At 35.1% G+C, this 288,358-nt stretch overlaps 9 protein-coding genes across 13 annotated transcripts; 5 read left to right on the top strand and 4 right to left on the bottom strand.

The window, feature by feature from the left end:
• Window positions 1–1,845: 1,845 nt before the first annotated feature.
• Window positions 1,846–8,735, bottom strand: LOC121367799 (probable 18S rRNA (guanine-N(7))-methyltransferase). The gene is made up of 10 exons (XM_041492172.1): window positions 8,644–8,735; window positions 8,514–8,551; window positions 6,563–6,658; window positions 6,136–6,218; window positions 5,561–5,657; window positions 5,238–5,334; window positions 4,175–4,311; window positions 3,545–3,646; window positions 3,022–3,111; window positions 1,846–1,945 (listed from the first exon to the last, which is right to left on the bottom strand). Exons 1-10 carry the CDS (start codon window positions 8,686–8,688, stop codon window positions 1,891–1,893), a joined length of 840 nt encoding a protein of 279 aa, XP_041348106.1. The 5' UTR covers window positions 8,689–8,735; the 3' UTR covers window positions 1,846–1,890.
• A 178-nt stretch (window positions 8,736–8,913) lies between these two features.
• Window positions 8,914–9,954, top strand: LOC121367800 (dnaJ homolog subfamily C member 30, mitochondrial-like). The gene has a single exon (XM_041492173.1). The coding sequence runs from the start codon at window positions 9,123–9,125 to the stop codon at window positions 9,747–9,749; it is 627 nt and encodes a 208-aa protein (XP_041348107.1). The 5' UTR covers window positions 8,914–9,122; the 3' UTR covers window positions 9,750–9,954.
• Window positions 9,955–15,811: 5,857 nt separating this feature from the next.
• Window positions 15,812–35,501, top strand: LOC121367801 (NFATC2-interacting protein-like). Its single transcript, XM_041492174.1, has 8 exons — window positions 15,812–15,872; window positions 18,744–19,008; window positions 20,758–20,830; window positions 23,088–23,189; window positions 23,644–23,806; window positions 24,246–24,390; window positions 31,650–31,780; window positions 33,291–35,501. Exons 1-8 carry the CDS (start codon window positions 15,837–15,839, stop codon window positions 33,450–33,452), a joined length of 1,077 nt encoding a protein of 358 aa, XP_041348108.1. The 5' UTR covers window positions 15,812–15,836; the 3' UTR covers window positions 33,453–35,501.
• Window positions 35,502–41,840: 6,339 nt separating this feature from the next.
• On the bottom strand, window positions 41,841–83,626 carry LOC121367802 (citron Rho-interacting kinase-like). Of its 2 annotated transcripts, XM_041492176.1 has the most exons (44): window positions 83,494–83,626; window positions 79,459–79,659; window positions 78,755–78,930; window positions 77,866–78,014; window positions 77,584–77,679; window positions 76,807–76,900; window positions 75,894–76,106; window positions 74,912–75,065; window positions 74,189–74,366; window positions 72,436–72,748; window positions 71,581–71,708; window positions 71,022–71,184; window positions 70,424–70,549; window positions 69,748–69,918; window positions 69,167–69,238; window positions 68,564–68,647; window positions 67,561–67,686; window positions 67,108–67,173; window positions 66,664–66,737; window positions 63,090–66,105; window positions 62,017–62,211; window positions 61,771–61,842; window positions 60,200–60,271; window positions 59,827–59,943; window positions 59,016–59,125; window positions 58,031–58,114; window positions 57,462–57,597; window positions 56,893–56,997; window positions 56,395–56,535; window positions 55,455–55,568; window positions 54,201–54,366; window positions 53,486–53,785; window positions 52,759–52,945; window positions 51,514–51,756; window positions 50,521–50,626; window positions 50,103–50,177; window positions 49,566–49,704; window positions 48,774–49,006; window positions 48,211–48,319; window positions 47,422–47,553; window positions 46,421–46,501; window positions 45,751–45,832; window positions 45,192–45,365; window positions 41,841–44,340 (listed from the first exon to the last, which is right to left on the bottom strand). In XM_041492176.1, the coding sequence occupies exons 2-44, from the start codon at window positions 79,655–79,657 to the stop codon at window positions 44,211–44,213; spliced, it is 8,901 nt and encodes a 2,966-aa protein (XP_041348110.1). In that variant the 5' UTR covers window positions 79,658–79,659; window positions 83,494–83,626; the 3' UTR covers window positions 41,841–44,210. The 2 variants fall into 2 exon arrangements, with proteins under 2 accessions (XP_041348110.1, XP_041348111.1); XM_041492177.1 differs by lacking the exon at window positions 61,771–61,842.
• Window positions 83,627–87,820: 4,194 nt separating this feature from the next.
• LOC121367803 (eukaryotic translation initiation factor 3 subunit I-like) lies at window positions 87,821–99,586 on the top strand. The gene is made up of 9 exons (XM_041492178.1): window positions 87,821–87,900; window positions 89,450–89,630; window positions 92,148–92,213; window positions 92,612–92,761; window positions 93,452–93,579; window positions 95,354–95,464; window positions 95,790–95,879; window positions 98,928–99,094; window positions 99,422–99,586. The coding sequence occupies exons 1-9, from the start codon at window positions 87,898–87,900 to the stop codon at window positions 99,501–99,503; spliced, it is 978 nt and encodes a 325-aa protein (XP_041348112.1). The 5' UTR covers window positions 87,821–87,897; the 3' UTR covers window positions 99,504–99,586.
• A 1,307-nt stretch (window positions 99,587–100,893) lies between these two features.
• Window positions 100,894–133,058, bottom strand: LOC121367804 (probable ATP-dependent DNA helicase HFM1). The gene is made up of 37 exons (XM_041492179.1): window positions 132,784–133,058; window positions 131,919–132,205; window positions 131,532–131,574; window positions 130,070–130,428; window positions 129,513–129,557; window positions 129,340–129,407; window positions 128,553–128,685; window positions 126,956–127,107; window positions 122,486–122,566; window positions 122,030–122,176; window positions 121,485–121,685; window positions 120,978–121,116; window positions 120,527–120,628; window positions 119,981–120,126; window positions 119,710–119,757; window positions 119,097–119,143; window positions 117,899–118,032; window positions 117,212–117,259; window positions 116,628–116,711; window positions 115,304–115,395; window positions 114,666–114,772; window positions 114,213–114,260; window positions 112,630–112,727; window positions 111,187–111,315; window positions 110,216–110,301; window positions 109,765–109,848; window positions 109,152–109,309; window positions 108,114–108,217; window positions 107,747–107,817; window positions 106,697–106,748; window positions 105,874–106,121; window positions 105,223–105,433; window positions 104,612–104,750; window positions 102,895–103,620; window positions 102,499–102,526; window positions 101,960–102,063; window positions 100,894–101,492 (listed from the first exon to the last, which is right to left on the bottom strand). The coding sequence occupies exons 1-37, from the start codon at window positions 132,834–132,836 to the stop codon at window positions 101,432–101,434; spliced, it is 4,863 nt and encodes a 1,620-aa protein (XP_041348113.1). The 5' UTR covers window positions 132,837–133,058; the 3' UTR covers window positions 100,894–101,431.
• A 1,461-nt stretch (window positions 133,059–134,519) lies between these two features.
• On the top strand, window positions 134,520–152,457 carry LOC121367805. The gene is made up of 9 exons (XM_041492180.1): window positions 134,520–134,583; window positions 145,186–145,324; window positions 146,480–146,635; window positions 147,106–147,355; window positions 147,854–148,076; window positions 148,655–148,730; window positions 149,136–150,255; window positions 150,804–150,868; window positions 152,004–152,457. Exons 1-9 carry the CDS (start codon window positions 134,539–134,541, stop codon window positions 152,315–152,317), a joined length of 2,388 nt encoding a protein of 795 aa, XP_041348114.1. The 5' UTR covers window positions 134,520–134,538; the 3' UTR covers window positions 152,318–152,457.
• A 7,050-nt stretch (window positions 152,458–159,507) lies between these two features.
• On the bottom strand, window positions 159,508–173,595 carry LOC121367808 (probable ubiquitin-conjugating enzyme E2 7). 2 transcript variants are annotated; one of them, XM_041492184.1, is made up of 6 exons: window positions 173,440–173,595; window positions 167,997–168,099; window positions 166,435–166,532; window positions 165,271–165,449; window positions 163,432–163,536; window positions 159,508–160,601 (listed from the first exon to the last, which is right to left on the bottom strand). In XM_041492184.1, the coding sequence occupies exons 1-5, from the start codon at window positions 173,489–173,491 to the stop codon at window positions 163,456–163,458; spliced, it is 513 nt and encodes a 170-aa protein (XP_041348118.1). In that variant the 5' UTR covers window positions 173,492–173,595; the 3' UTR covers window positions 159,508–160,601; window positions 163,432–163,455. The 2 variants fall into 2 exon arrangements, with proteins under 2 accessions (XP_041348118.1, XP_041348119.1); XM_041492185.1 differs by lacking the exon at window positions 173,440–173,595 and adding an exon at window positions 173,222–173,240.
• A 304-nt stretch (window positions 173,596–173,899) lies between these two features.
• On the top strand, window positions 173,900–238,078 carry LOC121367806 (mediator of RNA polymerase II transcription subunit 15-like). 3 transcript variants are annotated; one of them, XM_041492182.1, is made up of 17 exons: window positions 173,900–174,049; window positions 187,450–187,537; window positions 189,213–189,264; window positions 191,246–191,632; window positions 198,729–198,952; window positions 199,377–199,457; window positions 200,166–200,231; window positions 202,101–202,162; window positions 202,583–202,698; window positions 203,339–203,485; window positions 205,336–205,402; window positions 208,131–208,197; window positions 208,747–208,880; window positions 209,795–209,964; window positions 221,148–221,246; window positions 236,521–236,618; window positions 237,233–238,078. In XM_041492182.1, exons 1-17 carry the CDS (start codon window positions 173,991–173,993, stop codon window positions 237,272–237,274), a joined length of 1,959 nt encoding a protein of 652 aa, XP_041348116.1. In that variant the 5' UTR covers window positions 173,900–173,990; the 3' UTR covers window positions 237,275–238,078. The 3 variants fall into 3 exon arrangements, with proteins under 3 accessions (XP_041348116.1, XP_041348115.1, XP_041348117.1); XM_041492181.1 differs by lacking the exon at window positions 173,900–174,049 and adding an exon at window positions 180,944–181,285; XM_041492183.1 differs by lacking the exon at window positions 173,900–174,049 and adding an exon at window positions 180,955–181,285 and having other exon boundaries at window positions 191,246–191,326.
• Window positions 238,079–288,358: the final 50,280 nt, after the last annotated feature.

A 288,358-nucleotide genomic window follows, 5' to 3' on the forward strand; every position in this document is an offset into this window, starting at 1 on the left:
AATGATAAGGTGCAGCAAATAACCGATCTTCACATCTTCAGGAATACTAGTACCCATTCAGTCCTGACATCCCAACTGTATCAATTAGGAAAGTATGACTTTGGAAGGCAACTAATTATCTCTGAGCAGGCTACGCTTGACGTATGTAGATTCACTTACCATACAGTAGGAATTAAATGGAAAAAGAAAACAAATTTGTTGAGAATGGTTAATTTAATGCATTCCAGTTGCAGTTTGAGTGAAGGAGAATAAGTTGATTTATAGTCAATTGTGAAGCACACATCCGTTAATTAGCAGTACAGACGGTAAAACAAGAAACAACGAATGTTTTAAAGGCTCTGTATGTGGCAACCTGTAATCTGTGGAAACCTGTATTAAGTGGCCACTTTTACCTACTCCCTTGTCCGACTGAGACAGGTTTGACTATATATATAACTGTCATGAAATTTCGGGGAGGCCTGCCCCCCCCCCCCCCACCCTAGATCCGTCACTGCAATATAAAAACTCTATGCTGCTTACAGTAGAAGTTGAAGATTTTGCTCCAGTGCTCTATTCTACTAAATATTGGTATTGGTATGGTCAACATCTTAAAAATCCTGAATAAATATATTGAAATGTTATTAAACCAATTATGTTATCTACAAATAACAAGATGTTTGTTATAGAATACATGTAGTTAATTATTTCCAAGGATAAATGAAGATTACCAGCCTCGGTGGTGTCGTGGTTGAGCCATCAGACATAAGCCGATAGGTACTGGCTTTGCTCCCACCCAGATAAAGTTTTAATGACTCCATGGGTATGTACAAGACCACTGCATCGACTTCTCTCTCACTAACAACTAACCCACTTTTCTGGACAGATGGCTGAGGTGTGTGCCCAGGACAGTGTGCTTGAACCTTGATTGGATTTAAGCATAAAAATAAGTTGAAATAAATGAAGAACTAATTATTTTGCAGCTCAAAAGGTGGACGGACAAGGGCTTGGTCTAGACATAAGGTGAGATTTGTTACAACTGTGGAAACAAGACAGAATAAAATAGAATAGAATAGATGTTTAATGACACCCCAGCACAAAAAATACATTGACTATTTACCTCTTGCATTTTTATATTGCTGTTGATCATTAGTTTATTTTTGCATGTACCATAGTTTGACACAAGATGGAGTACGACAATGTGCATTAGGCCCATAGCCAATGGGAGGTCGGGCAGGGGGTTGACCCCCCCCCCCCCCTCCTACAGGTGTGGGTTTTTTTTCAATATGCCCCCGGACCCCCATCTCCTCAAAATCCTGGCTACATGCCTGTGTACAATTTCTGGATAGTGATGTTTTATCATATAGATTGGTTAAACTGTAAATAAACATAAAATTAATTTTTCATTTAATGGATGTGTATTCATGTTGCTATGATGATCTATGAATGTCGATGGTTGTCATTATCAGCTGGATTTATGAAAAGTGTTTTTATTTTAGACTTGTAAAGTCCTAGGCAGAAAGGAAAAAACAAAAAGACTATGCACGTGGCTAAACACCTGTGGTTATTACAAATTATTAGATGCCTAAGAATAACCCTTGGGTTAAGATTGCACAAATGGTTGGAAATGGTGATCCCCATTCATAATATCTACAAAGTATCAGCTGAAACATGTAATATGTTTTGGATGGAGAATATGGAATTTTTTTGACAAACTGCGAAAACTCCAGAAACACTATGCAGACAATCAACTTTCCTTTCAGCATAAATGTGGTTTCAATAATTAACTCGGAATTGTTTAATGTGGTTGGGGAAATGTTATACCACACTGATATAAAAACATTTTCTAAATAAAAAAACCCAACACTATTTAGTATATCATAATAGCAATTTATATATAGTCCATCAAAATAACTAAAATCTTGACTTTCTGTGTCTTCCTGTGTACTTTGTGTCTTTTCTGACATCTCTGAAAAAAAAAAGAAAGAAAGAAAGAAAAAACTTATGAAGAATGTTGCAACTTTACAATTTAAAAAAATACTTTGTCAATTTTTTTAATTCATGCTACCATGGTCAAACACAAGAATGTGAGTGTTGTTAAGGCAAGTGTAGGACCCACCACACTCCCTTAGAAACTTGAAACCTTAATATGTGTAGCATGGGTTATATCTAGTACATACTGTAAACCGGGGAAAACTTGTTGTGTATATTAATTTTGCATCGTTCGCACTCAACCTCAAGTCGTGAAATTTATACGCATGCATTATTTTTTTACACACATTATTTTTTATATGTGCCAACAGTCATTTGCAAAAGTTAAATGTCGTGAACATGTGCCGAAGTGCGTATTCGCAAAAAAAACATGTCACAATATTAATCCAGTTTACAGTAGTATAATGGGATATAAACAGTTGACGAAATACAAGAACTTAAAAAGTAAAAAGAAATGAGCAATAACCACAAATTGTCCCTATCAACAAATAAAGTGCTTTTTCAGTCTTTTCCTCAATGGTAGTATTAAACCAATTAACATCCGGCTGGGTCAAAGTTCGAGGTGCACCCAACTTTTGATAGAAAAGTTAACACCACAAATCCTGTGATTGGTGATAAATTCGAGTGTGTTGACTGTAAAAAAAAATTAATTTCATCTGCGCAAAAAATGTATGCAATTTTATTTCATCTAGTACCAAGTAGTGTCAAGTAGCCGTGTGGTTTATACATGTATGGGGTACCTGTGAAAAAAGTACTAAAATTTTGTGTGGAACTAGGGTAGTCCTAGACACTACCGTTTATTTGAGAAATCACTACCATACTAAGTACATATACTTGTAGCAACATATTATGGTAATAACAGATGCATGTCTAGTACAAAAGATTATTACTTAACCACTTATAGGAAATCAACTTAATTAAAAAAAGCTACAGTAATATTTTTTATAAAAAATATACATTATTTGTTGAGTGAGGTCAGATCAATACCTGCTAACATGACAACAAAACAGAAATAAAGAGTTATTTAAAATATTAATAACAATTCTTTCTTACTTTCCTTGTCTTCTTCTTCTTTCTTTTTTCTCCAGTATCCAGTCACGACTTTTCTTTAATGGTTTACCCCGGGCACCTCTTATCCTTTCTCTATGTACAAGCAAAAAATAAAATAAAATTACACAATTCAGGATTATTAAAAAATTAAGAGAAACACTGAAATGCTATTGTTAACATCCCAAACATGTTTTAAAGATTAAATATGTTATATAAAAAAATGTTTTCTCGATTTGGGAGTTTCGTACTGTATATTAAAGATTAAAAGTTTCAAAGAATTCTAAAACATTTTATAAGGGTTTATATTTTAACCCCAAATTTACAATTGTTAGAAATGCTTTTTCTGTATGAAACATTGAAAAAGAAAGGGAAAAAGAAGGAAGTTACAGTCACGTGACCAGAACAAGAGGGAGCATACAGTAGAAGAATTTTAGGCCATCCCATTGGCTGTTGGGATGTTTGAACCTGACTAGAAGTGTTTGATTTTGTTTTGTTTATTGCTGTGCTTTCACCTAGTCCTACTGACCTTGTATCACTGTACTGTATCTGTCCTGGGACAGTTTCTTCTGTTCCCAGACCCTTGGGTAACTGCTGAACAACACCACCGGCAAACAGACACAGGTACATCCTGTAAAAACAATACATTATACTATTGCCAAAAGGGAGATGAAAGTGGGTTACAAAAAAATATATGGAAATTTTAATATTGGAAGGAAGGAAGAAAATGTTTTATTTAACAACGCACTCAACACATTTTATTGACGGATATATGGCGTCAGACATATGGTTAAGGACCACACAGATATTGAGTGAGGAAACCCACTGTCGCCACTTCATAGGCTACTCTTTTCGATAAGCAGCAAGACATCTTTTATATGCACCATCCCTCAGACAGGGTAGCACATACCACAGCCTTTGATATACCAGTCATGGTGCACTGGCTGGAACGAGAAATAGCCCAATGGGCCCACTGACAGGGATTGATCTCACACCGACCGAGCGCTGTACCACTGGGCTACGTCCCGCCCCACTATAATACTGGTGATCGAGTACCGAAAATATACAGTAAATTAAGTTGTGATTTGTCAAAAAGAACAACTATATTTTGAGATAGGGTAAGTATTGTTAAAATAAAAAAATAAAAATTCAGATATACTTTTTTGCTTTTGTACTGTTGGGAAAATCAACGACCAAACCGCCAGTGAAGCCTGCCTTCATGGCTTGTTGAGTAATCAATTCCAGCTGTTGACTGTTTTCTGGGTACAACTGAAACACAGCACGGGATCCTCGACTCTGAAATAGTACATTCAGTATGATAAAATTACGTTTATTTTGTTTTTTAAAAAGGTTCCTTTGTGAAAAAAGAAAAGCCTTGTTCATAGCAGTTTAAACATGCTAAAAGTACAAAGTAACCACTTTGGGAAAATGGTTATATACAAATAACATTTCAACTAGAATTTGAAACAATATTACTAAGAAGTGGTATGTAGCTTAGATGGTAGAAAACATGCCTGTGATACTTGTGTCATAGAATCATACCCCAATGTCAGCCCCCCCCCCCCACCCCCACCCCCTCCCGTCCTATACCAATCAGTACTCCATCACTGGAATATCAAAGGCTGCAGTATGTGCTGCCTTTTCTGGGAAAATCCACACAAAAGATTCCTTGTTGTTGATGGAAAAACAAAGACTTCATGTCAGAATTATTAAATGATTTACATTCAGAACACATCCTACAAAACTGCCCACACCTGGAAGAGAACCGTCAGAAATTTTGGACACAAGACAACCCCTCAATATCAAACTCTGGGGACTTCTTGACGACCTCCGGAAGACGTCACATTTTGTCATCATATCCGGATTATTGATCTAATACGGCCAAATCTCGACTGAATGCAGAAGAAGAAGAAGAAGAATTAACTGATGATTAATCTATGAGCTCTAGTATCATTTAACAAAAAAAACACACACAAAAACTGGCAATCACTAAAAAAAAAGAAAAGAAAAAAAATGTTTACAGCCTTAACACAGACTGAAATAGTGTACCCTATTAGGTTGCTGTTGCAGTTACTAGGCTGATGTACTTAAACCTTCATACACGTGTGGTAATTATCTGTTTTCATTCTATAAGAACTGCAAATAAATATGGCTGCATAAAGCATTTCTATCATGTTGTAATACAGATGAATAGTAAATATGAGTTCCTTGGTGACACTTACCATAGCTGCATACAGTGTGCTGAAGAACTTGTGTAACCTTCTGGGTGGATGATGAAATCTCTTATCTGCATTACACAGCCATTGTAAAGCTGAAATACTATTGAAAAATTGTAGATACTAACATAAATTTATCATACTATAAGAAACTAAAAGCGTTCTTTCTTTACCAATTTATTTCAATTGAATATATTTTTACTTTTTATTACTGTACAATGCACACAGAATGAAAAAAATATTCCTGAAGTATAGGCTCAACTCAATACCTCCCCACCCAAATATATAGAGTTGTTTTAATGGTAAAGTAAAATGTTGTTAATGTTTACCTAATGACACCATCAAATGTGCCTGGTCTGAAAGGAACACCATAGCCCATGTCTGACAAAACAAGGTCGCCTTCTGCTTCTCTCTCCACAGCTACATCTAAAGAAAAAATAGTTCACTCTTATCAATAATCAACATATGAACAGTTACATTTTGCAATTTAAGAAACAGAAAAAAATATATTAACCTCAGTTGTATTCTAAGGACAGTATTGTTAACACTTTTAGTTGGATCTTTATTTTATTTTTATTATTTATATTTATTTTTGTTTAGATCTAATAAATAATCAGTTATATATAGTTTTGCTTATGTCTATTTACAAGCATCAATGATCCAGTGATTTAGCCATCAAGTTTAAGGATATACCAGTGCTAACCTCTCCATAGTTAAATATTAACTTCTATCATGGATAGACTGACCAGGAATGTGAATTTTCTAAATTTTTCTAATGTTAACTAAAGTGTTTTCTAAATTTTGATTTGTGAAAGTTACTAACCAAATGAAAATTGATTAGTGATACTGGAAAATACACATATAATTAATAATATATTTATTTTTCACCCTGCGTAACTTTTACCTAACATGTGAGGACTGATATCTAGTCCAACCCAAACGTGTCCTAAGTCCGTAAGACATTCACCGCTCAGTCCAGAACCACAACTGCAACACAAAATATAAATATGTCAGTTACCATATCATGCTTGTGATTAACATTTTCATTAAGTTTATTAATATTCATAATTTTTTTCACCTTCAACAGTCTACTATAGACCATGATAAAATGGCCTCATCTATCCATCTAAACGTTGTTTTTGAAATTGTTATATAAATACATAATAGCAACCCCATGTGTTTCTTTTTTAAAATGAGTTTAAAAACATATTTATTCAGCTTGTTTGGAAATAATCCTTGATGAATTAAATGCAAAAATAAAGAGGTTAAGATGTAAGTGCACACAAGTGAATAAAACAAAGACGGACAATGAAGAGATGTATTAATCTTACCCAACATCTAATATAAAACATGGAGTATCTTCTGGAAGAGATAGAAGTTCTATCGCTCGTTGTGACAGTTGCTGTTGAATTTCTATCATATGTGAACTGAAAACATACAACAACATTCAAATAAGGGTTCATGCATTTCGTTATCAACCATATTCCAGAACTCTGCATGACATTTTAACAGATTTTTCATAACCTTTAAAACAAATATATAAAAAATCAAAGGTATTTCTTCTGTCATCAGCATAATCTAACAATATTAAAATTATTAATGTGATTTAAAAATATCTTTTTGTGTCACATTCAATAGAAAAACAAAATTATCAACAAAGTTTCAGGCTTGGAATTGGAAAATGACATTTGTACATTCCATAGCTTGCCAAGATTTCCATAACAATAGAAACCCACATGAACCCTGCATGAGAAAATGTACTTATGCAAATTAAATTTGGTCTTTTTGTGGGACATAGCCCTCTTCGAAATTGAAAAAATATGTTAAAAATAAATTAATTCCCAAGATAAAATGCACTGTGCAGAAATCATCAGTGTAGAAACAAAGGAGGAAGCATAATGTAAAACCATAAAAATTGTGGTTAAAGAAAAAGGAAACTTTGATGTCGTACTTAGTTGGGGACTAATAATATATATATGATAACAATCATTCTGAGAGTACTGCTCCAAAGTTCAAGGGCCATAATTGTGAAATATGGGTATATTGCAATAAATGTCAATATTGGTCAAACTTGATCTGAAACAGAACATGACACAAAATTTCAACTCAATATCTTGAGACATTGCAAATAGTCTGGAAAACAAATTTTCAATTCTCCTAATTCAAGGGCCATAACTGGGTAAATTGCCATAACAGTCAAACATGATTTGTAACATTCGAACATGATAAATGATCTGTATAAAAAAATTTAGCTCAATATCGAGGCATTGTGAAAAACCATCTGGAAAACTATATATGTGGGACAGATGGACAGACAAATTACATTGCCAGTGAGAGTGTGCCAGTGATGCAATCTGAAAAATCTTCCTTACTTACCTCCAAACAAATTTTTACAAATATGTTAAGGTACGGGTAGGGTTAGAGATACATGTACAGGTTAAAACAGGTATGTTACCATACCCAAATTTATTCATTGGTGTATCCTATATCCATTGATTTTTAGATTTCACACATTGCGGTGTATATTGCAGTGTATTTTTACAGATAAAAATAATGTTATAATTTTGTTTATTTCCAATATCATTTACTAAGCTAAATACATGAAATATGTACAGACCTTAGATAATATACTATTTATATAGACAATATATTCACAGCATTAATAATTTAATTTATGAACAGTCACACTGCATACTACTAATTATGTGCTGTGGTTTCTTAATACTACATACGGCAATTTCGCCCAGCTTTAACCGGCTGAAGTTCAAAGGCCAAGTATGTTATGTTGATTTCGCCCAGCTTCAGCTGACAGACAGTCAATAGCTGATAAGGTATTAATATCAAAAGACAGAAAATTACCTAATATTTGGTCATGAATAATGAATAAACAGAAGAAGAAGAAAAAGAAAAAAAGACGTAAAAACTATAATAAATATATTGGGGGGAGGGGGCGAAACGACTCGGTATGAATGAGATTAGGACTAAGGGCGAAACATCGCAAGGTTCGAAATGGTTTTAAGGTGAAACGACCCGGAATCTTGAAAAATTATATATTAAAATAATATTTTGGATATTCTGTGTAAACTTTCCTGCACAAGGGTGCTTTTGTTGGTGCGGAAGTCTTTCAAAGAGTTCAGAGCAAAAGTTGGTGGGTTAAAAAAAAATTTGGAAGTATTTATTTAAAAAAAAAGGAATCTGATGCATCAAGCATGTGTGAAAAAAACAAATCCTGTCCCGTATAATTCAGTCTCACCCGACAAGGGGAGACATGTGAAGACTCACTTTGACGTGTATTTTCTCGCTTCTTTTTCTCCATAGTACTGAAATACAAAAAAATATATATATATGTATGTTGTGTTACGTCATATAACAATATACCAATATTCTTATTTTAAAATAAGCACACACATACTATTTCAGGCGGCGCTTGCTTTTCGGGACGGCCAGATGATGCCATTTTGATTTATATAAATGTGGAATTCAAAATAAACAATCCCAGTACTAGTATTAATATATGTATCACATCACGGGGTGATATCAGGCAATGCAATATGAAATATACCTGCTACGCTACTATTTTAAAATCATCCGCATCTTAATACATGTTTGTTACAATTTAAGAAATTAATAATTCTAATTTCGATGAAAATATATTTAGTACTTTTATATAAAATAATAACTATTTGAACAGAAGCGTAAAAAGGGTACACTTCCGGTTTGGGTTGGGAAATCATCAAGGTGGTTTTTATTTATTGTTGGACGAAATGTTACTTCTGGACTTAAGTCAGACCAGGGTTTTAAATTATTGTAAACTAGACTTGCTAATAAGGCACTTGTTGGTATGTAGGCATAAAAGAAGTGCCAGCTGACTTCGAGTATAAATATTTCAACATGATCAGCATGTCAAGAAATATTGTTTTGAAAAAGTGCCATTTTCGTGTCCATTTGCCAGCAGGAATTCATGGAATGCTCTGGCTTTTTATTCCGCACGTCGTACAGAACAGACATTATGCTGCTAGGTCAAAGACATTTTATTATGATGTCCTTGGGATTCCAATAAATGCTACCCAAGGTCAGATCAAAACTGCTTACTATACGCGGTCAAAAATGTACCACCCAGATGTTAATAAAGATGCCGATTCAGAAAGACTGTTTTCAGATATATCAGAGGCATATGAAATTCTTGGAAATGTTCGTAAAAGACGACTCTATGATCAAGGACTTGGACAAAGATACCAGTTTGAAGAAACTTATCCCAAAAGGGATCCATTTGTAGGCAAAAAGAGGGGATCTCCTCCAACTGGTCGGACAAGTACCTACAATTTTGATGAATTTTACAGAATGCATTATTCAGATGTAAGGAAGAAAAAACAGAATTTCAAGGCTTTTGAAGAAAAATGGAAGGCAGAATTAAAAGAAGAAAGACAACTTAAAATTGTGTCATATATTATAACTGGTGCTTTTATGGGAAGCGTTTTTGGATGGATTAGTTTTTTAATGAAGCAGCAAAATAAATGAGCTTCAGTGTTTTAATATATGACATGTACAATTAATGTACTGGTTACAATGTATTCTGGCTGTGATAACATTTATCTGTACATATAAGTATTATTAGATTAGACTGAAGAAGAATATGGACAGTTCATAATTTTATAATTAGCATTTTGTCTAATTTTGTGTGGTAATATTTGGAGGTCTAGTACAAGCAAAATTGTGTAAAAAGTGATTGTTTTTTGTTGTTTGTTTCTTTTTATTTACTGTACATATTGTAAATCAAAAGATGTATGTACATTTATATATTTATGTTTAATCAAAACTGGTATCTTAAACTAAACTGTATGACAAAAGGGATGACTTCAACTTTCCAATCGTCAATTTTCCCATTATATAGAGAAATATTCCTTCTGCTCCAACTTTTAATGTCTGCATAAATTATTACAACTTCTGATGTGAAATACCCCAGGGCATGCTCATTGTATGCCGATTTCAAAGAATGGCATGTCATTTTGGCACAGGAATTGTTTCATCAGTTGTGACATTCATGGCCTGATGGCTTTCATAAGTTTGTGATAGATATTTAAAGGCTATTTTCATACTGTATGTCGCATCACTGACTAAAACGTCTGCTGCTATGCTATACCCTGTTTTAATCATGCACATGCATTTTTATCTTTTGGGTGTTATTTTGTACATAATTTTCATTGTTTGATGAAAACAATGAACAGGGATATGTTCATCTTTCCGAGGCATTCGCAAACACCTGATTATTAGATACCATCACCTTTTGGACAGTGCATATAAACACCGGTTTTTATTTCCCGCAAGCCCTGTTTTGTGCAGATTCAGATCTGTTTAATCAGTCTTGGGAATGGCAGTCCATTTACAGGCGAAGTTTGAAGGATGTGTCATCCTGGAAGGCTTTCAAAATGATGATATGCCTTAGAGTGACTCATGGAAGCAGTCACAGTATCATACTATTGTCAAAATATCCTTTTGACTGCCTTGTGCAAAGATATGATTTTGAAACTGGTAATGGTTTTTATCATTCAAATTACTCTTTTAACCATGACAGTACATTTGTATAGATTACATATTTAACTGAACTAGTTAAACAAAGTCAGTTGCAGTTACTCATGGAAGCAGTTGTCATATTGTCAAAAAATCCTTTTGACTGCCTTGTGCAAAGATATGATTTTGAAATTGTTAAAAGGTTTTTATTCAGATTAATCTTAACCATGACTACATTTGTATCGATTACAGGGTGGTAAAGCACTCACTTGATGCTCGATCGGTCTAGGATCATCGGTGGGCCTGTTAAGTTATTTCTCATTCCAGCTATTGCACCACAACTAATATATTAAAGGCTGTGGTATGTGCTAAGCTGTCTATGAGATGGTACATATAAAAGATCCTTGCTACTAATGGAAAAAATGTAGTGGGTTTCTTCTCTAAGACTATATGTTAAATTACCAAATGTTTGACATCCACTTGCCAATGATTAATAAATCAATGTAGGAGGGGCATTTGGCTCAGTCGGTTGAGTGCTCGCTTACATTGCAGGATCAAACCATCTCGGATCCATTCAACTGATTGGGTTTTTCTCATTTTAATCTGTGCATCACAACTGGTCAAAGGTCATGGTATGTGCTTTCCAGTCTGGGAAAGTGCATATAAAATATCCCTTGCTGTATTAGGAAAAATGTAGCAGGTTTTTTTTTTGTTGATGAATACCTGTCAGAATTACCAAATGTTTGACATCCAATAGCCGATGACTGATTAATGAATGTGCCCTGGTGGTGTCATTAAACAAAACAAACTGCTGCTCGGGGTTCAAATACAAAGAAAAATGTGTACATATTTAATAATTAATTTGACATTTATTTTGTAGAAATTAATTTTACATTTGCGTTTTTAATATTATTGTTTAATTAATTAGATGTGTATTTATGTACATGAACTGTCATGTATTTATGTGTGAAACGACAAATAAACATCGGCATCACTCCAGAAAGCAGCTCGGCTAGCCAGCAGAAAACCCCTCAGAATAGCCCTACAAGGGGTCAACTTTTCAAAATTTTCGGGGGAAGGGCCCCCCAGACCCCCCGCCACGGGCTTCGCACCTGTGGCGCTCGCGGTGTCGGGCTTCGCCAAAAACCTCAAAACCCCCCCCCCCCCCCTGCAAAATTTCCTGCGCACGCCCCTGCAGTTGCGGAAGCGTATGCATCTCCGGGTCACGCTGACGTACACGTCTGTCCAGTTCGTCCCATAGATGTACAATGGGGTTGACATATGGCGATTTTGATGGCTATGGCAGCACATTAATGTTCTCAATCTGTAGGAAATCCATTATTACACGTGCCGTATGCGGCCTGGAATTGTCCTGCTGAAAGAGCTCTCTGTCGATCCAAAATGGGAAGCATGTGACGGCGAAGAATTTCATCCCGGTAGCGTAGGCTACAGCTGTCGGGTTGCCTTGTACGAACACGTTCACTTCTGCCGGTGTATGACATGGCTCCCTACATCATGACACTCCCTCCACCGAATCTGTCAACTTGGGCGACGCAGTTTTTGGCAAAACGTTCATTGCGGCGTCTGTAAACACGTCGTCGTCCATCATGTCGCTGTAGAAGGAAACGTGACTTGTTGCTGAACCATACTCGCCGCCAGTTTCCCAAGTTCCACCCCTGTACATTCGTGCACCAACGAACACGTAAATGTAGATGTTGACGTCGCAGGACGGAGCCAACATGCGGTCTCCTAGCTCGTAAACCAGCTTCTCGAAGTCGGTTCCGAATGGTTTGTGCAGACACCCTTCTCAAACCAGGTATGCGTCCAGCAGTGTTCGTTGCTGTGGCAGTTCGGTGACGCAAGTGCAGAACCCGAATGTAGCGATCATGTGTAGAAGTTGTTATGCGAGGTCTTCCACTTCTGAGCCAGTCTTCAGCTGATTGAAACTGTTGGTACCTGTCCCAGAGACGTGAAATGATGCTCTGATGGACGTTCATGTGGCGTGCGACTGCTGACTGCGATTCACCTAACTGGAGGCGGCCTATTGCAATGTTTCCATTCGGCAGGTTTAGTCTTGGCATCTTGTAACTCGTCTACGTCGAAATGGAAATGAGGCATCATTGCGAGCATTGCAGCTTTAAATACCCATCTCTACCCCAATCTTTTCCCCCGAGTTTCACGTGCATTCGCCAAAATCTGACCGTTTAACGCCGATTTCCTGCAATTGTCGCACAATGTGCGTTCAATTGGTTTTAGGGTGCATTTGGGCATGCTGTCCCATTCCAGGAACATTAACAAACATGGTCATTCAGCAACATTGTACAAAAAAAACCTATATTTTGTCAAATCAAAAAAAATTCTTCTTTCCCCATCACCTATGCGTTTCTTTTTTGACAGTATATTAAGTGCCTCTTTTTTTTTCTTTTTTTTTCTTTTTCTTTTAAATTTCATTGACCCATGAATTTAAAAAAAAAATTCATACGAGTTTGCCCATGTGCCTTTTTTCACATTATTTTCTGGATCCTACTCCGTCTAGGGATTCTATTAGTATATTTAACCAAAGTAAATTTTTATTCAAATCCAAGTGATATTCTACCAATTTAAGTGTCATTAGCATAAATTTGATACATTCTGATAGTTCATGGCAACAGATCACAAGGATATGGAATGTGTTGGTCCCATGACCTATCTTCTGACAGATTGGTACAGTAGCAAACTAGGTACATCTTACCCCTAAATTATTGTCCTGGATCGAGCCTGTAGCTATCCACAGAGGGAGACCCGGGACAGACATGCTCGAAACCTTAGTGGTATATGAGCATGTTAAAATTCACCAACCCACCCACATCTTTAATCTTTACTGTTGAAAATCCTGAACTATGTTGTAATATTTTAAACTCTGACTTAGAGCATATTAACAAGTGGGCTAAACGGTGGCTTGTTAAGTTTAGTCCCGAAAAAAACGAAATCTTGTTGTTTAGCCGAAAAATTAAAAAACCCAGCAATCCTAAGTTATTTTTAGACAACGTACAAGTATCAGAGGTTGATGTCCATAAACACTTGGGCCTTACATTCCAGAAATCTGCGGAATGGGATTTCCATATACAAAATATTGTAAGTAAGGCCAGTAAAATGGTAAATTGTCTTCGATCCTTTAAATATAGATTATCTAGAAAATCATTAGTAAAAATCTATAGATCATTTATTCTTCCCATTTTTTATTATGCCGATATTCTTTGGGATAATTGTAGTCTCCAACAGGCATACAATCTTGAAAATGTACACTTGGACGCTTTGCGTACAATTTGTGGTTCTGTTCGGGGAACATCCCACGAGTTACTATATAGCGAAACTGGTTTTATATCTTTATCAGAAAGGAGAAGTCGCCATAAACTATGTATGATGTACAAACTTTCTAATAACTTGCTCCCCACATTCTTGACATTACAATTACCACGCCCCATTTCTGCAAAAAAAACATATTACACTCGTAATGTAGATCGCCTCCTTACATACTTTTGTCGAACTAAACTTTTCGCGAATTCCTTTTTTCCTTCCGCAGTTAAATTATGGAATAATATAACGTCCGATATTAGGAATTCTTCATCGTTAAATAGATTTAAATCAGAATTAAATAAATCAGACCCAATTGTACCGTGCTACTTTTACGATGGTGATAGAAGGCAACAGATATTACATAGTCGACTCCGCTTGGGAACTAGCGATCTAAATGGTCATAAATTTGTAAGACACGTAAGTGACAGTCCATTTTGTACTTGTGGACATCTTATTGAAGATGCAGAACATTTTTTATGTTATTGTCCACTATATAATGTAATTCGTAATACTCACCTGTCAAAATATCACAATCTTAATTGCAAGACTTTATTATTTGGTGACCCAAATTTTAGTACCCACGAAAATAGTGTTATATTTAAATCTGTTCAAGACTTTATAATTAATAGCAAACGTTTCGATAACTAACCATTCATTATTCCTCCTTCTCCCTTCCCAACTGTGACTAAATAATATATCAACTATCTATTTTTATTTTTCCTTTCTTCTCTCTCTCTTCCATTCTTCTCATCTTAGCTAATTTGAATTTATTTAAATTATTATACTATTTCTGTCATCTTGATGTATCAAACTTGTATTTATAAATGTAGGGAGAGGCCTTAATATAGGCTCTTGCCTGTTGGCCAATCTCAAACCGCATTTTGACGGCAATAAATATTGTTTAAACTATCTTTAATCTGAATAATAAAACTATTGGCATATTCAAGCTCTTATCATTGCACAAGTTGTGAGAGATAAATCGGTCAGGTTTAAAACAAAAACAACTTTTTAAAAAATCCTTTTTGTTATATTTGATTATTTTGTTTAATGTTTTAAAAATCTATAACCACTCCAGCACATCAGAAACTTCAGCTGCATCTGGAAGATTTCCACTTCAAGGTGGGCTTAACCAATCTTATAGCAGAAAGAAGAGTAGCAAAGGATGAGATTCTTTTGATGGTTCATGAATGTATGCATACAAACACACACACACACACACACACACAAAGACACACACACAGACATAAACACAAACACCCTGAACACGCACGCACACACACACACACACACAGACCGACACACAAACGCACGCACATTATAAAACGTGCAACTGTGAATGTTTATAATAAACTGATTTTATTAAAACAATATTCTAATAACATGAATCATTATGAATATTTCTGTGAACGTTTCAGATAACTGGTTGTGATCGCCTTTCAACTTTGAGGTAGTGGGTCACGTGTAATGCCTCATCTCGTTTCAGAGGTGGAGACCAGTGTCCTGCCCTCATCCCACCGCACTCCTCCCCACCTCTCTCAACCTAGCCTATTTCTGACGCCTTTGAATTAATAGTAAAACAGTAATGTACGAGGTAAAAGATTTTTTTCCCGCTTTGCAGTAAGCCATTTTCCCGACTAAGGAAGTCCACAAACATACTTTCGTTTCTTCAACGACTGGCTGTGTTGTCATCTGTCATTTGATATTTTATGTGTAGCACCCTTTGAACAACCAGTGTATCCCGCGTAAAATCACCTAACGAAAATGAATGTTGGTTTTCCGTTGAAAAATGTTGATATGGTAGGTGTCTGGTATTGATGTTAGGGGCCGTTCAGCAGTTATTATGCCACGCTCATGGGGATGGGGAGAGGATAGCACTAAGCACGGGATGCGTTACGAACATGGGGGAGGGAAAGGTGTGTGGTGGTGTTTTCCTACCTTAAGGCTTCCGTTTTCAAACTGAATGATTGAATCACTTTTATTTTTATTTTTGCGGTAAAATGTAGCCAAAAATTGCTGGTTTGGTTTTTAACAAATGATTTTCTATCAGGTATTTGTAACCAAACCATATGTAAAAAAAAACCCCAAAAACAACAACGTTTGACATCCAATAGCCGATGATTAGCCTAATAAATCAATGTGCTCTAGTGGTGTCGTTAAATAAAAGAAACTTTTAACGTAGAAATTGTTACCAAAATATGGTCGACGACAGTCACATTTCGCACCTTTTTTTTTTGCTTCATACACAATTAAAACATTAAGCAGTAATTTTTTTATATGATATATTTGACTAATGTTCTTTCATGTTTTAAAACTAAAAATTAATATTGTGACCAGAATTATGAAAAAAAAAAAAAAATACTGACCTGTAAACAAAGTCTGTTATAGAAATTTGACAGGGGTCAAGGTTAGTAGACCAGTTTTTATTTTAATGTGAAGAAGCATTGTTTTTTGTAATAATATCAGGGCCATAGCTAGGATTTTTTGTTTGTGGGGTGGGGGGCAACTGAGTAGTTAATAGTCTAAAACTCCTTAAACAGTCAAGAAGATAAAAAAAAAATTGAAGTTTCTATAGTGCCCCCCCCCCCCCCCCCCCCCCCCCCCCCCACTAGCTACGGCCGTGAATATAGTTGATTTTGAATTTGAATGATGTCACTTCTAAAGCATCTCCTTACAATAAAGTTACACTGGGTACATGATGTATCTGTTTTAAGAATGCTAGAAAAATTCCAATGCAAAATTGCTATTGAATTATTATTTTTTTAACGTTACTAATACACCTGAATGTGTTTAAAGAAAATCTTGTGGTTAAAAAATTGTAACTTTTAAATCATTTGGATTTTAAGTGAAATTATAGTAAGATATGCTATACTTATTGTGTACAAAGCCAAAACAAGGGTGCAAAAAGGAATGGTCGTTAACTTTAGTGCAAAGTGCACATTAAGTCAATACTTTTCTTAATGTGCAGGATGAGTTGCTTCCCTCTATTTTTAAAATTTGAAATGGCGGGGAAATGTTTAAAGTTTGTTGTTGGAAGATTTATTGTTAATAGTGACACAAGTACTGCATTCAGGATTTAGTGAGTACGGTAGGTTATACATTTTTGGTTTGTGTGTCCATTTGTTGCACTAATTCGTTTGAGAAACTGTTGAAAGATGATGCCACAAGTTTTGACCAAAGCAGGGTAATGTAACCATTTTCGTACGTAGAAAGAACCACACTTTTTACATCCGTTCTGACTATTATTAAACAAACAAAAAAACTTAATTTTTTACAGAAAATCCAATAATATTTAATTTGAGCAAATTGCATCATAATGACAGTGACCCATGTACTCTTCTGTTCCAAAGTATGACAGACATCTTTATATATGGTTATAATCCCTCAAAACTGCTCTCCTGAAACTATGTAGGAGAGCAATTGCTCACAGTGTCAAATTCACAGTTGCTCGTGTCAATTCATAAGAACATAAGCTTTATAATGATTATTTGCCGATTATGGCGATATGAAATAATATTTCACATATTAATCACTAACAGACAACCCCTGCAGTCAAGAAAATGACATGGCAAAAAAAGCCATGGAAAAATAGTGTCCACAGCAATTATACCCTTTTTCAAATCTGGATTGTAAGTAAATATGATGATGAATTTGTTATAAGTTTTGTTTACCAAGTTGACATAACAGTCAATACGCGAATGACGCATGCACTATCAAGAACAATGGGGTGAAATGAAGCCCACACAGTAACCTAAATTCATCATTAGAAAAGGGGATGAAAAACATTAATATTTAATTATCAGTCAATCATTACTTAGGGAATAATGAATGAAAAAACCTGTACAAATGTCTGAATATCTTCTACTGCAACTGTAGCCTGACAGATGGGGTGGAATCTAACTTAGTCAGTAGCCTGATGTGCTTGCTTCATAGGATCAAACCACTTCAGTGACACATTCTCCTATTATTTTTTCCCATTCTAACTAAGGCCCACGGGTATGATATATGCCGTCCTGTCTGGGAAATAATGGAAGAATGTAGCAGGATTCCTCTAAGACTGCATGTCAAAATTAGCAAATGTTTGAGTGATCCAATAGCCGATGATTAAAAAAATCAATGTGGTCTTAATAGTGGTGTCATTAAGAAAAACTAATTTGATTCTTGGCAAGTGCTGTACATTGTATATGTGTACGGGATGCAGTGGGGGCAGTGCTGGAACAATCTTCTCAGTTGGGTAAAAATAATGGTGAGCTCCATGGTTCGGTGGATAAAGAGCTGGACAATCAAACTAGTTCAAATCCTATCAGCTGACTCACATTTTCATTCATCTTTCTCGTCTATCACCCTCTGCCCATCATTCTCATTATGTTAATATAAAAACCCACTTCAAATTGCTCCCATGATTTCTATCTGTTTCACCCTGTCCTGTTAGTTTCCTCTTATTCTGTCTTCTGAGCTGTCCACACCATCACCTACCTGTCTCAACTTCTTCCACAGGTGTGGTCTGTGTCTATTTCGCTGGCATCCCATCCTCTGCCACTAATAAAGCTGAGTCTGAGTCATATGGCACTAGTGACAGCCAGTAGTAGGGGAATATGAAAGGTGATTACACGTTCCTTTTGACAATGCCATAAGTAACCACAGAACACCTTTTTAAAATTACTATTGTAGAATTTACAGACTGTTTCTACAGTTGTGTGTAGCAGTGATTCTACTTCTGATGATGATGTTGTGCCTGTGAGAAAGACTCGGTCAAGAACTATCAGGAGAGGCCTTTCTTGTAATAAAACTCAAACAGAAACCAAAACTGTGTCGAAGCCTGTCCCAGAGGTTTCACTGTACTCTACTCGTGTCATAAAGTGTCTACAAGACTGCAAGGCAGGGAAAATTCACATTGACCTTGAAGAAGATGATACAGAAGAAAGTTTACCAAAAAGTAAGACCAACTTTTAAAAAATATATATACTGTAAATCATGTAATTAATATGTCATGATATTATTGCGTCCGTATATGAGTGAACAAAAATGCGTATTTTTATTAATGCGTTGGGCAAAAGTCCACATCACATAAAAACCACAGTTGTGTTGTTATTATATTGTTTGGGCTTCATCTTTCATGTTAAAAGAAGTCAGTAGTTGTTTTCACAGCTACTACATAACCTGAAGCTAATCGCATGGTGGGTCGACCAAGAAGCCCTAATTACTTCAAGTAGTGTAATTAGTATAACTACACCTTATTGTTATGGGTATGCCTCGCACTTTTGTGTGATGATTGCTTCTATTACAGGGCACAATATTTCACGCGAACGCAGACGTATTATTCTAACAAATGTTTTAGACTGATTTTATACACTTGATTGCCCACACAGGAATAGACGTTAACAATTAAATGCGATATATTGCAACAGTGACAACTTGCGACCAGTCTAAATTAAATGCCATGTATAGAGTTGAGCCAAATGGTTTGAAGAAATACGCACAGATTGTTGGTTACGGTTATATAATTTTCTACTGTTTCATTTTTAAAGGAATATATTTAGTAATAAAATTTGTTGATTATAATTTTACAAATGTTCAAAACAGTTTAAATGTATACAGTAATCCAGAAGTGTAAGAAAATTTGAAAAATACTCACATTGCAAAATGAGCTTTTTAAAAACAAAACATTTGGAACATTACTGTATTATATAACCGCTATGATATTCCAGGAAAGTGAAAATAGAATGGCAACATAGAAATGAAAGAAAGATTCTTGAAGTATTCACAAAAAGATGTTTAACAAAAATTATTTTTGTATTTTGTTTCATCTTTATATTATAAAAGTTTTATTTTATTTAGAAGTATTATAGTAAAATCCTGCACATTTTTTGTATTGGGAATGAGTCTAAACAAAACGCGTTAAGTTATTATTGCGTCGATGTGTTCGCCGCATTTTTCGCATTAATTACTTGCTCGCATTAATTTCCTGATTTACAGTATTGGCCTGACATTGGCATCATCAGAAATTTGTATACGGGATTTGTTTACATTATGAATTAGTAACTTTTATGGCTCATACATTTTTGCATTGAAAGAAAAGGACTGAAAATAAGGATGGTGCTGAGTGGAATCATCGAAATGGGATTCATTCCTTAAATGTGCCTATGTTGATATTCTTTTTTCCCCATCTTTTATAATGAGATTCAGAGAAGCAGATTCATCCATCAACATGTTTTTTACAGTTCTAAATTAATCGTCTTAAAACTTAACAGAGACACTTTTTAAAATGTAGAATAAGAAACAATTGTTTGTATTGTTTTTATAAAAAATTAAAGGAATAAGGCAAGATTTAAAAAAAAAAAATTCTCCTACAATTTTGATAAAATTTAAATGGACTTTTTTTTAACATATAAAATTAAATCTTCTATTGGTGCCATTCTATTTTAATCATTAAGACATTTTGAAACTTTAAAAAAAAAAATCCCAACTAATACCCACGAATCCCCTCATCAAAAAACCCAATAGCAAAACAATGCTACAAACATCAGAAACAAACACATATTTTTTGGTATAGGACTCCATGAATGTACTCCACACTTGCTGTCATTTGAGATCTTCCCAAAGCCCAGGAAACATGGTACCTGCAGTGCAGGCTGTAACCATTCCAACCACGTTAACATGTGTTGTTTCAACTTGATATTTTCAGCAAAGGTTGTGTCATCTAACTCCATTTCCAGTAATGAAAGTACAGATGATGATCTACAGTTGATACAGAAAATGTAGGTTTACAATTATCAGCTTACGTTAATTTTAGAATTTTATTGTCTGTTAATTAATTCAGTTTATATAATATTAAATTACTGTACCATCCAAGGTTTTCAATGACTATGCATTGAACGTTACACTATTTTAGTATTTAGATGCAGTATTTGCTACAAAATATTATACTATACGTACAGTAGTACCGGTATCTATAGGTGTAAGATGATTTTAAAATCTGTTTTCCATCACACTGTTTATTTAACTTTATAATTTGTGTTTGAATATGATAAAATTAATTTCTTTCCTACTTCACCTGACCTCAATCAAAGGCATATTCCCCTAAGGATATTAGTCTGGTCTGAACATCCCAACAGCCAATGGGATGGCTTCAGAATCTTCCAAGTGTTCTTCATTCACATTCTTAAAGGGACTGTCCCAAGTTTGTAACCATTGTAAGATGTTTGCGATAACAGTCTTGTTGGTGACTACTATTTCATACTAAATAAAACATTTTGTTTAGAATACCAATATCTGTATATCGAATGTGTTTGCAATCGTAGCACTCAATTTTTACTTTAGTTTGTGGTATATATATTTTTTCATACATACAAAATTATTGGGAGGTAAAACCCGGTTTGGGCAACAACAAGCAATAGGACAGCAACTAACACCTTGTAAATACACAAACCCCTGCAATTGCCCGTGGTAATCGACAATGTTGTGGAGATTGCTGTAGAATTTTTAATTTTCTGCAACATTTTTTTCACCGTGGACTTTTATCATATTGGATGTTTTTTTAAGATGTATTTTTACCTTATTGTTAAATAAAATATACTTTGTGAACTGAAAACAGAATAAAAGTAAATATTAAGACAGAAACTGCACAGTTATTATTAAGTATTTCACTAATATTTGAATCTTAACGCCATCAGGCATAATCGAAAACACATGTAATTTATCAGCATTAAATGTGTTCCAACTAGGTCACTGAACTCTGTTGACTGTTCATAGCACGTGCATTGCAAGGACTATTGGATTGCATGGGGGTGACAGCTTATACATTGTTCAACCATTGCTATGGTACAGTACGGGTGTTTTATTTTCAGTAAAATTTTCAAACTACACTCCTACAAGTCACTTGAAGTGTTATGGTCGACCTGATGATGATATATTTGTAGACATACATACATACATACAGACAGAGAGAGAGAGAGAGAGAGAGAGAGAGAGAGAGAGAGAGAGAGAGAGAGAGAGAGAGAGAGAGAGAGAGAGAGAGAGAGAGAGAGAGAGAGAGAGAGAGAGAGAGAGAGAGAGAGAGAGAGAGAGAGAGAGAGAGAGAGAGAGAGAGAGAGAGAGAGAGAGAGAGAGAGAGAGAGAGAGAGAGAGATCGGTCTGATAGTTGAATAAAATTTTGTCTGTAATTTAGTTGACAAAATATACTACCCTTTTCTAGTGCTAAGTAGCCTAATCTGAAAGAGAGAAAAAAATGTACCAATTAACTAATTGGGTTTGAAAGGAAGGTATTCGGTCTTGATGACAGATTTCCTAACAAAAATTATGCCTTTATTAAAGTAAATTATTTTAATTGTATAGCGCATTAAATATATTCACACACTTTAATGTAATATAATTAAAAGATAAAGTTTGAACTGGTACATTACTGCGGACTGAGTACACTGTATAGGATATATTGTCATCACCTTGAAACACCATTATTCTTGATCATGCACGTGTCATTTGTGTGTGAACAGTTACGTGACTTTCAGTTGATGAATGAAAATACATAAAAAATACATCAGCTATTGGGTGTCAAACTGGTAAATCCAAACATGAAGTGTTCAGTCGATGAATACTGCCACTGGTATAAATGAATGTTACAGCATATTGTCAAAGAAAACAAATAACAAACTCATAATTCAGATTTACTTAGAATCCACAATTGCAAACATATTAACAGTAAAACTGCCGTGTAAAATGCCGTGGACACTATATTTCCACTGCATTGTTTTTGCATTGGTAATTTTCTTAATTGCAGGGGTTGATACAGACACTGATATTTTAAATAAGAAATGTATTTAATTTGTATGTTACGTCATCGAATAGGCTCGGTTGGTCGGAAACATTTTGCAATGGTTGTAAACTCAGGACTGTCCCTTTAAATGGTTACATCACTAACTATATTTGGCATTTATAACAAACTTCTAAGGCAGAAATGATGTTAAATGATCAGTTTTAAGATTGTTTCTCTTAACGTATGTGTTACTTTTGTTTCAGTTCCAATGTCCCCACCAGAACATCCCAGTCACCCTCTCCACCACCACCTCCCAGGATTGTTCGTGAAAAGAAACGAACCAAAAAGATGAAAACCGCCATTAAGTATGGGTGTTTTTTTCTGTGATAAATAAGACCCATTATGTGATACATTTTATAGTGTGTGACATTATTTGTCACTTGTGTTTCCAGTTGGTTATTCAGTGTTTGTGTTAAGTTGTTTAAAACATTAATTCATTGTTACTGCCATCCCAATTGGGTTTTGCCAGTAATGGACCGGAAAATTTTTTTGCCTGCTGTCTCTTCGGACTGGCAATTATTTTGCATTTGTACTTTATGATCATGTTTACTCTGGCAGGACTGAATGTCCAGAAGAAATTTCAGTTAATTTTGACCGCTGAATAGTAATTAAACTATTTTTCTGGGGTATATTCTGCATAAACATCCACGGTTGTATGGAAAAATTAAAGAAAATGATGGATCTATTATTTAAACATTCTGATATTTATGGACATTTTCCTATGAAATCTGACAGATATTTTGGTTTTGTTGTGAACAGAAAACTTGATGCTGCAAGAAATATTCTTCAAGGATCAGTTGTTGAAGACAATGATGACGACGATGATGTAGTTTTGTTAGAGGAAAGTCCTGTTCAGGAAAAACAAAACATGGTTGTCATGGTGCGGTATAAAGAAACTGTTCACAGGTTTCCCATGAAAAGGGTATGTTTGTGAAAATTAAAAATATTAATGTTTTTTCCATCAAAGGCTATGCTTTTCTGTAGTATTGGTGTTAACAGAAAATTGAAACAGATAGAGAATGTGCTGGTGTGTTAAACATTTATGAACAGTTTCAGGTTTTATGTGTTTAACAACCATTATAAAAGTATTGGGGTCATGTTGTAGTTATTTCTATCATTGGTAGAGTCATCGCCCTTTGTTTATCTTGATGGTCATGTTATAAGTTACTTTTTGAAAGAATTTAATCGCAAACAATTGAGGCCAAATATAAAAGACAGAACAGACATTTGAAAAAACAACAAAAAACCCAAACTATTCTTTAGACAACTTCCTGATTGAAAATAACATTCTGTGGTATTTGTTTAGGCAAAATATTACTTTTTCAGTAAAAATTAGTGTACCTTTTCCCATTTATTTGCAGTGGGATCCATTCTGCTACACCATGGCTAAACTGGCCGAGGTTTTACACGTCCCTCAAAACCAGGTTGTTCTGCTGCTGAAGGACAAAACTGTATCGAGTTCAGACACACCTGCATCTGTGAATTTACACATAGCCGATATTATTGGTGAGCTCTGTGTCATGTTTATTATGAAATTAATCTATGTTACGGTTGGGAAGGAGTGTCACTGTAGAACAGAAGTGTGTTTATTTCTGACTTCTTTTTACCATGGATAAAGATCATCACTTGATATGTAGATATTCCATAAACAATTTGATAGAAGAAATACATTGCACTGCTGTGCACCTGTTGAAAAAGGTATAGCTGACATATCGGCATAACCTACATGTAGCATGGGTTTTTTTTGTCCTTCAGTATCATGCTGTGGTTTACTGTGCAAGTTTCAGAGATCACTACACATTTCCAGCCCTCTACATTAGTTTTCAATCTAGGAGCCAGATGGCACCTACTAGTATTTTTTATATAGATATTATGAAATATTTCAGTTGCCAAATGAAAAAAATGGTTGCATGTGATTAAATTGGTCGCAGTGTAGAGGCCAGATTTCGAAAACATTAAATATTAGTTGCATTTATCATCAAATTCTGACTAACATAAGCCTTTTCCAAACATTTAGCTAATGTTAGCTAAAATTAACTAATTTATGGCTATGTAGCCATAATGTAGTTGCATACCATATTCACAACTGGGATATGGCCACTTGTAGCTGGTTAAATTAGACCTCAGTGTGAAAAAAAATTGAGGTGATTAATTACACCCCTAACTTAGATTTGGAGAGCCATTTAAAATATTACCGTATTGAGCATTAATATTTAATTCTTTTGTAATGCTGTAAAATACTTTATTATTCACGGTATCAGATTTACTCAATTTAGTGAAAATGAGTCACTTTGTAAACATTTATTTTCACAAATTCCTCAACCCTGTCCCCAATAAAAAAAAACATGTAGTACCGGTACTGATGTCAATAATTTTGAGGTTTATTTTTTACAAAATGCCATAAACTTATGCAAGGTGCTTAGGCTACCATATGCACTTTTTTTGTTATGCTCAAATGCACCGAAAACAAAACGAAATTTAAAGGCATGGTGCTAGCTCAAGTTTGATTTAATATTTATTACTGTCAAAATACTTATTTAGTACGATTTCTGATTGACCAACGGGCAAAACCATTAATGTGAAGACCCAATGGGTCTTAAATGCATGTGTTTAAGCATTGTAAATATATGTAGTTACATGCGTGTAAGACATAAACAGGCTTTGTAAATTTGGCCCAAAATGTACTATGAGTGCTGTACAAGCCCAACCCGGATTTTTTTCACTTCCACATTTTAACATACTGTGATGTTTACTTCTGTTTTTTAAACACGTGTGTTTAAACACATGAAAGAAAACCATATAAAACTTAGCATTATTATCTTATAATATATTGTCTATACACTGGTGGCACCTAAGTCTGCACACCTAAGCATTTGTGTTATATTTTAAAGTTAAAATATTTCTTTAGAAATATTTGTTTCACCGCCACAGTACAATGGAACAATAAACGTGTTACAACTAAAGTTATTTTAATTTTAATGTTTTTTAAACTCAAGTAATGAGCGCATTTTTAGTGGGACCCCCCTGCATTTACTGGCCTGCATGACGGCACATAAGTCTGCGCAGCAAACATTAAAACAACCACTTCTGTCGCTAATGTTTACATAAAACAGCAACAAACAGTGGATCCAACTTTTTATAAGTTCTAAATAACAAACACTTCCTGTTATAGTCTGTTTCAGAAACATTTAGATTGTGCAAATGAGATAAATATAAATGGTGTTCCATGCTCCTTATTTTATCATTATTCAACAAAAATTGTCTGTTATTAACTGTGTAAATGAGCACAAATAGTGTTCGTTAGACATATAGAACAATCAATGATATTTTTGAAACAGACTATAGCTAAAATAGGTCATGCTGTAAGTGCAATCTCCAAAGTCTGTGCAGCCATTTTGCACTGTGTCACTCGGAGGGAAATTCAAAGTATGCTTGGATGTTTATGTTAACAGATTAAATAAGACATTCATTTCATTTATGGATTCATAAATTACAATACGGTATGTATTGAAACTTCTATGTAAATTTATGTAAGTTGATATGCAAGGTTGATCATTACAACGTTGACAGACACGTGTTGACAGGTGATAGAAAAACACGTTGAACGAAGCTGGCAAAAGTATACTTTTAGTGCATTAATTCAGAGGTTTTTTTCAATAAAACTGTTATCGACCATTTTATACATGTATTCACAATCAAGATGTGTTGTTTTAACAACGGTTTTGTGAATTAAATTAACGTTGTTGGTTTGTTTACAAACATACCCCGGCACTTGTTTCAAGACGTAATATAACGTCATTAACGTGCGCAGACTTTTGTGCCACGCAGACTAAGGTGACATGAGTGTACTTGTATGTATTTAGTTTTTTGTTTTTATTATTTAAAGTTTTAAATGTTGTATTGTTACCAGGGATGGGGAAAAATAATTTCTTTTCTTCTTCACCTGTCCTCAAACAAATGCATAGTCCCCTACGGATAGTAGTCTGGTTCGACCATCCCAACAGCCTTTTCTCTTGATTTAAGTGAGAGTTCATTGTGTGGAGTATCTTCCTATACATAGCTACAATATTATCAGTCCCACCTATGACATAATCAGTAACCACCCCTCCCTCCACCCACCATGGTAAAAATAAATGGTCTTTTTATACTTGATGAATATATGATAATAATTACCAATTGTAGTGTATCATGGTGTTATGATTTATCGTTTTACGGGGCTTTACTGCTTTAAATATCTCACTGCACGTACACCCAATTCCTCAACGTACATTAAAATACCTACTTATCTGTACATTGAATGATGTTTTTAACACAATAAGGAAGATATTAATTCATTTCACATTATGCTATGGTTCCTTATTATTATTGTTTTATTGACGTGTCCTGATAATTGTGTATAACTATGTGTACATAAATAACATATTCGTTTATGTGAAAATGGGGAAATGCATAAATCACGCTAATTCTCACCCAGTGTCTGGAGAATTGGACAATACCGTATTTTGGTATTAAAAATTACTGCTATCCTTGTGCTTGAAGTTTAGCAGCCGGCATAAACCATTTTGCTTCCCATAACATATATACCCCTCCCATTCATAATAAACATGACAAAAACCAACAAGACATTTTCAATTATCAAAATAGTAATTTACTTATGTAATAATGAAAAACACATTGAACGGTCAACAAGAAATATTTAGCACTGTACTCTAAATGTAAATGTCATCTAAAGTTCACGTACATAAGTAGTAGTTTACAAAGACAATTCCCCATACAACTGTCGACTGCGACGACATTTCCATCAGGACAAGACTGGTGCTGGATCAAACTGCTCTATGTCATCTCCCTCGACGGGAATGCACATCAGACAATCCAGCATTTCCAATGTCATTGCTGTATGCAGCCTGATTTTAATCAGGTTTTGACGGCTGAAATCACACTCACATTCGATGGTGGATATTAGCAGCACCCAGCTGATGTTGATCAACATCGCAATATTCGGAAACAGGTTAACAAGAGGGGCATCCTTCAACAGATCAGTTGGTGTTGCCTGATGATGGTTTCTTTTCATGTATACTTTAAACCCATCCTATTCACTCACCAACTCAGTGGGTTCCCCGACACCATCAAAATGTTTCGAAAGAATACCGAACTTAGAAACTCCATAAGAACCCAAGTTGTTACATGGCAAATTCTGTGGGTCGAGTATGCTCATGGAATCGTGCAATTCTATGTCAGGGAATCTTGATGCAACATTTATTGTCATTCGCTGGAGTTTCAATAAAACTGCATCTTGCTTAGACGTTGATAGACTAATCCTGGCAAAAACTGGCTCACTACAGTCAACGTTATATGCAAAATCCCTCAACAGTGGACCTCCCATGGCATCGTCGCTTTGGTACCACATATGGAACGTGTCAACATCTGATGTCACTACGGGGTTTATTTCTGTGTAAAAACTTGCTGAGCCATGCAATCTGATGTTACATAAGAGGCAAAGAAGATAAATTAATTTGTAGGATGATAGATTATAAAACAATGCTTCAGCAGTGACATCATCGTCTCTGTCTTTGTCCAACATGTTTAGGAGAGATGATAAAGTACGGCAATCATTGATCAGGGCATTCGTCATAGAGAGCCATCGGACTTGATGTACTTGTAGAGGCTTGATTTGGGGGTCGACAAGAAAGTCTTGCTACATTGCCAATTGCACCAACTGATTTGGTGAATGTCTAAAAAACCACACAGCATGGAAAGAATGCTTTCCATCCACTTAATTTCTTTTACAACTTTTGCACTATCAATGACAGCTAGTGCCAACCGGTGTGCGACACAATGCGTTTCCACGAGATACGGCGAATACACTTTTAACAATGACGCCAAGCTGTCCTCTTTCCCCAACATCAGACCCAAACCCAAATACTTTTGTCATGTCAATTTCATTTGCTTGGAAAAAAACGACTATCTTTACAGTCAACGAAACTACATCACATGATGTCAACTTCAGCAGCTGAACATACCGCACACATGTTGAACCATCCTTCATGTATGTTGCGTATATTATAAGGTGATTTTCAATTCCCAAATCTGTGCTTTTGTCGACCATTATCCTGATTGCTTTACTATATTTCAGATCTTACAAAAGAGAAAAATATGTCTGATGTAATTTTAAATAATAATAATAATATCAAATTGAATTTGTATAACTTATATTTAAACTAAACAGTTTAATTAACTGTCAATTTTCATGTACGTTCAGTGTGCATTTGACTGGTTAGTATATATTGATTAATATACATGGAGTATATTTCATGGTGAAGAGTACCAAATAACAAACTATAATTAATGGTATATTTACCTTCGATAATGGTTTCCCTGATGATATCCGATGCAATGGTGATCAATTCGGTTGCAGTCTGCTGGTCTTGATACATGGATGTTGTTATTACGCTGCTAGTAAGTCGGGAGTTCCGATTCAGTGATTCATACTTTTCTAGTGGTAAATCCTCAGATGCCAACAGGTAACTATTTCGTTGTCATGGCGGCGTCTGCTATTTCTGTGGATTTTATCACCATACTTTCAATTGGTTTTTGCGATTTGATTGTCTGTAACCCTTCAGCAGTCAAGTGGTCTCTTGATTTGGCATGGTCTGTTAAAGCTGACTTCCTGTAGTTTTTGGATAGAGGGTTGACGAAACTGTTCTTCATTTTATGCAACGTACATGTGGTACACTGCATAAGAGCTCCATCATTACAGCTTAGTCACTTAAATTGCTTCAGGCAATACACCACCATCTGTCGTGTCGTTACTTACTGTAGCAGCTTAATATAGTCCGGTTTAGGAAATAGTTCCTCATAAGGAAAATACTTCAAAATTCTGATATGCGTTTTGAAATATTTCTTTGACGATTACACGTACGTTGACCTCTGTAGTATTTAAACAACCCATTGGTTTGAAGCTACGTGTTATATGTAGTACTAACTGATCACAACTGTGCAAGTGGTATGGTGCCACTTGTGTAACAGCAACATGCGATGGTGGTCAGGCATAGGGGCCATTAATTGAAAAGGTTTGAGGTCGACCTATGTTGATGTTTTACACAGTACTTGTCAGTCAAGAACACTCCCAAAAATCAGTTGTCACATGACGCTCTCGACTTGTATTTTTCACAGAATATATTCCGACGTAGAAATTATATTGAACTGCATGGAGTAATTAATGGTGGTGTGTAACCTTCAGCCACGCACTTTAACTTTCTTCTTACCTGGGAAAGAAACATTGGCTCTGTGTTGTCGTATCTACCTCATCTTGTTTTCGGTTTTTACTCCTATTTACCCTGATTGATATATTGATATCTTAGTAAAAATCGCAAGAATCGGCTTATATCTACATTAAAATTAAAATTGTTGTTTTTGTTAACAAATATAGGCATACCTGCAGCATATTAATATTCACATAAAAAGTATCCCCTTTGATTAAAAGATCATCAATATTAAACACCAGGCCTTTGTTTTAATTCAAGCATACTTCCTTCATTCATTGTCACCACTAAATGGGATCATCGCTAATAATAAGTAATTAAAGCTTTAATCTCATGACCAGTTGTTACCGAAGTTTTTTACTGCTAATCCCACTGGTATAGTTATTTTGTTAATAACGCGCTTGCTTACGACTAACTTCATGATCACAGTGATATTAAAGATTACTGGCCTACTTAAGTAAACTTATTTTAATCATCTGCAGAATGATACCTGTGTAGGTACAAATTAAGAAGCAACATAAATAGCACATTCCCTGTGTTCAACATTTCTATTTCCGGTCATTGATAGGAAAACCAAACATGACTGCCAGATTTGTATTAAATCTGTGTATCACGATTCAAAATAAACACTGGTTGATGAAGTAGGTAAGTAATGATTTGCAGAAACATTGATAACAAATTAAAGTTGTTTCCAATAATAAAATGGACAGACACTTTGGACTGAAAAAATAACAAAGGTGGGACCGGCAAACACATGTTTTAAAAACATTGTGAATCGATCAGAGACCGGCCGAAAAGGGCTTTTCCCCACCCCTGATTGTTACTACTAGTCCCATGCACCGGAAACTAATGAGGTCTCAGGTCTGATTGAATGAGACTACTTTTTTCTTTTTTTTAATGTCCAATTTTCGTCAGCCAAAAGACATGGAATTTATTTTCACAAATTTTATTCAAACACAAAAATAAATTCCACTTGAAAATAAAGTATTTTACAATACATTTTTTGTTTTTAAGTTCACATGCTAAAGGGAGCTAAAACATACTCTCCTTGAACTATTTCAGAGGAGTTTTAGCTGCCCTTAAACAGTAATGTCTGTTAAATAAAGTACTTTTCAGGCAGATTAAATGTTATCTCCATGTATTTTCAGGCAATATTTTGTTATGTCATTTAGTAGCTCATTGCTGTCATGCCTTTAAATCTTGTTATGTTTCTGCTCTTACAAGAATATTTTTGTTTTAATTTAATTTAAAAAAATTAAAAGTACAAGAGAATTTAACTATATTGTAGTAACATGCCTCTCAAAATTGCGAGAGCAATAGTTTAGTTTGTGCGTCGCTCGCGTAAGTATAGTTTTGGGTAACCCATTTTTCGTTTCCACATTGAAGTTATGACATCATTTACATGGTCATGACGGGTTACATAAAAACGAAATGGGTTACCTGAATTTGTTTTTGTGTAACCCAAATTTTCAATTCTCAGAGGACTGAGTAACTATTTTTCAGATTGCCATGTGTATGCAGCCAAACCTTTAGAGCCGGAAGATGACGAGGCAGAAATTTCCGATCCGGATATCATTTCTCTTTGTGTGCAGTGTCTCAGTTCCAAGTCCAGAGTTACAGTCAGCACAAATAGGGTATGATAGGGTGTCAGACTTTCATTATTATAAAACTCAGGAGAGTGATTGTTCATTTGTTTTGTTTAACAATGATACTAGAGCACATTGATTTATTAATTATCGGCTATTGGAGGTCAAACATTTGGTAATTCAGACACAAAGTCTTAGAGGGAACCCGTTACATTTTTCCATTAGCAGCAAGGGATTGTTTATACACACTTTTCCACAGACAGGACAGCACATACCACAATCTTTGATATATCAGTTGTGGGTCACAGGTTGGGGAATTGGTCTACCAAAGGGCTTTGATCGTATGGCCAAACAACCCTAGGCTACTGACTGAGCTAGATTCTTAAACCTAATAAACAACCCAAGGCTACTGACTGAGCTAGATTCTTAAACCTAATAAACAACCCTAGGCTACTGACTGAGCTAGATTCTTAAACATAATAAACAACCCTAGGCTACTGACTGAGCTAGATTCTTAAACATAATAAACAACCCTAGGCTACTGACTGAGCTAGATTCTTAAACATAATAAACGTTCATAATAGTCATTGTGCTAAAATTACAACAACAAAAAACTTATGTTCTAACTATGCTGTGTAGCTAGTAACAACTATATTGCTAATGAAAGAACTATTAAAGCATTTTTATTTCCTGGTCAGATTGCAAAATGGGCAAATTTAGTTTCTTTGGCTGACCGTTGAATTGGTCATTTTGGTTGAACTAGAAATACATTAAACTAGAAATTTAAAAATACAGGACCAGTTTGTACAACAAAGTACCATTAACTGTTCCTGAGATGTATTGGTGGTTTTTTGCAGCTCAGAATACATACGGTATATGCATAAAAAGTTTTAAAATAAGTTAAATATTTACTGCATGCATTTGTCATGAAAGTGACCGGCCTCGGTGGCGTCGTGGCAGGCCATCGGTCTACAGGCTGGTAGGTACTGGGTTCGGATCCCAGTCGAGGCATAGGATTTTTAATCCAGATACCGACTCCAAACCCTGAGTGAGTGCTCCGCAAGGCTCAATGGGTAGGTGTAAACCACTTGCACCGACCAGTGATCCATAACTGGTTCAACAAAGGCCATGGTTTGTGCTATCCTGCCTGTGGGGAGCGCAAATAAAAGATCCCTTGCTGCCTGTCGTAAAAAAGAGTAGCCTATGTGGCTACAGCGGGTTTCCTCTGAAAAAAATCTGTGTGGTCCTTAACCATATGTCTGACGCCATATAACCGTAAATAAAATGTGTTGAGTGCGTCGTTAAATAAAACACTTCTTTCTTTTGTCATGAAAGCCCTCAAAATCTTCCAATGCACCAAGGTTGGCTGTATCACGAACCTGTAGAAATAACTGTTATACATCATTTACAGAACTGTCACTTACATTTTAATCTTAATGTTTTATTTAACTACATACTCAACATATTTTAAATTACAGGTATATGGCATTAGACATATAGTTAAGGACCACACAGATCTTGTCACTCGTGATAATATAAAATGTCACTTTGTTTTCAGTATCAGCCACTTAGAACCTTGATGGTGAAATTTGCCGTGATGAAGAAAATTGAGCTGTCATATCTGCGGTTTCAGTTTGATGGAGAAGACCTCCTACCTTCTGCCACTCCAGAAAGTCTTGACATGGAAGATGGAGACTGTATTGACGCTATCGAGTTATAGTACTTGTTTTTATCAGAACACAAATATTTATGCAACACAACTGTTTATTGGTCACCTACTGATTCAAACGGAGGGGACTATAGATTTTGTTTCCATCTGTCTGTCTGTCCGTCCCATATATAATCTTCCAGACTTTTTTTTTTTGCAATGTCTGAAACTGAAATTTTGTGTATAGCTTTATCAGGTACAATTACAGATCAAGATCGACTTTTATGATGATTTACACATTTTTGACAGAGTTACGGCCCTTGAACTTAGTTGATACCAAAATGTATTTGTTGCGCCCGGAAGAGGACATGTATTGCTTTAGCAGTACTTTCAGAATTTTTTTTATCAATAGATGGTGCTCACAAGAGGAACCAGTAAATATCAGTATTGTTGCCCAGGGCCAGTCATAGGAGTGAGGTAGGGTAGCAGAATTGAATAAGTTTCTTCGGGTAAATTGGATTCAAAGGATCCTGCTTTCAGCTCTAGCACAGGGGAAGCTGCCTGGCTATCATAAACACTTGAGGCATGTTCAGAAGGCTAGAGATCGCGGTTGCTCGCTAGACTGGTTTTTGCATCTAAAGTTAGATGAATGTGGTGATAGAGAATGTTGGTACCGGTCAAGTAGTTTGTGAGCTCTCAGTTTCCAGAATATGCCATTGGCTTCTTGTTGCTGCTGCCTACAAGGCCAAATATTTAATACATTAACAAAACACTCATTTTTGATTCTCTTTATACAGTGTATTTAATGTTCAGTGAAACCTGCTGTAGCAGTTGACAGTGCTGTGTTAAAGACAGGGTTGCATGGACAGTTGACATTAATGTGAAACAAAATATATACCGACCTCATTAAAGTGGTCATGTTAGCAAATTTGTCATGAGTTATCTCCCTTGCCATAATGACCACAAATACTGGACCTGTTTTTCAAAGCTATCTAAGCGCTACGAAATCGTGACCTCATAGCCTTCGATGGTTTTACGATTTTCTATCATTATAATGAGTTCCGACTATATTTAATTTGATCTGACAAGTACTTTATTCAACCAGCTTGCATAGTTGTCACATCCCACTTACTAATATTTTGCTGGATACTTGAATTGTTTACTTAACCATAATTTATGATTTTTTTTAATGACTTAATTTATTCAAGTTAAGCTGTCTTACTTGTAAACTTTCACAATAGGCTGTTAACAAGTTTGACTACTAGTAATACAGACCAGGGCCAGTGCTGTCTAGACTTAAAAAAATGTCCTGTGTCACATGTATGCAGTTTGTAGAGCATTGTCTTTCCGATAAAATCTCAGATTGTGCTAGTGTCGAATCTAAACTTTTATAAGAACAAGGCCTGGACATATAATATCTCCTTCCCATGTATATACAGACAATGACATATTACTAATTAGCTTAAAACCACAATATTGGATATATATTTTTTTTTTAAATACATTATAAATCTTCTTTTTTTTCTTCCAGTGATGTAACATTCTAGGATTTTCATTGATTATTATGTGTAATCTAGATCACATACAAAGAAGATTTCTCTCTCAGTTGTACATAGATTAAAAATGGCAATACGACTTGATTTCAATGCAGTTGATAATGCTGTTCATATCAATGAAGTCACATATTTGTTAGGGTTTTATTTGTATTTTCTATTGAAATGTGTTCAATGATGGGGAGGTGATATTGGGAATGTAATTTCAAGGTATTGAGGATTAAATAGAAGAAATTGTTTAATTTGGAACTGTTTCATTAATTGAATTTGAATAAGGAGAGTGTCTCATCAGATTTTAATAGTGCCACTTTGATAGACACAATTTCACTGCTAATGTCAGTGACACCCTCTTAACATGGGTACTAATTAGGAGATAACCATATGGAGTTTAGATTTGCAGATGTTATTGTCTATTTGATCCCACAAATGTCACTTTTGACTAAAAGCGTTGGCCTGAGGTCAAAAATGAAATATTTGCGGGCATCAAATACACAATAATAACACCCGTAAATCTCAAAACTCAATATGGTTATGTCCATTGTAAACTGAATCATTTTTCTATGGAACTAACTGTATATTTGGTATTTCTTGAAAAAAATACCTGGCTACAATCTAACTGTAGACCCTTCGCCTGTTCCATTTGCTAATGACGTCACTTTCTAATGACATCATTAGCTTTCCGGGTGTTATTTTCATTTGATCCTGGAAAAAGAATGTAATTAACCAATCACTATACATTTTTCCAGTAGTAGCAAGGGATCTTTTATATGCACCATCCCACAGACAGGATAGCACTCACTACAGCCTTTGATAGACTCCTGAGGAACGAGAAATGGGCAATGGGCCCACCAACTGGGAGAAATCTTAGACTGACCGCGTGTAAAGCAAACGACCCCCTTTACAAAGGAATACTTAAACACAGTCATTGTAAGATGATTCTAATGGAAGGAAGGAAATGTTTTATTTAACAACGCACTCAACACATTTTATTTACGGTTATATGGCATCGGACATATGGTTAAGGACCACAAATATATTGAGAGTGGAAATCTGCTGTCGCCACTTCATGGGCTACTCTTTTCGATTAGCAGCAAGGGATCTTTTATATGCACTATCCCACAGACAGAATATTACATACCATGGCCTTTGTTACACCAGTTGTGGAGTACTGACTGGAACGAGAAATAGCCCAATGGGTCCACCGACTGGGATCGATCCTAGATCAACCACACATCAGGCGGACGCTTTACCACTGGGCTATATCCCGCCCCTGATTGTAATGGAGAGTTTTTTTAACTAGTACAATTACTATTTCTCCATTATATTTCCTTTACGATGGTATAAAAGTAAGGCTTTCTTTGTGTATTGTCACACAACAATGTAGTCATAAATTAATTACAAATGATTGTTGATATGCAATAAATTAAAATGAATATAGATAAGACCGGCCTCGGTGGCGTAGTGGTTAAGCCATCGGACCACAGGCTGGTAGGTACAGGGTTCGCAGCCCAGTACCGGCTCCAACCCAGAGCGAGTTCTTAAGGGCTCAGTGGGTAGGTGTAAGGCCACTACACCCTCTTCTCTCTCGCTAACCATTAACCAACTAACAATTAACCCACTGTCCTGGACAGACAGCCCAGATAGCTGAGGTGTGTGCCCAGGACAGCGTGCTTGAACCTTAATTGGATATAAGCACGAAAATAAGTTGAAATGAATGAATGAATATAGATGTATTTCTTCCAAGAAAATGCAATTAGAGAATTTGCAAAATAGGATTTTTACAACCATCCATTTTGTCTTTTTTTGTTGTTAATTTAAGCAATTTTTTTTTATATATCATCAAAGATTAAAATAATATTTAACATTAATAACAATATACAATTATCTATTATAATATTTAAAAATAAACCGAGTATTGTTTATATTGTAACATGTTGGGCAGTGTTTATATTGTAAAATTTTGGGCAGTGTTTAGTCCAAAACTTCAGCATTTGACATTTTACTTCATTAATTTTTGTTTATTTTTGTAATGACAGATAGATAAAAATATATTCCTGAAGTCAATTTCTAGTTTGTTTTTCTGTATATACTGTATATTATGTTAAATAAAATATATTTTCATATTTTCATTTTCTTAAATTGTTTGTCCAAGGCCAGCTTTCTATTAAATAAAATTCTGTGCGTGATTTGTCGTGCATAGAAATGTGCATTTCTACATGTGTTTTTGCAAGCAGATTACAGTACAAAATTTGACTTTGTCAAAGGGTACTTTTAAGCAGCTAGTTATTATGTTACCACGTGGGAAAACATGCACAGAAATATTGCTCACTGATCGACTTTCATTTCTGCATGCTGAATTCCCACATAGAAACGTGGATAAGGTATTGTGAATACCGGTATACATCTTATCAATAAACTTGTGCGGTACAACAAATCTACATTTTGCATCACACAATAATATTCCATCCTAACCAGTGCCAATGACTGGTACATCAAGGTCTGTGGTATATACTGTCCACTAAGAGCATATTGATTTATTAATCATCAGCTATTGGATGTCAAAGGATGCTAGGATGAGAAATATCCCAATTGTCTCACTGATGGAGAGCGATCCCAAACCAATCGTGCATCAAGCGAGCACTTTTACTAATGTCCTGCCTCCTTCCATATAAAAGATCCCTAGTCTGTTTCGGTAGGAGTAACTTGTATGTGACAGCAGGTGTCCTTTCTCTCTCCAGTGTCTATGTTAGGTACCAAATACCCGCTGTTTAACTTTTGTCGAAATGTCATTAAACATGCATCCTTTCGTAGAATAATAAGAATTTGAAGTGGGTCTGTGTAAAGTTTGTTTTGCTTAACAACACCACTAGAGCACATTGATTAATCAATCATTGGCTATTGGATGTCAAACAATTGGTAATTCAGTCAACAGAAGAAACCTGCATAATTTTCCTAATGCAGCAAGGGATGATTTATATGCACTTTCCTACAGACAGGAAAGCACATATCACAGCCTTTGACCAATTGTGGTGCACTGGTTGAAACGAAGAAAAACCCAATCAGCAAGCACCTCAACTGACTGAGCTAATCCAAATGTTAGTAGTTGCCCTAAACATGCTATTCATGTTTTAATAAAATCTCACAGGATTACTTTACTGTCAGGGATCATGCAACCAGGCGAAATGAGCCCAAACTTCGCTCTTACTTCGCCGTGTCAGTCATCGTAAGGCGAAATCTGTGTCACCTTTTAAAAAATAGTCATCACTTGCAGTATACACAATCATGGATGAATGGTGCAGAATTTGAGGAACACCTATTCATAAAATCATGTGACAGGCTCACAAATAGATGGTCTAGCTCGGACAACACCCATGTCTGGCACTAATAGTTGACCTAAACGTGCTACTGACTTTTGAAGCGTATTGTCAGGTGAATGTGCTGGAAATTGTACAAGAGTTGGGATCTAGACTATGGCGAGTGAAATGTTTTAGGGAGTTTGGGTCATGCTCCACCAGAAAATACATTGAAAAAAATATTTGTTTGGAGCAGCAGACCTAGATGTGAAAAAAATGCGGGGAGTAATTAACTAGTTTTACAAAAACTTTGTCTTAATGAATAAATTCAACATAGTCTACAAAACAGATGTCGAAATTATAAAATAATACAGACAAACCTGTCCTAGCGGATTTTTAATGTATATGCACTCCTAATAAGTGGTGACCTGTCCTACACACCCAGCAGCCACTTTAACTAGATCCCCAAGTCATTAAAATGCCCGTGTTAAGCGGCCACTGTAAATTCTATCAGGTCAGGTCAGGTCATAGGGTTTAATGTGCACATTCAGAGCAAGCAGTTTAAGTGCATACCTGTCATGGACACTGTCACACAGGTGCCGGCCTCGGTCGGCTCCTCTGTCCAGGTCTTTTGCTTAATGAAAATCCGGTCATTTGCCCCCCCCCCCCCCCACCTTAAAAAAAAAAATTATTGTGTAAATTATTCAATATTTTTCTTAAATATTGCAACTGAGATATATGAAGGCATGAATATGTATGTGGCTTCCTTCCATTTATTATGGAAATAAATTAACGAATTACGAAAAATATTTCTAGAATCACACACATCATTGCCAGTGAGCTTTGTTTACAATAACATCAAATATCCGAAAATCATCTAATCTACTTGATAGTCATGGCCTCCAAAACTACGGCTTTGATCAAAAGACTAAATGTGGCATTGTGTATATAGGCAGAATAGGATGCATTTAATAATCTCACATCTGATTAATCTATGATTACAAAATTCCCTATAGAACTTGGGAGTCCCAGTCAAATATTAAAAAAACTCACTAATCTCTTCAACTTAGAATCACACACACACACACACACACACACACACACACACACACACACACACACACACACACACACACACACACACACACACACACACACACACACACCATTACCAGTAAGCTTTGTTTATAATAACATCAAATATCTGTTTTCTTAATTAATTGAATATGTTTTAATGTTGTTTCGTATTAAAAGGGGCAAATGTCCGGGGGGGGGGGGGGGGGGGGGGACAAATGACCGCAAGCCGTCCTGGACAGGATGTAAATTCTATATAAAAAATTTATTTTATTTTAAACAAGTGACATGGTGCAGCAGATAAGCAATTTTCACGCATTCACGGAACCTAGTACCCATTCAGTGTATCAGTTAAAAAACTGTGATGTGGAATGTAGATTCCTGCTGTTAAAAACTTCGCCCTCTCTAAAGTTTGAGAGAGAAGTGATTTCACTCTATGATTTTGACCTCACACGAGGCCTGACTGTTCAAGATCAAATCCTTCAGTTATTCCAATTTTTTATCCAGTGTTGTTTTCATGGCCAATATTGGCACTCAAGAACCTCAAGCTACATGAGAGTGGAGGTGGGAAACTTGTAATTGGGTATTCTTGGCAATTTTCAGGTCAATGGACCCCAATAAAATGGTTAAAGGAGGGGACAATTAAGGCATTTGGCCTGGTATGCATATTCAATTATATATAATGCACATTATTGCTTAATATCAACAAGTGTAATCGTATAGTTAATTAATAAAATGGTTAAATGTGATGGCTATTATATCTAACGGGCGCAGCCATTTTGTACCATCCCAGTGAATACGCCCTCTGGCGAGCTGCTGGTTACGTAATACCCAACGTGTCACATCGGGAATTAGTCTTGGAACTGAAGAAACAAAACATACCTGATTTTTGCGGATGCATCGCAATGTTCTGTAATAATAGCCATCCCAGTAAGCCAACAACAATTATATATTATTTTTCAATACAAAATAAACCACCATTATCAAAAGTGTTGAAATAACTGTTGTTTTGTACATAAATTAACCCATGTACTGAAATAATAATCGGAGTGTTTTCTTGGTTAATTGGTCTTTTCTTTCTGTGGCCAGTACCTGTGGTTCCTGATTGGCAGATGTATATTTAGACAGTCGCCAAACACTGTGTCTAGACACACTAAAAAGACGTGCCTCTTTTAATAAGATCACAGGGTATTCTGTGATAACCGCACGGATAACTTTCAAATCGTCCTGCTTTATTACTGTAAGTAATTCTGTAAAACCCTTAAGTAGACTTTCCCCCATCTAAAATCACAAAACGGACCAATTACGTGGCCATAAAGAAAAGAAAAGTATGACTTGGGTATCGTGAGTGGTCGTTTTTGCTCGAACATAGCATACCAATAGGCTTAATAATATGCTTTTTTTTCTTTGGATTTGGATACTATATTTCGTTCAATTGATGCGAATTGAAATATATTTAGCTAAGTAGTTTATTATACTATCAAGTCATTTCTGCTATTTTACAAGTCAGGTTGATGAAAGCGAAGCGCCTTGTCGTAAATTAGAGCGTTTGTTTACACTGTGCATAGAGATGGACAGAGCTGACGTCACTTCGCCATAAGCTATACCACCGGATGTCACAAAAAAGAAACAAAATGGCTGCCCCCAGTTAGCAGAAATAATCATGTTTTTTTATTAACTCTAAAATTACGCATTTTTCATTTGTTAAAGTGTCAGCATGTGTTGGTGGTCCGGGTATGCATCTTTCCAACACATAAGGCTCTTTAATCTGGCTTGATCACTGATTGTTTTCAATGCATATTTTATTGTTTTTATGTAATTTAGTGTTTTATTGTTTTTATGTAATTTAGTTAGTCCGACTGATATGTATGTGCATTTGGAAGTTCGTCTCGAAATTAAGAATTTGTCTCCAACGGCAATTTAAAACAAAATTGCTGAGTGTGAAACTGCCAACCAACAGCAATTTAAAGCCTGCCCATGGCAATTGAAAAAAACGAAGACTTTTGCAGCAAATAAATAAACCTGGAAGGTTATTTTGCTGTATGTAGACATATGTCCACCAGGCGTAAACATTTTGCCATCATTGAGGAGTTTACTGAATGGCACATAAGTGCCATCAGTCATGCCCCTAACCTATGGCAATTTATATCTCAATGACGGCAATTGTCGTTGGTGCCGACGTTAAGTTCAAGCCCTGGGAGTTTTTTTAATAGTGTTGAGAGGACAGTATTTTTGCCTGAACAAGATTGTATTTATTTCCAAGTTTGAAGAAGCTTGTTATAACAAGTGGCTCTTCCAGTCTTCTTTATATAGCTGCAGCTAATCCATTGTTTTCTGTACACAAAGCAACTAAGTATCCAGTTCAAACAAGGGATATTGAAGATAATAAAAAATAATAGTTTGAACAGTACAAAACTAGGGGTTCTAGAATTCGTTTTAAATTCACTTGCCATGGGGCCAGTGGATTTGAAAATTCATTGGCCGTGGTGAAAAACCAACTTGCCCAATTTTAACTGTTGATAAAACAAAAAACCAGTAAATTAAAATAATTAACTTTTTAATGTACATTTTGCATACTGATTTGCACAACACATAGGCATAATTTATGTTTGTTTAGAAAAACATGCAAACAATTTTCATTAGTTTGGAATAAAGTTACTTCAGGATCACACAAAGTAACTTTTACTGGCCCGAATCCAAAAACCACTGGCCTCTGGCCTCGAGCCTCTAGCCACCGTATTCTAGAACCCCTCACAAAATAAACAACACCAATACAATATGTAGCTTTTTATTTCACCATTTTTTTTGCTATTAAATGTTTCAAATTGTAATTTTAATTGTTTTGTTTAGATCATACTGAATTTTTGTTTGTGTTTAAATGTCCTTATTTTATATAATATACACTTACAATTCAAATTGCATCCCTAAAACGTATATTCGACTGCCGTGAACATAACAAGAGCACCTCACTTTAGATTTCATTCCTGTTAAATGGAGGTGTTAAAAGCTGCCTATTTTTAAAAACATCACAACAATTGGGAAAATACAGTTAAGTTCAACGCAAATATAAATTATACAAAAATACATTGATTTACAAAGGTAAAAATATTGTTTTGAAAAACAACCGATAAAACAATCTAAAGTCGGTGATATACAATATTGGTGAAAGACCATTTAGAAATTCTAGCCATTAAAAATCGATGAAGGTGAACATGCATTAACTTCAGATGAAATAGTTTTGTTTTTAATCACTGGCAACAAAAGTTTACAAATTTTGAAAATGACCAATAGATTAAACTGAATCAAGGGGAACCAGTGTTGACATGCTATACAAATTAGCTGCTGTTTTCAACAGTATGATTTAAATTAATAGCATTCCAGTTGTAAGATTTATTTTATAGAGAACCATTCGTCTAATTTTGGTACCAAATATATACATAATTACTCATCTGTCATATCAGTAAAGGCATGACCCAACCCCCAACATGAAGTCCCCAATTTGTTTACATTTAAGTTAAAATTGAACCAACTATTTTACAAAATATGGAATTGTATATTTTATTGCTATGAAAATGTTTGGTATAACAGAATGTACACATTTAGTATAATCAAGTAACTTGACGTTAACAATGAACCAAGTAACTCTTTTTTAACTCCAAATTTACACTTAAATTTAAGCATATTTCCATGTAAAAATTGAAAGTACAACATTTTGTAAAAAAGCCAAAACAAACAAAACTATTACATTTGAACATAACAAACTCTTACATAAATCCCCTTTGAGATTCTTTACATGTTGCACTATTTACATATAAATAAGTCTACAAATGCAATATTACATATTACTGTAGCAAACGGAAAGCATAATTTTTTTTTAGTAATGCACACACAAAGTTGAACAGCAAGGCTAAATATAAAATGCTATGGTGTAGAGTCTAGTTTCTAAACATATTAAGCTTTTTAATCTCAAGACATCTGATAAAACCACTTAGCAGTACAAGCTATACCAATACAAGTGGCTAATGGATTTACCATATGTGTGCAAATTGAGATGCTAGATAATATGTGTTACTTATTGCAGTCGCAGTATGTTTCTTTGGTCATCCCCATAACCTACCCAGGGTTCATGTGCTTTGTTATCAACTGAATGCCATAACGTTTGAAGGCATTTTCTTCAATGACTTTTTATTTTTAGGATTATCAACAACATAATTTTGTATGGTTATGATGCAAATTGCACCTTTATTTGTATTATTTTAAATGAAACAACCAATTTTCATGTTCCATGAACCTGTGTGAACCCTATCCCCATCTTCTTCAACTATCACAAACACAAACCTATATGTTGAATGAAATGACAAATGCTTTTTTAAAATGTGTGTGAATTTAAGCATTCCACATAAAATGGCACATACTTTTATGACAATGAGAAAAACATAAAAATCTTTCTTAAATTTCTGCATTATTAAAGAACTTTACAAACAACTATTTCTACAAAAAATGGAACAATTGGACAATGGCTTTACTTGTTAAAGATTTAGACATTTTAATTAAAATAAACTCCAAATTCTTATTCATAGTAATTCAGAAAGTTAAAATATAACACAGACAGTTAATTATGACTTTGAACATTAATCTTGAAGTCTGGACATTATTTATTAGAAATCTTTATTTAACTGTATCTAAAAAAAACCCCACATTTTTTTAAATTAGTGCTTAGTGGAATTCAAGAGCAGAAATTGCTTTCCAAATGTGAAACATGATCTTCAGCTACAACCTTGCTGCTTGATAAATGTGATGATATGTCATGAAAATGTTACTAGATTCCTTGAAATGAATGATGAGATGATCATTCGACCCTGGTAGGTCTCAGCACTAGTTTAGCTGAAGACGAAGACTCGGGGAGAATATCACAAGTCAGATTCGGTGGTTGTTGTGGAGTCACTTGTGTTGCTGTTCAGCGACGTCTGTGATAACTGGCGTCTGGTCTCTTTCTGTGGAGTGGCAAATCTCACCTGCAGTTTGTCGGCCTTCTTGAAACTGAAGTAAATTGTTTTAAATGAAATACTATATGAATATGAAATATACCTGCATGAAAATATGTTTGTCCATTTCAAAATGGAGTAAATATATTACTACTAAAATACCAGGGGTTATCCCCCTCCTCAAAATATATATACGGGCACAGTAATATAGTCTTCTCCAGGTAGCAAAAAAGGACACCAGGTACAATCCTGGTAAATTATGGAGTACTTGTCCAAATGTGAACTAACTATAGTCCATCCCATCCTCCTACAAAAATGTTTTTTGTAAATAATTTCAGTTTGGTTTGACATAAGAAAAAAAAGTAATTCAGTGTTTTGTAAATAACAAAAAAAAACTATTTTAGTGTTTTGTAAATAACAAAAAAAACCTAACTATTTTTGTGTGCAATTTAGAAAACTATAAGCTCAGAAATAAATTACGTTTAGTAAATTCCATAGTATGAAAACAAGCATTTCTTGTGGGAAGAACTATAGCTGCTTTTCAAGCCATGAAATGGAAATTTAAATTTAAATCAAATGAAGCAGCAAAATAATAAAAGCATATTTACAATGGTGAACAACTGTAGCCATGCTTCAAACATAATGAATAATAGGTTTAAAATTTATCTGTTTTATAATTTTTAAACTATCGGCTCTGACATACTTCTAAACCAGTCAGTGTTTACAGTTTTTTCATAAAATATGTGAAATGTGTTGCAAGAAAAAATGAAGTTGTAGCCAAAAATTACTAAACAAATAAATAAACATTTACAAATTTAATGACACCCCAGCAAATAAAAGGTTGTGTGTTGCAAGACAGATCTGATTGCATGCATACAAGGAAGACTGATCAGGATAGCGGCTGACCTCTCAATGAGTCTGTTTTCCTTCTCACTGATCACTTGACTGTGTTCCTCCTGGCCCCGGATACACAGCATGTCCACCGAGTCTCGCATACACGCCGCAACATACACCGCGCCTGGGACTATGGCAACGCCCATGTAGCGAGGACTGTGCACATCAATTATTGTCTTCCTACCTCTGTAACAAATAGTCAATACAACATAAAGACATTGTATAACGAGAGAAATTCATCAGACTTTGCCTTTCAGACAAGCAAATTCAATCCATGATAATTCACCAACTATTGATACAATGTTTTAGCTGAAACTTGTAGATTTTAACATCTGTCTGAAAATTAATATTATCTACATTAATTCACAACTTTGGATCTTCGTAAATCTTACTAAGGACATTGTGGCTACCAACACAACATAAATAATAATAATTAAATGTGCTGCCCAATGGCCAAAACCGAGCAGGTTAATCTATACTATATTATTACAGAGAATATGGTGGTGGCCTCCTCTTTAAAAGTGGCTGTTTCAACAGGTTTGACAGTGATTTCGTTTTTAAGATGACTTACTTGACCTCTCCCTTGTCGGCTGGTATGACTGTGGCCTGTACACTGTTGAAGTAGGTGATGTACAGGAAGGGCTCCCGGTATGCTGAAGGAAAAGCAAACAACAGATCTATTATACTGTTCGTCAATAAAATGACAGAAAATTAAACAGATAAAGAATTTAACTTAGTAGTGTCAGAGTAAGTTGAAATAACAGTAGATCTCGATACTAAAAGATATAGTTCTCCCCACAGAACAGATCATACCACAGCCTTTAATATACCACTTGTGGAGTACTTGCTGGGTTGAGAAGAAAAGAAAACACTCTGTCCATGGAGAGGGATCATCTTATAAGCCGACTACACCCCATGTCATCACTACCACAGAGTTACATCCTATCCCTTTAGCTGTACCGGTATATATATATTTTTTTTAAACTGTCACTATTGGAGTATCCAGTGTTCTTAATAATAGTCGCTAGTGTTCCATTTATTATTATGATTTACATTACTGCATTAATAAAAGCCCAATAAATGTGTGACGTGTAAACTTTATCTACAAGTTTGAAAGTTAACGATTTGGAGTTATTGAACATTTCCTTAAGTGTTACCACTGAACAAACAGATGTGTGAAAAAACAGAGTATAAAATAGATTAAGAAAACACAATGGTTACTGCCAAACTCTGAAACGTACCAAAAGCCAGAGGCAGCCCACTCCATTTAACATCAAGAGGTCTACTCCTGTGACCTTTGTCATCCACAAACACACCAAACTCTGAAAAACATTTTAACATTGGAAAACATGAATAGGCGATATGAGCAATAAAAGAAATAAAAATCACACTACATCTACCATGACAGGCAGAACATGAAACCAAAAATTATAGTCCCAATAATATTCAATGGGTCAGTATAAATTTTTTTACCGTTTCACAAGTGATAGTGCTGGGGTATGATGACAGGCATGAAATTATTTTTCTGGCTAGTAAGGCCCGAGACTTTAAAAAAAACCCCACCCAATAAAGCCAAATTATTTAATTTTATTCTGCAGATGTTAACTATTGCACCATTTGGCTTAAAGAATGAGAGATTAATCCCACTGCAACCATATAGGGTATTTACCAGCATTTGTCTTTTATATACATGTTTCTCACAAATATGATAGCACTTACCAAAATAAAGAAAGAAATGTTTTATTTAACGACGCACTCAACACATTATTTTACGGTTATATGGCGTCAGACATATGGTTAAGGACCATACAGATTTTGAGAGGAAACCCGCTGTCGCCACTACATGGGCTACTCTTCCGATTAGCAGCAAGGGATCTTTTATTTGTGCTTCCCACAGGCAGGATAGCACAAACCATGCCTTTGTTGAACCAGTTATGGATCACTGGTCGGTGCAAGTGGTTTACACCTACCCATTGAGCCTTGCGGAGCACTCACTCAGGGTTTGGAGTCAGTATCTGGATTAAAAATCCCATGCCTCGACTGGGATCCGAACCCAGTACCTACCAGCCTGTAGACCGATGGCCTAACCACGACACCACCGAGGCCGGTGATAGCACTTACCAGGACATATGATACAACAGTTATGGAGCACTGACGGGACGGGCATGGGAAAACACTGAATATCATGCTGCTCCAACAGAACACAGAAAGAAAAGTCTGAAATATTGAGTGTATATCTCACCATGGAAACAGAGCAGGAACTCGAGTGGGAGACCTCCAGGGGAAACCTGTACCACGGCAAGTGGGAAGCTCTGATGATTGCTAGCACTGAACAACGTGTAGGCTAGCGAGCTGTCTTGCCGATCAACAAAATCTGAAAAAGAAAATCACATTCATGCGATTTTTTTCTCTCTCCAAATTTATTAACTTCCAGATTTAAGAATTTAATTTTATCTGCACCTGCTATACATCATTCCACTCATTATCTGCTTCGGGCAAAATAGCTCCTGGAATGTTTTGTGAGATGGCTGTAGATGTGTGGATGCAGGGGTGGCCAGTTCACATCACTGGATTTTAATACAATTCTATTCAATTCATATGAATTATACAGACATGAATAATAATATCAACATCAATAAAAAAAAAAGAGAAAAACAATGCATGTTATAATGGTTACAATAATATTTGATGTATTATGGATAATGTGTGCTGAAGCAGTTGCAGAAGGAAAAAAAACACAAAGAGAGAGATATATTTGATTATGGCCTAAAACTAAAAATTCAACTATTACAGTTCCATGTATTATAAGAATTATAAAGTACACAATATATTTAAGTGTAAACTAGCAAATGGTATTAATCAGTTAAAAATATCTTACAATACAACCAGACCTGTCTAAAAAGGCAATTAAATAAAGTACCAAATCTAGACTTTAAGTGGCGGTGATCATTATATAGCATTTAAAATATACATATTTTAGATGCTATTTAATATATTAAAAACAATTTTATATTGTCCTAACAAAAGTCACCTATCAGGGTGGGATGTTCAAGAGAAATCTTGTAGAACTTTTCAGCACCAACTATAGCCATATTCTCTGCTATGCAAACACAGCTACATGGTTCATCCATCATGAGCTCCTAAAAATACATCCAGACAAATAGGTAAGAACAACTCAATAAACAGAAACTAAAGTGGAACAGTTGGCATGACAATATCACTTTATTTCAAGTCTTTCCACCATATTTTCTCATTTTATGTCAATTTGACATTGGTGGGGGTTTTCATTATTAATGGAACACTCTGAGTGTCAGCAACAATCACTTTGAAACAAAACTTCAGTAGCTGTATGGTACCTACAACCTCTTTAAATATTATTAAAATGCACCATGAATCTAAAATATTTTTCATGAACAGAAAGAAAACTAAAATTTTACAAACAGATCTTGACCGTAATCATGGTATGAGGAAACCAAAACCCTTTCATATAAGAAGATATATCCATACAACAGAACCAGGTATAAAAACAACTATCTGTTTAGTAAATAAAATTATTAAAAACCTCATAAATGCCATATGTCCATGGAAACAAACCTTTCTGGTGCAGAACATGCCAAGACTAAGATTGTATTTCATGATGACAATGCGGTCTGTCATGCCCACGCAGAGGTATGTGCTGTCCTGCCACAAGGTCACGTCAACCACAGTACAAGCAATAATCTTGTCCACCATCTTTGTTGGCAAGGGCACCGTCTCGCCTCCTGTAGTCTGACTCAGACGAAGTTTAACCAGTTTCTTCTCAACCATCAACAAATGACGATCCTGACCTGAAACCAAATCAAATAAGAAGTTTAATGCCATATTATTGAACAATATCAGTTTTGGTTTAGATTGGGGTTTTTTGTCAGCAAGTCATGTTTATTTATATTCTATGTCTGTACACTTATATCACAACAAACAATTCAAAATTCTCAGCTAATAACTCATTACATCCCCATGGTGTTCATTATCTTTGAAGGGAAGCTGCTGTTTAAAAAACAGTAGGTGGCTATATCTTTTAAAGTTAGTGACATATATATAGTGAAAAATGCAATTTAGACAGGATCCAGTGGTTACAGTCACGTTCTTGAATTTAGAAAATTTAGGACCATGAGACTTGGCTGGTTTTAACAGGATTCCAGTTTGTTCAAATGTCCAGTTGAAACAGGCTTCACTGTAATTGTAAGCATGAAAAGTAGTGGAAGTAGGGGCAAAAGTAGCCACTGAAAATCACTGCCTGTTGCCTACTAATGAAAACACTGATACTATAAACCAAGTTAGTCAAGTTTGGCTACAATTTACAAAGCCAGGTGCACTAACACTTTGCTGTGGTGTGTATCATTATACCTGAGATAATGATGATCATGCCGAGAGTCGATGCCAGACACATGTAGTGAACACTGCCCAGCCCAGTGAGCTGTATCAGCTTGTCACCCTGTTGTGGGTTCCAGGCAAACAGGCCTTCTTCACATCCAATCAAAACACACTGGAAAGCAAAATAACAGTTTAGTGAATGCATGAACATATAAAGTGTCTTTAAATAGAGAAACCTTTATAAAACAATTTGGTTATGAAAATCACCATGAATAATTTCCTCCCAAACATTATGCTTTTTAACATTTAAATAAAATGTTCTTCAAAAACTGATGGACTAATAAAGTGTAATTCCAAAAAATTGCAAACAAATTCATTCTGTTATTCCACATCATCAAAGCAATGAAGTAGCGACTTAAAGATAAAAATAAGATCACATCTTCTGGCCTAACTTTGCTTTAAACTGCATTTCATTTCATCAAATAGAAGGGACTGGGCAATAGAATGCATACTCTAAGGGTATCAATTAACCAAATATGCACAAACAAAACATTTGATTGACATACAGACCTGTTTAGAAAGAACTAATGAACAGTTCAATTCCTTTTTTTCTTTTATCGATAAAGCAGTGGTCATCTGCAATCTCTAAAAAAAGAAAAGAAAAGAAATTTAGATATGAATGATGATATGCCTAACAGAAATGGATTGAAAAAAAATCATCTGTTAATCTGTTTGCGAAGTCAATAAGCTGATTTATGGTTCATAATAAACAGTGCTTTAATATTATCCCACAATAAATTTGAAATTTCTAGTAAAACCTGACCCTTTGACCAACCTAATCACACCATATGGGTGCTTAAATCGGACATATAAACATCCTCAACTGTTATTCCCAACTACCACACAGAGTTTGATAATTAATCACATACTTCCATTTTATTGGCTGCAGCTTGAACAAAGTAAATATAAAACACGAGAAGACACTTACATTCTTCTGAAACGATTCTCCTCGCTTCACATTCTTGACAGCAGCCTCCAGAGAGGCCACCCATTTTTGCTTGTCAACAAATGTTTCAGCCATCAGATACAGGACTCTAAGAATGAAAATTGGCATTAAAAATCAATCATTATGTGTATGCTGTTTATTGAAACAGTTCGGGGAAAATAAATTAACCAGACAAATGAATTTTTTTTTTTTAAATAGGTACACCTATCCAACTATTGGAACTCCTGCAATTGGCCATGGCAATCAGCAATGCCGTGGAGATTGCCGTAGAGTTTTTCATTCTCCACGGCACTTTTTTTTTGCTGTGGACTATATTATAATTTTTTCCCACTGCTTGTTTTTTGCTGTGGATGTTTTTTTAATTGCAGGGGTTGTATAGTAGTTTCACATTCATTATAAAGAGTTCATTGCAATTCCTAACAGCCAGTGAAAAAGTAGATTTTTAGCACAAGCAACAGGTTCTGTGACCTTGAACTTCAGAATTAGAATTAAAAATATATTATATCTGTAAGTGCTCCACCTGCAAGACATATACACTGTTTATTGCAAAATCATATTACTCTGAATCAATTTTAAAATAACTTTCTACATTAGACCAAGGTGTTTATTATGTTTCAAAGTAAGAGACTGTTTATTCCAAACAGGCGGGTATGACAAGCACCTTCCTAAGAAATTGTAATTAATCTGTAATGTAATCAGAGAAACTAGGTGGCTTTAGATTGTTGAGCCCAAATTCAAGAGATCTAAAGACCCCATGCTTATAAAACTTTTAGAGTCAAGACTCATAATCTTCAATGACGTCACATGCATACAATTTGTATGGCATTGCCATGACATTAAAGTCGCAGACTCTATTAATAGAGTCTTCAGTCCAGACTCCAACAGTTTTATAAGCATGGGGGCCAGATCTTATTTTGACCAGCCTGTTAGACCAAGATTAAATATGACAACTATGTATAAAAGCTGTGTACGCACCGTCCCGGCCAGCAAGTCGTCACAGGATCCTGGTCTAGTCTCAGGACATGAGCGACATCGGTAGCCACCGTGTTGCTCAGCTCTGTGGGTAGAATGGCACTGTGTATACTGACTTCAACATCTTTGGGGTTCAACTCGAACGTGTCTACTGGATTGGCGTCCTTGTCGGTAAGGTATATTAACAACCATGTGTTGTCCAGAGCAACCCAGCGTCTCTCCCAGCTTGACTTGGCACTCTTCGAACTGGCATAAACATCAACATATAGGCAAATTAATATATAAATTAATATATGTATATAATAGAGATTTTAAATTAAAATTATCAGAAATTTAAAAAAACCCAGAGAGATCATAATAGTGCTGTGAAATGGCAATTTGCTTTACTAAAGCTTTGTGCAACTGCCACTTGTTAGCAGCAGTAAGAAGTCATTCATTCATAACAGGCATTAACAAAATATTAGCGTTATAGAGTCAGTTAAAATTGTTTGCAGCCCGTGGTTTTCAAGTAAATCTTGGGTGTCCTACTTCTGGTCAAACAATTAACTCTTTTTGAAATAGGGTGAATTACATTTAGTAAGAGATCAGGGACCGTGCTTATAAAACTTTTAGAGTCCAGACCCAATCTCTAATGACGTCACAGGCATACAATTTGTATGGCGTTGCCATGACATTCATTTCTCAGACTCTATTAGTCTCGGGAACGGGACGCAGCCCAGTGGTACAGCGTTGGTGTGGGATCGATCTGTCGGTGGGCCCACTGGGCTATTTCTCATTCCAGCCAGTGCACCACAACTGGTATATCAAAGGCCGTAGTATGTACTACCCTGTCTGTGGGATTGTACATATAAAAGATCCCTTGCTGCTAATCGACAAGAGTAGCCCATGAAGTGGCGACAGCAGGTTTCCTCCCTCAATATGTGTGGTCCTTAACCATATGTCTGACGCAATATAACCGTAAATACAATGTGTTCAGTACGTCGTTAAATAAAACATTTCCTTCCTTCTATTAGTCTCGAGTATAGACTCTAAAAGTTTTATAAGCACCGGACCTGGTTAAGAGTATTTAGAAAAGATCCTTTTTCAGTTCTGACTGAAAAACAAATCAAAAGAAGCCTCTTAAATAGATCACTTTTTAATGGTACACTGTATGGCATTTACATTGTAACATTTGAATTACACAATTTTTTTTTTTAATCATCTCTCTAAATTTAATTATCTATGAACGGCTGGGATTTTCGTACTAACCTGGAGACATGGACTTTTAGCCACCCGTCCAACTTTATGGAATAATCGGTGTTGTCGAGAACATCCACCGAGTAACTGAAGCTGATTTTCTCCATCATGTCTGTGTACTGCTGGATATACTCCGTCGGCAGTCCGCATGAAGCAGGCACGGACGACACACACCGAGGGTGGCACACCATGTGGCATTCTAACAGTATACAAAAATCACAATACAGTTAATAACGAGAAGACACAAGATAAAACAAGATTTACAGGGTCAGCTCTTGGTCAGCAGAAAATGTCGCCAAATTGTCTATGAAACTTTAAAAACTGCAGAAACTTCTTTATTTTCTAACAAAATATCAATTATTTCATGAAATTATTTCGCCAAATTAAAATAAATTTTGGAATTTGGTGATTGCCAGAGCCAGCTCTGATTTACATTCTATTGTAATAATAAATGACTGTAGTATGACATCATCAATGCAACCAGTGAAGCATCCCCCTCATCATACACACCCTAAAGCTAAACTTACAATATTTTATTATTTTTGAGGTTAAAAGTATTAACAAAAATAACACAGTTATGCTTCTGTAAGTTGTTAGTCTATTAAGTTACTTCTAAAATAAGGTCTTAGAATTATTTCCAACAGCTTTTAAAACTAGTTTACAAACATGGTCAATCCAACGTTGGTGAATCCACCATTTCTTGCTGAGCTAACTCCAGTGCTGTTACCATTTCACTCACCATCACATTTGGAAGCTTGCTTCACAAAATTAACACTCCCTAGACACACAGCACACTTCGTGGCCCTCGTGTTGAGTCCCTGCACAAACCGGTGCGGTATGTTATGATGCATGCGTTGTTTTGTAGGCTTTGGCGTGCGTGGCGTCTCGATCCGATACGAGGACGAGCTAGACAGGATCCTTGACGGACTTGGCTGGTTAGCGGGAGAGTGAGACAGCGCCACCACTGCAGCATGAACCTTTGGTGTATTGACTTTGTCGAAAATCAGCTTCTCATGCAGTGGGCCATTCAACTTCAACACTGAAACAGACCGAAATGAAACATGAAATGAGTTAAGACCATCTGTACATTTAATTACAAACAAAAAGGATTTTAAAAAGTAAAAGCAAACATGTGAAGTCACAGTAATTATTTCTGATAAGCAGCTACAGCCATGATCAAGATTATTCTGAATGTCAAGTTTTATTCCTGTCAGCTCTTAAAACCCTAAAATAATTTAAAATAAAAGTCTTAACATATTTAAGGCTTTCATTTTGAAAGTTTAAAATAGAAGATTTGAAAGGACAGTAAGCTGTTAGCTGTAGAAATCAGGCAGATTAAACCTTGCTGAAAACAGCTGGTTACTAGTTAAACACAAAACAAAATCCACTAAAACTGTTAGACAATTGTTAGTCTGTACAGTAATTTAAATTGATTAATTCGAATAAAGCATTACATTCGTTGGCTTGTTGAAAATTTTCTTCCCGCAGTTTATCAATTTGTTCTTGCAATTTTGCATTTTTCTTTCTCTCTGCTTCCAGACTGGCCTGAAAATCCTTCCATTGTGGTGGAATGCCAGGAGCGCAATCTTTACTCCGTACACTTCCAAACAATTTGCTGCCCTGCAAACAATACATTAAAATCAACAACTTGGAAAGCAAAAAACAAATGTTGATACTATGACACCCCAACATGTTATGAAGCAAGTGTGCCTATAATCCAATATGATTTTTTTAATATGAAAATATAAACGGGCAATCTTTTAATCAATTAACAAAATAACCAAGCATTCTGAGAGTACTGCTAAAGCAATACATATCCCCTACCAGGCCCCAACAATTTTTCGTATCTCCTAAGTTCAAGGGCTGTCAAAATAGCTCAGGGCCTTCTGAAAAAGTCTGGAAAAATAATTTGTCATATCTCCTACGTTCAAGGGTCATAATTCCATCAAAAATGGGTAAATTACCAAAAAATTAAACTTGATCTGCAACAGTACATGATAAAGCTATACCCATTATTTCAGCTCAATATCTTAAAGCATTCTAAAAAAAACCATCTGGAAAACTATATGTTGGACAGACGGACAGATGGACAGAAGGGTGCATTCTGAGAGTACCGCTAAAGCAATAAATGTTCCATAACAGGCCCAACACATTTTTTGTCTCCTAAATTCAAGGTCCATAAGTCTGTGAAAAATGGGTAAATCGCCATGAAAGTTAAACTTGATCTGTAACAGTACATAATAAAGCTATATACACATTTTCATCGCAATATATATCTTCAAGGCATTGCAAAAAAATTAATCCAGAATTGTTTTTTTTTCATATTTCCTAAGTTCATCAGCCATAACTGTAAAAAATGGGTAAATTGCCATGGAAGTCAAACTTGATCTATAACAGTACACAATAAAGTTATAGACCAAATTTGAGTTCCAATAATTTGAGGCACTGCAAAAAAATTAAAATCTGGACCATAACTCTGTAAAACAAATAAGTAAATTGCCATGAAAGTCAAACTTCATCTGTGACGGTACATAATAAAACTATACCAAAAATTTCAGCTCAATTTCTCAAGGCATTGTGAAAAACCCCATCCAGAAATGTATGTGGGACGGACGGACGGACGGACGGAGGGAGATGAAACCTATAGTCCTCTCCAGTTGGACCAGTAGTGGACTAATAAATAATACAAACAACAAATGAGCTCTTACCTTCTTTTTCTTCTTGTCAATATTTTCCAGCCAGAGGGCCTGGAGATAGTCTATCAGCTTCATTTGCTGTCCAATTGTGCTCTCAAACTTGTATTTCTCCAGGAAGTGCAAGCCCTAGCAGAAGTAAAGATTTGTTACTGACAGAATTGCTGTACTATATCAATGGTCTAGTTTTATATGAGAATAATGCAAAATGTTAACTCACCCAGTTATGTTAAGGGTGCATACCCTAGTTTCAACCCGTAATATGGACACTAAGTGTTGTTAAGATACAAACCTGTAACACATTTGGATAACGTTACAAGAGAGTGAAATAAGAGTCTGTGACGTTGAAATACCGTTAAAAACAGACTAAAACTCAACTCCATAACTGTTACTTCTCAGACGCACATGCGTTTTTAAAAATATGAAAAATGCATTTTGTGGTATTAGACACACCAGGATGACCAGAAACACTTCAGCTGTACGGAAATGGATTATGGTAAAGAATAAAATATAAGTAATATTTGATTTCAGTGATCATAAACGGCTGTAACAGTGAGAAATATACATTAGTGTTTAAACACTAGGGTCTGTCCCTTTAAACAGGGAAGGAATACCAATTTAACAAGTGAACTTTCTATAGATATCATATTCTATTAAGGTGATTTGTTTTGCATTTTTGATGGAATCCAATCTATTTGTGAAAATTATTTTGACATAAAAAAGTAAAGTGCAACCCTTGTTATTAAGAAAATGTCTACGGCAAAAAAACATGCCATTGAAAAGAAAACTGAATATAGTCCAAGGTAAGAAAGTGCCGTTGAGAATTAAAAACTCCACGGCATTGCCGATTGCTGTGGGCAATTGCAGGGGTTGAAAGTGTGAATCAGATAAAAAGCTGAAAAATCACATCCCTGGTAAAAAACAAAACAAAACAAAACATGGCAACAGCTATTACCTGCATGGCTTCTGTAAAATTCTCCAGGTCGATCTTTTCCCCAAAGATGAGCTCAAATTTATTCATGGCTTCATCCAGGTTCTTCTTCAACCTCAGGTTTTCACTTCTCACCTCTTGGTTTTTAGTTAATATCTTTGATATCTGAAAACAGTGACATTAAATAATAAATTAGGATTAAAAATGAAACAAAAATTTCAAAATATACAGTTATATTAACCTTCAGACTACTGGATTAATTTTTTACAAAAATCGCACTGAGTGGGTTCAAGTTTATCACTTTTACTTGCATATTTTTACTTTAAATTTTTATAAATAAATAAAATAATGTTTATATGTGAAAGGGTAAGGCAAGTATTATTTTCGTAGGTTTTTCAGATTTTTCAAGCAGATAATATTGTTTAAAATTATGCTAAAAATCAATAAAGTTACAAATTTCAGTAATAAAAGACTGATAAATCACAGTACTGTGAAAGATGTTTTGAGGGAAGGAAAATTTACCTCTTCCTTTAGATAATTTTTCTCTTCAATGTGAACCTCAATTGTCTTGGTTTGAGTTTCTAACACCATCTCCATCTTACCAAGCTTTTTAGTTATATCTTCCAGCTAAACAAAGAAATCACATGTAAAAATACCAATGGAATTTAGTTCAGTATTATTAGTCCCAGTAGTTAAATCAGTTAAAATATATCAACTTTAGACTCATCTAATTTAAGTATTTACATATAGAAGGCCACTTTTATTAAACATTTGAGGGTAGATGATTAAAATAAAATTGCATGCAACTGCAACAATAAATGCATTTTCTGATTAACTGTGGCCATATCATTCTATTAAAACTGCCATTCATTTAAAATATTTAACTTAAAGTGTAATAACATTTTACCAGATGTTTTGATTACATATTTTACAGGTATTTGCAGTGCTATTTAGTAAGTTATCAAGCAACATTTCATAAAGATATTCTTTACCTACATAAATTAGCAAATGAGCTATACATTCAAGACATTTAATATATCTAACAAACTGGCGTAACCGGTGAACAAATGTTAAGACTACATTCAGCACACCTTGTTTTTCAGTTTCTTGTTTGTGTTGCGCTCGTCCCACAGTTTGTGGTTGAGTTCCTCTATATCGGCCTTGTGTGACGCTTTAACCGACTGTAGCTGTTGTTTGGTCTGAGTGAGACGCTCACCAGTGGCATTCCTGTCAAAAACACATTATCATACCACCATCACATAACCAGCAACACTTATTTCAATGCATTAATTAATTCTCAATTTCAGCCTTGTGTATTCTTGAATTATTAAAGTTAAAAAAATAACCTAGTTGGTTTTGAATCGGGGATAAAAATGTTATTGAATAAAAAAAAGAAAAATAAAGAAAAAAACTTTGCAGGGTGTTATAAGGTAGAGGATTACTGGAAGCTTTTCATCAAAAGGAAAATGATAAGAACAATTTTGAGTAGTTTTAATATTCAGAATTCTGGAAAACTCTTTTCACTAATGAGAATAAATATTTCTAAATATGCCTGATCTCAAATTTAAACAATTATTTAGGTTTAGTCACCAAATCAGATGGTCATCCACAAATTATTATAATCATTTACATTTTAAAAACAATCTCACAAACTTCTCACTTTGCTTTCTCCATTGCATTAACGGTCTGGCTTCTTCCCTCCAATTCATCTTCTCGATTTTGCATAGCCTGCTCAAATGACTGCCTGTACAAATAAGTTGAACTGTTCACATACAACAAGTCATAAACTTAATGATGAACAAGCATTCTGAGAGTACTGTTAATATATCTACAAATTTTCATATTTCCTAAATTCATGGGCCATAAATATCAAAAATGTATAAATCATCATGAAAGTCAAACTTGATCTGTAACACAACATTATAAAGCCATACACAAAATACTGGCTCATTATCTCAAGGCATTGTGAAAAACAAATCTGGAAAACTATATGTGGGACAGGACGGACAGACGAACTGACAGACAGACAGACAGAAGGACGGAGATGAAATCTATAGTTCCCTCCAGATGGACCGGTAGCTGTTAATCATAATAATAATTATTATGCTAATATTCAATTAATATTCAAACACACTAACCTCAGAGTTCAACAAATCTGGTAGCCAGATGCCCGGGGCTAGTGCTTTTTAACACCGGGCTAGTGACAAATACAATAGGCCAGTGGGTTTAAAACAACAACAACTTCAAAACACACAACTCAAATATCTACGCTGTTCAGGACAGGAACATTTATTTACCAATGCCTCAGCACCAGGTAGTTGATGTCTAGCATATAGTTATTTTAACACTTGCTTGACACAGAAATTAAATCTGCTGCCGTCACACATAGGATATTCCTACCAAAAAATTAGCAAAAGATTTTTTTTTAAATGCACTTTCCTGGACAAGACAGTACATACCATGGCCTTTGATGTCCAGTCATGGAGCATTGATTGGGATGGGGAGAAACCCCAAGTTGTTTGAGGGTGATAATCCTGAACCACATCTCAGCCCCATTCAGGATGCATGTTAATGGGCCAGTGCTCCGAGTTAAGACTAAGCTAAATTAAAATGCAATAATAAAATAAAAAAAGCTGACAATAAACCTGATTTTCCCCCATTCTGCTTCCCGTTTTTCATACTCGGCAACAAGATATTCCAAATCTTGCAGCTGTTCTTCCAATTCAGCACAAATTCCTTGATATTTGGCAGATTTCTGATTGCAAAAAAAAAGAAGAAAAATAATCAAATATTATAAATTTCACAAGATCAAAAAAATACCACCAACTACAATTATTTTATTGCTTCTCAGCCTATTTGTAAGTTTTTCAAAATCATTTTATATGGGTTAATCAATGGTTTTGATTGTATTGTTATGAACAAATATATAGTATTGTGGAAATAAGGTTATATTTGTGTACAACATGAAGCACATTCTTAACACTGTATGGGATATACACTCCTTGTTTGAAAGCCTTCATTGCTTCGTATGAACTTCTAACTGAAGAACTCTCTCTTATTCATACTTGATAAAAATAATCTGTGTTATTATGTTTCATTATTGCTCACACTGTGCATACCATAAGAAAATTATTTTACGCTGAATATTTGTTAGCTAATGTCTTAGACATACTCCTCTATTTAAGTGTCCCTTTTATTTTAACAACAAATGTCTTTTACAATCCTCAGAATGGTCGTAACAATTTTCTTTATGATGCTAGTTAGCTAGTCCTTATTTTAAGTTTTAAAATGTTATACTGAAGGAAAAAAAAGTAACCCCTGCAAGAAAAAAAAAGAAAAAAGAAAAAAAAAAGAAAAAACATTATAATAGAAACCAAAGTAGTTTTTATGAATACATCAATCTTATTTACAAGAAATAATAAAGGAACAAGTTTTCTAAGTTCGGTAAATATTTACCTTAATTTCAAGAGCATACTGTTGTTCTTTGGCTTTAAGCTGATCTCTCAAGGTCATGACCTCTAACTTCTCACCACCTTTCGCTTTCTGGAGGCTAGAATTATTTTCTTGTAGTGTCTGCAAGAAGATTTACCGATTGAAAAACATATTCACTCCACTGGCTTCTATTTTTTAATGGTTATTTTTAAATTTATGTCTGATGGAACTACATGATACACCAATGCAAGAACTAAAGCACAACTGTATGCACATGGTTTTTTACTTCAAAATTGTGTATGAACTACACTAAATTTGTGGTTACATGTCATTCATTGACTGTTTCTATTATATGAGTAAATAACTATTTGATCAAACTTAGTGGTGAAAAGCCAACCTTATTTTGTCTTTGGACCATATCACACTGGGATTTCACCAGTCGTAGTTCATTCTCAACAGATTTAGTATTCTGAAAATAATAAAACATCTTTAAGAAATGTCAGTGATGGTTGAAGACTTTAAAATCTACATCAGTCTGTCTTATCTCATGTTATTCTAATTAAGAAGAAAAAACACATTTCTATTGAAGGTATTTTGTTAAATAACAAACATGGCAATAGTACTACACTGCACATTAAATAATAAGAATAGCAGATTTTTAATATTATAAGAAAGCAATACATGTTCCCTATTGAGCCCAACAAATTTTCATATCTCTTAAAGCCGCACACCCTAGTTCCATCCAGCGAAAATAAATTATAATTTGGTTAATCTACAAACCTGTAACACACTTAGATCACGTTTTTATCAAATGGAGTGAAAATGCAGGTTTTATATCGATAAATACCATGGGAATCCCCATGTCCCAATTGCTTGAAATAATTTTGAAAGTTAGTATTCTGATGTCACCGGTAGATGTCGCTCGAAGCACAACAATGCCTATGTCACGACAAATTTCACAGAGTGCGCACAGACTTGGGGTGCGTTTCTTTCACCTCTCCTGGACATGTTCCAACTGTTCTGTCCTGGTTGTATCCCCTCTCCAGATATCGTAACACTTAGCAAAATTATTGGTTTTAAGGGTTTGTAACGTTTTGTATTGAGATACTTACTTGTCTGAACTTTATTGTTACTGAAAATGTTCACGAACTGTGAAGAAAAATCTCACAAATGAACAACAAGCAAACGACAACAAATCGGATGTTGATTGCGCGAACCGTGCACGAGAAAACAAACCAAACCAAAATGATAACGGTCACGTGGTATACCAACGTCTGTGTCGTTTACACAGGAAGATTCCCTCTAAAAAGAGATTGGACCTCGCTTGCTTAACGGTTTTTTCTCGAGTGCACGCAGATTTTTAAGAAATAAAACAAATGCATTTCGTGGTTTTACAAACATCAGGATTACCAGGATTACCAAAAAGCACTTCAGGTAAATGGAAATGTGTATTCTAAATAATAAAATGTAAGTAAAGTGCAATTTTATTTGTGAAAAAATGGGTTTAATAGCAAAAAATGCTGTAATGGTTAACAACTAGCCGTAACTAGGGCGTGTCCCTTTAACTTCAAGGGTTATAACTGTGAAAAACGTGTAAATCCTCATGACAGTTAAACTTGATCTGTAACAGTATATGATAAAGTTTATATACAAATGTCATCTCAATATCTTCAGGCATTGCAAACAAAAAAGTCTGGAAAACAAATTTTCATATCTCCTAAGTTCAAGGGCCATAACTCTGTAAAATGTAAAACAAATATTGGTAAATTGCCATGAAAGTCAAACCTAATCTGTAACAGAACATGATAAAGCTATACACAAAATATCAGCTCAATATCTCAAGGCATTGTGAAAATACATCCAGGAAAACTATATGTGAACAGACAGATTGTTATTCTCACTGCTACATTTTAACTACATGTATGCACAACAAAACAAGAAAAGAAGAAGAATCAAAAAGTCTCCTACTGCAATCTGGTTTTTCAATGCTTCATTCTGAATGCGAAGAGTCTGAAGCTCTCCCTCTGTTGCTGGAGTTCCCTTAAAATATAATAAAACAAATACATAAATGAATAAACTTAGTGTTGAGTACCGTAGCTATATCTAGCACTGCCCTGCATGAGCACATACATGCATAAAATGGCTTTTGATAAATTTCTAGGGCAATGGTAATGGAGTAATATGATCTACAATTAACTATGAAGAGATTTTCACCTGTATCCTGGGACCAGCTTCCATCGACTTGTTGTCAAGCTGGCGCTGTAGAGACCGGATCTGCTCTTTCAGCTCGTGCTCCTGGCGCTTTGAAGCCGACAGCAGAGACCTTGCTTCACTCAGTGCCAAGTTCGACTCCAGCAGCTCTCTCTGCATTTCAGATGACACACCACAAGATGGGCCCAATCGTGAATTCTAAGTAGAAACAGTCATATTTAGGGAATTTATTAAGTTTTAAAGTAGGAAGCTGATAGCACCTCTCAAAATATTGTAATTATTATGCAATGAATTCAAAATATTTTGCTGAAAAATACAGCCAGCGAAGATGTCACAACTGATGAAATACACCAGTAGCTTGGTTAATTTGAAAGCTATGGATGGTGTGGTGATAAAAATCATTGTCTTCCTTGTCAAAAGCCCAAAGAAAAAGCAAGTATAATTAATGTACAATTTAATCTGACATAACCAACTTTTACACAGGGTTAGATAACTTGATGATTTCTTAATACACCGGGTATGAGCAACAGACGACGTAACTTTTACGACTGATAACACAACTTACGCAGTTCAAAAATTACTTAATTGTCAATTTGTCCTTTCACATTGCATCATAGTTTTTATAAACTATTTGAACAAATTAAACTTTTATATTAATAGTGAAGTTGTTACATTTCTATCTTGTTGCAGAGTGGCAATATATTTTTGTGCAGATGATTAAATAAGTTTACAAACAAATGGTTCTAGAATAAACAAATCTTAGTTTACAAATGTTTTGCTACTGAAATTAAGTAGGCAAGAAAAAGAATCTATCACTGTTGTGAGGTGTAGATAAGGCAATACCAATCTGTTAGACAAAATGTATCTTTGTAATGGCCTAGATCAACCTTGACTCTCACAAAAAGACAACATCACAACAATAGATTCTCTTGATACAGGTTTGTCAGTCAATAATTTCAATGTTATTAACTACTCTGTTATAAATAAGTGCGTAGATGGTAAAAAGCTTTCTTAAAGACGACCGGAAAGAAAAAAAGAAAAAACCCCATAAACAAGCAGGGCTAAAAAGTAAATACCTTAAAAGTGGTATCGTCTTTCTCAGGTTGTTTTGTCTTTGCCTCAAGCTGTTTGATCTGGGTTTCAAGTTGTTGGTTCACCTCTCGTAAACTCTGCAGTTCATCCACTTGGGTCTTTAAACTATCACACGTCTTCTGCAGTTGCTCAAGTTGGCTTGCTAGGTCCAGTTTCTCCTGCTCAGCACACTCTAGCTGTCCACACTGGCTGCTGGATCCCTGTAGCTGTTCCATGTGTTTCTGGAGACTGTTTACCTTAGCCTCAAGGTAGCGTTTTTCCTGATGAAGATCTTCCACTTTCTGGTCACTGCCCACGGCAAATGACTTTGTTCGTTTGAGACTGTTTCGGACCTTCGTGATCTCATTGTCTTTGGCACAATCATCTACACTACTGTTTGTTTTCAACTTGTCAAGTACAGACTTCAGAGATTGAACTTCATCAGACATAGAGTCTATTTTACCCTGAAGCACAAGTTTTTCTTTCTTCAACTTGCTGTTTTCTTCAACAACATCTTTCTTTTTATCCATTTCCTTCTCCAACTCTGTGGTGGTACCCTCCAACCATTTCACTTTTTCTTCCAATTCTTCCTTCACTTTCCTTAAATCAGAATCACTGTCTGAATTCTTTGTTCGTTTCCATTCCTCTTTCTGTGCTTCAAGGCTTTCAATTCTTTGTTGAAGAGCCAACTTTTCTTCAAGGAGTTTATCAACCAGCGATCGTCTTGAATCAGCCGACAGATTCTCAGATTTACCACTTGATGCCTTCTCATGTTCTTTTAACTGTGTTTGTAGCTTTTGTTTTTCATTTTCTAAATCTTCTAATTTCTTTGACAATTCTTGTTTTTCTTTTTCCAAACATTCTAATTTCTTTGACAATTCTTGTTTTTCTTTTTCCAAACATTCTAATTTCTTTGACAAATCTCGTTGTTCCCTTTCCAAATTTTCTAATTTTACGGACAAGGCTTTGTTATCCTTTTCCAAATGTTCTACTTTCTTTGACAGTTCTTGTTTTTCTTTTTCCAAATGTTCGACTTTCTTTGACAGTTCTTGTTTTTCTTTTTCCAAAGGTTCCACTTTCTTTGACAGTTCTTGTTTTTCTTTTTCCAAATGTTCTACTTTCTTTGACAGTTCTTGTTTTTCTTTTTCAATTTTTTCTAATTTCTTGGACAGGTCTTGGTTTTCTTTTTCTAATTGTTCTAATTTGTTGGATAGTTTTTCTAAATCTTGTTTCTTTTTTGATTCAAGATCACACACTAGCTTCTGCAAGGACTCATTTTGTTTCTGTACACTTTCAAGTTCAGCAAACTTCTTTTCAAGGTCAGAGTTTTTTCTTTGCAAACATTCAAACTTGTCCAGCTTTTGATTCAAATTCTGATTTTGTTTAGTACTCTGACTGTAGTCTTTTTCTAACTTCTGTAGTTTTTGTTCCAGAGATTTCAATTCAATTTTCAAGTTCTGCATTTCCTTAACCTGTTTCTCCAACAATTTCTTTTCCTTTTCCAAGCCTGATAGCTTTTCCTTTGTGACAATGTGCTTTTGTTCAGACTTTTCATACTGAACTATTCTTTCCTTCATTTTGTCATTTTCTCTTTGTAGCTTGGCAATTTGATTCTCGAGATCAGATTTTTCTGTTTGAATAGATTTCAAAGATGCATCAGACTTCCTCTTGTCTTTTTCTAAATTCTCCAACGTCTTTAACTTTGACTCTAACTGTTTCCTTTCTCTCTCAACAGTCTCCAGTTTCAAGATCTTTTCTGACAAATCATCCTTTTCTTTCCTCAATTCCAACAGGTCCTCTTCGAATTCTTCCTTCTCTTTTTGTGCTATTCTTTCCAGTTTTTGTTTTTCTTCCTCAACACACACCAACCTCTCCTCAACCTCCATCTTTAACATTTCCATTGCCTCCAGCTCAGTCAACTTCTTCTCAAGATCTTGTTTCTCCGTTTCTGCCCTCTCCAGCTTTGAAAGTTTTTCTTCAAGATTTCTCTTTTCAGTTTTTAGATTTTCCTGGTCCTTAACCTGTTTCTCAAGTGATTTATTTTCCCTTTCCAAGGATAACAGCTTCTCTTTTGTAATGTTTTGATCTTGCTCCAGTTTTTCATACTGAACTATTCTCTGCTTTAAACTGTCATTTTCTGTTCTAAGCTTTAAAATTTGATTTTCAAGGTCAGATTTTTCATTCTGCACTGATTTCAAACACTTCTCAGATAATCGCTTATCTTTCTCTACGCTCCCTAGTTTTTTAATTCTTTTCTCCAACTCTTTTTTTTCAGCTTCAACAGTGTCCAATTTAACAATTTGTTTCATCAAATCTTCCTTCTCCTTTTCCAATTTAGTAAAATTCTCTTCATATTCTTTCTTTTCTTTCTTGACCTTTTTCTCCAACTCTTGTTTGTTCTTCTCAACACCCTCCAACTTCTCCTCTGCCTCTTTCTTTAACTTTTCCAACTTTGCTAATTTCTTATCAAGATCTCGTTTTTCTGCTTCTACGTTAACCAGCTTGAAAAGTTTCTCGTCAGCTTTGACCTTTTCCTTCTCGACATGCTCCAATCTAGAGATCTTTCTCTTTAAATCTTGGTTGTCTTTCTCAGCATTTTCAAATTTTTTCAAAGATTGTTTCAATTCTTCCAACTCTGTTTCATGTTTCTTCAGCTTTCTTTCCAAAATATTTTTCTCATCAGCATACTTATTCACTGCTTTTTGCAAATCACTGTTCGATTTCAGTAGCTGGTTAATTTTAGAATTCAGTTCACCTTTTTCTTTCAGCTGTTCATCTTTGCTAGATGCAACTTTCTGCAGGGATTCCACGACGACTTGTAAGTCAGTTTTCTGTTGATAGAGCTGTTGGATTTCCGATTTGGCATCAGCTAACCGTCTTTCAGCATGTAATATCTGATCACACTTTTCTTCAAGCTCTTTGTTAAGTGAACTGATCTTTTCTTCCAAAAAGCACATTTTGTTGTCAAGCTGTTTTCTCTCAGCTATAAGTTGTTCAATGTGTTCTTCTGCCCTTTTGTTTCTTAAATTAAAACAAACAAATAAATCAATCAATACTGGAAAATAAATAAATAAAACCATCATAATATACCAAACTTACTTATATATTTAGTTACTGGATGATTTAATTGACCCTTTTCTTGGAGGTCACTAACCACCAATTAACCAATAACTCTCTGTCCTGGACAGACAGCCCAGATAGCTGAGGTGTGTGGCTACGACAATGTGCTTGAACTTTATTTGGATATACGCATGCAAATAAATATAAATGAATTAATTAAATGTAGCCAAACAAGAAAGCAATGGAATCAAACATTGTATTTAACTGCACTAATTTAAATGTTTTGTAGACATTTTCCACAAGTCATGAATTAGTTTTCATATGATTTCTATATATACATGTGTCTGATATTCTTAAGACTGTTTCATATTTAATGTAGAAATTTAAACAAACACTGTCAAAATAGGGTTTCAAAGAGTAATTAACAAATAAAAAAATATTTTAACGAAAGCAGATTTCCAAATAAAAAATTACATAATATTAAAATAATGCAGAACCATTTAAAAAAAATAATAATACCTTTCTTCAGACAGTTTATAGTCCTGTGCCTTTTCTTGAAGGTCAGTAACCAATGCCGACAATTCATCAATTTTCTAAATAAAATAATTAATGACAGTTACAGTGATAGCTTTAAATACATTTCAAATAATCACATATTCTGAAGCAATAAGAATATTAAATATTTACAGTTATTATTAATTTTAAATAATGGGGATAATGTTAAAAATGTTCAATACTGAACTCTAATTACTGAGAAAAAAAGGCACTGTCCAAAAAATAAAAAGAAAGAAACAAAAGAGAAGATAATTCACCTTTAAAATGTTCTCAAATGACATATAACTACACCAAAATACAGTGTAAAAATTATTGTCGGCATAAGACTGAACTGAAACTATTAAAAAAAATCGATATTAATAATACTGGATATATAGCTACAAGTATCAACAATGTCAATAAGCTCACTTTAGTTTTATATTGCAATTCCTGCGTCTTCGATTCAAGACTGTTCTGCATTGTGGCCTGCAACTCCTGAAAGGATAAAGGCAAAATCTTAACTGTCATCACATTCCCTGTCAAACATAATCCTTGGCAGATTCTATAATTATTTTGACACTTGGTCTACACAATGAGAAAAAAAAAACCTGTTTATATAGATTATACTTATAAAAAGCATTAAGGGATCTCTTATGTGTATTTTTCGTGACAGGACAGTACATATCATAGCCTTTGATATATCAGTTTTGAGGCACTGGTCATCACCTGAAAAACATGATTCACTGTGGGCAATGGATCCCATGACCCTTCAAACCTCACACGAATGCTCTACCATTGATCTACATCCTGCAGCTAACATATGCAACAATGTGAATGTTTAGTGTTGAGGAATGTGCGCAACGTTCGAAGTAGAACAGTCACCTTGATGAGTGACTTCTGGTCCTGCACCTCCTGCTGGTAGAGCTTCATGTGCTGAATCAAACTCTCTTTCTTCTTCTGACTCGCCTCAGATTTCTGTGTGTGGTGCTTGTTTTCCTCACTCATTTGCTGCAATATTCACAAATATCATCATCAATTATTCACACTTCTGTGGATAATGTTAATTTTCCTGTTTCATTTTCTGCAATATCAGGGCTTCTAGAATTTTTATAAAATTCACTAGCCATGGGATCAGTGATTTAAAAATTTTACAAACCACAATTTCAAATTCACTAGCCCTACTTTAAATTAATACAATTTTACTAATAGTAATAATCAGATATGTCACCTAAAGAACTAAAAAACCTACCATTGGGGATTGGGAGGGGGGGGGGGGGGGGGGGGGGGGGGGGGGGGTGGTGGGGGTGAGGCAGGGGGCAGAAATTTCATATTTACAAAATACTTAAATGTAGCATTTGACAACTTTTTTTCACTAGCCGTCGGGCATGGCAATAGTAGTTATTTACTAGCCCAATATTGAATATCACTAGCCATGGGAGTGGGGCTACCACAATCTAGAAGTCCTGTTGGCAATATTCACAAACATTACCAATCTTTTTGCAACTGTAACTATATAAAAAACAATATTGGTTGAATAATTAATCAATATCTGCCTTAGAGATCGCCAATCAACCTCTGAACAATGATGATTAATAGATAAAGAAAACCCCGAATTAATTGCTATTTTCCATTGTCCTGAACTTATCTGTAACAATCTATAACATTGCATAAATGGTGAATGGTCATGATCACAGTACTTTGTAGATTTGTTATGCTGCTCTTCTAAAACTTAAGTGCTATTTCAAATATTTTGATATTTAACCCATTAAATTGTTAAACAAATGAATATTTAATCACAGTAGGGTTGTGGATTTTGTTTGGTGACATAAAAGTGAGGAAAAGTTAAACAGAGAAATAAGAGCCATTACACATGTACGGGACTTACCTTGATAACACGTTTCATCATTTCTTCCTTCTGTCTCCACGTTCTTGCTTCTTGGTCATATTTGTCAATCAGCTTCTCTAGTTCCTAAATAAAAAGATCAAGTATTAATAATTTTCTTTAATTATTTCAACCCCTAGAGATGTTTTATATACCAGATGACAGTATAACATACGATTTGTGTCAACAGTCATCCTCTGTTCAACTGGCTGAGATGTGTTGGGCACAAAGGAACAGTACATGTTCTTGATGAATGCTAATATTAAAAATCTGCCTAAAATTCAGTATGAACATGAACATTTTAATTGTTTTCAAGATCTAATATATACTGGTAAATTTGTCGACGGACTCATTTACATTATATAACTGGCAAGTCATAATAAACAAAAAAACTGGTATCCTTTATCACCATCAGTCCATTAGAAACCAAACCAAACACTACCCAGAACCACCCTACTTATTTTAACAGGTAATATTATAATAATCAATTATATTCTTGTGTACAATGAAGGCACTTACTTATTACTGACCTATATAGGAATAAACCATCCACTGTTAGCTTACACTAGGCTACATAACATAATTTGCTAAGCTAAAAGAAGAAACCTTTATTTTCTCAATCGTCTTGGTACTGTGAAGCATGGAGGGTCGACCAGATTTCAGTGTCACATGTAGCTCCTATAAACAAAAGAAAAAGAAAAAAGAAGAAAAAGATTTTTAAAAAAGGATAGAAAAAAGATGTATTAACTTGTTGAATCTAAAAAAAATTAACAATGGAATTTTTTTTATAAAACTTGTTTTAGCAACATCTTGGTACATTTTTCAAAGACTAGTTGGTGTCTAGCATAAGATTACTTGGGCTAGAAAGTGAGAAAATCATCTATTAAAACTATAATGAATGAATGAATTAACGTTTGTTTAAACACCTCAGAACAAAAATACATATCGGCTATTGGGTGTCACAAATGGTAAGTATATGGAAATATTATTTATATATATTCATGTAAAACCAGTGTAAGGAGCTGTGGGGGAAAAGTATAATATAATACATAAAATCAAGGTAAGTATATTTTAAAACTTTGTAATTAAAACTATAAGTGAAATTAATAGCAGGTGTTTTTAAAGCCTGCTTGCATGGACATCCCCTTTCAAAAAAATTAATAATAATAATACTTTAAAACCCATACTAGTCTCTTAGGTTTCAAGCTGCTTGTTGATTCTGATTTTTCCACTGGTGGTAGCCAACTGCTGTCCATGTTTTCACGGAAAGAGGAGTTCATCTTCTGGTGAAGCTGTTCAATCTCACTGGCATGCTCCCGTTCCTGGTCCTCATAGGCCTCAACAAGATCTTCCAGATTCTACATGTTAGTAAATAGCAGACTAACTATGTCAGAAGTACACCATTACACCAAAAGTATAAGACCAAAATAACAGAACTAAATTATGAACTTTTAATAACTGATCATCAGAATAGAAACAAATCATGTTTGCACCAGTATAATGAATCTAGACTGGCCATTTAATATATCCATATCTCAAGTGGAAATCATTCCGTGAATTTAACACACACATAAACCAGGCGTTCAATAGATTTTCAGACACATGTGACACATGACAAATAGAAAAGTTCTAATCAACTATATCATCAAAAAACATTAAAAATAATTATGTGACAAAAAATTGCCTGAGAATCAATTGGGGTTTTTTATACTTCAGATTTTTTAATGCAATTGAGATAACTTGATAATTATTTACTATACATTGCTGTGTGTTAAATTATATCCTCCAGGAATAATGATCATACTGTAATATCCAATAGTTTAAAGTGGAGAAGATGAGTGTAATTACAATATGCAATATTACCTGTATTGTCAAAACAAGTTCCTTAATTTCATTATGCTTTTCTTGCAGCTGTTCATTCCACAAGTCATCTCTATTCTCCATCAGAGCAATGTCACGTTTCTGACTCTCTCGAGATTTTCGACGTTCCTTACACAAAAAGAGCAGCAAATTAATTTAACTTCACTGTTCACACTTTGACCGACTTCGTCAAATAAATAATACACAATACCTGAGCCTATTAGTAAAGTTTGTTTTCTGTAATGACACTACTTAGAGCACACTGACTGCTTAATCATCGGCTATTGGATGTCAAACATTTGGCTGAGCCTATCAAAAGAAAACGAATGAACAAAAGTGGAATGAAAGACACTTGAAATGGTTCTTCTTTTAAGGAGAAATACTTTTTTTTAACCTTTAGCCATGCCTCTACAAAAATTAGCCATGCCTCTACAAAAAGCTTTTACAAAACTGATTTGCAGTGGCATTTAATAATTATTGGGTATTTACTTTGTTATACTATCTGTACTAAAGTGTCACTGCCAGATAATTTGAATTTCGGTGGCTGGTAGCCCGATGTTCAGGACAGATATTATGAAAAGAAAACACCAATTTCTCCTACCTTGTCTAGTTTTAACTGCATGTGTGACAGCTGTTTCTGGGTTTCTTCAAGAGTCTTGTTACATGACGCGAGATTCCGTCTCTTCTGGTTTAACTCACGAAGCAGATTCTCGTTATCCGCTTCAAGTTGAATAATAATGTCACGCAATTCATCAGCTTGAGTTCTGCAACAGTCCAGTCAAATGTTTAACCATACATTAACTTATAGCAATGTCATGGTAAAATTAAAATATTAATATTATACATGAATGATGGTGAATTAGAGATGGTGAATACATTGTGATACTAAGCACACTGCAGAATGCAATGATGAAATAGCAACAGCAACAATAAAAATTAAAACATTTTAAAATGCAGCAATTTTTACCATTACCTCACCTCTGAATCGGAGGGGGAATGACAACCAAGCATATTTGCAATTTAAGAAGTTATATTATTTGCCATTTAAAGTTACATGTATTTGAGATCAAACATAGCTCATGATCACATTAACCATCCAACTCTTCCCCTACAAGAACACTCATCCAAAAAACAGAAAATAAATTTTATCTTGTACTTACAAAGTTATTTCATCCTCAATATGCTTGACTTCAGAGTTCATATCAATGATTTGCTGCCACAAACCCTGACCTTGTTTCTCTAGACTGTTATGGTCCTCTAATTCTATGTTCAGCTGTTCTGCTAAAGTCTAAAACAGTCCAAATAAAACTCAATGCATTCGTGTATTTATGGTTAACGTAACATAAATAACTTTTTTCATTTAGACTTCTTGAGTTTTTATTTTGTCTGGTGTTACCGCAATATATGAGGCTTTGTTTCATTAAAATGTTAAACTCTGTACATATCTGAGTGCATATAAACTAAATGACACATTTTAAAACTGAGTGTAATATTAAAGTAATAAAAATGCTTTGAATTGTGAAAGGATAATGATAATTATAATAGATACGGTCATCCATTTCAAAAATGTTATTTGCTCCATTTGCATTTTTCTTTTGTTAAAATTGTTTCTGCTTTGTATTTCTATTTTATATCAATACAAATATAGAATAGCTAGGGCTATAACAAACAACCATTATTGAAAGAATAACCCAAACCAAATTTTTTATCCTATCAAGTTGCTACAGGGTGGATGCAGGCCTGTGAGAACTGAAAATTTGCAAAACCCACTTACACATTACACAAAAACCAATAATGTTATACCATATACCAATGAGAGGTATTATTCTACAATATCATTTAGATAACTTCTATCAAATCAACAGATTTCTTTTTAATATAAAAACAGAAAGTTAAATAAACTACTGACCTCTTGAAAGCAAACATTTTACTTGATCCCACTAGTGTCCAGTTAGAGAGGTTTCACTCTGTATGTATATCATTAAAACTATATACTTAGATACTTTCCCACTCACTTTTGTTTTTGTTACATAGAATTCCAGTTCCCTCTCGAGAGCCTCCTTCTCGATGTTGATCTGCACGATGCAGTGGTCCTTCTCCCTGCTCTCCAGACTGAGTCGCCTAACATCGGCCTTCATCTCGCTCTGTGACTGCTCCATCTGGCAGCACTGCTCTCTCAGATTCCTCAGCTCGGACACCTTCACAGTCAGCGTCACCTCCACGTTGGGTGAGTCCGAACACAGAGTCTGCACAGCCGTCGAGTACGACCGGTCGCCATCATACTCGTTTATCACCGTCTGTGTCAGGGTCTTCGTTTCGCGGCGACACCTGCAAATCAGGGATGCGATACTCATTTAACAACAGAAGCTGAAATAAGTTTTTGAAAACGCTGCTGACCCTAGGTTTTAGGTCATGTAAAATACTTGCGACTATTACAGCTTGTTTTGAGTTAACTTACATATTATTTACAATGTTTTGCTTAAATAATAAATTTTTAGTAAGTCCAATTTGATTTGGTTTGTCCTGGAGTTTGCAGGATCTCAAAGTTAATTTTATGTGAAACAAAAAAAAAAGGTATGTACCTCAAAAACTGAAACCACAGCTTTAAACAAAAAACATTTTCAGCTTTTGTAATCAAATTCAAATTTTATGTTAAAAAAAAAAAAAAAAAAAAAAAAAAAAAAAAAATTATATATATTTGTTGCAGCTTTTTTAAAGGAATGGAATATTTGTTTAATAACAGCTCAGCATACTTAAAGTATGGTTATTTGGTATCAAACATACAAATATGTGTATTTCAATAATGCAATATATTCTACTATTTTCAGAAGTAAATTTCTATGCATTCTACTATTTTCAGAAGTAAATTTCTATGCATTCACCCTCAAAACATACTTTGTGGTCACATTAATTAATATTTAAATGAAATACTACTAATGGAAAGGGTTTGCTTATTTATTTCTATATACATTATATTTAAAAGCTTTAAATAAAGCTGTAAAAACATTTTCCCGATTTACAGGTAAAGCCTTTTTAAATCAAATTAATTGAAAAACAATACAAGGTGAGAGGTTTCAGCTAAAAAAAATGTTTAACAAGTTTTGTTGCCAGCCCCTTGTTTACAATTAGAACAACACATACCAAGGGTAAAACATGGGTTGTGTACATAAAAATAATAAAACAACATAATATAATACTTTAGGGTACTGGCTTGCAAACCCCACCTCATATCCATCCCCACCCCCTCTTCATCCCCACCCCCCCCCTCTCTCTCTCTCTCTCTCTGTCTCTCTCTCACTACATATCTAATCAATGTAGCTATCCATTTATCTTTCTCTCACGCAAAAAAACCAACAACACACTTTCATCCTTTTCCATTCTATGAACGACGTACATAAATATTTAAAATACGCACATGATATACACACATTATATATATATACACATATACACATATACACATACATACATACATACATACATACATACATACATATCCATACACACACACACACACACACATATACACATACACACACATACACATGTATGTATCTACATTATTAATGCGTGGACCGCTGGGAACAAGACGATGCACAAGGAAAGTTACAAAAATTTGGTCTGTTCAAAAAGACTTGGTGAAGAATTTATTAAGATTGTTCTTAAAATAATTATTAACAACTATAAGCTTGACAGATTAGCAGATAACATAGGATTTCCATCTTTATGTGGTTGGGATATTCTCAAATGCAAATGATATTGACTTACAGTCCTTTTTCAGCCAGAGTTCTCACAAATGTAAAGCCAACAAATGGCAAGTCTAAGCCAGTGAAATCCCGGTGGACTTTGTGATCATTTAATGTTGCAGGTCGCTTCACTTTTTCAACATCCTCGAAATTAGATGTGTCATCCAGACTACTGATTGTTGGTACAAATGGAGGTGTTTCTAAAACAAAATATAAAAAAAATAATTAAAAAGTAAAACAGAACAGAGCATGAATACACAAAGATATAAAAAAACCCACTAAAAAGCATTTCTGTTAAAAATAATAAAATAAAAAAATAAATAAAGAGTAAAATTAGTATTTAATAGGAAACATTGACTTCAATACTACACAAGGTCTTTTCATAAGTACAATATTCTTACATTAAAAAACCCAATACATATCTGATTAAAAAGATCCTCTTTCGCATCACATATATGGTAATTAAATTATTTAATGTATTAATTATGGATCACATTCTGTGAAATGATTAACACTCTAATAAAGATTTGTATTCTTATTTTAATGGTAACAATAATGCTTGCAGAAAAATATAGTATACATACATATCAATAAACTTTATATTTATCTTTTTTATACGTACACATAGACATATTTTACAATTACTGATAAAGGAGCTACAAATAAATGAATCACTAATGATACCAAAACAAAAATACTGAATTATGAACAACGAAATGGTTGAACACAGTTCCTACAGTCTTACTTTGAAGAATGTCATCCCACTTGATATCACCAAAGAAAGAATGTGTTTTGATGGTCTTCCACTTCAAACGACTGTCACTATCTGTCAAGAGTTCTTGGATAAAATCTTTGGCTGTTTTTGAGACATTGCAGTCATCAGGGAATGTCAGTTTTGTCTGTGAATGAAGTATTGAAATGTCATAATCAAATATTTAGCATATTGTGATACATTACATAAAGTAGGGAATTAAGGAAGGAAATGTTTTATTGAATGATGCATTCAACACATTTTATTTACGGTTATATGGCGTCAGACATATGGTTAATTCCACAACAAGATATTGAGAAAGGAAACCCGCTGTCGCCATTTCATTGGCTACTCTTTTCGATTAGCAACAAAGAATCTTTTACATGCACCATCCCACAGACAGGATAGTACATACCACGGCCTTTGTTACACCAGTTGTGGAGTACTGGCTGGAACGAGAAATAGCCCAATGGGTCCACTAACGGGGATCAATCCAAGACCGACCGCACATCAAGCGAATGCTTTACCACTGGGCTACATCCCACCCTAAGGAATTAAGATCTTTAGTCTGGTGTTAAAAACAAATGTTTAACATTCAAAGTAAAGCATCAGAAAGTAAGCAATATATTGAAATACATAAAACTGAACAACTGTAAGGTTATATAAATGAAGCTGGTGTAGACTTTGCACTGCTTTGTATGCAGTCAACTGCTAAAAGAAACTTAAGAAAAGAAGATTTTGGGTTTTTTTTAAAAGGCTTGTCACTTAGCAATGTCTGGAATTTCAAAATGTAGTCTGAAAATATTTTATATGTATCAAGAACTGTTTTTACAAAATTAAACGGTTTGCATCATGCAGGCAATTTTTTGAAAAACTATAGCTATATGAATTGTTTATCACAAATTCTACACAAGTCTTGACCAAATACACCATAAGAATCTATACTGTTTAGAAAATCACCAGTTTCAATAAGTACCTTGAACTGCATAATGTTGCTGTATGTAGTCACCATAGAGCCATAGTCATCAGTAAATGGGGTCTTGCCAAACAACATTTCATACGCACACACTCCCAGAGACCACCAGTCCACTTCCACCCCATAGAGCTTGGCACCGCAGTTCGTGTTCAACGAAGTCAGCAGTTCGGGGGCCACATAGTCTGGTGTGCCTACAGGCAAATGTGAAGAAACCTGCAAAATTCAACACATTTTAAAATTTATTTTAAAAAATACAACAACTTTATATCATTATAATATTATAAAATTAATTTATTTTGCTTGTTTGTTTGGTTTAACAACGCCACTAGAGCACATTGATTAATTAATAACTGGACACTGGATGTCAAACATTTTGTTTGTTTGCTTTATTTAACGACATCACTAGAGCTTATTGATTAATTAATGATCGGCTACTGGATGTCAAACATTTGGTAATTGTGAAACGCACTAAATTTGTCCATTAGCAGCTGAGGAAGCTTTTAAATGCACCTTCCAACAGAGGACAGCAGATACCATGGCCTAATACTAATCATGGCGCACTGGTTGGGACGGGTTAATTTATTTAAACAGTCAAGTAAAACAATGCTTAAAACAAAACATACTGTACAAATTATGGTCAAGTTAAGGAGAGCTTATTATCAGTTATTGTTTCAGACAGCTCAATATCAAGTTTATTATTATTAAATTTAAATCAGAATACTACTAAATAACTGTTTTACATTTATACACAATCACCTGCATTAAAATGCAGTGTTTGTAAACATGATTAACAAAGTGTTATCAACAAACAAGGAAACCACGGTAGTTTATTAGATTGTAATTGGCAATTTGATTGTTAAAACCTCGTTCTGTACATAATTCTACTCATAGTTGACAAAGTTTTCATATATACCAAATTATCTTTATCTAATTTTGCTGCAGATCCAAAATCAGCCAATTTGATATGTCCAGTCTGATCCAAAAGAATGTTTTCAGGTTTAATGTCCCTGGAAAATAAAATAAAAATCAATAAGAAACACAGTTCACATGATAATGATATTCAAATTTTAACAAGAGTACTGGTGAGGTACATGATATGTCCATTAAAAATAGGTCGCAATGACCTAGTTATGGTATGCAACACCGCCGTCCCAAGTTGTACTTACATGCAAGGTTTAGTGATCCTATAGGAATTGATAAGAAAGCAATGGCCTGAACAAGAATTTCTATAATGTGCAGTAATGCGGGAAAAGTAGGTTGTGGTGACCTAATTAGGGTATGCAACATACAGTGATCCCAGTTTGTACTTGTATACAATGATTGATGATCCTATATGAATTGACAGTTGATTATGCCTTTGATGCCAAATACAGTGATTTCTTATTCCAAAAACAGAAATAACATAGATAATTCTAGCTAATGACTGGCAGTTGGCAGAACCAGTTCACTGTTAGAGGGAATTCACAAAGGTGTTTAGAGGTTAGGTTATAGTATCAAAAGAAAGTGTATATTTTTTCTATTCAAGATGTAACCACAAATACATAAAGCTTAGATCTCATTATACGACGCAACACAACTCAAATGTAGTCACATCGTGTTTATTAAAAAGGTTGTCTCATGTGATCTAGGCTTAACGGTCTTTATTAAATGACCAGAGTGACAAAGCAAGTCTATTTGTGACTAATCTCACCTGTGAACGTAACCCATCTCATGAAGATCGTTGATTGCTACAGCTATTTCAGCTAGGTAGACCACTGCCATGTCTTCATCAAACTTGTCATCGTGCCTGACAAAATATCAACACCTCTTTTAGAACTTTTTATACACAAATTAAGTTCCCAATTCTACCTACCATGAACAATTAGCTTTTAAATGGAGTCTTACTCTTAAAGAGGTCTTACTCTATATCATAAAATAGGACAAATGCATGCACAAATAAAGGTAAAGGTTTGGATTGTGTCAGTCACTGTACCTTGACAGAAGAGACAGAAGATCTCCGCCCGGGTGGAAGTCCATCACCAGGTACAGGTTCACTGCATCCTGGAAGGCGTAGTGCAGGTGTGTGATCCACGGGCTGGTGGTGGTCGCCATTATATCACGTTCTTCTTCATAAAACGATATCTGGAACAAAACAATGACTTAATTTAACAGGCCTATGAGAATTGAAAATTTACATGACACATCTACAGGTTATGCAAAAATAAATTTAGCTAACCCATTTTCTCTTTACGTAACCCACTATGTCTATGTAAATGACGTCCTAAATTTTGTTCAACAAAACCCCCCAGCTTAAACAAAATTAGATTTGTATGAGCAACGTGCGAACGAAACGAATGTTTTCACAATTTTCGGAGACCAGTATAAAATATTATCACCCCCATTCTTCCACACCATAGAAAAGGTCAGTTTGAAAAAGAGCGTTTCACTTTCTATTTGTTATATTTTGGAAACAAGAGAGACCAAATAAAAATATTAATTTGGAGACAGCACTATACTTTAACTCTCAGATGATGGCTTAAAACCTGATTTTGAGGATATGTAAGAAATAGAATACATTTGTGTCTGTTAGATACCACTTATCTTACAACTCGTTGTTTAAAAAAGTATCAAACTTGCTTGTTAGATACATTTTAAAACAACTTGTGGTTGTAAAATTAATGGTATCTAATGGCCACTCATGTCTTATTCTCTATATACCACAGTATGTTAACTACAGAGACTATATTAAGGGCTAGTAAACTGGCACGACATGTAGTATATATATATGCATTGTGTTGCTGAACTACACATATACCTATACACAAACATATATAGTTATATATATGGCAGATAATTTATATGATAGTATTAGTGGTAAAAACCTCGGGCTGAGACAGAATGTCTTGTTTCCTGAGTACTTTCATGGCAAAAACCAGGTCTGACACTTTTTCATGTACGACTTGCACCACTCCGAAATGACCCCGACCAATGACATCTTTCACCTCAAAATCTGAAGCATGAAGCTTCAATGCCTCCACCTCACATATAGCATTGTGATCTGAAAAAAAAAAAAGTCATTTGCAATTGAAATCTACTAAGCCCGATTCTCATCTTTAATAGTTGATCATGAATGCTAAAACATATGTGAAAAGTTATCTTCTTAAATACAATATTGAAGTCTGGAGAACTTTAATATAATTATATAACAAAACAATTACCATTTTCAATGTAATAAGCAGTAATTAGCATCCTCTTGATGAGTAAATTTTTTTCAAGTTAATTTATGTCCAAAATCATGATTCATATATAGCGTGATTTAAACAAAGAAGAGAAAAAAAAGGTGCCAAAAAGTAGAGGGGGAACTTTTATATTTACACACTTTTACAACTAATATAAAGCAAAATATCTGAAAAGTGTGGGGGGGGGGGGGGGGGGGGGGGGCACACACCCCCACACACACATTTCCTACACCAGTGAAAATAATCCATCTAATTAGTGAAACACATGTAACATGTAGTTTCTCAGATGCAGAGACTTCAAACTGACTAATTATCATTTTTTTAAATTAATAACTGAAATAACTCACATTTTCTAATAAAATTCTTAACATTTTTATCCCGGGCAAGATTATCATGTGTGCATTCATCATACAAAGTCAGAAAGCCATCAAATAATTCCTCAGATGACAAAGTGTAGGTTGTGCGATCTGCTCTATCAAATGACGTTTGGTACAGTTTAGCAAGGCGCTTTTCAAGGCCATCAACTTTTCCTTCTTCTTCCGACATAACTGAAGAAAAATTTAACTATTAGCAAAAAGTAAATAACAAAATAGCTAGATACACAGTTTAACAAATCCACTAGCTCTCAGTCCCAGCTAGTGAATTTTTAGTCTGGGCTAGTTTGTAAAAATTTGTCCACTGTTGAACTCGAGACGATTTGTCCACAACCAAAAATTATTCTTGGACAATTCGTCCACTATAAAAAATTTTTTTTAGTTATTTACCATATATTTCGTCCACGGATTAAATAAATGTACAGACACTTTATTTTAGTGGAATATCGACACAAAGAATTGTCAAAGAAGCGCAGATTGTAATCGAATCCATGACGTTTCGCCCCCCAGCCAGTTCACCCCCAAATAGGATGTCAGTTCACCCCCAAGTGCAAAACCAGTTCACCCCTACAAAGATACCAGTTCGCCCCCAGTCAGTTCGGGTCATGGAAATCCTGGAAAGTCATGGAATAAGTATGTACCTCTTATGCCTGAGTGTAATAAAGTTCTGTTCTGATATACGTGTTTGTTCTGTGTTACACTAAACAAAAATTTACTCCGAAGTACTTCGTTTCGGCCTGAGCCATGTTTTCTATCAGCAGACGACATGTGTTGTTTTAGCAGCAATTAATGTTTCTGTCTAAATCCGTTCGTGTATCATTGTTTTGACATGATAGATTCAAAACAATAAAAGGGTTCCTACAAAGCACACCTTCATAAAATATTAATCAACTAGTTTATTACGCTGTAACGTGAGCGTGGGACTGTTACTTTATGTTGCGCATATGCTGATGTGACTATGTGAAATGGAGTACCGGTATTTAATTTTTTCGTGTGACAAAAAGTGTTTTTCTTTCTTTTTTCTCACTTCCACCCTGTGTTGAATAGTTAGAAATCACTACCATGGGATGATAATACAAATCAAGTAATTACGTTTTGCTTTTGGAAGGCAGTTTATTCTTTTTTAGTTCATAACAATTTCCTGCTGGCATAAACCTAAAATAAACACACACACACTTTAACATCCCTCTAAAGAAACAGTACAATAATTGTTTAAAAATAACAAATCATTGGGGGCTAACTGACAAATATTTGGGGGCGAATCGTCTTGGGGGCGAACAGGTCAAACTGGGGGCGAACTGACTGGGGGCGAATTGGCTGGGGGGGGGGGGGGGGGGCGAAACATCTGGTACCCATTGTAACCTAACCTAATAGCTTTGCCATGCCTATATCTCTGACATCGCCAGTGGCTTTGCCCGCGGCAGAAGTGGGGGTTACCAAGTATGATGGGGACAATTTGAAAGACATAGTCTATTATAGTTATAATATTGTAATTATAATAGGGAATGGGACAAGTAAAGTAAATTTATGTTCATTGTATTTACAAATTTATTATGACACTACCTTTGAACGAGCTCTCAAAATTAATAATAATAATATATATAGTTTGTGGAGTGTATAGCTGGAGAGTTGAAGAGAGGCTGTACAAAGAGGTAAAGGGTTGAAGAGCAGATGAGTAGAGGTTAGGTGCAGATTGTAATAATGTATTACTAAAATTATTATTTACTTGCTGTTTCTTGCTTATAATAATCCGCATAGTGCTTTTTTATTTAGTTCTTGTACTTTTCAGATCCAGACCAACAACACTGAAGGTTGGCACAGAAGGATCAACGCCAGTTACATGGGAAGGTATCCAATTTTACCTGCTGGTGCCTCTGCTTTTGCCGGAAGCCAAGTTGGTTGAAATGACCATGGAGCGGGTGAGCGACGAAAGGCTGGGTCGGAGGCAAAAGGTAAAGCAGAGGACCAGGCAGGGTGAAGTGTTTCAAATTTGGGAACAATACCACCAGGGTGATATCTCCACCAAGTTACTGATTCGAGCCAATTCAAGATTGGAATGAAATTGGAATGAAATTGGAATAAATGACATTTAGTACTCAGATTTACAGTTGAATGCACATTTGATCTTGATGCTTAATAAAATGAAATAGAAGACAACAAATTTTTATTTTATTTTATTTGTTTATTTTGGGCCACAAAGCACATGCATATGGACAAATGCGCACCTGTGGATGAAATGTGTACGGTAATACAGCAATTGCAACGTAGAAATGGTACTTTAGCAAGTGTTTAGTTACTAGCTTTGTTTTCTAAATAGTATGTTAGAATTATAGGTGTAATTGAAGAGCAATTTGAATAACATATCAATAAAGTACTATAATGAACACAGAAAGACAATAGCAAGTTGATAGTGCCACTAAAATTTTGTTCGTTTGATATACTAGTAGTTTACCACAAAATAAAAATAATTAACCATTTCAATGGCTAAGAAATAACATTTTAGATTTATTGGTCTAAATGTTGTAATCGAGTGGACGAATTGTCCGAGGTGGGTGAACAAATAGCACGGTGGATGAATCATCTGTGGACGAACCGTCCAGAGGATGAACCATCTGGAAAGCAACCATATCACCTATATCGACTTTGTTAAGATATCCTAGACCAAAACACATGCAATTTTTCACTGTCTGCCATTTTGCTTTTTATGGAATACTCTTCAAGAGGGGTGGAAGCCTCCTAAATATGTGATGTAATTTTAAATCTGACGTCACGATGAGTGTTATACCACAGCACAGCGAAGGTGCTATTGGTGACATCTTTTCTGCCTTGTATGTGTAATGTTTTTGTCAAAATTTGTCTGGAAAACATTTGGGGGAAATCTAACAGTAATGAAAGTTAGGAGAGTAATTTATCGTAGTTCTTAACAATTTGTTTCGGACTGTCACTGTAGCATACATAATTTTTATGATTTCTGTGGAATCCTACCAAAAAATCCCTAATTCAATGCCTAATACAGGGTTCTAACTTAACGGTCGCCCGATCACCCCTGTAAGGTTGCCCGCCTGGTGACCGATTTAAAAAAAATATTTTTAAATCAATAATAAATAAATAAATAAAAGTACAGCTATGTAGCCTACTTTGCACCATGAAAAAGTGTAGGTCTGCTTTTACATATAAACATATGCCCAGTATAAGAATAGGTGTAAGGTAAGTTAAGTGGCATGTAAAATTTATTATTATTATTTCATTAAGATGGGGTGGGGGGGGGAGGAAGGGGTTGTGTCGGTTATACGTTTGGTGAACGCAAGCATCTTTGTTTGTTGGAAATACCACAAATGTATTGGCAGCGACAGCGAGGAGTCACAGTGGCATGTCCGTTATTTATTTAAACTTAAAGAGTGGGTTGGTTGAGTGCAGGAAAATACTCAAAATAAATGTTTTCTCTTATAATCTGTTGCAATATTGTTGGTTTTTTAAAAAATATTATTCGGGCAAGTGAAAACAGATCCGGGCAAGTGAAAGTGCTGTCACCACTTGCCTGGATGGCAACTCAAAAAAAAAGGTTAAGTGCAGACACTGCTAATAATTGTTCATGGTTAATAAGTAGTCAGCCTCGTCAATTATTTTTGTCATTACATTCAATGGTCGAAATACAGTTCTCTTTTTTTTAGCGAGGGTGGGGCGAGGGTGGGGGGTGGGTGGGGGTGGGTGGGGGGTGGGGGGGGGTCGAACTGACTACGACGAGTGCTCAGGCTTGTGGGCGAAACGAATTTACGTAAACCTAATAAGACAAATATCTCACAACACAACACATCAGTCTCAAATGTATCGAGAACACGGGGCAACTGATTGAATGACAATATTATTTATTATAGTCACGATGTCTGAATGTGAATGTGACAATGATAATCACAAATTACAATCATGACAATGTGAATGTCGATCAAAAATTGTCATTGAACTCACTCACGCATCAGTCTCATGATGCAGTCACTGTATTACACTTACCTTTAATTTTATAAAGTTAAAATCAGTAGATACATTAGATTTTATCAAACAAAATACAGATACATTTTAAAAAACTTTTCTTAAAACAAATTTATTTACATTTTGCTTTAAAATCACCGCGGAAATGGCTCAGAGAAAATATTTTTGAAGTTCAACCAATCAAAATTGAACCCTGAAATCCAAAACGCCATCTATAGTAGTACTATAAGATGAACATCATAAATGTTCCGGGATGCAGTCGATTCGTCCACTGGACAATTCGTCCACGGACGATTCGTCCACTGAAAATTCGTCCACTGAGGAACTCGAGACGATTCGTCCACTACACAAAATCAGTTTCGGACGATTCGTCCACTGGGTTTTTATTTTCCCAGTACATTTCGTCCACGGCCTAAATAATGTGTACTACATGTACGTGGGGGCTAAATCAATTATTAGATATATTTTACCCCGTATTTTTTTTTGCTGTGTCATAAATTTACAAAGGTGAAAATAAATTATATTGCATTAGATTACGCTTGGTAGATGTTTTTGTAACAATGCTCTGCAGACATAATTCTTTGGTGTTTCTATTTATTCGGTTATTATTTGTTTCTATAATGTACGCCTTTCACGCTACATGTCGTAGGATGTTTTTAGTACAATACGCCCAGTAAAGATAATCTTTAGCCCTTCCCTTTCAACTTGTTTGGTTTCTGTTTGCATGAATGAATGAATGAATGAATGAATGAATGTTTAACGACACCCCAGCACGAAAAATACATCGGCTATTGGGTGTCAAACTACGGTAATGCAAACAAATAAGGTGATGATCAACATCAACATAAAAATTCAAGATTTAAATAAAAACACTGTAAAGAATTGTGCAAAAATACAAATATCACAGATACTGACTTTTACTCAAAATTTCAATTTGTGCTGTATTGGCCATTCTCAAAGACAATGTTACACCCCTGCATCACGGTGAGGTTACAGCACGCTCAGGGGTGTATGGACGGATGCAACGGCTGCAACGGCTGAAGCATAGGACCCGGCCGGGAGAATTCTTTGCCATTTGGAGACGCTACACCAATGACGAAATTACTGCCAAAGAATTGATTCGTGCTGTTGCGAGATTATCCATTCATTAGTTGGCTGACTGTTGGACGTTTCTCTTCCAGTGATATTTGAATGGATAATCTCCTACAGTGATTTGTGCAGTTAACAACGACGAAATACCATTCATCGATTCTACGCTGATTTAATTGACCAAAAGCATTGGCTTGTGCATTTCTACTACTGTCAAATATGTTAACTTTTGAATGACATTTGTTGTTTTGTTGAATTGTTTTTTAATGTACATTTAATTAAATTGGAATTGAAGACAATAAGTTTTTATTTTATTTCGAGGTTATTAGGCATATGGGGATAACGTGACGAGGGAGGGTACAGTGGATAGAATTTACCCCATAGAAGGAGACCATGACGGGGGGGGGGGGGGGGGGGTAATAAAGTCTTCCGACGCGGAGGCTTGCATTAACTATTTACCACATCGTGTACGAGCGAGTGGACGAATCGTCCGTGGACGTATCATCCGCATGATAATGAATACAAACAGTTAATAAAAACTGGATAGTAATGTTGAATTCTAACTCTATTCTACTTTTTTGGTTATAGTATACCACAAAATAATGTTAAGAAACGATTAATATGTTTGAAAAAAATGCAGTCATCGAGTGGACGAATTGTCCGAGGTGAGTGGACGAATTGTCCAGTGGACGAACCGTCTGGAAAGCAATGTTCCCACAAGCCATTTACCTTTCGACTGACCGTTCAAAATTGCGCCAAATTCCCTCAATCAAAATTGCGCACCCTTTTCTCTTTGGCATTTAACTGCTCCATTCAAATTCCATTCACGTTATGGATTTTTTTTTTACATAAATGACGAAATTTTAGTTTAGTTACTAGCTTTGTTTTCTAAATAGTATGTTAGAATTATAGGTGTAATTGAAAAGCAATTTGAATAACAACATATCAATAAAATACTATAATGGACACAGACAGACAATAACAAGTCGACAGTGCCACTAAAATTTAGTTTGTTTCATATACTAGTAGTTTACCACAAAACGAAAATAACTGTCAATTTCAATGGCTAAGAAATATCGTTTTAGATTTATTGGTCTAAATGTTTTAATCGAGTGGACGAATTGTCCGAGGTGGGTGGACGAATTGTACGTAGACGAATTGTACGGAGACGAATTGTACGGTGGACGAATCGTCGGTGGACGAAACGTCCAGAGGACGAACCGTCTGGAAAGCATATAAAATAGTAGACAGACATTTGGGCAGTTATCAACGCTCTCTTACCGTCAGAGACCAATCTATATAAATTCTGTGCAATCGCTGCCTACCAAACGGTAGCCTAGTGAAAGATTCCCGATCTAATGCAACAACAATCCTGTGTTTGACATTAAATACATTTACATCGATAATTTTTGAGCTCACATATTAATCACTAATACACACACAACAGGAAGAAACCCGTATACGTATTTAACCGGAACATTAGTGAAAGGGGTCGCTGTCGGGTTTCTTCCTGTATTTACACTTACAAGACAGCCTAAATAGCAGAGGACAGTGTGCTTGAACCTTAACTGGATATAAGTTGAAATAAATGAACGAAGACAAGACAACAGACTGGTTGTCACAGGAAATAAACGAATCAGAGAATGTGTCCACTGACGAGGTTAGATTCTAAGACACAAGCACCTCAGGCCGACTGAGCTAGATCTCGCCCTCAGTTCGAAATGAAGAATACAATAAAGATTGTTGTCATGTACACCTGGAAATTAATTAAGCACCACTTAGTTTTGACTATGTGACTTATAATTTGTCAGTCTTCTCGTTCTTCGTTGGTCAAATCATCAGACCAGTCATTCCCACAAAAGAAAAATTAGTTCAATGACTGTTCCATGCAGTTTTGTGGCGAGTGTTGTTGGGTTTGGCCATATTAATTGTCTGAATGTGTTGTGCAGGCTGCAGTCTTGTAAGAAATTTTTGCAAGTCATTGTGACCATTTCATGAATACTAAACACTGAAATTGATTTTCTCTGTAGATACAGATGATATTGAAAAATATGAACAGCAAGTAAATTAAAACTGTCATTATATCAATATTTAATGTATTCTATTGAAAAAGACAAAAAACCGTAAATATTTATGAAAATGTATGGTGATTAATTATGAGGCTGGAATCACCCTTATGTTCTTCTCAAAAGTAAATTATTCATGCCATCTTGGTGAATAACCAGAAGATACAGAATATGTAAAAACTCCCAGTATCACGTTTAAACCTGACCTCGTTGGCACAAACAACTACTTGTAGGCGCCATTTTGGCTGCAGTACAATTCAGGTGGTGCTTAATTCATTTCCAGGTGTGCATATAAACGAAACTTACGTTTATTATTAGTAAACATAATTTTAGTAAACAGGCCTAATGTATGGTCGGGTTTTTTTTTTGTATAGCCTCAACGTATATATGTAAATGTACATGTATATTATTGCTACTTTTGTTTCTTTCTTTCCTTCCTGCTTTCTTTCTTTCTTTCTTTCTATCATTCTTTCTATCTCTCAGCTTTCTTTCAATAATCTTAATTTGTTCATATGTAAATTGTATAAATATAGGCCTATTTCTATTATGAGGTGTATATATTATGCAGAAAGCCTATAGTAAGTTGTAAAACTTATGCCTAATTCATCTGTTTTTCAAAAGCACTAATTATATAATTAATATATATTTCAAACAATCAACAAGTATTTCCAGAAATTAACATGGCAATTTTTGTTAGCGTCCGGACAGCGGTTCGGCATACGGATACGATTTTAATCACTACATATGGAGCGATGAAAATAATCGTGTCCGTATCCGAATACCGTATATCCGTATCCGTATTCGGACATGTATATAATTATGTGAACACCTCCACTGAAAAGAATAGAACTTAGCGATTTTTGCGATAACCGTATTCGGTTCCATGCATTTGTGTGTGGAATCGATTCATTTGTAGTCACAAAGAAATGTGAAAACAAGAAAAGAACGAAAAAGAAAGAAATAATAACTGAGAAAGAGAAAGGGAGAGAGAAAAACAAATGAAGAAAGAAAGAAAAAGAGAAAGAAAATGTATGGACCTTCAAATATTTATTTAAATTAGGCATATTACTAAACACTTGCAAATCTTAGAACAAAACTGGACAGTTCGACACTATATATGATTTATTGATGTTCCAAACATAAAATATTAGGAACGTTTGTTCATCAACAGCCATTTGTATGCAACATGTGGTTCAATAGTAGTACTGTTGTCGTTTGCGCATGCGATTTTAACACTATTGCACATGTTTCCGGTTTGTTTTGGAGGAAAATGGTAAATGAACATATTGACAATTTTTATTAAAAAGAGAACATTTAGACTTATCAATTAATCTTTTGAAAGTGACTCTTCAATATTTGTTATGTAAAATGGAACTACAAATCCAAAATCGTATCTCTGTACAAGATAATCTCAAAGGAATTTCCAAAATGACAATTGTTTCAAAATGTCACACAGTTAATAGTTATTAATAGCCCGAGTACTCTGACTGTAAGAGACCTAGACGGACATTTGGACATAAATACGCTCTCATTACAGTCGGAGACCAAACTATGTATTTTTTTGGCAATTCCCGACAACCAAAAAGTTGGAAAAGATTTCCGCTCTAATACCACAACAATCCTATGTTTGACGTCAAATACCTTTACATCGATCATTTTCGAGTTAACTGATTTAAAAAAAATCCACATATTAATCACTAATACACATAGTACAGAAAGAAATCCGACAGCACCCACATTCAGCTACGCTTCGTGACACTCCGTCGCAAGAATTACAAAGCTCGGGGACCTATTTCGTGACGTAGATCATGTGATTGCCCACTGGGCGATTCCGCCTAGTAGACGGAATGGCTGAGTGGGCGATCATGTGATGCAACGTCTCGATATAGGTCGACGAACTTAGAATTCTGCTGTCCGGAGTTTGCCGAAGCTTAGCTGAATGTGGGTGCTGTCGGGTTTCTTTCAGTAGTGTGTGTATTAGTGATTAATATGTGGATTTTTTATAATCAATTAACTCGAAAATTATCGATGTAAAAGTATTTGATGTCAAACATAGGATTGTTGTGATATTAGAGCGGAAATCATTGCCAACTTTTTGGTTGTCGGGAATTGCCCAAAAAATACATAGCTTGGTCTCTATTTATATCTAGCGTATTTATGTCCAAATGTCCGTCTAGCTCTGTTACAGTCAAGAGTACTCGGGCTAAATTATTAACTAACGTTGGGTGGGCCAGTTACATTTGGTATAAGCATTTGGTTCTAAAGTTTATCAATGTTTAATAGATTGACAGTTATTACTCCAATATAATTTAACAATTTATTGGGAAAGACTTCTTTATCTCACCCCCCCCCCCCCCACCCCCCCCCCCCCCCCCCCCCCCCCCCCAACCCCCCCCCCCCCACCCCCCCCCCCCCCACCCCCCCCCCCCCCCCCCCCCCCCCCCCCCCTTTGAGGTATTAAATTGGTGATGTCAATGGAATATTGCACAAATCATTTCAAATGACGTAGGTGAGGTCTGAATTCCAACCACTCGGCCATTCAGTTGATCAACAAGTGATACTGCATTTTAATACCTATAAATCTCACAGGTAGCTATTTGGATAACAACTGTGTTTATAATTTATATTGATATGCTTAAATTGGTCTTTCTATGCTATTTTTTTCATCATATGTAACTTTTTCACATGAAATAAAACCTTACTGTACTGCAAATTTCTCATATCAAGTACACAATATCCCACAACAAAGGGAATAGTACAGTTTCTCATTTCATTAAATTTTTTAATGTCTTTTTCTTCTTTTACTTCTTCTTATTTAACAGAAACCAATACTGCTTCATGGCCATGAAAGGTCAATAACACAACTCAAATATAACCGAGAAGGAGACCTTATATTCTCATGTGCTAAAGATCTTCAGCCGAATGTCTGGTTTTCATTGAATGGTGAAAGACTTGGTTCATTTGTCGGGCACAATGGAGCTGTGTGGTGCATTGATGTCAACTGTATCCTTTTTGGCTGACAATAAACATGCACAGTTGGCATGAAGTACTGGTTAAAGATATGAAGGGTCCAAGAGATGTCCAAACAGATAGTGAATATTATAATATAAAATTTTTATTTTTCAAGGTCACCAGGGCATCTAGATTATGGTAGCCCCACTCCCATGGCTAGTGATATTCAATGTTGGGCTAGTAAATAACTACTGTTGCCATACCCGACGGCTAGTGAATATTTTTTGTCAAAATGTTGCAGTTTTGTCTATTTTGTAAATATGAATATCCTGCCCCCCCCCCCCGTTAGTGTTTTTAAGCTCTATCTCCCTCTTTAGGTGATATTGCTGATTATTACTATCATTTAGTAAAATTGTATTAACCTGAGGCAAAGTAGGGCTAGTGAATTTTTAATTGTGGCTAGTACATTTGTTAAATCACTGATCCCATGGCTAGTGGATTTTATAAAAATTCAAGAAGCCCTGAGGTCACAATGAAACAATAAAATAAAAACCTGTAATTATGATAGGCCATTAAAAGTTGTCGGTAAATTATGCTTGCTTAGGTATGTATATTCCATGATTGCAGAATTGTAAACTTTAAAATTCAAAAATATCAAATTACAAAAGTGAACCCTTCATTTAAGAATTGAACGTTATATTTTTGATATTCATGCAATGATAAACACCAAAAACATTTTACACACTGTATGAATGGCTTCACGCATGCTAATGCGCTACGCCATTCATACAGTGTGTAAAACGGTTTTGTTGTTTATCAATGCACGAACATCAAAAATATAACGTTCAATTCTTATAATTCCAAATTCATTAATATTGCCATTATACAAAACTATATTAAAAAACCCAATTGCACTTTATTCCACAATGATTTACAACTGTATCAATACACAAATAAGGGAATTCCCTTAGAAAGTTACATTAGTTTTTTTCCGTCAAATCTCCCATTCATTATAATGATTTACATAAGGTTTTATCAATATAAATTTTTTGAATCAAATGTGTGTAAAAAGTTGTAAAATTTAAAATAACTGAACATCAACTGATAACGCAAACAGGGTTTTTTTCAAAAATATTAAACAATGATTAATTAAGAATTGAACGATCTATATACTATAATGGAAGATTTGTTGTAAAACTGTTAGAGTATGAATTATGAACTAATTAACATAAGGGAGAGCGTCAAATTATTTAGAAGATTTATCAGTTACTATATTAAAATTGCAGTTGTCAAAAGTTAAATTAGTGAACAGTGAATGTGAAGACTGACTGGTTTCTAATTTCACTTTTCCTTTGTTGACGATTGGAGGATTTCATCAACCAGCATCTCCATTTCATCAGCAATACATGTCAAAATGCTATCCAAATCATTAACAATTTCCATTTTAGTGATAAACTTAATGTAAAGTCTCCACCAAAACTTTTGTGTCTGTCATCCGACATTGTGATTGTCGTCTGTCAGTTTGTCACTGTCACAGTGCAGACGATATTGGAATAAAAATAAAAACGATGGAATCCTCGGGGATTCCGTTAATGTAATTGATAAAAAGTAGTTCTGGTAATAACATTCTGTTTTTATTTCTTTACCGAAAATATGAAGTTTTCACTTTAATAGAAGAATTAACGTTGGTTTTTTAGATCACGTTAACCAATCTAGACGCCTATTACAAAACAGTAATTATAAAATGGAATTATATGTATTTGACAATTTAGTATGTACAGTGGACTCTGTCTAAACCGGATTCTGTGTAATCCGGATCTCTCCGTAAACCGGTCCATTTCTAAAGCCCCGTCCAGCTACCGTTTATCTCTTAGGTATAAATCTCTGCCTAATCCGTATTCTGTTTACTCCGGACTCCGGATCAAAATCAAGAACAAAAGAACCATTCATGTATTAATTACCTCTGTCTACTCCGGATTGGGATTTGACTGAACGACGGGCTGCTTAATTAATTGAACAATGATCGTCAATTGCCAAGTAAACAGGACGCCAATGCAAGATCAAATACAAAATGTAATCGCACTTGTGTGAAGTTTACTCTTATTTCGATAGACCATTAGATCAGTCGGATTAATATTAGTGTGTGTGTGTGTGTGTATATTTAGTACAAATATTAGAACGACCAGAAACACGTTTAAAGTTCTGCCACTAATATTTTATGCAGAAAAATATATGTAATTAGGCCTACAATAGTTAAAATGTCTCTGTTAGTCGATAACATCTTAAAAATTGCAGCAAACTCAGGAATGTCCCTTTAAGTATATTTTTTTTATGTCTGTGAAATAATCGATTGCAAGTTTGGCTTGTATGACTGTTTCCCAATCAAATGTCATTGTTGATCATTCAAGAACCATAACTCTGGATGAACTCTGCCTTAACCGGTCCTCTATGTAAACTGGACTATTTCGACAGTACGAATTGAGTCCACTGTATATTCATTTACATGTTGAACATTTTGTTTTAGCATTTATTCAAGTTCTATTGATTTTTCCCTTAACTGAAAATCAGGGGACACAACAAAAGTTCTGACAGGTTCAGCAGACAACACATGTAAATTATGGGATTGTCAAACCGGTAAGTCTTTGAAACTTCAGATTGTTAGATATGATTTATCAAAATGTGGCATGTGCCGTCTTTTTGACAGAATATTAAAAACGGTGTTCCAGTGTTCTAGGTAAAGGATAAACCATGGAATTTGGTTAATAGCAAATTGTATGAGCCCTGTTATTTAATAGTCATCAATTAAACAATACGCTGAGGTGTTCTTAAATAATCCATAGGTTTTTTTTTTTTTTTCTTTTAGACAAATTTATGATTAATCACAATGTGGTTTTTGTGGTCTTTTTAACAGAATAATAAAAACAGTGTTAGCAAAGTGTATGAGCTCTGTATGTTATTCATTAACCATCAGTTAAACAATGTGATGAGGTGTTCTTAAACATACCGGTAATCCATAGTTTTCTTTCTTTCAGGTAAACAGATTGTTTCACTTGAAACGAAAACAGCAGTAAGAGCATGTGGCTTTTCATATGGTGGAAAGTTGGTGATGTACACCACAGACAAAACAATGGGTTTTCCCTGTGAAATTAACATCTTTGATATTACAGATCATTCACAAATTGGTAAGATGTTTTAACTAAAAAAAATATTTCTTTATTTTTGGAGGTTCAAATACATTTTTTAAATGCATTTTTGTGTTCAAAGATGTAATAACATTAAAAAAAAAAAAAATTACCATTAAATGATTGCATGCTTATTTGTCAAATAAGAATGGGATGTAGATCTGTGGTAGAGCATTCAATTGAGGTTTGATTGGTTGTAGGATCGATTGCCCTCAGGGACTTGTCCTCCTATCCCAACCATTGGCCCATGACTGATGTACGACTGTCCCCATTGTGAGGAAAATGCATATAAAAGATCTGTTACTTCTTTTTTATCGGTTGACAACATCGCTCTCTCTCTCTCTCTCTCTCTCTCTCTCTCTCTCTCTCTCTCTCTCTCTCTCTCTCTCTCTCTCTCTCTCTCTCTCTCTCTCTCTCTCAATCAATAGCTGTAGTTTAAAATGTGCTGAGGTGTCATTAAGTAAATAATCGTATCGGACAGTGCTGGTTAATTCATGTACATTATATATCCAGACATCCCAATGTTTTTGGCCAAAGTCAGTGTCATTGGCCAACATACTGAGGTAACTAATACTTAAATAGTCAAATCTGTAAAAATATTCCTTTTATACATATTTAATCGAGCAAGTGTTTTTGTTTACGACTGTTAGGTTTGTAGATTTCTTGTAATATTTAAGTAAATTATTGTAGTTTCTGGTGAACCAATGATGAAAATACTCATTGATGGATCAAAAGTTACCTCTGCTGTATGGGGACCTTATGAAGAAACCATCATTACAGCTCATGAAAATGGTGATGTATCAACATATGAACTGAAGGTACTTTTATTACATCTGCATTGTTATCTGGGGAGTGCATGATTGGGCACTTGAATTTCAGTGAGAACTATTCTTAAAATTGCACCAATCGATCAGATTGGAACAGAAGCCAAGTAATGGTTGTTGAAAATATCTTTATCATTTGTTTTTAGAGCACTGCATGAAGAGTGCATGATACTGGGTTAGAGATGTTGTGTTGTGCATGCACTGCATGACACTTGATCACAGATCGACAAATCCACTAGCCGTCAGTCCCTTCTAGTGAATGTTTTGTCTGGGCTAGTAAAATTATCAAAGCTTCTGTAAGGGCTACTTTCTTTGTCAAACATTTGTCCAACACTGCACTTTATACAATTATCATCTGCCATCGTTGATTCTGCTCACACCACTTTCATGTCGGGAATTGTTGAAATCCAATCATAACTGAATTCTGAATCACTTATTTAGGATTCAGATTATTCTGGTTGCTAGAATTGCAAAATTATCATGTCCATGGTGAATTTTTTTTTTTTAAAGGATCCCACAAACATAGAACATCAAAAACATGTCTTGATGATACTGATGATAATGAAATGAATGTTGACAACTAAAATGGGCTGTGCTCCACACATTTAGCTAAATTATATCACTATCACCAAAGTGCTGATACTGATGATAATAGAATGAATGTTGAAGCTACAGTATTTTCCTTTCAGTATAAGATAACTAAAATGGGCTGTGCTCCACATTTTTAGCTAAATAATATCAGTGTCACCAGAGTGCTCGGTACATGGAATTTAGCAGGGCTAATGTAATGGAATCTGGAAATTTTTTTAAAGCTAATTTTCAGTTATGTACCTCATTTCCTTGAATGTTATTCAAAAGTGGTCAATTTAAAGAAAATTTTATTAGCTAAAGACTAAGTGTTATATTGACTTTGTAAAAAATAATAATTAGCAATTGGATAATTTAGCAATGGATAGGGTGAGACCTGATTTAGTGCTTGCCTGGTAATTATTTCCTATTTGGGATTATAATTAAACCAAATAACTTCAGACTGGGTCAAAGTTTTAAGTTCAAACTTTTGATAGAGCAGTTATAACCACAATTCCTGTCATTGGTGATAAATGTTTGTTGGTTGTAAAAAAAAAATTAGTTTTATTTGGGACAAAAAGGTATGCAATTTTATTTCATCCAGTACCACTGTGTCAAGTAGCCTTGTCAGGTACCTATTTTTAAAAAAAAGGTACTCAGATTTTGTGTTGAACTAGGGTAGTCATAGATGCTCCCCTTTATCTCTGAAATGAGCAGCTTAACCCCCCCAATCATTTTTCTGCTTTACTTTAAGAGTGAGAGGTGGTAGTATTTATATCTGTGGTGTATATGTCGATTCATACGTTGTAGATAGGAGTTTTTGCCACATATGTTATTATTGTCATCTATGTGATTTGATTTGGTGGTATACATGTACACCCAATACACTCGGGAGACCCACCCATAATCGTGGTTAACAAGTGGGTGAAACTTTATGCATGTATGTGGCCTCACACCATATTATTAAGTGTAGAAATGTACGCACTTTGGATTGGAGTTAATACTGGAATGAAAAATCCACCATTACCTTAGTTGCGACACAAACCAAGTACCTACCAGTCTCAAGTTAGTGGCTTAACAAAAGTTCAATTTACGTTCTGAATAAAGTGCCAAAATAACACTGTCAGCAAACAATATTATTAAACTTAGTAAATACTCTTGGTTTCTTCACAGATGTTCTGACAAATTATATTCCTTTCAGACAGGTCAAAAGATTAATGGAACTAAAGCCCACACAAAGCAGATAAATGGCCTACAGTTCAACAAGGAGTGTTCTTTATTAATCACTGCTTCGAAGGATGCAACAGCTAAGGTGAGATTAAGATCATAATTTTATTTAATACAATTTTTAGTAGGTTTCAGAGAAAACTCTTAGTATATAATTTGTTTTTCCTTTCATCTGAAGTGCAGTCATTACAACTATATATTGCACCCCCCACCCCCAAAAGAAGTGTTGATATGCTTTAATGAAATGGAATCTTTAAACATAGATCACAATTTTTCTGTTTTTCCTTATATTAATAAAATCATATACTGATATTATTTTATCCGTGAAATAAAAAGTTAATTATTTTAGCAGTATTTCATATTTTGTATTCTTCTGCTTAGTTTGATAAAATATATATTTTTTTTTGCAGTTATTCGACACCAAGACATTAGAACATCTGAAGACATACAAGGCTGATAGACCTGTAAACTCTGCTGCAATCTCACCATTATATGATCATGTAAATATGCATTTTTGGGTTTCAGCGTTAAGTCAACAATTGCCTCTGGTGAACTGAAAAATACTTGCACATAACTGAAATCTGCCTCTTTGAGTTGCCCATCTGGTATATTTTTGCAAAATTTGGATCATGAAATGGTTTTGAGACTTTCAGTACTAAATTAAATTTAAATAGAATCGTGAGCACAATGATAAATAAAACAAATCTGTATTGGTTACTGCATTTTTAAAAATTTGAATTTTTAAAAACTGATGTCCAGCTGACACAGCAAAGTCAAATGATCAGTATTGAACAATATCAGAACATTTTATAATATCTGAAAGTTGCAATTTTCAGCAAGTAACAATTAATTTATAAGAAATGATTCAGTTATACAAATACCAGACAGATATTAATTTTCTGTACAAATATGTACACTAGTTACTGCTGGTATTACACACTGGATCAATTCATGTTGGAATAAGACATTTTCTTCATCACACACCAGGCATATTTTATGTTGACAGATGTTCACTAGTATTCAGGGTTCGCACGTATCCTGGAAAACCCTGGAAAGTGCTTAAATTTTATTTTCATCCTGGAAAGTGCTTAAAACTCCTGGAAAAATGAATTAACCCCCTGGAAAGTCCTGGAATTTTACTATTTTTTATATATATATTTTTTCATTTAATAATAATTATTTGGAAAATATATTTATAAATGATCGCGTTTGACGTCTGGTTCCAAACTATATCCTTCATGCAACAGTAATTAATTATAAGAGGTCGACTGCCATTGGTCAACTGTTAACATGTATACACAGTAAGAAGGCGTGGACATAAATGAACACAACTTGTGATTGGTTGAATAAATTATGTAATTGTAAGCAGTCTTGTTTCTAACATTTGTGAGTTCGAAACTACTGTCAAAGATAAATAATTTAGTAGATAGCTGTAACCAGCGCCTTCCAACAATGTCTGCTATGCTTCTGTGCAGCGAGACTCGTGCAAAAGTTGAGAACTTGTAGTTGACCATAAACTTTTGATCTCCATTGAAGTCTTAGACGACCCAATACACAGCAAAACGGTATCCACAAGTTGAGGCATGTCATCGAAGCGACCAATTAACTAAATAAATAATCATTTTATAGGTTAGTTTTGATTGTTTGTGATATGAATTGGTGATAACAAAGAGTCCACTTCAAGAGATTATTTTTGTGCTATCAATGAATAATGTGGTTGACATTTAGTTATTCATGGAAACGGGTATAATTCCGGTACATTTTCTATTTGAAACACGATGTCACTAATGAGTTTAAAATAATTAGTAATGAAAATAAAACATGTATATAAGATTTATGTAATTTTGTCATTAGGTACTTTTTAAAAAACACAAATAAATAATGATTTAAAGTACATACATGTACTCTATATGCACTGACTTACAAACGTAATACCGTAAATGTATTAATTAATGTTAGACGTTTTGTGACTTACAATTTTTATTTATTTATTTATTATTATTTTTTTATTATTATTTTTTGGGGGGGGGGGGGGGGGGGATAATAGATGTGGATAATACCGGTATTTAAACATTGCTGTCTCTTTTTCTTGATAGTTTTGGGTAGAAGATTGATTTTTTTTTTAATTTAAAAAATCTGGATAATATAAATTAAACATAACATTTTATTTATTTATTTTTATATAACGACACCCCAGTACATTGTTTATTTATTGATTGTTTATTTGTAAGTGAATTGCAAGTCTTTTAAAAAAAAAAAAACTTTGATGGATTATTATTCTTTCAAGGTTTTAGATCTCATTAATTTAAGCACAACTGTTTTTTTGTGTTCTGAGCACTCTTAGTCTTAGATCTTGTTAGTATAGTAATGTTAACAGCTGGTAAAGATGTTGCTGAAATCCATTTCAATTTATATCAGCTTAACATTTTAGTGGTATTGAGATAAAAATATTTTTGAGGTTAGCATATAACATTGTTTATACTCAATTTGGGCCTGCTTGTTTTGGGCATATATATTTTGGGCACAATTTTAGGCCTTTCGCCTTGACTTTGGTGCAGTCAAAAAGTCCCATCTATATAAAGTTATATAATTCTGAATCATGACCAAAAATAAATGAATCGACCAAAAATAATTGAAACCTTCAAAAATATTTCCACAATGTGGTTAGATATGTATTATGGTTATGGAGTGTTTTGCTGTAAGATCCAGCATTGAGACACAGATGCATGCACACCCGCACACACACAGTAAAAAAAAACCCTGCACACTACAATATTTTTTTATTTATGTATTTTTACAACTTTAGCATCCATGTAATATATCTAGATTAGGTGTAGCTTATATTTGAGACATAACAACCTATAAATAAACAGTTTACTGGGTGCCATCAAAAAATCTTTTTCAGGTAATATATTCAGACTCCTGGAAAAATGTAAAAAAGCCCTGGAAAATGAACCAAAATGGTGCTTAAAAGTCCTGGAAAATAAAAATGTTTTGAGTGTATGAATACTGTATTATATATGTTATTTTGGAAGTAGAATTTGTATTTGTCTTGCCTTTACAAAAGTAAAAAGGAGAAATATAGATGTCAACTTTTGTGTTAAAATAAAAGTTTTACGTTTAGATCCGTGTCTCACAAACCTAGGTCAATGTAGTCATAATAGCTGTTGATGCATGGTATTGTGGTCTATTAGAGTGCGCTGTGCGGCCCAATACCTCTGACTTCAGCACTCGAGGTTTCTGTTGGGGTTACCTCACTCTTAGTCCATATCAGTCTAGACTACCCATTGGCCAAAGCTCCTGCTAGCATAGCTCTCTGGGACACTGAAACATACAAGCCTCCTCACCACATCAAGGAATGGACTGTGAAGGTGCCTAGGTCTTTGAAACTTGGTTTATAGTTGCACCTATGGATGTTCATGACAGTGCACCAAAACATGGTAGGCGAAATATTTAATTCCGCAGAATTTTTATGCATCTGAAATGTTTAATTTTGTTTTGTTAGCTTACCTATTCAAGTGTCTGCTTAATTCCATCTTTCTGAACAGGTTGTACTGGGAGGAGGTCAGGAAGCGATGGACGTCACAACAACATCCACAAAAATAGGAAAGTTTGACGCAAAGTTCTACCACTTAGTCTTTGAGGATGAATTTGGAAGAGTTAAAGGTCATTTTGGTCCAATCAACAGTGTTGTGTTTCATCCAGATGGCAAAAGGTAACAGTTCTTTGCATAAGTTTATGTTACTTATTATTATTCTGTAACTGGATAACTTTCTCTCTCTCTTTCTGCCAAGATGCATTTAGGAAACAAATAATTACAGATGTATCAGATATATTATATTATTTTTGTTTTCAAGTTCTTTGTTTTTTTAAACTTTTACTCCAGCTACCTCCAGAATGTTGTTTTTTAATATATAATTTTTGTTAACATTTATATCTTGAAAAATAACATTATATTTATATACCTTTTTCATTCCACAAGTACCCAACCCCCGTCATATTGCTATACATTTTAACAAAAATTATTTTTCTTTTGTTTTAGTTACTGCAGTGGTGGTGAAGATGGATATGTTAGAGTACACACCTTTGATCAGTCCTATTTTGACTTGAAGTTTGAATACTGATACAGATTATTTTAATAGTGAACCTGCAACATGACAATTTTAAAACGAAACAAAAAAAGAAAAAAGTCAAAATTGAAATTTAATTTTGTGTTTTGTTCTTAATTTTATTTTCAAGTAGCAAATATTCTGGCAGTAGAATTCATCCAGTATGTTTGCTGTATTTTATCTAATAAGTATGAAAAACCACAAAAAAATTAGCATCAGGAAAAATTGATGTTTTTTCTGTTATGTTGGACGTGTGAATTTGTTCTATTCCTACATTATTCCATGGTGACCAAGACCTTGTTTACACAATTTCTCAAGAATAAATAGATGAATATTAAGCAATTATGTCACTGAGATGAGACAAATACAATGTTGTATAGAGATATAAAAAAACCTAATATTGATCAAGGTCGGAGGCTGATATTAATTTTTTGAGCTTCATAAAACATCATATTGGTCTCATCTCAGTGCCAAAATTGTTTTATTAAAAAAACACCCCAAAACATAAACTTGGTCCAATTACAAGCAGTGCGAGTCGTGCACTATACAATATAGTAAGCACAAATATATTGCTAACTATGACTTCATACATAAGACACTACAATTTCCAAATTCTGTCAAGCAATCCATGAAGCACTCACTGGTAAGGAGATTCCGTTTTACACCTGAAATAGTGCAATATCAGGATTTATGGATTCGTAAAACCAGAGTAGTGCAATATGATCTCAAATGGAATCACAATTGACAAGTTGACGTCATGTTGACCAATTGGAAGTCGTGTAGAATATGCATGAGGTAATAAAGACTAATATTAAATCATATATACACCAAGGTCTGATAGTCTGTCAGTTGTTTAGATATGAGACTTAAAACTGAACTACTATCAGATATTTGGTCTACAATAAACCGTTGATCATGTAATAAAAAGAATTCCAGAAGCAAAATCATTAGTTAAACAGATTTTGAAAGCAGTTCGGTTGATCCTCTCTTAATTGAATATGTTCTATAAATCCTACCAGAATCCTTGCCACATCATGCCTCAATCTTGTTTTGTACATGAATAAATGGACAAATCACATGGTCTACAGATGTAACAGAATTTTTTTTTTTATTTAACAACACACTCGACATTTTATTTATGGTTATATGGTATCAGACATGGTTAACGACCACACATTGAGAGAGGAAACCCGCTGTCGCCACTTCATGGGCTGCTCTTTTCGATTAACAGCAAGGGATCTTTTATATGCACCATCCCACAGACAGGGTAGTACATATCACGGCCTTTGATATATCAGTCATGGTGCACTGTCTGAAACGAGAAATAGTCCCAGACCGACCGCGCATCGAGCGAGCACTTTACCACTGGGCTACGTCCCACCCAGATATAACAGAATCATAAACATATTTTGAAAATACTTTTATTAATAGTATTCAATTTTAAGTGTCCAGCAACTGTTAAAAACTGTTCAGTATTTATACATGTATTTCAAAAATTGCCTCGGTCAGAAATTTGGTGGTGGAATAAAAGCTTTCTAACCTGCACCACTCGAGATAATCTGCATTACAAATAATATCTATAAAACAATTTGGGTGGCTCTCCTGCCCTCATGTAAAAATGTTTGGAACAGCCTATTATTAATTAATACAATTATTTAAGATATAAGTAAAAAATTAAATATTTTATCACAGTTTTTAGCAACTATAACAAATAAAATATGATTGGTACAACACAAAAAACCTGGCAGAATATTATATACAACCCCAGCAGTTAAGATAATATCCATGGGGAAAATATTGATTATAGTCTGCAGCAATTGCTAGAGAGAAAGAAAAACTGCAGCAACCTCCACAGCATTGCTGATTGTTGTTGGCGATTGTCTGCGTTGTATATAGTCATTTTATTAAGCATAAGCTATCAATTTGTTTAAATTTGTCCTTGATTAGAATATCCCAGCAAAAAGGTTGCTTCCAACATCTGGTACTTCAGCAATGCTATCTGATCTGAAATTAAAAAACCCATATTAAGATTTCAAACATTTTTAGCAACAATAATTGGTTAAGAATACATGATGTATGCTGAAACAGCTGAATCAAAATGTTGGTCACATGTGGTTAATGCAGGATACCTATTTCAACATCAAAAAGGGAAAATATCCTACATCACTGAACAATTGCCATTTTAAAACTAACTTATGGTAAAATAAGGTACATTTGAATTTAAAGTATAGCCTACATTAGAACCAGTCATAATGAGTGATTGAATACGAAAAGAAAATGAATGCTTTTAATGATATGTTGTGACATTTTAAAACGGACTATGTGGGCATTTGGTCTGGATTGAGGAGAAATCCACTGCTGCCACACAGGTTATTTCTGACACGAACCACATCCTGTAACATAGGCTACATGGTGTATTGGCGATATTATACTATGGTAAACAATGTTTTTGTTGAACATTCTTGCCTTACCTGTATGGCTGGAAGAAACTGCTGGTCATCTCTGTCTTATTTGAAGATGGCATGATGGTATTCAGAGCATCTTCTTCACATGGTAAAATATCTTGTTGATTAAACTAAAGAAACACAGATATTTACATTACATACATTAATGAAAAAATATTTTTGCTTACAGATTCAAGTTGAGCATCAGTGTATTGATATTTTAAATGCAATTACCTGAGTAGTAGTAATCGGTATTATAATGATTAAAATGAAAATATCAGGGCTCACCGTGTCTATTGTCAAATTAGCTACATTTAGTCTTTATCTTTTATTCCTTAAATTAACATTATTATAAGTTTTCAAGGAAATACTCTACATTTCTAAATATTCGCTAAACGTAAATTTGTTCCAGTGGTGAGCACTGAAATGTATTTAAAAAGTGAAAATCTCCAAATCCCATATTATGACATGAAACTGTTTCATTGGCTACTAGTAATATATTTGTTGCTGCAGAAAGAAGAATAACAATCATTGTTTAGATGAGAAACATTACTGCAATTACTTACAATAAATTCACAGTTTGCTTGATTTGGACTGTAAGAAGAAAAAACAAAACTACATGAACACGATTGGCCAAACCAAAACTACGTGAACACGATTGGCCAATATTAAATATCAAATAGAATATTTAAACATTTAAGTTGACTATTCTTTTTGCACTTATTCCAAATTATTTTTTATTAGTTGACAAGCATAAAGGCTATGTTATATCTACAATTATAACACTTAAACTGTTAAAGTGTCAAACTAAACATGTTTAATAAAACAAAAATAAACATAACATGCATCATAATGATAGAACAAAAATCCAACAACACATAATGATGGATCAACTGTATAATATGTACTAGGTGAGGCCAATTACAATATAGTTAATAAAAATAATGTTTTTCTTCTCTTACCTTTTTGAATGTGTCTGTAACGGACTTCTGGCGGGTATCAGAAGTGGAGTCTTGCATTGTTTTGACAATGGCTGAGATTTCTCCAGATTCACTGAAGCTGGTTCCTCACTGACCCAGGCCACTACTTGACCATATGTATGTCTTGGTGATGCAGTCCGGTGAGAATTGTGGATGTCATTACTGGGTGGCTCGTGAATCGTGTACATGGAAGGATTCTTCTTTATATTGTCTAACACTGATCCACATGTTTTATATTCACTGTCGTAATAGTTTTCATCATCTTCATCAAAGATATTGGAACTACTGTATGCAGGAAACTTCTTGTATGGCACAAACCTTTTGGAAACTCTGTCAACTGTCATAGGTTTCTCTTTTGCCGATTCTTCAAGATAAATGTATTGATTTTCATCCACATCAAATATTGGAATAGTTTGAGAAATGTTTTGTGGTTTTGATCTTTGATTTTCTAGGAAATATGGTGAATCAAGAACACTTCTTTTTAGTTGCCTTTGTACATAATGTGACTGATTTGTACATGAAACAGGTTCTGTAGTCTGAAAATGGAACTTTGGTCCTGAGTGACGTACTGCTTGTTGTTTATGCGGCTGCTGAAAAACGTCTAGTCTGGAGGTTTGATTCTTAAGTTCATCTGTTGGTGCAGTGTTTAAGCTCTCGTTGTATTGGCTGTATTGAGCCATCTCCTCGGCAAGACACAACTCTTCATCACTGTCAAGATAAATTTATATTAATTTCAGAAGAAGAAAAAAATGTATCCGTCATCACCAAAAAAGGTGAGTGATTACTCCCACTTCCGTCCACACTCGCCTGTAAAGTTTTAGGAGAGCTACAAATTAATCGCCTTGCTACAAAATGTTTAATGTATTTCTTTTGAAAATTCTGATGATTGCTGGGTTGGCATCATTTAAGGAGAGTGATCTTCAGCTGATGGCAAGACTATAACAATTATTTATAAATTGCATTAAAATAATTGATTAAACTGAATTCATATGAAATTGGTTTGGACTTAGTACTAAATTAGACTGAACTGTTTTGTTTTAGCTTGGACAGATTAACTTAACACAATGCACTATAATTTTAATAGTATTAAATAAAATAGTAGTGAATAAAAATAATTAAAACTGAATTTCATGTAGTGAGGTAAATTACATCAAACATGTTGTCAAGAAACAAATCTGTTAAAATCTGCTGATTTTCAATATTAAAGTCATAATGTTGTAGCCAAAATCTAAATAGATATGTCAATGGATAATGATGCCCACCTCATTAACATTAATGTAAAATGGGTATGTAAACAGGGTGCAATTAGAAAGATAAAGGATTTGATCCCATAAATGTTCATTACATTTAATCATGTCTACAGATGAGAAAAAATAAAATATTACTGTGGCATTTTTTTGATGGCCAATATAATAACATTTTGGCTCAAAGATATTATTTGACAACTAATCTTGTGAGATTTGTTATTATTTTTAAGAGTGTAAAGATGTTCATAACTTTTAATGCATCATGAAAATAAACAGACAACAATAACAGAAAAATGCTTTTCTTTTTTATGTAATATATAAAATGCTTACATGTTAATAATATTTCCAACAAACAGGTGTGTGACATGCCACACTGAAATTCCACATGACATCAATTTAAACATCATGTCTTGTCTGTAGTGTTTTTCGCATCTGCGATCACATATATTTACCTAAAAGGACTTGAAGACCATTGATGTGTATTTTGCTTTTGGTTGGTATTGTGTTCTTCAAAGTCATAGTCCTGTATCATATCTTCTACATTCTGATCTAGCATTTCTGGAGTACCAAACATTCCAATGTCAAATGCATCTGGAAATACAACCGATTAACGATTGTAAACAAGAGTTTCAAAGAAAATGTTATTATGAAGCACATTGGTTACGAAATTCAGATACACCAATGTACTATCTGTTGAGTTCAACTGATAAAATTTGCACTTTCAGCTTTTTTCAACCCTTCCATCTCCTTTTTGTTACTGTAGCACTATTTTGCTGACGGGCATTAATTATTTCTTAGTATCAACAGTTTTGGTCACAATGGTATATATTTGTTTTAAGGATCAATAACAAATTGTTTTTAATCATCATTCTGAACAATTTACCCTTTTAACATGTAAATAGGCAGATTTATTTCTGATCAAAACCTTTATTACCTATTACTGTATTCATTAAACTCTGTAAAAATTATTCAGTCAAAGGGTTGAAGTTTCATTTGAAACAATATTTTTGACAATTTTTAGAGTTATGAGGAGAGTAAAAAGTTTGTCTTTCTAACAACATACCCTGTTGAACAAGAGATTCCCTCTCTTGTTGGTACATTTCAAGTTGAGTCCAGCCTCCAGTACTATCTTGCTGCTTGTAGTTTGATGGTTCTGCTTCATTTGATGGAGGTAAAGGTTTTGGTGGCAAGTCTGTGGTCCTTAATTTAAGAGGGCTTGGTTTGTGGTAAGCAAAACGATCCAGATCTACTGCTGAACCTGATAATCTTGAATCCTTTGTTAAGGACAAGAAAAAAAAAGACAGTAAATATCAATATATTAAATGCCTGCCCCGTTCCCAACAAAAAATTCTAAAACAACTTAGTTTTAAAACAGGTATATAAATGCACAAGACAACAGCCTGACACTGATAGACTTTTAACAAGGCCAGACAGGTGGGGGGATGGGTGGGTGCAGGGGGATTTGCCTGTAGAAGGTAGGAAAAGAAAAGAGTAGGCCTACTATAAACTGTTAATTTCATTCAAATTGATGTAAGGACTTCATTTAAGCTTGTCATCGTCCTGAAAGTTATATCTATGACTAAGTAATAATGGCCAAAAAAATATACCTCCTACAGACTTGAGCTGCTCAAGGGAAAAGACCTTAAGCCAGTTCCAAAAATCAAATCATGTTGATAGATAGTTTTAAGATACCTGGTATCAAATGGTAACTAACATTTTGTCTTTTTGAGTTGGGCATGGCATCTTTAAGTTGTAACATCTTGTTCTTTAACATGCCAATTTGTGCTTCAACACCTTTTTTCTCTCTCACAGTAGTATCACAGGGTCTTGACTGCTTGTTTTCACCCATACGTGAGCCCACAGGAGTCTTCGGTAAGCTAGACAAACCCTGCTTGCAGCATTTATGAGCACAGACTGACTTGTTTAGACACTTGTGATGACAAGATCGGTCTTTTTGTGTCCCTACATAATAACAAACACTATATATAAATTTTACCAAATGAAACCATTTTTTTTATAATCTTAGAATTTAAAATGTGTTGAGTGCATCGTTAAATAAAAATTTCCTTCCTTCCTTAATCATAGAATTATTATTAATATCTTATCAATTTTATGTTATGAGATGCTTTATTGAGTGAAATATATTTGTACAACTTATAATATTTTTTACAAAGTGTACATTTTTATGTCAATATTAGTAAAACCACATCGACATCCTAAAAACCATTGACATCCAATAGCCGATGATTAATTAATCAATGTGCTCTAATGGTGTCGTTAAACAAAACAAACATCCTAGGAACCATCACTTATGGATCTAATTATTTTGTTTTGCAGCTGTATGTGTTAGTACACACATTGACACATTTTAGTTGCGTTTTCTGCTGCCATTGCCGATAAAATGCTACATAATATGAATCGGACTGGAACATCTCATTCAATTTAACTGTTTGATTGTTCAGTTTTAGGAACATTATTTTTTATGAAGAATATTATGTACATTAATTAAGGCAAGTTAAAACAACCAGCATCAATACCTGAAGGTGTTTTCTGCATTTCTTTCGAAATACTGTATCTACCTCCAGCAGCCTTTAATTAAAAAAAAGAGAGAAATATATGCAATTTTAATCATTACCATGGTGGCAGGATTTAGCTGAGTCAGTAGAATTCTTGCTTACGGTGCTAATGGTCAAATGTAGCAAGTTCCCTTTATGTGTCAAAATGACCAAATGTTTGACATCCAACAGCCGATTGTGAACAAATCAATGTGCTGTTGTTAAAAGTTATTTGGATAATTACCACAAAATTGTCTCAGTTTATCAGTGCATTCATTAAGATTGTATGATCTATTTAGATTTATACAATACTTGAAACAGTGACCCACCCCAACCAATAGTGCATTGATTAGCATCTGTGCCACAGTTAACCCTTTTGTAATGTGTTGGTGCACCGCTAATTAATTAATGTCATGGACATGATGACGCACTGTGCACCGCTATTACTATACCTACTATAGCTGCCCCTGTCAGGTATGTAAATACCCCCAATAGTATAATGTACATACACCATGATATATATGACGTATTTATAGATGTACTCCTGTTATAAGTGACAAATTTACCACAAACAATAGCAATGGAGGCTTTTCCATCCAGACAATTTCACTGACCACGGTGTCAGTAAGTACTGTGTCTAAAATACACACAGTATATTCTAACTCTGTGCCATATAACTTTAATTGGAACACGTTTTAGTGCACTTATGGATTAAACTTACATGTCAATGACTAGTACAAATGATACAAGAAGAAACCTGATAACCCTATTCGAAACCAGGTCACAGTCTTTCAGATAGGAATACACATCGGGTTTCTTCCTGTATAGTTTGTACATCATATAAGTTTTATATACATATTTCACTCTCTTTGTGAGCTATAAAGAAATTAGATGATAATAGTGTGCCATATAACAACGTAAATAAAGTAACCCTGCTTCATGACATCATAAGGCTCTGTCCACGATGTCATTCAAGCACAGGCACAAAAAGGTTTCTTCAACTGTTTTTTTACACAAAATAAAAATACTTACTTCAAAGTTCGACTCTCTGCAAAACTTGCCTGTGTAGATAGGAGTATAGTTTGTATGAATATCCAAACCAACTAAAATATGAAGGAAAAAAAAAATGCATTTTATGATTTCATATTAAGAAAATATAATTTTATTCAATTTGTGATATCTAAGTGCCTAAAGCTTGCTCAGATGGTCACAAACATCACTTGAACATACTCGAACAAGTACAAACTTGCACAAAGTGAGGATATTCTGAAAGAAAACTTTATATCCCATCATACCTTTACCCCTAATAAGAGTTTTGATAACCATTCTCTATATTATATTGTCATTATCAAAGAGATATACTGGTGACAAAATGAAAGATCATGAGCTGTGAACTAACCATATTCTTGACTCAGCAGATGTACATGAAGATCCGGTCCACCTGAGGCTCTCTTCACCTCAATCCTCCGACTCCAGCCATCATCACGCACAATAGATGCGTCTCTGGTTTAAAAAAAAACATGCAACAAAATAACTTACACTTCTATTTAACAAATACTAGCTATATTGCAAACTTGTACATTGGCAAAGTTATTTGTATTTTTCCATGCTTGATTGTTATATTTATTAATATTAGCAATTTTTATAATACAATAACATACTAAATGCACCCACTTGTTTGATAGAATCAAAATATTACTTTTAATAAATATACAAAATTAAAAAGATGTAACTAAATGCAGGGCTGTACCCTCCAAGGGGGGAGGGGGGCAGTTGCCCCCCTGAGAATATCACTTTTGTTTTTTACTCCAGAAAATAGCATACACATCTCGAGGTTTAATTTGTATAGTGTTTCATTTGTTTATAAAAAGTAGTGCCCCCCCCCCCCCCCAGGATTTTGATCAGGGTACGGCCCTGAAATGTGGCCTTTATATTTGACCCACTGAAAAATTGTATCAAATACCGTGTAAAATTAGTCTGTATTTAGTGCATCAAATTAATGAATACTTAAGATTTGCTCAAATGTGTATAGTAATTAATGCAACCAGAAATAAAAAGCATATAATGAGTATTATAATAATGCTACAAATTTAATAAAACCAAATAATACCTACCTCTGCATCCCCATAATTTTTAGTACTAATTTCATGGTGGTAAACATTTTAGAAAGAATTGTCCGATTTTTTAATACTCATTTTAAATTGATTTTCATGCTTAAATCCAAATGCACTGTCCTGGGCACACATCTCTGTTGTGTTTTCAAGACAGATTTGTTGTTGGTGATTAGCAAGAAAGAAGTGTAATGGCCTTACAACTTACTCTGGGTGGGAAACATGATAACTTAAAGACTGGAGGGGAGAACAAAATGTTTAATGACTGAAGACCAAAAAACCCCAACCCCAGTAAAACACTGCTTTAAGTTTGTTGAGGAACTAACATGATTCTCCACTTGAACACCACTGAATTGTCCTGATCCCCGATGAGGAGAACTGACTGATGGTCAATCTTTCCACCTTTGTAGTCCACGATCGCCTCCTTGTTCACCAGGTTAATGCTGATCACAATTTCTGATGATTGTGGCTTGTAATTTTTCAGCTGGAAAGTGAAAATAAAGCAATCTAATTGAGATAAGTTAATCAAATGAACTAGGAAACATTGACATTTGTAATAAACTGAACTGATGCATATGAACAAACTGATAATTAACTAAAATAATTCTGTAACACTTCCAACTTATTATGAAAATGTGTAAATGTATCATCATTTTAGTTCTTTTTTACAGTTATATTTTACACATATGATTTATTCTTAAATGCTATGTATCTTTAAAATTTTATAGTCACTATAAATGTACAATTTGCTAGATGTGCTTAGGGACAGTTATTGTGTTAGACACTATTTCTAAAAACTGGCTCATTATCTGAACCTGGAATGACAACTAATAACTAGAGCCTCACTACAAAAATGTAAGCACTTTTGAAATAATGATATGTTGCACATTATGCAGCAAGAAACGATTATATCCATTAATGACAGTTTGCAAACATTACCTGTTCTATTGCCATTTCATACTTTGGTAGAGCTGCAACAGCATTTCTAATCTGATTCCCAAATGGTGGATGTCTGTTTACAATCTAAAACAGACAAGTGTGTTATTATCACATTATGCTTTCAATTAAATGTTTTTCAAAGTGTCTTATAAACTCAGCAGTCATTTAAATACAACCACTTTGTAAACAAATTGCTATCAGATTTATATAACTAGAAAGATCTTCATATAGATAAAACCTACAAATTATCTGACAATGGACATGTTAACAAATGTAGGGATGATAAACTATTTTTAATATCAAACAAGTCTTTTTCTCTCATTTCTCAATGTAAATGTGCTAAATTAAACAAAAATAAACATTACATTAATTTTGAAGAAATTTATTTTCTTTTTATCCAACACATTTACATTATTACTCACAATATATATATATTAAAATAATTTGTTACCAGTTCAATTTCTCTAGGATTGGTATCTTCTAAAGTGTGAAATGATGTCAATCCAGCATTTACAAGAGCTAGAGACATTGTTGGTCCTATAAATCAAAATCATAGAAGAGCATAATATACAGAGACCTAATTACACTTCATTTTAAAAGTACTAGCTACCGGTAACTTGATTGAATACATGCATGTGCTCAAACACTATGATTTTAATTCACTTTCTGATTCCAAAGACTGTTATGCCGGTGTGGTGTTGAGGATAAGGTCTCATCACTTAAAAAACACACCAATGGTGTGCAACAAGTAAAGCCTCCGACAGCTCCAGGCCTTCCCGTGGCGAAATCATTTAAACTAACAGGAGAAGGGGCGAAAGGTGAATATCTGGAGCCTAAAAACCAGACACTTCTGGTAGATGGGGCTCATTAAGCCTTGGATGGCTGCTCGTCTGGGAGAAGGAAAACTCTGATATCAAACCTCCACTGCCTTGTGGCCACACCTTATCAGAGGAAAGGCTAAGGAAGTAGACCCCTATTGAAAATCACCACTGCCTTGGGGATTAGGTGGGTAAACCAAAGGCTAAGGGACCTGCCCTGAAAAAAAAAAAGGATGCTTAAGTCGGAGGTACCAGTAGTTGACCAAAAGGTGCAGATAAAACAGTAGGGCATAAATGCCATGACTGCAAACAAAGTAACACGCAACAAACTTGAGAAGAATTCACTTTCTGACACTTTGTAATACTGACATTTATTCAGGATTGAAATTAGTAATTTTGTTGGCAAGTACTTTAACTTATATCTGAAATATTTACTACCATGAGTGACCAAAAATATTAAATGAGATCATGCCTATACAAAATTAAATTAAATATAGTCTGGAAAAATTAAGTTTTTCTAATAGGATTAAACACACAAGGTTGACTGATATGTGTTTCAAAAGGTGCCAATGTTTTGATAAAATAATGTTCATAAACCCCACACCTATTCCATCTAGCTGCTTTGTGACATATTTTGAATCCTCCCACAGTTTTGTTTTCATGCATTTGAAGAGCTGAATGGCTGTCAGAAGTGAAGTGTAATCTTTCTTTTGCCACAAAAATTCCATCAAGCCTGCAAAAACAAATATTAATTTCAAATGCAATCAGATTTAAAAAAAATTATATACTCCATCAGGAGTACAGTACTCATTATTTTTAAATCATCGCAAGTTCATTATAAGACTAAAATATGTTTATAAAGTACCAGTGGTCAAATGGTAATTAGTCATTTCGCATCAAAAGGGAATAAATAATTTGGCATAATGCTAAAATTATATGCAAATATATTGTTAAGTTATATAGTTTTACACATACCAGCTCTCGTAACATTTTTTGTTTTAACAAAAGGTTTGATATAAATCAAGTTTCTTAGCATATTACTATCAGATTGTATTGATTGAATCTAATGGGTAAAGACAGAATGCTGAAATAGTTCAGGTTCACCCTAACTAATAATCAATAATGCAGTACAAAGAGACTAAAGCCAGAACTGTGTGATTTTGCATTGAAAAAATTCATCGGTTGCTTTCATCCCTGTATCAAAACAGAAGATTTAACCTAGGTAGTTTGATGGTAATTTGATGAGAAGTTTTTTAAAATTTACAATGACATGTTTAAAAAAATATTTTATGCAAATTAGTATGGGTATAAAACTTAGCAATATATTTTTACATGCATTTCAATGTTATTCATTATATATTTATATGCCAATTATCAGTTCCTTTTTGACAGACTATTGTTTTTAGAGACCATTTGTTAGCATTTACTAATACTGACATTTATTAAGAAGCGATCTGTCTTAAGGGTTCACAAACTAATACTCTCGTATACTACCAAATTAAATCCTATAGACGACAATAGTAATGTGGCTAAAACTCCTACCTGCAGCGTATCAATCGACATAAACGCCACAGATATAAATATTACCACCCCTCACACTTAAAGTGAATCAGAAAAAATTGGGGGTCAAGCTGCTCATTTCTGAGATAACAGGTAGCGTCTATGACTACCCTAGTTCAACATAAATTCAAGTATCTTTTTTTACAGGTACCCCATACATGTTTCAAGCACAAGGCTACTTGACACAGTGGTACTAGATGAAATACAATTCCATAAATTTTTTGCCCATATGAAACTATTTTTTTTACAACCAACACACTCACATTTATCACCAATCACAGGACTTGTGGTGTTCACTTCTCTATCAAAAGTTTGGTGCACCTCGAACTTTGACTCAGCCGGAAGTTATTTGGTTTAATACTACCTATAGCTGCATAACACAAGTCTGACCGATAATAAAAAAAAAGAAAAAAGGACAAACTCAGCACCCCCCCCCACCCAAAAAAAATCTGTACAAGAAAACACTGGTTACTAAAGAAAACCTCACACTTTGTTACACGTTGTCCAATCCTGAAAATTTTGTTGACATCTTGAGACAGTGAGAAATCTTGAATAGAAAGGCAACCAAGTTGTGCTTGTAACAGACTGAAACAAAATATTAAAAACCTGTTACTAAATACAATGGCTTAGCCAGCATGAGGCAGATGAGACGCTTGCCTCGTCTGGAATTTCCCCAGATTTATTTTATTTTTCCAATGACACCGATATTTATTTTACAGGTCTGGGTTTGCCTCGGTGTGTTTTCCTCTCTGGCTATGCCCCAGAAATAGATAACCAGTTCTCAACTGGATATCATATATAGAGAATTCATCACAAGTGTTTTTTTATATGGAAAATATCAACCAAGCCTCGACAAATACTGATTATCTAAGAGGAGGGTGATATTTTACATATTAAAAAACATGAGTAGCAAATTCTATTTATTCTATAACACTTCTAAAATAACATTTTAATTTGATATTTATTCAATCAGTCCTCACCAGTAATATGACATCACGCACTTTAATTAAATCTCATCAAAACATTACACTCAGGTATACTATTCTTGTTGGCTGTAAACAAATGACCCATTGACGGCAAAACATTATTAACTGAGATAATAATGGTAAATATCAAATGGGTTTATGACATGGATATTATGGGTAAGTTATAGAATAAATACATTTATCTCGCCTTCATGTAAAATTCTTTAATCTCATTGGTTGTTTCCCGTTGGACAAATCCCTTATCCCCCTGTGGGTGGAACCAAATTCTCTTATACCCCGTCTGTAATTTCCAACAGTTTCCAGCCGCCCCAGTTAATGCTAAAGCAATAATTAGATTATAAATAACATTGATAATCAATCAAGTATACATAATTAATTGTGTTTTTACTATAAAATACACTATTTCAATACTTTTAAAAGCTGCAATGTTGAACTCGGCCAACTAATTACGGTCGTGGTGTTATTGTATTAATGCGCGAGTAGCAACAGGTTTTTTTTTTTTTTGTTTTTTTTAATTAATATCTGTTTCAGACAATTTCGTATTACAAACATTTGAAGTTAAAAACTCGTTTATCGATGGAACTATTTTTTTTCACTGGCAAGTGGTTTCGTTCGCGTCCGCGTGGTACGGCTCCGTTAATAAATTGTTAACAATTATTGTCTGGCGTTAGTTTGATTATTTGGCTATATGGTTTAACATGTCGGCAAGATAAATTCGTTGTAGAAGCATCTCTCGGGGTATATGGCTTTTTATGTACCCTCTGTGTGCTCTTGTGCTCTGTGTGCTCTTGTAAAAGAACACACAGAGGGTACATAAAAAGCCATATACCCCTCGTGATGCTTCTACAACTTATAGTATCATTATCAGCTAACAAACCTATAAATTATTACAAAACAATAAGAAGATAAAAGATCAGTTCTGTTTCAGTGAAAAACAAAACACCAAAAAAAACCACCACCACAAAAAGCTTCATTTTCTTCTATACAATACAAAAACACAACCATACAAAACAGTGTGAATACAGAACAAACTTTCACTTTTAAGAACTGATAACTGCCTGAACAAAGATAATAATTATAATACCAGTTGACTTTCATTTGTTTTGTCTTGATCTTCCCTGTTATTGGAAACCTATAAAGTTGTAACATTTGAAATATAATAGACAGCATTTTAATTTCTTTGATTAAGAAACAAAAACATGGAGAAACCTTAATTTACAAAACTTTTCTTTTTTAATTTGCTGTTACTGTAATGGTAAATGCAGTCAACAATAAAGTAGTTATGTCCGATTCAATAAAAAATACTCTTAATACTTGAAAAAATACAAATTTGGTATCTACGATTGTTTTTTCCAAAATATATAATCATAACGTAATCATATATTCACTTATATTTATGATTCAAACAATTGGTTATGTCATAAATTAAGTATGCAGTTAATATGCTATTCAATGAAATTGTTTCACAAATTTAAATAACCTAATTTGGTAACAAGAGGCCAACAATGAGTTTTACATCAGATGTTATCTAATCTACCTGATATTTTCCTTATGCTTGTCCTTGTTAAGTGTGTTTAACACACTCTTCTCATTGTTTCTCAGAGTAATGTCCTCAAACTCACGACAGCCAGCTATCACATCAATCTGCAGGGGAAAAGGAGAGAAAATGGAACTCGGAACCTTTTTTTAATTTTATTTTGACAGCATCTCCTGTCTTTAAACTTCTTTTGATGGTCCTGCTCCACATTCCTGTCCTTGTTTCTTTAACCACAAGTGCTGGTCTCTTAATAGATATCTGTGCCATTTATCATTTAATATATAGGCTCAAACTATTGTACACAATACAATAATCTCTTGCCAGTTAATAATTTAATATGACATAATTTCACATAGAGCTATACTGCAGACATTTTTCAATCCACTAGCATTTGAATCCATTACCTTCAGTCAGTCACCTTTTTTTACATATTAAAAAAAGGTTTTTTTTTTTTTTAAACTAAATTTTTACTTTTTTCACCTACTTATTCATTTTAAAAATAACAAAATAATAAAATAATACTTTGGAAAAAAAGTCACGATCGGCCCGAAAACACAGTATTTTTTATATATGCCTAACCATGAAATATATTACAGTTGTTCCAGTTTTTAAACAAAATGTTCTTCAGCAAATCTCACCAGATCTTTCAAAGATGCATCACTTTTGACACTGTGAAAGTTTTTCATAGTTTCAAAAGCAATGCAATATCTTGCCATCAGCTTGCCAGTGTCTGAAATAAAAATTAATAACAAAATTTATGATGTATATCACAAATACATGTTTTATAATAAAACAATTGTTTACAGAATTATGACCCTTTAATTTAGGAAATTTGTTAGGCATGGTAGGGAACATGTATTGCTTTAGCAGTACTCCCAGACTGCTTGCCGTTCAAGACATTATATTTGTTTGTGCTTAATTTGATTAAAATATTATTGCATTTGTTAATAATATAGTCTGTCCATTTGCCTGTCTCACATGTTTTTTTGATGGGTTTTTTCAGAAGGCTTTGAGATATTGAGCTGACATTTTGTGTATAGCTTCATCATGTAGTTACAGATCAAGTTTGACTTTCATGACAATTTACCCTTTTTGACAGAGTTATGGCCCTTTAACATAGGAGATTTGAAAATTTGTTTTCCACTCTTTTTTTTCAGAAGACCTTTAGATACTGAGCTGAGATTTTGTGTATAGGTTTACCAGGTACTGTTACAGATCAAGTTTGATTTTCATGGCGATTTACCCATTTTTAACAGTTATGGCCTCTGAACGTAGGAGATTTTTGCAATGTCTAGATATCAAGATAAAATTTTGTATATAGGTTTATCATTTGTATATAGTTTTACAGATCAAGTTGAAGTTTCATGGTGATTTACCCACTTTTCAGAGTTATGGCCCTTGAATTTAGGAGATATGAAAAATTGTTGGGTCCGGTAGGGGACATGTATTGCTTTAGCAGTACATTCAAAATGCTTGTTCAGACTGCTTTAATAATATAACCTTTCACTGATCATACTTCATATGACTATTTTCGACACAAAATGGATATATTAAACTTTTTAACATAACTTGTTAATTTTGGTAAATCCTCATAAATGTAAAACCTGATATGAAACAGTAACTGATAAAGCTATAAAGCTGTACACAAAAAATAAATTCAGTATCTTGAGGCATTGCCAAAAAAAAAGTTTTTTTTTTATGTTTGGGTATCTTCTAAGTTCAAACCCATAACTCTGTCAAAGATGGGTAAATCACCAAGAAAAGAAAGTCAAACTTGATCTGTAACAATACATGATAAAGCTATACACAAAATGCAGCTCATTATCATAAGGCATTAAGAAACAAAAAAAGTCCAGAAGTCTATATGTGGAACTGATGGACAGACAGAAAAACGGAGATGAAACCTATAGTCCACTTCAGTTTGATCAGTAGGGAACTACTAATAAAAGAAAACTAACATACCTGTTGGAACTATTTTCAACGTCTCTTCATTCAAGTTGACTAAGTTCAGACCAGCCAATAAATTAAGATTTGTCAAGCACAAATCTATATTAAACCAGAAGGAAATGAACAGAAATAGATGAACTTTATTACAACATATATTTTACTATTTAGCAACATAGTGCAATAGAACAAAAAAAGTCAATTTAGTATATTAATAAATATTTATAACAAGAAAAATATATCATAATTAGGAATATGATAAAATGTTAGCATAATTATAATCTTAAAATAATTTTTAAATGTTGTTAGTTTTGTTTATATGTCAAAATCTTTACCATTTGTACACCAAACTTAAGGATAATATATTCGCCGATATTATGTACTGTTAACTACATATATATCTGAAATAACTTCTTTTCTTTTTTTTCAATTTTGTATTATCATTTGCACTTGGGAACTATAGTCAATGAGATTTTAATAATATTTTACAAAAAAAACATAAAATATTGTCTGTATAATTCTTAGTAGCTAGTAGTAGTTTATTTTAGAAATGTTATTAGTTATATGTAACAGGAGGCAGGTGATATAATGTATTTTAATACCTTCTAGTCTTTTTTCAATCTGCTTCCAGTCCAATCCAGTTGGATAACCTGAAATGAATAATGATGTCACATATGGCCATAAAATAAAATAAATTCTTTTTTAATTTTTCTTATAAAATGAAGGCAGGAAGTGAATGAAAGAATATTCAACAAGCTACTCGGCAACATCGTTTATCTTGTTGCAAGGGAAGGACAACATCAATTCAGGAGTGCAAGATAAATAGTATTGCCGAGTAGTGAATTGGGTATTCTATTTATTACCCATTTTCAATATACTTGTATATCATTTTATGGAAGATTTTCAAACAATACTGTTGTTGAAAATAAGTTTGCAAGTTGAGAACAACAGGCAGTGTTGTGTCATAGCTGTGACGTACGTATCACTGATGATATAAGTTAGTTGTTGACTTGACTTCCACCATTGAAACTATTCTTACACACAATTAACTGCCAATAGTGAAGCACTGTTTATGATGTTAAAATGTATCTAGGGGAACAAATGGGGTTTTTTCTTTTCCTAGGAAAAATCACTTTTCTCTCCCCCTTCTCTCTGCCCATATGGGTAATAAATTATATTCTTTATTTCATATTTCAGGACCTCAGAGTAAATTTTTTTAAGCTGTATGTGGCACACTAAATTTCTCAAAACAAAATTTAATCAGCCAAACTGGAAAGTAATTAAATTACCATAATGTCTTGGATTTTTCATGACACGAACGTACAGGAAGGTGTGTCTGATCCATTCCACTGCCAGTGCAATATCTGTTATTGTGTGCAACACAACTTCTGCATTTAAATGCTCAATAAGATTCTTATGAAGACTAAAATAACCAATATAATAAGATTAAATCAGTACTAAAATAATAAACCATGAAATATTTAAACTATTCATACACATATATGTCTAAAACCATTTGTCTCACCCTATACTGATTAAAACTAATGTGTTCAGAAATCGTAAGTGGATATGGGCATATTAAATGGTTATGTTAAGGTATTTTTTTTTTATTATAAATTATAAAATTCTAATTTTAAATTTAAATGATTGTCCTTGCAAACAAAAAGTAGAGAAACTAAAATAACTAAACACAGGGAGACATAATGATTTATAAAACACGTTAAAAATATAATAGATAGAGGATTTGTCATGAGTATTTTTTAATATGGAAAATATCAACTGAGTCTATGTTAATCGGTATTTGTTGAGGCTCTGCCGAGACAAATACCGATTAACTAGACGAGGTTGATATTTTACATATTAAAAAACACAAGTAGCGAATTCTATTTATCCTATAACACTTCTAAAATAACAATTGCCACCATCGATGATATGACGTCATCATGATTAGCACAGATTAGTTTGATGTCACGCATTTTAAATAAATCTTTAAAAACATTACGCTCAAGTACACGGGTCTTGATGGCTAGTAAGCAAATAACCCATCCATGACAACACATTACCTTGAGACCATGCAAACTTGCATACCATTATTAACCAGGTTAATAAAGTAAATTATTACATGAGTTTATGACATGGATATGATGGGTAAGTTATAGGATAAAAGATATTATCCACTTTTACAAATAAAACAAATGCATTATGCAATGAAGCCAGTGTAAGAATATATGAAATTTTAATGATTCCCTAGTATAAAAACAACATTGGCTTTTTGGTGTCAAATAAAAGTGTATTAAAACATTAATGATGCAAATAAAATCATACAAATTCAGTGGCTAAGTATTTAGACATGATCATGCAATCATGTATTTTCAAAATTTAGAACAAAAACCATTTTCTTTAAATATTTATAATCCAAAACCCCCACAAAAAACCCCTAAACAAAACCTAAATAAAAAGTCAACATCAAATTCTAAAAAGACATACCTGCTTTCAATAAGTTGTGTGCCATTCATCAGTGATTCATATTTTGACTGAAAGAAAAAAAAGAGAAGAAAAATTATTATTACACCATAGTACAATTAATACAAAAAAATATATACCATATTTTGTTACTGATGGAATACCGGTGTCAGACACTGGTGTAAAAATCATATCATTAAGTAATTTAGCAATATCTTACCCATGTCCTTGAGGTATTAAATATTATATCCCAATGAGTCACATTTTCAACTGTATTTGAAACAAGATTCATCCATCCATTTATTACCCACCAAGTGAATTTCCGAGTGTGTCATACAAATTTGCTAAATTATGTCATTTTGGTTAGTGATATCATCTTCCCTGGTCTTAGCTGTATGCAACTGCATATCTCGTTAAGTAATGTTGGAAGTAATGTTAGATTTTACTTAGTTGATGGTGAGTAACAAATAAAATACTACACTCATTTTCGCTAGATAGCATTTTTACGAAACTTGTGAACTTTGCATGCTATTCTAACCTCACTTTCGTTCACTTGTTTTATAAAAATTATATCTAGCAAAAACTTGTATAGTATCCATCCAATCCCATCCCATCCATAAGTCACATATTTAATTACCTTTGTTGAAGCTTTAGTCATAATAACAGCTGTGGCTGATTTATCAAACTGAAATAAAAATGAATGCAAACATAATTAAGAGAGATGCATATGGTACAAGCCTTTAAAATAAATATGTTGGAGGTTTTTTTTTTCTTTAAATATATATATAAGTAATTAACTGATATACATATTCAACAAATACATTATGCATGAATGTTATAGATTGCACACTGCTGGTACATTGTCTTCATTAATATATGAAATAATTAAATCAGGTGAAATTATGTACCTGTGGCCGACCTGCCCGTCCAATCATCTGGAGAACTTGAGTGTCTGAGTACTCCGTTGGGACTCCCATGTTGTAGAACATTGTTGACTTGACCACAACAAGGTGGGCGGGAAGATTGACACCCATCGCCAGGGTGCTTGTAGAAACTAGAAGAAAAAACATATTGTAAGTCAGTAAACAAAACTGTTAGAATTAAAGTATGATCGTTATACATCCAATGAAACATTAATCAAGACTGATTTAATATAATATACTCTAAATAAGTGACACTGGTTTTGGTTATCACACCACTAAATGTTAGAAATAAATACTTTAACTAAGCTATTTGGGCGAGGCTATAAAAAAATATATCCCAGCTTATAGATACTGAATTATCTTCATCATTCATGATCATTTTGTGAAGAAAAAAATAACATTCAGATATTTGAATAAAATATCAGTATTCTACTATCATGGATTAAGATATGTGCACTATATATAGTTAATTACCACAATAATTTAATAATTTAATCTTTATATAATTTGTAAAATATATTAAAAACAGACTGAGAACTGGCAAATGTCCTTCACGAAATAAATTTTCCACAAGATTTCGGTCCTGAACTGCCATTCCTGCATGGTGAATTCCAATACCTAGGTACACCAGCTCTGAAAAATAAGAAAAAGAAAAACACTGCCAAAACCAAATATGTGCTTTTAAAATATTTCATAATAAAATTAATTACAATGTCATGCACTTTTTTCATTGTATTATAGAATAAAACATTTTTTAATTACCTTATAATAATGCACACTGATTAATTTTTATATGCAGTGAATGCAAAATACATCTTCACCAAAATCAGTACAAATCAATGAACAGTTTTATGTGAATATGGATGTTAAATTAACACAAACCTTTTTTTTGCACACAGGGAAATATGAGAGAGATATGATGAAAAGTTCACTCATGACAAATCATAATCATGGTTAATAAAACATGCTTTTTTTAATCTACCTGAAACCTTTGAATCATTTAATGTTCTTGATATCCTTTGTACGTGATCTCGGTGCTGTGCTTTCAGAAGAGATCTTCCATAATGCTCCTTTTTCAGAGTTTCGCCTGTATACTGAACACTTTTTCGTGAAGAACAAAACTGCAAATTACAACAAAAAAATAAAAAGGAAATTATTCCAAATTTACTTTAAAAATATTTAAAGAAAGACTACAAAAGCATTATTGTGATTTAACTAATATCTGTATAAGACAGAGTGCAGGAGATTTAATCATTACAATTTTCCAATTTCCTCTTTAAAATTTTATACAATATAAACTAAACCTTTAGTTTTGTGCTATTTTTAGTACATTAAAAATGAACATGAAAAAATTACAATCAAATAAATAGAAATAATTTAATATGCATAGAATTAATAACATTGTTTGGTGGATGTAACATTTTTACATTTGGAGAAATTGGACCTTAATGAAAGTTTTAAATGTGAATTGTGAATAAATTGGTATTACTATAAGTGTTGGTTTATGCTCTGAATATGCATCTATGATTCCTTTGAGTTTATATGCCAGATTCATATCAAAGCGAAACTCTGAAAAGCCTTCTTTGAAGGGGTATCCAATGACAATTTTTTGAAGATGAACAGGACGATACTTCTCATCTAGCTTGTAGTGTACTGCTGGTCTGACACCGCTGCCAAGCCATTTTGCAATCTGTCGAATAATTAAGAAAGTAATTTCAGAAAATGGCAAATAACAAGAAATTATTTAATTTATGGAAAATAATACATAAAATTACCAAAAAGAAAAAATGATATTATTAAAATCAACAAAAACAAAAAACTCAAGAAAACCAAAACAAATATGACAGCCTCTAAATATGTACCCTTCCTTCCTGCAAAATTAATATATAAATTATACTGGCTATTGCCAGAAGAAGTGTTTTGACTAACACTATGACAGAATAATGTTCTTGAAAAGTTCAATTAATGATTAAAAAACAAAACAGAACCCCAGATAAAGTGAGACTAATTAAAAATGTATAACTGTATTCATACATCTTCAATATTTGGCATGGTAGCAGACACGGCTATGAACCTCATGTTAGATCGGTCTGCGGATTTCTCTGGCAGCTGAAGAGTCTTCATGCGACTAAGAACAGCTTCTACAGTTGCTCCTCGATTACTGTCATTCACAATATGAATCTATAACAATTGAAAGATATATATACATAACGCTATTTTAAAGATTTATTACAATAAGTGACAGAATTATGTACATACACAAACAAATATTCACTTCACCTAAATCACATCTTATTCATCCACTGATAAAAAAAATTCTAGGACAAAAATACAGAGATATGTTGCTATGATGGTATTGGTCATAAATGTTCCCACACAAAAACACATGCATGCACACACACATGCATGCACGCACGCACACACACACACAAACACACCACAAATATATCATCTCTGGAATTTTAATTTGATTTAAAAAATGAATTTGACCTCATCAATAAGAAACAGTTCAATCATCTGAAACAAGGATCTGTTGTCTTTCCACTTCCGTGACATGCTATCCCATTTTTCCTGAAGATAAAAAAAATAAAAATAAAATAAACAAAAGGAATTGGAAACATATGATCAAATTTTCCTATAAAAAGAAACATAAGAATCTATTGAAATTTACCTTGACAATATTTAATTTTAACTTATTTTCGTGTTTATATCCAATTAAGGTTTAAGCACACTGTCCTGGGCACACACGTCAGCTATTTGGGCTCTGTCCAGGACAGTGGGTAAGTGGTTAGTGAAAGACAAGTCGGTATACCTACTGAGGCACTCTGTGTTGGAGCCGGTACTAGGCTGTGAAACCAGTACCTATCAGCCTTATATCCGATGGATTAACCACGACCCCACCGAGGCCAGTCACCTTTACAATAAATATATTGTTTAATAGTGGAGTGGCTTAGCTCCAAATTTTGATGAAATCGTGACACGCTGGTCCAAAGCACCAAATTTGGTATACTTGTCAGTTAGGTCATACAAAAACATTATTTGATGAGGTGCCCGACCTACGACCCTCGGAACAGTATTTTTCAAGATGGCTGCCACCAACATTATCAGAAATAACCCTTTTTACCATAACTTTGAAACTAAAGGTCTTAAAGAAGTGGAACCACTGTCTATATCTACTACTTGAATGGTGTTACTGGTTTTATAGTGATTAAAATCATATATGTCCATATTCCAAGATGGCCGCCACCGCCATTTAAAAATATCACCCTTTTTAACATAGCTTTGAAACTACAAGACATAGAAAGGTAGAACCAGTGTCTATACCTACTATTTCAGCATCAAGGTGTTATGTGGTAATACTACAGTTATGCTGGCCAGTATCATACTTGCCCATATTCAAAATGGCCACCGCCGCCATTATAAAACATCACTCATGTCAGCATAGCTTTGAAACTACAAGACATAGAGGGGTAGAACCAGTGTATATATCTACTATTTCAGTATCAAGGTTTTATGTGGTAATACTAGAGTTATGGTGGCCAGTATCATATTTGCCAATATTCAAGATGGCTGCCAACGCAATTATAAATTTTACATCTGAGTTTTGATTTACAAGACTGTTTATATCAATTATTTCAGGATCAATCTATTTAGTGATACTAGTTTTATATCTGTATTTAAATAGTTTATTACTCATTTGTGATTTATTTGTTTTGTAATAAATATAACATTACATAACGATAAAGATGGTTTATTCAACATAACAGAATACATGTTTTACCAAACTAATAATAAAAATGAAGATAGATTGTGAATTTTTTCAATTTTGAACATTTTATTTAGTTTTCATTTAGGGTATTACATGTACTTCAGTTAGAAATGCTGATTCTCATCTTCATCCGTTCTCACTGTGAACGAAACCTTTCCCTGTACATTGATGTACTGGAGACACTTACACCATGGTTCTTTGTCTTTGGCCATCAGAATTATGCTTGCTGAGTCTCTGTGCATTTAAGAGACATGAAGACCATTCCTGACGGAATCAAGGATCAGCTAAAACACTTTGGGGGTTTTCCTAAAGGGAAGAAGAGGTTTTCAGCTATCCCTTTAGGCCAAACTCATGAACAAAACAATGCAAATGTAAAAGACTCGGGTGAAGCTATCGGATTGACAGAAAACCCAAAAGCATTGAAGAGGTGGATGGTTGCTGGTTCCGAACAGGCTCGACTACTGACAGAGTTTGAGGAGCAGTATTGTGGAAATTATTCTGATGATTTCAAAAGTCACGAGGCAGGGTTTTTAACACAGCAAACCTTTAAAGCACAGGTCAACAAGCTCTGTGCAATAATTACGTCAATGGGTAATCCTTTTACCAAGAAATCACAGGAGATTATGTCTCTTGATAGTCATGACAGTGTGGACCTTCCGCAACATGGAAAACATTGGAAAAGAAAAGTACAAAGAGTTTGTTAAGAAGATTTTGGTTGAAAGAAATCCATCCATCCATGCTCCAATTAAAAGAAATAACATCCTGATCTTCAAGAATTCCACTGCTAAAAGTAAAGCAAAGACCAAACAACAAATATAAGACATTAAGAGTGACTATAGCCTCTTCAGCCAGTTGTTCATTTCCTGTCAAGTGCGTGATGGAAACTTGGAAGAGTTCTTTATGCACAAAAACCACCCATGGCCTCCATCTCTAAGCGACCATGGCAAACTTCGATTACCAAGTTACAAATCCAACCTACTGGATCTTTTGGACTGCAAAATGCCGGAAGCTCCATCTAGCTTTGATGTCAAAGTATTTGACGGCCCAGCAGTGGTGCATTCACTTCCAGTTGGAGATGCTTCAACATTTGGCCAATACAATAAGGAGATCTTCAGACAACTTCACAACTGTAGGCATATTCATGTTGTATGGGATGTCTACAAGACCAACAGTCTAAAGGAGGCCACACGTGAAAAAAGAGTGCAAGGGTGTCCGGAAGGTTTCAACACAGACAAAGCTACCAAAGGACTTTCGTGCTTTTCTACATGACTCAACCAATAAAGAAAGATTGTTTGCTCTACTCACTGAATATATTGAAGCCACTGATTTTCCACCAGACAAAGTAGTCCTCTGGTCACTCAGTTGTGACAAAGGGCAGCAGTGAGCCAGAATCTGACCAGGAAGAGGCAGATACCAGAATATGTCTACATGTTGCAGATGCTTCACAAAAAGAAGAAATAATGATTATGATCAGCACTGTAAACACAGATGTGGTCATTATTCTTATTGGCATTTATTTCACCCTGGTATTCAGCTTTGGGTAGCATTTGGCAAAGGCAAAAACTTCCGCTACTTTCATATCAATTCCATTTGCTATGAGCTTGGAGAAGACCGATGCTGTGCTCTTCCATTCTTTCGTGCCTTTACTGGATCAGATATGACCTCTGTTTTTTTTTGGAAAGGCCAAGAAAAGATGCTGGGAAGCTTGGACGTCATTTCCACCTGTGACAGAGGCATTCACTTATCCTAATGTGAACCCATTTAATCCAATGAGTTTCAATTCTCGACACTTTGAAGTCATAGAGAACTTACATGCATTTTGTATGATAGTTCATCACGCTCAAGAACTGTAAACAACCCAAGAAGAGAAATGTTCCTGCGAAAGACTCCCAATGATGCAAACCTGCCACCAACTCAGGCTTCTTTGATCGAACACACAAATCGAAGTGTGTATCAGGCTAGTATCTGGTTGAGATGTTTGGAATCTGAGCAGAACCGTCCTAGTCCAGAGAGATTTGGTTAGGTTAAAAAGAACAGCCATTGGGAGCTAATTTGGACCACACAACCAGAAGTATCAAAAACTTGCAAGCAGCTGATCAAGTGTGGATGCAAGGCAGAACCTATTTGTAAAAAGGAAATGTGTTTGCAGGACAACAGGACTGAAATGCACTGCATTGTGCCACTGCAGAGGACTTTGTACTGACTGAAGTAATATAAATGCTGTTTCAAATAACCAATAATATGAATATCTCACGGAATGACATTGAATTATAAGTTTCAAACAATAGTTTCCTATATCCTTGACATTTGAAGAACATTTTGCATCTTACTGTTCATTCCATGGGTGGCCATCTTGGAATATGGACAAATATGATTTTAATCACAGTAAATCCAATATCATCAGATATCATGTAATAATAGGTATATATTCTGTTTGTATGTCTCAAACCTTTAGTATCGTATTGAAGTTATGGTGAAATAGGTAATTTTTAATAATAGTGGTGGCGGCCATTTTGGAATATGATCAACTATAATATCAACCTATTTAAAATCAGTATTAACACATAGGGTGACCCTAAAATAATGGGTGTAGACATTGGTTCCACATTTATACGGTTAATAATTTAAAAGTTATGTTGAAAAGGGTGATTTCTTATAATGGCGATGGCAGCCATCTTGGAATATCGATAAATATGATTTTAATCACTATGAATCCAATAACACCATTCAAGTAGTAGATGTAGACACTGGTTCCACTTCTTTACATCCTTTAGTTTAAAAGTTATGGTGATAAAACCTATTTTTGATAATGGTAATGATGGCCATCTTGAAAAATACTAATCCGGGGGTCGTAGGTTGGGCACCTCATCGAATTACGTTTTTGTATAGCCTAACTATCAAGTATACCAAATTTGGTGCTTTGGACCAGCGTGTCACGATTTTTTTGCCAAGCCACCGGACTATAAGGTCACTTTAAAAAAAAAAAAGTTTGATGAAAACACCTGGCAAATTCTTTTCACTTTTCAGTTTGAATAATTAAACCTAATTTGATATAATAAAGTATAATATAGAAATTCCAAAGTTTCAAATATTGTAAATGTGGCCAGATGACAAGGGTACTATATTATGCACATGACCAGATATAACAAGATATTATCAATTAAAATGAATATTATCTGTATGATGCTCACAGGAGTGGTTAATATAAGATTCACTTGGTGCAACTCAGAAAAGTCTTCAAGTTCCGTGTCTCCAGTCAATTCCATCAAATTTAAACTGTGAGGTGAAAATTTACTTTTCCAGTCCAGATACTTCTCAGCACAGAGAGCTTTCATGGGAGCCACTGGAATGATGGAAAATCAATGAATCGCAAGACAAACTTAAGAATAACTTTATTATTATTATTTAAATACACCAGCATTATACTGGACTGAATGGACAGATGGATGAATGAAAGGCTGGATGACTTGAAGGATAGATGGAAGGATGAATGGATGGATGTTTTTTTTGGTTTGTGGGTGGATGGGTGGATCGTTGAATGGAATTCTGATTGATGAGATGGGATGGAAGGATGGTTGAATGGATGGAAGGATGAATAGATGCATGGGATGGAAGAATAGTTGGATAAACGGATGGATGGTTGAATGGATGGATGGATGGGGTTGTTTTTTTTTGTGGGTGGATGGGTGGATGATTGAATGGATTTCTGATTGATGGGATTGGACGGGATAGAAAGATGGTTGAATGGATGGAAGAATGGATAGATGCATGGGATGGAAGAATGGATGGATGGTTGAATGGATGGAAGGATGGTTGGATGGATGGGCTTTAGTTGAATGGATTTCTGATGGATTGATTGATGGATGGGATGCTATGGGATGGAAGGATGTTTCGATTGATGGTTGAATGGACAGATGGATAGATGGGAAGCTAAAGAAGGATGGATGGGATGGATGAATGGTTGGAAGGATGGGATGAGATAGGATGGGATGGGATGGGATGGGATGGGATGTATGGTTGGAAGGATGAATGGATGTGGGTTTTTTTTTTTATGGGTGGATGGGTGGACGGTTGAATGAATTTCTGATTGATGGGATGGGATGAAAGGATGACTGAATGGATGGAAGGATGGATAGATGCATGGGATGGAAGAATAGTTGGATGAATGGATGGATGGTTGAATGGATGGATGGATGGATGGATGGCTTCTTTTCTTTTTTTGTGGGTGGATGGTTGAATGGATTTCTGATTAATGGGATGGATGGGATGGAAGGATGGTTGAATGGATGGAAGGATGGATAGATGCATAAGATGGAAGAATGGTTGGATGAATAGATGGGTGGTTGAATGGATAGAAGGAAGGATGGATGGAAGGTTGAATAGATGCATGGGAAGGAAGAATGGTTGGTTGAATGGATTTCTGATGGATGGATGGCATGGTATGGGATGGGATGGAAGGATGGCTGGATGGTTGGGTGGGTGAATGGATGGATGGATGGATGGATGGATGGATGGATGGATGGATGGATGGATGGATGGATGGATGGATGGATGGATGGATGGATGAATGAATGGGTAGTTTAATGGAAGGATGGATAGATGGTTGGGGATGAAAGGATAAATGGGTGGTATGGGATGGGATAGTTAGATGGTTGAATGGATTTCAGATAGATGGATGAGTCAATGGATGAAAGGTTGGATGAATGAATGGTTGCACTGATGGTTGATGATTCGTTGGATGGATGCTTGGATGACTATAATTAATATTAAAATGTATGGATTTCATACTGTAAACAATCTTCCAATTAGTTCTAGAATTCTTGAGTTTTGTTAGCAATCTAATAATTGCAAGTTCAAAGATGATGGTCTTCCCTGCTCCTGTTGGAGCAGCCACAACCACAGGCTTGTCAGTATAAAACACCTAAAGATAAAATCATAAAAAATATTTCAACACAATCAATTTTGTTTTTGTAAACTGTGTATAAACTAAAATGATACCATTACCAGCATTTAAAACAATAAAATGTTATTATCAATTTGAAGAATTTTGTTTTAAAATCTGTAATACAATTCAATTTTTCTTCATCAAACAAAATGCAACACAATAAATTATGGCTTTTAAATCATTGTAATTAAAAAAAAAGTATTTGATTGAAATTATTATTAAATACATTCATTTCATTTGACCAATCATTTTGGTGATTTCGTACAATATTATATTTAAAAACGTAATCAAAGTGTAGTTTCCATGTGCAGTACATAAGCAAAATTGGATTATTTATTCTACTGTTGTTTGAAAATAGGTAGTTTAATATAATTTATGTCAACTCAAGGAACAAGATTGACAGGGAGCATGTGGTAACTCAAAATACACAATATACTTTCTGACAACCAGGTCCATGAGCAGCTTTAAATGCTTTCATTCTAAAAGTATTACACAAATATTATATTTACAGTATATAGAACTGCTTTTCAATTTCTAGCTTTTGCTTCAAAATTGAGATGCAAAAAGTGCTTTTCACGCCACAAAATTAATTTGAAGCCTTGGTTAAACTGTTAAATATAAAATAATCACCTCATCAAACACCATTGACTGGACCATGTTGAAATAAGGGAATTCAAATATTTCCCTGAATCTGACAGCTTTACAGGTATCAAGGAAACAACAGTTTATACATAATTTAGAAATAATTTTTATCATAAACAACTATGAAATGTTTTTTTAAAAGGAACTAGCAAAAAGGATACGAATCTCATCCACTGATCGTAACTTGTGTTGGACATTTTTCTGTCCTAAAACAGAATAAAAACAAATATATACCAATTGACTAGACCATCTTATTGAAAACACCGGTAAATATAAATGAAGACATGCTAACACAATCATACAGTATTGGGAACATAATAGAGATGAAAGACATTAGACAAAAAACAAATCTGGAAAACAGGGTCTTGAAATGTAGGTGGTTATGGTAAGCTTTTCATCAAAGAACAATTGACAGGAACAGTTATTGAGTAATCCTAAAACACAAAATCTGGGAAAAATCACTGCATTTTCATCTCTGAGATACAATATAAATAAATAAATATATATTTTAATGACACACTCAACACATTTTATTTACAATTACATGACATCTGACATATGGTTATGGACCACACAAATAATGAGACTACAAGTACAAGAGGCTACTCTATATGATTAGACAAATTGCAATATGAGGACTAATTTATGACCAGATGTAAATCCATTAAAAATATGTATATTGCAAAATCGAGCAATGTTAATGTTATGGACTACAAACCTGTAAAACAGAGTGGTGCTGGCGTCAACAGACAATCAGTTACTCCTTGAGTCACACTGTCATTAAAAACTGAATCTTGTGATTTAGATATTTTGCATTCAGGTGAACTAAATATTCCTGAATAATTATTGTAATTTTCTTTGTTTTCAGAAGCATATTTCTCTTTGCTTGTTTTATGTTTAGTGACAGTATTGTTGGATGGTGTCATGGCATCAGATAAGTAACTGATTCTGCCTGGAGTATTTGCTTGACTGTTGTTAAACATAACACTTTGTACTGCATGAGATACGGAAACCTGACTTGCACCATTTGCAGCAGTTTTCAAATGAGAGTGGATGAAAGGTCCTTTATCACTGAAACTGAAGTAAAATATATATTTAAAACTGCTAACATTTATAAAATGTATTATTTCTAAATCTGATTACTTCTATTTGTCAAAATGTTTTATCTGTCCTTGTTTACAAAATGAACAATAGTCATAGTCCAAAACAAAAACATTGTTGAACAATATTCAGTCCAAAACAAACATATTGTTACATTAAATTGAAAATTAAATGCATCTCAAATGTCAGTATGTTAGATCTGGTGTATTTTGATATTTCATTCTGCTGTAATTGAATGGAACTGTGAAAAACTTGATACCTAAATTCCAAATAGGTAGATAATGACATTTTAAAATAGGTATTAAACAAGCAAAAGTTTTTTCTTCTTATATTTTTAAAGTTGAAACAAGATAATAATAATGACAAAAAAAAAGTTTGTTTTGTATAATGACACCACTGGAGCACACTGATTAATTAATCATCGGCTATTGGATGTCAAAAATGTTTTAATTTTGACACGTAGTCATCAAAGGCATTCAAACATTTGAATAAAAGAAACTTTTAAAATATTAAATATATGACACCAAAATAATGTTTTCAAAACGTTGATCAAAATAAACCAAATAAAGAAAGAAAGAAATGTTTTATTTAATGACGCACTCAACACATTTTATTTACGGTTATATGGCATCAAACATTATGGTTAAGGACCACACAGATTTTGAGAGGAAACCCGCTGTCGCCACTACATGGGCTACTCTTCCGATTAGCAGCAAGGGATCTTTTATTTGTGCTTCCCACAGGCAGGATAGCACAAACCATGGCCTTTGTTGAAACAGTTATGGATCACTGGTCGGTGCAAGTGGTTTACACCTACCCATTGAGCCTTGCGGAGCACTCACTCAGGGTTTGGAGTCGGAATCTGGATTAAAAATCCCATGCCTCGACTGGGATCCGAATCCAGTACCTACCAGCCTGTATACCGATGGCCTACCATGACGCCACCGAGGCCGGTCTAACCAAATAACTGCACAGACATTACAGGTGTTAGAAGCAACAAACAATCCTTTCAAATTCAGATGTATACTGCCAAGGACTATGTCACATTATAAAAATATCTAAACTAATAATAACATTACCTACTTGTCCTCTTCCTATCATTCTGGGAGCTGAGCATATTCCCTGGAAATATATGTATTCCTTAGTGCTTTGCAAATTCAAGTTATGCATATTTTTTTCAAAGATACACTTTATACCACTAAATATATTGATATAATTATACATAATTTATGTTTATACAGGATAAACATCAACAATTTAAAATGAATAAAGATACAAATATTACATGTATTCAGGGAACATTTTGTTCAGTATCACGATCCAATTTGCTATACGCGAGTTTTAAAGATTGCTACAAAATTTTAAAACATTAAACAGTGGTTACTAAACAACTGACTAGAAATATTGCTAATTTCAATTTTGAACAAAAAATTTCCTTGGTATTTAAAAAAAGAAGGAAATCATACCATTTTGTCTTTTTTGTGATGGTAAAAGAGCTTGTGAGAGTGAAAAGTTCTGCAATGAGTCTACTGACAAATCATCAAAGGATGTATCATTCACAAATGGAACCTTGAACTTCTTTGGTAGTTGTTTGGTTGGTTTATTCTGCACCTGTGATCTCTGCAAAACCTGGGACAGAGATCTGTCAAATGGTTCATCCATTGGAAAACCATACAAAGGTTCTTGTGGGGCAGCTGGTACAACAGATGACCATTGCTTCCGATTAGAATTATCAGTACTAGATGACTTATTTCTAAATAATAAAAGAAAACAAAACACAATTTCATGATCTTAAACAAAATGTTTACTGTAATTTAATTAGAAAGTTAATGTTCAACAAATACAGATTATTTTGTACACATATTCCAATCAGTGCACCACTACTTGTATATCAAAAGGCCGTCATATGTTTCATTCTGTCTGTTTTTAAAGTACATATTAAAGATACATCGCTATTAATCAGAATGTGTAATGGATGTGGCAGAAAGAATTTTTCTTCTCTGATTGTCCAGATCAAGGACCTTTGGTTGAACATATGCTGGGGTATCTTTCAAGCATTCTAGTGTTTATTTCTAACAAAAGGGTTTTACTAAAAAGGTTTTAGATTTTTGTTCATCACTTCTTTGAATACATATTGTTGTTTTTATTAAAGGGTAATATTATGTTGTTTTGAGAGTAGAATGTCAGTTTTATGATTAGTTAACACAGCATTATATCCATCATAAACAATACAAAGTTTGTTTTTTTTAATTATATTTTTAAAATCCATTTGAGCCTGCATATACAGTTTCAACGATAGCTAAAGCTAACTAAAATAAATTATAAAATCACCTCTCTTGATCATCTGAGTTGCTTACACCAAAAAATAAGTCAAACTCATCCATAATTCACCTGTAAAAATAATAAATCACAGAAAAGGCCAATGCAAACAAAACAGTATTAAGTTGATTATGTTTGGTGTTGATGAACGAAAGTTATTTATATACGGTACACTTAGTTTTACTGGTTTTGTGTATCCTTGATAAAAGCATAGTCTAAAACAATTAATTAATTAATATAATTAATGAAAACAAGCATTCTAAAAGTACTGCTAAAGCAATACATGTCCCCTATTGGGCCCAACAATGGTTTGTATTTCCTAAATTCAAGGGTCACAACTCTTGAAAAGTGGGTAAATCACCATGAAAGTTAAACTTGATCTGTAACAGTACATGATAAAGCTATACACAAATTTCATCTCAATATCTTCAGGCATTGCAAAACAAAATTTCGGAAAACAAATTTTCATATCTCCTGTGTTCAAGGGCTATAACTCCGCCACAATGGGTAAACTGCCATAAAAGTCAAACTTGATCTGTAGCAATACATGATAGCTATACAAAAAATTTCAGCTCAGTATCTCAGACTTCTAAAAAACTTCCTGAAAACAAATTATCACATCTCCTAAGTTCAAGGCCTATAACTCCATTAAAAATGTGTAAATCGCCATGAAGGTCAAACTTAACCTGTAACAGGATATGATAATGATATACACAGTATCTCAAGGCCTTCTAAAAAAAAAGTCTGGAATTTTTTTTTCATATCTCCTAAGTTCAAGGGCCATAACTCCATCACAATTATGTAAATTACCATGAAAGTCAAACTTGGTCTGTAACAGTACATGACTGGTAGGGGACTAATAAGTAAAAGGACAACTAAAGCATCAGCTGTAAGAAACTTTCACATTAACAATATAGTAGTCTGTATATTGTAGGCTAAATGATCAGCTCAGATTAGCCTAAACACGACACTATATATCAGCAAAAAATAAATACTGTTTAATATTTATAAAAAAAATTCAACTATTACCATTGATATAATTTTGGAATGCAAGTAAATTTTAAGAAAGAAAAAATTTCAAACAATTATAACAAGACCTGTTTGATAAATTACTTTGTTATATTTTACCAAATGGACATGCTCTCCGTCAACCTCGATAGACCTAGTGATGTTGGCTAAATTATATTTTTGTTTTCTGAAAATACTTTAATATTAAAAAATACAAATAAACATAATTTGTCTAAAATTCCTAGCAAAAATAGTAGCGGGGGGGGGGGGGGGTGTGAGTTATAAAAATATAGGTCACTGTAACCTATTTATTTTTTAATGTTGAATAAAACGAAACACTTAATTTTATAGATACTAAGTATCTATTAAATACACAGGTAAAGTATGGTAAGGTAAAGTACTAGTTAACATAAATTACAAGTATACAAAATCAAAAACATTCGATTGAAAAGTTGTACACAAATTACATTCAACATAAACATTGCAGACGATGGATTACAGCGCCTCGAAGTGAAACAGTTTTTACTAAATTATAAATCTCGTACCTTTTCTGAAATATGGACATTATAAAAACAAATATTGTTATGAAAGAAATTACATTTTAATAATTATTATTCTAATTTATATATTTTTATATGTTAATATGTTAAAGAAGACAATATGAAATATTTTTCACAAAGTAATATTTTTAAAAGATGTTAGCTATTTCATGTACATTTCTACTTTTTGATATTACAATATTCCGCGGAAAAAACAAACATGGCGCGAGTTTCAATCAAGTTTGTGGTTTCGTTCAGTTCTCAGGTATTATGTTGTATTTATTCGCCGTAGTAATATTTGACAATACCCGTATTTTTGTCACTATATATTTCTGCTAGTTTGTTTACTTCGTTAATGCAATTTAAAGCAGTTCTTAACTACTAGTACTAGTAGGCAATAATTATGATCAAATAACATTAACACTGTAACAGGTTTTTAACAGTTTAAGTTTTATTTTAATACCGAACGGTAGTTCATCAAAATAAAACACAAGCGCAATGTTCTTGCTGGTTGAAAATTAAAGGAGGGAGGCCGCGTGACACTCCACTCCACCCTTCAAAAAAAAAGAAAAAAAAAAGCAATGAAAAAAAAGAAGAAAGATGGTGGTTCTGGTTGTGTGGGTTATCGAATCCATGACGTTTTTCTACCAAGGCAGTTTGCCATGTTCACCCCATATACCAGTTTTCTCCCAAGTCGATTCGCCCCCAACTGTTTGCCTGTTCGCCCCCAACTGTTTGCCTGTTCGCCCCCAAACTGTTTGCCTGTTCGCCCCAAACTTTTAGTCAGTTCGCCTGTTCGCCCCAAACTTTTAGTCAGTTCGCCCCCAACTCCTGATTATTTGTTACTTTTAAATAATTATTGTATTGTATTGTTTCTTTAGAAGCATGTTAAAGTACTTTTACACATATAGGGTTGCACTAGAGGAAACTTGGCACACAGAGATTGGTCCAGACCACACATTCACATCGACACAGTGGTATCTTTATGGGGGTGAACTGGTACCTTTGTGGAGGCGAACTGGTTATGCACGTGGGGGCGAACTGACATCCTGTTTTGGGGCGAACTGACTTGGGGTGAACTGGCTTGGGGGCGAAATGTCTGGTACCCGAGGCGACCAGTCATATCGACCCAGTTATCATTATACATATAATACACCCTCCCCTTGAATTATTTGCACTCCCCCGGTTATTATTATACATATATAATTAGTACTCCCCACTAATATGTACTATGTTTGAATAACAAATACATTAATTATCTGAATACATTAATTATTAATTGATAACAATTCAAATACTATCTATAAGGCTATTTTGTTTTCTGAAGAAAACGTTTGTTTAAAGTTTGTTTTGTTTAACAACACCACTAGAGCACATTGATTTATTAATCATCGGCTATTGGATGTCAAACATATAGTCATTTTGACACATTCTCAGAGAGGAAACCCGCTACATTTTTCCATTAGAAGCAAGGGATCTTTTATATGCACCATCCCACAGATAGGATAGCACATACCATAGCCTTTGATATACCAGTTGTGGTACACTGACTGGAACGAGAAATAGCCCACCGACAGGGATCGACTCTAGACCGACCGTGCATCATGTGTGCGCTTTACCACTGGGATACATCCCACCCCTTGTCTGAAGAAGAGATATGCAAAGATATTTTATACACGCATTCAGCTTAAATCTAAAATTTATTGGATTCAAACTTTATACATGTACATGTACATATATACTACTCAAAAGAATTTAAGGGTCAAAAATTTATAACCAAATAAGTTTCAGAGTGTATTAGATTGATGATGTAAACTACACCAAATGTTTTATTTATTGTTCCATATTTACAAAAAACCACAAATAAACGTCACTGTATACAAGAAAGTCACATGACATGTTGTCAAAGTTGAAGGTTGTCAAACATGGATTTTACACATTAGAACATTCGTTTAATAGTGTGTGAATCTACCCCTGGCGCGAATACACTCGACACATCGTTGCCTCATGCTGTTGATCAGACGTCTGAAGAACTCTTGGGGAATGGCCTGCCACTCTGCCATAAGAAGTTGACCCAGATCATGAAGGTTGGCCGGAGGGGCATGGTTATCCCGAACTCTCCTGCCTAATTCGTGTCAGGCGAATATGCTGGCCAATCGATCCTGGCGATACCTTGTTGTCTGAGAAAGTCCGTTACCACCCTGGCGCGGTGGGGTCTGGCATTGTCATCCTGCAGAACTGCCCCGCTGCCAATCTGCTGAAGGCCTGGGAGAACCAACGGCCGGATAATCTCATTCAGATAGCGGATTCCATTCAGATTGCCATCCACCACATAGAGGGGGGTCCTGTGGTGGATAGAGATGCCGCCCCACACCATGACGCTGCCACCACCGAACCGGTGACGTTGTCTAACGTTAACGTCAGCGAAGCGCTCCCCAGGACGTCTATAGACACGAACCCGACCGTCGTTGAACTGGAGACTAAACCTGGACTCATCAGTGAACATCACTCGACTCCACTGAACACGTTGCCACCGCAGATGAAGCGTGCACCAGTGACGTCTGGCCGTTCTGTGATGTGGTAGGAGTGGTGGTCGAACAGCCTGGCGACGGCAGCGTAGATTATTGGCTCTCAGACGATTGCGTATGGTTTGATCAGACACTCGAGTTCCAGTCGCAGTCCGCAGATTGTCACGTAATCGGCGTGCAGTGGTTGTGCGTTGACGTAGAGCCATATTGGTGATGTAGCGGTCCTCTTTATTTGTAGTGCTTCGGGGTCTTCCCGAACGTGGACGATTTCGAACAGAATTCGTTGCTTGGTACCGTTGCCACAGTCGGCCAACGACACTCTGACTGACACCAAGTCTCAGAGCAACATTTCTTTGCGTATTGCCATCCTGAAGCCAAGCAATAGCCCTTCCTCGATCTTCGATAGTCAGTTGAAGTCGTACCATTGTCGAATTTGGAGTGTGCACCGTACACGAACGCAAGCTCCTATTATACGGAAATTCAGCATTGGGAACATGGAATACACGTGCAAAGCGTGCAAATGAAGCGCTTTGTGAAAAAAGCAAGTTATGGGGACTTAGCAGACCTTTCGCTTTCGCCCTAATTTACGTGCAAATGTAAGCATGTTTTCGCCATTAGAACTAGTCAACAGTGTCAATGACAGTGAATTTTAATTCATTTATGGGTTGCTTAGACCCACTTTCGTCAAAATAGAACAATACCATGCATGACATTATGGTCTAGCTAATATAATTGACATTCAAAAAATAATGTCGAAAATATTCTTTTGAGTAGTATACATATACATATACATAATATGCTCACCTTTGTCAAACACAGTTTTGACAGATTCATGAGTAGAGGATGTCCCTTAAACCAAGCATATAATTATGTCTGTTGGTTTATGTTTATACATGTATACCATTTTGTAACCATAGTTATTAAAAGAGACACATAACAATACAACAATTGAAAGATTTTTTTGTTTGCATATTTTATAATCCATACAAAAAACATCTTTAAAACATTAGGCATATATCAACATAATAGATTATTAAAATGAACAAACCCCAAAAAACCTCTATGAATAATTAAAGCTAAATTATAATAAAATGACCATAGGATGGTCAGGTGACCACCACATCAGAGAATACATAGCAATTCCACCTGCCCACATCTTTCTTCTCCACGTCCTACAATACAATAAGATGAGAGAGAAGAGGAGATATAAAGATGGAGAAAATATGAGGGTGGAGAAGATATACGGTGGTGTATGAGATATGATGGTGGAGACGAAGTGAGGATAGTAAGAGAGTAGGGTAAAGAATATTTGAATGTGGAGAAGATGTGAGGGTGTAAAATAGTTGAGGGTGGAGAATAGATGGTGGTAGAGCATTACGAGCACCACTTTCATCAATTGAAGACTTATCCGATATTGTCATACAAACAGATTCCCTCCACAGCAATACCTTACTTAGGCCAATGAGAATGATTAGTGGGATAAAGCAACGCATTCCAGTGATACAAAATGACAAATGGGAATCTCTGACTACTTGAACAGAGAAACGGGTAAAGAAACAAACCATCTATCCAACAGAAACTGAAACAATTCTAACACTGTAACCAGAGCCATATATATGTATATACAATCTAATAAACCTGAAACTACCCATGCAAATGTACACAAAGCCCAAATCTCACACCTGCTCAAACATTATATAGAGAAGTACAACGTAAAATTCCAAAAGTATGTTAGCACATAATGTTCTACCATCCTGGATATTCTTCAAACTAAAGTACAGGACAGTGTCCAAAAAGTCGAATCGTAATAATAGTCATATAACAAACATTTTAGGAAGGTACATTCCTGTATGATTTAAACATTGAATTTTTTTATGAAAAAAGAAAATGAATTAATGGAATGCTGTTTTTGATAAAAATAGTATAAACTAAATCAGTTCCAGTAATAGTAAAAAAACATGTGTTTCACAATTTTCAGAGTTCGGTCCTCTGCTGTTTGTAGTGTTTATTAATGATCAGATATTAACATTGTATTTGTTTCCTGATGACAGAAGACAACACAATAAAGCCTTCTATCGTAAAAGATATGTAATATATGCATTGTTGTTATGGACCCTATCTTTGATGCTAAGAAATCAATAATCTAACATTTTCTGAAATGTTGATTTTGGATAAACCACATCTGAAATAATAAATATTTAATAATAAATGTTAAATGTGTGCTTTCCTCCAAAAAATAGTACCGATGCCTTTTTATTTGTCTGTGTGACTGATAACGTCTTTATATGTCTGTGAGTGATCACGTTGTTTTATTTGTTGGTGTGACTGATTTTTGTGTGTGCTAATTTTCCTTAGATATTTATACTATTTATAGTAAGCCGTTTTGTGACATCTTTCTTCACTTTTGATCGTTTAACTGATTTTGGAAATGGCAACATGACACCCGTTTCAAAACATTCGATGAGATTGTGTCTCATTTTAGAGTTAACATATTGGGCTGATGGATTGCCATCCTGTAGTAGAAATTCTACTGAGTTGACAGTGGCATAGACTCCACAGTCATGTCCATTTGGTTGCTGATCTGATGGAAGAAGGTGAAGTTGTAGATGGCCATCATTGGCAAGTGGTGCATACAGTGATTTCAGTTGTTTCTTTGCCTTTGGTGTAGACCAGCCTCGGTGGCGTCATGGTTAGGCCATCGGTCTACAGGCTGGTAAGTACTGGGTTCGGATCCCAGTCGAGGCATGGGATTTTTAATCCAGATACCTACTCCAAACCCTGAGTGAGTGCTCCGCAAAGGCTCAATAGGTAGGTGTAAACCACTTGCACCGACCAGTGACCCATAACTGATTCGACAAAGGCCATGGTTTGTGCTGTTCTGCCTGTGGGAAGCGCAACTACAAGATCCCTTGCTGCCTGTCATAAAAGAAGTAACCTATGTGGTGACACGGGTTTCCTCTAAAAAAACAGTGTCAGAATGACCACATGTTTGACGTCCAATAGCCGATGATAAGATAAAAATATCAATGTGCTCTAGTGGCGTCATTAAATAAAACAAACTTTACTTTACAGACGTGTACTGATGGCATGCTGTCTGCAGTGTCTATCCTCAGGTTCATGGTTGATGAAGTAATCCAATGATTTCTATTTCCTGTTAGCCCGGCATGTCTTCACAGTATACATGAACCCGTTACTATCAGCGAATTTCACTTTGCCTTTTTGTGACCCATCTGTAAAAGCACATCGGGGCATTATTTAAAATGTTATGGTCCTTTGTATGTGGGGACATTATGTCTGTTGGGGTGAGGTAGGGGGGCATATTATGGACCATTTTTGGTAAGCTGTTGATCAGGTATTCACATGCCAGTTGTCGTTTCTTTGGCTACCTCTGTATTGACATTCTTTTCTACAAAGGGCTTTAAATTGCAGAGATTGTGCTTCTTCATTAACAATGACGGCACACAAGTGTTGTTCTCCAATATCATTTCAATCGTGTATGGACCTTGCCATGGAAGGAGATGTTTACCTCCTTTCCTGTCAGCATGTTTTAAGTTTTTCAGCAGAACAAGGTCTCCTGTCTTGTAAGTGTAAGACATGTTGTGCCTTCTGTTATAATTCTTTTGTTGCTTGGCATGCACACTGCATTGTTTACAGATGAACTCCATGGCTTGTGCCACCTGTTCTACATAATCTTCATCAAAATCACCTGTTTCTGGCAGCTTTTGCAAGTCATACTTTACATCTACAAGGAGTTTTGGACTCACGATTGTAGAGTACGTAAAATGGAGAATAAGATTCAAATCTATGGCACTGATTTATTCAACTAAATTTTATAAATATGTACATACAAAGTTAAAAGCTGAACTTGCTTTATATTATCACCGCTGCGAACAAAGCCATGTATTGTGACTAGCTGCGTGAATGACTCCTTGACCAATTTGAATGTTCCATCCATATACCATGTTTTGGCATTCGAAAGCAACTGTATCATCTTATCAGAAGCAAAAATCAGATGTCGCTTATTGTCGACTTTGATGTCGCCACGGAGGAATTGGTCTGGAACAAACATAGGGTCTATTTCAAAATAGAGAGTTGTCGGATCCAAGGGTCTTAAACTTCTGTCGGTGTCGATTGGCGGCTCGTGCTAAGCTTTCTGGCTTTGATAATGCTGGTACGGGTGCTGTAATAATGTCATGTTGTTCCTGTAGTATTGTCTGGTTTACAATTTTCGCTGCTGAAGTGAAGATTTCTCTTGCGTCCGTCTTTTTCACCTCACTTCGTATCTTTGTTGCAACGGCTGCACTAAGTTGTGCAGAGTATATGTGCGGCTGCAAACCCCTCGTAAAACATGCTCCCTTCTCCAGAATGCTTGCCTTGTGCCATACATTCTTATTTCGAACACTGCATGTCCAAATCTTGTTCCTGTTAGCCCGGCATGTCTTCACGGTATATGTGTACCCATTACTATCGGCGAGTTTCTCTTTGCCTTTCTGCGACCCATCTGTGAAAGCACATCGGGGCATTATTTAAAATGTTATGGTCCTTTGTACGCGGGGACGCTATGGTCCATCGTATGCGGGGACGTTATGACTGGTCACCACCGTTGGTCGACTTTGTGGAAAGACATACAGTGCTGTCCAGTGTATCGACACACCTAAACATTTTCTATGTGAACACTGAAATACTTAATAAAATGTATCTCTTACCAATGAAGCAGTGCATAATCTGAAATACTCCTTTATGTCTGTAGTAAATAAACATCTTAAAATTGTGCATAAATGTAGACACCTCTTTGCATCCAAAACGATTTGCATGTCTGGTGATTCAGCACAGTAGATGTGGATTGGTGACCACCCATGACCTCATTTTGTAGCCCGTAAACGCTACACTATTGTCCCAGGGTTATTTTATTGTTTTGTCCTGTTAAAAATATTACTATGAAAATGAACGATCACACAGGACTCATCTCGTGATCAGTTTCCGAATCGTTTTCTTGAGTGGCACAATACTGGAGATGCATACATTTTCAATGTCATGCATGGCTAAGATGCCTACATGGATTTTTTTTTGGTAGATTGTGCACACACGTGGATCCTATTTTGCTTTTATTTTTTGTAACAATGTGGCAATTGTGAACTGGAATGACTGTCAATTATGGTGTAACACTTTCATTTTGTTTGCACAAAAACAAAAATAACTGCAAAAATAATATACCGTTTACTATAATTTTAAAAATGCGGGAAAGGTGTTTTTAGACTGGTTTTAACATTCCAATAAAGCTGACCTAAATCACATTTATATACATGAAGTAGGTGACTGATTTATTTTGAAATTAGGATATAATTATTGATAATATTAATAATTTTTAATTACACCCTTAATAAATATGTTGATACTTGATTAGCCATTGAAAAAGGAATTGAACTTTAATTTGTTAAAAACATCGACAACATGACAACTTCATAAGCATACTTAAGCAAAATACAAGTGCGCCGAGTCACCGGATGCGCCAAAACACCGAACACGGCTGTACTCCTTATTTTGTCGCTCGGTATTTGGTACAAAAAAGTTGGTACAAGCTGACTCATCTTTTATGTACCATTAGTTAAACCGGAGATGTTGTCGATCTGCCATTCGTTTTGCAGAAACGATCAAAGTTTTAATATTATTTTAATAAAGATTTCAAGATAGATGATCCCCTGATAAAAATAAATCTGTTCATTTATTCCCATATTCATTGAATGAATCGATCGCTTTGATATTGTCAGCTGATAAAAAGTAATTTCGTTTTTGTAAAGGCGGTGTATATATTATTTGGCAAGACAGATGATGTTAATGATGAACACGACCACTTTTATAAGTGTTGATATCCCCCCAAAATAAAAGGTTTCTAATATTTTATAAAATCACCAGTTACAACCAATTAAATCTGCAATTGAGGACAACATAGAAGACGATAGTTAGTGGACACAAAAAAACAGAATGACCGTTTTGATGACGTGACAAATTTGGCGCCAAATAAGTGCTTTTTCAGTCGGAGATTTCTGAATTACTAGGGAATTTTTTTTCATTTCTCAAATAAAATATAACTTTTATTGTGTGTATCAAACATACTGATGGATGCAGATATGGGACAAAATAGAGGCTGTTAAAAATACTGACAGTCTGTTAACTTATTTTACGGGAACTGTCATAAGCTACTAAAGTTTTTTGTACATGGCGTCTTGTTTCCTTTGATGTCTAGTGTGTGCAGACTGATAACAAAATTTGGTAGAAAATGGTGTGCATTTGGAAATAGCGGAGATGGGTGCTGTAAAATATAGTACGGTGCGGGAAAATAAAGAGAGGCACAGAAGAAGAAAAAAAGTAGGGTGGCAAAATGCAATAGTGGGGCGGGCCGCCCTGCTTAAATGGAACAGCGAGAACACTGGAGTGAGTGGAAACCGGCATTTGCTTGAGGTTTATCTTGATGAAGTAGACCGAACAAGATCTATCTCAGTTGGTAAAGTGCTTGCCTGAGGTGCTTTGTCATAGGATCGAACTGCCTCAGTGCACTGATTCTCAGATTAGGGTTTCCCTGTCCCAACCAATGCCCCACAACTGGTATTATATATTATTACATACCTGTTCAATCTTACTATACTAATACAAACATCAACTCCGTGCAATAAAATAATCTGTGTTAGCACATGTGCAATCCGGACCGGAACTTTTATACGGGGAATCCCTTTTTGTTTTTACTGCAGTTAGCACCTGACGTCATATATGATTTACAAATGACGTCACATTGTATTTGAAACATTACACAAGGCTGCCCCAGAGTATGATTCTTAACCTTAAGTACATCCATGAAAAGAGTTTTGATCATAGATTTAACAAAGTGTTGTTATGACGTTAAATTAAAAACCGTTTTTGTAAAACATAAAAGAAGGTATGTAATAAATACAGAACTTCACATACGTTGTTTTTGCTTCCTATTTATTGCACTCGTTTATTTTGCGAAAGAACATGCCACTCGACCGTTACGCGGTCTCGTGGTATATATTCTTGCGCAAAATAAACTCGTGCAATAAATAGGAAGCGAAACGTATGTGAAGTTCTGTATATTTATAGATGTCGGGACTGAATGGGTACTAATATTCCTGAAGGTGTAAAGATTGGTTATTTGCAGCACTTTGTCGCTGTTGGTAAAAAATATTGGCTGCTAGGACAGGTTTGACTGTGTTGTCCTGTCTTCTCGAGTTCAGGCATTGCAAGTGTTTGTGCTCAAGGTTTATCATGATGAACTAAGTTTCCTGTAAGAAAATTATGGGCAGCTAAGAAAAAATATGGCCTGCTGGAAATAATACAGCATGGGGTGAGTGGTGGGTTTGGGACAGTGTCTGGATTAAAATATGACAAAATCACAAGTTCAGCCTCGGCTGAATAGAAAATATGATCATACATCTGTCTCTTGGAAAATGATCTGCATTTTTTTGGTAATATTAGAAGGTTCTTTTTTTTTTTCACCTGCTAGCACTAAAAATTGGACTGCTTTTTGCTGGCCACTATTTCGAGCACTAGTGGTGTAATGAACAAAACAAACTTTTTAACTGTCAAGACCTTTACCTTGAGAATGCAGTGGGGGTGAGGTAGAGGGCCAAATTAAGCACAAACAATACTTTAGGCATGCCCATAATGATTTGTCAGTTTGTCCCAGTCTAATCATTCTATAAATTATTAGTTACATGAAACTAAATATGGGTACGGTACATTAAAATGTGATGTCCATCTACATGTACTTTATCAGTATGTCTTAAAATTTTATCCAGTGCCATATAACCATAATTAAAATTTCTTGATATAAAATAAAATATTTTTTCTTTCATTTTTAAATTTTTTACAGATTGATCACTTTTAAGTAATGACATTAATTGAATGGGATGGGATGTTGCTCAGTGGTACACTGCTCGCCTGATGCACGATCGATCTAGGATCGATTCCCGGTCGGTGGGCCCATTGGGTTATTTCTTGTTCCAGCCAGTGCTCCACAACTGGTGTAACAAAGGTCGTGGTATGTACTATCCTGTCTGTGGGATGGTGCACATAAAAGATCCCTTGCTGCTAATCGAAATGAGTAACTCATGATGTGGCGATAGCACGTTTCCTCTCTCAATATATGTGGTCCGTAACCATATGTCTGACACCATATAACCGTAAATAAAATGGGTTCGAGTGCATCGTTAAATAAAACATTTCCTTCATTAATTGAATGTGCATTAATCTATATACATGTACTGTTAATGTCTATTTGTAATTAGTTTTCTATTTAATCTTGTATTTATATTATACTTTTTCAGGATGACAATCATAAAGTCAGCAACATCATTGATGGTAATGGTTTCAAATGTTGGTTATCACAGCCACAGGAAAAATCTGGACAAATTGAAGCAGTATTTCAGTTGGAGAAAGAGTGTTTAATTGCTAATATTGATGTTGGTAAGGCATTGTATTATTCTTCGGTTATAGCAAACATGGAACCATGTGAAAACAGGACCAAACTGGACTAAACAGAACCTAGCTATGGTTGAAATGATACCAATAAAACAACAGTTAATAATTTATGTCCAAACATTTTGTTAACACATTGTACATAAAGGATATTGGTAGTCAACTTGGTTATGTATGAAAATTAATTCAGCCATGTTATGTTGCCACTGAATGAAAGATTGTGTTATTATTTGCAAAAAATGCTAAAGAAATCACAGATATTTGCAGAAAATGCATCAAAACAAATACATGCAGGTTATTCAACAATTACCGGGTATGCTCTAATTCTGTGACATATCTAAATCAAACAATGCTTTTTATCTTTAACTGTTATTTTGTGTGTTTTTTAAAAATATAACCAACTAAAATGGTTCTGTTTTTTTTAGTAGTTCTATTTTAGCCTGATACCTTACTCTTACAATTATGATTAAAAAATATATTTGTATATATATTGATCAAATAAATAGTAGAAAATGAAACTGACCATAATTGAGTGGTTTACTTTGCTAGTGTAATGGCAATATTTCAGTTGCATAGTATTGCTTTTATAAAATTCTACTTTTCCACTAAATAACTGTTGATATATATTCTGCTTGTAAAATAAAATATTTTTTCTTTCATTTTTAAAAATGTTACAGATTGATCACTTTTAAGTAATGACATTAATTGAATGGGACGGGATGTTGCTCAGTGGTACAGTGCTAGCCTGATGCACGATCGATCTAGGATCGATTCCCGGTCGGTGGGCCCATTGGGTTATTTCTCGTTCCAGCCAGTGCTCCACAACTGGTGTAACAAAGGCCATGGTATGTACTATCCTGTTTGTGGGATGGTGCATAAAAAAGATCCCTTGCTGTTTCCTCCCTCAATATCTGTGTGGTCTTTAACCATACGTCCGACGCCATATAACCGTAAATTAAATGTGTTGAGTGTGTTGTTAAACAAAACATTTCCTTCCTTCATTTGGCAAAATCATGTACATTGTTTTAAAAAGCTAATAAAGTTTAAAGTTCTTAAGTTATATAGATAAAATATGATGTTACTTAAAGTGATGTAAGGATTTGCAGCTATATATCATTTATTTGTTTATCTTGTTACTTTTAGGAAGTGTGTGGTGTGCAAACATGGAATTGCAAGTAGGCAAGTCGGACTGGGCCCAGGGAGTGGAGTACAAAACGTTACTTCCTACAGTATGTCTTACAAGTCCTATTGAATGCAAGAATGGCGAAGGAACTTTGAAAAATAGAACGTTCTCTTCTGGTATGTGCCTGCAGTATCTTTCCTCTTTTATTATTAGCCATGAAATGGTGTACATACAACTACATGTAGGAAAACTCCTTAAAATGTAACAGTTTTTATTGGAATCAGTTAACTGGAGATCATTTACAAAAGCTAAATTAGTGTTGGTTATTTAATATTGGTCTAAATAATGATGGATATTATTTGAGATATATTTGTTAAAAACCACCTATGCTATTTGACTAACTCACTTTATCAAGGCTAATCTCTGGCACTCGGTAAAGTTACCAGTTGGGAATTTACCACAAAAAAATGAAAATTTTAATTTGGCCAAATAAATTTTAGTCATAATTCTTTTTTGTTTGTTTTTGAAGATAGTAGGGCTTCTAAAAAAAAATCAAGGTTAATTGTAATTTGGCCCCAAATTTTCTGCACACCTAGAGCTAACCCTGGTTTGTGATAAATATAATTTCTTTTCTCCTTTTATGCAGAACACTTTTGTACTGAAGTTAGCAAAGAAAAATGGGACCGCATTAAGGTGATTTGTCGACAACCCTTCCGTAAGGATGTCCAGTATGGTTTGACTTTCATTAGGATCAAATCTGCAGATGCACTACCAGCAGAAAACACGAATCTCCTGCAGTCACCCACCAGTGATAATCGCATCAATGGCAAGAGTTCAGAGGACAATTCCATTGTTAAATCAATACAAAAACATTTCTTTGGAAGAACATTTCTTAGGTATGTTTTGGTAGTGAAGATGAACAACTTTGGGTAGGAAAATATTTAATCAATCAACAGTGAAAGCCCTCAAAAACAGACCCACTATAAACCACAATTTTGTATTTATTTTTTAAATTATCAGTAAACAACAGAACTTGTGTAAACTGGATACCCCTAAAAACCAGACACTACTTGCTCCCAGAGGGCATCTGGTTTGGAGGGGTTTCATTGTATTTATATAATATGTGGCGTCATACTAAATGTAAAACAGAGGAAGAAATTCTTGATCCTGGATGAAAATGTTTGAAGGTACTGCATTTTTGACTTTCGAAAAAGTATCTTCTGTCATATTTTATGATGCCTCTTCTTATTTTTAGACTCCAATGACAGAGTTGTAGAACTTAAATTAGTGAATGCAAGTATATATCACCATGTTATAATAACATAATATTGGGTTAAAGACTATTAATTGACTTAAGTATTCCTTTTTAAAAACTTTGTGTTTGTTTGTTACAGTAATAAAGAGAGGGTGGATCCCTTGCAGTCAAAACTTTTGAAGATTGCTGGAACCTCTGAAAATGGAGTGGAACAAGAAGACGCCCTGCCTAGAACTGCAAAGCTCGTGCTCGCAGCCACGGAAAACATTGGAAAATTCAGTCCACAGTCTAGATCAAAGACGAATTCCAGTGTGAAAGGCCAGCTTTTTTCCGAACGTCTTGAACAAAAATATGGGCCAAAGGTTTACACAGTTCTTGTAAAATTAATTTTATTTGTAGATGTAAAATAAAATGGAAGTGAAATAGTATCAATATTTTAGAAAACAAAAAACATTTTTAAACTGTGTTCACATTCAACATGATTCTTACTAATAGCCTTGAAAAGGGAAAAACAATTAAAAGTTTTCTTTTTAATATTACCTGTCCTCAAACAAGTGCATTTCCCCCCCACACTAGTGGACTGGTCCGAGCATCCCAACATATAATGGGATGGCCTAAATCTTCTACTGCATGCTTCCTTGTAGTTCTGGTCATATGACTATAGCTTTCTTCTTTTTCTCTTTGCTATATTGGTCGGATGTGTTTCTTTTGGCTCTGTTCTTGAAGTCAAACTTGAAAAGGGAAAAACAATTAAAAGTGTTCTTTAATTTTTAAAATTGATAGCTTTGCTACAGACATTGATATATTATATTTAGCTGATTTAATTTCTTACTTTAGTTTTTTGTATGTTATTCCTCTGCTTTGGAAATTTATTTATATTTTAGTCAGTTGGTTCTGATTTTAATAAATGGTGTAGATTCTTGTTTTTTGAAACTTACAGTTTGAAGATGAGGTTACTGAATTCTTGGGAACCCTACACATTGATGATTTCGACTTGGATCACATCACAATAGCAGGCAATTATGTTACTATATGTGTTTTAATAAAATATCTTCTACCAGTAATAATAAAAACTAGATAATTTTTAAGGAGATAGTTTGTTTGATGAGTAATTATTTCTAAGGAAATCTTGGGAGATTTTGCAAATTTCATTTCTAGCTCTTGAAATATTCAGTTAGGTCAAGAAAAAATTAAATTATTATTGTTTCATGATTGCTTAGTGGACAATAGCTTTAACAAAAAGTTGTGAAAAGTCTTGGAATTTTGTTCATGTAGCAAAACTCAAAAAAGCCGTTAAAAGTTTACACTGCTCTCAAGTAAAGTTATATTTGTTAGTCTATCAAGAAGATCAGTGTGGATCAAATAGTGTATGCTCATTATTTATCCACAGACAAAAAAAAATCTATTGTATGTTTTTACAGATCTGCGACATCGATTTGAAAAGACCCAGAAAAGGAAACTTTGTGGAGATGAAAAAAAGATCTTCATGGAATTATGTCAGAATTACATTTGTGATGTATTTGATAAAGTGGACAACAAAGCCTTACAGTTACCTTTAACTTCAAAACCTGAAAGTGAAAATGAATATCCATTTAATACACCTTCTAGGAAACGGAAAGCAAATGATGATACAAATCGGTCTTCACCGAAAACTCCTAAAATTGCAGTGAGTGGTGTTAGAAAACCACAGGGAGAAACAGACACCACGAATGCCAAAACTACCCAATTAAAGAAGTTCAATAATTTTAGCTCCAAGTCACCCGTAAGTAGTAGAAATACTTCATCTACCATTGATGATAAGGAAACATCTTCGGTGGAACCATACATTGGAAAGACAAAATCAAATTGCAATGCAACACCTTCAAAATCAAAAGTTATGACACCTCTTAATTTTTTGTCTCCAACTAATCATAAACATTCTTCAGCAGCAGATGCATTGCATAAAAACAAGGATGCCAATTCAAATTATGTACATCACGTTACATCAACAAGAACATCACCCAGCATGGCAACTTCTGCAAGTAACAAAAAGAACACTGATCATTCCCATGTTGCGTCACTTGTTGCAGCCATAAAAAACAATTTTCCAAAGTCATCTCCACCTGCGAGAAAGCCATCAACTAAAGGGGATGCTACTACACGGAGTGCTACTCCTAAACAATGTGCTACAAAAAGTTTTTCTTATCGGGGATTACAGCTTGAAATTGGTCCTGTCAACACAAGGACAAAAGCTCCACCTATCGAGCAGCTTGTCTCCGATATTCACAATTCTCTTTCTGGATCATCCGATCAGTGGCTGTCCAAAGAAAAAGGGTTAGGTCTTGATACAGGTGATCACATAAAGTCTTTAGTGTCTAAAGCACAGAGGGGTCGTGGTAAAGCTAGAGGAACTTCCACTGCAAGGACTAGAGGAGGGAAACGTGGAAGAGGTGGACCAAGTGTCAGATCTAGGGGAGGATCCAGTGGAAAAACAGGAGGTTCCTCTGGAAGAAAACGAAAACAAAAAGATGAGGATTGGTCAGGAGCTGATGATGATCTTTGGTAATATTGTTTATAATCATCTGCTTTTGTGAATCATGTTTGCAACTCATATTTTGATCCTTTCAATTTGTTAGGTGGATCGTCAATTCAAGATCAAATAATTTCTCAATGTTTTGTAGATTGTAATTGTTATGAGAAATTTGGTTTAAGTTGTGGTTAAAGCTGCAATCTTGCCATTCCATTTTCTAATAATTGTAAATTTTAATGCAAAATACAAACACCTACATATTTCAGATATCCATATATTTTTTACTTTTAAGGGATATCAACAGCTTATGTGCAACTCAAGTCATAGTGCTATATTTTAAGCTAAAACTAAAAATATATTATGAAGATACTGTTTCTCCTGATAACTTTAAAATGGAATCTATATATAGGTTGTTAAATATATAACTGGTTTTGGTTTTCAACTTTTGGAAATGAAATTATTGCTGTATATACCATCCTCCAAACATGTATATACCTTTTATTTTTTAAAACCACTGTAGTTTATCTAATGTATGATGATCATGTTGAGGTATTAATAAAGATGCATATTACATTTTCAGTTTCCCGGAGGCTGCAATTGATAACCCAGTTTTTCATAATTACATAGTCTGTTCCAGTTGCAAAGGTTAGTAGACATTAATCTTAAAATCTTACTCTTTGTTTGTATGTCCTACAAAGCATGGCATACTCTTAGGAGTACTTTAGTTTCTGTGCTATTACTCATGGTGGATGGATCTTATAGTGTGTTTGTTTTTTTTGGTTAAGTATTTGACTGTTGGGTCAAGGAAGGAAGATTTATGCAGTAGTAGTGCATCCACTTTTGGTAGAAATGTTTTTAGATTTTCATGTTCCAATCGATGCCTTGTGAGTGGCATGTTAAAAGCTGTGGCCACTTTGCAGATCAAAAAAGATGTTGTGCTATCTAGTGTTTGTATGTGCTGTAACAGTTGCACTTAATTGCTGAAATTAATTTTATTGAATAAACTGGTCTTCTTGGAAATAAATGTGTCTGTACAAGGATAATTTATTATTTACTCAACATTTTAATAGTGTATTGGTTCATAGATTTAAAACAATGGTGGGTGGGATGTTCTGTGGTAGACCTCTCACTCTTGACTCCAGATGAAAGTGGTTCATACAAATTAATTGCCCTTGGTTTTTCAATCCCAACCAGTGCCCCATGACTGGTACAATAAAGGTTGTGGTAAGTGCTGTATGAAAATTCAGGAGTAGCCCATGTGAGTGGTATGTGCTGTCCTGTATAAGAATACATATAAATATCCCTTGCTGTAATTTAGTAGCCTGTGGTATGTACTGTCCTGTATAAGAAAGTACATATAAATGTCCCTTGCTGTAATTTAGTAGCCTGTGTGGTATGTACTGTCCTGTATAAGAAAGTAAATATACACATCCCTTGCAGCAATACAGGAGTAGCTTGTGTGCGCTGTCCTGTATAATAAAGTGCATATAAATATCCCTTGCAGCAATTCAGGAGTAGCCTGTGTGTGGCATGTGCTGTCCTGTATATAAATATCCCTTGATGTAATTCAGGAGTAGCCAATGTGGTTTTCTTTCTGTTTAGACCAAAAGTTAAATATGTGCTGTGTTGTTGTTAAGAAATATATATTGGGAGGAAAAATAACAGCAAAACTAAGGTTGGAAGGAAGAATGTGATCAAATACGGTGATTTTTTAATCAGTTGGTCTTGTTTGACGTTTTTCATATGTGCCACACTTAAAACTGTCCATTTTACATTTCAGGAAATGTTCCAGAACATGTGTATTCTCATCATTATCTAACATGTGGTCCATCTGACTTGTTGACTAGCAGTCCTTCCAGGGGTTCAGTCAGTTCCTCTGGTGCATCATCCTCTTCTACAACTCACAGTTCACGGATCAGCAAAGATGACAAATACTGGACCATTTTTTCTTCAAGTGATTCTGACAGTGATCTCGACGTCAGTGTTAAACAAAATGATAAATGCGTGTCTTGCCCCATCTGTAATCAGATGTTTTCAGAGGATATGATAACGACACATGCCAATTTCTGTTGTGAAACAATAGGCTTTCACTGACATCATTCTCAATATTGGAGACAATTGTCTGTGATGCTTCAAAAATATTCTAAACATACAACTTTGAAAATATTGAATTCCTAATGGTTTGACAATTAGCTATTTAAACTCTTTAGAGCAAATTAAATGCTGGTACCGTAGTAATTTTTTTAGTGTTGATATTTCTTAGTAGAAAAATAGTTATACAGTTACATATAACATAACTTTTTCCCAGCATTTTGCCTGTGACTATACAGGGCTCGAAATGGGAAGTAAAAAAAAAATATGCCTTGCTGGAAATAAGACCACTTCCCTTTAGAGTGAAGGGTCTAAAAATTGACTGCTTTTCACATGCTGCTATTTTGAGCACCGCTGTTTTAAAATGCCTATGTATGGCCCCAGTTGACTATATGGCAGTGAGCTATGTGACTGTTTTTTCAGGGCAATATAAAAATGCTTGTTTAAGACCGACTATTTTTAAAACAACAAAATAATGGTATGTCATTAATGTCAATATTTATTTTAAAAACACTAAAATCTCAATATTTTAGGGAGAAATGTACAGTGCAAACAGCTCATCAGCAATTACCTCACATGATACAGGTATGTGAAGAGTGGTGACTGGATCAATTCTGCCATCTGGCCTTTTTCCTCCATAAAACCTATTTATAGCTAGATGTAGGCAGAGAATTATGGTATTATATAAATTTATAATATTGCAACAAATACAAGAACTGTTGGAATAATAATATTTCAGTGCCAAATATAAATAAACAGTAAACTAATTCTGTATAACCATAGCTTTTGTGTTATGTTTATCGGGAATTGGGAATTGTATTAACATGCCCACATCCAATGATTGTTGAAGCAAGCCCATCTCAGGTTTAATCTTGTAAACACCAATGACTACTTCCAGGAAAATAAAGTGTATCGGACTATTTATAAAAAGAAAAAAAAATGTGAAAGGTGGCCGAAAAGGTATTGTAGTCTGATGGAACATCTGTATCATCCAGGTCATGTTGAGATGTTGGCAAGATCCGGTCGGATGGCGAGTTTATTAATGGTGGTTTCTCCAGTGATGTTACTTCTAACATCTGAAGTTACTGAGCTGCCTGTTTTGGCTCTCACTTTGTAGCACATTTTCTCTTCCTTGTCCTCTAGTACACTAGGGTCACAGTGTCTTGGTTCACCTTGCAGAACTTAATCAAAATTTTGAATGATGTATTCATCGCCTGGGGGATGGAGAGAGCAGAGACATATCTGTCTTTATCATTGTCAGAACTCAGAATGTTATGTTTATTAAGCCTATGGTAAATCATAAATTGTATCTAGAATAATGGGTGCAGAATTCTGCAATATATAACCTGTGTATCCCACTGTTTATTAGAAACTGGTATACATTTTTATTTACCTGATAATGGGGTGTCCTTGCAAGAACACCTAAATTGTAATAAGTTGTGTCGGAGTCGTACTTTATTCCTTACTTCAAATTGCAAGCTCTCAATCGATCAAATCACATTAATGTACAATTATCTAAAATGTGGTCCATAATTGTTTTATTATATAATACCATCGGAAAGATTTGTACATTCATATTTCAGGGTTAGTAGCAGTCTTTAAATTCCTTGAAAGTCTTTGAATTTGAAAACATTAATTTTAAGTCTTCGAATTGTAATAATCACAAATCATAGCTAAAGCAACGATGATATCTTTTACAGCTGCATGCACTTGATATTTTCCAGTTACAAGGTTTAATCTGTCATGATGCATGTAAAAAAGCTAATTTTTTTGCCATGGACAGCAATGTAAACAAACTGATTTGGTATTTTATAGCATTCTATTGTCTTTGACCGCTATGTAAAAGTCTTTGAAAATAGCAGGTAGAAGTCTTTGAATTTGTTTGGTCTTTAAGGCTATGAACCCTGTATTTTCTTTATGTGCATGCACTCGTATTTCCTGCAAATTATGTTTAAACAGACAGTTTCTACAACATCTTCCTACATGACAAGATTCAAGTAATTATTACAAAATATAGTGTTTTCCCTAGCTTGTTTTAGCATGGTGCAGCACCATGCCTCAATAGTCTAGCACCATCTTGCCTTAATGCCATGCTGCCCTGAAATTAAACAAGCCTTTTTCACTAATTAATTATAAAATTGCCTTTATAAAACACCCAAAAATGTATTATTAATTAATAACATATGCCTTTTATATCTTTTGCCATTCATTTATTAAAACAAACGCATAAATTAGTTTAATGTTTATTTTAATTGTTTATTTTTAATGAAAAAAAAGTGCTTCCAAAAATGGTGAAAATGCCCCAAAAGTGTTTGGTCTACCATGCCTTGCCTCATTTCTAGGGAAATCACTAAAATAGTAAAGTGAGAATACCCCATAACCTATATAAAAATGTCCTTTGTAACTAATCTGATGAGGTTCAGAATCTCCACACTCAAAGTAAGATAACACTGTACAATGTACAATGTACAGTAACCTGCATGGAATGTAGAGATGCAAATGCATAAATATGTGGTAATAATGTTTGGATATGAAAATGTTGCTGTAACTGATACCCATAATCGTCATTGTGTGAACACAATGTTAATAAATGGTTGAGGTCGTGATGTAGCTCAGTGGTATAACATTCGCCCGAGGTGCATTAGATTACAGGATTCATTGGCTTGTATGGATTTGGGGGTTTTCTCATCCTAAGTAAAGTCTCACCCCAAGCAGTGCACCATGACTGGTACAAAGGCTGTGGTATGTGCTATCCTGTCTATGGGATGGTGCATATAAAAGATCCCTTGCTGCTAATAAAAAAAGTTGCCCTTGTAGTGGCGACAGGTTTTTTCTCTCAATATTTGTGTGGTCCTTAACCATATGTTCGACACCATATAACCGTAAATAAAATGTGTCGAGTGCATCGTTAAAACATTTCCTATCTTCCAAAGTAAAATGCTTAAAAAGGATTACTGGGTTTTTTTCAGGAATAACCTGTATAGTGACAGTGGGCTTTCTTTCTCGACCAAGTGTCAAATATATGTAATATGTTTGCAACAAAACTGTAGTTTAAAATGTGCTGAGGTATTGTCACTTAAAGGGATTATAGCGAGTTTGCAACCATTGTAACTTGTCCATCCATCCGTCCATAAACCTTTTGTTTTATATAGGATCATCAAACCTTGCATGCAAGTACAACTTGGGATGGCTGTGTGCTGCGTACCATAACTAGATCACTGTAACCTAAATTTTATGCATTATTGCACATTAAAGGCGCTCGATCACGGATGGTTGACCTAATTACTGACCCAACAAAGTATTATATGACAATATATACATTTGATTTGTACCTAAAAGTACTTTACTGAACCATCTATATAACCAGCATATTCCACTTGTTGATATTTTATAAAAAATAATTGAATTATGTCAAGTCCATAATTCAGAGAAAAATAACAGCTATTTGGAGAGCAGAAGTGTGACGTATTATTTTGATTCATGTGACGGGCATCCCCAGAATAACCACTCTGTCAAAACGATTACCAAGCTAGTGCAAAGAGAACGCTTGACCGTTCTCTGCGATGTAGTATAAATACAAAAAAATAACAAAAATAAGTTATTAAAAATTAATAAAAACATGTACTGAATGAAAATAAGCTTACACATTAATTTACTTTAGTAACAGAAGCATGTTAAATGTTGACAATTCCGACTAGTTAGGCCTTTGCATCTATCTGGTAAATTTATCGTTAGTCGTATGCAAAAAACATTTTAAAAGAATGCTCTAACTAGACTGTTTATATGTGATGTGACTATATATATGACAGCTGTGTATATAGCCTCCACTAACGAGGGCGGGCTATATTCACAGCAAAAATGTATATAGGTGGTAAACAAGTATTTGATTGATCCATATTACCGAACCATCTGGAACAGAAGGAATACATACCAAGTAGTAAGTACTGTACAAACGGTATGTTTTCTGAACAGGGGAGGTGTGTGTGTGTGTGAGAGAATCTATGAATAACGTAATATTGCCCCTACAGTACTAACAAAAAATTAACAATAATAAATAAATAAATAAATAAAAATTACAGATCAAATTATTAGCTGCTGAGGTAGGTGATCTGAAAGATCTGAAAGGTGCAGACCCTAGTTTCAACCCCTGATAATAGACACCAAGTTTTGTTATCTACAAACCTGTAACACATCTGTATAAAGTTACAATTGAGTGAGACACGAGTGTGACTTTGAAATGGTGAAATACCCTCTAAAAAATAGACAAAAACTCGACTCCATAACTGTTACTTCTCAAATGCACGTTCATTTTTAAACCTATGACAAATATATTTTGTGATATTAAAAACACCAGGATGACCAAAAACACTTCGAATGTACGAAAATGGATAATCTAAACAATAAAATGTAAGTAAAGTATGATTTCAGTTATCTAAAATGGCTCCAACAGTGAAAAAATGTCTTAGTGTTTAAAAACTAGGGTATGTCCCTTTAATAATTTTTCACCGATTGCAATTTTCAGGCTCCTTAGATATTTGTTTATTTGGTGTGTTTTTTTACGCTGTACATTAAACCAAATGACCACTCTGCCAATCAGTCAAAATAATTTGCAAACGGTTAACGAAAAACGACTGGCTGGTTGTATGCCACATTTGTAAAACATATTATCCGTTTTTTAACCAAGCACTATAGCGTTGTAACTGTCTAGACTATCTCCTCTGCTAAATTCCATGCACACGCGCCTGATAATAATAATAATAAATGGTGAGTTCATGTTCCTTACTGTTTATTATTTTATTTCAGCATATTCGCAGTTATTTTCGTATGAAATAATATACTCTTCAAAAGAAGAAACGCAAAACCACATTGTCGTAACATTTGGAGAATTGATTTAATTATTGAATGGGGAGTCCGATAATTACCAAATGTTGCAGGATTGTTCACAATTCACTCTAGTCCATTGTGAGTAAGTGATAGGACACACCACCAAGGTCAAGGTCATCTGGAGTCAATACCGGGTGTGGCCTCCGCGTGTGTTGACAACTGCCTGGCACCGCCTGCCCATTGAAGCAACCAGAGTACGGATGACGTCCCGGGGGATGGTGGCCCACTCGACCTGCAAGGCTGCTGCCAGCTCGGGCAGGGTCTGGGGCTGTGGTTGTCGCTGTCGGTCCAACTCGTCCCATAGATGCTCAATTGGGTTCAAATCCGGTGATATCGATGACCAAGGAAGGACATTAATGTTGTTGTTCTGTAGGAAAGCCGTTGTGAGACGTGCTGTGTGAGGCCTGGCGTTGTCATGTTGGAACACTGCGTTGCGTTGGCCATAACTGGAACGATGTGTGGCCGGAGGATCTGGTCAATGTAGCCCTGTGCATTCAGGTTGCCCTGCACGTGGACCAGGTCAGTTCTGCCAGTGTGTGAGATGGCTGCCCACACCATGACACTACCCCAGCCGAATCTGTCCACTTCCTGCACGCAGTTTGCCGCATAATGTTCACCACGACGCCTATACACGCGACATCTTCCATCATGACGTCGGAGCAGAAATCGGGACTCGTCACTGAACCACACCTGTCTCCATCGCAGTTGAGGCCATTGTCGATGAATCTGGCACCACTGCAGTCGGAGTCGACGGTGTTGTGGTGTTAAGATGACATCTCGAACTGGACGTCTGGCACGAATTCCTACCTCACGTAGGCGGTTCCGTACGGTCTGGTCGGATATCCTGCGCAAACCTGGTATTGCTGCGGCTGTGGAGGTGGCAGTAGTCAATCGTTCCCGAAGGTGGCGTACCCGGATGTAGCGGTCCTGCCCGAGGGTAGTGACCCGTGGTCGACCGGATCTAGGGAGGTCACGTGTTGATCCATGTTGCTGGTAACGGTCCCAGTCTGGAGATGGTGCTTGGGGACACATGGAATGCCCTGGCAACGGCCGTTCTGGATTCGCCTGCGTCTAGTCGGCCGATGGCATTGTTTCTCTGCGGTTCACTGAGACGTGGCATGTCCTGGATTGTCAACTGTCAGCCAGATACAGAGGCCAGGCAAGCGAACACCCTGCACTTTTATACTGTCGGTGTTCATGTTGCACGTGCAGACCGCGCACGTGCAGTGGTGACATGGTTTGCACGTGGCTGCGTTTTTGCGAATATTCACATTTTGGAACTTTATTGTACAGTAGCTGCGTTTTATCGAATGTAACCGTGGGAATGTGTTTGGGACATGCAATGACCTTATATTCACAAAGCATGAACTGGTAGGAAACATGAAATTGGAGTTATAACCCATTTGTACCCTTTTGCGTTTCTTTTTTTGAAGAGTATATTTATTTTATTATATAGCCAGCCCTCATTTGCCAAGTCTATACACGGCGGTCGTTTTTATATAAAATTCTAAAATACATTATACGGTTGTCGTATATACATCCTCATCACTACGAGCCTGTTTTGCCGTATTTTTTATGACTTTTCACAAGAAGAATTCCTAATTTAAAAAATTAACCAGGTCATGGAATCATACAATATAACACGGTTTGGTATTCCAAATGAATGTAATTTCCATTTATAATCCATATTTAGAGAATGGCCCACTAAATCCGTGACTGAGTGCCTTTAAAGCAAATCTTTGTTGGGACCATAGCGTCCTTATCAATTCATATAGGATCATCAAACCTTTCATGCAAGTACAACTTGGGTGTTGCGGACCACAACTAAGCACTGCCACATACTTTTTGATGGGCATACCATGTACCTCTCTTGTTAACAACTAAAATTACACCTTGAATAGAGTTTATTGTTTAGGATATCAGTCTCTGTACTGTATATCAAATCTATTTAATATGTCATCTTAGTTGCAAAATCAGGAAAGTCATTTTAATAAATGATTTCTGAAAAACTTCATTCCATGTGCATACCACAATTAGTGAGTATCATAACAATAGTAATCAGACTTATACTTGCATATATTTCATAAATTGACAACTGACAGCACTGGTTGAAAACCTAATGGAAGACCACAGAAACTACTGTTGTGTGGTGTGTGTCATGGGTGAATCACTGGTGGTGGTTTCTTTTAAATACAACACACTATAAAGTCGTAATGTAACATAGTTTTAATGAAAGTGACTTCTATTCCTGAAGGTGGAAATCAAATACTTCCATAGGAAAAAACACAGTAACAAACAAACTTCCAAAATAGGCAAAACAAGACAGTTTATTCTTATTGAAGTGACAAATTATACAATCCACTTATTTACACAATGGGGAAAACAAATGAAAAAAACAGAACACAAACCCAACTAAAAGAGCAATTACATGTGACTAACTTGCTGCTACAGTTAAACGAAGTTTTGGCCAGTATTTTTTTTTTTGCTTCAGGACAGAAGTTTGAAAAAATACACTAACAAAAGTACAAATGCTTAAAGTAGCAATGGGTTCCAGCACAGTAATTGAGTGATGTGCCTAAAATACAACAAATACATGCAGCAAGCCACAATCAATCCATCAGAAATACACAAAGAGATGTGTCACAAAATAGTACTTTTAAAAAAGCAGTTATAGTTTCAATTAACTAGTTAAATATGCATTTTTCGTAAAAATATATAACATTTGAACAATCTACATAAATCTGAAAATTAATTGATAAAATACTGTTCACCGCTCTGCAGTGAAATGACAGGTAAGTCATTTTACGATGTCACCGACTAGAAATCAAATGCTACAATATGGGCTCACTCTGTCAGAACCACTTGCAAATTTGAAAACAGATTATTATTAAAAAAAACCTACACATACAAAAATCAAAAACAATTTACTCAATATAATTTTGCATAAATTCCAATAATTTTTCAAACTGCAAATTTCTCAAAATTGGCAAAAGCATAATTCTTTCCAGTGTTAGCCCTACTACATAGTTAGATTTTAGTAGCACGTTAAACGGATTTTAGCACAAAGTATTTTCATAAATATAAATATATATATGTATAGATATATCATCACAACTGTTTATATGCAAAATTAAGAAATACTTATCCGTAAAAACCCTAAACCTGATAATTTGTTTTGTCCATCTTGTAACAAGTGAATCCAGTAGAACAACAGAACTGAACAAGTGCATCCAGATATATATAAATATATACACATATTCACAAAATTGCATGAATGAATGGGATAATGGAGGTATGCTTTGTCCAAGTTGCTTTTCTCCACAGGTGAATGAACTTTTCAAACATTTCTTGGATGAAATACACTCACCTACAAGTACCCCACTGTTTCAAAAAGACAAAATGACTGAAATGTAGAAAAACATGAAGAAATATTTTAATTTTACTGAATGTGTGAAGACAAATAAAAATTTGTAAATGAAATGCAATACAATCAATGCATTAGGGGCGTTCTCATTATGTGATTAGTCGCACTGACTCGTTGCATGCGATAGAAATTCACTGTGAGATCACCTAAATAGGTGTGACATTAGTCTTCTATGTCAAGTCCTATTTCTCACAAGTATGCAACAATTTGGTGTGACAAATCGCATCATGAGAACTCCGCTTTAGTAAACCAAGTAATATTAAGACAGCTGTATGAACAGTGTATCTAAGTGGAACCAAAACAAATGTGCTGATTAGACTGCTTATCAAATTCGAGATGGGCCAATCTAAGGTTTAAAAAATATTCGCATACGGAGTGTTTCACAAATTATCACATTGGATGGGTGGAGACAATCTTTCATATACTGTAAAATATTTTTTCTTGAGATTATATTCTCACGATTTAATTCACAATCATTTATTTTTTTGAATGCACCGTTCTCCCAATAAAAAACATAAAGTATTGACTTCCAAGTTCAATTATTTCAAACATTATGAAGACGATAATTGTTTACAATTTAATACTGTATAAAGGTATACACTTTTTTTTTGGTAATCTTCAAAATTTGTATAAAAAAACTAACCTTGAAAACAAAACGAAATTTGAAGGTGCAATGCTAGCTCAAGTTTTAAGTAAACAATAATTAATGCTATAAAAATACTAATCAATACAGTGTGTGGTTGGCCAACAACCAATACCTTTAGTGTGAAGACAAACATATACTATGATATTCATGTACAAGCCCAGGCCGGATTTGTTCATTTCCACATGTACTGTGATAATGCATGTTTACGTCTGTCCTTTAACACATGTGTTGCTTTTATCTGATGAACCGATATACAACACTATTAAAGAAAATCATACAAACTTTTTAACGTTAAATTTGTTTATTATTATCATGTATGTACTCGTACATTTTAACGTTGCATTACTACTACCAGCCTTGTACAGTGGAAACTAACAATGTCTGATTGAATGAGACTACATCCTTATTTTTTTGTCAAATTTTAGACAGCCTAAATTTATTCTCACAATTTTATTCAAATGCAAAAATAAATTCCACGTGAAAAAAAAAGAGTTTTTTTTTTTACAGTATACTCACTACCCACAAAATAAAGTCTTATTTATACCAACTATGATCAGAAAACAAAAGCAACAGACCCATTAGGCATAAAATAATCTCAGGGCCTCCTGCCACCCATTGTGATCATTTGAAACAACCCTAAATAAGTTATGAGTTGGTTTGTTTTTATCCTTTTCATATAATTAATGTTTTAAATATATGAAACAAATAATCAAGGCTGGCATGTTAGTCCTGACATCACTTGAAACAATAGAACATTTTAGAGGCAAAAGTGCATGTATTATTTCAGTGGTTAAATCTTGTCAAAACAAACAGCAAAATTATCTACTTCGATACTACAATGAGTAGTATGATCGCAACTCTTAAATGTTAAAACATAAAAATGTTAAATTTTATTTCAACAATTGTGGAGTTGGTTAGGGACAGTTCACAATTATCAACATTGTCACAAGCATATACAAAGCATACTCTTAAATTTAAACCCCCTCCCCACCAATGATCCCTCACACTTGAAAAGTATTCACTAAAAAGGTTGTTTTCAACATTTTTGGGGGGTTAAAAAGTGTATGACGTCATTAACCCTTGCATACAATTTGTAAGTTTGTGGAAATGTTAACTATGAATGGCTTTTAACATTTTACACAAATTGAACAGAATACATATTATAAAATGAACACTTAACTTGTGACAATGTTCAAGGCAAACAGTCCAGTTATTACTTCAATTCCTAACATCATCTGCATATTATTTTAAAGCAGAAAGTAACATTTAATTGAAAAATATATTGCACAAATGTAAGTTAATAGTAATTTGTTGAATGGTACTTGAAAAGCCAAACATGTTTTTTTTTAGTTTAAAATATTTAATGTTTTTAGGGAATATCCTAATAATTTTTATTCTTAGGTGGGGGTTAGTTAACAGCTAATAATTTGATGAGTTAACAATATAAGAGATTGTGATTAATTTCTATAACGTTTTCTATTTATGCTAGGGGCTATTCCACAATTACTGATACATAATACAAAAGCTGACCATTCTTGTACCCCTCAACCATATCCCGTTTTATAACACTAAGATTACTTTCCCTCTAAAATTACCTGACAATCAACACCCCCTTCCAGCTTTCTTTTACCATTTGTTTCTTTAATAAATAAAAAAATACATCTCTAACATTTAAAAGTCTGACTGCATAAATGACCAATGGTCAAAAACACCCTCCCCACCATTGTAACATTTTATAATACATCTTACAACCCCCTCCCTTAGAACATTATATAATTGTTAAATAGCCCCCACCCATCCTGGTTAGGTTATACTCCATAAGTGTTATAAGTTAACTCTCAATCAAACCATTTAACTTTGATCAATATCATTAAAAACAAACATTCAGTGCTTTCAAAAACACAAGCAACTCGCCATAATATGTATTTTAACAACCAGACACACTGTCTGCATTTGACCAAGATAAGCGAGTATAGTGAAACAATTGCAGAATACAGTTAATGCTAAATAATAAAACCATTTAAGGGACTGCAGCTTCAAGTTAAATCCCACATTCACAAGACCCCAAATCAATGGGAAGATCTGCACATTTAAATACGCTCTAATACAGTCCTTAAAGTATTAGCACCTGTAATACCGATGTGCAGTTAACAGAATCTTTACCTGAGAGATGTTCATTGCATTTTATTATAAGAATTCATCTTGACTTTTTCGTACACATCTGGCAACCTTCTTCTTAAATACTTCTGGCTCTTCACGCCAGTCTTTCTGTTAGAAAGGAAAAACAATTTGTATGCGAATATATAAAAAAAATGTTTTTACATATATCACTGGCATAGGAAGCAAGGGGCATGTGCATCCACCCTTTTAGCAGCAGCGATGGTTTTTGTATATTTATATCCATCTATCTATCTATATCTATATCTATATCTATCTATCTATCTATATATATATCTATATATATCTATATCTGTGTGTGTGTGTGTGTGTGTGTGTGTGCTCCCACACTTTTGGGCACTTTCCTATGCCTGTGATATATGTAGGTCAGAATCTTGTTATTGAACCCATTAACGTATATGTAATGACCGATTTAAATACAAAATGTTGTGTACTTAAGTAGATCACTGTAGACTGCCACATCTATCCAGTATTTGGAATATTTGTAGCAAATTTACTTGACTGTGGACTTTTTAAAAGAAATTTAAATCTAAATTAGCCATTAAAGCTGCACACCCTAGTTCCATCCAGCGAAAATAAATTATAATTAGGTTAATCTACAAATCTGTAACACACTTAGATCACGTTTTTATCAAATGGAGTGAAAAAGCAGATTTTATATCGATAAATACCATGGGAATCCCCATGTCCCAATTGCTTGAAATAATTGTGAAAGTTTGTATTCTGTCACCGGTAGATGTCGCTCGAAGCACAACAATGCCTACGTCACGACAAATTTCACAGACTTGGGGTGCGTTCTTTTCACCTCTCCTGGACATGTTCCAACTGTTCTGTCCTGGTTGTATCCCCTCTCCAGATATCGTAGGACTTAGCAAAATTATTGTTTTTAAGGGTTTGTAACGTTTTGTATTGAGATACTTACTTGTCTGAACTTTATTGTTACCGAAAATGTTCACGAACTGAAGAAAAATCTCACAAATGAACAACAACAAATCGGATGTTGTTTGCGCGAACCGTGCACGAGAAAACAAACCAAACCAAAATGATAACGGTCACGTGGTATACCAACGTCTGTGACATTGAAATGGAAATATCCCGTCTAAAAATAGATTAGACCTTGTCTGCTCAATGGGTTTTTCTCAAACGTGCGTCCGTTTTTCAGAAATACGAAAAATGCATTTTGTGGTATTACAAACACCAGGATTACCAAAAAACACTTCAGGTGAATGGAAATGTATATTCTAAATAATAAACGGTAAGTAAAGTGCAATTTTATTTGTGAAAAAATGGGTTTAATAGCAAAAAACAACACTGTAATGGTTAACAACTAGCTGTAACTAGGGTGTGTCCCTTTAATTAATAACAGTTAAATTAATAATTATTTAATAATACTGCTATGAAAACATAATAGAAAAAAGCGATTGTCAATAAACAACAAACAAAATGATGAACTATAACTTATAGATAATGACAGGACCACAAGTCACCATTATTAGGCTTTCGTACACAATCAATTTTAGATGTTTTATCACTTCAAATCCAATTTTTATAGATCCAATTGATGAAATTACATTTTTTGTTACTAAAAAATGATGAAGCAAAACTGATCTCAATTATTAAATCATAATAATTTACATGGGAGATAACCGAAGCATGAATGTAAAATATAAAAATATGATTTCTCTATTTTCAGGAACAAAAAATTAGATTTTTCACAGAATATCACTCCCACGGTTTCTGTAGATCTATATTATGTATATAATAGAAATGCTTTATAAAAGAAAAATGTTAAGTTTCTGCAGTGATATTTTAAGCAGCACTCACAGCAGCGTCGACATTTGCCGGAGATTCGTCGTTTGGGTCGGCCAGCATGGATATGACGCTGATGAGGATCGTCTCGACGGTGTGGACCGGCAGCCAGCGCTCAGACGCCTGCTCGTAGCCATACTTGTCATCGCCAGGCTCGTGAAGGATAGAAATGCACACGTTGCCTTCCTTGTCAACTGGTCAAACAAACAAGTTGCAGTATTACAAAGAAAGAAGAGTATTAGGGTCATTCCGTGCCAGTTCAACCAAAGGTTCCAGGGTCACCATCTCCAAATTTTATAAAATTTCACCCATGTATATTTCCATATGTACAGGCTGACTCGGCCCTGGCCTAGGGCAACAGATTTTAGGACAAAATCTTGCAAAAAAAGAAGTATTTGTAAAACAAATCTTTGTTTTTTGGTACAAAAAGGTTGGTACGATGTATTACTATAAGCTGACTCAGACAAGATAGATATATTGAGATAATCATTATGTCGGTCTCATGCAACAGTCAATCACAGGCATTTATTTTGATGAACCAATCAAAACTATTTTGATAAAGATTTCAAGATAGCTGAAAATGTATAAAGGTTTTAAAAATAAAAATCACCTAATATGGAACAATATTGTTCTGTTGTTTTATTCCTGTCTTTCTCTACTGAATCGATTACATGGACATCACTAACTGATAAATGTAGTTTCACTTTTATAAAGACAGTGTTAATATTATTTAACACACACGATAGATAATTGCTTTAGCTGGAAATTGTCAATACGATAAAAATTAAATACATTTGTTTTCATTTCCCAAATAAAATATAACTTTATCAAACAATTAAATGGACACTGGTATGAGACTTAACAGAGGCTGTTAAAAATACTGGTTTAATAATGCAATGGTGCGGTTTTGAAACCTAGAATGAACAACAAATTTTCATTAGTATCACATTTCCGTACATGCCAATATTTTATTGCATTTTCTTGGACATTTATTGTTGATTCTGTGTATTGGCTGACCCCTCTTCTCATGATGGTATTTAGTGACTAGAAACGCTGACTAATACACAGTGATAAATGGTAACCAGGTAATTCTCATCTGTTTAAAAGAACATATGTTCCATGTTCAAGGAAAATTACCAGTCATTTTAGTATTAAGCAAATATGTAAACAAGTACTTACTGTTAGGATGCCAAATCTCTGAAATAAATTTCATTTTTGGTGGACGGTTTGGATATTCCTTTGGGAAGATAAGATGAGCCTTGAAATATCCACCTTCACTGAAATATAAAAATACATACATTTAAAAAGTATCTATAGAACCTTACATCTACGGATGTTCATGAAATATACACACACACACGTATATTAAATTTGTATAAAAAAATTATCATTAATCGGGGGGGGGGGGGGGGGGGGGGGGGGGGGGGGGGGGGCGGCGGCGTTCCACTTATTTTTAAAAACAGGTATTGAATTGAGACGAACATCCAAACAGGGTTTAGACTGACGCTCATAAAATATTAGCAATTTGACGAATTCCCTATGAACATATGTTGCCAAATTCAAGTTTCATTTAGCCAAACAGGAAAAATGGCGGTACATCTATAAACAAACTGTTTTCGAAATAGCTTTTTGGTGAATTAGTAATGAAATATATTCGCCAATTCCAACTTGAATTCACATTTGGCGAGCGACAGCTTAAACATTGTCCAAAGGTCAATTATAAACCACATTTTAATGAGACTACAAAGGAAAGAAAAGGAAGAAAGTTTGTTTTGTTTAACAACACCACTAGAGCACATTGATTTATTTATTATTGGCTATTGGATGTCAAAAACTGAGACTACATGCAAAAATAAGAAAAAAGACTACATGCAAATTTTGTTTAAACAAAATTAAACATCTGTTGCAAATGTAAATGTCCCTGCTGAAAAAATAACATTTTAATTGCCATCTTTACTTTAAAGCAAGACACCAAAACTGTGAAAACTCTAAAAAAAATATTTAATCTATAATCAATGGGTGATTAAAACATTTATTAAGCTGGCATTGTACTTGAGTTTACTTATGATTTGTTATTTTCTATTAATTATACTTACTGTCTGAACCAAAATGTTAACTACAAAAAAATTGCTCTCCTACCTTTATTTTTTATTAGATTTTACTCACATTTTGTCCTGACAGAAATCTAGGAATAACCATTGCAATGACACAGATTCCACATACTAGATGATAACCATGTCACCAATATCGACTTCGCTGAGATCGCATAGGGCAAAATGCATGTAATTTTGTGCCAGCTGCCATTTTGACTTTTTATGGAATATTCTCCAAGAGGGGTGAAAGGATAGGACTTAATCTAGCAACATCATAACATGTTATGATATAAAATCAAATGTAATGATGTGTCATTAATTTGTTAAATTATTTTTTGTTTGTTTAAATATACCACTAAAGATGATTGATTTTATATTAATTATGTCACATACTTTGTAGGCTTTCACCCCTCTTGAAAAGTATTCCATAAACAAGCAAAATGGCAGAGAGCAGAAAACTGTCGATACTGGCGACATCGTTACAGTATCAATCACCTATGTTGCTGTAAAAAAGCTATGGCAAAAATTATCTGTTTACCGTTTTTGGGTATCTACTTTATTATATGTACCAAATTGCTGTTGCAAGATGATCTAAACTTCAAAGGCTACATACTACTATTATTTCCCAGAAACCTTAAAAATACTTACAAAGGAGTCTCCTTTGGCCCATACACCAAAACCTCCCATTTGTAAATATCATCGTCATCAATTGGGCCAGCAGAAAACCCTTCTACTCCATTCTTGTTCAATTCTGAAAACACATTACTACATATAAATGTTGAACAATAAAAACAATTTTTTAAAAACTAAACAAAGCATTCTTTAAATTTGTTCCAGTATGTTAGTAATACTTTATATGATACAAGATCAAATAATTTAAAAAAAACTAAGTTCATGTATCTAAAATTATATGCAGAATCAATGAAAAAAGAAGAGAATATCGCTTTTTAAAAAGAACAAAAAACATACACAACTAATTAAGGCATTATCATTAATTGATGGGTAAATTTTGTTCATTGCACCAACTTGACATTTATATTATATCACTTTTCATCAGCAAAAAGGGATACTTTATATATACTCTCTGATTAAATTGCTACACTTAATGTCTAAAATGCATAATTGACTATTATTATCCAAAGACCATAGCAGAGCCTGAACTAAAGAATTTGTTTTTACCTGCCACAAAATACTCACATATTTAAACCCGTAACATATGCAGCAAATAAACAAAATTAAAAACCAAAAATTATCCCTTTAGCCAATGGCAATAATTTTTATCCAGAAGCAAAAACCTGTCATCAGTAATGCCCCAACCTATTGTAATTCATATCGCACTACAGAAATTGCCATCAGTGCCGTTAAGTTTGAGGCCTGCCATGGTATGAAACGACATTAAGGGTTTACTCTGTTATTTACTACTACTTCACCAAAGTGTGCAATTTGTAATTCTGCCACCATTTTATACATTTTGTTTGTGAATCTGTTTTCACACATTTATAATTAGTTTCGTAAAGACCACAACCTGTCACACATTATAAAAGGGCCTACAGATGGATGAAATTATTATTTATATAAAAAAATATAAACATTTATCAGTCAATTGGGTTGTGGTCTTTGCAAAACTAGTTGAACACCCCCAGTGTTCTTGCTGTTCCATTTAAGCAGGACGGCCCGCCCCGCTATTGCATTTTGCCGCCCTCCATTTTACACTCTCTGCCCTCCTTTATTTTTCTGTGCCCCTCTTTATTTTCCAGCACCTATCTCCGCTATTTCCAAATGCACACTTTTTTCCACATGTTACCCCCCCCCCCCCCCCCCCCCCCCAACCAACGATCAGTATGCGCACTGGACATCAAAGGAAACAAGCCTTGTTGTGTACGAAAAAGCAATTGATGAAATATTTACAACAGTTAAAGTACAACGTAATTTAACAGTATTTTTAACAGCCTCTATTTTGTCCCATACCTGTATCCATTTGTATGTTTAATACATACAATAAAAGTTATATTTTATTTGAGCAATAAAAACATTTTAATTTTTTTATGGATTCGACAATCTCCGACTGAAAACCCCACTTATTTGGCGCAAAATTTGTCATGTGATCAGAACGGTCACTCTATCTTTTGTTTCCACTAACTGTCGTCAGATATTTTGTCCTCAGTTACAGATATAATTGATTGTAACTGACGATTTTTACTTTGTCATTTCTGTCATTCTGTTTATTCAGCAGTTCTTATAACATATTATAAACTTTTAATTTTGTGGGATATCACCGTCTATAAAAACAAAGGAAGTGTTTAATGTTTATCATTAAAATAATTTATTTTGGGTGCCAAATATATACACCGTCTGTACAAAAACAAAACTACTTTTTATCAGCTGGCGATAATATTTTATCACAGTGATCGATTCATTTGATGAAGATAACAAAAAATGTATCTGACATTAGGGGATCACTTTACAAACATCTTTATTGTTTTTCGTATGTCTTGAAATCTTTATTAAAAATAATAATATTAATACTTTGATCGGTTCAGCAAAACCGGAACTGCCTGTGAATGTTAGATGGATAACATCTCCAGTTCAATTAAAAGACGAGTCTGCTTGTATATCGTGTAAACTTTTTTTGCAGACAAAATAAGAAGTATATTTTTCCAGAAAGTCGAGCAACACACAACAATATGGTAACCATCCCCCTTTTTTGTTTTTTTTTAAGGGTGTGGGGCCACGCGGCCACCTTCCTTTAATTTTCCACCCAGTGAGAACACTGCACCCCCATCTTACCGTAGTACAGAATTATTTAAAAGTAATACTTCAAAAAGTGCTTAATAAAACAGTTATGTTGTATAAATTATACAGATATTAGTAACAATATAAGATTATGAAAATGAGTCTTGGTTGTTATTTAGTTTTTGTGTGGTTTTTTATATAAAGATACTCTTTAAAACTCTGAAATTCTTAAGTTATAGTGAATACTAATAATTAGCATAACAAGTGTGTTTAAAAGTGTGGGAAATACAGATAACAACCGAAAGGCGTACAAGTCCAGTGTTTAGAACGTTGCCATGCATTTCTGCTAAAATTGGCTGCATGAATCAGCTTGGTAAAAAAAACTACACAGTCGGATTTTTTTCCCTTTAATTCAAAGTGAATTTTTTTTCAAAATAAGTATTTCTTGGTCTCCATCAGCTCGAAATAGATCAGAATACACGATTAGGGTGGGAAAACGTGATGTTAGTTATTTTGACCACAATCCCGTACCGAGCAAAACTGCTCGGAACGGTTAGAAACAGCTAATGGCGTAATGCATCTGCAGGATTAAGTTTGACATTTGCAGTCAAAGTTAATCTTGGTAACTACTACAGACATAAAACAATTTGTAGTGTATCTCAGATTATGCACTGCTTCATTGGTGAGAGACATTTTATTAAGTATTTTAGTGTTCACATAGAAATTGGTCTTTGAATGCTTAGGTGTGCCGATACACTGGACAACAATGTAGCGGACCAAATACGGTTTCCAGACGGTTTGTCCTCTAGACTTTTCGTCCACAGACATACAATTCATCCACCCACCTCGAACAATTTGTCCACTCGATTACAACATTTAGACCAATAAATCTAAAATGTTATTTGTTAGCCATTAAAATGGTCAATTATTTTCGTTTTGTGGTATACTACTTGTATATGAAACAAACAAAATTTTAGTGGCACTATCAACTTGTTATTGTCTGTGTGTGTCCATTATAGTACTTCATCGATATGTTGTTATTCAAATCGCTCTTCAATTACGCTTATAATTCTGATATACTATTTAGAAAACAAAGCTAGTACCGTATTTGACCGGAAATAAGCCCAGGGGGCCAAGACAACTCATTGTGAGCTTGGCATGGGGTGGGCTTATTCCCAGACAAGGGGCCAGTTTTGTTGGAATTTTTTTTAATAATAATAATTAAAATAAATAACAATATTTAAATGAACTAGGAAAAAAAACAAAAAACGTTCAGTAGCACATCTATTAATTAGTGTTCCATTTGTTATTAATAAATAATAATTGTTTATTAATTAAATAGGTTTTTTTTTTACTAGTATCTAATTATCAGAAACACACCTTCTATGTTACAATTACTTACCAGTGCTGTTTATTTACATCCAAAATTTAATGCTGAGAAGACTTAAAACAACAGCAATTAACAACAAACTCAATAGCCTATACACACGTTGCTGACACGGGCAGCTAGCTTACACTGCAAAGAATTGTCAATCTACGGTCATTGTTCTTAGCCAATCAGAATACGGTATTTGCTTAATTAGCATTAACTGCGGACCCAGTGTGGTGGTAAAAATAGACACTGGTTTTTAGTTCATACTTGGCTTGGATACTTCAGAGAAATACTGCAGGCATGAAATTGAAAACAATGTTACACACTGTTATTGTTAGACTGCTAAATCTCACTGGTGGTAAAATATTGTGTTACATTTGTGTTTAATTATCTGCAGGAGGTATGACCTTTTAAATGAACTATGAGCAAACTTGCAATTTCATGTTATTTATAAGGTGACGAAGTTGGGGGTGGGCTTATTTATGAATGAGGGCCTAATTTCTTAAATGCTATCAAAACGGAGGTGGGCTTATTCAAAGACATGGGCTTATTTCCGGTCAAATACGGTAACTAAATTAAATTTTCATCATTTATGTCAAAATACCATAACATGACGTCATTTGAGGTAACCAACCAATAAACAACGATAGTATATCCATTCCGCTACCAGGTTCCAGCTACGTTCTAAATTATAGTGGACGAATTGTCCAAGAAAAATTTTTGGTTCAACAGTGGACGATTTTTTAGTGGATGAATCATCTGTGGACGAAACATCCAGAGGATGAATCATCAGCATCCCCCAAATACTATGAAATGCCCCATATATACCGTATAACCGAAAAAATTTGTTGTCTTAATTTTTCGTGGTTTGGGGTATAAAAACATTTCATGGTTTATTTTCGTCATTTGCCAAATCTAAATTTAAAGTGATTTTATTTTCGAGTTTTAGCAAGTCTAGTTGCGAGAATACTTGCTATTGTTTATTAAAGTTTCACCTCTGCTGCCAGTTGTTCGATACCACCGACGTGTAAAGTTAAACAATAGAACAGTCACCTGTAGCCTAATTGGCCACTGTGATACCCGGTATGCTATTCGACAGACAACTGATCACAGTCTTTGATTTTGTGTAAAGCCAATTACGACATATGTGTGAACAAACCACTTCAGGATGCCATGAAGTTTGAGTTTACCACATGGTATTCAAAGCAGGTTTCCCTGGCTATGAAAGACGGCGAAGTTGTAACAGACATCAACATCGAAATGCGTACTTCGGCGATAAAACCAATTCATGCAAGGTGGATTATGAAAGTTATGGCAGAATTAAAAATACGCCAGGAAATGTTGAAATCTGCATTCATCCACCCCATAATCACTGATGAAGTGCGGGCAGACATTGACAAAAACAATATACGAAATTTAAAAATATTTCATTATATTCTACAAACAGTGAGATTCACGCAATAACTTTTTTTAAATTCTAATTTGTTGTCTTGACTATACTATTCTCTTGTTGTATCCGGGGGACTGCACATGACAGGAAATAAAATGTTCCGGTAAATTGTAAGTGTGTTATGGTTTTCACAATAAATATTTTTGATAGAATTTGTTGATTTTTTCAAATATTTTCAAGGATTTACATTTTCGATGCTGTCTACTTACCCTGGAAACCCCCGAAAATAAAAATCCTCGAAAATTTTCGGTTATATGGTATATATAACCATGAACAAAAACTTTACAAAGCTTTGGTTTATTTCCAATTAAAACATACCAAGAATATAAAGCAACCATGTCACTATTATTAACTCTGACTTAATTCCCCATAGCTGTTGCCCATTGCAGTAAAAATAAGAGTTGAATGGATGGAATAAACAATCAGCTGGTATGTGACGTCACCAAACAAAGCACAAACAGGGTTACAGGGGTGCAAGAAACTGTGTTATAAACGTAGCCATAGTACACACTGCTAAAATATGTAGTTTTTCGTACCCATCAACTGCTTTCCAAGCAAAAGTGTGGATCTACAAGAATCCTGGGCCATGGCCCTAAATTAAAGTGAAAAAAACAACAAATGAAGTCAATCAAAAAGGTACTAGTTAACTGCAGTCAATTGCGCATGCGTTTGGTGGAACCTATGGAAGATAACTCTAAACGATTTTATCATTCGGAAGCCGAAGTGGCACTTACGAATCATCACGATAATCGGAAATCATCGAGATGCACTCGGACCTCTTCGGCCAATTCCACGAATCAAACCTTGTTGATGTACATTATATAATTTTTTATACGTATATTATAGCTTAGCTTAGTAGCTGGTTTAACCGTATATTATATATTTGATTTTACTTTAAAGTAAAATAATAAAAATAATTAACATCATACAATCGAAATTATATATAATAATATGTTGGATAATCCATTAATTCTTCGTCCATGGCAGAGGTGCTCCGATTCGGGGAAGTCTTCGGCAGATACTCGGAAAAGTCGTAATCGACCGAAATATTCCGTAGAAGGTGCCAAGGGAAGTAATTCGTAACAAAATGGCAGATGGGCAAGATTGGAGAACGCCAAATTTTCGGCAAAAAGTTGTAGGACAGATGTAAGTTAATATAACAACGATATATGCATTTACTAGAAATGGGTTCCAAGTAATAACCAAAGTATGCAAGAGCCCTCCCCTGTTTCCCCTAAATATATCTTTATAAAAACCCATTTTATCCTGGCGTCATGTGTTTTCGATGGAGCCCGTCGATCTCGCCCAACGTCTATCTCGCCCAGTCAAAAGGAAAGGATAAACAATGCTTAAAATTTTTATATGACTAAAATTAATTAATGTATACTGTATAGACTTATTCTCATTTAGTGTACTCAATATTCGTGCGTCATGTCATTTCAACAGGAAATGATGATATTTAGCGTGCTCACGCGCTGCGCGAGATTTGCATCTGTCAAAATAAAAGATAAATTCCATTAATTATATATATTTTTTTTAATTCGTTCAATATGTAAATTTTATCAAAACAATATATTTTTTAAATGCAATAATAAATGAAAACTGTTTTAATATATGTGGACCGAAACCATTTTACAATTATTATTATGACTTAATTCCAATAAAAAAAAAATTCAGCTTGAAACAAGTATCCAGTCAACAACGTCATGCACACATTAATTGATTTTAATAATATATACATGTTAAACATTATTAATACAATCTAGTTACATCATAACTAGCCCGAGTACTCTGACTGTAAGAGAGCTAGACGGACATTTGGACATAAACACGCTCTCATTACAGTCAGAGACCAACCTATGTCTTTTTTTGGCAATTCCTGACTACCAGACGGTAGGCAACGAGTCCCGCTCTAATACCACAACAATCCTATGTTTGACGTCAAATACCTTTACATCAATCATTTTCGAGTTAAGTGATACAGAAAAATCCACATATTAATCACTAATACACTTACTACAGAAAGAAACCCGACAGCACCCACATTCAGCTACGCTTCGTGACACTCCGTCGCAACAATTGCAAAGCTCGGCGATCTATTTCGAGACGTAGACCACGTGATCGCGCACTGGGCGATTCCGCCTTGTGCAGCAGTTATAGGGGCCGTCTCATATCAAGTGAAGTTACAACATGGAAGAGTTGGCTAATGCCGTTTTGGATGAATTTGGATTTCATTACGTCATTAAACCAAAACAATTACACATTATTGATTCCATTTTGAATTTGAAGGATACATTTGGGTGTTATCGACAGGATACGGCAAAAGTATGTGCTACGTACTGCCTCCTCTTATGAAAGATAAAGTAAGTAGTAATTTAATTTGATTATTTTATGTTTTATGAATTAGTCATTAGTACAGTAGTAGAGTGTGTGTGTTGTTTTTGTTTTTTTTTCAACAATTACGTAACGCTCTTGAGGGGATGGGGTATCATAAGATGTATTCCGAGGCGTTAAGGGGAAGGATGGCAATGCTTGTTACTGCAAAATCAAAATTGAATCGGTGCATAGCTCATTCGATCTTTAAAACTTATCTTATAGTTGTTTTGCTATTCAGATCAAACTAAAAAATATTGAAATTTGTTTTGTTCAACGACACCACTAGAGCACATTGATTAATTAATCACTAGCTATTGGATGTCAAACATTTGGTAACTCTGATATGAGTATTGGAGAAGAAACCCGCTACATTAGCAATGGATCTTTTATATGTACTTTCCCACAGGCCACTGACCAGTTCTGGTGCATTAGTTGGAACGACAAAGAAATCAATTGGTTGAATGGATCCATCGAGGTTGTTCGATCCTGCGACGCGAACACTCAAACGACTGAGCTGAAACCCACTCCCTAAGAAATATGCGGAAATGACTCAAATGTGAAACTGTGGTGTAATATCTCATTAAAAAGCAAAAAGAAAAATAAAGAAGAAAAAGGCGGTAGGATACTAGTAAATTAAGTAATAAAAATAGTTCAAATTTTGTTTTGGGTTGGTTGTAAGTATTCTGTTTTGCTTAATAACTAATTTCATATGAACGATCGTTTTATCCAAGCAAATGTAAATCACATATATGTATGGTAGTTAATAATTATTGACAATGAATTAACCTACGTAGAACACAGCCCAATTGTTTTCAACAACTGAACAAAGACCGATTCTGTAACACAATACTCAATGATCAGTTGTAGACAGGAGTTCCGTCATAGTAGACAAGCTGACGCCTAGGGACCGATGGCGATGAGTTTCGCCGTATGCATGTATGGCCACAAATGACTGCCAGGTCCGATGTCGGGAATTAACCTGCTTATATCAGTTTGATGTTCGAGTACACTACCACGATTTCTGATCAGGGCCACAAACTGTACTCAGAACGAGAGGGTGTGTGGGAGTTTTAAAAAAAGGTTTAGAACTTTTTTCAGCGTAGAATGTAGCCACAATTAATGAGATTACCCATCGATACGCATTGGCAGTTAACAGTACGACAATGATATTTGTCGCTGATTTACAAGTTCTTTTTTGACTGACGATTTGTTTATGAAAATAATAACCGCTTGATATGAGACGGCCCCTGTAACTGCTGCACAAGGCGGAATCGCCCAGTGCGCGATCACGTGGTCTACGTCTCGAAATAGATCGCCGAGCTTTGCAATTGTTGCGACGGAGTGTCACGAAGCGTAGCTGAATGTGGGTGCTGTCGGGTTTCTTTCTGTAGTAAGTGTATTTGTGATTAATATGTGGATTTTTTTGTATCACTTAACTCGAAAATGATTGATGTAAAGGTATTTGACGTCAAACATAGGATTGTTGTGGTATTAGAGCGGGACTCGTTGCCTACCGTCTGGTAGTCAGGAATTGCCAAAAAAAGACATAGGTTGGTCTCTGACTGTAATGAGAGCGTGTTTATGTCCAAATGTCCGTCTAGCTCTCTTACAGTCAGAGTACTCGGGCTACATCATAACCAGCTTCTACACAGAAGAAAAACATGTCGGAGATCTCGCCCAATCTCGCCAAGGTGTAAACATAAACTAACACAATCATCAATGAAAAACATTTTAAAACCCCCCCACACCAACATGCACTGAATAAGAATAAGTCTATACATTAATTAATTTTAATAATATAAACATTCTAAACAGTGCCAATCCTTTATAAAATGTACAGTGATTTCGCCCAGTAGGAAATAGGATTTACGGCTATCTCGCCACGGGCGAGATAGACATTGGGCGAGATCGACGTACTTTGTTTTCGATAGATTCATAGAACGGCTTGCGGTGAACTCGTATGAAAAACTTACTCGTATGGGGGAAAATGCAGTGAACTCATATGGAAATCCACAAGTGAACTCGTATGGAAGACAAACTCGTATGGGGGAAAAGGCAGTGAACTCGTATGGAAATTACAAACTGATAAATATTATATCCAATACTGTAGTGTATTATGTATAGCAACTTGTATGTAGTTTTCATGCAGAGTTCGACAAATCCGCTAGCCCAACATCTGTGGCTAGTGATTTTTAAGTTTGGGCTAGTGAGAAACGCAAAACATGCATGCATTGTTTACGGTTTCTGTCGCAGGAAATAAGTCTCTTTTTTTTTTCTCTTTTTTTTTAAATATTTTCCCCAGTCCATTCTGACCATGTCAAGGTTGGGGAGCCTTGAATTCATGGCCTTACATCAAAGTAATATAATTTATATACAAGTACATATATCTAATTTGTTGTATAATAATGTTATATAGTCATATATAACAATTTGATACATAAATGCATTTGTAATGTTTCTATATAAATTAAAGATTGGTAAAAAAACAAAACAAATTGCTATGACGCATATAATGGAAAGGACTGGGAAATATAGGAGAAGAAGAAAGAAGATATAAATGGTTAAAACACATAATAATAAATTGATAAATATTGAAATAAGCAAACAAACAAACAAAACAAAACAAAACAAAAATAAATAAATACATTGGGGGGGGGGGGGGTAAATCTATACTAGCGCGAAACGAAAAAGACCTGGAATTTGAAATAAGCTATTGTTAGGAAATACGTTTCAGTCAAAGATATTAAGCCATGGTGTCCATTGTTGATTAAAAATTTCGTAATTGCAATTTTTATATAAAATAAATCTTTCTATTTCAAACTTGTTTTGCAAAATGTTTTTAACTCCATTGATATTTAATATATTTTTTCTGCACTTTCATACAGTAGATATAATATTTAATGTGGATAATCAACCAATTTACAAAGTTACTATTTTCGTTATTGATCATACCAAACATAATATCTTGACTAAAAATAATGTCAATTCCTGTTTCAGTCATTATCCATTCTCATATTGATTCCCAAATGTGGTTAACCTTGTTACACTGTTTTTACAGTCAAAGAAAAGATGTAACTTTTCACATGAAGCTTTGCAGAAGTCGCAAGCATTAGAATCCACGTAATGTATCATATATACAAAAATGTATTAGTAGTTAAGATTCTGTGTACTATTCTATACTGAAACCATGATAATGTTGTGTCTTTTACACATCGAAAAGGAATAACATAATACTTTTCCCATTTCTTTGTATCATACATGTATCCTTCATTTGCATATTTCAATTGTGCTTTTGGAATGACAGTTTGTGAATTTAACATATCATACATATGTTTACAACCGCTTTTGTCTTTTAATAAATGTTTTATCTTAAACGGGAAAACAGGATTTTTAAGATTTGTGAAAAAGTCATCGTTTATGTTTTCTAATTTGTTTATAAATGATTTAACAGCATTTGTTATTGACGCATATTCCAAGGAAATAAGTCTTATGACATGCGTGTTTTGATTATAGGTGACTACCGTTGACGCACAAACTGCGGTTGATACGCAAATAGTTGACTGATGGGGACAAAAATAAGAAGCATGTATACAAAACAAGTGTCAAAATACACATTTAAGATAAATATCAAAGTATATCTGCATATCCATACATCCCCATACGAGTTCACCATTATATTTTCCATACGAGTTCGTTTTCCATACAAGTTTTCCATTCATACGAGTTAGTTTCCATACGAGTTCACCGCATCCCCATAGAACTAAGACTAACTTCAATAACTTGAATAAGCAAAAAATAAAGTATGCTGATGGAAAGAAATAAAAGATCACACAGATAGCGAGCATGCATGCTAATACTATCACTAATCCTATTGGCTAAACCTAAGCCTGAATGGGATGCAGTCGATTCGTCCACTGGACAATTCGTCCACGGACGATTCGACCACTGAAAATTCGTCCACTACAAAAAATCAGTTCCGGACGATTCGTCCACTGTTTTTTTTTATTTCCACAGTACATTTCGTCTACGGACTAAATAATGTGTACTACATGTACGTGGGGGCTAAATAAATTATTAGATATATTTTACCCCATATTTGTTTTTTGCTGTGTCATAAATTTACAAAGGTAAAAATGTTTTTGTAACATAATTCGTTGGCATTTCTATTTATTCAGTTATTGTTTGTTTCTATAATGTATGCCTTTCATGCTACATGTCGCAGGATGTTTTTAGTACAATATGCCCAGTAAAGATAATCTTTAGCCCTTCCCTTTCAACTTGTTTGGTTTCTGTTTGCTTTACCAATTAAGTGTACAGGTGTCCTCTATTCAGGGGTTTCCCTAGAGCGATAAGCTGACACAGCCCGTGCTCCCTTAGCCAGCCAAGTAAGCGCCTTCATGTCTGGTAAGCGCCTTAACTGCAGGACTGTGTCGGCTTAATTTGTAACATGTATACAAAACAATGGAGCTGTGATCCGTAACGTCATTCACCACACATTATCACACTTCCATTTGGTAACTGCAATTCTTTAGATATTCACTTTGAGGTCCATTGATCGCACCCGTTTTAATTGTTGGCGGGCTTGTGCTGGTCACGTGGTACAGGTTATCCCAAGGGCTGAGTTCAGCCAGACCGAGCGAAAACAAAACGTTCGCTACACTGGTTTGTGTGCTTCACGTTAAACCAAATGGACACGACAGACACCAATCAAATAGTTCGCGAACATTAGGAAGAACGTTCGTTGGCTGAACTGAGGAAAGCTCTTGGCGTAATATACGTCACGCTTCAGAGTCAGCTGACACCCACGTGTCAAGAGACATCGTTGTGGACATTAAACAGTACAGTTAAACAGAAGTAAATCTTGATGTAAATTTGTAGAAAAGCAATAGTTGTTTGCATCAATGAATACCTAACTGCAGTTTCGGTTATTTCCTTTGTCTTTGTTAATTTTATACCTATGGTCGTGAGCATGCATGCAGATCGTGATCATGAAACACGGTTTTTGGCATATTTACAATAAAAAAACCTATTTGCAATCAAAATACCTCACAAAAACAATAATTCTGCCAAAATCGTATCCAATAAGTTTTTTTTTATATACTTTATTGACAGTTTATCAATATTATATGATTTACAATTTACATGAAGCACAAATATTGTTGTCAGTCCTAAACATATGCATACATCCTTATCCACCTTGTTTGTAAAATGCGGAACAGGACAGATTTTAGGGTCTGACTATTTACCCCCAAGATACCCCAAAAATACACCAAGACACCACACTTTTTTGTATTGATATCCTGCTTAAAGTTAAATATCACAATTATTACACGTATATAATCATTGCCATCATTACTATTACTATGTGTCTGATCTTACCATTTTATATTCTAATTATGTATGTTGTCCAATGTATACCATGCCATGTTTATATGATTCATATATAAATAAATGATTTGAAATGAAAACATCAGTTTTTTTAGTAAACCATAACGGTATTGGATGAGAAGCTTTCGGGATTGTACGATACGAAATAATTAACAGTTATGTTTCGAACAATAGGTATTGCTCTAGTGACATTTATTCATTGGGAAAATGTTTTTTGAGTGTAAATATACCAAAAACCCGCTTTACAATATTTACAATAAAAAACCCATTTCCCATTCAAAAATGCGGGACAGAACAGATTTTAGAGTTTATGAAGCTCCAGTCACAATTAACAGGTGTGTTTCGAACAAAAGGTATTGCTTTAGTGACGCTTTTTCATTGGGAAACAGTTTTTTGAGTGTAAATATACCAAAAAACCCGCTTTACAATATTTACAATAAAAAAACACATTTCCCAATCAAAACACCATTAGGCAAAGTTCCATACATTAGGCCGAACCCAGTTAGGATACAACAAGTTAAGGACCGGGTGAAGAATGAATGCCCCAAGAAGATATTCAACATTCTGCGCGAAGAGGCCGATGGCAATATCGAGCTTGAGCCCAGAAGCATCAAACAGGTAAGTGACATAAAGACTAACCTTCGTAAAGCAGCAACTAAATAGTACAGAAGCAACATCGCTGATGAATTGTTGGAAGTGTACTCCATGGTCAACACACATCCTTATGTTCAAGAGATTGTACACACAAAAGGCAAATCACCAGCTGTCATTCTCTACACCACCGAACAGATGGAAGATCTGAAATCATTTATCGGAGCAAAGTCTGATCATTTTGTAGGAATAGATTGGACATACAACATGGGCCTGTGTTTCGTCACAACAGTTGTTTACAAGAACCTCCGAATTGTTCGGTCGACAACTCGAGATCACCCTATCATGTTGGGGCCGATATTTCTTCGTTGGGACGCAACGTTTGAGACTTACCACACGTTCTTGTCACATCACCGACGGAAAATATGCACCGAACTCATTGCTGCAGAGATCAACATTGGCAGTGATGAGGAGGCAGCACTGGTGAAAGCCATGGATGACGTTTTTCCAACTGCGACACGCTATCTGTGCACAAAGCATCTAAAGGACAATGTTGCACGTTATCTACAAGATGAAGTCGGTGCCCCAACAACAGACCGCAACCGAATTCTGAGTAGCATGTTTGGCGCTGACGGCTTAGTGATGGCCAATGACAGCTACAACTTTGAGACCAAGGCCAATGACATAATTAAATCAACAAAAGACGATTATCCAAAGTTTGTAAATTATTTTGAAGGACGCATCAAGACTCTCCTGCACGACAATGTTAATAAACCACACAGAAAGGACACACACACAAGACTTTGGACAAACAACAACAGCGAATCTATGAACAACCAACTAAAACTGGGGATTGAATAGCGAGCAAAAAAAAACTCCAGACTTCATAGAAGCTGTATATACAGAAGTAAAAATGCAGATGGTTGACCTCCGCAGATGTCTCATTGGCCACGGCAACTATTCACTCTGTCCCCGTTATAAAAAGTTTTACATGTCACCTCACACCTGGTCCACTAAATCTTCCGAGCAAAAAGAAGAGTTGTTCAGAAAATTCCTGATGACAAAGATGACGATCCCAGTTCCAAATGACATTAAAGCAACTAAGGTTGACTTCACCATTCCCCAGGCCCCATCCATCGCAAGAAAGCCGAACCAGAGAAAACACCCATGGGCTGAGAGAGCTACACCACGATACTTGTAACAACACACCTAGGGACAAGTGACGCCGGTACGCCAAAGCAACCCGGGAGCAGTGCATTCATTAATACACTCCTGGGAGGCCTGGGCGTATTGACACCCAATTCCCCAATTGCTGCTTGTGTGTACTTGGATATTCACTGTAGTAGGTCTGGTTGACAAATTAAATGTATATAGTTATTTATGTAATTTCTTTTTCATGTGTTTGTTTGTTAATGTGGCGGTTTATGTTTTGTCCTATTTTATAAGACAGAGGGCTTCTTTAGATGTTTATTCTTATATCAATCGACACGACAACGGGCAATAATATATATGTCAGCAATAAATTGGAAATTTTAAAAGTATCTTTTATACGTGTGACATCGTGCCTAATTGTGTCGAGGGATATAGATGTAATTAAATTTAAATATGTTATACATTAAACATATCTGTATGTCTCAATACCTCTACTATAATTATCTTTAAATTTAAATAATGTTTTATAGTTAACGATATTTATTTATACCAGAGTAATAAATTTATGCATTTATAATTAAAATTAAATGCCTGTTATATGTGTCAGTAAGTCTGGCACTAATAAATGAAAATATGTCAGGAAAATAGCTCTATCATGTATGTTATAGGAATGTGTCAGTGATATCATTAATAAAGTCCATCCATTGATTCAATTAAGCCAACAATAAATTCCTCAGTGTCTTCACTGGCAATTAATTAATTAATTAATTAATTAATTAATTATGACATTACTCACTTTATCAATTCGACTGTTCAGTAGTCGATGTTACAGACACACACACGTTTTTGGGGCTAAATAGTCGGACCCTAAAATCTGTCCTGTTCTGCATTTTACAAACACGGCGGAAACGGACGTATGCATATGTTTAGGACTGACAACAATATTTGTGTAACCTTTAAATAAAGATTATTATTAATGTTATTTCTTTCCATCAGTATATAAATAATATTAAAAACAATACTTCGTATGGTAACCAGTCAATTCGTACCATAGTCATTTCATACCCAATTTTACCATTTCGTACCCAAGTCATTCGTACCCTGGTCATTTCGTACCATAGTTATTTGGTCAATTCGTACTATAGTCATTTCGTACCATGGTTATTTCGTACCATGTCTGTTTGGTCATTTCGTACCTTAGTCATTTTGTACCTTGGTCATTTCATACCTTGGTCATTTCATACCTTGGTCATTTCGTACCTCAATCATTTATTGTGCAGATAGTAAAATATCGAATTACTGATTTAAAAAATAAACATTAGGCTAATGCAGCTATATTGAATCTCCACCCTTAAGAAAGAAAGAAACAAACAAACAAACAAATAACAAGAAAAAGATGATATATTACTTTTATTACTTTTATCTTCAAACATTTCCATCCATCATTATATTAATTACCAACTAGCACTTTGTGTTCGAATAACATATCAAGATCTTCTAGACAAGCTGATCTCAGAAAAAGCTTAATTACCCACGAAGAGGAAGGGTGCAGGTGCTTTTAGAAAATTGGCCACTTTATAGTGACGGGAAAATCAGCGTCAACTGCCTGTTGAAAATCTGTTCCAGATTGGTGCATGTCGCTGATGACTGACACCGCAACGCTAGTGATTTTAAAAGTGTTTTTAACTGTAGCTTGAGTATAGTGCTGTGTTTTGTTATGAAATGTGAAATAAAGTTATAATGATTTCAAGATCGTGTATATTTTGTTATACTTAATCATAGACTAGACCACACAGTGATATTCTACATCAATACTGACGTGACTGTTGATTATAACGATTGTTTATCCAACGGCAATAAGGCAAGCATAGGCAGAGAATCTGTCGACAGTGGGCTAAGGACATAAGCCTATATAAGATGGGGGGTGGGGGGGTGGCGAGTCTCGTATCATATGAAATGATCATCAGTGGCAACATACGTATGTTCATTTAAACCTGTGCTCACTTTACAAGGTATATTTACAAGTCAAGTTTTATTAGTCAACAATAAAAATAAGAAGTGGCATACCATGACAAAAATAAGATACCGAGTACGAAACCACTATGGTACGGAATGACCAAACATTATGGTACGAGATGGTAAAAAGTAGGTCCGAAATGGCTATGGTACGAAATGATTGTGGTACAAAATGACCAAAACACTATGGTACGAAACGACTATGGTACGAAATGGCCATAAACTATGGTACGAAATGGATGGTACGAAATGACTAGTAACCCTTCGTATATACAATAATACTTTACCTTACTTAAGACTAAAGTTACACTAGTTTATTGTGAAAACCAGTGATAATCTCCCATGAATGCCAAGTTTTCCTTCAGCTGTTTCCTTTAAATTTTGACAAAAATGTTTTCAATAGTTTCATTCAAATCATTGGTCGTCTGTTTTTGTCCTTATGGTAGTGTAGGGTCTACACAATGTGCAATACTTTACATCAAATTCTTCTTTTGAAAATAAAATAATAAAATGTTTCTAACTTGTAATAAATATTGAATATTGTTTTTAGAACAATAAGCAGTTTTAACTGAAAACATATCATATATTTACATAGCTGAAGTACTCCGACAGTAAGAGAGCTAGACGGACAATTGGACAGTTGGTAGCCATCTTACAGTCAGACCAACCTATGTAATTTTTTCGCAATTGCAGTTGTAGATTCCTGCTCTAATACAACAACAATCCTATGTTTGATGTCAAACACCTTTACATCAATAATTTTTGAGTTACTTGACTGTGTGTGATTTTGGTTTTGAAAAAAATAAGTGTTATATTTATAAGGACTCCCTGTTTGCAAATCTGTAGAGCCCACCACCATCCCAGCGAGCCTTGCTGTGTGTCTCCAGTAGAACGGAAGATACACAAAATGTTTTTCATGAAACCAAGGAAAAGATCGCTATTCAAGACTGGCTCCCAGGATTGTGAGATATACACTGGTGGCACCTAAGTCTGCACACTTAAGCATTTGCTTTATTTTTTAAAGTTAAAATCTTTCTTTAAAAATGTTTGTTTCACCACCACAGTACAATGAAATAGTTTTTGATTACGTGTTACTACTTAAAGTTATTTCAAACTTTTATTTTTTATTATTTTTATATTTTAAGCTCAAGTAATGAGCTCATATTTAGTGGTACTCCCCTGTATTTACTGGCGTGCATGACAGCACATAAATATGTGCAGCAAATATTAAAACAACCACTTATATCGCTAATGTTCACAGAAACAACAACAGGTAATGGATCCGACTTTTCTTAAGTTCTAGACAACAAACACTTCCTATTATAGTCTTCAGGGAAATTTATATATTATACAAATGAGATAAATATCAGTGATAGAAATAATCAGAATATTTTCGTTTCTACATGTACTTTGCAAAATCTGTTTGTCCAGTAATATTTAAACTTGTCAAATGTTTTGTTTTATTCAAGTACAAGGACTGTATTTTTGCTCAAAATGAAACTGCACTGAACATTTTACTTGTCCATTGGACAACCATTGAAGTACATTTTGCTTGTCCGAGCAGATTTTCACTTATCAGGACAAACGGACATGTGCTTATTTCGAACACTGATTATAAATGGTCTTCCACTCTCCTTAGTTTGGATAACACAAAATGACAATATAAAAAAGCCAATGTCAACATTTATGATAATTATTCAATAAAAGTTGTCTTATTAATGTGTAAATGAGCACAAATAGTGTTCGTTAGCCATATAGGACAATCATTGATAACTGTTATGGAACAGACTATAGCTAAAAATAGGTCATGCTGTAAGCTTTATAGTCTGTGCAGGTATATTGGTTGTGTTGTGTCACTCGGAGGGAAATTCAAAGTATGCTTGGATGTTCATGTTAACATATTATATATGAGGTCTGTCCGGAAAGTATCCAGCCATATATAATAAAAAAATATATGGCTTACCTAGGACAATGCCGCCTTAATCCCCTCCAAAGTACTCCCCTTGGCACCTCACACACTTCTCCCAGCGTTCCTTCTATTTTGTAAAACAGTCTGCAAAGTCCTTTTTGGGGATCTCCATCAGCATCTTCATCGCATTCTCCTTAATCTCCCCCACGGTCTGAAATCTCCTCCCTTTCAACGGCGATTTCAGCTTTGGGAAAAGCCAGAAATCGCAGGGAGCCAAATCTGGGCTGTAGTGGGGCTGAGAGACCTGGGTGATGCGAGGTTTTGCCAAAAAGCTCTGCACGAGACATGAAGAATGGGCGGGCGCATTGTCGTGATGAAGCTGCCATTCATCACTTGCCCACAGGTGTGACTGTTTTCTTTTTACTGCATCTCTCAGCCGCCGAAGAGCTTTGATGTAGTACTCCTTTTCTTGATTGCAGCCCACACACGTTCAACATTTTCGGGGATTCTGCTTGATGAAGGCCTTCTAGAACGTTTCACAGGATTCCCGGCCATCTTTAAAGCGTCTGTACCAAAATTTTATTTGGGCTTCACTAATTGAATCATTCTCGAAAGCATTCTTAATCATTTGAATAGTTTCCACAGACGAATGTCCAAGTTTGTAGCAAAACTTGATGCAGATTCGCTGATCTATTTGCTCGGCCATTGTGAATGCGACAGTAACACAGCACCCATGCTCACTCAACAAAGTCTGCCAGCCAAACAAATAGTGCCACGTGATTGTGGATGATCTTGCATGTGCAGTACATGCGCCGCTTAGTGTGTGCCAAGTTACATCAAAATCGCATTACCAGTTCTCAAGATATTCACAATGGCTGGATACTTTCCGGACAGACCTCGTAAATAATAATTTCATATACTTACCATTTGTTACACCCAATAGTCGACGTGTATTTTTGTGCTGAGGCGTCGTTAAGTATTCATTCATTCATTCATTCATTCATTCATATAAATAACAGGGTTCTTGTGTATTATATGAGCTACTGACTGCATAATTATTCACTACTTTAAAATAATATTTTTGTAATAAATATTTGCTTTTTTTTTCTTTCAGTGAGGAAGCTATGCGTCAGTCTTCCAGTACCATGGGTAGATCTAGTGTAGAGATGGAAAATCATGTCTATATGAAGGCAAAAACTCGGGTAAACGTAAATTATTTTATCAAAGCTTTGTTAGTCTGCTAACATTGACATTGTTAAAGTTTTAGTTTATTTATCTCCTTTGTTTTAATTTTGATGGAACAAGACAATTTTGATGGAATAATTTTAGGTTTTATTTTATAAAAAGTAATGCTAATAACAATAAACATTGGAATACAAACATTTATAAAAATTGTCTAGTTTCTCCCGTAAATCAGAGCATTAGATTGTATCAAAGTCAAAGTGATAAATGTTGATCCCAAAATATATCTGCTCAAAATAATCATGCCCAGATTAATTACAAACATGCTAACCTCAAAATATTTCACCTCAAACCACTGAAATGTTAAGTTTAATTAAATTAAATAATTTGAAATGCAACTCTTCATTGGCGGTTAATGACTACTGGACTAAAACAACCTTTCTGCACTCAGAAAAGACAAAAGTCCCCGTTGTGCTCAAATTAGCCCTGTAAACCCACAGAAGGTAATTTCATTGATGCTTGATGGTCAGTCAAAAGAAAAAAGTAGTGTGAGTATGTATTTGTAAAACTATTATAATCAGCAATTTTAGGTTTTCCTACCCAGGGCTTTTGTTCTCACTATTTGGGAAGAACAGGTTTTTTTTGTCTGTTTCATGTACAGCAAGGTCTTTTTAACACAATTTTATTACAACTGCTGAAGGGTTGTAGATATTCAGAAATGAATTTCAAGTTACATATCTATTCAGTTGTTTTTTGAAGTGAAAATTTTGTGGTTGGAATATTTGTACTTAATTTGGGCAAGGGGTGGGATATAGGCCAGTGGTAAAGTGTTTGTTTGATGCACGGTCGGTCTGGTATCGATCCCCGTCGGTGAGCTCATTGGGCTATTTCTCTCTTTAGCCAGTGCACCACGACTGGTACATCAATGACCGTAGTATGTGCTATCCTGTCTATGGGATGGTGCACATAAAATATCCTTTGCAACTAATGAAAAAATGTAGCAGGTTTCCTCTCTAAGACTATATGTCAAATTCCCAAATGAGTGACACCCAATAGCCGATGCTCTAGTGGTGATGTTAAACAAAACAAATTAAGTTTTAATTTGGGCATGTTTATTTTGGGTATACTTATTTCGAGCCCAGCATTTATTGCCCTGTCGTACTATTGAATTATGGTATTAAACTGCTGTGCTGATTTTTATATCAGTATTACATTATCTCATAATTCTTTCCAAATACTTACTTTTTAAGAGTCATTCATGTTTTCATGAGTATACTAACAGTATGCTGCAATTTTTTTCAAATACATTTTATTTTTTCATAAACTGTCCCTTGCAGAATCAACCATTTTGATGTACACTTTGGCGATTGTGGTGGGAGTAACCCCACAAAATCCACCTCTTTGTAAGCTTGAGAAACTTAAAAAAAAAAATTAATGGACTCTTGGCAAATATAATAATAAGGAGTCATTAAATTAATAACATAAGTTTCTATCTGGAACAACACACTTTCAATTGGTAATTACAAGAGAGCAGTTTAAAACTTCTTGATATTATTGCAGCTTAGTTTAATATATTAATTTGGATGTTATAATTTATGTTATAAAATATTTTGTCATCATATTCATGTTTGTACTGTAATTCCGTTTTCTTTTCTTTTTTTATTATAAATTAAAATTATTGTTTTCTTTTTACAGGAAGAATATTTGGCCCTGGTGGCAAGACTTATTTTGCATGTTAAAGATTATAGTAAGTGATTAATCTTATGTACTATCAGGATTTTATTTCTAAAATTTGACTTGACACCCATGGCTTTGACTTGGAATTTTAGCATTGTTTTATAAAATTTGGGGAATTTTCAGTTTCATTTAAAAAACATCTGAGTAAGCCTTGTTAGAATCGAAAAGACTAATACTATACATATACTTGTATTTATTCAAATTAATGTCAAGCATTATGTATTGTTTTCAAAATATGCCTTTATATAATAGTAAAAAATGAGAAAAATTCACATTGATATTCCAAACTTGGGGGGGGGGGGGGGGAAAACGACATAGTCTTTAGAGAATGGTGGAAAATGGTTAGAGTCTAGAAACATAGCTGATAAAACCCTGACTATATTAATCATTGTTAACAGTATCACCAATGTTTTCAGACCTGAAAATTGTGACAACAATCATTTTGTTCATGCATTGCTCATGCAAGGTTAATTTTGTATCGCCTATTTTTTGTTCATGCAAAATTTAGGGCACCATTTACATGGACGTAACTGGTTACACAAAAATTAAATGGATTACCAGAATTTCATTTTGCATAACCCTCTTGTAGATTTTTAATTCACAAAGGCCTGATTTAATACGAAATAATGCTTAGTCTTTTATAAGCTTTCAAATATATTATAACATAACACTAATCTTGGTAAGCCCATTGGAGACAATTTGTTTTCAAGACTGATGGGGTTGGGGGCATAGTAAAAGTATAAAGCTGTGAACATCTTGGTAAGTCCTGTTAAGCTTGTGAATCAATTTAGACAGTGTTAAGTACATTCTCAGACATTTCAACTTTGGCCTTTCTAGTCTATATCCACATACTAACCCTAGTAGTCTAGCTTGGCTCATATCCCATTGGAAGGTAATGCTTTTTCTTGACATGAAAAACTATCGTTGGACATTACTAAAGTTAAACATTCACAGTGTCTGTCTGGATTCCTTAAAATTATTTTATCCAACCCAGGCTTTCTTACTGTACGTTATAAAAACAAAACAAACAAACCTTAAGTGCCCTTAAGTGGTTATAGGTTTGAATGTTTTTGAAATTCGACAAAGCATTTCATGCACTTTGACACATTTTAAAACAGCATATCTTTTACTATCATCTATCTGAAAATTATAAAAATATATATCCATTAATTTCCAAGATAATTTTACCCCCAGTACCCTCTGGCAGAAAGCCTGCAACCACTGTTATTCCATATCAAGTTAATATTTCTTAAAAAACCTTATTTGATACTCACTGAATAACCTGCCATAGTATTGATTCATGAATAAATATGCTTTTCTCTTTTTTTATCATATGAATATTACTTTAAATGTGTATTATTCTTGTGTTGTTATTTTTATTATAATCATATTATATTACAATTAGATTGATTTAGATTGATTGTTGCTATTCATGAACCTGGAAACATTTTAGGTTGTACTATACCAAATACAATCCCATAGGCGACCATGTTAATGTTTGTGCTTAAAAACACTATAATCAATATATCAACCAAACTTTAACCCATAATTATCACTACAACCCCCTACTTCAAAGTATTAACTGAAGAAAATGGTACCTTTCATGGCTCATTTTCAGTATAACCAAATGTTTTTACAAGACCTCTAGTTTTGTAAAAAATGTGAATACTTTTTTTTTTACAGATACCCCATACACGTTTCAAGCACAAGGCTACTTGACACAGTGGTACTAGATGAAATAAAATTGCATACATTTTTAGCCCAGATGAAACTAATTTTTTTTACATCCAACACGCTCACATTTATAACCAATCACAGGACTTGTGGTGTTAACTTCTGTATCAAAAGTTTGATGCACGTCGAACTTTGACCCAGCCGGAAGTTATTTGGTTTAGTACAACCTGTATCGTATGGAAGACTCCAGTTTACTAAGAATACACCATATAATGTAATAATTAACATGATTTATTGGTTTTCTCTTGATCCTTCAGACAAAGACAAGAAGCCTCAGCAGGTAGTAGGCCAAGGTCCTGGTCCAGGGATGATGCCCCCTGGTGGAGGTGGAATGTCAGGTCAGCTTCCTCAACAGCCTGACCCCATTAATGCTCTTCAAAACCTAGCCCGTCAGGGTATGCCACCAATGAGTGGCAGTCAGTGTATGTCACAAATGCCTAGCAGCCAGAGTATGCCGCAAGTGAGTGGCAGCCACAGTATGCCACCATTAGGTAGCAGCTATTGTATGCCTCACATGAGCAATAACAAGGGCCATTCTTTAATGAGTCCTGGGTTATCTCCCCTTGGTAACAACCCATCCATGATGCCGCTGAACGGTAACCCGGGTATGTTTCCAATGGTGGGGCAGTCAACAATGCCACCCGGTAGGAACTGTGTTTGTTTTATCTGTTGGTGCTGAGTTTTTGTTTGCTCAAGTGGGATGTGGCATTGTATATTTGGAGCTGGACAAATACTCATATGGATGGTGGAGCATTATTATGGTGGTCATGGGTTAATTTCTAATAAATGTTGTCTCACACTACATTTTTATAGTGTTTGCATTGATTTAGTTCAGAACATATTTATCTAGTCCATTCAATGTTGCATTGATTTTGTTAAGAGCACATTTATCTTGTATCCAGTTGATGAATGTAATCTTTAATGTCATTTCAGCCCTCAATGTTAACTTTTTTATCTAGGAGCCAGATGGCACCTACTTGTATTTGTTATATAGATAGTATATGAAGTATTTTAGTTGCCAAATGAAAATAAATAGTTGATATGCTACTGTAATATTTTAGTAGAAATATACTAGGTAGCTATCGTGTATCCTATTAAAGAGAAATATACTAGGTAGCTATCGTGTATCCTATTAAAGAGTCTTGAGTTTGCTGGTATTGTAATTATTTTGACAAGGCATTTCTAATGACTAAAATTACATATGAAAAGCATATCTTTGTTTAGAATATCAGTGTCTGAATATACACGGTGTAATTGATCACCTGAATGTTTCTAGAAGCCGAGTCTATATTTTACCAGCCAATAATTTCAAACATATAAAAAAAATATAAATTAGGAAGTAAAATGAAGTTTTTTAGGTACTGCATACATTAGGGACAACCAGAAACATATTGAATATACAAACACTAATATTCCAAAGAAGACTATTTCTCACTCCAACCAGTGCACCACAACTGGTACATCAAAGGCCATGGTATGTGCTAGCCTGTCTATGAGATGGTGCATATAAAAGATCACTTGCTGCTAATCGAAAAGAGTAGCCCATGAAGTGGCGACATCGGGTTTCCTCCCTCAATATCTATGGTCCTTAACCACATGTCTGATGCAATATAACTGTAAATAAAATGTGTTGAGTGCGTCGTTAAATAAAACATTTCCTTCCTTCTAAAGAAGAATATGTCTTTAGTGTGCAATTTTAGTTGTTAAAAAGGGCCTGTTAGTTGGAAACATTTTACATGGCAGCCAACTCAAGACCATCCTTTTATATAATATTCACCTTCTGCTGGCCATTATAGATCATCTGTCATAATAAAAACTTTGTATGTTACTATGTGTCATCATATTGATTCCTTTATTTCCCCCATAGTTGGTTATACCTCATTATTAAAGCAGCTGACCTTAGTTATTAGTCAGAGTAAAATATTTTCGGCTCTTACTGTGTTTTAGTATTACAGCTTTATTGTTTTACCATTTAACTTATTATCTAAGCGATTTGCTGAAATAGTACATTTTGGCAAATCCAAATGTTTCTGGTCATCCTAATGTTTGTAGTAGCTGAAAATTAATTTTATTTAAAGCGGCAGTATCCGGAATATTTTTATTATTTAAGCATATAGAACAGAAAATCCAATTACATTTGGTGCATATATGACGCTGCACTCCGCGTTGGTTTCACTACGCTGGCTTATCCAGGTCAAAAACAAAGCTAGCATTTTAAAAGTGGGACACTTTTGACAGGCTCCTACTGATCTTGGTTTTCCTTGACTTATCACAAGTGTGGAATTCCCCAACGAGATCACGTGAGATTTCGCAATTTTTGAACAAATTTAATTGTCTTGATTGAGGGGTCGTCTCATATCTCCAAAACATATTTATATCCGTAGAGGTATGGTACAACGCCTTTCCAAGGGTCGGTGGGTGGTGGATTTGCCTTGAAATTTTAACAGTGGCCAGCTGTTGGCATACGCGTTACATGTACTAATTACATAACGCTCTAGGGGTAGAGGAAGAGTGTACTGTGTTCGATTTACGTAACATTTTTCAAGACTATATGTTATTTTTATTCATTACTTAGACCTAAAAAGGTGTTTTTGGAAATGCACGGTCAGTCTAGGATCGATCCCCATCGGCGGGTATATAAAAGACCATGATATGTGATATCCTGTCTGTGGGATGGTACATATAAATGATCTCTTGCTAAAAACAAAGGTAGCGGGTTTCCAAGGCGCGTGTGCAGGGATTTCAGCGGGTTTAGGGTTATAGACTGTGTTGAACGAAGTTTATATGGGGCCATGCTCCCTCAGAAAATACATTTCAATTTTTTTTAAGCTTGGGCAAGTAAGGGATTCGACCTCCAATACCCTCCCCCTGCACATGCACCCGATTCCTCTCTAAGATTATATGTCAAAATTACCAAATGTTAGACATCCAACAGCAGATAGAAGGAAGGATAGGATATGTTTGATTTAACGATGCACTCAACACATTTTATTTACGATTGTATGGCGTCGGATGATTATTAAATCAATATGCTTCAACTTTGATGTCGTTAAACACCCCCCTAAATTTACCATTTCCAAACGAAAGAATATTTATTTGAATTTGTCGATTTTAACACGTAAAATTAAGAAGTGAAAACGTTCATTGTCTACTTTAGTATATTTTATTTTTAAAAATATATACATGATTAATGTGTTACTAGTATACAAACTAAACTTTGAACGTTCTACTAACATTTATAAAATATTAATTCTGAAATAGGAAGGTATGATTGTAGATAATGCGTTGTTAAGATCAAACCGGTTTTAATGAAAGACTCTAGTACCGTATCCTCAACCGAACGTTCTTCATACAGCGCAAGATTTCTCTTTTAATTTTTTGAGATGAACCCTACAATTTGAGATCGACAAACACATGTGTTAACTGAAACTGACAACAGGCTGTCGTTTGTGCTTTGCTGAGCTATAGCGGCACAGGCGACGAATCAAGCGTATACTTTTGACGATCTCTGTTCATAGCAAATACACACAAGTTTTTTAAAAGTGCATTTGAGCTTGTATTTCATATTTGTACATGATGTTATAATATGGTAACCAGAGAATGTAACTTTAAAACTCGGAATCCAAGGTCAACAGCTTTAATATTTAGTTTTTAACTTTACAATAGTTTCAAGAAGTTAGTTTATATAAATTTATATTTATAAATATAATACATTTTACTGATCGTAAGACACATGTAAAATATAATATTTTCTTCCTGTACGTATAAGATGATATTTGTTCTTGCTATTTATTGTTTGTGAATGTCATTGATGTGTTTGTTAATCTGGCTAGACTATTCAAGATGCATGTATTAGTTTAATATCTTGTCAATGGCATTAAAATATCAAGTAGTCATTGAAAAGAATCATGGTCATTAACTGAAAGAACATAACTGTATTTTACTGTAAACCTTTGGTGATATCCTCTATGTGTATCCGTCGGTCTAGGATCGATCCCCATCGGTGGACCCATTTGTCTATTTATCATTCCAGCCAATGCTTCACAACTGGTGTGACAAAGGCCATGGTATGTACTATCCTGTCTGTGGGATGGTGCATATAAAAGATCCCTTTCTGCTAATCGAAAAGAGTAGTTCATGAAGTGGCGACAGCGAATTTCCTCTCTCAATGTCTGACGCCATAAATAAAATGTGTTGAGTGCGTCGTTAAATAAAACATTTCCTTCCTTCTATGTGTACCCAGCAGTGGAATGCTCACCTGAGTTGTGATGGGTCACACTATCGGTCACCCTCACTGGATCAAACCAGTGCCTCATAATTGGTATATTAAAGGCCATAGCATGTACTGTTCAGTCTATAGGAGAATGCATTTCAAAGAGCCCTAGCTGCTGTATTGGTAGAAGTTGAGTATGTGACGGCAGAATATTTTCTCTGTTGACCAGTGTCAACTTAACCGTATGTTAGATACCAAGTAGCTGTTTTGTAAAATGTGATGACGTCTTTAAACAAAGATTCTTTTTCTTTCTATGTGCACCTCAGAGGCACTTGATTTTAGTTTGTTAATGTCCAGTAATCCTTGATACAAAGTTAACATTTGCCTCATTCATTCTTTATTGACATTCTTCATGTCCAAATCAAAGTTCAGTGATGGAAACATCTCTAAATCTGATTGGTCTAAATAAAAAAAAAGGTTCCAAGAGAATACGCAAGGCAATAGATTCAACCTCTAAACTGTCTCTGTCAAAGACAAAATCACTGGCTATCCAGAGACAAGGCCTGTGACAGACATCCCCGAAACCTTAGTGGTATAGGGGCATATTAAAGGTTCTCTCTCTAAATTATGTCTGTCCCAGACCAAATCACTGGCTATCCAGAGACCAGGCCTGTGACAGACATCCCCGAAACCTTGGTGGTATAGGGGCATATTAAAGGTTCTCTCTCTAAATTATCTCTGTCCCAAACCAAATCACTGGCTATCCAGAGACCAGGCCTGTGACAGACATCCCCGAAACCTTGGTGGTATAGGGACATATTAAAGGTTCTCTCTCTAAATTATATCTGTCCCAGACCAAATCACTGGCTATCCAGAGACCAGGCCTGTGACAGACATCCCTGAAACCTTAGTGGTATAGGGGCATGTTAAAGGTTCTTTCTCTAAATTGTCTTAAATAATATTTCATTTTGATGTAGTTTGGATTTATTTAGTTGTTTTGTTTGTGTAAAAAAAAAGATTGATGATAAATGACCCAATTATAATAATAATATGATGTATGTATGATGCTAATTGTTAAAGAATGCCTTTGGCAGTTAATAAGAGAATGACATTGTCACAAGATAAGTATTTAAAACTGTGGTGTGAGACATGTTGGGTTCTGGGATTTGGTGTCTTGTTGATGTGTTTGCATGCTGAAAACAGATTTGAGGTGGCAGAGTGTTTCATACATGCTTGCACATGTGTCTGGTTTGTCACAAAAGCTGACCTGGTATTGTCATATTGCAGTATTATGCTACATTACACCAGTAGTTTAAAATTCTTTGGTCTGGCGGTGCATCTGGCAGATAATGGGTTCTAGCTGAAGAAGTGTTTATTCTTTTAATACCATCTTGTATCATAAGTTTGGCAACAAAATTAAATGTTTTGATCTTACCACTTTTCATGTTTGATCGGTGATAATTGAGAGAATTGTCAAATTGAGATACGTTTTTCCGTTCCATGTATACTGCTATATACACTAGACTATCTTGATTAGAGTAGTCTAGTTGAACTTATATGGTACTTCACTTAATAACTTTGATTTATATTGATATTAATCCATGTTTTTTTAAGTATTACATGTTAGTTTAATTATTAATAACATGCTAAACATTATATAAAAGATAATAATTCAAAAGTATCCTAAACTATCGAATTCCATCCCATTTCATTTCTGCACTCTTTCTAATCACACTGCGCAAGCACAAACTTTAATTCTATTGCACATGTATCAACTAACCGAGCCTCGCTCAATCAAACTAGAAAAAGTTTTTAAAGTGTGTTTGTTCCTTGTATAGTAGCGGTAATTTTATTATTGCATATAGAAACCATATCCAAAGGTTATAATAGATTAAAACCTGTATAAATGAAGAGACTAGACTTGACAGATCGGTAATGACTGTCGTCTACATTAGTTTTGTCTATATTTAGTTAAAAGTCACATGACTGACACTCTTATGGGGGGGGGGTGTGATGTATGGAAGGCTGTTTGTGTCTGATCCACAATTGTTATTGAAAAAACACATTAGTCGATTTTTCTTCTTTCTTCAGCCGCCTAAAAAGTTGTTAGCACACGAAAACCATTTTCCTATATTCATGAACATTTGTTGACTACGTGAAAAGCCGTTAAGAATGGCATAATTGTTTACAAAACATCTAAAAAAATCAAATCTAAAACAAACTCTGAAAAACAAAAAAACACGGGGAACTTTCTAATCTTGAATCTTAATCAAGATTAGAAAGTTCCCCGTGTTTTTTTGTTTTTCAGAGTTTGTTTTAGATTTGATTTTTTTAATGTGGTGCTGGTCGATAACCAATATTCATCAAAAACGTGTAGATATTTTCATAATTCATTTACATTTGCTTTGTTGACAATCTGTTGTGTTCTTGTTGCCTCAATTTTATGACGGATGTGGTCTTCCATACATTCCGCGTTTGTGACGATCACATGGGACAGATTTCGATGGTGTTAAAATATTTTACAAATATTCACTTCCTGGTAGGAATTTTACATTCGTTCACAACAAATGTAAGTAATTACAAAAAATTTATTATTATTTTACTTTGTATTGGACATGGTAAACAATGATGTTAAATTTATTCGGTTGTTGAATTGAACATGCGCAGTAGCGATTTCCTGTTAATAGGACGGAATTTGATTGGTCCAAGATATATAATAATTTCCACAATTTTAAAATTAATTAAAAACAGGAATAAAAGTCTGTTTATTTTGCTGTACTAGTATTTGCAGTAAATATTTAGATAATTTTTACAATATATTTGGTGTATGGACCCAGTTTTGAATATTAATATTTGTTTGCATGTGGTACTGACAAGCATTTGAAATGTGTAAAAAATAAATAAACTTTCTTTGGTTAAGGCTGTAATCATGATGTGGTTTTGCATGTATATAATGTAATGTAATATAATATCATATTATATATATAAGCAAAGCATGGTATGCTAAACATGCTGTAACATATTTGTATTCCGGTAATAAAAAATAAATAAATGGTGTATAAAATTAGGATATTTTTATTTATATCTTGTAAAGTATTTTGATACAAGTGTGATAATAGATTAAAATGATTACATTAATTATTTATAGTGCCATTATGTACACTGTTTAAAATATTAATTCAGTAATGTTACAAAATGTTACTCTCCAATATGAAAATGCTTGTTTAAATGTACAACATATAATTTTATTTCCACTGTATTTAACCACATTACACTTCGTTTTATTTTCAAAGCAGCATGTATTTTGTCTAATTTGCCTTTTCTTAGTATTGTTCTTTATCCAGTACTGCATTTTATGAAATTAGTTATTTCTTCTGTTTTGGTGTATGAGTGTAAAGTTCTATTTTCTAATATTATGTAGACAGTATAGTTGGTTAGGCTATTAAGTAGTTGCTTATAATCAGGTTAAATTACACAGTATTTAAATTCATTATATGATCTACAACACAGACAGTTTGTTTTCTTAGGTATGATGCCTACCCACCAGATGACACAGCAACAACGCCTGATGTTGCAACAGCAGCAGCAGCAACAAATGATGCAGAGAGTTCAACAGCAACAGCAGCAGCAGCAGCAACAACAACAGCAGCAGCAGCAACAACAACAGCAGCAGCAGCAGCAGCAACAACAGCAACAGCAACAGCAGCAGCAGCAGCAACAACAACAACAACAACAGAAGCCTCCATTACAGGTTAAGCTATGATGTAATTGATAAAATGATGCACATCTTTGTATATCTGATAATATGGAAACTAAGACATTGTTTTTTGTTCTTCAACTTGTTATGTTTTAGTATTACATATTTTAGCAATACGCCCGTTTGTTCAGGTTAATTAATTAAGGATTTTATATTTCTGAACCAAAAAATCAGTCTGGTTTCCGAAATGGACAGGTTCCGGTTTTATCAGGTTTTCGGTATGTTCAGGGTCTGGTTTAGACAGATTTCACTGTATTACTATTAGATGCTGAGATATCGTTAAATTCGCTTTTCTTTCCTTTACACCTTTACATGGTAAAAACAATTTTGATGTATTAATTTCAATAGTCAACCTTTACTCCATTATGACAACATTCTTTTAAAAAAAAAATTAGTATTCCTTAATTTTTTATTTCAGCGACAAGATGCCTTTATCGTAACTTCACCACAAAATGTCACCCCTGTTCAGAGCCAACCTCTTGCAGCCTCTGTTCAAAATGTAAGTGAAGTTTTTGTTTTTACTTTTCGTTATCCAGTTTTATAGTTTTATCATTTTGTTTTATCCTAGTGCAATTTCCAGATTAGATAATAATTTAAAGAAACAAAAACATATACACATTTATTTCTTTATCCAATTATTTCACGACTGGTATATCAAAGGCCATGCTGTGTGTTATCCTGTCTGTGGGATGGTGCATATAACTGATCCCTTGCTGCTAATCGAAAAGAGTAGCCCATGAAGTGGTGACAATAGGTTTCCTCTCTCAATATCTGTGTGGTCCTTAACCATATGTCTGACGCCATATAACCGTAAATAAAATGTGTTGAGTGGGTCATTAAATAAAACATTTCCTTTTTTTCTTATCCAATTATTTGACAAATTCAGTGGCATCCAGTGAATCATGTTATTTTCTCTTTTTGTGTATTCACCTTTCTTGCATAAAATTAATTTGACATTCTCTTTGATAAATTTATCAAACTGTACTGTTAGTTGCAGAATAATAAGATATATGTTTCCATATTCTAGGAAGATACCAGTTTTTGATAATCAAAACCCAATAATATTTTCACATGGTTTTTTATGCTATGTACTTGTAATCTAGACGTGATGTATAATGAAGTACTTAAACACCCACATTGGTCGTTAATTAACAATCTTCATGTACATTATGAATCAGGAATGTGACGGATGTATTTGTGTTTTCAGATTGTTTATCAGTCTGCACCTGGACAGCCATCTAGACCAACTGGGCCTGGGCAACAATTCCAACAGGTTAGTGAAATCAGTTTTATCCTGCAACCACTGTTTCTATTGGTCGATTATATGATGACCGCTTAAAGCAGGATAGAGTCTTATACGTATTCTAGCAGATTATAACTTTTGACTTCACACATGTGATGTCACATGCATAGCTACATTACAAAATCACTCGTTTGACCTCTATTTCATGATGTAGCTGAAATAACAGAACTAATCGCTTCCCGTCTTAATTTTTATGGACTTCGGGATAAAAATAATAACTAGTTAATGACGCAGAATATCAGTTTTATTCTGTTCAAGCCGAATGGGAAATTCCACTCGGTAAGCCTTGTGGAATTTCCCATTGTTACCTTCACAGGATAAAGCCGATATCCTACCTCATTAACAAGTTATTCTCTATTTATGAAATCATATGTAATGTTATCTGATAGTGACTAACTACAACATTACAAAACAGTCAATGTATTTTTTTGTGCAGGTATATTGTGAAACATCGATCCGTTCCTTTCATTAGTATCGGAAGTCCTGTTATTAATGAGGTCAGGGTTGTGTTTCAATGAAGCTGGGTTAGAGCATGGAAGTAAATATTTCTAAATTCCCTGTATCTGTATAGGCAACACACCACCATATGTTGTGTCGTTACTTTCTGTAGCAGCTTAATATAGTCCGGTTTAGGAAATAGTTCCTCATAAAAAAATACTACAAAATTCTGATATGCATTTTGAAATCTTTCTTTGATTATTATAAGTAGGTTGACCTATGTAGTATTTAAACAACCCATTGGTTTGAAGTTACTTGTTATATGTAGTACTAACTGATAACAACTATTCTAGTGGTATAGTGGTACTTGTATAACAGCAACACAGGGTGGTACTCTGACATGAGGGTGGCTGATTTTTTATACAGACTTGTTAGTGGAGAGCACTCCTTAAAATTAGTAGTCACATGACCCTCTCGATAGTGTTGTATTTTTCACAGAATATATGCTCACATAGAATTCGTATTGAACTGCATGGAGTAATTAATGGTGGTGTGGAACCTACATTGTATATTGAACTCTCTTAAAAATGTTCCAGTCAGATTTGTAGTTGTTACAAAGGATATGAGAGGAAAAAATACATTTAACTGATTTTGTACAACTGGACATCATAAATTGTATACAAGGATTAGGGTTACTGTGTGTTTTACAGCATTTCATTTCAACTTATTTTCGTGCTTATAGCCAATTAAGGTTCAAGCACGCTTTCCTGGGCTGTCTGTCCAGAATAGTGGGTTAGTTGGTTAGTGATTAGTGAGAGAGAAAAGAGGGTGTAGTGGCCTTACACCTACCCACTGAGCCCGTAAGAACTCGCTCTGGGTTGGAGCCGGTACCGAGCTGCGAACCCTGTACCAACCAGCCTGTAGTCAGATGGCTTAACCACGACGCCACCGAGGGCAGTTTATTTTACAGCAACCTCACATGTGCGTTAGATGTAACAACTGAATTGGGTAGTGTGTTTTTATTGGGAGTCCAGTGTAGTTAATACAAGAAGATAAAAAAAAAAGAAGCTTTTTTTAATAAGCACATGAATATAAATATTTATTAACTTAACTAATGTTTTTAATATAATTCTATACAATGTGCATTTGACTATGGGTTAAAATGTGCAATTACTGTAGAACATATCCATAGAGAGGGGAATAAAATGGAATCGGGGTCTGCTCTAACTAGAGATATGTAATCTAAAAAAGGAACATTTGTCATTTATTTCTTTTTTAATCTCTAGATATGGCCTGATAATCTTGTTAATATTTTTTATACTAAGCTTGGCACAATATTTTGAGAATAAAATACTTGTGATGACAGGTGTAGGAGTGTAAAATAAATATTCTCTGCAACAGGCACCAGTCCAGCAAGTTTCCTCTGCACAAACATACATCGCTCACTCTCCAGCACAGATGAGGTATGCCTATATTTAGTACCTTAATGAGTGATTATGAGTGTTTTTCATCTAGTGCTTCTGTTAAAAGCATAACAGTATTCTTTATTCACTTGTGTATAATTGAGAAATGGATATTTTTTTAACTTTTGACAGTACCAAAGTTTTACAGTTATCAGATTAAATTTCATATTAGTTGAATACTATAATAAAATTTGATGTTTACATAATCTATTTCTTATTAAGTTTTTGTTGTTCCATAAGTTAAATGCAAGATATTGGAAATACATATATATTATTATTATCCTAACTTACTCAACCTAAGAATATTTTTCTTAAAATATAGTAATTACAGTAGAATACTTTCATGATGTTCAGCAAATGTATTATTTGTTATACGTAAATTTTGTTAAGAATTTCCATGTTACTTTTTTTTTAAATTAGTTCTCCAATGACGATGTTGACAACACCCTCACCACAGTCTCAGATTACGCCATCTCCAGCATCTAACAAATCATTCGCTCAGGCACCATCTCCCAGCAACCCACTCAATACACCAGGTTAGTACGTTACTGTGTAAGAGTATTGCATTTTAAAACATATTGTTTAAATCTGGTGTCTCAAAATTAAAATGTTTTTTATTGGGCTCTTCAAGAAATTATATATTGGTGAGAGTGGAAATTAATTTAAAAAACAAACAATGTTATACTGCACCATCCACAGTAGTCACTTCTCAAACTGTCTGTAGTTTGCAAAGAAATTCCAGTTATAGTACTAATAGCAATAACACGATCAGTCGATAAAGATGTTTTGCAATTCTAAAAGGTTAATTTTATTAAAGTTAAAGTGTGTTTTGTTTAATGACACCACTAGAGCACATTGATTTATTAATGATTGGCTGTTGGATGTCAAACATTTGGTAATTCTGACATAGTCTTAGAGAAGAAACCTGCTACATTTTTCCATTAGTAGCATGGGATCTTTTATATGCACGATCCCACAGACAGGATAGCACATACCATGACCTTCAATATACCAGTCGTGGTACACTGACTGGATGAGAAATTGTTATTAAATGCTAATTATGCAGATATTTTGTATTGTTAAATGATTTCTAGTTAATGTGTATGTGCCTCACTGCGAGTCATGTTATCTGTTATCTTAGATAGAGTAATATGGTTTGATTGACAACACTTTCAGGTAACCCAGGCTCTGTAGGTCCTGTTCCCAGCCCTAGTCAGCCACGGAACACCTCTGAGGAGCAGGCCTACGTGGAGAAGCTAGCCAGACTGTCCAAGTACATAGAACCATTGCGCAGGAGTGTCAATAGGTTGGAGAATAATGAAGGTATTATTTATTAGTGATCATTTATTTTTGCTCCTGTCTCTTAACAGCTGTAACTATGATGCAAGTTCTTTTAGCCCTACTCTTATGGAATATATAGAGGCTATTTCATGGGTTTTTTCGAATACGATTTTTATGTCAATGAGTGATGTGTGAAAACCAAGCAGTGAATGAAAATATGGTTTTCACACATCACGAGTTGACATAAAAATCGTATTCGAAAAAACACCATGAAATGGTCTATTTATTATATACATCTTTCCTCATTTTTGACAATATCTTTCGCTTTTTGTTAACCTTTAGACTACTGGATTAATTTTTTACAAAAACCACGTTGAGTGGGTACAAGTTTATAATTTTTACTCACATATATTCACTTAAATGTTTTATAAATACATGAAATAAAGTTCATATATGAATCGGTAAGTATTATTTTCGTGGGGTTTTGTAATATTTATAATATTTTAGATCAGTTAATGGTGATTAAAATTAGGCAAAAAATTGAAAAAGTCGCATTTTCTTACGGGCATTTGTGACCAGCTGTCCACTATTTATGTCCATTATTCCCGATAATAGTGGTTTTCTGATCAGATATTTTTTTTAAACCCGAACTACGCTTCATATTGCAATATTTGGTGATTTTCGTTGTTGGTAAAACGATAAAATTTATTATCAAATTAGCTATCACAATCAGCTATCGATCCCTGAAACTGACCGCGATGTGCTGCCATTGTTTTCAGGCGAAAATACTTGACGAAAACCACTTTTTGAACTAAAAATTTCAAGGTATTTTCAGTTGTTAAAATCTAAATAAAAGCCACCATCTTGACCGGAAATCTTTTTTCTTTAATTATATTTCCGTTTCTGGTGAGTGCCCTGTGAAAAACGGCGGGAAATATGAATTAGGGAATGCATAACGTCAGGCGAGATATCTCGCCTGCATGTAGTCAGAAGGTTAATATATTTTGCTTATCCTATCGAAAACACGTAACACCATGATATATTTCTTCCTATGGAACTTTTCCAGAAAATTTACTTGACCATAGACTTTTTAAAAGAAATTTGAATAAAAATTATCTTTATTTAAATATTTATTTAATAATACTGATGTGCAAACATACCTGATAAAGCGATCCTCCAAAAATCTCCACAAAAACAAAACAAATCGAACGCTGTTCAATTCTTACACTTACACTCAATGACACTACATTGTGTTACCATTATTTAGGTTTGTATTCAATTCGTTTTAGATATTTTATCATAATTGCACTTCATATTCCTTTTTTTATAGGTACAGTTGTTTAACTTACATTTTTTTATTTTTCAAATACGATTAGGTGCATTGGTAATCATCAAACTTAAATACAAAAAAAACAAGACAAAGGGAGATATTTTAATCATGCACTTTTACAAAAAAGTAAATACGATTTCTATATTTTCACTGTAGCTAAAATACAGTGAAAATATGACTTTTTACCGGATATCACTTTTATGGTTTCCGTAGATCTGTATATTTCATTGCTATGTATATAATAAAGACATCTACTCATATTTTGGTACATCTTATCAACATACACCTCTGTGAACAAATAGAAGGTCTCAATTTTAAAATAATTTTCTGACAGTTGTGTTTTTTGTTTTTTCCCCTAATTTCCTAATAAATCAACAAAAAACTCACATGATTAACATGATTAATTAGCTTTTATTTGATGTTTGTAGAGAATCATTTAACTGTTTTACACACTTGAATGACAGTTTGCCAGATATCTTACAATGTCTATTTTATAATATTGGTAAGATTATTTTTCCAAAGATGATGGCCTCTTTAAACTGGATTTGGGTTTTTTTCCTAGGTAAAAGAAAAGACTACAATAAGATGAAGAGTCTGCTGGACATTCTCACAGATAATTCCAATCAAAGGTTGGTAGACACATGGACATTAATATCAGCAAATATACAGGAAGTTATACAAGCAGTCAGATAATTCCAATCAAAGGTTGGTAGACACATGGACATTAATATCAGCAAATATACAGGAAGTTATACAAGCAGTCAGATAATTCCAATCAAAGGTTGGTAGACACATGGACATTAATATCAACAAATATACAGGAAGTTATACAAGCAGTCACAGATAATTCCAATCAAAGGTTGGTAGACACATGGACATTAATATCAGCAAATATACAGGAAGTTATACAAGCAGTCAGATAATTCCAATCAAAGGTTGGTAGACACATGGACATTAATATCAGCAAATATACAGGAAGTTATACAAGCAGTCACAGATAATTCCAATCAAAGGTTGGTAGACACATGGACATTAATATCAGCAAATATACAGGAAGTTATACAAGCAGTCACAGATAATTCCAATCAAAGGTTGGTAGACACATGGACATTAATATCAACAAATATGCAGGAAGTTATACAAGCAGTCACAGATAATTCCAATCAAAGGTTGGTAGACACATGGACATTAATATCAGCAAATATACAGGAAGTTATACAAGCAGTCACAGATAATTCCAATCAAAGGTTGGTAGACACATGGACATTAATATCAGCAAATATACAGGAAGTTATACAAGCAGTCACAGATAATTCCAATCAAAGGTTGGTAGACACATGGACATTAATATCAACAAATATGCAGGAAGTTATACAAGCAGTCAGATAATTCCAATCAAAGGTTGGTAGACACATGGACATTAATATCAACAAATATGCAGGAAGTTATACAAGCAGTCAGATAATTCCAATCAAAGGTTGGTAGACACATGGACATTAATATCAACAAATATGCAGGAAGTTATACAAGCAGTCAGATAATTCCAATCAAAGGTTGGTAGACACATGGACATTAATATCAACAAATATGCAGGAAGTTATACAAGCAGTCAGATAATTCCAATCAAAGGTTGGTAGACACATGGACATTAATATCAGCAAATATACAGGAAGTTATACAAGCAGTCACAGATAATTCCAATCAAAGGTTGGTAGACACATGGACATTAATATCAGCAAATATACAGGAAGTTATACAAGCAGTCACAGATAATTCCAATCAAAGGTTGGTAGACACATGGACATTAATATCAGCAAATATACAGGAAGTTATACAAGCAGTCACAGATAATTCCAATCAAAGGTTGGTAGACACATGGACATTAATATCAACAAATATGCAGGAAGTTATACAAGCAGTCAGATAATTCCAATCAAAGGTTGGTAGACACATGGACATTAATATCAACAAATATGCAGGAAGTTATACAAGCAGTCAGATAATTCCAATCAAAGGTTGGTAGACACATGGACATTAATATCAACAAATATGCAGGAAGTTATACAAGCAGTCAGATAATTCCAATCAAAGGTTGGTAGACACATGGACATTAATATCAACAAATATGCAGGAAGTTATACAAGCAGTCAGATAATTCCAATCAAAGGTTGGTAGACACATGGACATTAATATCAGCAAATATACAGGAAGTTATACAAGCAGTCACAGATAATTCCAATCAAAGGTTGGTAGACACATGGACATTAATATCAGCAAATATACAGGAAGTTATACAAGCAGTCACAGATAATTCCAATCAAAGGTTGGTAGACACATGGACATTAATATCAACAAATATGCAGGAAGTTATACAAGCAGTCAGATAATTCCAATCAAAGGTTGGTAGACACATGGACATTAATATCAGCAAATATACAGGAAGTTATACAAGCTGTCGCAGATAATTCCAATCGAAGGTTGGTAGACACATGGACATTAATATAAACAAATATACAGAAAATTGGTGGAAGATCACTTGTCCAACATAAGATTATTCCAAGTTGTCTTTTTTCTTTCCTGAATTATTTACCTTCTCATGTTTTCGAATGTTCTCAAAATATTCTCTGTTCTGGCTTTGATGGTAACACCATAAGTATACAAATCACATTGGTAGTTTCATCATCTAATTTTAGGCCAGTAGGTACTGGTTTTAATGCCACTGTTAATCCATAGCAAGTGCATCACTGGATGTAAAGGTGATCTGTAAGACACTTAACCAATTAATGTCTCTCCCCCCCCCCCTCCCCCCCACTTCCTAATCTGAGCTCCATGACTGGTATATATATATCAAAGGCGGTGTTATATGTTATTCTCTCTATAGGAATGTGCATATAAAAAATCCCTTGCTGTCATCTGGTAAGTGTAATGCTTCTGATCTCAGTTCTGCACAATGTTTGAACTTTTGTCTGGAGTCCTCATATTTAATGATTCAGTTTTTATAGAACTCAACATGGTCAAGATGTCTAGCTTACTTGGGTAAAAATTACCTAACTTTAATATTGGTGATGCCGTGTATATTAAACCATAGAAACAAGAAACATCAACATATAGGGTCGAATTCTCAAAGCCTGTTTTTATCTTACCCTTGTGTAACTACATATACATGTATTTACAATGCTTAAATATCTACCTTTAAGAAAAACAGCCGTTGTAAATTCAGCCCATTCTTTCTGAATGTATTTTTTATGTATATGTTGAATGCAATAGATAGATTATGTTGATCATCAAATTAATTACTTTATAAATGTATAAATTTGGTGCATGTTATGGATTTTAAAATTATTACTTTGTTTACAGGGTGTCATTTGCTACATTGGACAGATGTGAACAGGTTCTTAAAACATGGAATATTCCTACAAAACCGGTATGTATTAATTACAGATAGTGTTATATTACAACCCAGTGGTGTAAAGTAAAGTTGCTTGTAACCAGAAACAGTGTTTATTGTCCAATAATTCCATCCAAGATGGCAGTTTCTATTCAACCAAAGGTCTTTCCTGGAAACAAACATTTGAGTTTCAGGGATAGTCACAGGTGTCTAAAGTGTGTAAAGTGAGCATGGAAACATGGATGCCTTTGCTCCACCATGTGAATCCCTTTGTTTCTCCCAATATCTGCAACAGCATTCATTCATTTTATCAACATTTATTTATTTATTTTTATAACTTTTTGTATTATTTATTTTATTTTATTTTATTCATTTTTATTTATTTATTTATTTATTTATTTATTTATTTATTTATTCATTCATTCATTCATTAGCATTATTTGGTTTGGTTTCAATTGTTCAGAGACAAGTTTTCATCCAAATTATATATAGTTTAAACCTGTAACTATTCAAGCAATAATGATTTACCATGAAATATTTTTAAAATATCATGCTATAACTAATATAATTTTAAATTCTTTGCAGTCATCATCGTATACCAATATATATCAGCCACTGATAGACTCAATAACCCAGAATGTGGAATCCCCCATGTTAAACCACAGCCTGCATCGGACATTTGGGCCTTCCATAGCTACATTGTATGGATCACCCATCAGGTATGCTTATATCGCAGTATATTAGTTATTTTCATTATCTAAGGGAGGGGTGGGATGTAGCCCAGTGGTAAAGCGCTCACTTGATGTGTGGTTGGGTTGGGATCGATCTCCATCAGTCGGCCCATTGGGCTATTTCTTAATCCAGCCTGTACGCCACGACTGGTATATCAAAGGCTGTGGTATGTGCTATCCTGCCTTTGGGATGGTGCATATAAAAGATCCCTTGCTACTAATGGAAAATGTAGCGGGTTTCCTCTCTAAGACTATATGTCAAAATGACCAAATGTTTGACATCTAATAGCCGATGCTTAACAAAACAAACTTTATTAAAAGGCGATTCCAAAAAGGGAGTGTGAGGGAGTGTTTTTTTTTATATACAAACCACAATTATAATTTTTTTGTAATTTAAACTATTTTAGCCTGGGGAAAAATTATGTGGCAGAGCCATCAGTGTGTGTGGGGGGTGGGGGGTTGGTAGGTGTAGTTGTGTTATTGTCTGTTTTTCATCAAATAACAAGGACAGGAATATTTTTTGGATGGCAGTAGTATGTTAAATTTTCTGAATGAAGGATATTGATTACAAATCATCACATGTCAGACCAAGAGGCAAAAAAAGAAATATATCGATTGTTTCAGATTTCTTTCCCATGTCTGTTCAGTGGACACATTGGGTTATTTCCCCTTTAATGACTGATATGTTGAAGACCATGATATAATATTATGTTCACCTGTTTATAGGGAAGTTTTTTGTAACAGACACTTAATACTAATAATAATATTAAATGACAATAGAGGACTTTCTGAATACTTGAGACCAAGTTTCACATTTGCCATGTTGTTGACACTTAATGGTGTCTGGTTAAACACACAGTGTGCTGAAACATTGTTAATCATTCCCTTCGTACCTCTTTCAGGTCTCCCAGCCCCCCGCTGAAGAAGCTGAAAAGGAAGCATGAGGAGGAGAAGGAAGGAATACCTGACATCTTACAAGGGGAGATAGCTCGTCTCCACAACAGATTCAAGATTAACCTCGATCCTCTGCATCACCCAACATCCAGCTCGGTCCATCTCATATGTCAGCTTGGTAAGTCTTCTCAATGTTGTTCTTCTGATAATCAGCTGTTTGTTGATATGTTTTGAATAAAGTATAAAAGCTTACTTGCCGCTGATCAGGCTTGGTGTGTGTGCTGGCAATATCTTTCTTTTACATTCCAAGTAATATATTTTGGCATCTAACAGCTTCTGATTTAACAATGTGTTAACTCTTATCTATCCAGCTTTACAACCAGAAAACGTCATCACTGACCCAATTTAAATATGAATACCAGTCAACAAAATACACTCGGTGTGTTCGATTGATATTCTACTATGTTCTAGAGTTTACAGAATCAAGCTAACTCCTGTGAATGTTGACCGCTGTGTTTACGAAGACCGGTTGCATCTCGACTACAGTTGAGAATGGGTTTTTACATTAGTTTTGCAGGTCTCGACTGCACTCCAAAATGGGAGAGAAAGAGTTATGGTGTCATTCATTTCCTTTCCTTTCCTTTCCACTACTGGAAGTAGATTTACAAAATTAAAGTTTGATACGGGTTCATACTTTTTGTGTAATCTTTTGTTTATTCCATTCCATTCTTATATTTAACATCTAATTAATTTTAATTTTTTAATAATTCTGTTGTTAGTCTCAAGTAGTTTAATCCCTGAATCTAGACTAGCTTTATATGCAGGTGCTCAGGTTCTGAAAGGTCTATAAGCACAAGGCAAAAGAAACTCAATAGTGTCAATATGGCAAAGAAATGGTGCCCAGTGTAGTATGATGCAAAACTCAGACATAAACAACAGAAAGTAACACAATGAAGACCAATGAGTATGTTCTGTAATTAAATTAAATCCATATCAACATCAGCAGACGCCATATTGCAATCTCCATTCAAAGCGATTAGAGGAATGTCCTGCTACAAAGAGACAGATTGCACCTTCCTCGACCTTGAAGAAAAACAACATAAACCCTGAATTTCTCCAAATACTCATGATATCAGAATCCTTTTCAATAAAATGTCTTGGTGTAGAACATTCACAATACTTAACAAAAGTAGTTCTACCACAATTTCCACTAGAGAACCAGTGAAAATTTGTTGCTGGAAGTTCACACATGCACTCTCCTCCAACATGATGTTCATGATTGTGATCAAAAACCCCGTTCATGATTAGCATAATTCCAATGGAACCACCTACCCAAACTCAATAAAGGATCAATTTGACATACTGATGGTGATCTACAACAGCTGACCTCTGCTATTTAGTTCTCCTTAGGACCTGACAATGTCATTGATGTTCTGATGGTCACAACAACAAATTTCTCAACACAGAAGGATGTATTTGAGCTTTAAAGTTTGCAAAATCATCAACATGGCTGTTAACTGTCCGTCGTGAGACGGATTTCCGTCGTGAGACGGATTTCCGTCGTCAGAGAAATTGTGGAAATTATTTTTTTAGTCTTTTTTTTTTTTTTTTTTTTTTTTAAATGAGAATCACTTCGGTCGTTTTCGGTTTTCGTAATGTCAACCCGATCACTTCGGCCGTTTTCTTTGCCCCACTGACCCCACTTTAGGTACCTATCGGATGGGTATAATCTACCATACATGCCCCATTCCCCTAACGTAAATTCCCAATCCAATATCAAACCTTTTCCCCAATTAGACCCTTCGACCCAACAGTTTCCCAATAAAGATTCCCAAAGTTGCTCTTATCGCGGATACTTGAACTCATAAATTTTTTTTTTAATTTAGCTAATTGTATATTTTTAAAAAAACCTGACATCGAACAAGTTTCGTTTTGGTTTTCCGATCGATTACGAACATGTGACGAACAAGTCTGACCTGGATATGCAAATTAGTTTTATCCTGTTTTGATACAGTCTGTTGTGTCGTAGTTTTTAGTAATAATGCCTACATTGTCTGATATAATACAGTGTTGGTAGAAGAATACAACTTTTTGTTTTAATTCATTCATTTGCGTTAACACATACTGTATTTGGGATCTATCGCAACACGTCCAATCCGCTATTTACATAGTCCGAACGGACGTAGAAAGTAAAGTATTGACTTAATGTGCACCCTGCACTATCATTTGCTGTGCTATTTTAAGCAGACGATCTTATTTTGTAAAAAGGTGTACATATGTTTCGTACTTTTTTTCTTCAAATATTTTTTTTTTTATTTATTTATTTTTTAAATCATTTTTGGTATGGTTTTTGTAATTAAAAAAACAAAACAAACGTTTCTACAGTAGTAAATTAAGTGAAAAAAACCCTACCTTTAATTTAAATGTGCTACTCACTCCCTTTGAAGTAATGGCCGTACCCGATGTCACATCATATGATGAACACTGTTACAATGTAATAGTTCTGCCGGGAGATATTAGATTGCGTATTATAGATATTGAAACTTAATAAAGTTGATCCGGTCAAATATAACATTTACCGACCAGTGGTATGTTACTTTTTTTTAAATTTAAGCTTGAATAATGGGATCATTCGAGAACTACGCAACGTGCACTAAGGAGAGTGGGAATTATGGGATGTGACAAAACGTAATTAGGGGGGGGGGGGGGGGAGGTTATTGTGCAACATAATGTTAATTCATAAAGTAAAATGCAACCAGTCATTGCCATTTTATTTTAACATATACTCTTCAAAAGAAGAAACGCAAAACCACATTGTCATAACATTTGGAGAATTGATTTAATTATTGAATGGTGAGTCCGATAATTACCAAATGTTGCAGGATTGTTCACAATTCACTCTAGTCCATTGTGAGTAAGTGATAGGACACACCACCAAGGTCAAGGTCATCTGGAGTCAATACCGGGTGTGGCCTCCGCGTGTGTTGACAACTGCCTGGCACCGCCTGCCCATTGAAGCAACCAGAGTACGGATGACGTCCCGGGGGATGGTGGCCCACTCGACCTGCAAGGCTGCTGCCAGCTCGGGCAGGGTCTGGGGCTGTGGTTGTCGCTGTCGGAGGCGTCGGTCCAACTCGTCCCATAGATGCTCAATTGGGTTCAAATCCGGTGATATCGATGACCAAGGAAGGACATTAATGTTGTTGTTCTGTAGGAAAGCCGTTGTGAGACGTGCTGTGTGAGGCCTGGCGTTGTCATGTTGGAACACTGCGTTGGCATTGGCCATAACTGGAACGATGTGTGGCCGGAGGATCTGGTCAATGTAGCCCTGTGCATTCAGGTTGCCCTGCACGTGGACCAGGTCAGTTCTGCCAGTGTGTGAGATGGCTGCCCACACCATGTCACTACCCCCGCCGAATCTGTCCACTTCCTGCACGCAGTTTGCCGCATAACGTTCACCACGACGCCTATACACGCGACATCTTCCATCATGACGTCGGAGCAGAAATCGGGACTCGTCACTGAACCACACCTGTCTCCATCGCAGTTGAGGCCATTGTCGATGAATCTGGCGCCACTGCAGTCGGAGTCGACGGTGTTGTGGTGTGAAGATGACACCTCGAACTGGACGTCTGGCACGAATTCCTACCTCACGTAGGCGGTTCCGTACGGTCTGGTCGGATATCCTGCGCAAACCTGGTATTGCTGCGGCTGTGGAGGTGGCAGTAGTCAATCGTTCCCGAAGGTGGCGTACCCGGATGTAGCGGTCCTGCCCGGGGTAGTGACCCGTGGTCGACCGGATCTAGGGAGGTCACGTGTTGATCCATGTTGCTGGTAACGGTCCCAGTCTGGAGATGGTGCTTGGGGACACATGGAATGCCCTGGCAACGGCCGTTCTGGATTCGCCTGCGTCTAGTCGGCCGATGGCATTGTTTCTCTGCGGTTCACTGAGACGTGGCATGTCCTGGATTGTCAACTGTCAGCCAGATACAGAGGCCAGGCAAGCGAACACCCGGCACTTTTATACTGTCAGTGTTCATGTTGCACGTGTAGACAACGCACGTGCAGTGGTGACATGGTTTGCACATGGCTGCGTTTTTGCGAATATTCACATTTTGGAACTTTATTGTACAGTAGCTGCGTTTTATTGAATGTAACCGTAGGAATGTGTTTGGGACATGCAATGACCTTATATTCACAAAGCATGAACCGGTAGGAAACATAAAATCGGAGTTATAACCCATTTGTACCCTTTTGCGTTTCTTTTTTTGAAGAGTATATATGTATTACTAAAGACCCCAAAGTAAAATATGACACGGTCACAAAACGTTACAAGGGGAGAGAGGTATTGAAACTGCAAGATTTTGCCTTACGTATTGTTAAATGACACAAAGATCAACAAAGAACTATTCAACATTAGCGTAATGCAATATCAGACATTGGCTTTTACCTCAATTTTTAATGACCCCTTCCCCCTCCCATAATGAATTTGCAACAACACAAGGGCCACCCGATGTAAATGTATGCCCCCCCCCCCCCCAATCCTGGGAAATATTTACCTTTTCGCTTATTAATAACTTTTAAAAGGTTTCTGTGTCATATCCCACTACACAAGTGCCCCCCCCCCCCCCCCCCCCCCCCCCCAATACAAAATCCTGCCTACGCCACTGCTATTTCCATTAATATAGGTTCACTGCAGGACCCATCAAATTAATGTTTTTGTCAAATAAAAAAAAATAACAGGGTGTGGGATGGGAGAAATACATGTTTAAAGTGGACTACAATTGTCATATAAAACATTACCATTTTGAATGCCCTGTACCTTAAAATTTCAGTCACAACATTTTACTTTTGTTAACAGCCATGCATCAACTACATAGCATGACTTCTTTATCTTGTTCATAATTTACAGGGCTAGCTCTGGGTGAGCAAAACAATTTGCCAAATTATCTTCAAATATGCAAAATCCACTTATTTTTCAACAAAATACCAATTATTAATGACTAGTATATCAAAGATGTGTGTGTGTGTGTGTGTCTGAGTGTGTGTGGGTGTTGTGTGTATGCGAGTGTGTGTGAGTGTTTGTGTGTGAAAGTGAGTGTGTGTGTGTGTTTGTGTGTGTGTATTGTGTGTGTTGTGTGTATGTGTTGTATGTGTGTGTCTGTATGTATGTGTGTGTCTGTATGTGTTGTATGTGTTGTATGTGTGTTTGTATGTATGTCTGTGTGTGTGTGTGTGTGGTGTGAGTGTATGTGTGTTTGTGTGTGTGTGTGTGTGTGTGTTTGTATGTGTGTGTTTGTATGTGTTTGTTGTGTGTGTGTTTGTGTGAGTGAGAGTGTGTTTGTGTGAGTGAGTGTGTTTGTGTGAGTGAGTGTGTTGTGTGTATCATGTGTGTGTTTGTGTGTGTGTGTGGTTTGTTTGTGTGTGTGTGTGTGTGTGTGTGTGTGTGTGTGTTTTGCTGTCTGGAGAAAGACCTATAAAAATCCTTGTTTCTATTAGGTAGGAGGAAAATATGTGTAAGCAGCAAGTTTCTTCTCATATTCTGGACCAATTAGCAGTAGTTTAAAATGTGCTGAATCATTAACTATTGATTCCTTTCCTTTTTGCTACTTGCTTCAAAGAATTTTTGTGTAAATAATCAGTAAAACGTCTTCAGTATTATTTGATAAATTGCAATATCTTGGTTTAATTGAAAGTCCTTTTTTTTTTGTAAGATAAGAAGTGTTTTAATTTTTTTCAAGAAATTTTCTTGTTTGCAATTCTGTAAAGAGTATTGAATTTCATCTGATGTTCTATGAGTAGGCTTTTTCCCCGGTGATATTAAATTGCTAGATAATTAAATAATGTGATGACTTAATGTTTTGAGAACATTAAAGGCATACTGTCACGGATTTAAGGACCTTATTTCTCTAAAAATGGATAATAAATAAAAATTACATTAATTGTTAGAAATCAAATCTAGCTATCGCATTACCTTAACTGAACCATGATGGAGTGAAATCCAAGTCAACCCTCTCGGCAATTTTAGTTTTTGAATTATGGACCATTGCCATAATTCCATTATGTTTAGAAAATATCATTAACAAATGGAGTATGGGTGGTTATTGAAGATGATTGAATAAAATACATTTAGGGACAAATCAAATTATTTTAGTTCCGGTAATACTTTGTTAGACCATTAAATAGGTCAGTGGTCTGTGACAATATGCCTTTAATATGACATCTGATATACCAGTGACTCATAATAGGTGTGAATGTTTTCAAGTTATATTTATATTTATATACACCCACACATTAATACTCACTAAACCTGCATGCGTTATGACAGTATTCACATGAATAGTTTGTCATATCAACTACTTCCAGTATCTATTATATAGCATACACATGTACTTCAAAATGAAATTTTTTAATTTACAGTTAATAGGGGCAATGTCAGCAGCATCTTTAACCTGCAATGACATTTGCTTACAGTGTTAACAAAACAATTTTTTGGTTTAGAGATTATAAGTTTACACCATTGCCCTTTAGAATAAATGAATTAACTGAATAATTTTTTGTTTTTTTGCTACAAAGGTTTTATGCTCATGCATGTAAATATCTTTTGGCTTGTTTGCTTTTTTAATGTGCTGTCTTTTGAAGCTAATTCATGTTGGTGTGTGATGCAGTGTGTGGTTAGCAATCATCAGAGATTAAAGTTTTTAGTTATATCCACAATTCCAAACTTTTAATTGTTCTTACAGTGTTTCCATGCTCTCCATACAAAACATACAATATGGTTCTGTTCATACTTTGCATACATTCTAAATAGGGAGCCGCCATTTTAGACCATTTTGCAGTTCTAACCCTAGGGCCAACAACCCTTGCAATTAAGAAAATGTCCATGGTAAAAAAACTTTTTGAAAAAAACCCTAATATAGTTCACAGCAAAAAAAGGTGCTGTGGAGAATGTAAAACTTCACGGCAATCTCCAAGGCATTGCCGATTGACGTGGGCAATTGCAGGGGTTTGGCCAATCCCAGTACCCTGTCACCAATATCACAAATTTCCACTTATACACAGCAGGTGGGCAAGTACACGTAGCTCGTTTTAACTAGCTTCAATTCTGCTCTGCAGTGAATATGCCGTTGAGCGTAGTAAAGCACCAACATTTTAAACATGTTGCTGGTACGGTATGATGGTTGTTATATGATCATGCACTGGTATGCATTATTATAGCATATGTTGAGATTGTTCAAGGTATCCTCGGTAAAGTTCACCTCCAATACACCCACGTATAAATTACTACAGTAACTCACAAATAATTGTGTTTTAAAACAGATTCTAAACATTTTTGTAAATCAATTGAGGGAGGATGTGGGGTGGGGGCTAATGATTTTTCATGGATACTATAGTCCATTTGCATCAAAAGGGAACCGATAAATTGATATGTCACTTTAGAATTAATAATACTAAGATACTTAAAAAGATTAAGCTTTAAACCATACAAACTTGTAAGACAATTTTTACCCCCAAAAATAGATTTTTTAAAAAAAGAGAAAAAAGATTCTTAACAATTTTATCAAATTGTATAATTTAAAGATAATTTTAAAGCAAATTCTATCCTAGGATGTAATACTTAAGGTATAATTACGTATGTAGCAGGGTTTACAATATCTGAGATTTCTTACATAGCATGTTGACTCGTTCATTCCAGTCACCTTTCTAACAGTGGCAATTGATCACTGATGGTAGAAAGAATCCCATCAGCATGAGCAGTCCCTAATTTTATGAAAAGTAACATTTTTATTGTCTAGAATCCCTAAACCATTTATTTACAGACATAATTATACTATCTCACTGTCATACATACATAGACCTGTGTTGCATCATCTATCAATGATTTGTAGAAACAGGATATTGCTTATTAGTAGAACTTTCACCTGAGGTGCACTGGGTTGTGGGATCAATCACCCTTGGTGGACCTGGCATTTTTTTTTTTTCATTTCTGTGGGAAAGTGCATATAAAAGATCCATTGCTATTATTCAGTAGGACTTTCCTGTCCTGGACGGAGGAACCAGCTGAGGCCGACACCTGCACCCAGGACAGGTGTACGCTACAACAGCTTGCTTTGAATGTGCACGTTAAACTCTCTGACCTGACCTAATTCAGTAGGAGTAGCCTCTGGCAGCAGTAGGTTTCATATCTCATTTTCTAGCTCTAGTTTTAAATGTGCTGAGGTGTTGTTAAACAAATTGTTGCTTTCCATTCAATCATTTACTTGGTCTAAGTTCTTTGGCAGTACTTTATTCCTGGTATAGGCAATTGCTCAATCCTATCGGCATTATTTTATATTGTAATATCTTGATTTAATTGAAAGTCTTTTTTTCTTCTGTAAGATCAGTTCTTTGAGAGAGGGTTTTTTTTCTTCATAAATGGTACTAGATTGTTATGGAATTAGAAAATCTTCAATTAATGGCTTGAGTGCTATGAGTACATGGTCATGACATCTCATATACCAAATAATTTTTTAATATCCATAACTGAATGCACAAAATCATTTTATCGATGATTATCCATACTTGTAAATGCAATGTTTTATTTTACTTTTTAATAAGGGAAGTGGAAAGGTGATAGATAAGGAAGGTGGTGTCTACATCTATATGTAGATGGGTTGAGACTCAGACGACACTAATTGCATGCATAATTCACCTCAAATAGTCATTATAAAGGTGAAATTTCATATAAGCCAAAAAAAAAGAGAAAAGAATGAACATGAAGAATAATCAGTTCTGTCTGTAGACTTGTATTGTTCTGCTGGTTTCATTATACTTGTTTATGACATAAAATACTTGCTTATTCATAAAGAGATAGGGTTTTTTTTAATTATTTATTTTTGTGGTTTTATTAATATTACTATATTTTAACATCATTAGTACATGTATGTGTCCATAAATGGCTTTTAACATGCTGTGATACATGTATCTTCAATGTGAATTTTAGTAAAAGAAAACATTGCTCTTTGAGAGCATTTGCAATATATCATTTGAAATTTTAAAAAATGTATTGATTTCTAGAAAACTTTGTGAAAGAATAAAACATCAAATAAAAAGACAAACTGCATTAATGTGTTAAGTTTTTCTCTTCTAAGTGAATTGTGTTGAGCGATTGTTTGCCTACAAACATTGTGGATGAACATTCCTTTCTTTTCAGACTTTGTAGTCATTGTTACTGTTTCCATTTTCGTTCCAGCCATTGTACCATGACTGGTATATCAAACGCCATGGTATGTACTACCCTGTCTGTGGGATGGTGCATATAAAAGATCCCTTGCTGCTAATCAAAAAGAGTAGCCCATGAAGTGGCAACAGTGGGTTTCCTCTCAATATCTGTGTGGTCCTTAACCATATGTCTGACGCCATATAACCGAAAATAAAATGTGTTGAATGCAAAAAAAAAACCCAACCCCAAAAACATGTCTGTGGTTCCACAGAATGAATGAATGAATGAATGTTTAACAACACCCCAGCACGAAAAATACATCGACTATTGGGTGTCAAACTATGGTAATGCAAACAAATAAAGTGATGATCAACATCAATATAAAAATTCAAGATTTAAACAAAAACACAGTGTAAAGAAATGTGCAAAAATACAAATATCACAGATAGATACTGACTTTTACTCAAAACTTCAATTTTGTGCTGTATTGGCCATTCTCAAAGAGAATGTTACACCCCTGCACAATGGTAAGGTTACAGCACGCGCAGGGGTGTGGTTCCACAGACACTAACATGCGTAGAGAGTCAGTCAATATAACATTGGCATATTGGACGTGAACCACAGTTATGTACATTATCAGTGTGGTTGTACACTTTAATCACAGCCCCAGCATGTTGGCCAATCTGTAAGATTAAACAGTTGCAAACTGCCAGACCTTTGTGGCTCGTGAGAGCGAAAAATACCAAGTGCAAGCAGTCATGCTATGCCAGTCTGGTTTTCTCATTATCCCCATGCACTGGAGCTGTGTGTGCATGTTATACTTAGGCTGCCTGTTCATTACATTTTTCAATGAAAGCTTTACTTTTTATAGCAGATTCATTAACAAGGCGCGTGCCACGAACAGTAAGCCCAGAGCTTCGGGGACCTAGGCTGTAGCTGCCTATGGTTTCCAAACATCACCCTTCAACTGTCAGAACTTTCAGAATTAATAAAGACCCTGTTTTGGTTGTGTTAATGACCTAGTCTTAGCATGTGCCACTTAAATACTTAACATCAGATTAAATTTTGCATTTATTTGTTAGTTATGAGATAATTTAATTAACAAATGATTGATTCATACTTTTAAAAACTCAGTACTCGTTTTTAGAACAGTTGCATAATAAGCTATTTGGAACTTGACATTGGATGCAAACACATTAATGTTTGTTTTAATTCTGTTTCTGCTTTAAACTCCTACCTATCCATAAAAATAAATAAATAAATAAATAAAACAATAAAACATACCCAAAGCCACAAGATGAATCACTGGCAGTGAAAATGGTAGTCTCGGATAGGGCCTCCACAAGTACGAGTAATTGGGCACGGGCAGAGTCTAGGAATACTCAAGTCCATTCACAGGATTCGAGTACCCATGCAAGGAAGAGCACCTTCGTTTAATTGTATTTTTTATGTAATTTTGCCATATGGTTGCCACCGGTTACATTATAGGGCTATGAGACATGGAGAGAAAAGAAAAGTCGAACATGTGGAATGCAATACAATGGCATGATTTGGCATCCATGTTCAGCACTGGAATTAAGATGCATAGTGCTATTTTACTTTATTCCTTAGTCTCATCATCATCAAGTGGTGGGTACATGGGTCCGGGTCAAGTTTGACCCATGAGTACTAGAGACCCTAATCTCGGTGTCTCAAATAGCAATCTGGAAAGTCCAATAATACATTTGAGAAATATCTGATAGATTATTTGTTGGATGGTTGGTAGGATGCAGTGGCAGATCTAGAAAATAATAAGGGGTGGTGGTGGCTGGATTGGGATGGAGTGAACCGGCGGGGGCTTACGGTAAAGATAACATTAAACGTCACAGATACAAATGTAATATTTTGTCTGTGACATCATGTTTAATGTATTTTGCTAAAAATGGCAAATGTTGATCAGTACAGCGACTGCAATTAATTCATAAAATTCATTAAATATGTTTGGAATGAACATAAAAAAAATTGCCCAGGAAGGGAGGGGGTGGCTAGCCACCCTATTCACCCTCCCCCCCCCCCCACACACACACACACCTGGATCCACCACTGGGATGATTTGATTTACTTGGTTGATTGATTTGATTTAGTTGGTTGGTTAATTAACTTATTGTTTATTGTTTCAGATGATAAAAATTTACCAAGTGTGCCACCTATAACAGTGACAGTGCCTGGGACCTACCCTGGTACAAGTCCTGAATGTGAAACCGAATCTCACAGTTACGGTAAGTCATTTCATACTGGTAAAATTTTTGATTAATTAGCATATGCATCTGGTGATGTTACATATATTATTACTTTACTAGCTTGAGTGTGGCTTATTATATTGGATGATTCATAAAGAAAATGTTACTAAATATGCAGCACAGAACATTGAAAATTTCAATGAAACCAGTTTATTATGTTTTGTACTGATCTTAAATTTTTTACTACGATGAACAGCTTATTTTTATAATAGCTCATGTTTAAAATGGTGCAGTAATAAAAAAAAAATTAAATGTGACAAACTGATATCCCAATCAAAAGCTTCTCAATATCTACTGTACTAAATAATTATGGTTGATTGATCTTCAGCATGCAAACAAGTGCATGATAGAAGAATGTCAGTAGAAAATTTTAGACTGTTGAGGGGGAAAAAACCTCTTGTAGAAGTAAGGAAGTGCATTTCATCTTGGTAAAACAGACCAATGAAAAATGGTGGGCCCATTGACCATTGTTTTTAGACCGTAGTGTAGATAATGAGTAACATCAACAGACAACACAAACTGTTCTTGTAAACATTTTAAGTGTTCTGTCTTGTAAAAGGTTTCTGTTATTGAACTTCAAAATGAGGATTTTTTTAGTATGAATCACCCTACACACACACACACACACACACACACACACACACACACACACACACACACACACACAATACACAACATTAAAGCTATGATTCAGTATGTACATTTTCCGTATATGTATTGCATAAAGCTGCGAATCTGTCCATGTCGATCGTTTCCATACCTGTGCACATCTACCCATCTGTGAAGACATAGTGACAGAAATTAATTTTGCAAGGACATTGTAAGAACATCGGCCAGTTTAGACTTCTTGCTCATATGACATCATTTCTTGTGGGATTCCGTGTTTCCAAAAAGAATTGCTGAAAAGGCGATTCCAAATTCACATGAACAGATCACATACAGTTCACAGATAGCATGGAAACACAGACATGACAGACACATTATTTCAATAATTTGCAGTTTACAGACAGGAAAAACATATATACGGAAATGTAGCTTTACTTTTGATAATGTTGTCTTTATGGAAATAAGAATAATTGATAAAATTATTTTTTTGAATAACATTAATGTGAAATGTTCTCAGTGTATAATTTTGTTTATAAAAATTGTGAATATATTTTCATGAGAACAGTTAATATTTATTAATCAGGGTACGAAATAAATATACGAAAGCCGTCCCCCTCTGGTTATTTTGCTAAAGGGCCATTTTAAAATTTACAAAAACAAAAATGAACTGGCTCCAAAGGGCCGTTTAAAGTTTCAGTTATACTGTATGTTAAACGATAAACTGTTTCATATTAAATTTTATATCACTTGCCTTTGCTCGAAAGTTATATGTGTAAAGGTGACGCCCACATTTTCAACCGTTTTTTGTCGTAAGAGGAATTCGTATCATGTGTTGTCACAATAACGTTGGTAGATTCGTTCAAAATGGCAGTCTGTAGGGATGAAGGCTATCACGTGATGTTGTAAAACATTATGGGGGTGGGGTGTTTATCAAGTTAAGTAATGGTTTTTAAATCTATTGCTGCATTTTTATTTATGAAGTAAAATACAGCCAGTAATTGTCAGGGTCCGACAAATCCACTAGCCCAAGGTCCCATCTTGTACATTTTTGGTCTGGGCTAGTGGAAATTATCAAGCGTATTACTATATTACATAGGCACTAGCCAAAGCTTCTGCCAGAGCTATTGACTTTCTTAAACATTTGTCTAACACTATAATTGCTATTTTGTCAACAAATATTTTGTATTTATTACCAAACCAATCAAACATAAATGTAAACATATAAACAATAATGGTGGTCAAATTGTCTGACCTGGTGACAATTGTGATGTATTTACCTGACATTGAAGAATTTGATCTAATACCTGCCATGGAAGTATGGTCAAACAGTGAAGGTAGTGAACTATTTAGGTGTTCAAATCAAAAGTCTTGCCTTCGGGAACAGGATACTTGCAGTGAGGTCAAGATTGATGATGACATATTGACTGATAACAACTTGTCATTCAAAGGCTTGTCATTTATAGTCTTTCCCATCCTCTATTAATTAACAATGTTTTGTGGCGGGGGGGGGGGGTAAATAATTAAAGTTTTGAAAAAAAATAATAGAGAAATATACACGAAAAACACTATTTTTGTGTGCAGTAAAAAAAAAAAAAAAAAAAAAAAAAAAAAATCAATTTCAAAGAAATAAAATTGTAATACACACAATGGTATGAAAATGTGTCATTTGTTTATCAGCTGGTATAATCCTAACAACAGGAGATAACTATAAAGCTAATGTTTTTTTGTTTTTCAAACTGCACTCAAAAATACATGTAGTACTTTTTTATATTCTCAAAACACATTTCATTTCTTCGTACCTCAAGCCACATAAAAATTATGTACATACTGGGACAGACTATTATAGATGAAGATGGCTTTTTGAAATAAACATTAGACATGATCTTGAGCTGCTATATATTTTATTTATTTGAAAACTATAAAATCAGAGATGATGCTTAAGATTGTTTGCAGGTCTGTATACAAACATGGGCCTGTTAGTGTTACAGTTTGGTCAGGCCTGCTGAAATCATTAAAGGTTCTGTTAAAATAAACCAGTACTTGGCCAGTTAGAAAAATTCCTAATGTCGTACCCTGTTAATAGCAAGTAAACTTAGTTTTGTAAATAAGAAAAACTCACAACGAAATGGTGCAATCTTTCCATGGTTCCAGGTTGTTCAGTTGTGAACAAAGAAGAAGAGTAAAACTTTAATATTAGCATTCAGGTTCATACATGTACACAGTTTCTGTTGTATTGGAATGTATGACATAAGACATTTGCTGCATATTACAGCTAGTTGATTAATTTAAAAAATTAATATTTGATGCTTTTATTTATAAAATGTGAATTACATGATTATGAAATATTGCATGTGCTGGATCATTAAACGTTTTTTTCCATGTAATAACTGACATGGGGTCACCTACTGCAGTGCTGTGTAAGTTTTCCTCCTAACCTTCACTCCATGTTATCTCTAACTGGGTAATTGTCGAACATGTGCGGACCGAGGAGCAGAAGGTATCCAATCAGCTGCACTAGTGATTGAAGTAGGCCAATTATATCTACAGTTAGCAGAGATCTCCACCAGATTGCAGCTCAGGCTCACTGCCATGTGCACGTCTTTCACAGAGCTATATATACACACACACGAGATGAGTGAACCTTGGTGTTGGCACTCACAAGATCGAAGCATTTTTTGTATATTAAACTGTTTTAAATTAATTGTTGCTAGCATCACACATGTATGTTACATTACAGCCAATTCATATTGATAGTCAGTCTGTCTGTCTGTATGTCTGTCCATCCTATTTTTTGGAGAAAAAAAATGCAATGCCCTTGCTGTAATTTTGTGTTTAGCTTTATTATATAGAGTAACAGATCAAGTTTGACTTTCTTGAGGATTTACCCATTTTTAACAGAGTTATGGCCGTTGAACTTAGGAGATATGAAAATTTGTATTGCTTTAACAATACTATCATAATGTTTGTTAAAATAAAACTTTTCATAAAACAATAGTAACCTTAGCAAATTTAGTACAGATCTGTACACATTCTTTGGCTGAATGCAGGTGACATAAAAGAATGACATTTTCCATCAAAGTGTCTATTTTGTTAATGTCATGTTAAACTTTGACAGAATTTCATATATTTATATCACATTTGAATACTTCTTGATTCCTTTGTTTAAAGACATTATTTTTCAATATGTTATGGTTATATTTTGTTATCAATTTCTAGGGTGTAGGTTTTTTTGGGGTGGGAGTGTGGGGTTTTTGTTGGTTTTTTCAACCTATCAAAAGTTGGTTAAACTAAAGGGTTTTTTAAATTTATTTTAGTTTCTTTTTAATGAGTGGCTTTTATATGGGATATGGGTGTTCACCAAGTAACAGTACATAACCATAACCTTATAAATATGGCCCTAGGTCAAGATAATTTGGAAGTTAGTTTTAACTTCAGTTAAAGTTTCTCTAATTCAGTAAAGACTTTTTACTCTTGAATCCTGTAATGGATGGCTTTTTATATTTGATTGTCATCATTCACAAGGTGTGTTTAACAGCCATACAATGCCTACATCCAGCTTGATGAAAGTAACATCAGGGCAGGGTCACGTTCAGTTTCTCTGATTATATTTAACTTGGAATTCTTTTAATAACTGGCTGTCGTATTTGGTGTGATTGTTTGCCAGGTGAATCTTTCAACTGCACATCTCTGATCCTATGAATATGATTCTAAGTCTAGGTCAACGTCATTAGCAAGCAACAAAAGGTGTTTAATATACACCTTCCTACATATTCCAGCTCATCAAGGAACATTTTGTTCACAGCGTTTTAATTAGCGACAGTGCTGATCGATTTGCAGATGATTTTGAATTGTTCCCAGCACATATTATGTATAGCATTTAATAAGCCAGTCATGAAGGAAAGGAACATGGTATTTGTTTAAAGTAAATTGATTTAGTATCAAACTTGTGCTTATTTCAATGCTTGGTAGTTCTAATTACTAGTATCTTTCTTTTTTTCTTTTTTTTAACAAGATTTTTTTTAAGGTCACATTGTACAACGGCCAATGCTTAATGCATAAAATATCTTTCGAGATTATCTACAATTTCAAAGGTCAACAGGCCAGCAATATTATTTTTTTTATTATTATTATTATCTTGCCCCCATTTTGTATACATTTGTGTAACACTGTACAAACAGCCACCAGTCTATTGTTGCAGTCACAACTAAATCATTACTTCCCTACTGGCCCAACAGGAGGAGACTAGGTTTCATCACCATCCTTCTGTCTGTCTGTCTGTCTGTGTGTGTGTCTGTGCCCATCTGTCCCACATATAGTTTTTCAGATTATTTTTTTTCACAGTGCCATGTGATATTGAGCTGAATTTTTTTGGCGATTTACCCATTTTGTTTTAGAGTTACGATCCTTGAACTTAGGAAATACTCAAATTTGTTTTCCTGACTTTTTGGTTCATAATAGAACAACAATGCCTCAAGATATTGAGCTGAAATTTTAACTATAGCTTTATCGTGTACTGTTACAGATCAAGGTTGACTTTCGTGGTGATTTACCCATTGTCCACAGTTATGGCCCAGGAGATAAAACAAATTTGTTTGGCCCATTAGGGGGACATGTATTGCTTTAGCAGTACTCTCAGAATACTTGTTTAACTGTAATACTATAAATGTGTAAATAATTTTATTATTATTTGGTTTAATCCATTGTACAGAGGACTTTAATGTCACTACCTGTTTATAGTTAATAATATGAAGGAGAGGATGTATGAGCATTAAATTGTAATACAATTAATTAAATTATCAAAACATCTCTGTAAATAAGTGTTAGAAATGAATTTATAAGTGTTGATAAAGAGTGCTTTTTTAGATATACTGTTGTAGTTAACATTATTCTAAACTGATAGATGCTATTATCATGTATTGCTTATATCAAACTAGGTAGCATGTTGGGCAAGTGGATTTTTAATCATTATCAGTGAATTTTGAAATCTACTGGCCCCACATAGCAAATTATTATTATTTTTAAATCTATAACTCCTGAGCAAGGGATTTTTTTATATGCACTTTCCCATAAGCAGGACAATATATATATACCATGGCCTTTGATGGACCAGTGCAGGATATAGCCCAGTGGTAAAGTGCTTACTTGATGCACAGTTGGTCTAGGGTCGATCCCTATCAGGTCCATTGAGCTAATTCTCCTTCCAGCCAGTGCTCCACATCTGATCTAACAAAGACCATGGTATGTACTATCCTGTATGTGGCATGCTGTATTTAGCCTATTGCGTGGCGGTAGAGGGTTTCCTCTCATTATCAGTGTGGTCCTTAACTATATATCCGACGGCATATAACCATACTTAAAATGTGTTGAGTGTGTCGTTAAATAAAACATTCCTTCCTTCCTTTATGTACCAGTCGTCATTCACTGGTTGGGGCAGGGAATAATCCTGTGCCCCACCCAGATGAGCAGTCTACCATCGAGTGATACCCCTACCCCGTCCCCTGGCGGTAAGAAGAAATAACCCAGTATGTCCTTTTTTAGGGATTGAGCCTGTGATTCACTGCACCTCAAGCAAGCATTCTTCTCCTTAGCTACATGCAGCTGTCTGTGATGACTTAACCTTTGCAATTCTGATCATTATCATGATGGTCTTTTTTTAACAAGCTGTTTGTGAAATTATATAGTTTAATTATCTGCCTTTACTGTGATTGATTCAACCATTTTGCATGACAGTATTTTCCTCCACATACTGTAAATGACTTGAAAGTTTGTTTTTATTTTACTCACTTGAAGTTCACATTGACAGATGGGAACAAGAGGTTGCACATTTGTTTTGTTTTTTATTTCTTCTTCTTTTTTTCTTGATCTCCTGAGAGCTTTAGTATTTCCATCTGTGCCAATTTTAGTCTGAGAATGCATCCTGCATCACACCATATCTATTCTGATGCAGATAAAAAAAAGTTACTCTGCTTAATGTAATCAGAACCTTTTGTAGGATGTGCTATCAAAGTTAATTAGTGCTGGTTTTATTGTTTTACTGCAAAAAACCCCAAAACAAAACAAATAAATAACTATGACAAAAATAAAATTCTCTGTTTGAAATCACGTGGTAAAACTTCAGGAGAAAATTAAACATAAAAACAGGAATACAGCATATAAATTTGAACTTTAAAATTTGTTTTGTTTGTAAGACACCACTAGAGCACATTGATTTATGAATCATTGACTATCGGATGTAAAACATTTGATAATTTTAGCACAAAGTTTTAAAGGAAACCTGCTACAGTTTGTAAGTAACAGCACTTTCCTACAGACAGGGCAGCACATATGACAACTTTTAACATTCCAATCATGGGGTACTGGTTGGGGGGGGGGGGGATCCAGTCAGTGACTGGGTCCTCTGAGGTGGTTCGATCCTATGTTGCAAGCACCTCAGGCAAGCACTTTACCAACTGAGCTAGGAGAATTAAAAAAAACAAAAAAACAGTTTAAATGAAAAAGTAAAAGTAAAAGAATAATCTCATCACACGGTAAGCTGAGAGGTGTGAGGTGTTACAAAAGGAAAGTTAATTACTGCTTACTCATTGTTTGTTGTTGTTTGGGTTTGTTTTGTTGTTGGGTTTTTTTTTGGGGGGGGGGGGTTTGGGGGGGAGAGGTAATTTAAAAATATGTTTTCAAGTTTGCAAAACAACTAGACCAATGCTAGTAAAATTTGGTAGCACATCCTTAGCACATAGATTTCCATAGACAAGTTGTAGTGATTTTCAGGTTTCATTCTGGCTGCAGAAACCATTTGGTTTTGCACCATTGGCCTGGAATGTTTCCATGTGGGTAAAAGTACATTATATGTTGGTCGGCTTAGACTTGATGTTAGTACACATTTAACTGAAAACGTTTCCAGCAGGCAGTTGCCAAGATGTATGATCTGTCTTGACTGGGCAGTGTTTTCTGTGGAAACAACACAGAGCTAATTCTGATATACAGCCATGCTTTCCAACACCTGTACAGCATGGGGGCCTGGAGTTTTTATCAGCTAGTCTTAAAGAATTCTTCTACAAATAAAAGATAAAGGAAATAGTTGGCAAACATACTTTGTGTTGTGATTTTTTTTTTTTTTTTTTTTTTTTTTTTTTTTTTATAAACTCCCAGTATGCACTTACGTTTCTCTCTTAATCAGTCTTCAATTTAATGCAATTGGTTGAGGCAAATTATGCAAACAATTAACTGAAGTAAACAACACTAAAATTAAACTGAATTAAAAAAAAAAAAAACCCACACAGCTGTGCTGCATTATATTGCACTGTGCATCTGTAATAGGAAATATGTTTCTCTGGAATTAAATCTGTACAAATTATTTTATTTTATTATAGATCATTGCATATAAACCTAGTTCAAATAATAAACATGTATTACTGGACATATTTTTAATTTAGGGTGAAGATTTGTTTTTAAATAACACCCATCAACCACAAAATATAATGTATTTAAACCAAATATGCATAAGGAGAAAAAAAAATGTGGCAGCATAATAAAGCCTAAAATAATAATTACGGAACATTGTCCCTGTGTGATCAATTTTGCAACAGCACTTACAGGAAACTGATGTGATCTTTCAGCTTTTTATCTGATTTGAGGGTTTTTTTAAATAATTGTCACAACGTAGGCTACATTTGATTTGAAATACTGACAAATGGCCTTATTTGGGCATAATGTACATGGTTTTCAGCTTTTTAAAGATCATTTTAGCTTTTATTTTTAACTGGGTATCACATTCTTGAGGAAACAATTGTTACTTAGTGGTAAAGAGTAATCACCTGAGGTGCAGAAGGTCATAGTATCTATCCTCTACAGTGGACTGATTCGGAATTATTTCCTGTTCCAACCAGTGCTCCACAGCTTTTGTTTTTACCTGTAATAAAAGAAAGAATTTATATTTTTATTTAATGACTCACTCAACACATTTTATTTACGGTTATATGGCGTCAGATATATGGTTAAGGACCACACAGATATTGAGAGAGGAAACCTGCTGTCGCCACTTCATGGGCTGCTCTTTTCAATTAGCAGCAAGGGATCTTTTTATATGCACCATCCCATAGACAGGATAGCACATATCACTGCCTTTGATATACCAGTCGTGGTGCACTGGCTTGAACGAGAAATAGCCGAATGAGCCCACTGACGGGGATCGATCCCACACCGACCGTGCATTGAGTGAGTGCTGTACCACTGGGCTATGTCCCACCCTTACCTGTAATGCAGTTCTAGTTTCAAAGAGGGGTGGGAGGGTCTAAAAAGAGGCCTGCTGTCTTAGTCTTATTTTTATACATCTTGACATTTTGTTATTGATAACGGCAAACACGATTGAATATACCGGTATTCCTACTGTTGGGCCTGTTGCTCAGATAAGTTGCTGGGTTACTGGGGCATTGGCTGGGGATTTGCTGGTTAATGTTAACAAAACACAGGCACATGAAAATCCTCACCTCTATTCTTTAGCTACATTGTTTAGCGTTGTAAGTACCTGCCTTCAGTTTCAGTATCTCGCCTATGGTCTGTTATGTTTGGTGGAGCAGGGTTCGAAATTAGCACATTGTAATAGCTTATTTACACATAGTGTAGTCGGATATGTCGCCAGCCCTGTTGTAGTTTGTGATGAGTTTAATCCAGCAAGTTGGGTCAGTTTTCTACCCTGGACCAAGTCATTGGTCATACCAGAGTCAGGGGCTAAGGTGGACATGCCTGAATCTGAAGCATGTGGATGTGTTAAAATTATTTTTGGACTTCGGACTGGTTGTCCGATCTTAAATTTATACACTGAAAAGTCATGCCTTGGCCATGTTGGAATTGTCATAGAGAACAGATTATTGATTATGAAGAGTGCTTTCCAAATGTTTTTACCTTATTCTGCTGGAAGCACAATTTTGTTTTTCTCTCTCGTGTGATCTTTGATACAGCATGAAGAGAATTTAACATCTTTAAGATTAACATACTTCTGGGGTTAAATCTTTTTCAAATGTATTTGCCTGAATCAAAATTTTTTTTTTTTGGTGGAGTGTTGCAGAGCTCCGTAAGTTACAATTGCAGAAATATTAAAGGGACATTCCTGAGTTTACTGCAATGTTAAAGATGTTATTGACTAACAGAGACTTTTTTTAATGATTGTAATCACATATCTTTTGCATAAAATGTTAGTGGCTGTATGTTAAACATGTTTCTGATAGTTCTAATATATGTACTAGGTGACATTTCATTTTATTTCCTAAAATATGTTTTTCGTATGTACGAAATTATTTGGAGACAAACTTCACTTTTGGCTTCTTACAAATGTAAGACGACCAGAAACACATAGAATATACAGAGACTGATATTCTAAACAAGAACATATATTTAATTTGTAAGTTTCAATTCATCTATGGATGCAATTATCATGTTTATGGTAGGCGAGACATTTAATTACGTGGAATTCTTGTTTGATACAGGATGAAAGCAACTATTATATCTGCCTTTAATCTCTGTCTACTGCATTATTGATTACTAGTAACAATTCAGGTGAAACTGCCTACCTTGTCTTTACATTTGTATTAACAATGAGATTTTTATTTTTTTATTTTTTTTATTCATTCACAGAAACCCTGTTACAGTAAGACTTGTCCCCAACCAGGGTGAATATAAACGACAGGCGGTCAACATGACCTTGATATATTACATATAACAGGTTTTCAATAAATTCTAGAGTAACTTGAGGAATAGCTCTAGAAGCAATACAAAAACAAAAAATCCCACTATAATAGAGGAAAATATACAATTAATTTACAATGAAATAAAACTATCACTGGTTGTGTAAATGCTTAGAGTACAAAAAATGAAATTTAATCCAGACAATTTGATGGCAATTTATAAAAAAAAACCTGTATTGGTCTAAAACTTAATAGTATTTTTATTTTATTTTAATATTATTCATTATAGAGTTAACCATTTATTGATTCCCGTTTGACGCGAATGGATTATAATCATGGATGTTGCATCACAATTTATTTCCCAGTGGTAAAGCACTCGCATATATGGTGCATATAAAAGATCCCTTGCTGCTAATCGAAAATTGCCCATGAAGTGGTGACAGCAGGTTTCCTCCCTCAGTATCTGTGTGGTCCTTAACCATATGTCTGATGCCATATAACTGTAAATAAAATGTATTGAATGCGTCATTAAATAAAACATTTCCTTCCTTCACAATTTACTTCTTTATTTAACCTAAACAAGACATATAACTCCACAGAATTCTTGTATAATGTGTCTTCATTGTCAGAGCCCCTGATTTAGTGTATTAAAATATATGTCATCTTGTCTGTGGAAATTTATATGTAAATGGAATCCTCTCTTGTAACTGGTAGGAACACATGTGGGCGAAGGCGAGACGTAGCCCAGTGGTAAAGTGCTCGCTTGATGTGCGGTCGGTTTGGGATCATTCCCCGTCAGTGGGCCCATTGGGCTATTTCTCGCTCCAGCCAGTGCAACACGACTGGTACATCAAAGGCTGTGGTATGTGTTATCCTGTCTGTGGGATGGTGCATATAAAAGGTCCCTTGCTGCTAATCGAAAAGAGTAGCCCATGAAGTGGTGACAGCGGGTTTCCTCCTTCAATATCTGTGTGGTCCTTAACCATATAACTGTAAATAAAATGTGTTGAGTGTGTCGTTAACTAAAACATTTCCTTCCTTCCTTCCATGTGGGTGAAGTAGATTTTCTCTGTCCTGAAAAGACAAGCAAGACAAACAAGTTGTGTAGTCAGAATAATCTACTCAAAACCATAAATGAATCACGAAAATAAATCTTAGACTTACAATGTTCATATTGATTATCTTTTATCATGCTGCTTCCCAAGGAACTGATCACAGTCAGTTGGAACATGTATATCAGTAAATACGTACATCTCACATTATGTCCGTAATAGTTTATTTCTTCAAACAAAATTCTAGCTTCTTAGTATTATTTGCTGTTTCTTTGTGAATAACAGGTAGATCAAAAATTCAAAGGAATATATCAAATGAATTCTGAGTTACATATGCTTTGTAGTCAGTTTAAGTTCAAGGTTTTCCTTTGGTTTGTACATAAAAATCAGCATGACTAATTGATTTTTTTTCCAGATCTGCAATCTGATCAATTTGCCCTTTTCTAGCTCCACGTTGTACAAATCTGACACAAGACCTACATCATAGCATATATTTATATCGGGGGAAAAAAAGAAAAAGATTATACAACTGAAGAATTTGTTCAATTCTTCGATTTGTTAATATCAAACCAAAATAGATATAAAAATAAATATTGGTGATCACATCTGTAAACATGCTAAAGGTTTGTGCCTATATAACTTTGGCAGGTTACACTTTAACATAGTTCACTGTGGATGGTACTACTTAAAACAGCAGTGTTATAAATATATCTCGACCTACATGTCTTCATTGTCAATAAACAGCGACTTGGTTTTCATGAGAGCATTGGCCATGCAATACTTTGTTATTAGCCGCTGACTTTCAACTGCAGATAAGACATCTTTCTTTCAATAAATAACAGCTTGTCTTTCCAAGTGCACTTTAGGGTGGGCTTCGAAATCAAGCTGTAGAACAAGAGAAAGAGAGAAAGCTTGGTATCGTCTGCCATTGCCTAATTTAGCAGAACACTTTGTTAGTGCCAGGTATTTCTGAAGGTGTTAAGTGTGAAAGTCTGTTTAAATTGTATTGGTGAATATTTTTTTAGTTGCTCTCTGTAACTAAATGAATGCATGATTGATTAATGACATCCCAGCATGACAAATACAATATTTGCAGAGTGTCAAACAGATAAATACAGTGAAACCTAGATGTATCTAAACTGGACCATGAACAAATTGGAATCCTGTCAAAATCTGCCAAGTTTCATGGTCCCAAATTTCTGCATTCTAACACCCAATATTGGATCCTGACAAAATTGGATAAATATTTGGTTCCCAGGGTGAGCCGGTTTAGACAGGTTTTTCTGTATATAAGTCAAATTGGAAATGTCATTAAGTAGCTGAATAGTGAATTTAGATCACGTAAAATCTTGGCTTGGAAGAAATTTTATTTGTAAAGTGAAAGAGTCTTTAGGCCAATGCATAGTCAAGCACAGACTTCATGTTCATCATTTATTTCAATTAATATATTATGTCAAATTATATCGTGGAGAGACATTTACATAGGCCTACAGCCTCTTTGCCGATCCATTTCATTTATTTCAAATGAATAAATATTGTTTAAAAAAAAGCAAAAAAAAAGCACAGACACTCTAATGAAACATGTATTATATCCTGCAATCGCTATATGTTTTGTCAAGATATGATGACTAGATAAAGTTCTATATTTTTGGTAACTGACCAAAAATACAGCTTTTTGGGACGGAACTACTTTTACACTAGCTATGATCAGCAAAGTATTGTAATATTGTTCAAAGTTACAAGTGGATTGTTTTGATTTTTAAAAATCATTTGGAAGATTATTTTTCATTTAAAAATATGAAATAAATTGTTACTTAAGAACTCTGTTGTTTTGGAATATTAATATTGTAGACGACAAGTTAATTCAACACATGTGAATATGATACTCCAGAAAAGGGTAAAGTTGTGAAATAAAATGGGTTATTTGATACATTTTTCATGGATTGCAGCATAAATAAAATAACTGGTTACCGTCTTAAGATATCATCTTAATCCTGGTCAGGCTGAATGGCAATACCAGTTTTAACCTTTGTGCAGGATAAAGCCAATATTTTAAGACAGTAACCAGTTATTCACAGTATTTGTTTATTTAGCTTTATACTTTACCAACTCACAGTCAAACCTTGGTTAAGCAGCCATCTAAATAAATATTAAAATATATCCTGTTCAACAGTTGTCTGCTTAAACACAAGCCCATCTGAACAGTATTAGATGATTTAGCAGAATTGTAAGATGGCCTATTAACAGAGCTGGCTTTTATACAAAGCATATTATTCTAAGAGTTGAATTTCTCACTCTAGCCAGTGCACCACAACTGGTATATAAAAGGCCAAAGTACCGGTATGTGCTGTCCTGTGTGGAATGGTGCATATAAAGGATCCCTTGCTACGAATGAAAAAATGTAGCGGGTTTCATCTCTTATGACTGTCAAAATGACCATATGCTTTACATCCAATAGCCGGTAATTAATAAATCAATGTGCTCTAGTGGTGTTATTAAACCAAATAAACTTCTATTTTTTTCCTTTAGGTTTTTTCCCAGTGCAGTCGATGGTCATTTCTTATTTTTGTAAGATGTTTCTTGCAGATCTATTTTGCGATCGCAAAAAGTTATTTGACATGTGTTATTGATTGTGCATGAGATATATGTATATTTGGAGCACACCAACTCCATAACCCCACCCATATATGCTGGTGTTAAGTCTCTGCAGACACCCAGGTATTGGAGTCATCCACCTGGTATATACACAGTGTCCTGGCCACACGGTACTGTTTGTTGTGGTAGTCATTATCTCCTTGTTCTGTGTAGGTGAAGCTCCAGTGGAGTTCTTTACAATGCTAATCATTTCCTTTTGCCACTGATGGCAGCCACGCTTTGCCTCATGATGTTTGAACTTCATGAATGCAGTGTTAAAAATATATTATTTATGATTTAGGTCTGCTATGTGCAGTCGTAAAGCTGTCTGTTATCATTTGCTGCCGATAAATGTACAAGTGCAATTGTAGTCATAAGAAAAAAAGTTATTTTTAGTGTTAGTACTAACAGTAACAGTACATCACACACCGATTTGTTCATAAAACATTTATTTGTTTCTTATGGAAATAATACTACCTTCGTGTTTTTTCCGTGCTATCTTGAGGTTCCATAAAATATATTTGGCTTAGGTCTTTGGTTTGTTTTGACATATAGATATATTCATGCATCTCAGTACAGTTACTTAAAAAAGCATTTGAAATACTGCCGATAAATATTGTAAACTATGCACATCCACATTTCTATGGTCAAGAGTAAATCATTGTTCTCGGGCAGGGTTCAACAAATCCACTAGCCCCCGGTCCCAGCTGGTGGATTTTTGGTCTGGGCTAGTGGAAATTATCAACTGTGTTAATATAATACATAGCACACCAGCCAAAGCTTCTGTGAGGGCTACTTACTTTGTCAAACATTTGTCAAACACGGTCTAGGGTATTTCTACAAGTTGAAATCATTATAGTATTCAACCAATTAACGATTGTCTGTTATTTCTTTTACATTCATTGGGGTATGAACAAAAGAAATCATCCACAAACTGTGAATCTGTGAAGCCATTCTCACATAAGTTTGTGGATGATTTATTTTATTCATATGAACGTAAAAGAAATAACAGACAATATTTATAATTAAATTTGAATCATACTAGCTTATAATAATACTAGAAGTTCATACTTTATTTTGAATTATTTTTGGTCCATAAACAATAACCCTCAATAAGACAACTTGCCCATATAAAATGACGTTCCCTGACAACGTAATTTTTACTTTCATCAAGATATGAACAATTGATTCATCTGGACCAATGGGATTGTGTTATGTTGTAATGAATGTAACAGAAATTTAATTATAATAGATAACAGATTGTTGTATGTTGTGTCGTTACAGAGTGCAGTCCGTTTTTCCAGTGTGTCCAGGCTCACCTATCTTCCTCAGTGCTTCGTATGCCAAACAAGTTTTCTCTCACAGCTCTGTTGGATACATGGGTATGGATACACATTTGTAGATATTAAATTTATAATTTTAAGTTCAGGAAAATCCCAAAACAGCAGTTTAAAAATAATATCACACACTAAATAGTGAAATACACAGATTACATAAAGTGCTTTTTGAGGTTTGTAATTTTCACAGGTTCATATATATGTTTAACTTTTATTGTTTAATGTTTTATGATCCCCTTGTGACAAGATATCAAGTGAATATAGTTTTTTGCCTATATGTACATGATTTATGACATCACTGCTCTAGCAACGTCATTTCTGATCCAATTTTCGTGAAACTTCACACAATAACAATTGGATCATGATAGCTTGAACAGCATGGCAGAATTGTCCTGATTTGTTTGCTACAAGATCAATTTCATTCACGAATGTCCTATTGTTGGCCACTGAGGTCTGTAATGTTCCAAGATCTTGTGAGAAAGTCACATAAAACGTCATCTGCTGCTGTTCAGATGGAGTGTCCTCTGTGGTTTCTTCCATTACCACTCAGACTTGAATTGCTGTTATATAAAAAAAAAAAATCCTTTATTTTTAGGATGACAAAGGCTGTACAGTAATTACAGTCATTGATTTGTCATTTGCACTTTCTTTCTTTTCAGGAGATGTCGGTGAGAAGAGCCTGTTCTCAAAATTTGTGTTGACCAAAGTATATCGTTATCATGAATCACGATGGCGACTCATGAAATGAATACTGTTGTGCTTACCGTATACCTTAACTTTAAAGCCAGGGAACCATGTTGGACCAGCTGTTAGATTGACCTCTCAGCATTGGTTTACTTATGTTTTCTGTAGACACTGACATTTACAAAGCAAAAAGCCTTAGAACATGTTCTCATTTTTCAGAAATGTGAAAACTGTTTTGTACTATTATCAGTATAAACATCATGTTGTTTACAAATACACCAGAAATTGAATATTGATGATGTTTTCTCATTGAAAATTAGACACTAATTTTCCCTGTACATTTGTAAAATGTAAATCATGGATGTTTTAAAAAAAAAAAAATGGAAGTGGAAATCAAAGTAAAAATATGAACATTGACATGACTTCATTTGTAAGGATATATTCAAATTTAAACTGCCCACCTTGGCACAGAATACAATAAATAAAACAGATTTTAGAAAGAAAAAACAATTTGGTTCTTGAAAAACTTTAGCATTTAACAACAACCAGTTTGCATGTTGAAAACTAAGAATCACACCAAATAATACTTTGTATATGCTAGTAATGTCTTCTTAATTGAACCATTTTAATCTAGTCACTCCTTCAGACAGAAAAATGAAATGACTGTTCAATAATGCATTTGCTGTCAACACACAATGATGTTTGTTATGTTTATGTGTTAATGTAAGATAAAAATTGTATATGTTAACATCTGAATGTTTAGGGGGATTTTTTGTCCTATGTACATATACATGTAAAATAAATATTAAGTATTTTACAAACAGGATGTGTTTGTTGTCAGTATTTTTCATGATATGTATATACGTAAATATTCAATGTCCAATACTGTATGTGATGTTTGCTACAATAGCCAAAAATGTATTTGACACTTTAGACCTAAGAGTAGTTTTGTCTTGGTTTGGTCAGCTGATTTTAACACTAAATTCATCATCATTTGGGGCGGGACGTAGCCCAATGGTAAAGCGCTTGCTTGATGTGCGGTCGGTTTGGGATCGATCCCCGTCGGTGGGCCCATTGGGCTATTTCCTGTTCCAGCCAGTGCATCATGACTGGTATATCAAAGGCCTGCTATCCTGTCTGTGAGATAGTGCGTATAAAAGGACCCTTGCTGCTAATCGAAAAGAGTAGCCCATGAAGTGGCGACAGCAGGTTTCCTCTCTCAATATCTGTGTGTTCCTTAACCATATGTCCGACGTCATATAACCGTAAATAAAATGTGTTGAGTGTGTCGTTAAATAAAACATTTCCTTCCTTCCTTCTTCATCATTATTACTTCATTATGGCTTTTACCTTCTGGTTCACGAATTTTGGGGAAATGGTTAACTATTCTTAGAGTCAGGTTAGAGATAACAGTAAGTAAAATGGTGAATGGTTAATGAATCTCAAAACATTCGTAATGAATAATGAAGTTCTAACAGATTTCAGTACAGAAGTATTTTAATAGACTTGAACAAGATAACATTATTTTGACACTTGTTATTTCTAATTTATCAAAACAAAGTATTTTAACATAAACTAAAACACACAGAGTGAAATATATATATAAACCTCCCGCTGCTGTACAAGAAGTTGATCTGTTCTCCCAATACAATACCTAATTACTCAACTACCTAGTGCGTTCCTGCTGAACCACACCGGCCTCGGTGGCGTCGTGGCAGGCCATCGGTCTACAGGCTGGTAGGTACTGGGTTCGGATCCCAGTTGAGGCATGGGATTTTTAATCAAGATACCGACTCCAAACCCTGAGTGAGTGCTCCACAAGGCTCAATGGGTAGGTGTAAACCACTTGCACCGACCAGTGATCCATAACTGGTTCAACAAAGGCCATGGTTTGTGCTATCCTGCCTGTGGGAAGCGCAAATAAAAGATCCCTTGCTGCCTGTTGTAAAAAGAGTAGCCTATGTGGCGACAGCGGGTTTCCTCTAAAAACAGTGTCAGAATGACCATATGTTTGACGTCCAATAGCCGATGATAAGATAAAAAAATCAATGTGCTCTAGCGGCGTCGTTAAATAAAACTAACTTTACTTTACTTTTCCTGCTGAACCACAGGTTTGGCATTGAAGTATGTAATAATATTTACAAATTCTGCTATCATCAACAATGATGTACACAACTTGGTGAAGATCCAGAAGAGGGAGCAGCTACACAAACTGAATTTACGTTTGGAAGTGTTAAACTGGCTGACATTTTATTTTTTGTCCTGAAATCACTATACGTATTGTCAACATGGGAAGGAAAAGTAAAATGTTTTATTTAATGACGCACTCAACACATTTTATTTACAGACATATGGAAGAAGAAGAAGGAAATGTTTTATTTAATGATGCACTCAACACATTTTATTTATGGTTATATGGTGTCAGACATGGTTCAGGACCACACACATATTGAGAAAGGAAACCCGCTGTTGCCACTTCATGGGCTATTCTTTTCAATTAGCAGCAAGGAATCTTTTATATGCACCATTCCACAGACAGGGTAGTACATACCATGGCCTTTGATATACCAGTCGTGGTGCACTGGCTGGAATGAGAAATAGCCCAATGGGCCCACCGACATGGATCGATCCTAGACCATTGAGTGAGCACTTTACCACTGCTACATCCTGCCCCTGTCATAGAATGACTATAGTCCATCCCATCCTCCTACAAAAATGTTTTTTTAAATAATTTTAGAATCAAAGTAAAAATGTTTTGGAAATAATTTGTTTTACTATTTTTCTGTCCAAGTTGGAAAACAATCGGTCCAGAAATATATCTTATAGTCATTTACATAGCATGAAAAAAGGCTGTCCTTGTAGACGGAATATAGTCGCTAACCAAAAATATAGTGTTTTAGGACAACTACTTTTACAGTAGTTATGATCAGCATAGCAGGAAGAGGGGAGGGATTACATAGCCTAAAATTGTGCAAATTAATGGATATAATTTTTATAAGATTATAGTAAGAGAATTGCTGTTTAAAAATTTGACAAAGTGTATGAAATGCACTGTCAAATTTGAAATCTATAATCACCTAGTTGGATCTCTTTGTTTTTATTACAAACCCCAAAATTATTTTCTGGCAGAAAACCTGCAAAGGAATGTTATATTAAAAGTTTCACATTTCACATTGATCGTTTTAATTTTTAAAAACCCATTTTAAAGGGACATTCCCGAGTTTGCTGCATTGTAAGATGTTTCCGACTAATAAAATATTTCTATGATTAAACTTACATATTAAATATATTTTCTTGTTTAGAATATCAGTGTCTGTATATGCAATGTGTTTCTGGTCGTCTTAGTATTTGTAAGAAGCCCAAGTTGGATTTCGTCTTCAAATAATTTCGTACGTATGAACATTTTTTTTATCGAAAATAAAACAAAATTTAATTCAGTACAAATAGTTTGAACGATCAGACACATGTTTAATAATCAGCCACTAATACATTATGCAGTAAAAAATATTTAATATATAATTATAATCGTTAAAATGTCTCTGTTAGTCAATAAACATCTTAAACATTGCAGCAAACTCAGGAATGTCCCTTTAAAGACAATTTTTCATTTAAAAAAAAAAATAAAATTGTTGTTATTTAAGAACTATTTTGTTATAGTGTATAAATGTAGGCAGCAAGGCATTCAACATGTACATATACTACTCAGTTGTGAAATACAACGGTTGATTTAATAACTTTTTTGTTTCATGTGGATTGCAGGATAAATAACTGGTTACTGTCTTAATATGGTAACCAGTTATCCTCTATATTAAGTGTTTACTTGTACAAATGTATCCCCCCCCCCCCCCCTCCCCCCACCTTTCCTGTTCTGGACGGAGGAGCTGGCACTTGTGCCCAGGACAGGGCACTACAACATCTTGCTCTGAATGTGCACGTTAAACACTTTGGTCTTGGTCTTTGACTCTTGGTCAAATGTATTATTAAAGGATTTGTTTTTCAATACTTATCCTGTCAAGCAGTATTCGTTTCACTTCAGCATTTGGCATCTCACATTTTTATAACATAAAGAGATTTTTTCCCCATTTAAAAAAAAAATCAGTGTTTCACAGTAGATGGGTCATTCTCCCAAACTTGTGTAATGTCATGTAATCACATTACAAACGATTGCTCATCAGCAATCCATCACATTTTACAACTCCACATTATACACAATTATGGAAGGTGTCTGTAGTTGTTCCATGCTTAATTTTTATTTTCACCCCAATTCAACATGCTTGCTGATCCAAACATACCACAACGTGCATGTAATAAACCAGACATCAAAAATATGAAATAATTAAAAGTCATTTTCTCCATTGTTCTTGTCATGATGTTATTTTGTCACTATTTTATTTATGATAATGTTAATACATGTTTTTTTTTTAAATTGATGTTTTTGTGTGTTATTAATTGGGGGGGTTTTCTCCAATTTTTCTATTTATTTATAGATACTGGTAAGAACTAAATTACATTTACAAATATGTTATGCTACCAAAAAGCATCGTTAGAATTAGTAACCTTGTTTATATAATTAACTACTCTCCACTGTAACTGGCATGGATACATCTATTTTCATAGAGTAACGTTTGTTTGTTCCTGCATTTTACAGCATATTCTTGTGGAGTTCGAGGATGAGATCAAACATTAGGCATTCCGTCTATCACCTTAATGTTTATTGCTTCACTCTTTACAACTATGGGATATAAACCAGAACACCAAGACATCTGGCGATTAAGTGGGGAAAACGAAAACCAACCGCCAATGTGACGTATGTCTATTGGTTGTAACGCAATTATAAAATACCGCAAGGGTTAATGGCCATGATCACCACATCCTCTCGCGTCCTCTTCTGATTTCTGAGATCCCTTGAGCTGGTCTGTTTGGGTGTGAAGGGCCCCCTTTCCCCCTTCTCCCTCCACCCCACCCCTTTCCTATTTTCTTTCCCCAACCCTTCTGTCGTGGACGACAAAACTGGCTAATACCCGATCTTGCGCCCAAGACGGATGTAGTCTACACTACAACAGCTTTCTCTGAATGTGCACGTTAAAATATGCTCAGTCCAATCCAATGGCCATGCTAGTTGAAGTTACAACCGATTAACCCAAACACAGCGACATGCTTATATGAAAAAAAAAAAAAACAAAAAATAAAAAATCTCGTTTCAGGTTTTTTTCCAGAAAATAAATTTCACAAAAGGCATTTAAATTTAAATACAGTAATTTTAATTTATTTATTTTAATGTGTATTGCATCCCTGTAATCAATTACAGCAAAAATGGTTGGGATGGTTATGTTGTAAAACATCCATCTCTCCAGACATTTCGTGCATGTTAATACACATCTTGCACGTGTTACTTATGTAAATATACCTGATCATTATTAGGATTTTTTTTTTTAATTGTTTTTAGGAATTTAATCTCGGGTCACATTTAGCGTAAACTGATTCGCTTCCTGTTTAGTAAAGAAGAAAAACAAATCACCCAAGGCCTTTGATAATTAAGCCATTTGTGTACAGACTGTTACACCCTTGAAAAAAAAATATCACCACAAAGCGTACTTAATTTTTAGACGTCGCAAAATTAGTCCCACATGGATTAAAAATGGTTAATGAAAATGCTTTAAAGGAAATCCGCCAAACAACTTCGGCATCCTCTGGACATTGGTTGTCAGTGAAATGTTTATACATTTCTCACCCTGTTGAATTAACACCATGTCACACACAAATATCCTATACACTAGAATATGGCGATCAATTTAAATGTATATTAATTAACCCTACTGATATCATTTGCTATCTTAAGTGTGAAAGTAGACTCTGAAAGCGCAAGTGCCATAAATAAATAGGCTAGTTGGATTTTAAAAAAACCCCCCAAAAATTGTAATAGAGGAGGGTCAGCATGCAAAAAATAAAATACTCTATACGTAACAGTTAAATGCCATTTATAAACGTATCCGTCTTTCGCTCATTTTGAAATAAGCTTTCGTAAAATTAATGTAAATGGCATCTAATAATATTTTCTACTTAAACGATATATGATACATGATACATTTGACATTGTTGAGATGTTACACAACAGACTTCGTATGATTCATGAGTGCAATCCATTATAGCTTGACTATATATCCACTTCGCTCTGTCTTCTGAAAGTTTTAAAAAATTTCAAATCAGTTTTGTTAGTGACTTTCTTCTTGTAGGTGGATTAGGAAAGATGCATCGTCCTGGGAACAAAGTGTCTATCATTTCGGGCGGGATTTCGCTCAGTCGGTCGAGTGCTCGCCTGAGGTGGATCCATTCAACTGATTGAGGTTTTCCCCCATTCCAACCAGTGCATCACAACTGGTCAAGGGCCGTGGTATGTCCTTTCCTGTCTGTGGGAAAGTGCATATAAAAGATATCGTGCAATTACTGTGAAAAATGTAGTTGGTTTCCTTTGATGACTGTCAAAATTACCAAATGTTTGACATCCAATAGCCAATGATTAATTAACCAATGTGCTCTGGTGGTGTCGTTAAACAAAACAAACTTTACTTTTACTTATTACCAGTAATTTATCATAAAACATAAAAGTAGAAGTTATGAACTTGTCAAAACATCCCTTTGACTGGCTTGTGCAGAGATACGATTTATGATGGAGAATATTTAGATATTGTTGATAATTTTACATATTTAGCAATGACGTTTAATTACAATAATACAACGTTGCTCAAAAGAAGCAATTGGAACAAGGTAGAAAGGCTAAGTTTGCGATGTTACGTAAGTTAGCGGATTACTTATTGAACTATAAAACAGCACTTAGCATGTTTGACACGTACGTTAATAGTCCTGTAACCAGGGCCACCTGAATGTGTGTGTGTGTGTGGGGGGGGGGGGGGGGGTACCGGTACCGACAGGGTAACATAAGTGCACATGGCTAGACATATTGATTATGATGTTGGGATCATGAAACTATTTGATGATACGTTCAAAACTGTGTGCGGGTCACGTGGCGGCCATTTTCCAAGATGGCTGCCACCATATTAAGAAAGCTCTATCTCTGCCAATGTTTTGTGTGTATTATGCATTATATATTGTGTGTAAATATCTGCTATGCTGATAAACTTGTAGCTTAAAGCAATAACTTTAGAATTAGAATTATATTTTGATTGCGAAACATTTTCAGATTTATATTGTCTTGCTGTTGGCAGTTGGCTCTACATGATGTCTTCAGACCTTCTAAAGGTCTGGACCCATATTCACAAAATATCGTAAGCCTAGTTTTACACGTAAACGTAAATCTACGACTGAAGAGCTATTCACGAAACAACGAAAACGTAAGTTACGTGTAAAGTTGGACGTAAATATAAGAGTGCCTCAGGTTGCAACTAACGCTGCACGTAAGTTGTGTACATATAATAAATCAAGCACGATCGCCGTTATTTACTATTATTTACGGAAACTAGCAGCATTTCCAATAAATGAAGCAGTTTGCTATGGCGAACGCCCACGGATTGAACATATTTTTGTTCGTGATCGAACGGATGTTTTCGACTTGGCCAATTTCTCCTGAGTTATCGTTTCCTTTTTAAGAAATGTCCTCAAGTTCGTACCAAAACGCGGATCCCCACCAATACCAAAATGCCATGGTTCACTGTTCGCAATGTTATTGTTAGCAGACGACAAACAAAATTGCGTTTTGCGCATTTGTTATTTACCCGGTAGTCATCGTTTCTAATGTGTTTTTATTAATTACTCCAGTGAGAATGTTAAATCGTAGATTTACGTCCAACTAAGTTACGTTTACATTTACGACCATCTTTGAGAATAAGGTGCTTCTTGCACGTAAACGTAAATCTACGGCACACGTAAGTGCTAGTCGTAGACGTAAATTTACACTTTTTTGTGAATATGGGTCCTGGGGCCTATTTCACTAAACATCGTAAGCTTCGTTTTGCACGTAAACGTAAATCTACGACTGGAGAGCATTTCACAAAGAAGTGTAAACTTAAGTTACGAGTAAAGTTAGACGTAAATCTAAGAGTGCCCTCGACCACAACTAGTCGCACACGTAAACTGCAACATCCACTTCTATAATTCATAAAATGGTCACACTTTTGGTTTTTGTAAAGTGTTTAACAGATTAACTCCCTTTATTAATCCAGTGATAGTCAGTTTTGTTACCTGTGTCATTTGATCCACTTAGGGCGGGATTTAACTCGGTCGGTTGAGTGCTCGCTTGAGGTACCAGCGTCACAGAATCGAACCACCTCGGTTGATCCATTCAACTGATTTTTTTTTCTGGTTCCAACCAGTGCATCACAGCTGGTCAAAGGCCGTGGTATGTGCTTTCCTGTCTGTGGGAAAGCGGATATAAAAGATCCCTTGCTGCATTAGGAAACAAATGTAGCGGGTTTCCTCTAACAACTACTTGTCAGAATTACCAAATGTTTGACATCGAATAGCCGATGAATAATAAATCAATGTGTTTTAGTGGTATCGTTAAACAAAATGTTTTTTTTTTTTTTTTTTTAATCCACTAAAAAAAAAAAAAGTTTTTTTTTTTCAAATAGGCCGACAGCGTTCTATTAAGACGAGTCTGCATATTTTTTTATATATGCAAATGTATGCAGCAAAAAAACCCAGACGATATTTTTCCCCAGTACCTATTGCCTGTACCAGCTCCCATTAAACGCAGGGCCGTACCGTGGTCTGGACATGGGGGTGTGGTAAACTGTTGTGAAAACGCGTGTCTTCTTGTCTTCATTAATAATATTTCGGACCTCGGCTCATTTACCTTGCACAAACTCAACTTGCTCCTATTACAATTCTGTGACACCCCTCTCCCCTTTACAAATGTCTAGATCCGCCCCTACTATCAAATGTATTATTTTAAAACTTATATTTGACGCACTATACCATGTTTTACTTTCATCTTTTTAAATTCAACATCATATTTTCTCTACAATTTAGAAATAAAAGATATATCCATGCACAAATGACTGCCTGGTCAACTGACTATTATTTTGATTGGGGTGAAAACAAAAAAATAAACCCACCCAAAATACACCCGAACAGTGGCGTAGCGTGGGCGGGGCCACTGGGCGCAAAATTCTGGACTGGTGGAAGGGACTCGGGGAGTGCTAACGGTCCACTGGTTAGGGGCGCAATACTTGCCTTGCCCCGGGCGCTGGCAACCCACGCTACGCCACTGCACCCAAACGTCATCTTGCATTTTGCCTACACAAATAATAAACTCGTTTATGACCTAGGAAAATTTTAGTTGCAGATCCATGGGGTGGACATGCCTTTTTTTTCTTTTCTTTTTTAATGCAGACCCTTTTTGCAGTATATCTACTACTTTGTTGGAAAACATGAATTGAAATCACCATCATTTTTTTAAACTATTTTTTTATTGTGCATATCGACTTGTCCAAATCAGGCCAGTAGGAACCGGAGGGGTCCTGGGGGTACGCCCCCCCCCCCCCCCCCCCCCCCCCCCCCCCCCACTTGTGAGACTTTTTTTTATCACATTAATTTTTACCATTGTAACCCAAAATCTGATATAGTTTGTACCCGATCCATCAGTGCCCACCCACCCCACCCCACCCCCCCCCCTCTCCACACACACAAACACACTCCCAAAGCAAATATAGGGAATTGACCCATAATATAGTGTTTTTAACTACATAGGTTAACATTGTCGCCTATAGGAATTTATTTGGTACAGTACAACCGTTGTGTTGGTATACCGGAAACGGTGGTTTCCAAACTTTATCAAGTTTATTCGTTCTTTTTTTTTAAAGTTATAAGTTTGTTTTGTTGAACGACAGTACTAGAGAACATTGATTTATTAATAATCGGTTTTAGATGTCAAATTTATGCTAAATGAGCTGCAAAAGAAAACAGACGTAGATTTACGTGCAAAGTAAGTTAGTAGTATTTCTACGACCGGCTTTGTGAAATGGAGTAAACGTACACGTAGAGGTAGACGTACGACAGGTGTAAGTTTTACACGTAAACGTAAATTTACGATGTTTAGTGAAATAGTGAAATAGGCCCCTGTTTATTAGCAATGCTTTGGAATAAGAAGGTTCCACCCAAGGTCCGAGGAGAGTATTTGGAGTTGGAGGGGGAAGTTACATGGGATGGAAATCTGGGGGCTATAGGGAATTTGAGGCATGCTCCCTCAACAACATGCGCGAATGTTTGGTTGTTCAGTGCGTGACTTATGTGCACGTCAGATCGGGCAATGAAGTATGCAATAATATTTACAAAATACTAAGGTGAAAGACATGTGCTATCGTCAACAATGACGTACAAGTTTAGACGAGCACCACAGCTGTAAAAGCGGTTACAAGCAAACTGTAGATTTAGTTTCAGCCATGTAAAAATATATAGTAAAATCTGTGTAAATATGCCAGCTAAAAGCGCGAAAAAATACCACCTTGTATCAAATCTGCGTATGGAATGAGTTTATTGACGTATGTAAATCATTAAGTATCATTAAATACACACGTAGCGTTGAAAAATACACAGTTCACGTAATGGTTTCTATCATATACAAGGGAGATGATAGTCTTGCACAGTACACACTGTTTACAAAAGAGTACGGTTACATCATGATTACTTTTAACCACAGTCAGAATTGTAAATACATTGCGTTTAAAAAAACCACCCAGAAGTTGCCTAATTTGGGTATAGGCTATAGTCTTACTGAGATCATACAGTTTTGTTTTCATTATTATTGTTTACATATGTTTGGCATCTATTTCACACAGAAAATTACATCACAATACGGAAGATAAAACAAGACAATGAAATGAAATAATGTGTACTTCAAGCTACTAATTAGTAATTACTACTAATTAGTTGTACTGTTAGTAGGTTTACTATTAAGAATTGTGGTTTTGTCGTAGATTTACATTTACAATGTTTTGTGAAATTGGGCCCTGGTTTTTATCTTTATTTATATAGAGTAGGACACTTTTTGTTTACATTTTCGTCTTCAAGTAGGAAACACAACTACGACCACCCTCTTCCTATAGACCTGTCATTCCCTAGATCCATCTTTTCTTCCCATTTTGACAACAGGTAGCTTTGACTTATGGTGCCACCCAACGCCGCATCTTCATCATTGTTTTTTTTAACCAAGACAGGTGCATACGTATATGCTATGTCTTGTGCAGGCATGCGTACAATAAACCGTGTGGCCATTAATTTGTGCCACACACCCACACAGGTATGTCCAGATCAGCTTCTGCTGGTAACTTTGTGAAATGTTCAGTAGTTGCTTGTAGATTTTATTTTTATATATAAACACGGGGCTACGTGTTTGCAGTGGTCTCCCATTGTGCCATTTGTTAAATTCGCTGAGAGACCAGGTGGATGCAGATAAAGGTTGTTTCATTTCACGACACCACTAGAGCACATTGATTTATTTAACATCGGTAATTGGATGTCATACATTTGGTAATTTTGACATATAATCTTACAGAATAAACCCGCTACATTTTCCCATTAGTAGCAAGGGTTTGTCGAGCAGAGCTTCCAAAAGGAACGGTATTTGTGATGGGGTTCGGCGGCTACCTTCCCGCACATTTTTTAAATAAAGATGTTCAGAGACGCATGTTCAAGGCAGTTTAGTGCTGAATTTAAAAGAAAAAATTATTAAAAAGATCATTTTAAACGCGCGGGGAGGTAACGAGACCCCGTGTGACCCACACTGGATCCGCCAATGAAGAGCTGCAAGTAGAAACCAGGCTCTACAAACGTCTTCATTGTGCTCGGACCACCGACATCATTTAAACAAATTTACATTAAATTTGCTGTTATTGAAAGAGTAATCTTTGTGGAAGAAAATTAGGGTTTGGTTTTGTGTTTTTTGGTTTTTTTTTTGTTTTTTTTGTGGGGGTTGTGTGTGTCTGTGTTTGTGTGAGTTGTGTGTGTGTGTGTGTGTGTGTGTGCCCGTACGCGCGTGTTTTTTTTATATCAACAATGACCAAGTTTCAAGTACAAATGCAATATATATACCTACCTATCCATGCTATTCCACCACACTATTACAATGCTGAATAGTTTGAGAATGTCCTAAAACATGTACATTTCAAAAACCTAATACGAGATGGTGCGCTCGGCCCCGTATGTATAGGCAAGAAGGAAGGAAATGTTTTGTTTAACTACGCGCTCAACACATTTTATTTACGGTTATATGGCGTCAGAATATGGTTAAGGACCACACAGATATAGAGGGAGGAAACCCGCTGTCGCCACTTCATGGGCTACTCTTTTCGATTAGCAGCAAGGGATCTTTTATATGCACCATCCCACAGACAGGATAGTACATACCACGGCCTTTATTACACCAGTTGTGGAGCACTGGCTGGAACGAGAAATAGCCCAATGGGGCCACCGACGAGGATCGATCCTAAACCGACCGCGCATCAAGCGAGCGCTTTACCACTGGGCTACATCCCGCCCCCGTATGTATAGGCGTACAGGCTCCCACCTTTGTACGGCTGATTGTTGCCAGAATAAAACGTAAATGCCCGAATCTGAATAATAATATTTATTGATATTTGCATTACATGTAAACAGCTATATAGGGTTTCATAAGCTTATATCCTAAGTATCTTACAGCTTTCTGCTATTAACATCATTCACTAAATACATTTATTCACCCCAATCCCTCACCAGGTCCAAACTTCAAGTTATGTACATGCCAATAAAACAATTACAATCATATATTACTATTTTTAAATGTATATTAACATTTATTGGAACATCTGATAAAGGTGACCAACAGATTACACGTGAATTGCATCTTGACGTTGACAAATTAGTCTGCTATTTCGATGGATGCATGATGAAGATTTTTCTACGTACTAAAAATATATTTTTAGTTAAGGCTTATTGGGGAACTCATTGTTTTACACAGATTTGCAGCAAAAATTACAATTTTGAATTTCTCATGTTAATTATGCAAATATATGTAGTTACGATTAATTTGCAGTTATTTATTACAAACAAGTATTAAAAATAGCGAAATATGACACTTGCAACTTTAAGAATGCATCTTTACTTTACATTTTTTTAATGGATACAGCAAAGTATTAAGATTGCTTTGATCTAACAGTGTAGGCTAGGGTCCCATTTCGCAAAACATAATAAGTTTACGTCTGCGACTAGCCGCTATACCAGTCACACGTTTACACGTGTTTGGCCAATCTAATTAAAATTAGCTCCACTATTATATGTGGATCTAACAGCAGCCAGTTGGAGCTCATGTCCACCAATCGAAACCTTACTTGCAGAATCATGCCAGTGATTTAAAAATAATCAGGATAATTCGGAATGTTTTCAAATTATTTTCAAATCACTGGCATGATTCTGCAAGTAAGGTTTTGATTGGTGGACATGAGCTCCAACTGGCTGCTGTTAGATCCACATGTAATAGTGGAGCTAATTTTAATTAGATTGGTGTTTAACATTCATTTCACGCAAAAATTAAACCATTACGAAACATGGAGCATTTTAAGGACAAAAGAAAATGAAATGTGTGAACTCCAAACTATATTAGTTGTACTGTTAGTAATAATAATAATTGTTGTTTAGTCTTAGATTTACGTTTACGTGCAAAAACTAGGCTTATGATGTTTTGTGAAATTGGGCCCAGCCGCCCAAGATCGATAAATAATGAAGAATCTGTGTATAATTCGATGTCATTTCTGTATTTAATGAGCAGCAATGTTCATGCAGCATTACTTTCGTTTTTCATCATCTCTCAAATTGGCTTCATTACAGCTTTATAAATCGACAGACTTCATTTTAATTTCTATACAATGACGGTGGCATTTGACTAATGGAACACCATACATTATTTTTACCGATCGACATGTCACAGACATTTTAATAGCAAAATTGTGTTACATGATTAACAGTATGAGAGTTATTTTTAAATGTTTATAGTTTGTATTGAGTTTTATTTTAATGTGTGCACCTAGCAGTTATTAAGGAAAGAAAAATATCATCATCTCCGTCGTATGTACATAATTATGACTAAAGTTAAAAGTTTGTTTTGTTTAACGCCACCACTAGATTACATTGATTTATTAATCATCGTCTTTTGGATGTCAAACAATTGGACATTTTTACATAGTCTTAAAGAGGAAACCCGCTACATTTTTCAGTTAGTAGCAAGGGATTTTTTATATGCACCATCCCACAGGCAGGTTACAACATACCACGGCCTTTGATATACCAGTTGTGCTGCACTGGCTAGAACAAGAAATAGCCCAAGGGGCCCACCGACGGCAATCGATCCAAGACCGACCGCGCATCGAGCGAGCGCTTTACCACTGGGCGACGTCCTGTCCTAATTATGACTAAAGCCACAGATCACAGTCTAAAGATATAACTTTGTTAGACAGTCATCTTAACGACAAACACACACGCGCACACGCACACGGACACGCACACACACACGCACAGAGAGAGAGAGAGAGAGAGAGAGAGAGAGAGAGAGACAGAGAGAGAGAGAGAGAGAGAGAGAGAGAGACACGCACACACGTAGGTTTGTATACAAATTATGTTTCAATCCATCTCAACTCGTCGTCCTGGACACACAACACAAACGTCTGAACTCTCCGATTATGGTTCATGGCAAAGTTTGAGACAGGAAACCAGCCGGTTGACGATATGCTAGTGATGAAGCATTGGCAATATTAATAACATTGGTTTTGTTGCAGGCGGTCACCCATCCATCTTGTAACTGAGCCCGACTCTATTTCAGTATCATAGTTAAGAACCGACCGATGTTTCAACCCGCGGTATATTAGCCATAGCTCTGTAATAGTTAGCAAATGTGCTTTCACTTTCTATTCATAAAACTCTTTTTCTTCTTGCCAAGAAGATAAAGTGCAATTTCTGGCAGGCCAGTAACACGTGCATATTTTTGCACGTTATGACGTAGGTGCTTACTTCCCTGCACTGAGACGAAATGGTAAGTGCTAAGTATTCGCTTTTCACCTTGAAGCATTCGTTAATACTAGTACTGTAACAAACCCTCCTCCCTTGCTATTGGGAACAGCTGACTAGGGTCGACAACTCTCGATTTATACAATGGATTATTCCTTTCAGTGGTGACCAGGTGACGTGCGTTCAATTATCAAAGATCAAGAAGATTTAGTAAGATGTATTCCTACACGTTACTCTCAAAAACTCAATATTATCAAAATTTTGTCGCTCGTCAAATAGTCACATCAAAACAGTGTTTTAGATTAAAAAAACAAAAGAGTACCAACAAAACACCTGTAGATTTCAACCAATGTATTTAGACGACTGTGTAAGAAAAAAGAAACATAAGGGTTGCGTTCAGTTAAATGTAACCAGTACACTGTTCCACACGCTTAACCACAAACCGAATTACTTATCGATAACCAATTACACTGTTCGCGAACGTTAGCGTCTCTCGCAATCGCTGAACGCATGGAAAGTAGGGTCTACTCTGCCACGTAACTAAATGTCGTTCCCTCGGGTTTGTTGCTGCGTTTAGAAATATTGTTGGCAACAGAATAAACTGGCAAATTTGATGTACTTTTGTATTGGACTCACAAACAAACATTTCTTTCTCTTCTCTTACTCATTTCCGTCTATTTCTGGCCACAAGCGCAGCCAGGATTTTATATTGGGGAGGGGGAGGGGGAGACCCATACTATGTATTTATGAAAGCATTTTATAAAATTTAATACAGTAAAAAAAAAGGTTTGATGCCCCCCCCCCCACCCACGCTACGCCACTGTTTCTAGCTCTAGCGCTATAATCAGTTTATTTGAAAAGGATGCCAAAGGATGTTTGAAATAATTTGCAAGCAAGTGTTATCGTTTTTATTATTTAAGAAAGTACAGATAACAAAATAAGTACCAATAATATAACTACATGTAATTTAAAATTTTCTACACGCAAACATATAACATATCTATATCATTACTACTGCTTATATTTTACAATATACGAAAGCACCAATTCTCTGTCCAAAATAAATTAGTACATTATCTTGAAGGCACATAAACATAAATTAAGTCATAAACGTAACTGGTTTTCGTTGCGCCTGATTAGGCAAACAGGCAAAGTAGTAGTCGTTTATATATACTACTCAAAAGAATTTAAGGGTCAAAAATGTATAACCAAATAAGTTTCAGAGTGTATTAGATTGATGATGTAAACTACACCAATTTTTTTATTTATTGTTCCATATTTACAAAAAAACCCACAAATAAACGTCACTGTATACAAGAAAGTCACATGACATGCTGTCAAAGTTGAAGGTTGTCAAACATGGATTTTACACATTAGAACATTCGTTTAATAGTGTGTGAATCCACCCCTGGCGCGAATACACTCGACACATCGTTGCCTCATGCTGTTGATCAGACGTCTGAAGAAATCTTGGGGAATGGCCTGCCACTCTGCCATAAGAAGTTGACCCAGATCATGAAGGTTGGCCGGAGGGGCATGGTTATCCCGAACTCTCCTGCCTAATTCGTCCCAGGCGTCCTCTATTGGGGCCAAGTCAGGCGAATATGCTGGCCAATCCATCCTGGCGATACCTTGTTGTCGGAGAAAGTCCGTTACCACCCTGGCGCGGTGGGGTCTGGCATTGTCATCCTGCAGAACTGCCCCGCCGCCAATCTGCTGAAGGCCTGGGAGAACCAACGGCCGGATAATCTCATTCAGATAGCGGATTCCATTCAGATTGCCATCCACCACATAGAGGGGGGTCCTGTGGTGGATAGAGATGCCGCCCCACACCATGACGCTGCCACCACCGAACCGGTGACGTTGTCTAACGTTAACGTCAGCGAAGCGCTCCCCAGGACGTCTGTAGACACGAACCCGACCGTCGTTGAACTGGAGACTAAACCTGGACTCATCAGTGAACATCACTCGACCCCACTGAACACGTTGCCACCGCAGATGAAGCGTGCACCAGTGACGTCTGGCCGTTCTGTGACGTGGTAGGAGTGGTGGTCGAACAGCCTGGCGACGGCAGCGTAGATTATTGGCTCTCAGACGATTGCGTATGGTTTGATCAGACACTCGAGTTCCAGTCGCAGTCCGCAGATTGACACGTAATCGGCGTGCAGTGGTTGTGCGTTGACGTAGAGCCATATTGGTGATGTAGCGGTCCTCTCTATTTGTAGTGCTTCGGGGTCTTCCCGAACGTGGACGAATTCGAACAGAATGCGTTGCTTGGTACCGTTGCCACAGTCGGCCAACGACACTCTGACTGACACCAAGTCTCAGAGCAACATTTCTTTGCGTATTGCCATCCTGAAGCCAAGCAATAGCCCTTCCTCGATCTTCGATAGTCAGTTGACGTCGTACCATTGTCGAATTTGGAGTGTGCACCGTACACAAACGCAAGCTCCAATTATACGGAATTTCAGCATTGGGAACATGGAATACACACGCAAAGCGTGCAAATGAAGTGCTTTGTGAAAAAGCAAGTTATGGGCACTTAGCAGACCTTTCGCTTTCGCCCTAATTTACGTGCAAATGTAAGCATGTTTTCGCCATTAGAACTAGTCGACAGTGTCAATGACAGTGGATTTTAATTCATTTATGGGTTGCTTAGACCCACTTTCGTCAAAATGGAACAATACCATGCGTGACATTATGGTCTAGCTAATATAATTGACATTCAGAAAATAATGTCGAAAATATCGTCTGACCCTTAAATTCTTTTGAGTAGTATATATACGAAACTAGTCAACTAACAAGAACGGTCAACAAGCCAGCAAACTGAAGAGTCGTACCATTAATTAACCTGACGTTTATGACACGGCAATAAAAAAAAATAGCTCATAAGAAATGACTTTCGGAACAATTATTTTCTTTGCAATGACAGCCAGAAACAGAATATGTGTTTAAAAGACCGATTTCAGAGCCGTAAGGCGGAAATTGTCTAACGTTACGTATGACACCGCAAGCGCTGATTTTACGTAGTTCCCTTGAGTCCGCGTGATGGTATTCATAGCTTATCGTAAATCAGAATAACAAAACCATTAAACGGATTATCTTGAGTTTGTAGCCAGTTTAAAAGGTTTTTGGCAAATATTCTAAAAAGGGCAAGTTTGAATTCGCCGAAGGCAAATGAGACCAGCTCTTAAAGGGAGTGAGATTTATAAGAGAAGGAAGGAAAATGTTTTATTTAACGACGCACTCAACACATTTTATTTACGGTTATATGGCGTCGGACTTATGATTAAGGATCACACAGATATTAAGGGGGAAAATCCGCTATCGCTACTTCATGGGCTACTCTTTTCGATTAGCAGCAAGGGATCTTTTATATGCACCATCACATAGACAGGATAGCACTTACCACGGCCTTTGATGTACCAGTCGTGGTGCACTGGCTGGAGCGAGAAATAGCCCAATGGCCCCACTGACGGGGATCGATCCCAGACCGACCGCGCATCAAGCGAACGCTTTACCACTGGGCTACGTCTCGCCCCTGATTTATAAGGGAGAGCACGGGGCATGCTCACCGGAAAAGTTTGAAAAGAAGATGCTCAGAGACGTGTTTTCAGGGCAATTAAAGTGTTGTATATCGTTAAAAAGACACTTCAAACGGACGCGGGGGAAGGGGGTGGTGGTGTCAAGGAATCCCTGTGAATGTTAGTATGTTAGTTATTTTAAATTTATGTTTTTCTTCTTTTTTTGAACACCTTGTATGGTTGTAGATATGGAATGCTATTTGCATACGTGGTTACAGGTCTTTAAAAATTGCAATTAAACGATCGCACACATCTAGTTTTGCGAAACTTATTTCTTGTTCGCGCATTAAACTTCGGATATCATTTACACAGTTTGTAACGAGTCACGCGAAATGAAAATTAGGATTACCTGAAGATGTTCGGCGTAACCTGTAAGTGAGTTACGCAGATTCAATTCTCGGAATCTTGGCTTGTTTAGACCGTGGCTAGTTATATAGTTACTTAATTTAGTACAGTTCTATAGCAGAATATTTAGATGAAACTAACACACACACAATGTATTCTAAAACGTGTGTTGAGGTATTCATGTTTACTGGTCAAATCCTTCAGAACATGACAGAATTTACATGTGTATGATACGAAATGTTTGAAATAATTGAAATAACAGGCTAAATAAAAATGCCCATTATGAGTCACACCGTAAAAACTGTTCTAAATGCGTTAACATCCCACCCCCTCCCTCAAATAAAAAGGAAGTTAAAAAAAAAAAAGAGAGAAAAAAAGTTTAAAAAAAGAAAATATTTTCGATTCGACCAAAAATGTTATGTATTTACATAGCTGTCTTCAGTAACATTTAAAAACCTATTTAGTACAGAAATACCACCTGACAGCGACTGACACTAATTTAATAATACACAAACATCAAATCTTATATTACAGTCAGTTGCGTGCAATTACAAAAATCGACTCCCTCAGCTGTTTGGTATTTACCGTACACATTATAAAACTTGTATTTGTGAAGCTTAAAGGGAGAGGGAAAAAACAACATTTGGCGCCAATTTTCTTATTTTTGAGGCAAACTAAAATGGTTAAAAATAGAAATCTTAACAAACAATATTGCTAAGTGTATATTTCTTTTAAATTCGTTATGAAATGTGTACCAGAATGTACACATAATAAGATATTAGATCAACTATGTTCTGTACGGGCTGTTGAAAGCTAGCGTCCCTTCAAATAAATATTTATAAAACGTTATAAATGCGCTTGTTTGCCGCCATATGCGATTATCAAACTACAGTGTATTTTGTTTGTTTCTTTTTTTTTCATATTCAGTGTTTTCAGGTGATAAGAGCAAAACCAAAAACTACGGTTTCTACACTCAAATATATCCCCTCCACAATAAACAAAAAAAAATAATAAAAATAAAAATAAAAATAAATAAATAAATATTAAAATTTAAATTAAAAAAACAAAACATATTGCAATTTAAATAAGTAATTAATATAAATGTCCATTCTTGTTGACATGTTAGTGTGTTTTGATACAGACATGGGCATGACATATTGTTGATATTGTTAAATAAGTCAATATACATTTACAAATAAAAAGATGATTTATGAAAAAAATAAATAAAATTAAAGTTAGTATAGCAGGCTCAGAATTGTGTTGTTCTTTTCTTACATGTATCATTTTATGAATGTTTAACGACGCCTCAGCACGAAAAATACATCGGCTATTGGACGTTAAACTAAGGTAATGTATCATTGAAAGCAAGGAACCTGTTTACAGTCAGGTTGTGCTGAAGGCACTGATCTTAGCTGTGTTAAATGTCCAATATCGACCTTAATGGCTAAACCGTCAACTGATAGGTTCTGCGTTCGCCACCCAGTATCGGCGTCCACCCAGAGTTTTAACTACTCAATGGATATGCGTAAGAACTAACCACCTGTCCTATTTTATTTTGTTATCACGTTTTACATACCCAAAATAATTCATCTTCAGTCTTTATATTCGTATGACAACTCTATTGACTAAAAGTATATAGGTCTATTGTTTGACTGAAATATATGCATCAGTCATGCTGGAACTATAGAGAATATCATATGGAATGTGTAGTGCATATTTAATTCTGTTTTCTATGGCACGAAAACAAGATGTGTTTGCCAAATGCTGCGCGTGCAGTTTTTGTTGCTCTTAGCGCGTGTTTGCATGCCTTGCACTGCGATAACAGCCTGTCGTTTCGTAGACACATTTAGAGAAATGTGTTTGCACAGAAAATATTCATTACTGTATAGGTACTTGATATGTTTACTGACATAAATGAAATACACATCATGACGAAGAGCAACCATAAAAAAAAAATATATATATTTAAAGAAAGAAAGAAAAGGAAAAAACAATCATTAATGATGGGGCAGATTGTACGTCTGTGGTAGAGCCGCGCCTGTCTAAAATGCGACGAGTCGTGAAATTAATGTCACGTGGTTGATGCATTGGTTTAGTTTTTGTTTTTAGAGTTGTTTTTTTTTTTTTTTTTATCCAAGCGTTGGAACCAATGTTCCACGACTGGCATATCAAAAGTGGTGATATGTCCCATTCTGTCTATAGGAAATACCACTTAAAAGATATTTTGCTGCCAATTGATGACACGTTTGTTTTAAGTCATTAGAGCACATTGGTTTATTACATTGACTATTGGATGCCATAATTTTGACCTATAGTCTTATCGTTTTCTATAAGCAGCAAGGGAATCCATTAGATGCACTTTTCCACAGATAGGACAGCACATAGCACGACCTTTAATTTACCAGTCGTGGAGCACTGGTCGGAAACCAAATCAGAAAATGGGTCCACCGAGGAAATTGGAACACCTGAGGCGAGCGCGTTACCCGCTGATCGTAATTCACATGAAACATATCGTATACCCTCAGGATAATTCGGAATGTTTTCAAATTATTTTTAAATCACTGGCAGGATTCTGCAAGTAAGGTTTTGATTGGTGGACATGAGCTCCAACTGGCTGGTGTTAGATCCACATGTAATAGTGGAGCTAATTTTAATTAGATTGATCTTAGCCCTAAGATCGTTTTGTGGAACTAGGCCCAGGTGCTGCATTCTATCTAACTAATACGAGTTCGAATCCTGGCTAAACACCAGGCGCGTGTGCAGAACTTTCATCAAGAGGTGGGGTTAGACTGTGGCGACCGAAGTTTATAGGGGGTCGAGTCGAGCTCCCCCAGAAAAATATATTGAGAAAAAAAAATCAAATTTTCTTGACCAGAGACAGATCCCCCAAACTCTACCTCTGCGCCTGAAGACATTATCACGTGGAGTTTGAATATGAAAAAAAGTTTGTTTTGTTTAACGACACCACTAGAGCATATTGTTTATTAATCATTAGCTATTGGATGTCAAAGGTTTGGTAATTTTCGACCCTGTGTATCATTTAATGTGCACTCCTCAAGAATATGCACTCCCCAGTCATTATTATACGTATAATTTGCACTCCTCCAGTTATTATTATACGTATAATATGCACTCCCCTTGAATTATTTGCACTCCCCTAGTTATTGTTATACATATAATGTGCACTCTCAACTACTATGTTTAAATACTGAATACATTCATTGTCTCTTAAAAGAACTTTGGATTGATAATAATTTAAGTGCTATTCAATGAATACAATCCACATTCATTATTAGTCTCCTATCGATCCAATCGGAGGGGGTTATAGGTTTCATCTCTGTCCTTCTGTCTGTCTGTCCGTCTGTATGTCTGTCCGTCCGTTTGTCCCTCATAAAGTTTTTTTGATGTTTTTGTTTGTTACCACAATGCCTCAATATATTGAGCTGAAATTTGGTATATAATTTTACCATATACCATTACAGAGCAAGTTTGACTTTCTTGACGATTTACCTATTTTTGAGATATGGCCCTTGAATTTAGGAGATACGGAAATTTGTTTTCCGGACTTTGTTTTTGCAATGCCTCACTATATTGAGGTAAACTGTTTTTTAGCTTTATAATGTGCTAAATATTACAGATCAAGTTTGACTTTTATGGCAATTTACCCATTTCTTTTTACAGAGTTATAGCTCTTGAATTTAAAGGAAACATGACACGAGACCATATTATAGCTCATTTTAAAAGAAAAATGATATAAAAATAATATACAAATAACTTTATAACAATAAAATACATGTAGTTAACTTAAAATGAAGAAATTACGCTAACCAGTATCAAAGTACGATTTATGCATATTTCTTCGTGAGCGTTCGGAAAAAAAGGGAAGTGACGTCAGAGCCGCTGTACTCTTCCATTGTTGTTAACTGTTTATATATGGAGTAAGGGGCTTACGATCTTTTCAGTCCAACAGTGCCGTACTGCGCGGCCTTCGGGGTGTAAAAATAAACAGTTTAAACGATCGGGATTGTCTTTTTATGGTTTTCCAAAGGATTGTATCCGAAGAAAGACGCGTGTATTTTATCGCAAAAGAAAAGATTGGACACCAACACCGCATAGTACTTTAGTGTCCGCCTAATTACAGCCCGGAGCCCGAACGTTACCCGGAGACAAAAACAGTACTCGGTTGCGAATGCCGAGGTGTACATTGTACATATTTGGCACAAAGATACACCTCAGCATGATGTATTTATATATGTTAAAACAAAAATGTAGAATTTTTTATTTATTAATTTTTTTGAAAAAAAAAAAAGATTTTTCATGTTAGGGCTGTAGGGCCTACATAACAAAATCTGTATTCACCGTCCGAAGAAGGAAACGTCAATAAGTAATTAAATATGGCATATACAAACATGGGATTTGGCATGAGGATACATCTCAGTACGGTGTATTTAAAGGAAACATGTCACGTAAACCATATTTGGCACCAACCATGTACAATTAATTATAAATTGAATCACCTAAAAAAAAAAATTATAAAAAAAAAATTACTTAAAATATCTCCATAAAAGAACCCCAGATACGAGCTCTTAGCGGAAATTGCCGATCTTTAATGAGCAGGGCAATCACGAGGTCCGTGACGTCAGAGACGCGTCGCTTGATCTGAAGCCTTACACTTAAAAGCATTAGTCCGTACCACTCATAAAGAATCTAAGACTTGCACAGCTTACCAAAACAATGAGTGTTCGTTCGCAAAACGTTTTGCCGTATCAATATGAGCTGTTAGTAAATGAAGAAAGACACACATTTACTTACAACAGTGATACTGAAGACAAAACGGATAGCGAGTCGGAGGGTGGAGAAACTGATGGTGCCAGACCAGACCGGTCGACCAATTTACAGCCCGGAGCCCGAAAGTAACCCGGAGACAAAACCAAACTCTGATGCTAATGCCGAGGTGTATACTGTTCATATTTAGTATAAAGATACACCTCGATATGATGTATTTAAATATGTAAAAAATATAAATGTAGGACAAAAAAAAATTGGTTTTTTTTTTTTTAGAAAATATCGCATTTTTTATGTTCGGGCTGTACATAATAAAATCTGTATGCACAGTGTAAACAAACGCTCTAATTTACGACAAGGCGCTTCACTTTTATTAACCTGGCTTGTAAAACAACATAAATGACTTGAGAGTATAATCAACTTTTAAACTAAATATATTTCTATGCATCAATAGAACGAAATGGGGTTATAGTATTTTTCTCTCATAAAAAAAAAAGTAGCATATTATTAGGCCTATTGGTAGGGTGCGTTAGAGTAAAAACGACCACTCACGATACCCAAGTGATAATTTTCTTTTCTTTGGTACTACGTAATTGGTCAGTTTTGTAATTTTAGATGGGGAAAGTCTACTTAATCAAGGGTTTTACAGCATTATTTACAGTAATGAAGCAGGGCGGCTGATAATGTCCATTAACATTGTACTATAGTCGCGACAGGTTACGCCACAATACCCTGTGATCTTAAAAAAACTGGCACGTATTTTGTACGTATGTCTAGACCGTGGTAATCACTTACCTGGTCGATACCCTGCAATATACACCTGCCAATCAGGAATCACATGTTGCAGGCCACGGAAAGAAAGGACCAATTAACTAAAACAACACTCCGATTCTCAAGTCAGCCCGTGGATGAAACATAATAGTTATTTCGACACCGACAGTAGTGGTTTATTTTGTATTGAACTTCGTGTTGCTTTGGGGCTTCGGGCGATGAGGAACGTTTTTGTGACGTATTCCGCCCGAAGATTAAAAACATTATTTAAAATTATTATTGTTTTTCTACACGTTTTTTAAAAACATATTTAAATACATCGTACTGAGATGTATCCTCATGCCAATCCCATGTTTGTATATGCCATATTTAATTACTTATTGACGTTTCCTTCTTCGGACGGTGAATACAGATTTTGTTATGTAGGCCTACAGCCCTAACATGAAAAATCTTTTTTTTTTCCAAAAAAATAAATAAATAAAAAATTCTACATTTTTGTTTTAACATATATAAATACATCATGCTGAGGTGTATCTTTGTGCCAAATATGTACAATGTACACCTCGGCATTCGCAACCGAGTACTGTTTTTTTGTCTCCGGGTAACGTTCAGGCTCCGGGCTGTAAATCGGCCGACACCAAAGTACTATGCGGTGTTGGTGTCCAATCTTTTTCTTTTGCGATAAAATACACGCGTCTTTCTTCGGATACAATCCTTTGGAAAACCATAAAAAGACAATCCCGATCGTTTAAACTGTTTATTTTTACACCCAAAGGCCGCGCAGTACGGCACTGTTGGACTGAAAAGATCGTAAGCCCCTTACTCCATATATAAACAGTTAACAACAATGGAAGAGTACAGCGGCTCTGACGTCACTTCCCTTTTTTCCCGAACGCTCACGAAGAAATATGCATAAATCGTACTTTGATACTGATGAGCGTAATTTCTTCATTTTAAGTTAACTACACGTATTTTATTGTTATAAAGTTATTTGTATATTATTTTTATATCATTTTTCTTTTAAAATGAGCTATAATATGGTCTCGTGTCATGTTTCCTTTAAATATGTTTTTAAAAAACGTGTAGAAAACAATAATAATTTTAAATAATGTTTTTAATCTTCGGGCGGAATACGTTACAAAAACGTTCCTCATCGCCCGAAGCCCCAAAGCAACACGAAGTTCAATACAAAAAAACCCACTACTGTCGGTGTCGAAATAACTATTACGTTTCATCCACGGACTGACTTGAGAATCGGAGTGTTGTTTTAGTTAATTGGTCCTTTCTTTCCGTGGCCTGCACATGTGATTCCTGATTGGCAGGTGTATATAGCAGGGTATCGACCAGGTAAGTGATTACCACGGTCTAGACATGCGTACAAAATACGTGCCAGTTTTTTTAAGATTACAGGGTATTGTGGCGTAACCTGTCGCGACTATATTACAATGTTAATGGACATTATCAGCCGCCCTGCTTCATTACTGTAAATAATGCTGTAAAACCCTTGATTAAGTAGACTTTCCCATCTAAAATTACAAAACTGACCAATTACGTAGTACCAAAGAAAAGAAAATTATCACTTGGGTATCGTGAGTGGTCGTTTTTACTCTAACGCACCCTACCAATAGGCCTAATAATATGCTACTTTTTTTTATGAGAGAAAAATACTATAACCCCATTTCGTTCTATTGATGCAAATAGAAATATATTTAGTTTAAAAGTTGATTATACTCTCAAGTCATTTATGTTGTTTTACAAGCCAGGTTAATGAAAGTGAAGCGCCTTGTCGTAAATTAGAGCGTTTTTTATGTTCGGGCTGTACATAATGAAATCTGTATGCACAGTGTAAACCACTGTGCATACAGATTTCATTATGTACAGCCCGAACATAAAAAATGCGATATTTTCTAAAAAATACAACCCAAAAATGTTTGTCCTACATTTATATTTTTTACATATTTAAATACATCATATCGAGGTGTATCTTTATGCTAAATATGAACAGTATACACCTCGGCATTAGCATCCGAGTTTTGGTTTTGTCTCCGGGTTACTTTCGGGCTCCGGGCTGTAAATTGGTCGACCGGTCTGGTCTGGCACCATCAGTTTCTCCACCCTCCGACTCGCTATCCGTTTTTTCTTCAGTATCACTGTTGTAAGTAAATGTGTGTCTTTCTTCATTTACTAACAGCTCGTATTGATACGGCAAAACGTTTTGCGAACGAACACTCATTGTTTTGGTAAGCTGTGCAAGTCTTAGATTCTTTATGAGTGGTACGGACTAATGCTTTTAAGTGTAAGGCTTCAGATCAAGCGACGCGTCTCTGACGTCAGGGACCTCGTGATTGCCCTGCTCATTAAAGATCGGCAATTTCCGCTAAGAGCTCGTATCTGGGTTTCTTTTATGGAGATATTTTAAGTAATTAATTTTTTATAATTTTTTTTTTTAGGTGATTCAATTTATAATTAATTGTACATGGTTGGTGCCAAATATGGTTTACGTGACATGTTTCCTTTAAGAGATATAAAAATGTGCTTTTCGAACTTTTTTTCATGCTTAAAGATATTGAGATGACATTTTGTATATAACTTTGTCATGCACTGTTACAGATCAAGTTTAACTTTCAAATCGAAAACCCCATTTTTAAACAGAATTATTGCCCTTGAACTTAAGAGATACAAAATATTGTTAGGCCCTTCAGGGGACATGTATTGCTTTAGGAGTACTCCCAGAATGTTTGTTATACATGTAATCTATACTACATATTCACTACTATTCATTGTTATAATATGCATCCCCATTCATTATAGTCCTGTTCAGTTGGTTAGACCTAAGGTTTTTGCAAATGTTACGTTTAGTTCCTATTCAATACTTGTTTTCTTTACATACGCCGAAAAACACCCCAAACCCCGACAATTCCATATATAATTCATCATCTAAAATGCACGAAGTTGTCGTATTTCCATTTTACAAAAAAATCTCTGTATGTTATGAATGCAGAATTTTTTTGGTCCTATAAATAACTACGGCTATTTACATAACAAAAGCATCACGCTATAGTGTGTTTCAAACTATTGTTCTTTTTCACCTTCCTAGCGGAATATATTGTACTATGACAATTTGGAAATATAAGCCAATAAACAATTCAGGCGCGGATTCAGGCGGGGAGTCCAAGTGACATGCCCCCCTCTAGTTTTTTCAAACAATATATGTATGTATATATATATATATATATATATATATATATATATACAGAATACAAAATATATTAAAACATATCCCATCCACCTGTTCAAAAGCAACAACCACTAGCAAAATGTGGAAGCAAGATGATTCAGGAAACAGACCCCACCTCTTATCAAGAAATCAAGACTATCATCAAGCGAAAACAGAAGGAAACATGGAAAACACTACAAGGAGTGACAAACCACGACCCATGAGAGACACTTGACGACGAGCCCAGACAACAATCTTCAGGCTTCGCACAGGCCACAGCCGCCTAAACTTCCATCTTCACAAGCTCAATATATGTCACACAAGCGACTGTCAATGTGGTACAGGCCTGCAAACACCAAAACATATTCTACAACAATGTCCACTACACAACTCGGAGAGAAGCCAATTCTGTCCGCATGGAACATACCTACATCAGAAGTTCTGGAGATTCAGGGAGGACCTGCAAACAACTGCCCAATTCATCACTCAGATCGGAATATCTGTATGAGACAATTTTTACAAATTTGAACGAAGAAGAAGAAGAAGAAGAAGAAGAAGAAAAGCAACAACAGGTTTTGGGCCCCCACTATTAAAAACGTCTGGATCAGCGCCTGCTACTTCATTAATATAATGTACCAATACAAAAATAAATAAGTTTGGTACTGTTGGGGATAAAACACTGCAAAGTAACTATAATATAGATTGATACATTATGACTTTCAAATTGTATGTCCATGAATAATGCACGGGCAAGTGTTCAGCTGAAGGCCACGTTCCCTTTTAATGAGGGGGTTGTGGGGGGGGGGGGGGGGGTCTTAATCTCGTGATGTTCACTGTGACATTGCACACACACGTGGCCAGCTGCCCAACACCACACCCACCTCTGGCTTCGTATGTCGTTGTGTTAGGTTAAGTACGGTATGTAAATATATAATTTATAAAAAGAATTCAAATAAATAATGTGTTGGCAAAATTGACTGATTCATGAATGTGCATGAGGATGGAATGTTACATGTATTTTTACGTATATGTTTAAAGAAAAGGTTAGACAAAGCTGGTACACATTTTACATTTCAAAACAATCATAACTTTGATTCATTGAAACAAGCTATAACGTAACATTTGCAAAAAACTTAGAGTCTAAACAATTGAACAGGACTATTGTATACATGTACATATAATGTACACACTCTGTTCATTATTATACATATTATAATCTACGCGCCAGGTGCATTATCATACACTTCACATTTATTATAATAAATTTATTGATATACACATAATCTGCACTTCCTGTTCATTATTATTCATATAATCTACACTGCCCATTCATTATTATATATAATATGCACTCACCATTCATCATTATATGTAATATGCACTCCACATTCATTATTATATGTAATATACACTCCACATTCTTTATTATACACATGATTTACACACTTTTCTTTTATTATACATACAACCTACATAGCATTCATCAATATAAATGTATTCTGCATTTCACAATTATGACTATATATATATATATATATATATATATATATATATATATATATATATATATATATATGAAGAGTTCAGGCGCAAAACGCGATATAAACCATTTACTTTCTAGTTTTTAGTTAAAGCCATTATTGTATGTCGGTAAGGGCTAATCGTATGCCTGCTGATTTGCTGCAAAACGCGATTGATCCTTATGAAATTGTATTGGGGGAAACCCGTTTTTTTTTTTTTTTTTTAATCAAAACGCGATATACGCCAATTAAAAAAATCACTTGTACTGAAAATGAAAAATGGATATATCGCGTTTTACGCCTAAACTCTTCATATATATATATATATATATATATATATATATATATATATATATATATATATATATATATATATATATGTATATATATATATACTGAACAAAATAAGAAACTTCCGCTAACTTTGCTTGAACATAACTTGATGAAAACAAACCGGGGGAATAATTGTTATATATGCGTTGAAAGAGTGTTCCATGATGCATCGTTTGGTGCAAAAATCATGGCCATAGGTTAACAGAAACTGGGAGAAATTTTGACCAAGTGTGGTAGGGGTTAAAAATAAAAACACCCACTTAATAACGGATATGACCACCTCTTGAATTGACCATTGCAGTGCATTGCAGGCGCATAGCATTGACTAAAGTGTTGATTTCTGCCTGTGGAATATTGTTCCATTCCTGAATGAGCGCTTGACGAAGTTCGTTGACGTTAGCGGGTGGGTTGGGACGACGCCTCAATCGTCTGTCCAGACTATCCCAGACATGCTCGATGGGGTTGAGATCAGGACTTTTAGCGGGCCAGTCATCAGTGAAATCAATGTTATTTGTCCTAAGAAAATTTACAGTGTCTCTAGCTGTATGAGAGGTGGCATTATCATGCTGAAAAATCAGATTTAGGCGTTGTTATGGAACAGAGGAATGACGTGATGAGCGAGAATGTCATCGCGGTAACGTTGAGCATTTAAATTGCCATCAATGACGACTAGTGGTGAACGATAACCATGGGCAATGGCTGCCCAGACCATGACAGAACCCCCACCCCCGAAACGAGCTCGTTCAAGAACACAACAGTCAGCATAGCGTTCATTTCTCCTACGGTAGACGCGCACCCTGCCATCACCACGTTGTAAAGAAAATCTGGATTCATCCGAAAAAAGAACGGTATTCCAGCGTCGTCGTATCCAACGAGTGTGTACACGTGCCCAATTAAGACGATTTAGACGATGACGTTGCGTTAAAACGCATCCGACTTAAGGACGTCGTGCATGTAAATCGTTCTCCCGCAGACGATTACGAACAGTTTGGCCACTGATTCGGTTATTATGAAGCCCAGGTGTGTTAGCAGCAGTAGCAGTGGCAGTTTGGAATCGATTGCGCAAATGCGTGTTCATGATATAACGGTCTTGACCACGCGTTGTAACACGCGGACGTCCACGACGTGGCAAGTCGTTGGTACTTCCTGTCGTTCGAAATCTTACGCGAAGATTTCGTATCGCTCGACTAGAACTCCCAACATGCCTTGCAACGTCTTCTGTCGACATGCCAGCACCAAACATGCCAATCGCCCGTTCGCGTAAATTATTGGGTATTCTTGGCATACTAAAAATGCTAGAATGTAAAAAACCGTTAATCTTTTTACAAATTTTGAACCGTTTTCGTTCACTTGACAACAATGTCAGTAAGACAAGTAAAACAAATTGACTGAATACTACACGGGACATGTCGAACCATGCATGCACGTGCAAACTGAATTTCACGTTGTCGACGATTAATAGTGCAAAAATAATCGACAACATTCATGAATCCTGATAATACAGCTCAAGGCTAATACTACCTATATAATTTCATTACACAATGAATTCTTTAACACAACAAATACTATATGTACAAATCGGAAGTTTCTTTTTTTGTTCAGTATATATATATATATATATATTGTATATATATATATATATATATGATCTACACTGCACATTCATTACTATACATATAACACGGAATGTGTTGTCTAGATTATGTGTATATAATGAATGAATGAATGAATGAATGAATGAATGTTTAACGACACCCCAGCACGAAAAATACATCGGCTATTGGGTGTCAAACTATGGCAAATGCAAAAAAATTGATGGTCAGCATCAATATAAAAATTCAACAGGTAAATTAAAACACAGTGTAAAGAACTGTGCAAAAATACAAATATCACAGACAGACACTGACTTTTACTCAAAATTTCAATTGTGCTGTATTGGCCATTCTAAAAGAGAATGTTACACCCCTGCACCACGGTGAGGTTACAGCACACGCAGGGGTGTATAATAATGAATGCGGAGTGTATATTATATGTATAATAATTAGTGGATAATACTAGTGTAGATGGTGTGTATAGTAATAAATAGGTAGTGTAGGTTATATGATTAATAATGAATGTGGAGTGTATATTACATGTATTAATATGTATAATAATAATAGACGTAGAAGTTATGTATATTAATTAATGTAGAGTGTAGATTATGTGTATAACAGTAGATTACGCTATAATAATGAATGGGGAGTGTGGAGTATACGTATAATAATTAATGGGTATTGCAGATGATGTGTATAGCAATGAATGAATAGTCTAGGTTATGTGTATAATAATGAATGGGGAGTGTGGAGTATACATATAATAATTAATGGGTATTGCAGATGATGTGTATAGCAATGAATGAATAGTCTAGGTTATGTGTATAATAATGAATGGGGAGTGTGGAGTATACATATAATAATTAATGGGTATTGCAGATGATGTGTATAGCAATGAATGAATAGTCTAGGTTATGTGTATAATAATGAATGGGGAGTGCAGATTATTTAAAAACACAACGTATCACTTGGCAGGATTGTCAGTTGACAATAATGAATGGGAAGTGTATATTATATGTATAACAATGTATGGGGAGTGCAGATTTTATGTATAATAATGAATGGGGAGTGTAGATAATATGTATAATAATGAATGTAGAGTGCAGATTATACGTATAGTAATGAATTGAAAGTGTAGGTTATATGTATAATAATGAATTGAAAGTGTAGATTATATGTATAATAATGAATGAGAGCGCAGATTATATGTATAATAAGAATGTTGAGTGTAGGTTATGAGTTTAGATTGTGTATAATAATGAATAGGTAGTGTAGATAATATGTAGAGTACTGAACATGAGGCGTGTGCAACTTTTAAAATTGTTGATCGAATATAGGATATCAAACATTTGGTAATTTTGACATAGAGTTTTAGATTTAGTAAACCCGCTAAATTTTTCCATTAGTAGCAAGGGATTTGTTTTATATTCACCATCCCAAAGACATGATAGCACATACCATGACGTTTGATGTATCAGTCGTGGCGTACTGGCTAGAACGAAAAATAGCCGATTGGGCCCCACCAACGAGGATCGATCCTAGACCGACCGCGCATCAGGCGAGCGCTTTACCACTGGGCTATGTTCCGGCGTCCGCCCCTTGTACATAGATATAATCATGAATGTATACGTTGTGTACATGATTAGTATCATTACTTACAACTATAGTATAGATCTATGGCATGTGTGTATTATTGTACATAGATATAATCATGAATGTATACGTTGTATACATGATCAGTATCATTACTTACAACAATAGTATAGATCTGTGGCATGAGTGTATTATTGTACATAGATATAATCATGAATGTATACGTTGTATACATGATCAGTATCATTACTTACAACTATAGTATAGATCTGTGGCATGAGTGTATTATTGTACATAGATATAATCATGAATGTATACGTTGTATACATGATCAGTATCATTACTTACAACTATAGTATAGATCTGTGGCATGAGTGTATTATTGTACATAGATATAATCATGAATGTATACGTTGTATACATGATCAGTATCATTACTTACAACTATAGTATAGATCTGTGGCATGAGTGTATTATTGTACATAGATATATCATGAATGTATACGTTGTATACATGATCAGTATCATTACTTACAACTATAGTATAGATCTGTGGCATGAGTGTATTATTGTACATAGATATAATCATGAATGTATACGTTGTATACATGATCAGTATCATTACTTACAACTATAGTATAGATCTGTGGCATGAGTGTATTATTGTACATAGATATAATCATGAATGTATACGTTGTATACATGATCAGTATCATTACTTACAACTATAGTATAGATCTGTGGCATGAGTGTATTATTGTACATAGATATAATCATGAATGTATACGTTGTATACATGATCAGTATCATTACTTACAACTATAGTATAGATCTGTGGCATGAGTGTATTATTGTACATAGATATAATCATGAATGTATACGTTGTATACATGATCAGTATCATTACTTACAACTATAGTATAGATCTGTGGCATGAGTGTATTATTGTACATAGATATAATCATGAATGTATACGTTGTATACATGATCAGTATCATTACTTACAACTATAGTATAGATCTATGGCATGTGTATATTATTGTACATAGATATAATCATGAATGTATACGTTGTATACATGATCAGTATCATTACTTACAACTATAGTATAGATCTGTGGCATGAGTGTATTATTGTACATAGATATAATCATGAATGTATACGTTGTATACATGATCAGTATCATTACTTACAACTATAGTATAGATCTATGGCATGAGTGTATTATTGTACATAGATATAATCATGAATGTATACGTTGTATACATGATCAGTATCATTACTTACAACTATAGTATAGATCTGTGGCATGAGTGTATTATTGTACATAGATATAATCATGAATGTATACGTTGTATACATGATCAGTATCATTACTTACAACTATAGTATAGATCTGTGGCATGTGTGTATTATTGTACATAGATATAATCATGAATGTATACGTTGTATACATGATCAGTATCATTACTTACAACTATAGTATAGATCTATGGCATGTGTATATTATTGTTTTATACGCTGATATTCATATATTCTTCTGTTTTGTTAAGTATAATAATTTTCCATTTTCAACGGAAATTCGTTTGCAACGTCGTCTAAAATTCGCTTTTCTTCCTTTGTCTTATAGATCGTCTACAACTACCTTTACTTAAAAAATTATAAATGTTTTTAAACAAACAAGGTCTGTCAATATCGGATCTCTGATATGAACAAAGAATGCAGGAATGATGGTGGGAATAAAGTGGCACTTAACTGGGGTAGGGTGGGTCTGAAATAATGATTTATTCTTCTAAAATATGAACCTGCTTAAGACCAAGCTTCGCAATGTTATCTCCACATAATTCCTGTCATATTAATTGGAAGTAAGAAAAGCATGGGATGGGTAAAGAGATTCTGGCATTCAACCGATCACCACATAAGATCAGTTATTATTTTTATTCTGCAAATTTGCAAGGGCGGATCCAAGGACAATTTGGCGTCCTTGGGTCCGCCCCTGATTCACATAGCCATCTAGATTCACCACTGATATTTATATCAACTTTTACAAAGTGCACTGGCCATATGAACATAAAAACCCCCACTAAAAATATCATTATTTGAGTGCTCAAGAAATTATTATAATCCACGTGTAATATAGACTGGGGGTGGGGGGGGGGTGCATATTATTCAGAGGGAGTGCATATTATACATATAATATAGACTGGGTGTGTGTACTAGTATATTACATGTATAATATACACTGGAGAGTGCTTATTCTACGACTGGGAGTGAAAATCCAGGGGAGTGCAAATTATATGTGACACCGGTACATTTAATGATGAATTTATTGTTTTGAGGCAATGCAAATTCAATTCTGATTGGATCGAAACATTTGGTACGTGGATTTCCCCGTTTAAGTCTAAAATAATAGTGTAGCAGAATCCTAAAAGAGCATCAATTGTAAACAGTATTTAAGTGTATACGGAGTGCATGTGGGTTATACAGTACTAAACATACGGTACTAACAAATGATTGACGTGTGCTACGGAAACTACGTGTTTTCACAACATGTGTTGATATTATGCTAGTTAGCTAGTGAGATTGCGATTTATTTGGTTCCCACTGTCAGAATGAATCCTGTGGAATTCCACGACCCACATTTGGTAGTTCTGAATCACAACTACAGGACGCAGGTTACTTAATATTAATTAACCTAGTTAAGTTACGGCTAAGAGCCAAGTCCTTTTCATGAACACCCAAACTCCGCCTATGCTCACACTCATTGCCATCATGGCATTTAGACCTGTCATCTTGCCACCCACCGATCCACCCCCAACACAAACACATTTTGCTGTGGATCGACCATTATGAAACTGATCTACTTGTGTTTGGTCTAAAGGGACTGAACTCGTGCGCTGGAAGCAGACGTCAAGTTCTTGATGTTTCAGAGACAAAACGGAAATCTTGACATTGTTCGGGTGTTAGCCTGGAACCGAGGGAGATGCCGCGAAGCTACAATACTTTCCTCTGCCATATCCGATATCCTTGAAGCGTTGGCCGTGACGTCACAGATTCTCCTCTCGACAGGTGTGCTGACAGCAAAGTACATTCTGGAAATCCAGTCGACGTCTCTTAGACTGCAAACAAAAAGAGAGCCCGTTTTGTGGAACACATTGACAACACTAATTCCTCATTCCTGAAAATGTTTTACAAGCATGGCAATAGGCATATGGGAGGAGGGTTACCGCCACCCCCCACCCCTTGTGATAATGAAATTAAGTATTTTTAAAGAGTACGCTCGTAAATCTTAATACGCTGTATTTTTTTTGTAATTCAGAACTGGACGTTATATTTATATATTCCGGACATATCTGTCTCAATATATTTAGTTGGGATGTGTCCTCTGCTCCCTCTACCCACCCCACTCCCATGGATGCGCCCTGATTTTGTTTTTTAATTTGTCTTTTCTTTTTAAACTGCGTCTTAATTATTTTATCCTAGGTATTAGATTTCACTGGCCATAATTATAAATGGTGGTAGGGGAGGTAGGGGAGGTGAGATTGGGGGATGCCCCCAATCTCACCTTCCCTACCACCTTTTATAAAAAATCATAACATGACTCATCGACAGTGAGGTTGACACCCCCTCCCCCACCTCACCCCCCGCAAAAGAAAAGAAAACAAAACAAAACTAGTGGATGGTCCTCTGAATATAAAATCCTGACTACGTCCATATTAGATTTACATACGCCCTCATTATTATTTTATTATCATTATCCATAATGACTTCTATTAAAAACCCATAACATTTAAGGATTGTTTTAGTTTTTTTGTCTTTCTTCTTCTTCTTCTTTTGTACAAATAAGATACATTCGATTTTTTCCCCTCATATAATTCGTGTTCGGCAATGCCTACTATTGTTGCAAAATTATTAATTATTCTATTTAGTCTGACATAGGAAATCCCTTGATTACTTTATTAATTCGCATTCAGTAGCAGGCTTAAAGAATAATTCATCACCAGGACAAGTGTGTCGTCAACACGGCTGCTTTGTGAAATTTACAGCACCTATGACCTTCATTTCTGGTTCGTTTTATTACTTTCGACACTGCTAACATAAGCAATAATCGAAATAGCATGCTCTTGTGATGGAAGATTCATAAAAGAAAGGTTGCCATGAGAACAGGAGACAATCGGGCATGAAGAGTTTGTTGACCCGTTTTATCCAACAGTGTTCTTCCGACCTTTCCAAAGTGACTGGTGGTGTGCGGTGCCAGCACTCCAGTGCAACAGGCAATCATCAGATTGTTCCGACACCACAGCGAAAGACGTACGGAAGAAAACTGGTAACTTACACTAATTTTGCCCAACCTTAGCGTCTGCAGACGATTATCGTGAAGATATTACATACCCTAGGTAAACACTTTCATTACTGTTGAGAGAACAGGTTAACCGGGCGGGGTAACCGCGACTCCTTTACGACCTGCTTTGCTATTAGAAAGGGGCCTGGGCAGAGGCGGGTCCGTGTGTGTGTGTGTGGGGGGGGGGGGGGGACTAGAGGACCCGTCCACACTAAATATATTCAAGTGCCTCTTCTTTTTTTTCCCCTCGTCTTAAAAATCATTGGGTTAGCCTTTTTAAGGCTTGGTCCATATGCCCTTTTCCCTTTAGTCCTCCCTCCAATATGTCCTTGATCTGCGACTTCGTGAACCAGTGAAAATAGTTTTCTAATGTTTAGCGAAAAATAGCTGGCTGAACGAAAGCTTGTAATTTAAAATGTCCTAAGGTGTCGTTAAACAAATATGCATTTCTTCTTCCATACAGTACCATCGCCTTCTGTCATATTACATTCATCTATATATTAGGCGTATAAACCAATCTGGTGAGCGACCGCGATCGCTCGCATTTCTGAACATGCCTGAGCAGTACACATGCACGTAAAACTGTTGAGTCAACTTAATGTACATTAATTTGAATTTGTGAGAACAGATTTTCGAAAGATTGTTACCTGGCGGAAACTGCTAGGCTTATCAAAGAATGTGAAAGTAACGCGATTCCAGAGAAAGTACCTTATACTTACATATACTTACACATAGCTCTTGTGATAATGACATTTGGTTTAAAGCTGGGAGATACGGAGTTCGTATCCCGGTACTAGCTACAACCCAAAGTGTGTCTAACAAAGTTGAACAGGGGGCATTTTTTTAGGTTTGTTTTATAAAGGACTATTCACCTTTGCACAGTAAAATGAAAAATTGAGGCTGTTTAGACCAATTGTGGTAATGATAACGTTTTTATTGCTGTTTAAATAGGCCGTCATTTGGGGTTTGTTTGAAAAGGAATCCCTCTCCTTTACATAGGAAATGAAAAATTGAGGCGGTTTAGACGAATTATGGTGTACACAAAAAAACTGATTGCTGTTTAAATAGGGAATAATACAATAGCAATAAATCAATGTGCCTTAGTGGTGTCGTTTAAAAAAATACAACAGCAAATAATTTGTGAATTTATTGCTTTATTTGTTAAAATATTTAAACATCGCAGTAAGGAACCAACACTCCCACCCTCCAATCCATCAATGGCCAAATAGTAAAAGATACATAGAGCATAATTAGTAGTGCTCCAATCGAATTTACGTAGTGTTTGCGCCAACAGGATGTTTGCCAAGTTCTTCCATACACGAGGTATACCTTTACTTTAGTTGTGTGGTTTTATCGCAGAACCTGACAGTAACGGAACGGCCAGTCACACGAATTCAATGTTCTAACGGCATCATACGAGATGTACCGAAAAGTGGTCACGTACTGTAATTGAATTTTGTACAATTTTTGCGTTAACAGGAGATCTTCGCAAAGTTCTTACAAACCAGATATATTCTTTTATTACATGGTTTATCGCTTTGCCATTGGTGCTTAATAGCCATGTGGCTCTAACGTCAGTCGGCGTGGTACGTACGTTGGGCTGCAGCGTGCAGAGAGGTCGATCCTGGAAGTCGACCCCGAGTTACAGATTAGTGGCTTACGTGTACAAAAGCCACAAATAGTTAGGTGGCTTAGTAGAATTACCGTTATTTGGCAGATAAAAGCATCAAATTTGGCAGGAGACTATATTTGTTTGTAACTCCATTTTGATGTAATACATCTTAGTCTAGGAGCCCTCTAAGAAAATGTTTTTATCGGATTCATATAAAACACCAAAATGCAATATGGCTGCCATATATTATGATAACATATACACGTATATATATATATATATATATATATATATATATATATATATATATACAGTAGAATCTCATTGGAACACTGTCGGTGCATCAAAGTCTGTTCGACCCATCGGGTAGTTCGAACCATGCATTTGGCCGTTGGTAACACAAAAACCAATCGGAACACCTCGCATATTTCCGTAAAACTGGCTTGGGCGAGATGGTCCGATTGACTCATGAGTAACGATTGTCGTAGTACAATTGTCTGTACTAGAAAAATACTTACCGATAGGTGCTAAATAAACAACATGATAAGCCGGCATGTGATCTAGGATTAGTTCGTTCCACTTCCGAATTTATAATAACTTACTTTGTGACTGACGTGAAAGGGTCAATGAAAATTCGCACATAAATAATTTGTTATATTTCTTCGGATAGACTTAGTCGTTCGAGCTAAATATGTTTAATTTTACATTTCGGACCAATAAACTGGTTCCAGAGAAAGCTTCTGTTCGACCCCAGGGGTATTCGACCAATCAGCACCAAAATAAAAGGCTTTAATAGAGAGAAAATATCGGGACATTGTTCTTGGTTCGAGAATACCGGTAGGTTCGACCGTTGGGCGTTCGAGCCAATGAGATTCTACTGTATATTTCAACATGTAGGCGTTGCAGTAAGGTCATGTCACTTGTAACATATACACATATTATGTCACTGAATCAGATTATAAGCATCGCATTTCTAAGAGTACACTAATTATAATTATTACTAAAATCGTTTTTATTATAATAAGAAAACAAATATATTTATATATTACACCAGGTACCAATCTCTTACATATCAAGATGTTGTTTATTAGAATACATGTATCTTATAACAAATCACAGTGACAGATAAAATATTAAGAAAGTGTCAAGATGAGTTTGAAAACATTCCAGCTGAGTATGTTTACGTCCACCAATTAGCTATTGACTATAGTATTCATCTAAGCTAACACTAATAAAAAAAAATCCCTTGAAAGGTTTGGGTGGGTGATGGATTCACACAACACCTTATTACAGGCAGTGGAATTCGAGGAAGAAAACCTTCCAGATGACTGCTCACACATCTTCAATATCTGATTTGATCTAGATCTCTTACTTGCTTGACTTTCACAGTCTGTGCATGTACGGTACCCATAGTACGAACCTTAATGACTACATTAAGAATGTACTAGAACGCACCCGATCAACAAGATGGGACCGTGACAAATTAGTATCTTGACGTTACTAGAACTTCCTTTAAACTCTCTCTTGTCTAGATAAACGAAATGAAACATGCTACTGCTTTTATTATTCAAATAATCGTTCTTAGCTGTTATACAGAGGTTCCATATAAACTCATTGCTTGTTTATATGTTTGTTGTTGTTTTGTTAGTTTTCTGTTTGTTTTTGTTATGTTTTTGTTTTTGTTTTGGGTTTTTGGGGGTATAGTGTTTTATTGGAAATAGATGTAAAGATGGAGATGGTGGTAGGTTGTTGTTTTGATAGGGTTTTGTTTTGTTTTGTTTGTTTGTTTGTTTTGTTTTGTTTTGTTTTGTTTTTAAAATGTGTTTTCTACCAGTAGGGCCCTATCATATATATATATATATATATATATATATATATATATATATATATATATACACACACACACACACATATATATATATATATATACATATATACATATATATATATATATATATATATATATATATATATATATATACACACACACACACACACATATATATATATACATATATACATATACATATATATATATATATATATATATATATATATATATATATATATATATATATACATATACATATATACATGTACATATACATACACATGCATATACATATACATATACATATATATATATATATGGGTTTTTTTTTCTTCCTTTAGCAGTACTGTCAGAATGCTTATTATATAGTTGAACGTGTAATTTCAAACATGTGGAAAGTTGAGACGATCCCATGCAGTAAAATTTAGCTATTGATGTGAACAGGACATGCAAGTTTTCAGTTCAGTTAATGAATTTACCAATACAGAGTGCTCGCGTATTCTGAATCATATTTCAACCACATGAAATCTTTTGTAAAAAAAAAAAAATCAGTGGCTTTCTCTTTTGATGTCAGAAAACACTTTTTAAAAATAACGAAGAAGTAATAATAATAAAAAAAGAGTAGTATACAGTAGTTTCCCTAGGCCATCATACTCATCTAATAAGCTAGATTTCATTATGAACAACTTCCAAGAAAAGAAAAAACCCAGTATTCATATTCTCTTTGGTACAATAAATGTAGAATTATTCATTGCAAGCGGTATGATTATCGAGTGTGCATGTATGTATAATATAATATGAGCCTGTATAAAAAAAACCCAATCTGTATAAAGTTTCCAATGGAATTGCTTTAATTTGCTACAAAATAGCTTAAAGGCACTGAACCTTGTTATTAGGCAGCATAAAATACTTTCGGTTGTTTGAGATTTTAAAAAATATCAGTTCTGACAAATGCATATGCATTTTGGAAATTTGGGACAGTGACTTTAAATCCTAAAACTATTTCTTCAGACTGCATCTTTAAAATTGCATTGTAAGACGTCTATGCAAGTGCCATATTTCGCTATTTATACACGTATTCGTCATTAATAACATATAATATTATACATTTATAAATAGTAGTAACTGAACGTACTTGGATGTGATTTTTTGTTTGCACATAATTTAAGGTTTAATCTTTACATTTCACATGAAAAATGTTGTTTGTTATTATGGAACTTTGTAACTGCCCTTCAAAGAACACCTACAATTAATCTCATTAAAACAAAATGTCTCTAGATTGTCTCAATATGGAGGTGGGGCGGGGACAATGAAAGGGGAAACATTATCATTTAAGAAAAACTTGACATCCCGTTTCACCCACTTGAAGACATAAAGTTGGTACAAACCTAGAGTTAATGGGCTAAATGATCCATCATTATAAATACATGTATTTAAAATGATTTTTTAAAAAGGTCTGCAAGAAACCGCTGTTACCCTGCCCAGTAGATTCAGTATACATAATAATATCAGCTGTTGATATCAAAGCGTAATTTTTAAAGGTTGTTTGGACAGTGACTTGAAGTCTTATCAGTATACATAATAATATTAGCAGTTGATCTTTAAAACAAAATGCATGTTTAAAAGGCTGTTTGGACTGTGACTTTAAGTCCTGTCAGTATACATAATATTATTAGTCGTTGATCTCAAAACAATTTGCATTTTTCAAAGGTTATTACATGTTGGACTACACGTTATATCTGATATTTCCTCCATGAAAAATGCGTTACGCCGCTGCCGAAGATACTTGGCTGGTTGGAGTTTTGTTTGTATCTCACATGCGGCTAGACTTGACATTTAGCCGTAAGAGCAAGATAGAGGCACATGCAAGTAAAGGTATTCCGTTCTCCTCGAGATCTGCCTGTTTCAACTCTGACATATTCCATCATCCAAGAAAAATCTACTTTGACGTCATTCGGCAGTGATATATATATAGGGAATCGTTAGCGCAATGACGCCATCTTGGATTACGGGCAACCGCTGGCCTCACTTTGGATGTATATTTAGCAGCAACACGTGACTTGCAGATGGCGAAAGGTCTGGTAAAATCGACAGCTGACAAGAAATATCAAGAAAACAATACAGAGGGCAGATAACGCTAATATTTACAGAAATGATTACAAATACGAAATTGACCACGATGAAGAATGTTACACAAATATCCCAATCTAATTGGGCTAGCGCCGCTGTGCAATCGGTTATTCCGAGTCTGGGGAGTACACTGATTGTAAAACATGATTAGAATAGTTAACACAGAAAAAACTCTTTGTTCAAAATGTCTAAAGTAAAAAAAACGAGTTCTAGAAATGTTTAATAAGATCATATATTTACAGACCAGAAGCTATATAATATTACTGGCAACAAAAATCATCTGATCATACATTTTGTTATGTTTTTAAACCAAATACAAGAACAGCTGAGAATCCTTGGTCTCAACAGAAATGTTACGTCTAAATCTTACGATATTAAAACTAAAAAGACGACGGTCGGTCTGGGATCGATCCCCGTCGATGGGCCCATTGGGTTATTTCACGTTCCATCTAGTACACCACGACTGATATATCAAAGGCCGTGGTATGTGCTATCTTGTCTGTGGGAAAGTGCATATAAAAGATCCCTTTGTGCATTAGAAAAAATGTAGCGGGTTTCCTCTGATGACTACGTGTCAGAATTACCAGAATTGACATCCAATAGGCGATGATTAATTAATCAATGTGCTCTAGTGGTGTCGTTAAACAACAACAACAACAAAAAATACGTAAAGAAAGAAAAAGGAATAAGTTCATTGCGTAGGCTAGTCTCCTTCTCCTCCATTCCGGCAAACATTAACGTAACCATTTATTTTATAATGCCAAGAATACAGTATGTTGGCTAAAATTACAGAAATGAGCTAAACGGGAAAAGCAATCAAGACAAATGTGTTTTAACAAGGATCAATAAACTAAAGAAAAATTATCTTATTTGCATGTTAAAAAATATAACAGACCGAGCAGAAAAGATACAATGATAGCATTTAAGGCATATCCAAGATTCAACCAATGTACTGGCATTTATATATATATATATATACTGTGTAAAAACCGAATTCTAAGAATATGATGAATATTGAGCACATTGGTCGAGATTCCTAGAAACAAGACATGCCAATATATTGTCCTAGATGTATTTATCACAACACAAAATGCACTAACATGTATCTGTAAAGTCATTCTATAATTCGTCCTTATTCGTTCTTCTCTTTACTTTCTTTTCTTGATTTTCTTTTCTTTTTATTCTTTAACGCGTTTTTCTTTACTTCCGTTTTTCACGTTTAACCCTATATATCATGGATTCTTTTTAAATACATTGTACTATTTCGTATATTCATTTTTATAATTACTATTTGTATCATTCATATGTGTAGAATCATTTGCTATAACATGACTGCAAGGTAGTGATATAAAGGCTCCATCCATGACAATACTATATTTCTGGGATAATAAACGTGTTAAAAAAAAAAATCAAATTCAACCAATGGGGGAGCGGTGTGCCTATATTTAAAAAAACAAAAAAAACAACATGAAAAGCATTATGCAGTGAGAATAAAGCTTTCATGCACACTCTCAATGTCCACGCCTACCATTATTTAGTTTTTCACTACATTTATCGTCTTATATGAAAGAGAAACCAGCCTTATAAAGGTGGTTACTACATTAACAATGGTGCCTCTTTACTCCGTCACTGCTTCCTCCGTTGTGGAAGCCGCCCGACTATCTATATATATATCAAAAGAATTTAAGGGTCAAAAATGTATAACCAAATAAGTTTCAGAGTGTATTAGATTGATGATGTAAACTACACCAATTTTTTTTTTTATTGTTCCATATTTACAAAAAAACACAAATAAACGTCACTGTATACAAGAAAGTCACATGACATGCTGTCAACGTTGAAGGTTGTCAAACATGGATTTTACACATTAGAACATTCGTTTAATAGTGTGTGAATCCACCCCTGGCGCGAATACACTCGACACATCGTTGCCTCATGCTGTTGATCAGACGTCTGAAGAACTCTTGGGGAATGGCCTGCCACTCTGCCATAAGAAGTTGACCCAGATCATGAAGGTTGGCCGGAGGGGCATGGTTATCCCGAACTCTCCTGCCTAATTCGTCCCAGGCGTGCTCTATTGGGGCCAAGTCAGGCGAATATGCTGGCCAATCCATCCTGGCGATACCTTGTTGTCGGAGAAAGTCCGTTACCACCCTGGCGCGGTGGGGTCTGACATTGTCATCCTGCAGAACTGCCCCGCCGCCAATCTGCTGAAGGCCTGGGAGAACCAACGGCCGGATAATCTCATTCAGACAGCGGATTCCATTCAGATTGCCATCCACCACATAGAGGGGGGTCCTGTGGTGGATAGAGATGCCGCCCCACACCATGACGCTGCCACTACCGAACCGGTGACGTTGTCTAACGTTAACGTCAGCGAAGCGCTCCCCAGGACGTCTGTAGACACGAACCCGACCGTCGTTGAACTGGAGACTAAACCTGGACTCATCAGTGAACATCACTCGACCCCACTGAACACGTTGCCACCGCAGATGAAGCGTGCACCAGTGACGTCTGGCCGTTCTGTGACGTGGTAGGAGTGGTGGTCGAACAGCCTGGCGACGGCAGCGTAGATTATTGGCTCTCAGACGATTGCGTATGGTTTGATCAGGCACTCGAGTTCCAGTCGCAGTCCGCAGATTGTCACGTAATCGGCGTGCAGTGGTTGTGCGTTGACGTAGAGCCATATTGGTGATGTAGCGGTCCTCTCTATTTCTAGTGCTTCGGGGTCTTCTCGAACGTGGACGATTTCGAACAGAATTCGTTGCTTGGTACCGTTGCCACAGTCGGCCAACGACACTCTGACTGACACCAAGTCTCAGAGCAACATTTCTTTGCGTATTGCCATCCTGAAGCCAAGCAATAGCCCTTCCTCGATCTTCGATAGTCAGTTGAAGTCATACCATTGTCGAATTTGGAGTGTGCACCGTACACGAACGCAAGCTCCAATTATACGGAAATTCAGCATTGGGAACATGGAATACACGTGCAAAGCGTGCAAATGAAGCGTTTTGTGAAAAAGCAAGTTATGGGCACTTAGCAGTCCTTTCGCTTTCGCCCTAATTTACGTGCAAATGTAAGCATGTTTTCGCCATTAGAACTAGTCGACAGTGTCAATGACAGTGGATTTTAATTCATTTATGGGTTGCTTAGACCCACTTTCGTCAAAATGGAACAATACCATGCGTGACATTATGGTCTAGCTAATATAATTGACATTCAGAAAATAATGTCGAAAATATCGTCTGACCCTTAAATTCTTTTGAGTAGTATATATATCTAGCGTAAAGTCGAAAGATCTTTAACCGACACGTGCCATGGGATTCACATGGCCATCTTGAAGCAGCTGGATAGCGTCCGGTCGAAGGCATATCAGTTCAGTTCCTTCCTAGTAGTCGAAGAAGAAGAAGTTTATTTTGTTTAACGACACCACTAGAGCACATTGATTTATTAATCATCAGTTATTGGATGTCAAATATTTGGTAATTCTGACATATAGTCTTAGAGAGGAAACCCGCTACATTTTTCCATTAGTAGCAAGGGATCTTTTATATGCACCATCCCACAGACACGATAGCACATACAGTGGTGCGCTGGCTGGGACGAGAAATAACACAATAGGCTCACCGACGGGGATGGATCCTAGACCGACCGCGCATCAGACGAGCGCTTTACCACTGGTCTACGTCTAGCCGCTTCTTGGTATATAGAAGGGAATATAGTTCATCGGATAGAGCGTCTGCCTTGGGTGCAATAAGTCATAGGATTGATCCCACTCAGCTGGATTATTTCCCTTTTCATGACTGGTATATCAAAGGGGTGGTATGTAATGCTCTGTCTATAAGGGTAATACTTGTACATACAAATGATCCCTTGCTACTATTCGGTAGCTTATATTAACTAATGTCACAATTTTACAATATGTGTGAAATCACAAGTTACTATTTGATGTTCATGGCCGCCATATGCACATTCTTTGCCTGCTGCACTAAAACTGCCAAGATGCTAACCAGCGTTTGACAGTCTGTATCTGTCTGTCTGTCTCTGTCTGTCTCTGTCTCTCCCTCCCTATCTCCCTCCCTCCCTCTCACTTACCGGACATGTCGAGTACAGTGGGTTCATGATTCAACATCGTGCCGGGCGGTATCAAGTCTACTTCTAAATGAAAGCTGATTCTGTCTCTCTGTCTCTGTCTGTCTGTCTGTCTGTCTGTCTCTCTCTCTCTCTCTCTCTCTCTCTCTCTCTCTCTGTCTCTGTCTGTCTCTATATGTCTGTCTGTCTCTGTCTCTCTCTCTGCCTCTCTATCTCTTTATCTGTCTGTCTGTCTGTCTGTCTGTCTCTCTCTCTCTCTCTCTCTCTCTCTCTCTCTCTCTCTCTCTCTCTCTCTCTCTCTCTCTCTCTCTCTCTCTCTCTCTCTCTCTCTCCACTTACCGGATATGTCGAGTACAGTGGGTTTATGATTCAACATCGTGCCGGGCGGTATCAAGTCTACTTCTAATGAAAGCTGATTCTGTCTATCGAGCTCGGATCTGACGTTCATGCCATTAATGATTTGTCGACTAGATCGAAAATAAGACCGAGTGAGGAAAGCACCATGGCGCCACGTTCAGACCTCCATAGGAAATGAGACTGGTCAGATGTATCCAGACGTCCATGTTTGCAAAATGTTCTTCCAAATACAAGGCCTTCAACTTTTAACATAGGACATGATCTAAATCTAACCATACGGAGAGAGGGGGTTTTTTTTATGAACTAAGTAAAATCAGCAAAAGTGTATATTGAAGTAAACTTTTCTGGCACGTTTTAGACCAACCTTTGTGGTGTAGGTTGAAGATCTTGAAAAAAATATCAGCTCTCACTCTTTACCGATATCACTACTATCCTGTTCAATTATTTAAAGTGGTTTTTTTTGTTGTTGCTGTTGCTAGTATTGCATTTAATTCCTATTTAGTATTGTTTTCTTTACATATATTCATGAAAACCAAACCCAGACCCCAACAAATGACATACATAATGCTTCATAAAAAAATGTAGCTAAAGTTTGTTTTGTGTAACAACACAACTAGAGTACATTGATTAATTAATTATCGGTTATTGGATGTCAAACATTTGATAATTCTGACATGTAGTCATCAGAGAAAACCCGCTACATTTTTTTTCCATTAGCAGCAAGGGATCTTTTATGTGCACTTCCCCACAGACAGGAAAGCACATACCACGGCCTTTGATATACCAGTCGTGGTGCACTGGTGTGAACGAAAAAAAAACAATCAGTTGAATGGATCCACCGAGGTGGTTCGATCCTGCGCCTCAAGCACTCAACCGACTGAGCTAAATCCCGCATATAAATCTTGGATAGAGTTTTGGGTTTGTTTTTACTAGTAAGTAAAGAAAAATAATACCAAATACGAATTAAATGAAATATTAACATAAAAGTTTGGCTTTAAATAATTGAACCGGCCTCGGTGGCGTCGTGGTTAGGCGATCGGTCTACAGGCTGGTAGGTACTGGGTTCGGATCCCAGTCGAGGCATGAGATTTTTAATCCAGATACCGACTCAAAACCTTGAGTGAGTGCTCCGCAAGGCTCAGTGGGTAGGTGTAAACCACTTGCACCGACCAGTGATCCATAACTGGTTCAACAAAGGCCATGGTTTGTGCTATCCTGCCTGTGGGAAGCGCAAATAAAAGATCCCTTGCTGCCTGTCGTAAAAGAGTAGCCTATGTGGCGACAGCGGGTTTCCTCTAAAAAACAGTGTCAGAATGACCATATGTTTGACGTCCAATAGCCGATGATAAGATAAAAAATCAATGTGCTCTAGTGGCGTCGTTAAATAAAAGAAACTTCATTTTATTTTTTAAATAATTGAACAGGACAATAGTGATATTTTAGTTAGCACTTATAAGACACTACAATCTACTTCACTTTTATGTTGTATTAAAATGATTAAATAACTAGTGATATATATATATATACTTAACTGCGCTTAGCATTAATCTTAAATCTTAACACATTATTGTGACCCTTCTCTAAAAATGTCCTCTATTAGTTGTCAAGTCCGTTAATTTCCTGAAATAATGAAAATGCATGTACAACGTCAAAATAAAGTATTGCATATAACATCATAGTAGTCAGTAATTTATTTCAATTTTAAAATTGTCTGAATCTCTACCATAAAAATTTTCAAACTTTTTAAAAGAAAAAAGGCAAAAAAAAAAAAAAAAAAGAAATCATTTCAGTGTAGCTGTATCTAAATTATGAACGAGATGAATTCTCTTTTATCAGCTTATCGTAACTTATGGTCGAGTTACTGTAAGGTTGTAAGCAACACGCCCATTTACCGATATAGGGAGAACGACGCAAGCCAGATATATCACGTAATATGACATCATCGGTTACCGAGATGACATCTATATATTATTGAGTAGTGATGAACGAGCACATTGCCACTGTAGTTCTAAGTTGACGAGTAAATTGACCTGACGAGTGAACTGACCTAAGGATAACCAGAACTGGCAAGTGAACTGACCTAATGGATAAACTGGGCCGAGTTCAGCCAAACCGGGCAGAAAAAAAAAACGTTCGCAAGACTGGTTTATATGCTTGACGTTAAAATAAACGAGTATATAGGGAACCAGTCAAATGATTCGCGAACGTTAGCATCGCTCACTGTCAATGAACACAAGGCAGATCTGAAGGCCAAATAAATCTGAGAGGTAAACTCTTTAATATCGGTTTTGTGTTTTGTGTGTTTTGTGTGTGTGTGTGTGTGTGTGTGTGTGTGCGTGTGTATGTGTGCGTGTGTTTGTGTGTGTATATATATATATATATATATATATATATATATATATATATATACAAACGTGTGTGTGTGTGTGTGTGTGTGTATGTGTGTGTATATGTATGTGCGTGTGTGTATGTATATATATGTATGAATATTTATATACTGTATGCATGTCGAGGTTGACTGTTACACATATAGATATTAACGCACTGGTGCAGGGGGGGGGGGGGGGGGGGGGGGGGTATAATTAAATCTGTTCTGACCTCACAAATTGTCCCATGCCGTTGCTGGGACTCGAACCTGTGGCACCGAATCGCCCGCAAATTGCAGACTAACCACGATGCGCTCCGAACTATTGAGGTATCCATATGTATGCATGTATGTATGTATGTATGTATGTATATATATATATATATATATATATATATATATATATATATATATATATATATATATATGTATGTATGTATGTATGTTTGTACGTACGTATATATTATGTATTCAATAAGGTAAATCACTCTCCACCATTATTCTGTACATTATTTATTTTATATTTATGTTTGTATAATGCTGACAAGTTGTAAAAACTTAAAGCAATGAAGAATTTGAAATTTGAATTTGGTTTTAAAAATAGGGTGGGGTGGGGGGTTGGGCCCCTTCCTCCCACATCTTCCTCTTCATTCTTATATCCTCTGATCATCACAGTCAATGGTGACGGTGGCAGTGGAGCCCGTTTATTGTGTACCACATGAGACATCAACACATACTGACCGAAACCGCGTATCATTGCCTCGAGAGTTGTGCCAACTTGTGGGAGATGGAGAGTCACAGAAGCGTACTTAAGCAGAACTGACGTCTCGTAGTACTAGCTCAATTGCCCGCTGCAGCACTTATTTGAGCCTTTGATGTACCAGTAGAAAAAACATCACTTAGAATGGGAAATAACCCCGAGAGTCCATTGAGAGAAAACAAAGTATTGTCATCTCTTATAGGCTACGCACGGAAGTCATTCACCGTGGACGTTTTACTTTTGTTTTTGTTCCAAGTTGTTGTTGTTGTTTTGGATATACGCTGTGTATGCTAATCAATTCCATATGTTCTTATCTTGCTATCATAATAACTACAGAGATAATATATATATATATATTGGTTATTAGCCTACTGTAATAGTGTATAAACAGAATCATACATCATAGAAAAAAGCAAGCAGTCAGAGGTAGTACATTGTGGTGTTAGAGTTACGACTACACAGGGTTGGCGGTGAAGGCATACATTTTTCATATTAAATTATCAATATCTTAGCTGTAACAGTTTATTATTTAGTGTCCAAGAAAATACTTCTGAATTCAACTCATTCAAAACATTATTAGTAATGAAATGAGATTAATTTACCATTCATTATTTCACTTTCTTCTCTAAATAATTAGGGTTTCCTCATCCCAATCAGTGCCAGACGATTGATATATCAAACTCCGTTTTAAATGCGTCCCGTCTGTTGGAAAATATAAAAGATCCCTTTCTACTACTAAAAAGAATAAAGCGGATTTTTTTCTGAAAGGAAAGGAAATGTTTTATTTAACGACGCACTCAACACATTTTATTTACGGTTATATGGCGTCGGACATATGGTTAAGGACCACACAGATATTGAGAGAGGAAACCCGCTGTCGCCAC

Source organism: Gigantopelta aegis, chromosome 3 (assembly GCF_016097555.1).
Source record: "Gigantopelta aegis isolate Gae_Host chromosome 3, Gae_host_genome, whole genome shotgun sequence".
NCBI lineage: Eukaryota > Metazoa > Mollusca > Gastropoda > Neomphalida > Peltospiridae > Gigantopelta > Gigantopelta aegis.

Bases quoted from the DNA above. Each gene is read 5' to 3' on its own strand.
- LOC121367804 (XM_041492179.1), bottom strand. From the start codon at position 132,836: ATGGATGAGTTTGACTTATTTTTTGGTGTAAGCAACTCAGATGATCAA. The intron at 130,429-131,531 runs GTAATGTTATTA...ATTTTACTTCAG, and splicing joins GATAGGAAGAGGACAAGTAG to TTTCAGTGATAAAGGACCTT. The intron at 129,408-129,512 runs GTATCCTTTTTG...ATACCTGTAAAG, and splicing joins ACGATCAGTGGATGAGATTC to CTGTCAGATTCAGGGAAATA.
- LOC121367806 (XM_041492181.1), top strand. From the start codon at position 181,203: ATGAATGCCCCAAGAAGATATTCAACATTCTGCGCGAAGAGGCCGATG. The intron at 202,699-203,338 runs GTTAGTACGTTA...CAACACTTTCAG, and splicing joins CAACCCACTCAATACACCAG to GTAACCCAGGCTCTGTAGGT. The intron at 208,198-208,746 runs GTATGTATTAAT...AATTCTTTGCAG, and splicing joins GGAATATTCCTACAAAACCG to TCATCATCGTATACCAATAT.
- LOC121367803 (XM_041492178.1), top strand. The intron at 89,631-92,147 runs GTATCCTTTTTG...ACTGAAAATCAG, and splicing joins GTGGTGCATTGATGTCAACT to GGGACACAACAAAAGTTCTG. The intron at 92,214-92,611 runs GTAAGTCTTTGA...TCTTTCTTTCAG, and splicing joins ATTATGGGATTGTCAAACCG to GTAAACAGATTGTTTCACTT.
- LOC121367800 (XM_041492173.1), top strand. From the start codon at position 9,123: ATGATCAGCATGTCAAGAAATATTGTTTTGAAAAAGTGCCATTTTCGT.
- LOC121367802 (XM_041492176.1), bottom strand. From the start codon at position 79,657: ATGTCGGAAGAAGAAGGAAAAGTTGATGGCCTTGAAAAGCGCCTTGCT. The intron at 78,931-79,458 runs GTGAGTTATTTC...TTTTTTTTTCAG, and splicing joins TAAGAATTTTATTAGAAAAT to ATCACAATGCTATATGTGAG. The intron at 44,341-45,191 runs GTCAGCCGCTAT...AATTTACTTCAG, and splicing joins GAAAACAGACTCATTGAGAG to TTTCAAGAAGGCCGACAAAC.
- LOC121367799 (XM_041492172.1), bottom strand. From the start codon at position 8,688: ATGGCATCATCTGGCCGTCCCGAAAAGCAAGCGCCGCCTGAAATA. The intron at 3,647-4,174 runs GTATATCTGAAT...TTGTTTTTACAG, and splicing joins AACAGTACAAAAGCAAAAAA to GATGTACCTGTGTCTGTTTG. The intron at 3,112-3,544 runs GTCAGTAGGACT...GCTTGTACATAG, and splicing joins ATACAGTACAGTGATACAAG to AGAAAGGATAAGAGGTGCCC.
- LOC121367808 (XM_041492184.1), bottom strand. From the start codon at position 173,491: ATGGCCCAGGATTCTTGTAGATCCACACTTTTGCTTGGAAAGCAGTTG. The intron at 168,100-173,439 runs GTACGAAAAACT...ATGTGTTTTCAG, and splicing joins GCTTGGAAAGCAGTTGATGG to AATTGAACAAGAATGGAGTA. The intron at 166,533-167,996 runs GTAAGTATTTTT...TTTATATTTCAG, and splicing joins GGGCCAAAGGAGACTCCTTT to TGAAGGTGGATATTTCAAGG.
- LOC121367805 (XM_041492180.1), top strand. From the start codon at position 134,539: ATGGCGCGAGTTTCAATCAAGTTTGTGGTTTCGTTCAGTTCTCAG. The intron at 145,325-146,479 runs GTAAGGCATTGT...TGTTACTTTTAG, and splicing joins AATTGCTAATATTGATGTTG to GAAGTGTGTGGTGTGCAAAC. The intron at 150,869-152,003 runs GTTAGTAGACAT...TTTACATTTCAG, and splicing joins AGTCTGTTCCAGTTGCAAAG to GAAATGTTCCAGAACATGTG.
- LOC121367801 (XM_041492174.1), top strand. From the start codon at position 15,837: ATGAATGTTGGTTTTCCGTTGAAAAATGTTGATATG. The intron at 15,873-18,743 runs GTAGGTGTCTGG...TTACTATTGTAG, and splicing joins CGTTGAAAAATGTTGATATG to AATTTACAGACTGTTTCTAC. The intron at 19,009-20,757 runs GTAAGACCAACT...TGATATTTTCAG, and splicing joins AGAAGAAAGTTTACCAAAAA to CAAAGGTTGTGTCATCTAAC.